At 37.4% G+C, this 288,358-nt stretch overlaps 18 protein-coding genes and 1 long non-coding RNA gene across 29 annotated transcripts in view; 10 read left to right on the plus strand and 9 right to left on the minus strand.

The window, feature by feature from the left end:
• Window positions 1-6,817: 6,817 nt before the first annotated feature.
• On the minus strand, window positions 6,818-38,091 carry ubash3ba (ubiquitin associated and SH3 domain containing Ba). The gene is made up of 14 exons (XM_065250217.2): window positions 37,536-38,091; window positions 14,643-14,696; window positions 13,410-13,596; window positions 13,036-13,234; window positions 12,547-12,716; window positions 11,562-11,770; window positions 11,328-11,478; window positions 10,991-11,108; window positions 10,734-10,856; window positions 10,509-10,601; window positions 10,191-10,335; window positions 9,881-9,987; window positions 9,642-9,751; window positions 6,818-9,559 (listed from the first exon to the last, which is right to left on the minus strand). The coding sequence occupies exons 1-14, from the start codon at window positions 37,661-37,663 to the stop codon at window positions 9,422-9,424; spliced, it is 1,932 nt and encodes a 643-aa protein (XP_065106289.1). The 5' UTR covers window positions 37,664-38,091; the 3' UTR covers window positions 6,818-9,421.
• A 1,528-nt stretch (window positions 38,092-39,619) lies between these two features.
• On the minus strand, window positions 39,620-46,357 carry f11r.1 (F11 receptor, tandem duplicate 1). Its single transcript, XM_065250218.2, has 10 exons — window positions 46,129-46,357; window positions 44,810-44,869; window positions 42,906-43,022; window positions 42,672-42,812; window positions 42,358-42,560; window positions 42,076-42,175; window positions 41,736-41,843; window positions 41,620-41,632; window positions 41,248-41,305; window positions 39,620-40,598 (listed from the first exon to the last, which is right to left on the minus strand). Exons 1-10 carry the CDS (start codon window positions 46,175-46,177, stop codon window positions 40,563-40,565), a joined length of 885 nt encoding a protein of 294 aa, XP_065106290.1. The 5' UTR covers window positions 46,178-46,357; the 3' UTR covers window positions 39,620-40,562.
• Window positions 46,358-48,214: 1,857 nt separating this feature from the next.
• Window positions 48,215-54,461, minus strand: usf1l (upstream transcription factor 1, like). Of its 2 annotated transcripts, XM_065250219.1 has the most exons (11): window positions 54,383-54,461; window positions 53,777-53,794; window positions 53,549-53,592; window positions 52,879-52,985; window positions 52,671-52,796; window positions 52,433-52,565; window positions 51,536-51,590; window positions 51,362-51,420; window positions 50,600-50,694; window positions 50,269-50,397; window positions 48,215-48,389 (listed from the first exon to the last, which is right to left on the minus strand). In XM_065250219.1, the coding sequence occupies exons 2-11, from the start codon at window positions 53,779-53,781 to the stop codon at window positions 48,303-48,305; spliced, it is 840 nt and encodes a 279-aa protein (XP_065106291.1). In that variant the 5' UTR covers window positions 53,782-53,794; window positions 54,383-54,461; the 3' UTR covers window positions 48,215-48,302. The 2 variants fall into 2 exon arrangements, with proteins under 2 accessions (XP_065106291.1, XP_073670792.1); XM_073814691.1 differs by lacking the exon at window positions 54,383-54,461 and having other exon boundaries at window positions 53,777-54,060.
• Window positions 54,462-54,508: 47 nt separating this feature from the next.
• On the minus strand, window positions 54,509-56,609 carry thy1 (Thy-1 cell surface antigen). The gene is made up of 4 exons (XM_065250220.2): window positions 56,495-56,609; window positions 55,781-55,858; window positions 55,215-55,544; window positions 54,509-55,088 (listed from the first exon to the last, which is right to left on the minus strand). The coding sequence occupies exons 2-4, from the start codon at window positions 55,818-55,820 to the stop codon at window positions 54,988-54,990; spliced, it is 471 nt and encodes a 156-aa protein (XP_065106292.1). The 5' UTR covers window positions 55,821-55,858; window positions 56,495-56,609; the 3' UTR covers window positions 54,509-54,987.
• A 1,384-nt stretch (window positions 56,610-57,993) lies between these two features.
• LOC135732096 (uncharacterized) lies at window positions 57,994-63,650 on the minus strand. Its single transcript, XM_065249999.1, has 4 exons — window positions 63,462-63,650; window positions 62,965-63,037; window positions 60,572-60,988; window positions 57,994-60,388 (listed from the first exon to the last, which is right to left on the minus strand). Exons 1-4 carry the CDS (start codon window positions 63,540-63,542, stop codon window positions 60,282-60,284), a joined length of 678 nt encoding a protein of 225 aa, XP_065106071.1. The 5' UTR covers window positions 63,543-63,650; the 3' UTR covers window positions 57,994-60,281.
• A 1,146-nt stretch (window positions 63,651-64,796) lies between these two features.
• Window positions 64,797-79,320, plus strand: cfap77 (cilia and flagella associated protein 77). The gene is made up of 7 exons (XM_065250000.1): window positions 64,797-65,110; window positions 65,224-65,310; window positions 72,363-72,462; window positions 73,019-73,247; window positions 76,826-76,931; window positions 77,015-77,116; window positions 79,123-79,320. Exons 2-7 carry the CDS (start codon window positions 65,248-65,250, stop codon window positions 79,243-79,245), a joined length of 723 nt encoding a protein of 240 aa, XP_065106072.1. The 5' UTR covers window positions 64,797-65,110; window positions 65,224-65,247; the 3' UTR covers window positions 79,246-79,320.
• A 1,003-nt stretch (window positions 79,321-80,323) lies between these two features.
• Window positions 80,324-84,410, plus strand: barhl1a (BarH-like homeobox 1a). Its single transcript, XM_065250002.1, has 3 exons — window positions 80,324-81,295; window positions 82,542-82,764; window positions 83,425-84,410. Exons 1-3 carry the CDS (start codon window positions 80,914-80,916, stop codon window positions 83,702-83,704), a joined length of 885 nt encoding a protein of 294 aa, XP_065106074.1. The 5' UTR covers window positions 80,324-80,913; the 3' UTR covers window positions 83,705-84,410.
• Window positions 84,411-85,143: 733 nt separating this feature from the next.
• On the minus strand, window positions 85,144-116,789 carry ddx31 (DEAD (Asp-Glu-Ala-Asp) box polypeptide 31). The gene is made up of 20 exons (XM_065250221.2): window positions 116,199-116,789; window positions 115,804-116,111; window positions 115,643-115,718; window positions 115,504-115,547; window positions 115,347-115,417; window positions 115,136-115,200; window positions 112,383-112,427; window positions 112,224-112,265; window positions 112,058-112,122; window positions 111,808-111,927; window positions 111,616-111,722; window positions 106,257-106,471; window positions 103,647-103,802; window positions 100,799-100,858; window positions 97,775-97,825; window positions 97,534-97,673; window positions 96,700-96,784; window positions 96,060-96,171; window positions 95,705-95,900; window positions 85,144-85,631 (listed from the first exon to the last, which is right to left on the minus strand). The coding sequence occupies exons 1-20, from the start codon at window positions 116,295-116,297 to the stop codon at window positions 85,487-85,489; spliced, it is 2,202 nt and encodes a 733-aa protein (XP_065106293.1). The 5' UTR covers window positions 116,298-116,789; the 3' UTR covers window positions 85,144-85,486.
• Window positions 116,790-118,395: 1,606 nt separating this feature from the next.
• Window positions 118,396-149,310, minus strand: ak8 (adenylate kinase 8). 3 transcript variants are annotated; one of them, XM_065250228.2, is made up of 14 exons: window positions 148,395-148,435; window positions 147,963-148,048; window positions 147,803-147,887; window positions 147,494-147,543; window positions 146,382-146,492; window positions 145,207-145,275; window positions 140,996-141,077; window positions 140,753-140,824; window positions 136,116-136,319; window positions 134,102-134,233; window positions 128,959-129,048; window positions 126,376-126,517; window positions 120,871-120,951; window positions 118,396-119,162 (listed from the first exon to the last, which is right to left on the minus strand). In XM_065250228.2, the coding sequence occupies exons 2-14, from the start codon at window positions 148,044-148,046 to the stop codon at window positions 118,910-118,912; spliced, it is 1,455 nt and encodes a 484-aa protein (XP_065106300.1). In that variant the 5' UTR covers window positions 148,047-148,048; window positions 148,395-148,435; the 3' UTR covers window positions 118,396-118,909. The 3 variants fall into 3 exon arrangements, with proteins under 3 accessions (XP_065106300.1, XP_065106299.1, XP_065106298.1); XM_065250227.2 differs by lacking the exon at window positions 148,395-148,435 and adding an exon at window positions 149,184-149,310 and having other exon boundaries at window positions 118,397-119,162; window positions 147,963-148,068; XM_065250226.2 differs by having other exon boundaries at window positions 118,397-119,162; window positions 147,963-148,068; window positions 148,395-148,507.
• Window positions 148,568-151,224, plus strand: spaca9 (sperm acrosome associated 9). Its single transcript, XM_065250229.2, has 4 exons — window positions 148,568-148,645; window positions 148,868-149,036; window positions 149,210-149,415; window positions 149,975-151,224. Exons 2-4 carry the CDS (start codon window positions 148,893-148,895, stop codon window positions 150,276-150,278), a joined length of 654 nt encoding a protein of 217 aa, XP_065106301.1. The 5' UTR covers window positions 148,568-148,645; window positions 148,868-148,892; the 3' UTR covers window positions 150,279-151,224.
• A 133-nt stretch (window positions 151,225-151,357) lies between these two features.
• tsc1a (TSC complex subunit 1a) lies at window positions 151,358-166,154 on the minus strand. 4 transcript variants are annotated; one of them, XM_065250223.1, is made up of 22 exons: window positions 166,045-166,154; window positions 164,949-165,146; window positions 164,655-164,758; window positions 162,924-163,076; window positions 162,633-162,777; window positions 162,371-162,525; window positions 162,189-162,262; window positions 161,952-162,112; window positions 161,730-161,842; window positions 161,340-161,502; window positions 160,737-160,849; window positions 160,602-160,659; window positions 160,422-160,505; window positions 159,802-160,294; window positions 159,651-159,721; window positions 158,472-158,644; window positions 157,269-157,451; window positions 157,043-157,153; window positions 156,802-156,924; window positions 155,908-156,095; window positions 153,545-153,709; window positions 151,358-153,441 (listed from the first exon to the last, which is right to left on the minus strand). In XM_065250223.1, exons 2-22 carry the CDS (start codon window positions 165,061-165,063, stop codon window positions 152,943-152,945), a joined length of 3,444 nt encoding a protein of 1,147 aa, XP_065106295.1. In that variant the 5' UTR covers window positions 165,064-165,146; window positions 166,045-166,154; the 3' UTR covers window positions 151,358-152,942. The 4 variants fall into 4 exon arrangements, with proteins under 4 accessions (XP_065106295.1, XP_065106296.1, XP_065106294.1 ...); XM_065250224.2 differs by having other exon boundaries at window positions 159,678-159,721; window positions 165,869-166,129; XM_065250222.2 differs by having other exon boundaries at window positions 165,869-166,129.
• A 4,001-nt stretch (window positions 166,155-170,155) lies between these two features.
• grin1b (glutamate receptor, ionotropic, N-methyl D-aspartate 1b) lies at window positions 170,156-202,063 on the plus strand. 4 transcript variants are annotated; one of them, XM_065250230.1, is made up of 21 exons: window positions 170,156-171,540; window positions 173,545-173,679; window positions 174,157-174,333; window positions 176,489-176,551; window positions 177,272-177,369; window positions 181,110-181,231; window positions 181,890-182,064; window positions 182,612-182,756; window positions 183,004-183,090; window positions 183,176-183,311; window positions 183,608-183,735; window positions 185,030-185,194; window positions 186,291-186,409; window positions 187,048-187,160; window positions 187,295-187,443; window positions 189,272-189,429; window positions 190,622-190,783; window positions 190,909-191,018; window positions 193,415-193,560; window positions 196,279-196,389; window positions 198,810-202,063. In XM_065250230.1, exons 1-21 carry the CDS (start codon window positions 171,292-171,294, stop codon window positions 198,873-198,875), a joined length of 2,814 nt encoding a protein of 937 aa, XP_065106302.1. In that variant the 5' UTR covers window positions 170,156-171,291; the 3' UTR covers window positions 198,876-202,063. The 4 variants fall into 4 exon arrangements, with proteins under 4 accessions (XP_065106302.1, XP_065106303.1, XP_065106304.1 ...); XM_065250231.1 differs by lacking the exon at window positions 176,489-176,551; XM_065250232.1 differs by lacking the exon at window positions 196,279-196,389 and having other exon boundaries at window positions 170,169-171,540.
• LOC135732294 (uncharacterized) lies at window positions 187,306-220,020 on the minus strand. Its single transcript, XR_010526735.1, has 3 exons — window positions 219,882-220,020; window positions 190,030-190,098; window positions 187,306-187,438 (listed from the first exon to the last, which is right to left on the minus strand). It is a non-coding gene; the product is annotated as an uncharacterized lncRNA (long non-coding RNA).
• entpd2a.1 (ectonucleoside triphosphate diphosphohydrolase 2a, tandem duplicate 1) lies at window positions 219,882-231,019 on the plus strand. The gene is made up of 9 exons (XM_065250234.2): window positions 219,882-220,059; window positions 221,816-221,933; window positions 223,631-223,781; window positions 224,038-224,197; window positions 225,243-225,470; window positions 226,369-226,632; window positions 227,784-227,903; window positions 228,226-228,360; window positions 229,975-231,019. The coding sequence occupies exons 1-9, from the start codon at window positions 219,940-219,942 to the stop codon at window positions 230,194-230,196; spliced, it is 1,518 nt and encodes a 505-aa protein (XP_065106306.1). The 5' UTR covers window positions 219,882-219,939; the 3' UTR covers window positions 230,197-231,019.
• Window positions 231,020-238,264: 7,245 nt separating this feature from the next.
• On the plus strand, window positions 238,265-244,274 carry LOC135732099 (ectonucleoside triphosphate diphosphohydrolase 2). The gene is made up of 9 exons (XM_065250003.2): window positions 238,265-238,384; window positions 238,946-239,063; window positions 240,414-240,564; window positions 240,756-240,915; window positions 241,614-241,841; window positions 241,992-242,255; window positions 242,505-242,624; window positions 243,241-243,375; window positions 243,486-244,274. Exons 1-9 carry the CDS (start codon window positions 238,277-238,279, stop codon window positions 243,711-243,713), a joined length of 1,512 nt encoding a protein of 503 aa, XP_065106075.1. The 5' UTR covers window positions 238,265-238,276; the 3' UTR covers window positions 243,714-244,274.
• Window positions 244,275-247,584: 3,310 nt separating this feature from the next.
• On the plus strand, window positions 247,585-258,054 carry nelfb (negative elongation factor complex member B). Its single transcript, XM_065250235.1, has 13 exons — window positions 247,585-247,820; window positions 248,002-248,162; window positions 248,239-248,338; window positions 248,949-249,179; window positions 251,303-251,488; window positions 252,184-252,296; window positions 252,419-252,521; window positions 253,003-253,098; window positions 253,378-253,520; window positions 253,603-253,709; window positions 253,812-253,953; window positions 254,258-254,366; window positions 256,770-258,054. The coding sequence occupies exons 1-13, from the start codon at window positions 247,719-247,721 to the stop codon at window positions 256,926-256,928; spliced, it is 1,752 nt and encodes a 583-aa protein (XP_065106307.1). The 5' UTR covers window positions 247,585-247,718; the 3' UTR covers window positions 256,929-258,054.
• Window positions 258,055-258,194: 140 nt separating this feature from the next.
• Window positions 258,195-261,871, plus strand: LOC135732296 (lysophosphatidic acid receptor 6). Of its 2 annotated transcripts, none has more exons than XM_065250236.2 (2): window positions 258,195-259,233; window positions 260,192-261,871. In XM_065250236.2, exon 2 carries the CDS (start codon window positions 260,203-260,205, stop codon window positions 261,280-261,282), a length of 1,080 nt encoding a protein of 359 aa, XP_065106308.1. In that variant the 5' UTR covers window positions 258,195-259,233; window positions 260,192-260,202; the 3' UTR covers window positions 261,283-261,871. The 2 variants fall into 2 exon arrangements, with proteins under 2 accessions (XP_065106308.1, XP_065106309.1); XM_065250237.2 differs by having other exon boundaries at window positions 258,195-259,214.
• A 3,127-nt stretch (window positions 261,872-264,998) lies between these two features.
• arrdc1a (arrestin domain containing 1a) lies at window positions 264,999-275,766 on the plus strand. Its single transcript, XM_065250238.2, has 8 exons — window positions 264,999-265,189; window positions 268,807-268,917; window positions 269,003-269,053; window positions 270,027-270,181; window positions 270,323-270,505; window positions 273,629-273,805; window positions 274,071-274,578; window positions 275,069-275,766. Exons 1-8 carry the CDS (start codon window positions 265,072-265,074, stop codon window positions 275,104-275,106), a joined length of 1,341 nt encoding a protein of 446 aa, XP_065106310.1. The 5' UTR covers window positions 264,999-265,071; the 3' UTR covers window positions 275,107-275,766.
• Window positions 275,767-276,745: 979 nt separating this feature from the next.
• Window positions 276,746-288,358, plus strand: part of ehmt1a (euchromatic histone-lysine N-methyltransferase 1a) — a 14,909-nt gene continuing 3,296 nt past the window's right edge. Inside the window, exons 1-17 of the mRNA XM_065250239.1 lie at window positions 276,746-276,848; window positions 277,377-277,446; window positions 277,873-278,291; window positions 280,036-280,129; window positions 280,233-280,339; window positions 281,167-281,395; window positions 281,845-281,990; window positions 283,084-283,227; window positions 283,765-283,973; window positions 284,070-284,156; window positions 284,365-284,447; window positions 284,543-284,649; window positions 285,015-285,137; window positions 285,268-285,369; window positions 285,451-285,555; window positions 285,681-285,835; window positions 286,784-286,951. Of these exons, the coding sequence (XP_065106311.1) occupies window positions 277,425-277,446; window positions 277,873-278,291; window positions 280,036-280,129; window positions 280,233-280,339; window positions 281,167-281,395; window positions 281,845-281,990; window positions 283,084-283,227; window positions 283,765-283,973; window positions 284,070-284,156; window positions 284,365-284,447; window positions 284,543-284,649; window positions 285,015-285,137; window positions 285,268-285,369; window positions 285,451-285,555; window positions 285,681-285,835; window positions 286,784-286,951 (2,300 nt within the window). The 5' untranslated portion in view covers window positions 276,746-276,848; window positions 277,377-277,424. The remainder of the gene's footprint in view (window positions 276,849-277,376; window positions 277,447-277,872; window positions 278,292-280,035; window positions 280,130-280,232; window positions 280,340-281,166; window positions 281,396-281,844; window positions 281,991-283,083; window positions 283,228-283,764; window positions 283,974-284,069; window positions 284,157-284,364; window positions 284,448-284,542; window positions 284,650-285,014; window positions 285,138-285,267; window positions 285,370-285,450; window positions 285,556-285,680; window positions 285,836-286,783; window positions 286,952-288,358) is intronic.

Below are 288,358 nucleotides of genomic sequence, written 5' to 3' on the forward strand. Positions count from 1 at the left end.
TTACAACTTTAATTAAAGATTGATCACCTAATAAGTTTTTTAAACACAATACATTCTTTGCTGCCTTTTCTAGTTCTTTCCTTCTTTCAGAATATTCTCTACATATTAGAAGTATGTGTTCTACATTCTCTTCCTCTCCACAATGTGTACATAATCCAGTTTCATGTTTACCTATTATTTTTAAACAGCCATTTAAACTTGTGTGCCCTATAAGTCTTGTGATCATATTTTCCTCCTGCCTACTCAACCCACTGTATTTTTTAACTATTACCTCTTTTTGAATTCTATATAAATGTCTCCCTTTCTTCTCCTGATCCCATTTATCCTGCCACCTTCTGTTTATATTATTTTTAATAATAACTTTAACTTCTGACTTGCTTAATGGTACTTTTATTTCTACTTGATCTGCCTTTAGAGCTTCTTTTGCTAATTTATCTACCTTTTCGTTTCCCTCAATACCCACATGTGCTGGAACCCAGATAAACTCTATATAAATATTTTGCTGACTTAATCTAAAAATTAATTGATTTATTTCATCTAGGAGATCTTGTCTACATATAGATTTCCCACTTTGAATACTTGACAAGGACGACATGGAATCAGAACAGATGACTATCCTATACGGTCTAGCTTCCTCCACCCATTGTAGTGCCAAAACAATGGCCATCATTTCTGCTGAGAAAACAGAGAGGTGATCTGTAATTCTTTTTTGGATCATAATGTTATATTTTGGGATGAATACCGCTGCACCTGCTTTCCCAGTAATTGGATCTTTAGACGCATCCGTGTATATCTGTACTGCATCATTATACATGGTTTCTACATATTGTTGGATATTTTGATATCCACCTTCGTTTTGTATAATATTTTTCATTTCCATGCTTACTAAAGGGTAACAAAATAGCCATGGAGGGATGGCAGCAATACTTATTGTTTTGCAACATTCAATAGTGTCTATTCCCATTTCTTTTGCCTCTTTACCCCCACTCCATCCAAAACTACAGACATTAACCCTGCCATACTCCCAGCAGTCTTCAAGGACCTTTTTTGAAGGATGTGTTTCTTCCTGTCCCTGCAGATTTATCCAATAAGACATTTTAAGTTTCAGCCGTCTAATACATAATGGCATCTCTCCTACCTCTACTTGCATTGAAGCTACTGGTGACGTCCTGAAGGCTCCACAACACAAGCGGAGGGCTTTAGTCTGCATTTTATCCAGATCTGCCAATAAAGTTTTAGCTGCAGAATTATACACTATGCATCCATAATCAAAAATAGATCGAATTAAAGCAACATATATCATTTTCAATGATGCACCAGATGCACCCCAATTATATCCTGACAGACATTTAAGTACATTTATACCTCTCTTACATTTATCCACCATTTTTTGAATATGAATTTTAAAAGTAAGTTTATTATCAAACCACACTCCCAAATATCTTATTACCTTTTCTTGTTTAAGAGATTGTCCGTACAATTTAATATCTAATATAGGATTTACTCTTTTTTTAGAGAGACATATATACTGAGTTTTTTCTACTGATAAACGGAATCCCCATTCATATGACCACTTTTCTACCTGTTCTATTGCTTTTTGCATTCTTGACTCCAGTACATTAATGTTACGACCCCTTACCCATAGTGCCCCATCATCTGCATATAATGCTTTACTCATTCTCTGTTCAACTCCAGTAAATATATCATCAATCATAATATTAAATAATATTGGGCTGCATACACTTCCTTGCGGAGTACCATTTTCTATTGTGTAAATGTTTGAAGATTCCACGCCAATCCTAACCTCGATAGTCCTTTCTCTTAAAAAATCTCTAACCCAATTAAACATCTTACCACCTATTCCCATTCTATTTAATTTAATTAAAAGCCCTTCTTTCCATAACATATCATATGCTTTTTCTATATCAAAAAATGTTGCTAAGACATATTCTTTATTTACTTGTGCTTTCCGTATTTCATTCTCCAAACATATTATAGGATCCATAGTTGTTCTTCCCTTTCGAAAGCCGCTCTGATAAGGAGATAAAAGACCTCTTTTTTCTATATAATATACCAACCTGTTAGTTATCATTTTTTCCATAATTTTACAAAGGTTAGATGTCAACGCTATAGGTCTGTAACTTTTAACATCCGTTTTATCCTTACCAGGCTTTCCTATCGGGACTATTACAGAATGCTTCCAATTAGTAGGTATTTTCCCTTGTTCCCAAACTTTATTAAAAAGCTTTAAAATCACAGTTTTTGCCACATCATTCAATTGTTCAATCATTTTATAAATAATACCATCTTTTCCTGGTGATGTATTTTTTACCCCTAATAGTGCTCTTTTAAGTTCAAATAGCGTTAACTTCATATCAAGTGGACTCTCTTTTATCTCCTTTATTCCTAATACATCTTTGTTTTCCTCAATTACCTTCTTTCTCCATGCTACCTCCTCATTAGATAAATTTTGAGAGCTATGCACTTTAACAAAAGCTTTTGCAAGCATCTCTGCTTTTTCTTCATTTGTAATTGCCATTATATCATTATTTTTAATTACAGGCAAAGAAAATTCCCTTCTAATACCTCCCATCTTTCTTATCATTCCCCAAATTTCATTGACCTGGATTCCTGTTCCGATATTACAACAAAAATCCCTCCAATATTTCCGCTTTGTTTCTCGTATAACTCTTTTAACTTTTCCTTGAGCCTTTTTGTATTCTATTAAGTTATTAAATGAATGATTTGATTTAACAATTTTAAAAGCTTTATTCCTATCCTTTACTGCTTTTTTACACTCAGCTGTCCACCATGGTACCATTTTCTTTTTCCTTGCCCTAGATGATTTACCTATAGCTTCTTCTGCTGATTCCTGTATTATATTTGTAATCATAGAATTTATTTCCTCAATATCATCGTTCATGTGTGACATAACCTGAATTAGTTTATTACTTGCGTTAAAACTATACAAATCCCAGTTGGCATCTTTTATTCTCCATCTTGGAAGCCAATTCTCCTCTACCTGTAATTCTTGACTTCTTATCTTAATCCATACAGGACTATGATCACTTCCAATTGTATTTCCTTCAACAACATCCCATTGACTTGCCCCTGCCAATTGCTCTGAAACTATTGTAAGATCAATAGCTGACTCCTTACCATGAACTACATCAAACCTAGTGCCCCATGACTACCCTGCGCAGTTCCGGTTCTTTTACGTCAACACGCATCGACGTCATTACATAATTGGTGCGTTCGAGTTCATGACCTCAACATATCGCGACAACGAAATAACACAGCAGGCTTGTTTGAGATGCAGCTTGCCTCGCCTGAAATATAGGCGAGAGTAGCCGGTCGCAGTGAGGGGAGGAGTGAAAAAAGTGTAGGCAAGCCGGACGATTCATGAATCTCGCTGTGTTGTTGACTGCAAACGTCAGCAATGGAAGAGATCGCGTTCGCGTATTTTATCGCGGATTAAATAGATGCAACTGAAATACCAACAAATGCAATCACATTAAGATGTTTATAAGGGGAATCAACAAAGCTGAACTGTTTATTATTGGAAAAGGCTTCTTAGTAAATGTTGGGATGTAATCTAAGTCTAGACGTAATACAATTCGTTTCTGTGTGAAATATAAACAGCACACAGTACAAATAATACAACACCAATACAACAGTTTAAAGGAATTTATTAATAATATAAACTTCATAAGTCAAGAACAAGTTGAATAAATATAAAAACTACTACAGGAAGTGGAGTTTTTAGAATTAAAAAGTCATCAGCTGACATTCCCGGGCAAATGAGCATTAAGCTGTGTCGTCAGCAAGTCTTCGTGCTTTTCGTCAACGCAATCGGTGGAGAGCAACTGCGCTCGGCTGTAGAATCCGACGAGCCCGCCTCTCCATCGCGAGAGTTATTTTGTACACGTCAGCGTGACATCAGAGCAAGTCGGACGTAAGTCGGACACTTTTCTAACCGGAATGCATCTTGCGCTGATCACCGGTGATCGATTCTGCGCAGAATTTGCTCATCTCAAACAAGCCTAACATGTATTTTTTTTTTGCTCTCGCGATATTCATGCACCATAACGCACTCTATTTTATTTTTTTCCTTAAAGTGTATTTCTTTTACTTTAAATGTTATTTTGTAATATTTTATGCTTGCAATGGTGCTACATGATGCTTTGATTGACAATTATTTTGATACATAATAAAGCACAAAAAAAAAGTAGGGGAGAGTGGGGTAAAGTGAGACATCGGGTAAAGTGAGACACCCCCTGTATCTAGGCAACGGAACACATTTGTGGTCCTATGACCATTATGTTTTTAAGCCCCTCAAATTTCCCCTTGGCCATGAAGGACAGGACCTCATGCTGCTGTGGTTAACATGTTTTTTTCACAAAAATATATTTTTTGCTTGTAAAAGTAAATTTTCTTGCTGTCAACTTAATCAACTGTTGTGCCAAAGCAAATTGATTCAGGTAGAAAAACTTATATCACACATGTTTATGAACTACCAACATATAAAACCTTGTGTTGATGCTAGCTGAAGATTAGCCTGAATTTCCAAGAGAGAGAGTTTTTTTCCAAAATGTGGTGGTGGGGTAAAGTGAGACAAATGATGTGGGGTAAAGTGAGACATGAGGCACAAGTTCAGTTTAGTCTAAAACATATTTTAATGTAATATTACATTACATATGTTTTATTTTTAATGTTATAAACATTGCAGAAAAACCATTATGCCTAGTCAATACACCAGGAAGACAGCCTGGGGAAAAACACCCCTTGAGGAGATGGAGAGTGCAGCTGCTTAGGTCAAGGAAGGAAAGAATTCTCTAATGCTATGTACACACCAAACGCGAGGCATGGTACTGTGGGTTCACACCAGACACAAGTTCAACAATTTGCGCAAGTAGATTACATACAAAGTCAATGCAAAGACGCAATCAGACACGTCCTCGCATGTGGCGATCGATGCGAATGACGTGATATGGGTGGCGCGTTTTCCACGAAAACACGCGCTATTCGCCGCAAACATGTCTTCGCCCAATTTGAAAATATTCAACTTGAGCGAAAAATTCCATTACACAATGTTAAATCCTGCGAGTAATCTAGATCAAGTAACGCATTGCCCCGCATTTGGTGTGTACGTATCATTATTCACTCTAGATTACTCACGGGATTTAACATTGTGTCATGCAAATTTTTCGTTCGAGATAAATATTTTCAACTTGGGCGAAGACATGTTTGAGGTGAATAGTGCGTGTTTTCGCGGCAAATGCTCCGCTCATATGGCGTCATTCGCATCGCCCCAGGCGAGGATGCGTCTGATCGTGTCTTTGCATTAACTTTGAATGTAATCTACTTGCACAAATCGTTGAACTCGCGTCTGGTGTGAACCCACAGTAAGAGCAGCTGCAAGGGATAGAAATATTGATAGATGGTTCTGATTGTCTTTTGCGCTGACCCGCAGACACTAGCTGGCTCTAAGGGTCCTTTGTTCTGACCCCCAGACTGCGTTCTAATCTAACTGGTTCTATATGTCATTTGAATGTTAATTAAAAAAATTTGAATTGTCGGAGCCAATGGTCTACAGTGGGCAGCGCTCCGACATGTGGTGCTTTCACACTTTCTGGTAGTTCGATTTCCCGGCTCGTGGTCATTTGCCGATCCAATACCCTTCTCTCCTCCCTGTACTTTCCTGTCCTCTCCAAAACTCACTGTTAAATAAAGGCAAAAACTGGCCAAAAAATATAACTTTTGAATTATGTTATGTTGTATTTGATTTTGGTTCAGAGTTACTGTACTTTCAAGTGTTTAGAAAAATAATGTTCTTAATTGACCAATCCCCTTGATTCTGTTACTAGTCCAACATTAGTTCTGGAATGTGTGGTTGTCAAGCTAGCCGTCAGGATTTTATCTGTTACAATATGTGCTGTTATGGTAGTTTCAGAGTGTAAAAAGTAAGTGGATCAGTTTACCCCGAGCTGGTTCACTTTACCCCCTTGATTTTTCTGGTCTGTCTCAGTTTACCCCTAAGCTGGGGTAAAGTGAGACACAAGACCACTTTTTTTAAAACAATAATATTTTCACTGCTCTTCGTCCTGAATACATTCTGGTAATTTCCATAGCTAGGAAACATCCTGAATTAATGGGAAATGTGTAAATTTGACTGATATATCATTTTAGCTCGCTTAGAGGGGAGCAAATGTAAAAAATGTCTCACTTTACCCCACTCTCCCCTACCATAACGCAGTGCGCATTTAGTCGAACACATCTAAACGTGTTGCACATATATGCTCAACACAATATAAACAACATGAGTCAAAAGCATTTAGGATTTAAAAAAAAATATATTATTAGGGCATTTATTAGGGTAAACTAGCACCGCTGGGCCTGCCCCGCAGCTAGTGCATATTATCATAATTCGTGGGTTATTAAGAGGCAAAAATGACACATGTCTGTTATTGTAACATTTTTACTGACCGACAGGATAACAAGCCAAAAACAATGTAAATATCATCAAATTAGGATGACACAAAAATTTCGCCTAAAGGTAAAAGAAAAGAGAAAAAAAAAACACTTGACTTGTTATAATTATAGGACAGCAACAGATAAGATCATAAATAAAATACAAACTTTGTGTTATAATTATATATCGAAGTAGGGGTAAATGTCATTTTAGCTAGTTGGAGGAAACTAGGAATTCACTAAGGGTCAAGTTACCTACCAATTAGGTCAGGAAGTATTAACTGTAATGTGATCACTTCAATGAAAAGTGTGACCAAGAAACCTTACAGAGAAATAAACTCTTGAATGCAGGATAACAAAAGATTTATTTGCAAGCATGTTTTACAAATGTTATGCATAAGGTCTTAAAATAAACATTAACAACCACATTTAGTTAGTTTTCATGGCTGAGTGTCTTATGCTTTAAGAATTATTCATGAGGGTGCATTAAACTTTAACCTTTGAATAATAATAATAATTTTCTGTGGTCATATCATGTATGAGAGATGACATTTTATTTCTTGTACACACAGGAAAAATGCCTCAAAAGTGACCATCAATAACCTTAAATATAAAAAGAAATATTTCAAGGAGAACAAATAAACAAATATTATTAATAATAAACTAAAACAAATTTTAATCCTCTGGTTTTATCTTATCTGTAGTTTAACATAATTCATACACCGTCTTCTCAGTCATTGATCAGTAAGGCTTCCAAAGGGTTTACAAAACATCATATAACTTAAGACAAAGACAAACCCCCATGCCAAGTTGAGAATTGATCAAGTGCGTTTTAGTACATCCCTAAGAGCATCAGAAAACAATGATTCATTCTGGTCCTCAAAAAAAATCAATGAAGCACTTTGGCTCATATTGCCTGACCCTCCCTTGTCTTAGAAGTTGCACGCATTGCATGCTTCTAAAAACACGCAATGACAATATCACCTCTCAGTAAGCCAAACAATATCTGGATCACCTCTGCACTACACACCGTCTTACTTGATGGGGTAACCGTATGTTGACATTATTGGAAGAACGATGATATATTCATGGTATTAAACATTCATCCGGGTTTAGTCTAATAAGATCATTATTAGCATTTACATCTTCTGGCACATGAACATTCAACCGCGCCACACACACACACTTAAACTAGGTTTCCGAAAGCTTCAAATATGGCTAGTTAAGAATCTTCATAATTCTTCATAAAGTCATCTGTGCTGAAATAAATGCATTCAAACGTACGAGTAGGAAGTTTGGGAAGGTAAAATGTAGGCTTATGTAACTGCCTGGAAACTTAATGAGGATGGATTTGTTCCAGTTAAACTCACTGGATTCTATAATGTTTTATTGTTACAACAATCTTCATCACTGACAGTAACCATTTAAGCAAAAGATCAATAAAAAAAACGCCCTTGGCACATCTGGTCCAAATGTTTTAGCCAATTTGATGACAGCATACTTTTATAGGCCCAATATCTTAATACCCATTTGTTCATCACAACTTACGAAATCATACAAAAACCTCTTACTTTTATGCAGTGTATTGCATTACGCATGCTTCTTCATTAAACGGCAAACCATTGGTGAGCTAAAACAGAAGATCAGGAAATACAGATGGCATATAACAGTAACAGATATGCTTATGTAGGTGCCTGAAGTGGAGAGAAACACTGCATTATATAGTGATTTATATAGTTATTTGCTATGGCTTGATTTCTCTATTTCAATACAGGAAATAACAAAAAATCAGAAGCACCAACAAATTATCTTTACAATGTCTTATGAATACATAAATAATAGGAATTACACATTTGTGAAACGCATTAAATGGTTTTTATCGTTACTTAGTATATACAGACATGTTATGCATTAATGTACAATTCTTTACACGGTTGAAGCATTCTTTCCTGTTTGGTGCAATTTTCAAGTGCTCAGAAAGTAAAGCTTGCTTTACTTGCCCACATCAACGCGTTCCTGTAACAGCTGCACGTAACGCTATTCAACCTGCTGTTTGTCCTTCTAAGAATTTGAAACCATTTGTGGCACTGTCTCAAAATATTTGATGATATCTTCCAACCCTACATGCAAAAAAGACAGCATTTGTGATATTTAATTATCATCTCCAACTGCAAGCCCTAACCTAACAGTACTCCCAAAATATCTTATAGTTGCAAAGTGTTAAATAGCAGCAGCATGTTAGCAAGGCACAGGACGAATGTGCTGCCCTCCAAATCCATTTCTAAACCTACTTTAAAGCTCTTTCAAGTCTGTCTGATTGCCAGAAAATTCTTTTGTGCTTTCAGGAAACCACTATGCGTGTAGCAGGTCGGAGGGAAGCTGTAACTGGAAAATCTCGCTGCAAGAGGTTGTGCATGTCTACTTTGTTCACAGTGTATCAGGAAGAAATCACGTTCCCCTGTGGAGTTTGCAATGGACGAGAGGACCCGACCCGAGTCCAGCGGCATCCATTTTGGAAGTTTCGGATGATGACTCTTCAATTTACGCACACAATTTCCTTCTCACCGGGACAGGAAACCTGAGTTTATTACCAGCGTTATATTGTGTGCATGACATATGCTTTATGTTTTGAGACACACTGCTTGGGTATGAAGCTGCATCAAAGGTTGATCTCAGGTTTAAAATAACCTGCAACGGCTTTAAGTTTCACCTTTGACTGCATGCCGTTCGAGCATATTAAGGGAACGTATATCGGAAAAGTGACTGCTCTGCTATATAAGATCAATAGTCACGGAGGTGTTTACTGTAACAGTGCAAGAACTTGGCTGTGGAAGCATGAGCCTTTATAGTGCTATGATGCAGATTTGTGATAATGCGAGAGAGATGCGTGAATAAGCGCGTCCCTGCTGCCTTTGGAGGAAGAGCAATGAAGGTAAAGTTGCGATGCATTTTAATCCTGCTGCAGAGTTTCCCTCCAGTTAAAGCTGTGATTGGGTCCATGAGTGAGTGGCAGGATGGGCGGGTCCACGAGCTGCCACGCACCTGTCTCACCCATCTCCTCACAGGAACAAAAGCCTAAGTAGGGTATCTGCGAGTGAAGAAAGTGTGATGTGTTAATATTTAAAGCAATACAGAAAGATATTATTCACACAATGCACAAGAATACTGACCTTTCTGACCACTTGCACAAAGTCTTTACAGTTCTGTGGAGTGAGTCCCTGTATCTGCCTAGTGCAAGCCTCCAGAGAGGAAGCATGGGCCACGATCAACACTTTATTTCCTGTTTTTGTGGCACAGTAATGATGAGGTAAACTTAAAATGTCTATTAATGTCATGTATGTAATTTAGTATTTATACTAGTATTGAGTATATGAAACGAAACAAAAATATAACTGCACCCATGACATACCCAACGTATTGCACTCTGACAGTATTTCACGTGTCACTTGAAAACTGCGGCTGATGTATGTTTCGTAGGACTCAGACACGGCCAGTTTACTGATGGGTATATGAGGTCTGCAGTGGAAAAAGGCAACTTGAGATTAATTCAATTCCAACACAGGAACTGATTTATGAAATGAAGACCGAGCCATAACACATTCATCTTATTAGAGCCGCCCATTGAGCGACTTCAAAATCCATTTGCTGCAACATATACCACAAATACCATTATCGATAACCAGCATTACAATAAAAGTGTCGCACAAAAGAACATATACCTGTATGTTGTATCCACGCCAAGGTTAGCAGCTGCCAGATCTGCAGGGGGAATCCAGGAGGGTAACGAGGTTCCCGATACCCATTTAGTCCACTCAAACAGACCTGGCTCGACTCTGATCTTAGTCTTTCCATCCTGTTGAAGACCTAAGATATACAGTCCATAACACAGAAGTACATAATAAATGGTTTAGCGGTGGATATTGGATTCAGTGAAATGATACTTTATAAGAACACTCTTTGCCTCACTATCTATAGATATCAGCATAACATGTGATAAAAAGCCAAAAAGATGAAACAAGATACAGGTGGTTTTATACCTCTAAGGATATTAAAAGCCGTTTGCACACAGCGAAGAGATGGAGAGCAATACACAAAGTCTATCACGGTATGACTTTCCAGCAGTGCTTCCCCTATAAAACAATCATACGTAAACAGCATCAATTTAAGGTGTAGCTTTAGATGCAAAGAAATTGAATAGTAAAGTTTTTATAGCAAAAGTGCCACAATAGTTAGGTTTAAAAAGGTCAATATGGGTGACTAACCAACTAGACGAGCCTGTGTGGATCCAAACACAGTGATAGGGCAGTCCTTATCATAGTCCCTGTAGCCTCCACTCCTCGCTGGAAGACTCGGTGGCATATTGAGGTTAGACCGCACATACCGACCTGCTCAAGACAGAGCAAGCGTACACGAATGAGTACATCATCAACATCAGTGTACGAGAAAGCTTTCATTAACAGCGTATCTGGAAAACAGAAGAATGAGTGAAGCTAGAAGATCTGGAAATTTGAACTTGGACCTTTGGCATCAAAGCACTGGGTGATCCAATGTTTCCCAAACACTACGTCCATTCTCTCACCATGTCGACACACAAACAGCGTTCTCTTGGGCATTCGTGACTGATTGGGTCGTGAGATCTACAACAGATTATTCATTGTCCATTTCGCATTAATATTATGTCATCCTTTATTCACACTTATGTCATTCTATCTAAACTCTCAAGAGCCACAAGTTTGAAACTGAAAAATTACACGTTCTGTATTTCACAGAAAAACAAGACAACATGACAGGTTAGGAACAACACGAGCGAGTAAGTAATGACTTTTTTTTAAACTACTTCATTTTCAAGATTTCACCTGCATAGGTTGACATATAACACCAAGTCCGGATGAATCCATTAGGAGGGGGTCGTCAAGGAGACGGCCATCTAATTGTGTGTCAAGGAAAATTCCACCCATTGCTCCCATGCTGTTGGTTGGTGGGGTTCCATTAAGGAAAGAGAAAGACCTGGAAGACACGTGAAATGAATAAGATGAAGAGATTCTATTCAGAGTAAACTCGCCTGTTAATGCGTACTATTAATATCTTACCCATGAAAGACCCAAGTGTCACACTCGTCTGCCCGGTTGACGTAATTTTCCGGCAGCAGTCCAGATAAGCCTGTGCTCATAGAGGTCCCGTAGACCCAGCCCTCGCTGGCAGTGGCCTGTTCCAAAGATGACATGAAGATGAAGTCACCGGGCATCAGCTCCAGTTCATCATCATTCTGAGGCACATAAGGGTACATCACACGCAGGGTCTGAAAAAGAGAGAAAGGCCACTGAGTCAGTAGGTTCAATATATGAAAATTTCAAATTTGTTCACTAATACTTGGTTTTAAAGAGCACCTATTTCATTGCTAAAAACAACATTATTTTTTGTATTTGGTATAATACAATGTGTTCGCGTGGTTTATGGTTCAAAAAACACATTATTTTACAAATACCGTACATTTTTGTAGCTACAGATTTCACTTTCTTCCTAAAACGCACAGATTTAAAAAGCTCTGTGTCCCTGATTGGCCAGCTAATCTCTATGTTGTGAATGGCCTGAATATCTCTAACGTCAGCCAGAAATGTGATGCTCCTTACCATGTTTGAAAGATTTTCTCACATACCAATTCTGACAGGAGTTAACTTACAGGCTGTGAGTCCGAAGCGGGAGGAATTATGATAATGTCGGTCTTGTCTACATCACCAATCCCGGAAGTAAACTGTTGCCTACAATCCGTGTGTTTGTTTTCATCCAAGAAAAGGGATGTACATTGGAGACGATAACTCGCTTTGTTTACTTTGTGGTGTGTACATTTTGCATATCTTTAACATCGTTACTAATACACACTTACACACCAAAGGAAATTTAAAAACATGAATGGGACAATAGGTGCTCTTTAAGATTACCACATAATGCCCTTTTTTTTATTAGACAATCATCAAATGATGCTTCCATAAAAGGTTTGAGTAAAACAAAAACCAAAACAACAATGGTAAAATGTTATAACCATTAAGAAAAATAATATAATATCAATCAGATTACCTCATGATTGGCAAATCGGATGTCTCGTGAAAAGAGTACAGCTTGCCAGTCACAGCCGATGCTTATGTCTACGCCTTTGGCAAGTTTCTCTAATGATGCATGATGATTGGATTGGAAGTGGTAAGCCAGAGTTACATGAAGCTGTTTTTTATGGGGCTCCACATGAACATCTGGAGAGAGAGAGAGACAGAGAGAAAGAGAGAGAAAGAGAGAGAGAGAGAGAGAGAGAGAGAGAGAGAGAGAGAGAGAGGATATTTGTTATTTCATATTGCGCAATTTCCTAGTACACTATACTTAGATGTGCTGCAATTAATATGGCAATGCTTATGTGCAGTTATTTTTATGCCATTAACAAACACTTAAACCCTAATTTAAAATAAAAAACTGAAAGAAAAAGTGTATCAGGGAATAAAAAGGTGAAAACAAACAGATAGAAATACAATGGCTTTGTTGTGTCAGCATCATATCCAAACACATTGATACACTCACCTGCTTTTGAAGCCGCCTCAGTGGCAAAGTCTGCAGCGAAACTCTTGATCACCTCAGCCACCTTTTCTTCCACAAAGAGGCCGATGAAGTTAGACGAAGAGTAGAGCTCCAGGGGGAGAGGGGAAGGAAAACGACCTTTCCACTGACTAACCACTGTCTGCAGAGCTTCACAGAGGGCATCTACCTTACTGTCTGCACACTACAGAGAGAGATAAAAAGAGACCTTGAGCTGAAGTAAGGAATGGCAAGAGGTTACATAAATTATAAGAAAATGTTCATATTTTGGTAAAATATTCCTTTAAGCTCTTTCCAAAAAAGAGAGCAGTGTTAATAAACACATAAATGCAGACGGGTGTGTTGAAAAGTGTTCTGACCATAAAGAACTGGCACAGGGTTACGTGAGGGAAGATGTTATGAGCTTTGTTCTTGCCACAGGTTATGCGACTCTGTTGCCAGAAGTTGGAAAGCTGGTTGAGAAGCAGACCACTGGGTTTGAGGTACAGCACATACTCCCTTGGTAAAGGATCATCTATAAACGGGTCATCTACATGGGAGAACAACCTGTAGAAAATAAACACTGGCGTGTTTGAATCGGTAGAAATACATGCCCAGCAGAGGGCAGCAGAGAACCAATAAAGGACAAGATGAGTTGAGAATGAGTATGTGGACCCTAAAAGACCCCATGAAATTGTTTGACCAATTCTGTGTTTACATAGTTCCTGTTTGTGTCACCACCATGAACCAAAATGATTTGGCAGTCAACTGAACATGGTATTAGGAGGAGGTACGTTTTTATAGTATGTAATCACAGACTGTAAAAAATATGGACGTAGTGTCTGTGACGTCAACAGTAGGTTTGTGAAGAGCATTTTGAAGTCAAAAGCTGTCGGAGCTTCCCCATCTTGGCAGCGGGTCACTCATGGATAACCAAAAATAGCCAAAGAGGCAGGGCGTAGGTGGAGCTGAGGTGCCTGGTTGCTGAAACCACTCCCCCTAGCTCGACAGTACTGATAGGAGTGGCAATTCACCTGTCACTCAAGTGGCCACGCCCTTAGTTATGCAGAACTTTAAGGCTTACTATAATTTAAACGGATGAGTTACAAAAAATGTACCCCTCACAGTTGTCACCAGGGCAAAATTAGCTCTATAAATGACTCTTTTTGTACCAGGTTGTAAATATATTTGTTTCTGGTGTAAAGTTGGGAATTGGGTCTATGAGAATTGACTCCTTTTGGAGCCAGTCGGCCAGTTGATGAATCGCGGTTTAACTAATTTCCGTGTTGGCTTCACAATCGAGACCAGAAGGTTGCCCCTTGTATATAACATATTAAATAAAAATGTGCTGTGGAAGATGAGTCATCAATATATTGAACTAAATGCATTTATCTGGTTAATGTACAGACTACCACATATATGACCACAAACTAAAATTTAGGTTACATTTTTCATTTCAGCATGCTTATGAGGCTTTAAAATCATCAGTATTATATTATCACGTCAAAATGCAATGACTGTCTGCAATTCAGTATGTTTCAAATGAAATGAACAGCTGTCAAAAACTATGGGTCACGGAGCATGTGTGTGGGTGTGTGTGCATGCGTGCTCACCAGTCACAGGCGGCTTGAACATTTCTGCCCCCAGTCGAAACCAGAGCTTTTAGCCTATAACAGAAAGGACAGAGAGGGAGAGAGAGAGATGGAAAGAGAGAGAGAGACATCAGCTCAATTGCTGTACTGGTCACAAAATCAATGGGTTTCTTTCCGGAGGATGTTTATCAGTACATTAGTGCTCAGAGATCTAAACCTGAGATCGCTCTGATGTTCCTATATTGTTTCAGTCTCTGTATTTGAAACATATTATTTATCATTCATAAAATCACAAGCAAGCTAAACAAACTCAGTGATAACCTTTCATTCCCTCTGGAAAAGCGCATTTGAGTTGAATAATCACTTGTTTACTGGCATTCATAAATATTAAGAAGCTTCCTTCTGCGGATTATTTTGAAGAAGTCAAACCCATTGATATGAAGAGCTTGCCATAGTTTTCCTCATTACATGATTCACATGTCTACTGTCTTAAACACACATCTTTAAACATTCAGATCATGTTTTAGCATGTGCCAAATACACGTTGAGTCTTTGAATAAGGAATGGAGATTATATTAATAGCTTAGTTGCTAGTAAGCCGCATTTTCGTAGCAAAAATCACCTATATCTTAGCAGAAAGTTGAAAATTTTGCATTTGCTTTACACAAGCATAGCCATGTCCCCTGTTGCCATGGAAACGATATGAAGTGACGTGATTATGTGACGTGAACATCTTTCAAAACCTGCAAAAGTTTTTGCAAATTCCCGCAATTTCATCGCATAAAATTGCATAAATATCCTGCATATTCCATCACATTTTTTTAGGAAAACGTGCCGCAAGATCAAGGAGTTTTGCCTGCAACAATCATAAAAAAAAAACAAATTTTTCTGGAAGGACTGAGTAAAGTTAAATTTGAAATCCATCCACTCTCACAAATTACAATACAGAATACAACCAAATAATAACCTTTATTAAACCAGGAAATAAAAACTCACTGAGATTAAAATCTCTTTTGCGGGAGTGTCCTGGCCAAGCAACTCAGTTTACATAGACAGTTTCAGCTTCAACTTGTGAAGTTACAAAGAACAAACATACAACCAACACCATTACATATATGAAATAAAACATTAAAAACATTTACAATAGTGCTCAGATATTGTTTATTGTATAACTTTGTATAAACAATCTATAATTATTACAGTATATAATAACCATTTGTGACCCTGGACCACAGTCATAAGGGTCAATTTTTTTAAATTAAGATTTACACATCACATGAAATCTGTATAAATAAGCTTTCCATTGATGTATGGTTTGTTAGAATAGGACAATATTTAACTATTTACAAATCTGGAATCTGAGGTTGCAAAAATTTTTTATTTTTCAGAAAACAAAAGTTTTCCAAATGACTCCCTTCACATTATTATTATTAATAATTATTAATATTATTACTAATAGAAATTTACAAAGTATCTCCATACATGATCTTTACTTAATATCCTAATGATTTTTGACAAATTCAAAACTATCATAAAACTATTTATTATTTGTTATAATTTAGGTCCCGTTCTTTCTGTATTTTTGAAGCTTTGATTGTGTTTACAGTGCACAATGTAACATGTGTTCATGTTTCGCGGTATTTTTTTACACAATTTACTTATCTGTATAGCGCTGTTTCAAAACGGGCTGATGTCTTCCTTGTTCTATGAAGTCCCTCCTTCAGAAATACATATCGAGTTCTGATTGTGTAGCTTGATTAGTGTGTTGTGATTCGATAGCAGCTTAGCTTGCCGTTAGCTTAGATCGTGACTGACGAATTCCTGTGGTTAGTCTAAAAATTGTTCTACTGAAATCATTTAAGCAAGAAGTAGAGGTCCATAAACCAGCCGTTCGCTGTAGGCTTTGAAAGGCGTTAAATTCTGTTACAGAAAATATTTCGCCTGGCAGTGAATTTTGAGCTTTATCATTTTACAGGTATTATTTATGCTATTATAGCAACATTACACACTAACTAGGGTTTAAAAAATGGGATCAGAAAGAACGTGACCTTTAATGAACACATATCTCTACGGGGCGGTTTCCCGGACAGGGATTAGACTACTCCTAGACTAAAATAAATGTATGAGCTGTCCAAACTGAAAACAACTTGCACTGACATATCTTAAAATACATCAGTTCCCTTTGTTTTGCCCTTAAAATGCACACAAGTAATGTTTTCAGTAAGACATGTTTGTTAAAACTAGTTATATTTCCTAATAAAACAAAGATCTAGTCCTGGATTAAGCTATTCCTTGTCCGGGAAACCACCCCTATATCTTTAAAATTTGGCTTTGTATGAATTTTCCAATGCTACATCTCACAAATGGACGCTACTCCACTGACTTCACAAAGTCTGAGTCATTTAGCAGGTGCCATAGTGGAAAAGTAATTTGGTCTGTGGTTTTCAAAAACTGATGAAAAGGAAACGTGTGTTATATCTCTCAGTTCATAAAACTCTCCGCTCTCTACTCTCGCTCCCTCTTTTCTCCTCTCTTTTTGTCTGTAGTTCTCTTTTATTCCCTTTTAACGAGTAGACCTAAAACGTGTAATTAAAAGCCGTCTGACACATACGGTACAATAATTTAGGTCACACATACACTTCTATGAGACCAACGCTACTACATGCACACATTCATACACAGTTCAGATAATAGCAGATAATCTTTTCATGTAGGATGATACTTTCCTCAGCTCATATCTACTGTGAAACTACACATAATCTAATATAAGGTCACGCTATGCTCACTATGCCATTTCCTCGTGTCAGCTGACATCTCGCAGGCTTTTTCCTGAGCTGATTAAATTAAGTTCGAAAACTAATTAGTGTCTTTTTATAAAACTCTAAAAATCACACACTCCCCAGGGAGATGAGGTGTTGTGCACAGCAGATGTGTGAAACTCGCTATACAGCCTGAAATTCGATGGCGCAGAGAGACACACCAAACATGACTAACAAGCAAAAAATAAATATATGACTGATGATCTGATGATTAACAGTGAGCAATCATCGGAAATGCAGTTACACATTCAATCTCATGTGACACCGGATACTCAATTTCCACTAGCTCAGAATCAGTTTCACCTGTCTGTGAAAACCCAGCTAAAGTCGTTTATATTCACATTTCCTCTTTTCTACACAGAATCATCCTATATAATGTAAAGAACAATGCATTATGTTTTATGTTATGTAGGATGTATCACCTTGTTGATATCTTAAACATTGACTTAGTGAGGCCACATCAATGATTGAAATCAAACTTTGATGCCCCGTATCTCAATATCAGATTAGGAGACTTCAGGGTTACAAATATCTGCTTTCATGCTAGATACGAGAAAAGGCATCAAGTGTTGAGAGTGAGTAAATGATGATGTATTTTTAGGGTAGTTTCGCCTTTAACTTATTCCATCTAGTGCTGATGCAACACAAAAGTAAGTAATATTTTACGAGAAACGTATAGCGCAGCTTGTCTCACATCTCATGAAAAAGACCATAACGAGAAATTGGAGAAGTCACACAACGAGAAATTATGCAGATTGTTCAATACACAGGAAACCTATGGTAATCAGCGGTCCACGACGCATCAATGCATAAAATAAAGATGCATCACCATTTCTTATCATGTCTTAATCAACACTTTATCTTTCAGAAGCCTGAAACATCTAATCTTATGAACATACTGAGTTTAAATAAAGAATATCAGGCGCATTACACTCTTAAAAAAAAAGAAAGGTGCTAAATAGCACTTAAAGTGGTTCACTGGCTTGTAATCATATAGGGGAACCACTTTAATATTGCACATTGTAAAAAATGCTTTGCTGCCTTAATTTTTGTTTTGTTTAATGAGCAACTTTTGTCCGATTCACGATATTACATTTCCTTTGGTGTGTAAGTGTGTGTTAGTACATGTTAACGATATGCAAGGTACAAACATCAAAGAAAATCATGACGCGAGTTATCGTCCCCAACGTAAATCTCTTTTCTTGGACTACAACAAACAGACGAATTGTAGGCAACAGGTTAACTTCTGGGATAGGTGATGTAGACAAGACCGACATTATCATAATTCCTCCCGCTTTACCTTATAACCTGTAAGTTAACTCCTGTCAGCATTGCATTGTGAGCAAATCTTTCAAACATGGTAAGGAGCGTCACATTTCCGGCTGACGTCAGAGGTATTCAGGCCAATCACAACGTAAACCACGCAAACACATTGTATTATACTAAATACACAAAATAACTATGTTTTTTAGCAATAAAATAGGTGTACTTTAATCAACTCAGATTTACAAGTCATTTTAACATACTTTTATTAATTTGACAAGAGATAAATTGCAACAACTTATAAAATGTCTGTATTTAATAAGTTACAACAACTCATTTCTAGTCAAGATAAATAATAGTAAGTTAAAATGACTTGTAAATCTTAGTTTATTAAAGGTGCTGAAAAATGTAAAACTGTATTAACCTATGGACCAGACATCCCCGTTTTCCGAGGACAGTCCCGTTTTTTTGGTGTTCTGTCCCCGACCGGAGCTGTCCCAGTCCCCGTTTTACAGCACGTACACAACAACCTAGCCTGGTAGAACCATCCTCTGCTATTTTGCTTCGCTTCATAGACAGAGTCTGGCTGGACATAATTGACAATCGTTTTCCTTCTCATGGGAGGGGCTTGTCTGAAGTTTAAAATCATTGGTCTAAACGTAAGCCAGTCACATAACGTTTGGATATGATGTGCGTTATGCGCCAGCTCAGCCGCATCAAATTTCTGCTGTAAAACACACGTATGATGTGAAAACAAACCCATCGAGCGAAATACCGAAGTTAACATGGCTATGAACGACTTCTGCAGATTATGTAAAGTAAATCGGGCCAGAGCTAGTTGAACACTATCCTTACGGTGTCTTTCCACCACTGATCTATATAAATGACTGGATTGCGCATAGAACGATTGATGTAACTGCGTGAGGTGAAGCCAGCGCAGAGTTCGAGCCGCCATCTTGGTATACCCAACCGGCAGAGAGCGTCATTGACTTCCATTCAAAATCATGATCAAAATTTACCCCCTTTACAGCGTATCAGTTACACAAGGTTAATTTTTAGGATGTGTGTACGTTAATTATTTGTTAATTCTGGTGTTATTTGCAATGTTTATGTTTTAATCAGGCAGGATAATGGATTTATAAAAAAACGTTAAGGTGAGTGCGTCTGTTCTGTTGCATTTGTTAATGACACGGGTATAAATAAAGTTTTTTTCAGCGTTATTTCTCTAAATAAGTTTAGGTAACTTGTAAGTTTACAACATAATTACAAAACTAGCAAATTATTGCATGCACATACGGTACAAAGCATGATTATTTATTTAGATTTCAGAATGAGCACGTTTTTTGTCATTAATACTAAATATGCTGCGGTCTGTCTGCTGATCTGATACTGTAATAAAGATGAATGTATAATAACTGATTAAAACGCAAAATGTACAACTTTCAGTAAATAACTGTTTACATGCTTTGAACGTTTGTGTTGTAATAATGTACAGGGTAACTTCACATATTAAAACGAAGACGAGTAAAGTGATGTTTTATCATTAAAATCTGATAACGTCCATTGATTTAATAGAACGTTTGGGTCTACCAACATGGCGGCGTGGTGGCTTCACAAGTGTGACGTCATGCGCAATCCAGTCATTTATATAGATCAGTGCTTTCCACTCACGTCTAAGTGGAGGAACGCCCCTCTCTCCTCTCAAACTCTTCCACCAGACGGCCATAACCATATGTAAATTAAATCTTCCTACCTTTTTTTCTGGTTAATCAGGAACGTCACCAAAGAATGTTTGCCCACGCGTCCTCCACCATTAACTGTGAACAATGAAATTTCCTTCCATGATATCTCGATTGTTTTGCACGTCAAGCTGTGCTGCACACAGTTTCTCGCTGACGATCGATAATAGTTGATAAATTAAACTTTTCCCAAAACCTGTCGGGAGTAGGGCAACAACATAATCTCCATTCAAAATGTTTAACAAACACTTTTCTTGTTCGGGATTAAGTTGGCAAGTGCCGGTTCTCCACAACAGAGTAAATAGCTTTCTGTGCCTCCATGTCCACTACAAACTATAACCGTACATTCGGCGCTTAGCGTCTACGTCACGGCTCTCAGCCCGCCCTCTGTTCATTGATTCGCCGGTTGTTTTGAGACCTGAGGAAAACGGTTTGAATGGGAGGTATCTCAGACTGAGTACAGAAGCGTAATGAAATTTAGCGGAAGTACAAAGTCTGACGTAGTCAGGCTAACAACAACCAGCAAATACACACAAAAAACCCAATCAGCATGTAGCATTTGTACCAGACTGGAGCAATCATGTAATGATTATTTTCACCTGCAGAGGGGGCCGCGAGCTACACTGATTACTTAGTTGCGCGCCACTGATTTAGCGAAGAAGAATTTACTATGAGAAAGCATCATCGAGTTATCATCAGTCAAGATATGAAAACAGTCAAAGTTAACGGGGGTTAAGGTACTAACTACTCATGTTTAATTAAAGTAATAAACCAATGAAGTGAACTGATCATTGAGCATTTGTTTTGTGTAGACTAAATATGTTTACATTTTGCATTATTTCTTCGGTTCTTAACGTTTTCAATGCAATGAAATCAGCTGAAGTAGTACCTTAGAAGTCATTTTTGATGAGATATGTCATATCTGTGCACTGAATAAAAAAAGGGAAAAAACAGATTTAGGCTACAGAAATTGTTCAATTAATTGAATTAGAAATACTAAAAAATGACTTTCTTACTTATGTATTTTTCTCTTGTTTTTAGTACAAATATTCAAAAATTATTAAAAGAGGATTCATTTTCTTGATAAGCGAAATGACCCAAGAAAATAAGTCTAGTTTTAAGCACAAATTCAATTCAGTTTAGGGATGGGACGATTACCGGTTTCACGATTAACCACGATAAAATGTCCTGATGGTTAGTATTATCGTTTAAAATTTAATTATCATTACCACCATTACCATTGATTACTATGATTTTGAAAACTCGCGGTAAATCCTGTCCAGCCAGAATCAGTTTGATGCAGGCACTCACATGCAACATAGTTTTTTGCACAAGAAGGCATTTAAGGGATAATATATTGTATTAATTCATGGTAAACTTATTAGACAGATTTAATAATTTTTTTACCACAGAAATCATTTCAGGGACATGAAATATTAAATTGTGATTTTCAAAAATAAAACTTGTTCAAATGTTTTCAGTGTGTATCAGTTATTTTTGAACATTTCCATCTTATTTTAACAAAACCATGATAATATTGTGTCTTGAACTTGGGGCTCGAGTCCGACCTAAGGTTCAAGCTGCCTTTAAGAACACCAAGCTAAGTTCGTTTACCGTTAATTATTAAGACTAAATGGGCAGGCAAACTCGTGAAACAATGAAAGTAAAATAATCCGCTATAATATGGTTTTACACGTCTATAGAAAAATAAAGCAGTTATTAATTTTCCTAATGCATGGTTGTTTGACATTTACTTCTGTTTAAAACATTTGGCAAAGGAGGTTTTTCAGCACTATGTTCGAACAGCAACTTAGCGTCCACTCACCCCCGCGAATTATGTTTAAAAGCTGAAACGGGTCCGCGGTGTAAAAAAAGCAAAGGTTAGGGATCCCTGCTCTAGTGGAATGGATTTGGACTAACAGCGCTTTGATAAGTGAACAGACAAATGCGCTAAATTAGAGAAAAAGTGGGTGGGTCCATTATCATTGGTCTTAAAAAGTGGGTGGGTCCTGTCCCACCCACGTATAATGGTTCCGACGCCCATGATAATATTGATAACCGTGATAACTTTGGTCACTATAATCATGATATGAAATTTTCATACCGTCCCATCCCTACTTCAGTTTAATATTTTTTGTCTTAAAGCTAGATTTTTTTTCTTAAGGGCTTATAAAGAATATGCATCTTGATTTAAAAATGTTTTGATGTTTGTACTGAAAATTGTCCCCATTTTTTTATGTGTAGATAACAACAAATGAGATTTTAAATGATATTTTGACCATTGAACTAGGAAATGTCCCCGGTTTTCGTTTAAAAAATCTGGTCACCTTACTGTATGGTAATGACATATCGTGACAAACATGATTGTTTCCGCTTTCTTATGTAAACCTAGTGCATACAAAACACAGCTGGAAAACAGGCCAAATTTCAACATAACAGACTGTGATGTTACGGTCAAGATGTACGCCCAAACAGAAAATTACAGATTAAATTAATTACAATGTTGTCACAAAGCTAAAAACAAAGTTGTGACTGCTGAGTTAATGTTATATGCTAGTTGATGCTATATACTAACATTTAGGCTGAAGTTCTACTATTGACGTTGCTGTTACGTTTTGCAGGTCCATACTGAAAAAACACAAATTTACCACTCAGAAGCGTCCTTTTACAATCTCCAAACAATGCATTATTCTTCAAATTCTGTGTCTTCATCTGATACAGGCTCAAAGATAAGGTTTGTTTACACACAGCTATTCTAAAGACTTGCTCTGACAAACAGCCAATCAGAGCTGAGCTCAACATTATTCTTCATGACCCTTTTAATAAGGCAATAATAAACCATTTATTTCTAAGGGCAAATAGGGTTATAAATGGACGTGTAAAATTATTTTTGCAATTAATAAACAAACATACCTTTTATGTAAATATCAGAGAACAATTTAATGCATTCTTTGGCACCTTTAAACAAAACAATTTAAGGCGTGGTGCCTAAAAAGTGGTGCTATATTTTTAAAGTGTAGATCTGCGTATGTATCAATATCATTTAGAGTGGGAGATTACTGTGATAATCAACAATATTGTGTCAGTTTTGTCATTGCACAGCACTCAATTACTTTATATTTAGTTGGCTTTCAAGAGGAAACGGTCATCACGCCAGCAAACCCTCAGGGCCCAAAGCCACAATGCACACTGGGATGGGAAAGCCTATAATGCTCAGCCATATGTCGATGAATGTACAAACATGCACTATATGTGAAATAACCACCTAAAAAATAAAGGTGCAAGTATTAACACACAAACTCAATACGTGTAGCAGTGCTGTGAAACATGTAATAATGTTATAATGTATATTGCCACACTGTTCAAATTGTGCATGAATAATCGCGCACACACACCATTAACAAACAAACTCAAATACAGCACACTCGCCATATGGTATGATTTATGACATCCAAACATAGTCACACACATATTCAGGCTTTCATACAGGCATGATTAGCTTCAGATGTTTGTGTAAAGAGATGCACACACAAATTTGAAATCATTCATGAATGAACATGAAACAAAATATTGTCAGTTACATAAACTTACTATCACAGAAGCTGAGTATTGCCAAGTCCTTTAAGCTCGGCCTAAGTTTAAACTGCGGTTAAACTACAGAGAAAACATATAAACCTACAATAATCAAATAGGTTTTTAATCGAACTGCACAACTGTATTTTCTCAAGAATTCATTACACCCCAGACCTCACATCACACCCCACCCACACGCTTCAACTTTATGTATACATCCACAAAGACGTGCTTTAAAAACGCAAGCTCACGTGAACCTGAGCTACAACACAGACCACACGCTAAACGGCAAAGATAATCGTTCTACCTCATGCACCCACACGGTGACACAAGTACCAAGAACAAACAATCATTCTGCATCTGGGTTCACATCACACAATTGTGTGTGTGATGCTCAAATACACAGTACAGCAAAACAGTGCGTGCACATACACAGTCAAAGTGACGGTTGGGGTAAGGGACTGGGGTATGTTGGGTGAATAAAATATACAGTTTATACAATATAAAATGCATTGCATCTAAGGAACTGTCCCCGCAAACCACATATGCCAACGTGTGTGTGTGTGCGCGCTGTATTGTGTTACTGGCCATCTCCTCCTCCTCCCTTCCCCTCTGGTCAGTGCTCCAGGCAGGAACTTGATGATTTATTTATAACCTGTATTTCCTGTGCATTCAAAGGGATGAAAAGGCTGATCCTGAGTATGCATTTGCTTCATGTGCTTTTGTGTGTGGGTTTATTCCATCAGGCCATCATGCATCCAAACAAAATATACTCTTATAAAGATTATAATTTTGCACATTTTATTTAGCCCTCTTAATAATAAGGGATGGAGTTTAAGTTTTGATGTCAGTATCGTTCTGCTTTAATGAATGTTTGTGCCTTTATTCTCACTCGTTTGGCACCGTCTCCAAACTCTATGGGGAAACAGTCACTTCCTGTTTACAGAGGAGTAAGTTAGCATGTATCCCCAATTCAACACAACACAGCCCACACACCCATATACATATATGTATATATATCAACGAAATAGATGCCTCGGATTTCAAATAATGAATGGATTTCAAGTTTTGGACACTTCTGAAAAGATATCAATTTTTTAATAAGGTACAAAATGTATCTCCATAATCCAGTTTTGTATGTGCTCCCATTTTATTGTGTACTGTATAATACATTAAAATAGCAATCTTTTAATCTTTCTTTTTACACGCACTGAAGTGAACCCATTCATATTGTTTATCAGTGACAAGCATTGAAGGCTGATGTGTTACTGGCATCATCATCAAATTCCACATTTTTGTCCGCACATGTTTTGCAAGATTTGTATGTAGTTTACATCTGCAGGATTGAGATTTTATCATCATACTGCTGTTCCTATTAGTAACACACCAGCTTATAAGTCTTTTTTATTAGCAAATTTTTTTAATATGCATTTGGTGTTTTATTGGTGAACGGCCCCTTTAATTTTGGACTCGGTTTCACTATCTTACTATCACACCCTCTCTCTCTTTCACATCTTTTGTCTTTATTTCTCCTCCATCCCACACAGGCAAAATGAGAAGAAGAAATGTCGTGATGTCTCTGATTGTTCTCCTCTCTCTCTCTCTCTCTCTCTCTCTCTCTCTCTCTCTCTCTCTCTCTCTCTCTCTCTCTCTCTCTCTCTCTCTCTCTCTCTCTGTGCACATATACTTGTGCATGATTGTATGATTGTTATCTCCTGACAATAAGCTTTTCTGCCTCTGTAAGTAACATGGCTGGCTAGCTGTGAAGATCTGTTCACACTCTTTTTGTGTTTTCTCCCCACTATAGTTAACAGCTTCTTATTTAAAGACTCTTACAGCATTTGTGCATGAACATTAAACTACAATTTCTGCCATTTATAAATGTCACAATAGAAAGACTTAATCCACAGACTTAATCACGATTAGACATCAACTTCTTCCATATAATCTTGCAGAATTTCAATCTCATTTCAATCTCATTCTTCAGATCAGCTCAAATATAATCAGAAAGGCTTTAACAGATGGGATAAAGTGATGGCCTGCTGCATCACAAACACATCTCTCAATTTTCGTACTTGACTGAATAATTCACAATGCTTTTGCACAAAAACATAAACAAATTAAAAACAAATATTTAAAAAAGTAACATTTGAGCATCATGCAAATACCATGATACATGAGTATAGTTATTAGCATATGTATTATTGAGTATTTATTATACCATGGTGTTATTATCTAATACCATCACTCATGGTGCCTGCACAGTGACTGTAAAAAATAGGACAGACACAAAAAACACCAATTTTAATTATTTTAGCAATGGTTAGCTTCTTGGCTACATTTCAATGAATGCTTTTACTGCTTATTACTCTGTTAATTGTCAACAGAGTTTATTTTTATGAACTTTTTACAACATTCAACCCACTTCTTCAGTGACCTAAATGACTGATCGTCCTCACAGTTGTGTGCTTGCATACTTTAACCACTACAACAGCCTTCAGTAGCCATAGCAAAAGCTAGCACTAACCCAGCTATTAGTTAAGTCTAACATAAAACAGCTGTAAACCTCACAAAAGGTCTGATACTATAATGATCAAGTTGTTTATTTCCTAGACATTTTAAATTATTCTTCATCATTTATTCATTTCTGCTCTATGATTTATTTATCATTAGTTATGTGTTATTCATAGCTAGAGGAGACGGACTAAATGAGAAAAGCCTTAAGCAATGAAACATCTCACAGATCTGGAATAATATAAAGCCTTCCATTCACACATTTCTAATCAAATGCCTAATCTTGCCATGAGACATTACTGGTGTTCTAATGCTTAACATACACTGCCAAAAAATGTAACCAAGGTGACCATCATTTCCATTAAAATATCACACTTACTTACTAGTAGTACAAAAACTGGCCATTTGATATGAACTGCTACTATCACTCAAAACAAGGAGTAAAACAAAATGACAATACTAAATAAATATTTTTAGCTTTTTTAATATAAAATGTATTATATTTTACAGTAATAACAATTTGTTAGAAAAATTTGATAAAAAAGTAAAAGCTTTTATATATTAATTTAATTAGTTAAACATAAATTTAATCACACAATACAATATTATTCATGCAAATTGTTTCTTTATCTGAGAAAAAAATATCTAGGTATTACTGAACTGTATTGTATGTACATATTTTCATAATGATTTTTAATGTGTCTTTTATTTAGTTTTCATGATATTTCACCTGTGACTTCAAAATATGAGAGTGTTAAAACCGTATCTAAATTTATTGAATCAGTTAATTAATTCCTAATTATGTCTTCCTGTGCCATTTTTATATACTAACATTTTGCATAATTTTTGTAGTGTTGATGATATCCAGGAAATGATAAAATATGCATGATAAAAGTTTAATGAACTTACAGAAATACAGTAAAAATATATTTTTTTATTCTACAACAATTGCCATTTAATTGCAATTAAAATTGATCTTAAAGTATATATACAAATAATCAAATACATTTCTAATGGACACAGCCAAACATCTGAAAAATATAGAGATACATAGCCTATTGTTGATATTTTTTATGTGATATTGTATCGCTTATAAAATACATTTTTATATCGCATTGCCCTATATACATGCTCACCAACTTTATAGTGCCTATATTTGTGTGGGTGTATATGAGTTCATATCTACTTCAAGTAGAGACTGTACAGGGCAGAAACAGGGCCAAAGTAACGCGGGACAAAAGTAAAAAAGTGACTTTCTCAAAGCCCCTACTACATTTGCAATCCAAACCATGACAGCATCTTTAGCATGCAAACCTTGGAAGAGCTGACAAATATCGCGTTGTTTCGTTATCGTTTCCCGTAGGTCCGGAAAGCTGTTTTCGAAAATAAAAAAAAGTAAATTCCTAAAGCTATAATTTTTTCTCATAACGCGTTGTGTTTCTGGTTTCATGTGTTACAAAACTGATCAATCTACAGGTTATTTGGTGCTGTAACACATTTTTTCAGAATAAAAGTAAGTCAGAAGTTCCTGTCGTGACAAAAGTAACACTTCTAACACGCTGCTAATACTGTTGCATTATGTTGAAAATGAAATGTTGAAATGTGCTAATTTGATTTAATTTTCATAGTGTACTTACTGTTGAAAAAAAATTTATTCTCTACATTTCAAGTTGTACTGTCGGGTTCCTTTAAAACATGTGATGTAACTGAAAATTGTAATTTAACTATTTTTTTGCAAAAATATATTTGCAGTTACATATTAACAAGGTCATAGTCATGTATATTTACTACAAACAAGTGTAACACAAAAATGTATCTAGTTATGTTCCAGCTGGCAGGGTCTAAAGTAACAATTCGCTACTTATGTTCAAATGGAAATTATACTGAAGTCATTTTACCACACTTCTGAGTTATTGGCCACAGCTAAAATATGTCTCTGTCTAAAACATTATCTTTTAAAATGTTAGTTTCGTCCGTGCTATCGCCTACCGTATACGTGTGCTGTATATGCATCTACTTGCCCTTTTGATTTTGTTTCTGTGAACCCCTGCCATGATATTTCAGATTATGCACATATGCCTTTGTGTGTACCTCACTGTATGAAGTTTTGTGCGTGCATATGTCTTTCCACCCCCACATCTCTGTGTCTCAGCACATATGGGTTCCTTTATGTCCCAGCAGCCACGGCGCTCTCTAAAGGTCACAAACCACTTCCTGAAATGAGGCACTTCCTCTTAGCGGACAAACTTTGAGCTGTGAGTTTACAAGGAGTCTGACAGTGTAGGAGTTCTGCTTGTGTGTGTTTCTCAAGCATGCACGTTTCTAAGATGTTTCTTCTTCTTTTAGAAGAACTGATTTCATAATGCATGATCAAACACTTGAAAAACTCAACCGGTAAACAACTGAAAGTAATAGACTGTGGGGGGAAACAATTACACCTTTACCCAATGTAAATTTTATTACTCAGTGATTGCTTTTTCTTGGCTTTGCAAATTTAATTGAGTTCTCAGTCATCAGGAGAAACAATTACGATCAAGTCAGGATCTTAATTCAGTTTTACCAGGCTTCTAGCATCAATGCATGCTAACCTACGTTCTCCTCTGTGAGGCATTCGCTGTCATTTTGATAAATAATTGTCAGCTCATTTACATCTCACCAGCAAAGGCAGTTCCAGCTGAGTCAACCAAATGTTACATTATAAACCTGCTTTTATTGGATATGCAACTGTTTGTGTTAAAAGAACAGTGTGGGACCATTAAGGGTTGATTTAGGTGTTGTTGTGGACCTCAAGCCAGTGCACTATAATGGACTTCCAACTTTTCGTATTTCCCTTAAGAGAAGCTCATCATGTGATGGCTCCACAAACACAAAACAATAACCTTATTGTATTGCATTGTTGTTATTGACTATATTGTCATATCATTTATATACACGGTACTGTGCAAAAGTCTTAGGCCACCATTACCAGCTTTGTTGTTTTAGCAAAATTTAAAAGTCCATCCATATTTATTTTTCACTCCTTTTTAAGATACAAACAAAAATTACAGGAAATATGTACACAAAATTAAAAAGAAAAAATTTTCAGAACTAAATGTCTTCTTCAGGCATCAGTCTGTATTTAGTGTGACCTCTCTTGGCACGAAAACACATCTTGAGCTTTTTTGAGGTGACTTCATTCGATTAGAATTAGAAATTAGGATTTAATTTTATTTAGGTTTAAGAGATCCTGCAATTGCCTGCTATTGCTCAAGTGGAAGGGGAGTTTACCCTAAAAACTTATCACTTTAGCTTATACTTTTTTACTGTTTTTAAAACCACATATACATTTCTGGTATTTTCTGGTTGTATTCTAATAAAGAGACTGAGAAATAATTATATATGATCACTATACAATTGCAAAAACAACAAATCTAATGGCAGCATGGAGGCATTGAGACTTTTGCACAGTACTGTATATGTTAACGCAGTTTAATGAAGAACAGATAACAACGTTATCAAGTGGCTAAAGTCATCTTCATGTCTAGAAATGCCATGGTATAACACAGGGACTAATGCAAGCGAATCAAAAAATGAGAGCTGACACATCTACACACCCGCAGATGAGGGAAAGCCTGTATGACTCATACGTGCACAGAAACACATGGCCTAACCCAGAATATATAAACACAGTTCAGGTTTAATCCTTACACAGCCTATAGTTCACACACACACACACACACACACCCTTAAGCTCATTCAATGTACTATAAAAAAACACATCAAAATGTATTTTTTGTGTCTAAGCCTAAACAATACACATACTTGTTTTTAATTACAATAATTGAGTTAATAAAAGATGATTACACAAAATGACAGTTATGTTTAATATCACCATCTCCTAAAGTAACACGGAACACACACCCATATTGTTTCTCTGGACTAAAATATTCTAAAATAAAATATATGATATATACTATTTCTTGATGAACTATGCCTTTAAAAACCTTTGACTGACAACTTTTTCAAACACAAAATATCCTTTGAATTAGTAATGCTGTTGTGTTTCTTTAACCGAATGTTTCCACCTCAAGACAGACTCAGACTCTCCTTTAAAACCTATGTCACACTCCCTCTCTATTCTCCTCCTTCCTTTCTCTAGCGGAAAATTTGTGCAACTCCTGCATCATCAGGCAAACTGGAAAGAGTCCCTGAGCAGTCGAGACACAGAAACATCAGTGTTTCCACCCTGTGTATGACAGCTTCCCCCTAAAACTGACCTTAACACACATACACACTGACAGCCTCCAGATAAGTATGGCCTCCAGTTTTACACAGAAACCTTCAAAAAGAGCAAGGTTTCAAAATATGTTTCACTCATATTGTTACAACACAGTTGAGTCAACAGGAACCAAAGTGGTTTCCAGCACCAGACTCTGGATACCAGAGGCAGTGTTTTCGGTAGGCTACATTTTCAACTTTTCAGATTTTAGATAAATGTGTGATAACGAAACAAGGTAATGTTTTGAAAGTGGGTGGAAGAGAACCCCTGCATCTTTTGTCTGACACATGACTGTTAATTGATTTAAAAAAAAAAAACATTGAGGCCAGAAACAGGTGTTTCCCCCTAAACAAAGAAATAAACTAAATTGAAGAAAATTTAAATCTTTGAAATGCAAAAGTATATTTACGATTCTGCACTATTTCTATGACACTAATCTGTGTGCATCACGTATGTGACACACATATATATATATATACACACAAACACACACACACACACACACACAAAAACACATACGTGATTCACACAGATATATATAGGTATATAAGACCTTTAAAGGTTTTGCACATTTGCGTATTATGTGATACTTTATGCTAGCATATAAATTGTTTAATAATATATACTTATTGCAGCTATGGACTTATCTGACCATGCTCCATGCAATAAAAACTCCTGTTTTAGTTGTGATATGTCTTTCAAAGCAAGAAAGCTTCAATGTGAATGAAGCACAATAGACAATATACACTGAGACAATGGCTGAAGCAACATGATGCAAGTCCGCTATATGGTTACTCAAAAGTTTTATGCCTGTTGTGGGTTTTTTAATGGTACAGTTTTTGCAAAAATGTGTGATTTCTGAAATATACAAAGGCTTTGAGCAACCTCTACATATTGAAGGAACAAAAATTTTGTTTGTGTTTTATTGATATCATAACATATTTAAAAAAAAAAAAAAACATAAAAAAACTATACTAAAATAATGTGTTTATTGATTTTGTTTAAATTAGAAAATAATGCTAAATATCTTTTGGACCACACTTTTTACATGCATGAAAAATGTAGGAAGAGTAAGTTACTAACTTTGTCCTGAAATGGAAATGCTTTTTCTCAATGAACCAGTGACCTTCTGCGTGTTAACCATGATGGTTTTAGCCAATGCTGTAAATATTCATGCTAGTGTTACAACACAGTGACAGCATGTCAATTACCATTAACATCCAGAACAATCATAAACCAAATTCCATCTCAGTGAGAGAAATAAAATAACTTTAGAGTGAAATTATATTGTGACAGAAATACAAATGTTCATAGCATAACGAGAATTACCCACAACATAATGGACATAGCCCACAACAAAACAATAAACAGAATAAGGCCACAAAACGAACTGTGTCAAAATCAACCTTTTAACTCTAACTGGCATTGCCGATGTAACATTTGTCAAGTATGTAGCAACACTTTACTTAAACTGACAAGTGACAGGGCAGCAAATTTCTTTAACAGCTATTCATTGAAAAGTTTCTAGCTACCGAAAACATAAAACATCTCCTGCTACTCGCAATGATAATTCCAGCTGGGCAACTTGTGTCCAACGAGCAGCAAAGAGAGTTGGAGGCTCCTGGCATTTGAAGCCATGTTTAAGCCATTATGTGAAATGTCTAACTTTTAAGCGTGACATGTTTAAAGACATTTGAGTCGTATACCTGTCCTGAATGTTTTACAATTAAACTTAAATGGAGAACCGGAAAAAAATTAGCCAACTTCAAATGAATATCAATTCAAATGTATTCCCTCTTTTCTATTATAACCTCTGTGACTCTATATGTCATATGACATGATAGATGTTGAATTACAAAATATCACCTAAACTAACTGAGGGGATAGCTCACCCAAAAATAAAAATTCTGTCACCATTTACTTAACCTCATGTTGTTACAAACCTGTATACATTTATTTGTTCTGTTGAACACAAAAGGAAGATATTTGTAATTAAGCAAGAAACCGGACAGCCATTGACTTCCATGGTAGAAGAGAAAAATACTATGGCATTTAATAGTGATCAAACTATTTGGTACAAACATTGCTCAAAATATCTTCCTTTGTATTAATCAGAACAAAGAAATGTATACAGTCTTGTAATAACTTGACAGTAAATGATGACAGAGCTTTAATTTTTGGGCGAACTATGCCTTATAACTAAGCCATTAGTTAGAGTTTTGTGATATTTTTACTGATAAATCACATATATACCTTCCATAGATCTCTTAAGCTTATAATTATTTAATTTACTGAACTATTATGACAACAACATAATAATTTTGATTGATACGTAAGGGCTATACGATTCTTGCTAAAATGTGAATCACCATTTTATCTTCATGGGAAATGAGATCACGATTCTCTCACACGATTCTCACAAATACATTTATTGCAACAGTTATAATAAAGTGTCTTAAAAGTCTCTTTTACTTATTTTAGACCCCTAAAGATGAGTAATTTAAAATGTGTTAGCTGTTAGACAGAAACAATGTTTACATTAATAAATAAATAAATAGAAAAAAATAGCACCTGTGCTTTTGTACACCCAACCTTAAAACTTTAAAACCACAAAACCTTTAAAACACTAAACAATCAACATTTTGAGGAATCAGGGAGCAATGCAGGCATGTTACAATTTTCACTTCGTGCTAAAGACCTTTCTGATGGGGAACTTGTGGCGGTGACACAGAGGCTGTTTCTCAATCTGAAGTCTGGAGCCTCCGGAGGTCGCATTTCTAAGCTGCATACGTCATCAAGACGGTGTTATTTCAGAATATTAACAATAATAAAGTTTACTATTATTCTAAGTTAATTGTAAATTGTTGTAGTACGTTTATGACTTGCAAATGTTATTCTTAGTAGGGCTGTCAAAAGATTAATCGTGATTAATCACATCTAAAATAAAAGTTTGTGTTTACATAACATATGTGTGTGTAGTGTGTATAATTAATATTTATATATAAAAACACACACAGTCATGTATATATTTAAGAAAAATTGGTTATATTTATATATAAAATATTTATATTTCTATATAATATAAATTATATAAATGTTTATACAGTATATAAATGCAAATATTTCTTAAATATACACATGAATGTGTGTGTATTTATATATACATAATAATTATACACATTACACACACATATGTTATGTAAACACAAACTTTTATTTTAGATGTGATTAATCACGATTAATCTTTTGACAGCCCTAATTCTTAGTTAACTTAAATAAACCAGGCTTGATGATGTATGCGGCCTGCATATGCGACCTCCAGAGGTTGCAGCCTTTCGGATTGAGAAATGGCCAGAGGTATTTCCTTGCCTTTATTCGAAACCAATATTGTTGCATCTTTACCAGGATTTTCCGCAATGGCACTTGTTTTTCCTATCTTTTGCTAGAAAATTGCCACTCCAAATCCACCAAGTAAACCGACTGTGTTTAGGTCTGCTGCTTTATGTCGCGCAATTGACAGCGGAACGCCGCAAATGAGGAAGAGAGAGGAGAAAAACGATCAGGTCCGATTGGTAAATGAATAGGGTTTAGTTGTACACTGTGTGAGTGTGAGCAAGTTTGACAGCATCCTGGATTGTTGTAATGTAAATATGTGAACACGTGAATGCAGCATCTGAATACAGGGAAATATATGCAAGTGAATCGCTGTCATTTAGAAAGAAGATGGCATTTTTGTATGAATCGAGACCTTGATTCTTTTTCCGATTAATCGTGCAGCCCTAATTGATAGTTACATGACATTTATATCACACAGTTACACTTCATACAGTAAAATTTTTTTACCATTTTAAATATGTCACACCAAAGAATCACAACGTGAAATGTAGGAAACAACCAAAATAAATGTTACCCTTAATTAATGTAACATTGCAATATTTTACTGACAATTATCGGTCAGTACACAATACAAATACTCAACCTCACCCCAAAGAACAAACTAGTTATGTAATAATCATAATGGGCATGCTGTGGAAAATGTGACAAGTTTAACAAGTGTGCCTTCGACTGATTCGACGAATACGATTTTCACTTATATAAGTTACTTAAAATTGTCCTTTTATTGGCAAATTGTATCATTAAGCTACATATTTTCTTAAGTTAAACAAATGAAAATATATAACTGTGTTATAAATAAACCTGTTATCCCTACCTTTTTTGTTTTACACAACACAAACTACCATCTAACTCTAATCTAGCAAACATACTGTCACATGACAACATCTAACACGATGATGTCTTTTATAGATAAGATATAACTGTCTTTCCTAGTTGGGCACAGAGCACTGCATGTGCGAACAAAAAAAAATTCTCAGAACTGACATATATGTAAAAACAGACCTTAAAATACAGATATTTAAGATCTGCTAAATTTTTGCTTAATTTGTCTTCTAATTTTATTAACAGCATAAGATATTTTAAAGGTCCCGTTCTTTCTGTGTTTTTGAAGCTTTGATCAGTGCGCAATTTAACATTTAACATAAAAAACGCATTATTTTCCACACAATTTACTTATCTCTATACTGCTGTTTCACTGTCCTAAAAAAGGGCTGATGTCTTCCTTGGCCTTTGAAGTCTCTACTTCAGAAATACATAAAGAGTTCTGATTTTGTAGTTTGTTTAGTGTGTTGTGATTTGACAGCAGCTTAGCTTAGAGGAGCCGTTTGGGCTTAGCTGGACGGAGTTTAGTCAAAAACTCTTATTATGATGTCATTAAACCAGGAAGTAGAGGGCTGTAGTCCAAACCGGGCATTCGCTGTAGGCTTTGAAATGGGACTTCTGTTAAAGAAAATATATCGCCTGGCAGTGAACTTTGAGCTTTATCATTCTGCAGGTATTATTTATGCTTTAACAGCAACATTACACACTAACTAAAGTTTGAAAAATGGGATCAGGAAGAACGTGACCTTTAAGGCCATATGCATGTTGTCTGATGTATGTTGTCCAAAATAAAAGGACTAAACAGAACTCTAGGAATAATACCACTAGAAGTGTATAGTACCACTGATTCCTACATCAGCAAATGAGTGTTTGGTCAGATTTTATACATTTTAATGTCAAGAATGCTGTTTGACATCAATGATGTTTATATGCTGAAAGCCTTGATCTGCTTCAGTTATTGAGATTGGACAAAATCCCCCACACAGAAAGGACATCTTTCCTCATCATCCTAGTTAGATTATTTGTGAACAGCAACATTTGGCCTGTACAATCCCAATCTCAGCAGTAAAACAAAATAGACTATGAGGATTCCATGCAGATTATGGAAGCTGCCGGATTAAACCCAAACTAAAATTAAAGATATGAGTGAGGAAAGCGGAGAGAGAGAAAGAGTGTGGTTCAAAGAGGCAGAGATGAAGAGTCATTCTGATGAATGCATATCTAGCTCCTCAGTGATGGCAACCTAATGCTGCCTTCATGGTTGGCTGGAGGTACTCTTCGACCAGTAGTGCTCGTTAAAGTAATAAATAAAATGATGGAAAGGACACATGTTCAGCCCTGGCGTCTTCACCTAAACCCAAAATCTCACTGTTTTAAAACGCAATGTTACAAACGCTTCATTGCGAACTGAATAAACTTTAACATTTATGCATTTGGCAGACGCTTTCTCCCAAGTGACTTAGAGTGCATTTAAGCAATTGTATTAGTTAAGATTTATCTGTATATCACAATGGCTTGGAATAACTAAATTATTTTATTTCTTCGAAAAGGTTGACGCAGAGAGACTTGCGAAACAGATAGAGTGATGTTTTGTTTTTCCAGATAGAATGTAAAACATTTATGATGGTTACATAATCGGGGTTTTTAATATACATTTTTAAAGCATTATTCTATTGCATTTCTCAAATTTCTTCAATATTGTTCAGCCTTAAAAATGTTGCGCTGTTCCAGGCAATGGTTGAATAAAATATGGACAAACCCAACAGTTGATTTAAACTATATACAATTTATGTATCTGACTCAATCATAAGAAGAAACAAGCCAGCACAGGTTCATTTAAACCCATAATTTGGGGTTTGCCCATATTTCACCCAATCACAGGTTGACAACCCAGCAATTTTTTAGACTGTAGTATCAGATATGTGTGATTTCTGGGAATTGATGGCCATGACCCTTTCCTTGTTTTTGTTAAATACTTGTTTTTGTTTAATACTGTATACTTAACGATTTCCGAGTCGTATAATGCACAGGGCTTGCTCAGTAAAGTGTCATGGCTGTAAAATAACTCTGAAATAACAGAGAGCAGCCAAAGATGCGACTGACAGTTATGATTGGACCTCGCAGTGGTGCCAGCCTCACCCGCTGAAGGAGGAAAAGCTGGCGGCACTGAAACACGCGACTGGCTCCAGTGGAGCTGAACAGATACACCTAAACTATCTATGCTATGTTGAGTTTTAAAAATAGCTTAATAAGTCAAGAGGAACAAACAACTTTAAACTCACTCATTCTTTAAAGATCAATTACCCACATCATCACATTAATCAATAACACATCCAGGTCGACGCCATTACCACGGTTAACATGCAGTATTATTCCAATCATTTTCTGTATGTCTTATATTAACAATGAGGCACATTTTCTTGTTTTTATACTTCACGTAGTCTACAGATGTGATTACAGCGGTGTGATGCACAAGACCCCGTGATCCGACTCTAACGAGCGCTTGGAGAAATTCAACTCTGGTACTTACGCCCTGGTTTTGGGGAAGCCCATTGACAGCAACACGTCCAGGCTATTTCCATGTTTGACAGTCCCCGGCCGGTTCTGCCTTTGCATCCGTGGAGCTACTTTGGCATATAGGTCGTCTTTTGCTGCCATGGTTCAGCTTTCCATTTGGCTTCTCAACAGCGTTTCGCTTACTTTGATGCGCCCAAAAGGACGGACTCGATACACAGCATCAAAACATCAAATCAAACACTTCAGTCTAATAAATTACGACTCAGAAATCCTCCATTAGCCGCCACAGACAGACAAAAACAAGCCTTGGCTACAATGTTTCTAAACACAGAATGATTTGAGCTTCCTGCTGGAGCGCTCATGTCATTACAGTTGGGGTTGAGGAAAGGGGTCACCGATCGGAAGTCAGTCTCATTTGCTCCGCGTATCGGCCACCGTCGCTTTCGCTGTCACGGGATAAAATACTATGCGCGTGAGCTTGTCGCGACTAAACGTATAGGAGAAAATGTTGTAACGAGCGAAATCTGTCAATACTCATTACATCGGTTCCTCCTCGAAATGACTTATTTATGAATGGGACTTGACTGAAGGTGAAATCAGCCTGTCAGGAGACGGCGCTCGCCCGGTCCCGCCTCATTCAGGAGCTTTGGGGCGGTGGCGTTGAGCAGATGCGCTGTACCTTCGAAACTCTCGCGATAATTTGATGTCATACTCCGATCTGTTTGCGCAATCATATGTCTAAGTAAGTACGCTGCGCTCCATGAAGTCGAACATACGCGTTCAGATGGACGTATTTTAACTAAACAGGTAGATGCGTTTTAAAATTCTCTTTTCCTTTTTGCTATATTTTTCTCCATCATTTTAGTAGTTCACGTTGCGTTGTGAAGCATATTCGTGTATATGGCTTTTGTTGATATTAAATTATATAAAACATATATACACTAAAAAAAAAGAAAAATGCGTTTTAAAAAGTTAAGGCGTCGTTTATGTTTTATTAAGGTATCAGAAACACTGAATTTTGTGCTAATTATTTATTAGATTTTTGGAAAGTATCACACATTTGACCTGTTTGTTATTTAAAAATGGTTTTATGATGTTTGTATTTAAAATTTCATAGAGAAAATTGTAACGTTGAAATGAGTAAATAAGGTGAGAAACCTTGTTATAACGGCGTCACATAAATCTCTACATAAGTTTCTACGCTGTGATAAAGTTTACGGTCCTATACTGTCTCCCAGCGGTCATATTAAGAACATATTCTATGGGTGTACTGTCAGTTTAAGAAATAATTTGAAATGCATGCTTATATTGAGCAATATTTATTTATAATCAAGTCATGAGCCTAAGTAATATTTTTTTGTAATTCTATTGTTATGTTTAGAGACAATCTAGAAGTTGTAGCATTCTTTTAAAAACATGACGCTATACATGAACAGATTATTATGGTCCTGTTTGCTATTATAATTTAGTTATTTGTGTTGTGTTGCTCCAGGGAAGCTTATTAATCACTAGTGTCATTGACACACTCTTAAGGATCCTCTTAATTCTGGGGATCATTTTATTGCTTTCCTTTTAGCCACAGAATAATGCTAAAAGCCCTTTTAGTCTGTTCATAGCATCATTGTTATGTAATACAAGTTATACAACAAGAAGGGGCGGTTTCCTGGACAGTGCTTATCCTAGTACCAGACTAAAACGCATTTTGAAGTTATAGGCCTACAGTAAAATGTTTTTTTCAGAGCTGAGCGTACTACACTCTTACTGGGACCTGGAAGTATAATAAAATTTTCATATTATTTATATTTTATAAACAAATATGTTGGAGACACAGGATATATAGACTATAACATTGTAAATGATGGATGGGTTTTCCAAATCTAAATGGCTTTCTATGCTGATGTGGATTCTAATTAGGGCCTGATGAAGAGAGAATTTACTATGATTTATCCTGCTTTAATTGTATATGTAAAAGCATATTCAGTAATTTTCATTTTGTTGAAAGTAAATTAATTTATTGAAAGAAAAGGCGCACATCATTCAATAAAACTACAATCAAACAAGAAGAAAAAAATGTCAATGTCACAAATTTAAAGAAGCCTATCTGGTCAGTGAAGTTTAATGTAAAACTTTTTCTAAAATCCCATTTTAAAAAAAAGAGAATCTATTTACATTCAAGAATTATGTATAAAACATTTTTAAAAATATACACACACAAATGCAAATCATGAAAATATTGCCCGTTGAGTAAAACAATAAACGATAAACATTTAAGGATACAATATACAGCACATCTTTATATGAAGGGGGACAGAGGTTATTTTCTGAATGGAGAATATTTGCATTAACTTCTTTTCCCCACTGGTTTTAATATACCACTGCATTGTTGTGTAAAAGCATACTTACTACCAAACACGTAACTGAACAGTATGTCATAAAAACTGCATTATTAACGGGCCCTTTAGGGTTATTTTGTACAGAGTAATCATACTTCAATAAATTATCCTAATCACATCTCTTTTGAATTCTGCAAAACAGGGACATAGGATTTAGCTACATGAAACAAACAAAATCTACAAGTTTATACTACCACTTACACACATTTACCCTTCTTTCTAAAAGCTTTTAAATATATTTTTGGGTCAACTAGTGCAGTAAGCAGCCCAGGAAAGCACATCCAGTTATCGTAAGCATATCCAGATATCCTGACTCATTAACTTAAAGGGACAGTTCACTCAAAAATGAAAATTCTGTCATCATTTACTCAAACTTAATGTTGCTCTAATCCTGTACGAGTTTCTTTATTCTATTAAACACAGAAGATATTTTATATATTTATCTTTCCTACTATGGAAGTTAATGGGTAACTGTGTGGCTACCATCATTTATTAAAATATCTTCTATTGTATTCAACAGAGAAAGGAAAGCCATGCAGGTTTAAAACGGGAGTGAGTAAATGAAGACTTTCTGGGTGAACTATCCCTTTAAATAGAAAACTTGATCTAGGCAATGAATCTTGATGTTTTCTCTGAAGCAGTAAAGGCTACACCACAAATGAGGATTTCTGTCTGAATTCCCCCTGAAAGAGACAGATATAAAATGGTTACCCATGTAAAAAATTGTAAACGGTAATCTGGTTTTAGAATAGAATGCATGATTAGAAAAAAGTACACATGCAGCACATTTTATTTTGACATTGTTCATCAGCTTTGTGATATTTATTCTATCCGCTTGTTAATTCTGACGTCATGCACCACTTTCGGGTCCAACTGATCCAATGGAAACAACAAAAATAGTGCTAATAATCACTCGTATCATAATGCAAAACACCCAATCCTAATTTATATCTCCATAACAAAATCAGAGTTAACCAGACACGGACCCATGGACATGGAAATGTGTAAAATGAATAAATATTGCTCATAAATGGCTGTTTAAATATTATACTCTATTGAAATGAGTGAAGGCTTAGATTCAAAAACAGTATTCCTTACGTCATGACTTAACAAGCGTGTGTGTGTGTGTGTGTGTGTGTGTGTGTGTGTGTGTGTGTGTGTGTGTGTGTGTGTGTGTGTGTGTGTGTGTGTGTGTGTGTGTGTGTGTGTGTGTGTGTGTGTGTGTGTGTGTGTGTGTGTGTGTGTGTGTGTGTGTGTGTGTGTGTGTGTGTGTGTGTGTGTGTGTGTGTGTGTGTGTGTGTGTGTATATATGCCAATTTTAGTTGTTCTTACATCTCCAGCATCCACATCTTCTGTCCTAGGCGGTGTATACAAAGCTGTTTTCGGCTTTCTGTAAGAGAGAATTTATATAAATTGTATACATTTCATAAACATAATAATAAATAATAATAATTACAATAATAATAACAACAACAACAACAACAACAATATTTCTTTCATATACAAAATTTATAAAAAAAGTATTTTATAACATCAGGAATGTTTTTTAAGGCATGTTTGTGTAATCTAAACCCTGTCTGGGAAACTGCCCATTCAAATATACACCCCAATCTACTTAAAACTGAACATGTAAAGATTTCTCATCACAAATTATTGGAATAGCCAAATTCTGATAATGTGTGCCAAATAGACAAAACCTCTTACCTTTCACTCATTTCTGTGGAGAAGATGAAAAAAATCATGATTTAGTCAAGTCACTTTTTATTTAGTATAGTAGTATTGATAAATATTTGAATACACATGCACATTATGAAACTTACTTGGTAGAAATCCCTTTTTATTAGCATACCAGAGTGCAAACAGAAGCAACCCTACTGCCAGCAAAGCCACAATGACCCCCGCAACGATGCCGCCAACATTTACATCACCTAGCATATATAAAAATTACAAAAACTCAATCACAACATCTGTTAGACAGGTGACTGTCAGAGTGACTAACATTTTGGATTTGGATTAAGAACAGCATCGTGTTTTGGATTTGGATAAATCAACTTATTTATTTGTTTGTATCCAGATCATCTGAAGATCTGTTACCTTTCTGAATTCATGCAATAGTAACAGTGTGTAACTGCTAGCGAATTAGATGACAATGTTACTTACGGACATCCATCTGCACTGTTTCACTTCTCTGCGTGCCTTCACTATTTCCAGCCTCACAGTAATACGCGCCAATATCAATCTTAGACACACTCTGGAACTCCTGATCAGACACACAAAACAAAATGTTAATCTGACAACAAGTAACAAAATAAAGAAAGCCATTACGATTTATTACAGTTGTTCCCTGAATGCACATAACGGTTTTAATAATTTGTTGAAAATAGAAATTAAATTGACACACTTTAAATATCACTTTCAGGAATGTTGTGGATGAACACTCACCAGGTTACCATTGAAAGTGTTCATCTTGTACGTAAGGTTTCTAAATGCGTCGAACTTGCTTGGATCCTCAGGGAGAGGAGCGTTGTTTTTGTACCACTTATAGGTGGATGGTGGGGAACCGACAACGTCGAAGCAGGTCAAGAGGGCCTTATTTCCGGTTGTCACTGAAGGAGGAATTCTGGCTATAGGCTTGCCAGGAGGCACTGTAGAGGACGGTGGGAATTTAATAATGCAGTAATTATGCAAAGCCATGAGACCTATTCTAAGTGTCAAATGCTAACTGGGAATCAAATATTTTCATGATTTAAATTTACCAAGGACTGTGAGCTTGATGGTCTTCTCAGCATAATTGTCACTGCCGTACACCTCACAGTCATAGTCTCCCGTGTCTGCTCGTGTCACCTTGTTAAACCGCAGTCCTTGATTGTACACAGTGATACGGTCTGCATATGGACCTGATGAAAAGAAAAAGGATGCATGTTAAATGTCACTGCTGAGATACGACAATAAACTAGAGCTAAATACATGTGGACATTTTTCATTCATACCAGTTGGCTTGCCATCGAAGAAGATGAATCCCTGAGAGCCTTTGACATCTTTAAACTTCCATTCTACTCTGGGTGATGCTCCAAAGTCAGCAGAGTATATACACTTCATGTCCACTCCTGAAATAAAAACAAAATTACTCAAACGTGTGATTGTGTAGTTTTTCACATCAAAAACTGATTATAGAAAACAGGCAGACACAACTTTAGGCAAGCCAATGCAAACAGGCTCACTGTTGCAATATTAAAACAGCTACCTAAAGGTTAACCTTCGTTTTCTTAAAGGGACATTCAACTTTTTTGAAAATATGCTCATTTTCCAGTTCCGCTAGGGTTAAACTTTTGATTCTAACTGTTTTGGAATCCACTCCGATAAGCTCCGGGACTGATGTTGTCGAGAACCACTGGTTTAGCACAATCTATTGAATTTGATTAGACCACTAAAAATAACCAAAGAGTTTCTATATTTTTCCTATTTAAAACTTGACTCTTCTGTAGTTACACTGTGTACTAAGACCGACGGAAAATTTAAAGTTGTGATTTTCTAGGCAGTTATGCTAGAAACCATACTCTCGTTCTGGCGTAATAATCAAGGACTTAGCTGCTGTAACATGGCTGCCCAGGCGTAGTGATATCGCACAGTGCCCAAAAATAGTCCCCTGCTATTGAAAGTAACCAAGGAGACTATTGGCGCTTTTCCATTGCATAGTACCCCACGGTTTAGTTTAGTTTGGGTCGGCTCACCTCACTTTGGCGTGGTTAGCTTTTCCATCGAGTTTAGTATCACTTCGGAGTGGGAGGGATTATAGGCGTGTCGTTATATTTACGCTGCCTACTGCTGTGACATCATACACGTGAGAGCGTTGTTGCACATTCCCATACATTCATTTATTTCTCAGTCTGCCACAAAATTATAATTGGCCACCACAAATAGATGTTTGCACATCGCGTTTATCACTACCTCTGTCTCACATGACAGTTTCTGTTCAAACACCCGACCCGTGGCGTCAGTCGACGGCGCTCCGCTGAGCCTCATTCAAGTTGCATTTAAGCATATATAATGCGGACGTGCACGTCACGAATGTGCCGCCACAAACTGCAAGTCTCGAAAAAACTGTTATGGTGTCCCGGATTCTCAGCATGCGGATGTTTTTCATCGCTAAAAGGGTGTTTGGAAACTTATAGCAGAACACAGATAACAACATGTTTGCTTGAGACAGCACAAGCTAGCAGTAAGCTAAAGCTAATATTTACATTATAGCGATGACGTGACGATTCTCTCAGACCAATCAGTGATCTACAGTGTTTTCGCGTCACGTTTGGTATCAGCTCGGGTCGCTTGGAACCCCAACCGAGGTGGTACGAAAAAAAGTATCGGGTACTACGTACTGCACCCAATGGAAAAGCTCCCAAAAGTAAGCTGACCCGACCCAAACTAAACTAAACCGTGGGGTACTATGCAATGGAAAAGCGCCATATGTACGGGCAATGCGTAATATCACTACGTCTGCTGCAGCCATGTTACATCAGCAAAGTCCCTGATTATTACGCCAATTTGAAGGTATAGTTCCTAGCCATATCTGCCTAGAAAATCGCAACTTTAATTTTCCGTCGGTCTTAGTACACGATGTAACTACAGAAGAGTCAAGTTTTAAATTATGAAAAATATCGAAACTCTTTGGTTATTTTTTTAGCGCGATGCTAATGGTCCAATCAGATTCAATGGATTGTGCTAAGCTATGCTAAAAGTGCTAGCGCCAGACCCAGAGATCAGCTGAATGGATTCCAAAACGGTAAAAATCTAATGTTTAACTCTAGGGGAGCTGGAAAATTAGCATATTTTAAAAAAAAGTGGAATGTCCCTTTAACCAATACACAAATTACGGGAAAAAGGAAGAACAACTTGCCTTCATTCTCTTTCACCTTCAGAGCAGGATTAACAACATCAATCGAAAAAGCATGCAATCCTGTAGACAGAAAAACACACATTCAAATCTTAGCTAGATGAGAAACATACATATCTACTGAAGGGAATTTTTAACAAAATCTACCAGTCATATTAGGGTATTATTAAGTGTGTAACATTGCTTCTGTTGCTGGAGAAAGCAAATTTTGTTTTCAAGTTAGCATCCACACAAACATAGGGGCTTATTTTTTTTATATATATATCAGATTGAGAGTGAGTACAAGAAACATTTGTTCATTGTGTTGACAAGTCAACATGTGTTGTTTTGGTAATATTCCATATGTTAAACAGATTAGTTCACGTGGAATGCACTGGAATGTGAAAACAATGATTTCAAGCGAATAGCTACTGGCATACTGAAACTGTTTTCTTGCGTGAACTTGATGATGACAGATAAGCAAACACGATACTCAAATACTCTAACGTTAAATGACACTCGTCATTTGACTGTTGTGGGCGCCATGAACAACTGACCCATATAATATTTATTTCACAGCCTACATGACTCAGTGTTGCATTTTTTATAACAATATTACCACTGTTTAACCTACTTAAACTGTGGTTAATGATGTTTCCTGGTTGCGCTCGGGTTTCGAATGGGGGATGGGCAAATGTGGAAAAACAGGTTCCCCAGGTGATTCCGTCGAGCCGTGAAATGTCTCACAATAACTTACAAGACAACAAAGGACTACTTCGGTCCAAAAACGTTCATTGTATAGTAAAAACCGAGTATATGTTGCAACTTAGCATATAAACTATGCGTTGCGTAACTATGTTTCGCATTATTGATTTTTTTTAACGTTCAGGAGTGAATGGATTCAAAGAACCGAGTCGTTACTCTGAAGTGTTCACATCATCCATTTACATGTATTGTTCGACTAGACTCGCAAGCTCAATTTCGTTCAATCAGTGAACCGATTCTTACACACTAAAAGAACCGATTCAGAAAATAACGAATCGTTACTAAGTGAGAAAAACACGAATGAAATGTAACGACATACTATTAGGTTCCTGTACTATATTCAAAGTTGGAGTGTAAATTCTTCCAATACGAAACAGAATTTTTTTTTTTTAAATACATGCATTTAAAATGCCAACAAAGATCAGCCATTTACCAAACTACTAAGTTCAGGCTAGCTGTTGATAATTTATAAAATACACTGGTAAAGAAGCAAATACAAGATTAAAAAAAAGGAATAAGTTATATAAACAACGTCCGAACTGTGAAACTGTTTTCACGGTGAAAACAAAAAATCTTACCTGTTGCCACAAGAGAGAGAAACACAAAGGCGAAGGTCAACATATCCATTTTAAAGGTGAAAGACCCTTAATCAGAAGAACGTGGTCTTCTTTAAAACGCTTGGTTGTGTATTACGTTTTAAAAACTTGAAAGTTGTGTATTTGCTAGGCCGTGACAAAACAACGTTACACCTCAAGATAGCATTTAAGCCTGAAACTAAACGCCCTTCCGTGTGATACTCTGTTACCTGTTCTAATGTGTGATTGGTTGGATATGTGAGACTTGTCCCTCCTACTATATGACGTAGCGAAAGTAACCGCAGGTACTTGCTACCCGGATGTCGGCTGCTGATGGCCCTGTGAGCAGGGTTGCCAGGTCCAAGAAAAATGTTCAGCCCAATGACAACTTAAAACCTGCCCAAAAGTAATGAAAACTACCCCAATTTTTATATTTGTCCAATCCAAAACTGCAGGATTACAACAAAAGGCTGTAAAATAAACCCTTACTATTGCTTTTAATGTACATTTTAGGTGAACATTTTCATAATGCACTTAAAAGTCCTTTATTTTCACACACTATTCTGTACTAAATATACAAAAATTCTACTTTAGTACTTCTTAAGATTATCTTAAGAACATCTAAGTGTACCCAACCGTGCTATTTTCGGATAGCATATGAACTCTTTTAACATAATATCTCTTATTTACATTTGTTTTTGAAAAGATCATACAAAGATGGGTTCACATGGTACATAAAATCTTTTTCAAGTTAATTTTTTTAGCACATTCATTCATATTTAGGTGTCTCAAAAAAGCACAGTAAAGTACACATAGATGTTCATAAATGTAGGCTACATAAGTAGGCTATTGGGACAATATAGGCAAAATTGCTTTGATTCATTAATTGTTCACACATGAAAAGCAGAGAATATGTAGTATCAGTTTAATCCATTGTTTCTGCAGTCTGAGTCTTGCATTTGATGATGACACACATAAGTCAGGATGAAAGGTTGTTGTTTGTTAATAAAACATCTATGTGTGTTGGTAAAGCATATATGTGCCTAATCAAAGGTTAATTAAATAACATTTTGTATATCTTATAAATGTCTTGCCTCCACAGCAAACAGAAATGTTGTCTTTACGGTCCCAAAACTTATGGAGGGCATTGTATGTTTATGGATGAATAATAGATGGATATTTTTTAGGAGCATTTTGCCTAATAAATTCTTTAAAATATGATCAGTATATGTATAGTATATGAATAAACAAAAAAGAAACTGTTCTCGCAGATTATTTCCGATCCATTGCAAATGCTTTTAAGCAACCTGCGGCTCCAAAATTTTTCACGCAACTGTGTTTTCAAAATAGCCCAATAGTGTGGGAAAACCGCAAACATGGCAACACTGCCTGTGAAGATGAGCAGAACCAACGTTATGTTAATTGCATTGTTTCGCATAATTTTTTAACCTAAACATATTTTGTCAAAATGCTTTCTCCCTATTTAGGGAAAGACTCGCTGTGCCGCATTTTCTTTAAGCATTCAAATAAAATTTTTACTCAAAATCTTATCATTACGTGTACAGGAACACACATCAAACATATAGTAAAACATAAAATCCAAGCAAATTGATTTTTACCATGTTAACGATTACATCATAAAAATAATACAGGACTGTTATTTGGAACTAAAACAGCAAAGATTTGTAAAACAACAGTTCTTTAATTTACAGACAGCATGATGTGTACATTTCTTAACTGCAAGTTCTGGTCCCATAGTAATTGTCCAATCATTGCTTAGTAAATGTTTTTACCGCAGACATCAGACTAAAGAACCCAGTTAAGGGTATCGAACTGCATACATTTACAAAAAACATCATAATTGAAACATACACTATTTGCCTCAACAGTAGTCCTGAAAAAGTCTTTCTTCAGACACAGATCTACAAATATACAGATCTGATCATTATTCATTTCAGTGCAGTAAAAATACCAGATCACCCTGAAAATCATCAAAAAACAATGTGTTTGTTAAACACTGGGAAACAGAAAAAAAGGCCATGCTATTTTTAAGTTTGTGTACCCCCTATTTCTGAACAAAAAAAAAAAATTTGATTAGAGGCTGTGATTGTCCAGAATCCTATTAAGTGATTTTCACATGAAAATGTGATTGCAAATGTTATCTACAGTCCTGAGGATCAGTGAGGGTCCAATGAAGCACCAACGATGCCATGCTGTGTTAACTGGTTTCTCACTGTCTGGTTTTTTGATTTCCACTCTTCCACCTATGATAATATAAGGGAGAAGATTTACTAAAGAAAAACGTACTGGATAAGTAAAAGAAAGGTTGTTTCCTTGTTTAATGTTTCTTATTTTCACATTTCTTTTACGAAATACAAGTAATAAAAGGTTTTTGTACTAGCATGGTATTGTCCATTCATTTCCATTATACCTCTTACATAAAATACAAAAAAACATTGTGAGATATATATTAGAGGACAGTTCATTAAGATTCAATACAATGTTGAATTCCTTGGGCAGCGACGTGATATTTGCCGGCACATCAAACTCTTCTTCGTGTGCGTTTCGATTGGATTAATCTATCAACATTTTTATGGGTTACATTTTATACAACTTACAAATGTAACCAAAATATATAACAGGAACGTTTAATTAAACTCTTTGAAAATGGCACAATCTGTCCCAACTGGAACATTTACAACAACAAACTAACAAAAAATAGACTTTTTGTAATAATGAAAAAAAATAAAGCTCATCAAAATCAAACTTACAAATTGGCAACAGTTCAAGTCTTTTAGTACATTGTGCCAAAATGTGCAATAGTGACAATCACTAAGATAATTGTAGAAAAATAAATGTGACCTGATCCAGCAAAATGAGTCACAGTGACCCAAATTTCAAAATTGAGATTTTGGTATCAGTGGAAAGAGGAGATAATAAGCTTTCAAATGATATCCTAGTCAAAGTCATACCTTGAATGGTTTTAAAGATATAGACATTTGAATTAAGGTTGTCTGTCTTCTTTTTCCAACTGAAAACCTGAGAAAAACGCCTTTAAAGTTTTTTGCCCCTTTTTTGTAGATATCTTTCAAAATCCATTGCATTTTTAAGGGGATAAACAATTTATTTTACAGCTTAATTTGACCAAAGACATTAATATAAATGCTATTTCAGTAAACCAAGAAACAAGCTTATAAATCAAACAGAATGATGTTTATTGAAAATGTGAAGTAGCAGAAAGGTTTCTGTGATGGTTGGGGTTTGAGTTAGGGGAAGGGAATAGAACATGGAAACCAGACAGTGTGTGTGTGTGTGTGTGTGTGTGTGTGTGTGTGTGTGTGTGTGTGTGTGTGTGTGTGCGTGTTCGCGTGTGTGCGTGTGTGTGCGCGTGGGGGCGCGCGTGTGTGCGCGTACGTGTTCGCGTGTGCGCGCGCGTGTGTGCGCGTACGTGTTCGCGTGTGCGCGCGCGTGTGAGAGAAAATGAGAGAGACAAGCAAAAAGAAAACAAATAATGCTTGCCTATGCAATCATATCTTTGTGTAGGCTAGTTAACAATAACAGTGTAAACAATTCAAAAAGGAGTTAAATAGGAGAGTAGTGTGCTGCGAGACTGACAAGAGGATGGCTGGACCAATCAGGTGCCCCGGGGTTTCCCATTGACAAACGATTAGCGTTTATGAAGATTTCTGATTGGCTCTAAAACAACGTGTAACACCATATTTGGAGAGATAGTGACGTTTCAGGGGATCCCCGGAATGCTCGGAGGTGACGAGAGTATTTGAGAAAAGCAATTTCCAGCGGATTAAGTAAAACTGTTTCAATTTTAATAGTCATTTAAACACCTTTACTCAATTATTTGGACTACGAAACTTTGGGAGATTATGTTTTAATGTCTGTTCTTTGAAATTAGCTAAAAATATTTTTTTTGATAATTTCATTGTTTTTCCACATTATCGGCTCATATCTTAAAATAGAACGTTGCGACTTCCGACTCATTTCGCCAGATCGGGTCACAAATAATATAAAAATAAACATAAGCATTTGATCAATGCATCGTATCATTAGAAATATAATTGATGTATAGGTTCATATCGATGTATTGTTACACCCCTAATATATTTATACACACACTATTTGAAATACCTCTTGCTTAAGAAGCTGATTGTCCATCCTCAATCTAGCCAAAGAATTAAGCTCCTCTTCCAGTCGTGCATTGCTCTGACGCAGCTCCTGAATATAGTCACATGCCTTGGACAGGACCCCACCTTTACTCTGTATGTAAGATTGTACATTATTAATGAATCCCAGCATTTTTAGCATTTGAACATTTGACAAATGCAAAATACACAGCATAACGTGTTCAGAATGTTTGCTTTCATATGGGAATTTTTTATTTGATCAATGCTTAATTATTACTGTATATTTGGATAAGTATATTAAACTACATACTGCTGCTGGTACCAAAGAAACTTACTTGACCATTCTTGGTTGCCTCCACACTGCAGTCTGGGATGGTTTTGGAAAGCTGAACAATCCAATTGTTAATCTTGTCTCTGCGTCTGCGTTCCACTGAAAAAGAAATGTCATGCTTAAATTTAAGACAGAACCCACACACGTTTGTGGTTAATTTTTTATTCATTTTTGAAGTCTAATAAGAAATAAAGTATTTATTGGATATTGAATGTGGTGTTTTAAGATTATAATGAACTTAAAGGCAGGGTATCTGATTTAAAAAAAATAATAATGCTAACGGTAGCCTATTGTCACTGAAATCACGATCCCACCCTCCATTTAAATCATCATCCAAAGCCACGCCTCCTCCAAAACACATGAACACGCACAGACCAGACATCCACATCTCATGTGTCATTAACCAGTGAGGAAACTTTGCAGTACAAAGTTAATAACATTACCAAAATAACAAATATAAACAACCATTTTAAATTGGAGTTAGTTAAAGCACGTTTTCGGTAGACATAGTAGTATATCGTAGGCGTTTGTAGACGTAGTAGTATGAGGGACAAAAATTGCATGCGTCCAATTATTGCGTTCGGTCCGAGTTCAATGATTTGTTTAACATTTTTTGGTCCTACACCTTTCACAGATGACATATATTTATAAAAATACATTTAAACAACTTAACATAGTGATTGCTATCAGGATGTGAAGAGACTTTTAACCAATTTGTTTCTGGATCAAATCAGATACCCTGCCTTTAAATGAAATGCAATATAACCTTCATTGTGTTGAGCCCTTCGCTTGTCATCCCTGGAGGTCCGTTGTGTTCCTTGCTTACTGTGACATCAACAGTTAAAGCAGAGCAATGGTTAAAAAGAGAAAGATTAGCATGATTGGGCATGTTGTTTATGTTGTATAGTGGCATGTAGTGCATGTGATATACAGCATGAACCTTGGCTGAGTTGTGGCTAGAACGTCCTGAGGTGACATCATTACATAGAGTTGACCTGATAGGTAAAGAAAGAAAAAAAAAGTGAAATCTATAAACACAGATTTTTGATATGATAACATTTTGGTTTGCATTATGCCGCTTTCACACCGCAAGCATAAGCAGTGCTTAGGCGTAGTGTGTGCCGCGCGTGAGGAGAGCGGTTGCGGTGCGTGGCCATTGTGCTTTCACAGCGGCTGTGTTTGCAGCACATAGGCTACTGTGCAGTTTACCAACAGTATGAAAATCTCAAATTCACATTACTTTATTTTACATACATTTATGAACAAAACCTTTTCAATAGGCTTTTTGACTGTCAGTGTCATTTATCTTATTGTGATTTGTTTAATCCACATTGTTTTAGTGCTGTTCTGGTTTGTGTAATGAAAGATACTAGTTATATTAAATATTATACTAGTTATATAAAACTAGTTATATTTCCTAATTAAACTGAGGCCTAGTCCTGGTTTAAGCTCATCCCTGTCTGGGAAACCACCCCATGATGTATATGCTTCTCTAAAGGTTAGTAGGAAATATGAGGATTCATTAAGTGCTGGGAAAAGAGTGAATGTCTTCTTGCTTTTTTAAATTGCTCAAAGTCATGAATCCACAAGCATTTAAACCATAAACAATGTACTATCACTTTAATTGAGCGTGCGCAGCAAAAATAGAGCCGACGACGAAACAATCGCAGCACTGCTGATTCAGTGCCGCTTCTGCTACCCGAGAACGCGCTGCTGACGTGTGCGGTGTGCATGGTCTAACTTGTTAACATGGGTGCTAAAAAAACACACGCTGCACACGCTTGCGGTGTGAAACCGGCGTTAGACACTAAAGTTTGTGATTAGGGAATAGCATTACCTCCAGGCGTGGGTTGAGATAGTATAGAATCTGCTGTATGGACATTGGTTACCATTGTACCAGCAGCTGCATCAGCGATGGTAGCAGGATAGTAGTACTGAGTCTCAGATGCCTCTCCTTCTACACTGTCAGACTGAGAGATTACATCCAGTAAGCACAGACACTTTCTATTTCAAAATCAATTTTTCAGCATAATTAAGTAAGAAAAAGTCAAGTGTTACAAGATAAGAGGTCAAACCTGGGATACAGTTGGGGTTACAGACTGTGATGCTGTTGGAAACCCAGCCACCACACTGACTGCCGCAGCCCCATCTACCTGTTCTTCTACCTGTCCATCAGCCACATGGATCACCCGGTATGTTACCTGAACCATGAAGTGAATAACTCATTAATTCCTAATCGGATCCATATACACATACATTTACTGAAGCAGAAAATGTACTTGCCTGCCCTGCCGTTCCATCTGTTCTAAACAGATACTTGATTTGCTGATCTGAGGAGAATGTGGCACCTGACTGGATAGTTGTTAACTGGTCATCTGTTGCAACAACATCTGGTAAACCAGAACTTAGAGGTTATTGTTCTGTGACCTGGTCTATAGGTCCTTATGCTATTGGATATAAATATAAGTGTGTCAATCTCAAAATGAAATAGTTTGCAGGTTGAAGGCCTTTGATTTATCTTGTTAGTGATGCAGAATGTCGTATGGTAGTCTGGCAGGATTTTTTTTGCTTCCTGGTTGCACAAAATAATACACCGAAATATGGCTATATGCAAATCGCAATCGTTTAAAACAGAATGGTTTTTATATATCCAAAGGTTATGTATGTTGAAAGTTTTTGCAAAGAGACTGGTACAGGAATGAGTATGTGTGCGTGCTCTGAAAACATATTTTAATCCGTTGAAATAGATGTTACAAATCTAAAGCTTTATCGTATTGAATATCGTTTACAGCACCATTTAGCATGTAACTTCATTCGGATTTTTATTCAATATCGTGTATTGCCTTAAATCAGGAAGGTGATTTTATACTAAATGTATTTTGCTGCTATTCAATATAACGAATCGCAAGACAAATACAAAAGGTCACAACAATAGACACTTTAAACATCTCACCGTGCTGCAGTATGGGAGAATCTCCATTAGGACTTTTTTGTTCTCTGAAAAATTGAGACCAATAAATTATTAACAGCTAAAATCAATACTATAAATAACAATAACAACAACGACTTGTTCTGTTTTTCAAGGATGTAACACCACGCATGATAGTGTATTGTGTTGACAACTTCTGCAGTATAATGAGCAGATGTGTGTGCCTCGAGAATGGTACAAAAATTTACTTACTTCATGATCAGGTTTCAGCTTTGAGGTCCGCAAATGCAGATCATCAAGTTTGAGCAATCGCGGACAGTAACAAGACGAGAGAAAACAGATAACAGATGAGAACAGGATTGATAGAAATACATCCGCCTTGAAACGGTCGTGGCTAGAAGAGATACACCTACTGACAAAATCTCGTAAAATCTCGCCGGTTGGGCGCTGGTTTTCACCCTAATCCTACCCCGAAAACTAACCCAACATCTCGCGAGATTTGGCCGTAGCTTTATCCCCTCTCACCTCTTGAAACTTTGCGCATACGAATGGGTTCGGTCTAAACCCAGACAACACCTTAACTCGATATTTAAGTAATTTTTGAGGCCACTGTGATATCAAGTATCAATACTGTTATTTAACAAACGACGATTACTTTGATAAAACAAAAAGCAAAGCAAGAGTGAAAGCATAGCAGCCTTTAGCATTTCTGCTAGCCAGAAATGCCTCAAAACATCGCTTCAAATACAGTCTGTGATGATGCATAAGAAAAACTACATAGCTAATGTTTGCAAGATGTGTTATAATGTTCCTCATAAAAGACCTCATAATAACATTATAAAATTAAGAATTGCCTACCTGTATATTATCAACAAAAGACTGCGAAAACACGCATCTTACCCGCGCATGCGCAGTCTGTTACTTGTTTATCTTTTTGACCTTATTGGGGTTTAGTCAGGAGAGGGAGCCAAACTCACAAAAGCGACCGTTCTTAACTTGTGTACTTTATTAGATCACGTAAGGCCGTTTACAAACACAGGGTGTACACAGTGGCTTTGGTATTATATTTAGTGCTAACAACACATGACCGCATTCTGATTACATGATCCGTAATTTGACTTTTCATAAAATTCATCATACATTAAGTTACTGTCTGCCAAAAAGCAACAATTTACTACATACTTCTTAAAGAAAATAAACCCAGTCCCACAGGCATAGTTTACAATGCATGCTTTAACATGAGGTTTAAGCCTTTTAGGATATGCATCACATAACAGTATATATATAACAGCAGCATCACCCAGGCAAGCACATACTTTTAATATCTGAAAACCCCATGGAAAGTTATCGAATACCTTGGTTTAATTAATTAACTGACATTTTTGCTACACAGAGTACAACAAGCTAGAGAATTTTGGTTTAGGATGGTTGAGTAACAAAGGACCATTCCATCCACAGGCAGCTCACAGAAGCTCTAATGTTAGTGGAGAGGTGAGGAAAACCAGCAGGAATACTACTGCACTGTGCTGCAGGATACACCAGGCAGAACAGGTAACTAGCTTACCTGGAAAAGAAAACATTTACAAAGAATTAAAAACAAATATGCTTTCTTGGTAGGCAAATAACTATTATAGTTAAGACTGCATAAAAACATTTAAATAGTGAAAAGCATTTGAATATTTTGTCTTACTCTTCTCCACAGTTGCTACTTTTAAAGCAGGGGCCGAGGCAGTCTGTTTGATGCTGCAGGTAAAGTTCTGGGGTTTGTCGTTTGAGAAACCATTCAGATCCAGCTGACACGTTTTCTGATCAAATTTGACTGCGCCACGGTTCTTGTAGAGGTTGTCTGGGACAGCGCTGGCATCAGAAGAGGCCACCAGTTTCGTATCGGACGTAAAGGAGCAAACGCTCTGCTTGGGATCTGGAGTTGTAGCTGGAGTAAACGTGCAGACCATTCGAAGATTTTGCTCTTTAGTCAAGCAGGATACAACACTAAGTGACGTCTGGGCAGCAGCAAAGCCTGGAAAATTAGAACACTTTATAAAAATAACTTTATTTAATAAACATTAAGCCACATGTGTCTATTTTTTACAGTGATATCTGCCCTTTGTGGTTACTATTGAGTAAATATATGTTACATAATATCACCACTCTGGTAGTTGTGACATATAAAGTGGAAAAGAGCAAGCAAGAAGCTTAAAAAAACTATTTCCTCTATGAGCATGGCAAGAAAACATGAGAAAAATGCTACTTTACCCAACAGACAAAGTGGTGCAATAAGAGTAAACCACATCATCTTCTCTACAATTTGTAATACAGCCGGAACAATATAATCTGGAAAGGCACATAAAACAATCAGTTTACTTGCAAATAAATACAACATAGTGCATCGATACTTACTGCCCTAGACATTCATTTAGGCGTGTCATGCTTGCATTAAAAGTGTACAATATATAGCATAAGAGGTACTTTGGGTCTTAATAAGGGTGTGGTACTTAAAGCGTCTACGCACAAACAAACAAGTAGAAATTATATTTAAAACATTATAGGGACCCCACCTAAACCACGCAGACAGCTAGATCAGAACGACGTAATACTGACTTTACTGATAAACTCCATAAATGGTACCGTTACAGCTTTTAACTGGGCAAGACTGAACTCGTTAAGACTCTTTGGAAATAAGGAATAAGGAATTCCGTTTATCGCTGTGCAAAAACTAGTTAGATTATCAAAAGTGATTTTATTATGACGTTGCACCGTCAGAAAACTATGTGCTTTTTATTTTTTGGCCAATTCCAGTTTGTTTAGTCATAGCACAGAAGTCATGGTTGCCCAGCCCAATTTTTGTCTTCATGCTGTTTGTAAGCAAAGTCGAACAAATGTTAAGCGAGCTACATGTCTAGTTATGTTTTAAACATTTATATGTATTATTTGGTGGGGGTGCTAAATAGTTAGTAAAAAAAATCTTACCTTAGCTTCGCAGATCTCGGATGCTGGAGCTGGTCTGTTAGACGCTGCTTTCTCAATGATGATCGCACAAGGTAATAAGCAGCACGCCCATGCGCAGCGCATCACGCTGAATAATTAAAATATTAACTGCCAGCCCAAGTCCCGACAAGATGTTGTTGTAAACAGCCGTAGGTACTCGTTACCCATGTAAATAACATTGGCAAAAACTGTCAAGTTACTAGATTTAGGTTTCCGTAACCTAGTTCAATTCAGCCTAATTAAAATGTCAATTTAGGAGATTAAGGTTTTCTTTTAATTGAAATCAACCAAAATAAAGGGATAGTTAAGCCAAAAATGAAAATTCTGTCATTATTTTCTCACTCTCATGTTGTTACAAACCTTAACAAATTTCTTTATTCTGATGAACGTGAAGGAAGATGTTTTGAGGAATGTTTGTAACCAAATCTATCATGAGCCTCATTCACTTCTGTAGTAGGAAATTAAAATACTACAGAAGTAAATGGGGCTCTTGAACGGTTTGGTTACAAACACTCCTTAAAATATCTTCCTTTGTGTTCATCAGAACAAAGAAATGTAATACAGGTTTGAAACAACATGATGGTGAGCAAATGATGACAGAACGTTCATTTTTGGGTGAACTATCCCTTTAAACGTGACCCAGACTATGTGTCAACCTAGGTATAGACATTTTATTTGTTTTAATGTTTTCTACATAAAATCATCCCACATAATGTAAAAAACATTTTGTGAAAATATAACCTTGATTTCTTTTTTATATCTACTGAGTAAGGCCATGTCAAAAATTGAAGTCATAGTGAAATAAATGGCTGAATTCAAACTTTGATGCTCCTAATCTCAATATTGGATTATGAGATTTAGCCTGGAATAAATGCAACTATTTTAATTTGGGTTTAAATTGTTAAGCGTTGCCGTCCTGAATATGGGACACCTAAGTTTGCATCAATATTGTTGATGTAAATTTTAATCTATCACTACAAACTATATATTGTTGGAAAGGTCTAAGCCTCCAGAATAGACATTCCAACAGTGTTTTATAAAATAAATTATGTAGGGAGAGTAATTTATTTATTTATGATGAGAGTGTGCCTCAAAACATTTATTTTCTGCTAAATGTCACTGTCCCACCAGCAGGATGCCTATTTACTTCAATGTTTGCATGTGAATTCTTATCTAATCATGACAAACTGTATATTGTTTGAAAGCTTCAAGAGTGTAGATTTAACTCAATAGGGTGGGGTGACGCTTAAGAGGTTAATATGTTGAAACGATAACATTTTATAAATATAGAAAAAGAACTACAGTATATTTAAATATAATGAATTTAGATATAATCTCAATTTTTGTTCCTGAAATGAAGTGTTGAGCGTATGCATAGATTAAAACAAAAAAAATATAATCTGATCTGAAATAAGTTCTCAAACAAACACATACATCCCCTGTGTTGATCAATGTCAGTAAAAACATCAAGCACACATTACACTCTGCAGTTCTTTATTGTTTTCTGCGCTATAGATCCTTCAGACAATAGCAATGAGATAGCAGAATATACTAAATAGGGAATACCGACCGAGGTTTTCCCACACAATTATAAGTGCATGAAATGTGCATGTTAGTGCTTGAGTATTTTGCAATGCAATCTTTGTGAGCCATTTTAGCCTAAATGAAACAACAGACTATGCAGCACACAGAAAAAGCTCAGTTTTGCTTCACCTTAATGTAACCTAAGGCACATAGGGTTAGTGCAGGGAGGCATGTGCGAAAGCAGCTACACTTTGTATGAAAATACAATTTAACATGTGCATAAAGAAGCTGCATTGTGCATGCAATCATAATGGAAGACACGTATAGATATGTGTTATGAAAGTATTTTAAAGCAAATTTATGTCCTTGAATTGTTTGTGTTAACAGGATATGCAGTTTTGATCTGTGCTTCATGTGCAAGTGCTGCAATACAATATGTCAGCAGGAGTGTCCTTCAATAGGCTCTCCATATAAATAAGCATTAAAGAGAGTTGTTATTGCAATAACAGAATGGTAGCAGCCATATAATGTATTTTGCACTGACGAATAGTAAGGATCGATAAACCAGCCAGCCACCATTGAGAATACGGATTATTCTTATAACAAATCACTCGGGTATTTCTAGAAACATTACAAAAATGTAGGCAATAAAAACTACAATATCTTATTAAGCGACTGTATGATTGCTTTTTTGTGATTTGTAAAGGAAGCACATGATTGAATATTGCATAAAGGTTCATATATCAAAACAATAGCAAACAATCTGATAACAGAGAAAATTGTATGTGAGTTATGTTTTGGCTGTCATATCATTTCAAGTATCTGCGTTTACTGTTTGATAAGCAGGATGGCAGTATGATTGCAATGCAGTGTTAAACTGACAAACAAGTCTGGAATTGTTTTTTGGCATGCTACTTTGCATTCAACAACACAAATCTGCTGTAAAAAATATTTTCAGGTTGTCCTGTAACAGAAATAGTTGCTACAACAACTTCATTTGTTAGCAGAGTCAGATTAAAAGATTTCTAGAATGTAGCTAAGTATTTTTATCTTAAGTGGGCCGCATGTGCAATGTTTTCTGAGTCTCATTTGTTCTTTCACAAAGAATACTGATGATGTAAAGACAATAGAAACCCAAACAGCTGCAATGTTAGAAGCTTAAGAGGCGGTTTCCCAGACAGGGTTTAAATTAATCCAGGACTAGGGCTTGGTTATAATAGGATATTTAAGTGTTTTTTACAAACTAACCTTGCAAAATGCAATACATGGTTTGCATGAGACAAAACAATGGCACTGATATATGTTAAGATGTGTCAGTACAAGGTGTTTATAAATTAAGGCAGCTCAATTATGCATTTTAGTCTGGGACTAGGATAAGGCATGTTCGGGAAACCACCCCTTTTAGATGCCATGTTAGACACTTAAAGAGCTCCTATTGTCCAATTCACGATTTTACATTTACTTTGGTGTGTAGGTGTGTATTAGTAAAGTGTTTCTCAACCCTGGTCCTCAAGGACCCCCTTCCAGAATGTTTTAGATGTCTCCTTAATTAACACACCTGATTTAAATCATTAGCTTGTTAGAGAGACATTCTGGAAGGTGGCTGATGAGTTGGTACAGGTGTTTTAAATAAGGACACATCTTAAACATTCTGGAAGGGGGTCCTTGAGGACCAGGGTTGAGAAACACTGTATTAGTACATGTTAGCGATATGCAAAATGTACAAACCCCAAAGTAAACGATGATGCGAGTTATCGTCTCCAACGTAAATCTCTTTTCTTGGACTACAACAAACACATGGATTGTAGGCAACAGTTTACTTCCTGGGATTGGTGATGTAGAGAAGACTGACATTATCATAATTCCTCCACCTTTGGACTCAGTCTGTAGGTTAACTCCTGTTAGCATTGCATTGTGACCGAATCTTTCGAACATGGTAAGAAGCGTCACATTTCCGGGCTGACATCAGAGGGATTCAGGCCAATCACAACGTACAGATTAGCTGGTCAATCAGGAACACAGCGCTTAAATCGATGAGTTTTGAACAAAATCAAAATCAGTGAGTTTCAGGAAAAATGTACGGTTTGTGTAAAATAATGTGTTTTTTTAACCATAAACCACATAAACACATTGCATTATACCAAATATACAAGACAACATTGTTTTAGCAATGAAATAGGTGCCCTTTAAAACCAACAAATTTGAGAGTAGATGAAATGTTTAAGCCTGCGGGACGTAGGGCTGATCATCCTGACAGGACCCCGAGAGACACAGGAAGTGATATGACAACTCCAAGTATCCATGGTCCTGTGTGGAACAGTACGCTTAAGGCGGAGCACACCAGAAGATTTCCTATTTGAAATACAGAGACAGATTATAAGCAGTGTAGTAATAGAGAAACAAGAATGCCTGTATTGTAAAATCACATTGGGAAAGAAGTCACAGCCAGTGACACCACCTTTTCTTTAAATCTAACTTCTAAATAAGAATTGCATATGTTAAAGAGGGATTTTGTTCAGGCACATTTTAACTCACTTTGATGGAACGCCATACTGTTCTCTTTCCAGGTGCTGCCCTGGTAAACTCTGCAGGTATAGGTGTATGCACGGTCATCTGACAGTGGCATCCAGGTGAGGCGACAAATGTTAGGGGCCACCAAGGAGACATTGACTCGGCGTCGAGTCTCAATAGGTGGTATCAACTGAACTGGAGTGTTTGGGTAGGTGGATCCCATAAGTCGCCCATCCTGTTTGAACTCGCAAAATGGCCCGGGGATTTTGTGCGTCTCTGGGAATTCACAATCAACCCGAAGGTTCTTCTCCATGTAGGTAACGCAGGAAAACATTTGGGGCCCTCGAGGAGTGTGCCAAAACCATGAGTCAAAATCCAAAAAGCTGGGTTTCTGGTATGGGTTTGTAGCAGTGACAACTCCCACTATACATGACAGACACACTGGTGGGAGAAAATCACAACCATGTCAGTATTTAAAATATGAAATTTGATAATGCTATATCATTAATATTTAATTTGCGTTAAAAAGCAACTATTATCCGAGAAGATTTCCTATTTGACTATTATCCGATTCACGATTTTACATTTCCTTTTGTGTGTAAGTGTGTATTAGTACATGTTAACGATATGCAAAAAAGTAAACAAAGCAAAATATCGTTTCAAACGTAAATCTTAAAGGAAAACGCCCACGTTTTGGGAATTTAGTTTATTAACCGTATCCCCCAGAGTTAGATAAGTCCATACATACCTTTCTTATCTCCATCCATGCTGTAGCTCTGTCTGACGCAGCCCCCGCTAACTTAGCTTAGCACAAAGAATGGAAGTGAATGGCTCCAGCTAGCAAACTGCTCCCAATAAGTGACAGAATAAATAACGCAAACATTTTCCTATTTATGTGTTGGGATTTGTATAGTTACATTGTGTACAAATAACAAGGTCATATGAGACACAGCCATCTTTTAACAGTATCACTCCACCCAAGTAGCAGTGCTTCGCCTTCTGAGAATATAGTTCCCGGTATGTATACTGTTAAAAGATGGCTGTGTTTCATTTGACCTTGTTATTTGTACATGGTGTGACTATAATAATCACAACATATAAATAGGAAAATGTTTGCATTATTTTGTCACTTATTGGGAGCAGTATGCTAGCTGGAGCCATTCACTTCCAGTCTTTGTGCTAAGCTAAGCTAGCGGGGGCTGCGTCAGACAGAGTTACAGCACGCACAGAGATGATAAAGGTATAGACTTATCTAACCCTGGGGGATACGGTGAATAAGCTAAATTCCCAAAATGTGGGCGTGTTCCTTTAAGACTAGAACAAACACACAAATTGTGGCAACAGTTTACTTCCTGGGCCGGTTGACATGGACACGGCAGTCATTTTTTTAACCTTATATTAATTCAATAAATGACCCGATTGACCAAAACATTTTTATACAAACTTATTTTCAGTGCAGCTGGAACAGATCTAATAATTTTTCATTGTCCATTACATTAGTACTCATAAGTGGCTTCCAGAATCACTGACCACAAACTTACAGAATCACTGCTTTTGTAATTTGCAAATTGATTCATAATGCTTTTATATCATCAATAAATCATGATAAATATTTTAGTTACTTGTAAATGTAAGAGTGAGGTACAGTCTGTCGAAAGACTATAATGTTGCCTCTACTACAAACGATCCTGTCTCCTGTGAGATATGCCACGTTCTTTCCGAAGTTAAACATGCAAGAAAATATTTTTAGGCAGCAGTTGTCAGGAAGGGCAATTGGAATTTGTTAATTGCCAAGTATTATATTTCACTCTCTGAGTTTGGGATGCTTGCAAGGCCCCACTCTACTGTATGTACTCCCAGTGCTTGTGGCAGACGTTCCAAACCTCTTGGAGGACCCCCAATAATACATAGTTTGAATGTTTTTCTTATCCAACACAGATTTCAGATCTTAGAGCACTTAACAAGCTGATGAAGAGTTCAGTCAAGTGTGACAGATTAGGGAGACATCTACAGTTATGTCTGCTGTTGCGTGCGGGGCTCTCCAGAAACAACTTTTTACTAGGGTATTTAACTACCCATAGTTTTTTGTTAATACAATATTGAATAGCATAGAATAACATAAATTTATTGAATAAGAAAAACTTTATATTACAGATTATTTGCATAATAATAGCATTTTTTTAAAGATTTTGTTTTATTGTGATTTTTTAGATAACACTGCTTTGCACTGTTTCTGAAATTTAATGTAAGCTAAACAGATGTTTACAGGCCTCTATTTAAACCATCTCACTATAAACAAAATTATTTTAAAACCTTTTTGAAAAGGTGTTTTTATTAAGAGGACAATATATATGCACCGTTCATTCACTTATTGACCTGAATACAATTTAAGATTTAAAGAATACAATCTTACTTACATAACACAGTACAAACAGATAGTGATGGATAAGACTTCATTGCCTCCTCCGTGCAGAATCCAAAAACAATATCCTAAACATGTGGGAAAATGTTGGGTTTACATAATTTTACATTCAATGAATGGCGTTCCCTAAAGAACCAGATAAAGGTTTAAAGGTCATTCCGTAGCCCACCGTTTTGTAGGTGACCTGTCATTTTAACACAATTTTACCAACCATCTCAGCAATACTGTTTTCAAAAATACATAAATACAAGGAATGAAAAATAGCATACAGTTTTTAAAAAGACTAGGTCTATTTAAGGCATTTACGTGGCTTATAAGTAACACACCATTGACTTGAAATACCGCAGTCCCATCCCAGATCTTATCAAGAATGGTCGTGGTTATGCAAAAAGAGCATTAAGTAAAACGCATGTTTACTAAAATGAGCGTCTAAACTCCAGACAGCACATGAAAATGTACATTATCTTAACCAATGTACACTGTTTACATTACCTTCAAGCAGATTCCTTCGTCCAGGGTACTCCACTTTGCAAAACAGTCAAGTTGCCCCGCGTTGTTTTGTGATGCGCACATATACTAACCATTAAGGTAAAAACGTGACTTAAAAGAGTCCTTCAATAAAAGTTCCACAAATATTCTATGATGCAGTATTATTCAGAAATATTGGTCTAGATTGTTTCATTTTACAGCTGCCTATCACATTGTTGATATTATAATATTTGAATTTTGCACTGTACTGCTCACCAAAACTGCTTTATGAAAATTAACCATGTTTTTGTATGAACCATGGTTATTTTGACGTATTAATTACCACTTTTGTAGCAAAACCATGGTTATAGTAACGTTTTAATTGCATTAAAACCATGGTTCATTTTTGTAAGTGATGCATTAAGAACCATTCAGAACATCCAAGCAACTACATAACAACACTATTGCAACACCCTATCAACCACCCCAAATAATTTAGCAACTGTATAGCAACACTCTAGCAAACACCCAAAATACCCTAAGCAGCTGCCTAGCATCATACAGCTTTTATTTTGAAATCAGTTCGCCTACCGATTTACCTTAATCCTTGGTTTATGCGCGTATCACAAAACAAAGTGGAGGCGGGCCTAGAAGATGCTGATGCTGAGGCAGCCCGCAGCTCCGCCGCAGTCCAATAGATGACTGCACCCGCATGTACATATAGAAAGTAAAAATGTTTCTTCTGGGGATAACATCCTCTCTCTGTGCAGTACACCGTAATAATCTTTGTTTTTTTACATTTTGCCATTACATTTTTTTATTTTATTAAAAAATACCCATCTCTTTGATATGCAGGCTAACAAATATAGACCTAAACGAATTTAAGACATTATAAAGAATACTGTAATAAAGACTTTAAAATAACATATGTAGTATTTGGACATTAGTGCTATCACAAATGATGACGCTGCAATCTTAAGAAATTGCGCTTGCTAATGCTTATGATTATTTTCCAACAGAGGGGGTCGCTGTCCGGCTGTTCATTTTAAATCCTTTATAAGCGCATGACATCAAAATATCGCGAGACTGTTCCTTCAGTTGCTGTCACTCACACGGCACATATTTTACAATCAAACAAGCAGTAACGATACTTAAACCATGAAATGCCTCACACATTCTCTTAAAAATATACACAGACACATATTATTGTACAGAGTTATTGTATTCTTTTTTAACATTCAGTTAATCTCTCAAATGCTCTCGTCTAAGTGCGCATGTATTGTGTGTACCATGTTGCCCTCTTTCGTACTGGAGCGATCACGATAAAAACAACAACAACTTGATTTAAGTATACTTTTGACCAAATTACAAAATATGCATTTGCAATAATAAATAATAAAAGCTCATGCTTTTCAGAATAATCAAATGATAACACCCCCAAAGCTACTGGAGCTTGAAGCGTCCCATCTCCATGACAACGCAAAACAACGAGAAGCAAGCGGATTTATATCACGGCCTGCTGCTGAAAAGCTTCTTTGAAACTTTATTGAATTTGTTTTTTCATTTACATCTGTGCTGTGTTATATTATTATTACAAGTTGTGCGTGTCTACTGACACCTTCTAACAACCGTATTTTCCTAACCTTATCCTCGCAAGGTGTCTCGTCCAACAGGTGGGAGATATCTTCTTATACAAATTCAAAGGCAAAATGATAATATCGTATGATGACTGTGAGCCGTTGCTTTCGCACATATTCATTATGAATACCATATTATTTTAAATCAGGGCTTCCTCTCAGCGACAGAAAATATGGAAAGTCCTCGTGTTGGTGTGGTGAGAGAGTCTATGCTGCATCGTCCTCTTCTTATTAAGGTAAGTTTTGAAATAAATACTTTTTTTTAAACCTAGAAAAGTAAACTTTGAACAATAATTTATGTACAGAATGCCATGAAGAAATAACTCCTAGTTAAACATGCAAACAAACAGATAGTCTTAAAGGGGACATGAAAATCTGACTTTTTCTATGTTTAAGTGCTACAGTTGGGTCCTCAGTGCATCTATCAACCTAAAAATGTAAAAAAGATCAACCTAGTAACTTAGTTTTAGCAAACCATTCTCTGCAAGCATGTGAAAAAAACAGATGATTGAAATATGACTCCCCTTGTGATGCCAGAAGGGGATAATACCACCCCTTAATCCGCACCTCTATCCAACCACGGCACTGCCATTTATTGCAGAGATCAGCTCATTTGCATTTTAAAGGACACACCCAAAACCGGTAGATTTTTGCTCACACCTACAAAGTGACAATTTTAACATGTTATTATAAATTATCTATATGATATTTTGAGCTAGAACTTCACAAACACACTCTGGGAACACTAAAGATTTTTTTGACATCTTATAAAAGTTTTGTGAAATGTCCCCTTTAATAGACAGATTTTTTTTAAATAACCCCATAACCAAAATGACCAGTAGATGGCAGGATTAATCTCTAAATAAAGCTCGCTATGGCAGTCTTGAAGCGTGGACCCTGATCCCTTCAAAGACTGCTCAGAAAGCATTTAACTAATGAGAAAATTTGTTGAATTATGTGTTAAATGGTGAGAAATTAAAAATGTGCAATGCAGGCATTATTATGGAACAATTTTAAAATACACTCATCTAGGCTATTTGTCTTACACTGTTAACTTCAACATTGCATCATCCGAAGGTTTCGGAAAATTAAGAGTATGTTCCTGTAGCTTAGTTGGTAGAGCATTGAATTTGTGGCGTAAAGGTCATGGGTTGGTTTCCCGGGCAGACACACACACACACACACACACACACACACACACACACACACACACACACACACACACACACACACACACACACACACACACACACACACACACACACACACATACTGATAAATACTTTTAATGCACTATGAAGTCACTTTGGATAAAAGCATCTGTCAAATGCATAAATGAGAGACACTGTTAAATCTTAAACCTGCACCAATACAGAAATGCAATTTTAATTTTTTAATTTACTGCCAAATGATGAATATTTCATACACATGCAGTATTCAAAAGAACTACTTCCATGTTAATGCACATACAATTCAGCTTTGAAAATGTACATACCATATAAAGTGAGCAGAAGAAGAAAGTGATAGTACTGAGCTGGAAATATCTGACCACTAAGGGTTTTGCTTTGGGTTTATCTGTGTGACGTTTGAAGTCATTCACAATAATTTTCTCTTCCTTCTCTAGTTCCTTCCTTCTCTAATCTAATTCTGCTTCATTTCAACTTCATCAAGTCTTCCAGTGAAGCAGAAGGGAGGATGAAATGAACCTGGGCGATCTTCTGTTTCTCTTTTTTTCTCTCATCCGCTTTCTCTCTTTTCACACACATCCAATCATTCTGTCCATCCCTGGTGGGATAAGACGCCTCTGTTAGACCTTTGCTTGCTTTCGCCCCTCTTTTCTCTCTAATGCTCTCCAGGGTTATTTGATATGCCCCTTTTGACTGATGCAGAAAATAGGATTACTGTATTTAAATGACTATGATAATGAACTGTGTGCATGTTCCCATAGTCCCGCGAGATCAAGGATTTCTCATTCTTTTTCATTGTGAGCACTCACAGCTACAGGTTCTGGCAGTGCGCTGGAACAATGACAGAGTCATCTGTGAGGATTTAAGCTTTTGTTCTTGTGGCGTTGCCTGATGTTGCCTGATTTCTTCCCTCTTGTGTTTAGTTTTTACAGCTGGAGGTTAGAACGCGCACCCTCAACCTTCTTTAATCAATCGAGGCTGCCTTTGCTTTCTGCGTAAAGGGGACCAATGGCAGACTCATATTCATTAAGAAATAGGCCAACCGCTGCAAGTCCCTCGTGCTGTCAGGCAAAGCGAGAGTATCTGTAGGCGTGCGCGTATACAGTGAGAACGGTTCATCATTCTGAAAAATTTTCTGTGCCATTCTTCGCAAGTCTGCTGTCTCACGAGAAAAGCATACATATATCTTAGTAATGTGCTAATGGGCCTCAAACCGAAACGGAGATGAATTAGTCTGCTAACCAAATCTGGTAGTTAAGCCTTTACGTAGCCGTTTTCCGCGTATGTGTCCAAAAAGTCAAAATAAAAAAGGAAAAGTTTATAACTCCTTCCATATCCTTTCCTCTCCTCTCCTCCTAATTCCTTTTTGATGAGGCATAGCCAATAAATCATGTTTTCATGCCTGTATTCCCTGATGACCAGTAAATTAGAGATCAGGGGAGCAGATTTGGGGCTTTTGTTGTTTTCTGGTGTCTGAGAGAGCCCTGCTGTGCAGCAGACTGGCTAGGCCCCATTCACAGTCCCCTCTTCCCACTCATTACCATTCACTTTTCATACAGCCTATATTACTAATGTTAGACACACAGCAATCTGTGATTTCTTCTAAAGCAAATCTATACTGTAGCCTATTGCCTGAAGGTGAATTTATTATATACATGACATTTAAAAACACCTAAAGTCATTTTTTTCCCTTAAATTTAAAGAATAAAGTGATTTTTTTTGTCATTTACCGCTTTCTACATAAAATCATAGTGTAAATTTTTATTTTGAAAAATAACCTTGATATTTTTAACACTGACCAGGTAAGACAAAATTAAAGATTGAAATTAAAGTAAAATCTGTAAAATCTAACTTTGATGCTCCTTATCTCATAATTAAATAATGAGACTTGAAATTCACAGAACGGGTCACAAATGTGTAAAAAAAAATTTTTCAATAGCAGATATGGAAAAACAATTTTAAATACATAATTTTGTAAGTGGCCTACCGACTTTAATTGGCTTCAGAAATGTATTTGCATTGCAAAGGGACCGGTCCAAACCTTGACCTTCATTCACCTTGGTTAGACAGTGACTCATAAGCCTTCACTACAACCTTTACAAGGTGCTTTAGCTTCCACATGGTCGCTGTTGTAGCACAAAGCCTTAATATTAATAGAATCCAGCTGGGACCATTGTAGACACAAGCAGAAAGAGACAGATACATAATCATGAACCTCAGTACATTACTGTAAACTGCTGGTATAATAGATCAGTGTAAATGAGATATGTAAAGAGACCTTTGGCCTTATTGTAGTATCTCATAACAAAGACAATGCGCATTTATTTATGCATGTACCTGGACAAATGAAGATATAATGTATCATTCCTGTCCATGTTAAATTGAGTAGCACAGCATACAGTTTGAGGTCACGGTGTAAAAATTTAGACCAAGTCTAGGACAGGACCAGATTGTGTACTTCATTCCGACTACTTTTTCTATTAAAAATACATAAAAATACACCCTCGAGCATCCATACATCTGAAGGCGTACAATAATACTCTGAATCGAGGGAGGATAGCACGCAGGCTTTTGCCCAGACACATGCTCCCAATTAGCTGGCCCTCTTTATGGAAATGCCTCATCAATTATACCCAAAGCTTCAGGATTTGCCACACATAAAAAGAGTTAGCATCTTAATAACCAGCCAGACTATAAAGGAGATGAGATGAATGCGCGCGTGAATCTGCATGAATGTTTGCATTGCACATATGTGCGCATTTACATTCAATGGATTTAGCAGATTTCGCTGCGAACGAGAAAATCTGTGACCTGATGAGAAACTTATTTTTATTTTTCTTCTCTCAGCATTTTTGACATAATCCTTATTAATACATGTATTTTTCTTTTTTAAAAGCTGACTTTATCACACTGACATTTTTTATGTTTTTGTATAGTACATAAAGGGATAAAGCAGTTTCTTTTCTTCCTAATGAATTGTATCTGATTATGAGGTGGGAGGTCTGATGAAAGATACAGAGTCGCTTTATTATCCACTTTTATTTTTTTGACTAGTAGTTAGTTTAGCTGAGCAGATTAATTATAAGCCAGCGTTCCTGCTGTCCTGTAATCAGGCACCAGATGGCGCTGAATGGGACTGCAGGATCATAATTAAGGGAAACAGTTCGGAGCATTACTCCCCATTATCCTCTAATCATCATCAAGGGCGCTTTTATTTGTAATTGCGAGGGAAAGAACTGCATGGCGAGGCTGTCTGTCAGCTTCGAGTTATACGAGATGATCAGGCCTGGCTCAGGGCTCTCCTCGCCTCTGCCTGTGGAGATTAAGCCGGGCCCACCGGGACAGCGTAAAACCGGTAGACTTTGGACAGGAGGTGCGGATCGGTTTTATCTCCAAGCTTCCCCGCTGCAATTTGTGTAATCTAGTAGCTAGGCTGTTGGAGATGTACTGTGATTTCAAGTGATACAGATCAGCAGATACTCACACAGCACTTCAGCACCAGGAGGAGAAGAGAGAACAAAAACACTAAGGCCGGGTTGCATTAAAGGGATACCACATGGGGCTCACTTATGAAGCCAAGATCTGAGAAAGAAAAGGAGACTTCTGTAATCTAAGTGCGAGAGCGAGGGTGTGTGCGTTCAAACAGCACCAGAGATGAGACCGAAAAAGTGTAGTGATAGACTCTTAGGGTCGGCGTTAAACTAATCTCAGCAGCTCAATCGAAATCCTAAGCGCACACATGAGCAAGAGAGGGACAAAAGGACGGTGAAATTAAAGCATGGGGCCCTGAATAGACAGGGGCCAAACTGAAGGGGTCTTCTAAGTAAGAGATGATTATGTCCCCCTGTTTTCGCTCCCTTTTTAGGCCTGTGTGAATAATCTGCTCCCACTGACCCTTGTGTAGCCTCTCTCAGCGCGGCCCTATTCTCATGCCGGCCTCTGGCTCTTTCAGCGCGTCCGTGCCTGGTTAATGAAAGCACAATATAGAGACAGATCACCAGTAAATGACAATATAAAAGGAGCTTTTGCTTAACATAATCCTCCACCCGACTTGCCTTTTCTGTTGTCCCCTTCCCTTTCAGGCCTTTTATTGCGAATGAAAGGCCCAATAATGTTTTGAGGGGTCTGATTAGCCGTTTTACGCCAGCAGTCAACACGTTCCTTCAGGCATCTCTAAGTGATCTCCTCAAACCAATCTGCAGATTAAAATTGCCAAGGGGATTAAAGAGGGTGGCCAAGCATCACGGTGGCACTAACGCAAAGGATTGTAGCTTTAAGAAGCATTTGATACGTTTCAACAGATATGTTAACTAGAGGTTGGAAACGGGCTTTGATTTCAAAAGGCCAAAGAAAGATTTAGGTTATCGAGATTCGCCCAAAGAAAGAGCAGAGTTTGGCAACCATATTAAGTTTTTGGAGGGCTTTATTCGACTGGGGGCGACTGGTGGGGGTCCAGTGACAAATGTCTTTGAAATCCAGTTTTCCACGTAGACCTCCGAATAATGAAGGATTCAGGGTTTTTAACCAGGAATTAAGTCTTTAGAACACAGCAAACACACACACACAGAGAGATCTCCAGAGATGAGAGATTCAACAGACTCGCCACACAAAGTCTTTTCTTCTTCCAAAAATCACTCGCGACAGAGTGAGGAGAACCGCCGACATAACTGTAACTCCGTGACTGACATGCGAGCACACCTCCCTCATGTTCCATCAAAGATCAAAGATACCTGCTTCTGGAATGCTCAGGCACCATATTTCACAGATCACTTTCGATACATCCGGTTGTCACCTTTGCCGTGGTTTGATTCTCAATTTTCCACCTTTTCTAAGATAAGCTGCTCTTAAAACAAGGCTTTGAGTTGTTTAACAGAGTTCAGAGAAGAATACCGGGCTTTTCTTCTGCCCCATGAGATGCTTTCAGGGTAGATTATGATGGGAGAGATTCCCTCCCCCAAAAACACATGGAGGATAAATGATGCCTTTTTTTACCATTTAGCTGTCAATCATCTTACAGTTATCACTCCGGAGACACAAATCGTACTATATATGAACTAAACGGACTACAGTGTGTTAGCGATTCGGTCTGACTGAAGATATCAACCATCAAGAATGCCTCCAAACAGGATTTTTTTACCGAGCTGACAGCCAACACAGCAATTTGTGCAACCTATGCGAATTTTTTTTTGCATAATTAAGATTTTATTAATAGACTCACTCAATAATGCTAAAATCTAAAGGTGTGATTTAATCTGTCAATCAAAAAAAAAAAAAACTTCCACTCTAGAGGTCTACAAAAATTCACATTTTAATACCTACGTTGTCTTTATTGTGAAATGCTTCGTTTTTTTCCTAAGTGCTCTTTTATTAATTTTGGTAATGTGCAGTTATTAAGTCACTGCTGTTTGACTGACAGTTCATTGATGTTTATAAAAGAAATGTCAAAAATACACACATAAAATCGCTTTAGGGAAAATTCACATTATGTTTATGCATTTGACAGATGATTTTATACATAAAGGTATACATTTTATCAGTATGTGTCTTCCCTGGGTTTGAACCCACAGCATTTTGCACTGGTAACGCAACCCAGATGAAAAAGTAGTATACTTCTATATTGTACTTACAGTAAAGTGCTTTATTTTCGCACACTAATTTTGTACTTATACTAATATACTAAAAATTCATCTTTAGTACTTCTTAAGATTATCTAAGTGTACTTATTTGTGCTATTTTGAGACACCATGAATATGAACTAAAAGGCGCTTTTAACATACTATCTCTGTATTAAAAATGTATTTAGTTAACACTTGTATTAAACTTGAACTCAACTTTCATACAAAGATAGGTTCAAGTGGTACCTAAATACATTTTTAAATAAATTTTTAGCACACTTTAGTTCATATTTATGGTGTCTCAAAATAGCACTAGTAAGAAGTACTAAAGATTAATATTTAGCATATTAAGTACAAAATTAGTGTGCGAAAATAAAGCACTTTAAGTACACTAGGAATGCTTTTCCAGTAAGCTATACAGCAATTATATAAAAAGAAATCTGTACATCTGTGTAAAGTTCTCACTACTATGCGATCTCTATATAGCCTACACTCGGAAAGACCAAGTCAAGAGGTTTGTCCTGCCCAGGATCCGACTTTGTTTATGGGACAGCAACTACAGTACATGATGGAGGAGTGCCAGAGGGTAAGTGACAAAACAATTTCGTAAAAAATGTCAACATTTTCAGTCGCCGTAGTTTTATTTAGGCCTTTAACGTAAGAATAATAAAGATTCAATCATTTCCAAGAAGCATGTATACTTACTCAAAGCCTTTGTTTATGAGAAACCTCCCCCCACCCCGTTCCCCATCAAATCTTGTCGCAGATTGATGTCACAGTGTGTTTTCTTGAGTAAGTGTCCCCTCAGGCACTCACCCTGTGCTGTCACTGCACTCCTGTTAGCATACTAAACTGTGCCTGGCTTCTGCACCGGCTTCCCGTCTTACACTTTAATTATGCACTTCCAATGGAGGACAGACGTCAGTGACTGCCAGTGTCAACCCGTCTACCTTATACAAGAGCCATGAACAGATCTAGTGAAGGTTACCCTGTCATGCTGCTTATCTGAGCTTAGTCATCGCTGATCCAATTGTAACTGTTATAACAAACAACAACAAAAAATCATCTCCAACCAGAGCATGTGCCATCATAATGTTATTTGGCTATTTAGAAATTTTTATAAGATCTCTCTCCTCTTGTAGCTATCTCCAACTGGCAAACGCACACTATGTCTACCAGACACAGGACGGCGGAGAGGGATTTCATCGCTCTTAACCGCGAGGGGGTCAAGTCAGGCCTGGTTACTGCCAAAGAGCTGCACCAGTACCGTGCCACCCATGACATCCGCCGCCAGCCAGCGACCAGAGAGGCCTTTCGTAGGTCTGCCCCACCCCGCATAACAACAGATGCTTCGTTTGGTGTTTCTAACAGGTGAGTGTGTGTGTGTGTGTGTGGGGGGGGTGTTTATAAAGGCCCTGTGTTTTAAAATGCTAGGACCTCTTTAATATACAATCATAAAGATTATTTTATCATTGAGGCCAGTCCTTCGGGGCTCCCGACCGGGGAGCGTCCTCCCAGCTGCCTCGCCCCCGGCGGGTCAGGCGTCCACCAAAGATCACCAAAGTGCCATCGGGTATGTGAGAACTGGCTCCCTCCGGGAAATGACACGTAGTTTGTATTTCAAGAAGATTAAATCAGAAATCAGAGCAGATGCATCGGTGGATGTTCTGTTAGGGAAGCTGTAAGAATCCAAGTGTTTATTTAAAGAGAATTTTTTTTTTTAAAGATTAAAAGAAATACTGTATTTAATTTTTTCATTACAAGAAACAAGCATAATATATGCATAATACATTTTTACTAGTGGTCCCATGCTGGATAAAATGTCAGTGAAGAGAGAGAGAGAAACAGCGTATGTGTCATTTCAATGCGGTTTTCCTCATGTCCGTTTATAAAGTATAAATCATATCAGATATAAAGTGAAACACTCAAAACAAATTAAATATTGACTCGCAGAATTTTAAGAGCACTGCTTGGGTGCAAATAGTAGCCAGTCATGTAAAATAACGGCATATAAACCAAGAACCATCTGGGTCAGGTCAGATGTACTTAACTGATCCTATAACACCCATACATGCCTGCTAATTAGATAAAGACTGCTAGGTGAACCTTGCATCACCTTATTAACATTAATGAGTCGTATTTACGCCACAACCCCATCATTGTTTTCATATCGCTGGATATATCGAGCGTGCAGAAGCTATAAATGGTTCCATGAACAGGTCTCTCTCTAAGGGCAAACTAAAACGGGTGGATGTTCAGATTTAAAAAGTAGTGGAGCACTCAGACAAAAGGGAAGGACCAGGGGGTGGAGAAGGCGCAGGTATGTATATCTGCACGGAACGGAGAATGAAAGTTAGTCGGAAAGCTGAGAGAACTAGTTTTTGAGATCCATACCCACTGAGATATGACACGCGCACTTTGGTAGGATTATTACAGGGGCCCGTTCTGCCGCAAGCTCCCTTCTGCCCTTCCCTCTCCTTCAGCCTCCTTTCTTTTTTGCTCTCGCCCTCCTGGGCCTTGATTCTGTTGAAATGGAGTTGAATTATTTAACCAAAAACACAGCTTCGTGTCCAGGCTTCCTCTCGGTCCCTTTCTCTCTCGCTCACTCTTGATGTTGATACATCCAGTGTTGGGCGAGTGTTTTAAGAGGGAGACAGGAGGAAGGAGAGCTGGAGCAATGAGAGGTAAGATCAGGGGTCCTCGGGGACTTGTTTGGCCCTGCACTCTATCCATCAAATGCTGTTTGCGAATGCCACGGTCAGCCCTAATGAGGGTGTGTTAGGATCCTTGCAGAAAATGTCACCATCCCCATACGCACGCACGCACGCACACACACACATGCGCATTTAATACAGAGCACACACTAGTGCATCTTGAGATTTCTATTCAAGATGTAAGAATGGGGTACATCTGGTAGTAGGTTTACAAAGTCACAATACAGGGTCAAATGTCAGTTTAAAGGCCAGCTATTAGAGTTCCACTGCAGCCTGTGATGCAATTATTGTGGGCCAGGAGGGAGTCTTATCTCGTCTTTTGTACACATTTACTGCATTAATTTAAGGAAAAACTCTGCTTAATGTAAAATATGGTATAGTGCTGGGCAAACAAAAATAGATTTTAGATTAATCGTCTATTTTACGTGGTCGAATTAAAATCGATTCTCAAAGGCCACAAATCTATTTTTTCCCCATATTTATTTCCGCAAACATTGAACGTAAGATTGACATTACTCTAATTACTAGTCTTCTCCACTAGAGGTCACCCTCTTTTTGCATCACCCGACTTTACCAAGGAGCGAGAGGTAAGCCTGTCATTCATTAATTCAGTCTATATTCTAATATAAAATAATTTCAGTCTATATTATAATATAATATAATATATGTAAGGAATAATTGACGACGGGCCATTGAATTATAAGAAAATAATGCACACCCAAGGTGCAATGTGGCACGACGCAAAGCGGAGTGCCGTTACACTGTGGGTGTGCATTATTTTCTTATAATTCAAAGGACCGGAGTCAATTATTCCTCTTATACCACAGTTACCCCAAACATTGATCTGGTGCCTTTTTTTAAGACATTTAAAAAGTTAGGTGTGCGGTTTACAGAAAAATAATCAACACCCATGGAACATTTCTCAGCCAATCAGAATAAAGCATTCAACAGACCTGTGGTATAAAATATAATAATTTATGCTACGGGGCTATTGAATGCTTTTTTCTGAGTGGCTGAGAAATACGGAGCCCCTAAAGGGACATGGAGCAAAAATTAAATAAAGTGCTTACGTGAAACTTTCGCGTGCGCATGTGAAACTACCGCGTTTAGTTTTGCGTGCTCACGTGAAACTTTTGCGTGCCCACGTGAAACTTTCTCTTTCTTGTGCGCGCGCGATAATTTAATGTGCGTAAAGTTTCACATGAGCACGCAAAACTAAACTTTTTAAAAAAAATTCTGCACTGCACACTTTTGATTTTTTTACTCCAACGTCACTTTAGGGGCTCTGTGGTGAAATGTTCAGTGGGTGTTGATTATTTTTCTGTAAACCGCACACCTAACCTGTCAAATGTCTTAAAAATAGGCACCAGAGCAATTTTTTTGGTAACGGTGTCATAAGCAGAATAATTCACACCCATGGTGTAACGGCACTCCGCTTCGTGCCGCATAACCACCTTGGGTGTGCATTATTTTCTTATAATTCAACGGCCCGTCGTCAATTATACTTTACATAATATTGTAATATAATATCATATATAATCTATATCAATTGAGTTGAATCGTGAACCGGGTATAAAAATCGCCCCGAGAATTGGAATCGAACCGAGATCGAACCGAGAATCGTAAATCAAAACCGAATTGGAATCAATTTAATAGCTTGTGAATCGAAATCTTATCAATTTGATAGCTTGTGAATCGAACTCAAATCAATCGGGAACATCTGAATCGATGCCCAGCTCTAATATGGTACATGGTAAAAATTGTAAAATGTGTTCAATGGAGCTGAAAGTATTAAAATGTTATTCATAGCTGGAAGCATCATCAAAAAAGGCAAAATATTCAATAAACAATAAACGATAACTCTAATTCTTAAAGGATCACTCTCCATTTTATTAGTGCACTGCTTTCACTACCGCATATTTAAAAATGGTCGAAAAGCCATCACTGGGGCGGTACCCTTTTAAAAGGTCCTAATATGTACCATTTGTGTACAGATATGAAAACATTTGGTACCAAAATGTATCTTTTAAAGTACCATTATGTACCTTTGAGGTAATGATATTCACTTTTTAGGTGCAAAGACGTACTTTTTCCAAAGGTTTCCGCTCCAGTGGACCATTTTTTTGACCATTTTTTTTTTTGATAGTATAAAATTAAAGAGTTACCCCCCTCAGATTTTTTGGAAAATCTGTAAAAGTACATTAATTCCAATGTATTACCTTTGGTTTCGTGCAGACCATCTACTCCAATCTCAGAGCTCATGGAGTATAAATATGCTCAGAGATGGCTGGAGGAGCAGCAGGCCAGGGACAGAGTCCTACGAGCACATCACCACAAGAAGGTACATGAAATGAATTTATTCTTGCTGTTCTCGGGAAAATGAATCTGGTGCAAGTGTCATTTAAATCGGGCAAATTTCAACAGGCTCAGCTTGGGCGTATCCAGGACACGCGGACAACTCTGCTTCGCAAGAGTCTGCCCTTACCCGAGGCTCCATCCATGTGGAAACTGCCTCGGTTTCAGCAGGTAAAAGCTCCCGGAGTTGCAACAATGACCTTTTATTCTCTGGAAATCTCCAATTTTTTTTCACTTAACTACGCTTTTAGAAAAAAGGGTCAATATGTACTCCAGCTGTCACTGGGGCAGTGCCCTTTAAAACGGTTCTAATATGTATCATTAGGTACAGATATACATTTGGGTACCTTTGCGGTACTTATAATATGCACTCTTTGGTACCAAAATTGACCTGTGAGGTACTAATGTAAACTCTAGGTGCAAAGCTGCACTTTTTTTAAAGGGTACAGCACCAGTGACAGTGTAGTTACGCCATACACGTTTTATTTTTTATAATACATAATATGTCAAATTAATTTCCCAGCAATTTGTATAAAATGTTACATGTTTGATGATTCCAGTGGTGTGGTTGACTCGGAATGGTAGAGTAGTAATCATGATCAGTATATTGTGTGTATATACTTACACGAGAGAGTGAGAAAGACAGAGAGAGAGAGAGAGAGAGAGAGAGCGCGTGTGTGTATGTGTTGTGACAATATGAAGTATGAGGTTGCCCAGCTGAAAAATCTACAATGAAAGTAACAAAATCTGCCTCAAGCCTTGCAATTGTTCACACATACACAACCCCCTTCAGTTTAGGTTGCTTTTCGAGCCATAATACCCGGTATGATGGTGAATCACCAATTAAATCAATAGTGGGGGTTTTTCTGGTCTTTTGCAATGACAAGTGGACTATTATCCTGACAGCTCTACCTGTCAGAAGTACATGAAAATTTCCTATTGACAATCCCCAATGCTTCCAATTATGAGGGAATCAGACTCCCGCTGAGCTAATGATGGCCCCCGAAGACCATTAGACACATCCCAACACACATTCTCAGAAAAATACGTACGCACATGCGCACACAGATTTCTCCATCATTTTGCACATACATGCATATCCCCATTTTCTTTTAACTCCTCGCCTGTTCTCTTCCATCACATCTTGTGTTATTTCCTCTGCAAATTACCCCTCTACACACATACACGCACACACACACTCGCACCCTATGCGCCTGTCTGTCCTGTCGTCCACCCTCAGTCGGCTCTAATGAGGGAGGGTGTTATTTTTGTTGCATGCCTGCGCTAAATTCTCTCTTGTATGACAGCTGATGGAGAGAGAGAGGAGCGTTAACCTTATAAAAGATTTACCTCTGCTCATTACAGCCTGTCAAGTAGCTGTCCTGATAGCACCAGGTTCGACATTTGCATCCTTGACTCTCTTCTTCGTTCTACGCTCATTTTCTTCATACCTGTCGTTTGTTTGTTTGTATTGTCATCTTCTCTTACATCTCTTTCATTTCTGCTTTCTTGATGCACCGTTCCTCTTTAATTCAAAAGGGTGTGGAGGAGTTTGAGAGAGGCAACAAGGCTAGAAAAAGGAAATGTAAAACCATAATAAAAAGCAAACAAATACTTGAAATGTGATGTGACATGCTAAAGCTTCAATCTGTTTTTTAGTGCTATAAAGAAGTATTCGGTGAAGGAGTGCATTGGTGTGATTTCTAATCGTTTGATTTCTCATTCAGTCACTTAAATGTGCCATAAACATAAGCTAGCCTATAAAATGCATTAATCATATATAAATGTTTTTTATAAACCGATTGGCTGACAGATTTGGGAGTTTTCAGCCATTGTTTATATTATACATGTGCTGTGACAAGAAATTCTGTTTTATTTAAAACCTGTCAGTACACATTTTATTTTAGCAGCTTGGATGCTACACGGGAAAAGCGTATCTGGTGCCGTTTTTACAGTGATTTAACAGTTTTGTATATGAAAACCAAATGTTTCCTGTCTTCTAAAACCATTTTACTTAAATCTAGCATTCTGTCTCTTGTACATATACATACACATGGGAAGGGAACCACAGCACATATATCTGATTTATCTTGTGAATCTCACCTGTCATCGTTCTCCCTCACAACATCCCAGTCGACTGAATATCAGAGTATGATTTATTTGACACTGTTCTGCAGGTGGGACCAGCTCTGGACACCTTTCGAGATCCCGAAGCCCGCAAGAAAGCTATGATTGCCCACCACTCAGAATCTGCAAGCAGGAGAGGGATTCTGGGTCAAGGCACATACACAGTGGATTGACATAGCTTGTAATTATTAAATGTACATCTCAGTGCATCTGCTTGTCAGGCTTCTCTTTGATGTATTAATCTTTCAATAAACTATGCTGCTTAATAATTTTGATTATTTTTGATTTTATCCTGTACAAACAGTTAAATATATATATATATATATATATATATATATATATATATATATATATATATATATATATATATATATATATATATATATATATATATATATTATATATATATTATATATATATATATATATATATATATATATATATCCTCTTAAAAATAACATATTAATAATAATAAAAATAATAATAATATATCACTACATATATAGTGTATATTCATACATACATAAATATATACATATACATATACATATATATATATATAGCCTCTTAAAAATAACATATTAATAATAATAAAATACTAATATATATATATATGAATATGAATATGAATATATATATATATATATGTATGTATTTATGCATATTTATGTATGAATATATATATATATATATATATATATATATATATATATATATATGAATATATATATGTATATGTATATATTTATGCATATTTATGTATGAATATATATATATATATATATATATATATATAGTTTTTTTTATTTTTAATATGTTATTTTATATATACACACACACACACACATACATGTATACATATACATAACTTTAAAAAATCGTTCCTAAATTATCCTAATTAAAGGTTCCTGAATTAATGGTGTGGTTTTATCTACAGAAATTTTCTGTTCACTAAAGGTTCTTTGCAGTAGAAATAATGGAATAAAGGTTTTACAGAGAACAGGAAGAAAGGCTGTCAGAAAGGTGTGAAAAGAGAAATGGTTATTTTATGACACCACTTTTCAGAATCTTCATTTTAGACTAGCTTGTGGTAAATCTCTGCCTGCGATTTATTTAAAGAGAAAGAAGGAGGGTGACTACATTTCTCCCCCTCCCACAACACGTACGTGATCATCACCCCCCCTCCAAAAAAACCTTTAACCAATAAACACGTAGCGCTCAGGACAAACGCGGCCTGGACACCTTTAAAAGCGTATTCCTCCGCAGGCATTGGTTGTTTCCTTGAGGGTGTCATTTTTAGGTCGTGAAGATCACTGCCTGTGTTTATACTCTCTTACACAGGTTTAGTCCTCGTAGACCTGGTCTAGAAATTTACACCTCAGCTTAGGCTTTGGGTCGGAAGATCTGGCTTAGTATGGTTGTAGTTGTAGGAGATCTGTGTAAGTTTGACATATTTACGCGCGCGCATCGTTCCTGATGTATAGGTGAGCGGTCGGGCCTGTCCATGGTGCTGAAACTGACCTGTACACATCACGGATGAGCTTCACTTTGAGGAACTGTACGAGAACATTTTCAACAAAGCTGAATTGAAGTGAACGACACAAGGATCTGATAAAAAAGAAAAGAAAATCAGTGATAAATACTGAGCAGACTTTTTGGTATCTCTGTTGGGACAGGATCAAAAGGATTTTTGCGTTTTTGAGAGAGATTTTTTTGACAATAACGAGCAATGATTTGATCTGAATGTGGATTTTTTTACGCCTCTGTATTACCAAAATCACAGCAGTTCAGAAAGAACAAATGCACATTTGATACCAATTTGATTCCGTATCGTAATTGCGATGGAGGTATCAACAAACGGGTCAAGCTTTGGTATCGAGTCTATACTTTCTCACAGACCAAGCAGTCCGTGCAGGTCTCCGGCGCAGTTGAGCACGCGATCGGACATGGACAGCGACTGCTCGTCACCTCCGTCACCTAGACGGAGCTCGGTGGACGATTCGGTGCAGAGACATGCTCGCACTCTCGGACTGGACTCTCCTTTACAAATATCCCAGCAGCCGCGAACGGTAACGTCTTCGTTTTTCATCAGAGATATTCTGGCGGACTGCAAACCTCTGGCAACATGTGCTCCTTATTCCAGTAATGGACAGCCAGCCCAAGATGCTGAGGACTGTATGGATAAACTTCACAGCAACTCGTCTTCGGAGAGTGAATTTAGGGGTGAGACATTTGCTTTGTGTTTTTAGTACATCTTACACGTAAAAAAACGAGGGCTGTGTCGCTTTATTTTACAGTCTTTGTTACACATGCTACGTAATTATTATAGTAATAACATTTAATTATGCATAATTACATGCAACTAAACCAAACCCTAATCCTAACACCAACCCTTTAGTAATTACATGTTGTTAATCATTATTATTTAACAGTGAAATGTATAATTGCAATGTAAAAGTGATGGCGTATAATAAAGTGTGACCACGAGGAAAATAGAAACATGTTCTTTTAAGTAAAACAATGTTTACAATGTAGTTTGAATTTTACTTTTTATCAGTTAATATTTATTGATATTATTTAGGCCTAATTCGATTTGCGTTAGTTAATATTTGTAGCAACATTCACGCGCCGCTATGTCTTTTACTATTTCTAAAAAACTGCGCTCACTTTCTCCGAAATGCAGTGGCTAAAATATCTTTGATGGTAGAACTCAAGATATAAAATGGTGAATTAGGCTATAACTTGTGATTACAAAATATTAAAAAATATATATACTGATATACTTATGTTGACTATAGTAAAATGCATCACAATATTGCGTTTATTGGTTTATGTACGTTTTAATTTTTTCACTATCGGTTGTCATTGATTTTATGATTTAAAAGTCTAGGTGTAAATAGATTGCCACATGTATTTTTTATCGTAACAAACTATTTAATGAAAAAACAATTTTTCTCTTGGACGTTTAAAATATACCTAGTTCTGAACCCAATCATCCATAATCATTCATAAAAATATTAGATATGAACCAAGTTTTCTAAACTGAAAGGATCTGTGTGCGCCCAAATGTCGCCCAAAATACGTTTTAATTTAGGAAATGTATTCTTTTTAATTTTATTTTATTGGCTGCATACTACAAAGCCGTATATTTTTATCTCATCGTTAAAACTTAAGGGTGTTATATTTTTTGATGCAACATACATCAAAATATATTAGTCCTTGTGATGCACAGTCATGTTAAACGTTCGTCTAATGCACATAACATTATAAAGCTGAATAACTAGAAACATGATTAAAATCTGAAATAATATAAAATGATCTGAGTCAAATGCGAAATAGCCTATACAGTGAAACAGACATGCGGATTGGCATCTAGTAGTGAGAATGTTAGTAGCCTACAACATAGTTCATATTTTGCCAAATTGATGAATAAATATTTACCATGTATTTTGTCATTGTATTTTTTCAGTGAAAGATGAAGCTGAACGAGAAATCTCCAGTAGTAGGGACAGCTCGAGCTCGCGACTGAAGAAGCCACGTAAAGCCCGCACTGCGTTCACTGATCACCAGCTGGGGCAGCTTGAGCGGAGCTTCGAGCGTCAGAAATACCTGAGTGTACAGGACAGAATGGAGCTGGCAGCATCTCTCAACCTCACAGACACACAGGTCAAAACCTGGTACCAAAACCGCAGGTGAATGAAAGCATCTTGTGACATTAAGGCTAATAGAGTTGTACTGTAAAATAGAAAATAAAGGAGGGAACTGACGACGAGCAAACTTAGGCTACTTTTGTTCAACAAAAACGGGCAATATTTTAAAATATAAATTATTTAAAATCTGTTTACTGTTAAAATAAAAAGAAAAACAAATTCAGCATATACAACAACGCAACACATTTAGTCATAAATTATAAATTGTTGCACGGGATATCAATAATTTAACTTCCGCGTAGTAATTAAACAATTGCCAAAATTATTAATTATTCATTTGAAATGGCTTTCTGAGTGACAATTTGAAGAATGACTGTTGCAAGAGATATCACACGGATTAATAATCGAAAAACAAACAAAAAAACTTTAGATTACATGAAGCGGCATATTTTCCCCATAGCTTTATTTGCTAAATTATTCGTAAAACACTGGCTGTATTTTAAAAATACGAAATAGTCCTATTTTAAATTGAAACCCCACAAACAAGCTGAACGATATCTACTTAAACTAGATGCACATAATGAAATTGCTATTACTATAATGCTTAAATTGAAATATGGTTAAAAATGTATAACATGGCACACTAAATTGTTGGTCAAAACACTCACAGCTTGCTATCATATTGATTTTTTTCTAATACAGGACGAAGTGGAAGCGGCAGACAGCAGTTGGACTTGAGCTTCTCGCTGAAGCGGGAAATTACTCAGCACTTCAGAGAATGTTCCCATCACCATATTTTTACCCACAAAGTTTAGTCTCAAACCTCGACCCGGGACCAGGGTTGTATTTATACAGAGGACCATCAGTGCCTCCGCCACCCGTTCAACGGCCTCTTGTACCGAGGATCCTCCTGCACGGTCTTCAGGGCGCGGGAGATCCAGTATCTCTATCTGGAGTGATACCTCGACACACGCCGCGATGAACGCATCCAACCTGTCACAGCTCCAAACTCAGGAACAACGGGGTTGCGCTTGGACAAACCCATGTAACAAAAACTAAACGCGCAATAATAGACTTTCCAAATGACTCTCTGACCAAATGGTGAATTCTAACTATTTATTAAACGTTAAAATGCTAAAGAGACATTACCAGAAAAGCATTTGACGAGGTTCTGAAAAGACCTTACCATGAACCTTATGAAACTGTGACAGTTCTCGGATCAGACATTTGCTTTTCCCTAAGAAACGACGTCGTTTATTTACACACAAAACCATGACGCAAGCAAACCAAAATAAACATTCAAATAGCATTAGTAGACACAGTAATTTCATCACAATGATATGCAATTATGAACAATTATTATTTGGGATTTTTTTATTTTACCTTAGAATAAACATTCGTTTCACGAACAGGAGCAACAACAATAAAACCACTAGTAATAATGTGTTGCATATGTAATTTGTCACAAATAATTATAATTGTCTTATTGCTTAACATTGTCATCACTATTGGAATATTATACTAAAATGTGAGAGTTTTCTTAATGCACAGATGAGCGCAAACATCATTTCAGCCCTGCAGCCTTTTCAGATATTTAACACGTCTTTGTGGAAATTGTTGTGTTGTACAGTACAGTTAAACAGACGCCAAAAATACTTTTTTTAAATAAAAACTGTGAATTTGTCATATATTAGTATTTGTTTTGTTTTTTAATCTGGCATTTAACGAAATCAGTTGTGAATTTATGATACCCAAATTATTAAAAATAAAAATCAATTTGTGCGGGTTTCACAATATATCTGCAAAGCGATACGCACCAGTCGGTGACGCAGGTAGGCCTATATAAAATTAAACATTTCCCCGCCTTAATTTTTAACCTCATGTAGCTATATCGTGTACACAAAGTGCAATTTCACACCAATTTAAATTTGGCAATCAGCACGAAACCTTATGTAAATCTTTGACGTAAATTAATATATTTCAAAGCTTTCAATAACGCCTCATAAATAACACTCACACAAATTGAATCGAGCTAATCTAAGTAATTGTTTCGTTGTTTGGGTTTAATTGACCAATCATAATAGTCGTTTTAATTATAACACACCAATCAGAGTTTAACTAGCAACATAACACGCGGCCTTTATAATAATAAAGCGACCATGAAACGTTATATTCTGGTCAAATTTCTTTAAGCGCTCGATGTGAAGTCGTGGCCAAATACAGCAGCTGGTCAACGAAAGAAAGTAAGACGCAACGCTTTGACAGCTGGTCAGCGTAACTGACCCTATCTCAAATTTAAGCTTACGAAACAGGCAAAAATAACTGCATACTTTTTTTATTCAGTATTTTCGTCATTTGCTTTAAAACATCGCATTTAATTTACCAGCATATGCGCAGGAAATCAAAACCAATACCAAAATACTGTATACAACTCAGTTTTATTTTAAAATATAGTGACAGTGTTTCAAGTCAATACATGAAAAAGCTTTTTTGTAAAATCACACTGTTCAAATAGTTACAAGACACATAACAATTTCGCAGCTCAAAAGTGACTGCAGACTTAATCAAATATTCCAGGGTTTCACCCCCAAACACATTATTTTGTCATCTACATCAAGGTTTTTGCATGTTTTCAGTCCATGCTTCTGAGCCACCTTGCTTTGTTACAGGCACAAATGTCATATTCTGTTTGTGAACTCGTGTGAATCCATCTGGATGCAGGTGCTCTGACCTCAGCACTTCCTCTGCTCCTATAGCTTCCTTTTTAAGCTTCAGCAGATTCCTCTGTGCTACCCTTTTTCTTTTTTCTCTTCTTCTTAGACTTGGATTCTCCCTCTATCCCACTGACATACTCAGATCGCATTAGGTTTGACACACGCTCTTTGCTTGTCAGCTTCCTGGGAGGCGTCCTGAAAAAAATATTACACTATAAGAACTTTTATGGCTGATGATTATAACATGACACTACAACCCGAGTTTAACAATTATAACTAGAGATGCATTAATATATCGGCAAATAATCGCATCGGCTGATAAAAGCAAATTTTATCGTATTAGGTTTAACACACTTTTTGCTTTTTGACTGCCTGGGAGGCATCCTGAAAAAATATTACACTATAAGAACTTTTATGGCTGATGATAATAACATTACGCTACAACCAGAGTTTAACAATTATAACTAGAGATGCATCAATATATCGGCTTATAATCGTATCAGCTGATAAAAGCAAATTTTATCGTATTAGGTTTAACACTCTCTGCTTTTTAGCTTCCTGGGAGGCATCCTGAAAAAAAATATTACACTATAAGAACTTTATGGCTGATGATTATAACATCACACTACAACCCGCATTTAACAATTATTTATATATATGTGTGTGTGTGTGTGTGTGTGTGTGTGTGTGTGTGTGTGTGTATATGCATCGATATATCTGCTAATAATCGGTATCGGCTAATAAAAGCCAATTTTCAAAATATCGGCCAATAGTTTTAAAGCAGCCAATGTCATGTCATATCCTGTCAATCAAAAAAGCTCGGTTTATAAAAAATGTAAAGAAACATCACTAGTTTAATGTTCAATATTATATGAAGAATAACATTCAGAAAATTAAATCTTCACAATTTAGTTAATATAACCACCAAACTATCAGCAACGTATCAGCAGATAACAGTGTGAATAATCGTCTAAGGGTAAACAATTTTATTATCAGTGGATTTCCAATTATAACACAAATGCGTTGTAAACAACTCATCTTTCATACGCATAGGAAATAGTGCTTTAAAATAAATGTAAACGGAAAATTAACAGCACCATGTAGGTGATAATGACTTGTAAATTGCTTAGAAAATTTACATCGCGTTCGCAGCACACAGAGAAAGACACCCAGCCTGTCTGGGCTCAAAAGTATCTCGAGCACATTTCCCACTGTCGTCAATAAAGGCCTCATGGACAGCAGCGGGGGCCTGATGTAAAACTAGTGACTGTTTATCTAATCAATAACTCTGGAAGAACGAAGCGATGCTTTGCCCCCATGGGGCTGCTTAAGGATCCAATACACACACATCTACCTCACGGTGACACACGACACACTCTACCCCCAGGGCTTAGAGGCAGTATGAGACAGCAGTTATTGTTTTTTCGGTCCCTGAGCACTCTACAGGGACACCTACAGGCGATATGAAGGATGTCTATAGGCATACTTGAATGGGTGTTTATATCCTATATAATAATACTTTACTCACACTTACTGCCAGATCGATCATATATTTATGATATATGCCTCAGAAACACTCCTCCATCAGCAGGGCTACTGAGTTCATGCAGCAAGGCTTCAAAATCCTCTTTGAAAACAAAGACTGGGAGCCATAATAAAGACCATAAGGGACTCTCTTACATGCTGGCTGAGTTCTAAGCAACGCAATGCAGATCAAAAGCTTGAAGTTTAACAGCATTATCAGCAGCCACAATATAACCAGATATCACAAACAATGACATGGGGATTAGCTGAACACAGACAAACTAAAACAAAACATATCATGATCGTAAGAACAGAAGAAATTGTCAATATACAGTCAGTAGTATACAGCTGTGAGTGGAACCACAGGATTTGGAAAGATGTAGCAAAGAAAGCCAATGTAGTTTGCGTGCCTATATGCATTACAAACTCCAGCTTCAGGAAAGAAGTAGTGTATGAACTGCTTACTTTTTTATTATTATTTTTATTTACATTTGTATATATCCATTAAAATAGACCGTTATAGAGTTACCACTACTATCCTATAAAATATAAATAGAATTGAACTCTCCGAGGGATACGCGTGTATTTCTGGGGCCATTTCGGTGCGGTTCCCAGTAATGGCCTTTCTCCTGTGTACCGGAGGTCTCACATGTCTATGAATGTGTGTGTATGTTCATACTGGTGTGATCTGCTCATTAGAGAAATCTTGTCTGGACATGGACAGTGTACACCACAGCCTGCTGTAATGAAGTCTCTCCTGACAAGACGGCTAGACTCGACTGAAGCTGCGAGGCACGGCACGACGCGCGAAGATGTCACGCGCACAATTAGGCTCGGAAAGGTAAATGTTAACGGGGCCAAAGCGCTGACCAGTTAAGTCGCATCGACTGCTGCATGAATATTCTATAGAGAGGGTTGGCTGGTTAATATAGATGTCAGCTGTCAGCCGTGACTGAAGATAAGTTCATTACGGGTGTTGTCTGTTGTCTGGGCAGCAGAGAGAGAGTGCGAGTGCGCTATGGGGGCAGCTCTTCAGGGACTGACCTATTGTCCTGCTCCATGGGTTTTATTCACAGGTCCTGCTGCAGGTCACCCTGCCAATTACTAGTGGTTAGACACATGCTACTGCTCCCTGTTGTACAGATCATGCAATAGTGAAGTCAAAACTCCACACGCATTAATTTTCTATTTTACACAACCCAATATAGAGAGTGATGAGACTCACAATACTTATTCCGAGCACAAAACTATCCTTTTAAAACTCGATAAAGTGAAGAATGGCTCGCGAGAATGTTACACATCTGGTCTCCTTGCGGGAAACAAAGCAACACCACTCAATTAAATGCAAAGTGCCACTAACCTTCCGTTAAGTAACTTTAACATCAAATTCTATCAAACTGTATCTGACATCCTTTTTACAGTACAGAGACAGCACACGCAGGGGCTTTTAAGCCTTTACCTCAAAGGCACGTGTAAGAACTGAAGGTGTGATGAAAGGAAGGTACAATACAACAGAATGCAATTGTGTTAAAGGGATAGTTCACCAAAAATTCTGACATCATTTACTCTCGTGTTTTTTTGCAAACCCATATGAGCTTCTTTAGTCTGTTAAATACAAAAGAATATATTTTGATAAACTACACAGTTGACGGCACATATTTACTTTTAAAAAATTATGGAAGTCAATAGATTCCGTCAACTGTGTGGTTTCCATTATTTATCAAAATATCTTCAACAAAAGAAAGAAAGAAAGAAACTCAGGAGGCCGAGTAAATGGGTGAACTATCCCTTTAAGCAAAATTTTTGAATGACAGTAGTGGTCTTTCAAGGGAACTGTGATCATTAAATGTGTGGGTCAGGTATAAAAACGCATTCACACTTTGTGAATATTCTTGATTCAAACACACTCGCACCCACACTCAAAGCTCTTCGCTGTCTGACAGAAATGACAGCAAACGTTCTCCGTGCGCTGTTCGGCCAGGGCTAAAAGCTTGCCTCAGCTTAATTAAGTGTCCTGCTGAGCATCTGACCACTCAACACCCATGGATCCACACCGCAGACACACAAACTAGTCTGGACATGGCATTTGCTAACTAGACACCACGCTCCTGGTGCCAGTTTCGTTCCTGTGGGAGATGACCACTAATAACCCGCAGTGTCAAGCACTGGCCAGACCTCATAGTTAGTGCCTAACAACCGTACTGCAATGTGCTTACTACCTGCCATAACATCAGTAAATAATCAAACATTACCAGCCTAATGCTGTCCCCAGCATTTCCAAATCACACCTAGCTGACCTTGAGCTCAAGGGAGTCACGTGGCAAGGGCTGCTTTCGCAAAATCAGATTAAGAATATGTTTTGTAGCCAACGCAGGTGTTATTCTGTTAAGATAACCTAAACCAGGCTTTTATAAAGATGGGGGAAGGTAAGTGCGATGTTGTCAAAGGTGAAAGGTAAAACCTGCAGCTGGTACGGGCGGTACTTGACTACTCCTCTTTGACCCTGAAGAGCTCGGCTACAGAGAAAGACTCACAGCTGCCAAGAGAGCATGCGAGTGATGGGCTTTTCTCCAGCACAGCTGGACTTGCAGGTTTCTGGGCAGCCATGATGGTATACGATATACTGAGAGCAAATTAAATGGTTCTAAAATTAAATGGTTTTTGTTTAAAAAGTTAAGTAAGGGATTACTTTTATTTTTCCAGTAATTTAATTACAGTTACTTTGTATGGACTGTAGAACAATTATATAGAATAATTTGGTAACATTTTAGTATAGGGACCAATTCTTACTTTTAACTAGTGTCTTATTAGCTTACATATTGGCTGTTTATTAGTGCTTATAAATTACATATTAATGCCTTGTTCTGCATGACCATATTGTACATCCCTTAACCCAATCCAATACCTAAACCTAACGGCTACAACAACTACCTTATTAGCTATTAAATTAGCAGTAAATTGGGAGTTTACTGAGGCAAAAGTCATAATTAATAAAGTGTTCCCCATACTAAAGTGTTACCAATAATTTTTAATTGGTCTAGAAGCTTGATCTTGTTTTAAAGACAACAATTTAAGGTTTTTCACTGAAGTTTCTGGAGGTGAAAATATTAAACAGAAAAAATGTAATAGCAGTTTACATTTATTTTAATAATTAACAATTATGCAATAACATATTAATTTTATAAATAAAATTATAAAAATGTAAATATTTCAAAAAAGTAATAATGTAAACATAAGTCTGAAGTAGTTGTGATCCAAATTTCAAAGTTAAATCGTAAAAAATTAAGTTTGTATCACATTTTTGTCGTTTTACCAACAACATCCACTAGGTGTCAACGATTGCTGCATACTCTTGTCACAAATTAATAAATTACTGTCGCTGCATTATTATTACTGCTAAAACGTTTTGAAATATAAAAACGACAAATCTTTCCAGTAATATATAGTTTGTCAACATTTTTGTAGATTTATACCATGATATAGTGTTATGAATATGTAAGAAATAATTGACGAAGGGCCATTGAATTAAAGAAAATAATGCACACCCAAGGTGCAATGCGGCACCGCGGGTGTGTGCATTATTTTTAAATAATTCAAAGGACCGTCGTCAATTATTCCTTACATATCCATAACACTATATCATGGTATAAATCTACAAAAATTTGACAATTATTCCTCTTATACCACGGTTACCACAAACATTGCTCTGGTGCCAATTTTTAAGACATTTGACAAGTTAGGTGTGTGGTTATCAGAAATGAATGCATACCCACGGAACATTTCTCACAATACAGCATTCAAAAGACCCGTGGTATAAATAAAATTAATATGCATTCAATAAATATTCAATAAACATTTACATGCAAATTATTAAAGTAAACCTAGGTGTTCCTTTAGAGGAAGAGTGACAGTTAAGTGGTTGAAGATGATGTTTTTATGTATCCTTCTCACTTATTTGTATAAGTTAATAAGAATAATGAGTCAAAACGGCTCTAAATCATATAAAAGTACATAAATTATTCTGGTCACACATTTTTAGTTCCAATTCTCACTAATAACTACTTCTCAATATAGTCCTAATTACTGCTTATTAATACTTCATAAAGTAGTTGTTAGGTTTAAGTATTGGTAGAAATTGGATAGGATTAAAGATGTAGAATAAGGTTTTGCAGAATCAGTATTAATAAACAGCCAACATCTCAGTAATATTCATGCTAATAACCAATCAGTTAATAGTGAGAATTTCTAACAATTAAATACTTGTTAGAAAGAGTCATTTGTACAGTAATCTAATGACATGATTGAAGATGTAATTAGTAACTAGTAATTAATTACTTTTTTTGAGTAACTTACCCAACACGGGATACAAGCCTGATTGTTACAACAGCCATAATTATAGGATGTTGGGGGGGGTTTCACACAAGCTGTGATTTGGTTAACACTTGAAGATGTGCCATACGGTCTTGATTATAGCTGTTATGAGTCAAATAATGATCTGATTCTCATGTTTTTTTTTGCCCAGGAAAATCAAGCTGAAGTCATTATTTTTACGGTTTTAGATACAATCATCCTACATAGTATATTGTAAAAAACATAACCTTGATAGCTTTAATATTGACTGAGTCAACAGACTAAAACCAATGTGAAATCAATGATTTAAATCAGACTTTGATGCTTCTAATCTCATTATTAAATAAAGGCGCATTTTCCTGAATAGGGTCCAGGGCTAAACCTTAGTTATACAAGTAAGGGATAATGTAAAGGCAGCAGGTTGTCGTCACAGAAATAAGCCCTGATAGTGTGATCAGGGCCCCGAAGTGAAGTGGAGGGTCTTGTATAACACTAAAGTAATTATTTTGCGATAACAATTGGCTGCCTGTACATTATTCCACATATTACATGGCTATTTACCTCATAAGTAAGGTAAGGAACATTAAATACTGACTGGAAATATTTGATTTGCTTATTTTTTAACGAATGGAGACCTACGCAAGGAAAACCTGTTAACTTTACGTTCAAATGTCACAAACACACTATTGGGTTTAATCATTTGTAAATATAATATCAAATATTTAATACATATTTATATTACATTTTTGTACAATATTAAAAATTATTTGCAGTATCCAGGTTATCGTGTGTTGTTATTTTTGAGCGATTGTTATCTGGGAATAACAAATATGCAAACGTCGCAACTGGCCAATCAGAATCAAGCATTTCAACAAGCTGTGTAGTAAAGGTCATTCAAGTAGTTTTCACAAACATACCTCACAAAAAAACATTACTGGTGTGCATACTGAGACAAAACAATAGCACTGATATATTTGAAGAGTTTGGTTCCAAAATGCGATAAACGCCATTTAAAAAAACAATTAGTTACCACCAAAATCATTGTATTTGGTCAGTATTAAAAAGTAAATTAATTTCTTATGCAAAATCCGATATTCGCCATGTTTTCTGTCATCTTTACTCCAAACGCCAGTCTCTAATTATTAAATCTGCTCAACAAATCACAGCGCACCATTACATGCATTGTAAACAATAACGGCAGCGCTTTGAATACACACGGATTCCTAGTTTTCCTCATCTCCTTTATGATCAACAAACAAACAAAAACAAAATAATAATTTGATGGCATTGATAAACCCGTGGAGGTTTTCTGTGACAGGAAAGAAACATAAGCCATCAAAATCTAATAATTTACATGAGAGGCACTCGGTCGAAGGAAAAATGCCGGCTGTTGCTTGTTCTCACACGACAGCATCAAGCCTCTGTCATGATAACACATTGACCTCAGGTGATCTTATGAAAAGCTTTCCATTATTTTACTCGAACTCAACAAAAATCGAGCAGGACAAAAACATTTTACATCTGATCGCTGTCAAAAAAGTTCAGCGACGATATCCCAAGGATGACAGCAGCAATGACATTGTTATTAATATGACAAAAGTAAATGTTTTGATTAATGCCATTAATGTTTTTTTTTTATCAATGTATACCAACAGATAACTAAATGAATACCAGCAAAGATGAATTCACATTTATATATTGATTCAATAGATTTATAGCATTTTGTAAAAACTTGTCATGGATTTATTGCATTTTTGCAGAAAAAATAATCAGTTTTAGGGCTGGGTATCGATTCAGATGTTCCAGATCGATTCGATTTCTATTCACAAGCTATCAAATCAATTCGATTCCGATTCTCGATTACATTTTCGATTCCGGTTCTCAGGTAGGTTTTTATACTCGATTCTCGATTCAACTCAATGAATATAGATTTAATACAAATACTATATTAATAAAAAAGATCAGTGAACAGCAGTTTACAAGTGGGTAATTAATAAAAAGAAATTAAAAGCCTTACTTTTAAATTAAAAGTCTTTCTTGCGAAATGTAAAATGCTTCCATTCCTCCGTTTAATGTTTGCGAAAATAAATATGAGAAAAAAAAAATCGATTCTGCTCTGTGAGAATCGATTTTTAATCGACCACGTAAAAAAAAAAACGATTAATCGAAAAATCAATTTTTTTGCCCAGCCCTAATCAGCTTTATAATAAATCATTTAAAATCAAATGATGGATTAGAATTTTTAATGTTCTTATAACCTAAAGATGCTATGTGAAAGTTTTTAACAAAAAAATATGGTTTTCATCGTCACTTTCTTGGTATAGAAAACACATTTTATCCAAATTAATCTAAATGGATTTATTGCATATTGGGACCAAACTCCTTATTTTAAAATATGTCACTGCAAGTTGATTTCAGTTAAGACAGCCAAGGCATGCATTTTGTCTTAAGCCCTGTCCGGGGAAACTGCCCTTAAGGGCGCACTTACATTGGGGCTAATGCAACCAAACTGTGCACCAGCGTGATTTTCCCCCCTCCCTACTCCCCCAGAAGCACGCACTCACACTGTACTTTAAGTGATCCGAGCCTAGGCGCGCTTTTGTCATTAGGATGCGATTGTTTTGAAGAAAACAGAAAGTAAAGTGTTCTCTTAACACTGGAGCCCATCATGATGTTAAGTCTGTGTTTTTTATTCTGAGTTGTTTGGTGCGCAATGACACACAACCCCTCACACATGCCTTTATATTGCTTAGTTGATCTGTCGTGTGTGCAGCTCCGACATTCATGAAACCCTGCTGCGCGCATCAGAAGGTTTTTACGAAGGCAGATGAAGGTGAGTGGTCGCGCAATTGACATGTCTCCTTTTGAAACACGCTCTGGCACGATTTGCGGTACAGAGCGATCACACTAGTCAAATGAACCAGGCTTTGGGGGTCAAACGCGCCCGGGCATGGTTTGGTTTCACGAAAACACTTCAGCCTGTATTTCACAGACAGGGTGACAACTATGATTTTTTTGGTTTGAAATATAATCTTGCCGTTGCTGGCGTGGACGCAGGGTTGAAAAGGCAAAACCATTTCCACATTTTCTGGTCCTGCTCTTCTATTAACTCATTTTAGTCATTTATTTCAAGATTCAAATTAATTTCAGTTTTGATGTGTTAGGGTCTAATTTCTAGTTATTCACCAAATATGTATCCGCCTAAAATCTGAAGTACTCCATTAGGGCTGTGCAATTAATCGTTAATTAATTATCAATTTCAATTTTTGATTAAAAAAAAAGATAACCGAGAAACAATTATTGTGTGATTAAAATATAAATTTGTGTAGCCGATTTCAACACTTACTTAAGAAAAAAAGTTAAATAAATGCATGTTTTCAAAGTCACATATTAATAGAGTTCAATTATTGTGAATAAAAATAAATAAATTAATAAATAAATAATCGAGCAGCACTGTACTCCATGCAAGAAAATAATTACAATGTACTAAATGATGGCTGCAACAGACTTTGCCTTTCCTGGATGACAGTAGTACATCATGTCCTTGTAAAGGAAAAGCTCACCTATGCTCTGTGACTAAAGTATCACTTCTTTACACTGTGAAACATATGGTTTGAGTACACATTTGTCTAATTAAATAAAAGTGAATGACAGATTGCTAAATGAATTAATGCAGACAAAAGTTGTTAAGGGTTCGTTCATTTCTATTCTTATTTTTTCTTACAAGGGAAAATAATTTCCTTGATAAGGATATAAAAATATATTTTTTGTTTTATGTGACAAAATATTTTTATGTATTTGATGATCATATTATTTCAATGTCTTTTTTCTTTGCATTTCTCTGTATAAGTAAATCTGTGGCCAGCAAAAATTAAATAAAAGAATTGTGACCCCATCTGTGAAATCCGGGCTAAAGTCTCAATTTAATAACGAGATTAAGAGCATCAAAGTTTGATTTCACTCACGGATTTCAATCTTTGACATGGTATTAACCAGTCAATATTACAAATAACAAGGTTTTATTTTCACAGAATGCTCTTTACATTATGATTTTAAGTAGAAGACAAATAAATCACAAAAATGACTAGCTGAATTTTCACATGCAAGGTCAAATAATCTTGGCAGTAAATTATCTTGACACTTCAGAGTCTAGATTAACAAGAATGTCTTAATTTGTAATTGTTTAAAAATGTTACGTTAAAAAGTAGTAAAAACATAATCGTTAGAGGAGCTGACAAACATCACGTGGAGAAAAGCAGGCACTTTATTAAAATCTGCAGAAGCCAGAGGGAAAATGTAACTACATAGGTAAATTTATCTAGATCATAATTTGGTGTCGCAATCTGTTTGACAGATTCATAAATTACTGTCAGACTTTTAAAAACATGCTGTACCTTTTGTCTTTATCTTTGCCCTTCTTACTGTTTTTGCAGTTGGCAGGATTAGTAGTTATGGAGCTGGCCAGGCCCTGAGGTGCGTCCCTCAGGCCAAAGCTCTTAGCAGCGTGGCCCAGGTGCAGGTTGCGGATGTGGAAGATGTGTTTCAGACTGGAGGGGTACGTGGTGTAAGCTCTCAGAAAAGACTGCAGAGCTAGAAGACCAAAAAAAGACATTTACAACCATAAGAGTAGACAATTCTAAGCAACCTGAAGTGTTATATACAAATTATTTTTTAGCTCAAGTTAGAAATAATAAGAAATATTACTATTAGTCCATTAAAACTAATTTATACTATTTGCTGCAAACTCACCACTCTTGGCTGTTTGCAGTGAATCATTATTAGCATGAACATAATTTTCAAAATCTGTCTGTAAAACAGTGGCTCTCTCCCGTAACTCCTGTTCAAAAGCAGCGGCTGATTTCTGCACAATGAAACAAAAAAAAACAAACAGTGAAAAATATACATTTCATCAGTTATACTGTAAACCCAGTCACATAAACACTGCATTTAATGACCTCAATAGCTAATACGAAAAAAAAGCACCACATCAAAGGTATTAGTTGTACAACTGATGACACCACCCCTCCCCATCAATGACCTTTGATCTTCCAAATGAGGCTGATAACAAGGGGGGCGGCATGGGTGAGGATTACAAGCAGCCAATTGGTGCTGGGAGGGAAAAGGACATTAAATCAGGATTAGGGCCGACTGAGATGTGGCAGAAACACTCGTTCATTGTTGTCTGAGGGCTCTTTATTGTTGAGAGGGAGGGAGAGAAGGAGATAAAGCCATTCTTTTCCCACAGCTGTTCTCTAGACCTGCGTTTTTAACCACACGTGATACTCATCCAAGAAGGGAAAGTTCAGCACTAACAGCTGCAGCAGCCGAACCGGTCTACGTTGACTTTTTGGGGTTAGATCGCCGCACGCATGGCATCACAGAGCGTTACCTTGCTGTTCCATTTCCCTCTGCCTTTGAAGCGCCCGTCCTGCATCAAAGCGGACAAGATGTCGTTCATCTTCATTTCAGACAGACTGAGGACGAAAGAGTTTGGGTCAAACAATTGAATTTTTTTACTTGAACAAAATTAGCACAACAGAACAAAAAATAATCTGATACATATATACTGTGATATTTTAATATACACTAATAATGCTGTAATTTATTATTTGCAGTTATGTGAGAGAACCGTATTTAAACAGGATCTAATACTGGATTAAAACTGTGGTGCACCCTTTATTAAGGTCCTAATATGTACAATTTAGATACAGATATAAATACATTTGGTACCTATATTTACCTTTGAGGTACTAAAATGCACTTTTTGGTACCAGTATGTAAAAAATACTGCCGCTGTGACAGCTAGGGATAATTTTTTTACCAGCTTAATTTTTTGAGAGACACCTTAAATTGTGTTAATCAAATATTCTGTTAACGTCTCAGAATGATTAACACTGTTGACTAATGCCAAACAATTTCAAAGCTCTTGTGCCAGGAGAACAGATTCATGCTGTCTGTGTGGTGTCTCTCCTTGTACAGTCAGTCATGCAGAAACACATAGCGTGTGTTTTCTCTCATAACTGGGCTCCAGAGCAGATATCAACAGAAATTCATCAGTTCAGCTTTCCACTGTTACAGTGCACGCTTTGGAATAAAGACAGGACCCAGTTTGATCGCTTTAAATAATAATGTGGACTGCACCTGCCCCAAGCAACTCCCCTACTGTTGTGTCAGTGCTCATCAAAATGATAATCTGATATAGATAAGATGCCAGTCAGCACACCTGATGTTGTGATTGGCCAGCACATCCACAAAGGCGGTCTCAGAGGGGGTGAGGAAAAGCAGGCTGTTGCCCTGGGCACCGATTCGTGCCGTGCGGCCGACGCGGTGAACGTATTCCTCAACAGAAACGGGAGGGTTATACTGCAACAAAGATAGTCTCATGATAATACGGTCATACGTTAACATAGATAATTGATCAAAGCAGTAGTTTATGAAATATTAAATTTAAATAAGAACCCGACCTGTACAATCCATGTAACCTGGGGCAAATCCAATCCACGTGCAGCCACATCCTTGGAAGAAAAGCAAAACAAATAAAAACACGAATAATTCCTTTACAAAACGTTCAAGCAATGTCACACAAAAAACGTTTTAACAATAGGAGTCTGCATTATTTTATGACTATATGGTCATGGTTGATGTGTGTTGTTACAGTAGGCACGATATAATGCACCACAGTGATCAGTGAAATATGTAATGCACAAACCACAGCTATTGGCCAATCAGCATCAAAATGGAAAATTTGAAAAATATGTTTTATAATGTACATTATTCCATACCACTGCTTATAGGAGTTTCTTTAGGCCTCACTTAAAAAAATAAGACACACTCTTACAATAAAAGTTACCGTACTTCAAAGTTTCTAACAGCCATTGGAGGAAAGACTCCCTTAACCCCAGCACTCACCCTTACGGGCCAATTACATGCAGTCTAAACCCTGAGTCGAGTGTCTGCAGCTTTGGAGCTGATACAGATAGAAACCCGCATAAGGCCTTGCCAGACTAGCAACAATAATAGACCAACTCATTTACTCTGACTACAGCAGAGTGACAGGATGGAGAAAACAAGAGGTTGGTAGAAAGGACACAAAGAGGGCACCTGTACCAAAAAGTGTCTGCTAAATTGCCACCTTATTTTTACCATCATTATTATTGTAACTCACAAACAACATGGTTGATTCATATGAGCAATTCCATGCAAATGCAATGTAAAAATATTTTTTCACCATAGTGATATCTGAAATGTTAATATTTGGTGGCTTAAATACCAATGCTAGTCTCTGTTTAAGTTATTTTCCATAGTTAGTAAGTGTGTAGCTTTAATCATTATCACATCCATAACATTGTTTCGTCCAAATAAATGTGCACATGAAAATTAAAATAAATAATATTTGAAGAGTTTGGTTGCAAAACGCAATAAATCCATTTTGACAAATTTCTGTAAAAACGGTAAAAAAAATGTTTTCTATACCAAGAAAGTGACAAGATGAAAACCACTATTTTCTGTGACAAACTTTCACATAGCATCTTTAGGTTATAAAAATATAAAACAATTTAATCCATAACTTGATTTTCAAAGATTATATGACAGAGCTTGATGCTGTCGGGAGAACAAGCACCCGTCTCCCAAGTGCCTCTCGCGTAAATTATTAGATGTTGATGGCTTACGTTTCTTTCCCGTTACAGAAAACTATCACAGGTTTATCAATGCCATTAAAGTATTATTTTGTTTTTGTTTGTTTGTTGATCACGAAGTACAAAGTAGATGAGGAAAACTAGGACTCTGTGTACTCAACGCGCCGCCATTGTTTGTTTACATTGCGTGGAATGGTGCGCTGTAATTTGTGGAGCAGATTTATTGCATTCTGTGGAAAGGCGGAGTGGCGTTTATCGCGTTTTGGGAAAAAAGAGAGAAAAGATGACAGAATAACACGGCGGATATTGGACTTTGCGTAAAATTAAGAATTTACTTTTAAATACTGACCTGATATAATACTGATTCTGGCAGTAACTCATTTTTTTCAAAAATAGCGTTTATTGCATTTTGGAACCAAACTCTTCATTTGTACTTTCAAGAGCCCTCCTTTACCCATTTTTTGGGTATTTTTGCTTCTGGTTTGCATATTTGAATTCACAGAATTCCTACAAAGTATGTTGTCTTTTAAAAACACGTGTCTTTATTTGTCATATAAATAAAACTTTATTTTCCTATCTAAAAAAGAAAACATGAGACTGATATTTTTCTGATGTCTGAACTTTATCATCAGGCGTTTAGGAAAATATAAACGGATGGTTCAAAATATTGGTAATAAATACATTCTTTAAGAAATTATATTTCAATGTAGAATTAATTATGGGGCGGTACTGTTGCAGTCAAGACCACCTAAACCGAGACCAAGTCATGACCAAAACCAAGACAGGCCGAGACTGAGACAAGACCAAGACTTTAAAGGGTCGAGACCAAGTCAAGACCAGTGCAAGTCACTGCACTAAAAAAATATGATAAAATGTGGAATATTAGGTACTTCTTGTCTGTGTGTGTGTGTGTGTGTGTGTGCATGTGTGTGTGTGTGTGTGTGTGTGTGTGTCATCAAAGAAGTTGATAAAATAATCAAAGGCATTGCAGATATGTGGGAATTTATCTTTGTCTATAAGCAAATAAATGTGAACAAACACTAAAGAGCTGAAATCAACTTAACCATTTATTCTGAACTGTCTTTCCATGGCAATGCCATCCACTTAACACAATGCAGGTGTTTTTAGTAATAAAATTAGAATTTGTGATGTGCCATCAGTTGTGGTCTTGACCGGTCTTGAAATAAAATTCCGAGTCCTCTTCGTCTGAGACCAAAACGAGACCGAGTAAAAATGCAGTCGATTCCAAGACGAGACCAAGACCTTTAAAAAGTGGTCCTAAGATGCACACCTGTAGTGTTTTTTTTGTAAGGTATGTCTGTAAAAACTTAACTCTTTCCCCGCCAGCGTTTAAAAAAAAAAGTTGTACAAAAGTTTAATGCCTTCCAAAAAAATTTCTTCTTAAAATAAATAAACATACAATATAACAAATAAAAGAACAGACCCTTTGCCTACAAAAAAAACCCAAAAACGGTTAATCCTACCTATCATTAGTTCTCTTTTAATCACCTCTCAAATATAGGCAGGGAAACGTTTTTTCTTAATTGAGGAGTTAAATCATCAGTGGCGGGAAAAGAGTTAAATGACAATATAAATAAGGCTAAGTCCTGGATTAACCTAAACCCTGTCCGGAAAACCACCCCAATAGGTTTAATTACATTTTAAAAGTGTTCCTCTATAGATCAGTGGTAGGTTGTGGGTTCAAACCCACAATCTGGATAGAAGCATCTGCTAAATTCATAAATGTAAATGTAATTTTTGACCGAAGATATCACATCCATAATGTTGAAATGTCTTGTATGTAAAACAAGGAATCCTTAAAGCATAATCATTACAATTTGAATGACTTACGGTGCACAGAAGAATGCCAGTCTGACATTGGGAGAACTCGTGGAAGACCTCTGTACGATCCTAAAAGAAGATAAACCAGTAAGTTAACATAAAAACAGTAGTTGATATTTATAAGGGGTTACACACTACACAGAGAGTCACTGAATTTGTAGAGATCCTGAAAACACAATGCTGCATGAAATCTTACGATTGATCAAAATATAAATATAACAGAGGAATTTGAGCTTTGTTAACACTGGAACCCCATGTAATGTTAAGTCTGTGTTTGTATGATTTAGAGTCATTTGGTGCACGATGACACACTTGCTTCACATTCCTATCATATTGCTTAGTTGATCAGTAACTTGTCACGTAACCCTGCTGAGAGCATCAAAGGGTTTTTACAAAGGTAGATAAAAGTGAGTGATCGCACAATCGATCACACTGCACATTCCATGCCTGTGCACAAGCGAACAACGCCCGAGCGAACAGCGCCCCGAGCGAACAGCGCCCGAGCCCACCCCTGCAGAGTGTGATTAACCAAATCGGAGTCTAATCGAAATTCAAATCATTATAAGCCTTTGCTAGTTTTGGTGAACTTGCTGCAATCTTTTGATAAGAACGAACAGTTTGCTGCTATTGGCTTTTCTGTTGTACCTTCAGCAAAGACCATTAAACAGTTATGGCAAACATAATTATTTGTTTAGGGATGCACCGATATATCAGCCGATGATGCTTGCTATGCTTCTCAATGAACTATGGTAATATTGCCCATGCGATGCAGAATAGTTATCGGCCGCGTATTATTAGTGTATATCGGCATTTATCGGTGCACCCCTATATTTTTAGTATGAATGATTATTCATTAAGCGATTATTTCGAACATTACCCTTCACTCCTAAAAAAAGCGAGGTAAAAGTATGGTTAAGAGCCAATATCAAGACAAGTTGTTCTCTCTCTTCTTCTGCATGAAACACAATCTGTTATGTGCTGGAACAGCTGCCCATCTCATGCAGCTCTCTTCATTTGAGGAGACATCCAGACCTCAGCCCTGTGCTTTCCTATTACTAAACCCATCCATAACACTACAGGCTAGCACCACACCCAGAAACACTCTCTCATACATCTGACCACTGAGACTCCACAGTCCCCTCCACCTTTAGTGCCATATGGGCGACCCATGGCAGCTCCGTTTGAATAGGGGGTGAGAGTGAAGACTGGACAGTGGCAGGATGCAGTTCCCCTGATACTGCCACAGGGCACAGACTGCTGCAGTTGCCAGTATGCCAGCTGGCCTAGGGCCGGCGTACCCCACCGGTCAACGAGACCCTGATGGTCTAACCCAGTGTCATATGCTACTAGTGCTACTGGAAGCTTTGAAGAGAGCTGTTACCCTTTTAAAATAAAAGAGGTACTTATTATGTAGCGATACTTCACAACATGAAGCCCTCTTTTTAGTTCACCCAGACCATTTATAGAAAGTAAACAATGAAGACATTGACATTAACGAAACACACATTAATATGATTATTCACATTTACACATCAACACCTATTAAGTGTTCAAAAGCCTGGCTGGAGTGCTGCTTCTCATTTCACATGCAAAAAGTGCCAATTATAATGATACTCATTTACATAAGTCTTAAAGGTGCAACAGCAAAAACAACCCGTTTAATTCTAAATGCAAGGGGTGTGGTGGTTAAATGTTTTGTGTAAAGTAGCTAGTATATATATAACTAGACATAATGCTTAAAGGATTTCCAGCATCACATTTCAGTTCGGGCAGCCCGCCTAAGCTGGAAAACCCTACCGCCTTAACTAGGTCGTCCAAAAAAAATTATAAAAAAAAAATCGCTGCACAAAAGGCCGTCAAGTGCATCTCGGAGAATAGCACGTAGGCGCTTCACACCGCGAGCGGCCACGCGCGCCACACGGCTGAAATGAGAAAGACTCGGTCCGGACCGTCACTGTCTGGAGGATAATTAGCCAGTTGATAAAACATCTTGGAGAATAGTGTGGACGGGCTTCACACCGTGAGTGTGCACGCGCCCCTCATGGCCGAAATGAGATAAAGACGTGGTCCGTCATGTCTGGAGGATAGCCAGTTGATAAAACGCCTTTCCGTGAGAACTGTAAGTGGACTTATGTTTTGTGTTTATTTAAGCCTGTTGCTGTATTAGTCTATAGTTCTTGCAAATTTAAAGTAAGTTAGCTGGTGATTTTGTTGTTTGAGCAACCTGCTAGCTAGGTTTTACGTGCCTGTTGATTAGATTTAATTGTTGAGCGCTCTTGCTCACTTTGTTTATGTGCATTATTTACATGCTAAAGTAGTTACACTCCTTTAAGATAATGTAATTAATAGTGAGAAATTATCATTTTCACAATTTTTGTGCTATCTATCATCGTTCGCCAGACGTTCTACAACATCTGCTTTAGTTTGTGTTTATTAACCCTTTAGTTTCCCTTCATCACGCAGCTATTCCTGTTAGAGGTAAAAACTTTTATGAAAATAACTGAAAAGGTTTGAAGAACAGCAATATAAATATATCCTTAAGACATTTCCTGGAGCTGCGTGTGTATGGTTCTTTGTCTACAGCGCATATTGAGTTCCTGCACAAGAGTGCCCTCTGGCTTTTGGATGTAGCAGCATTTCACCATAATTCATTGTTAAGCATAGCAAGCATCATCGGCCGACATTATCAACATACCGCCATATATCAACATAACACACAGATCTGTACTTTGCCATGGATATGTGACGTATGGATCACTAAATAGCTCAAAATATTTAAAGTTTATAAGATTGTTAATACATGTGGGTAAGCTATTTATTTAAGACTTTATTCAAAAATTGACTAAAAATGTGTCACCTCTTGTTTCATGTTGCCGTGAAGCCTGTAGAAGTTGAGGTTGTTGGCTGGAGCGGTGTTGGACTTCTCACACAAGACTGAAGTGAAGAGTGTAAGCAGAAACTCCACAGCATCACAGCTGGACATGAACACGATCAGCTTCTGTCCACGCTCAAACTGTACACACACACACACACATAATCAAAAACATGACAGGCAGGTATTTATATTCTATACAACATATGGCAATCACTTTATTGTTTATAATAAGCTTTAGCAGTAATAACGTAGTTGGCTAGGAGTTAACAATAGTTGAGAATAAAAAACAGGTCTTAAGCGTGATGCAAGAATCCATGTAACAAATCTGCATAACATAAGTCCAGAACTGTCAATCTTGGAAATGTAAAGATACTGCAGTACAGTACGTCATAGGTACTGATCACGGGGGTGCTTGAGACATGAGATTCTCTATCTATAAAACTTATTTTGAGGTGGTTTGTATATGACGTTTTAATTTATTGACAATAAATTAAAATGGCAGTATCTGTTAGCCAACAAGAGCGCACTATTGCAGAGCAGCACATTCAATCCGCTCTGCTCGGATGTCAGGCATATATATAATAGTACAAATTGGGATGGTGATGGCACAGTGGATAAGACACACACCTTTGGTGTGAGAGACCCAGGTTCGAATCCACTGTGACACACCATTGTGTCCCTGAGCAAGACACTTAACCCCTAGTTGCTCCAGAGGCGTGTGACCTTTGACATATATAGGAATTGTAAGTCGCTTTGGATAAAAGCGTCAGCTAAATGAATAAATATAAATGTAAATTAATACAAAATGAAATAATTTAGTACTATTTCACTGTTAGTCATGCTATCATAAATAAAATCAAAACTGAGTTTGTTGTGTGTGGCCATGTGTGTGTCTGGGGCGCCACCCAAACGAGTGAGTATGTAGGTCAGGAAAATTTTTAAAAGCATGTGACTTGAGGCTGAGCTCTAATAGGTTTTATGCCCAGCTGCAGTACTTCCGGAACTTCAGACAGTTCCTTGTTTCCTGTCCGCCATTATTGGACAAACTGATTAATCCAGGTGTGCCTGACCTCAATAGTCACAAACAAACTGATTAATCCAGGTGTGCCTGACCTCAGTAGTCACAACAACAATAATCAGACACACCTGGATTAATCAGTTTATCCAATAATGCCAGACAGAAACAAGGAGCTGGCTGAAGTTCAGGAAGTAGTGCAGCTGGACATAAAGCCTGTAGACTTGTTTCAGATCTGCCTGGGGCGCAGCACTGTGCACCCCAAACCCTTGCACTTTTGTTTTTAGCAAATCTATATTGGTTTTTATGCTTTTGACCTCATGTGATTGGATCGTTTTCATTCTCATAACTGCGTTGCAGTTGTCATGTAACTGATAGTTACAGTACTGATCAGTGAAAGCAAGCGAAATATCTTGAGATGCAAGAAAATAAAATTTTATCCTTACAAAATCACCCGTTACAAGGCTTTAAGTTGAAGAATAAACAATGGATTAAGAAGCTTAGACCAGATCGACCAACAGGGTCAAGTGATTGCAACCCTGTGATATGATTGGACATATTTTTCTATTGCTTGTTTTAAGTACTGCGTGTGGCAGAGGTGTCACCAGGTTTTTGCATAGTTTAAAGTGATCAATCATAGCAGCATACTTTGGGGTCAAAATAAGTACCTGCTACGAAAAATGTCCCAAAGGAGGTTTTTATACATTGAAAATCAAAATACGCCCTATATATAGTAACAAAACAGTACTTGTTTGCATTAGACACATTTAGCACACTGTAGGGTATTGACCCTTTGGTGGTTTCTTCCATGCAAAAAAATAAATAATTAAATTGTAACGAGCGAAACTGAAACAATAATGTCTTAAACACAACAGAGCTGAGTGCTAATAATAGGGTTGGGTATTGCGAAAAAAAAAAATGTTTATGGTTCGGTTCGATTTCAATTCAGTCCAATATCGATGAAAACTATTAAACAATCAATACATTTTTTTAGGTTTGCAGACATGGAATGAATTAAGTGTGCTGTCCCTTTAAGACCTACATGTAAGGATCCAATTTAATTACAAATGCGTTTTTTTCGGAATTGTTCACAATTACACAACAGACTATGTTTATGATGATAATTGTGACATTTTAAAATCATTTTGTGTAAATATGTCTGTTCAAATCACAAGGAAACGTTAATAATTGTTAGTTGTCTGAAGCCTTGTGATGCAGCTTGCCGGGCATGTGTCCTTAAAACTCCTGAAACAGCGCAAAAGTAGCACATTAAGATCTGTTTCACTTTATCTTTGCTTAAATATCTAAACTGGTAAGGCCTAAAACACGTGCAAACAATAAACTTTCATGACAATGTAGCACTGGTCCGTGTGAGCAAGTGACCCTTCGGTCCCTTGCCTCGAGCATCGTTCACGTTTGCCCCGGGCCATCGGGCACTCTTTACAAGCCCTGCCTAAAGCAGGATTTTCTGCTTTCAATATTGTTTTGTTAAATTTAAGATTGATTAAAATCTGAGAATCTATATTTTTACCTAGCCGTAGTTAATATAAGTATATGCTAATGAATGTACTCTCTACCTTGCATTTTGTCAGAATGAAGGTAGCCAAACAGACCAGGTGGAGTTTGCTGGGCACCACCACCACATGCTGCTTCAGTCTTTCAGGTACTGCATAGCTGTCTGACAGAGCCTGAGGAGCCGCCTGGGGACACACTTGAGCCGTCTGCTCGCTCCCCTCTGACACGTGGATGGTCACAGGGTCCTTCATACTGATGCTGGCTAAACGAGACAGTCCTGAGTGTAAAGAGTACAATATCAGATACAGAAATTTTTACATGATTATACCACAGGACTGTTGAATGCTTTATTATGATTGGTTGAGAAATGTTCAACAGGTGTTAATATTTTTTTGTAAAAACGCATATCTGACCTGTCAAAATGTCACAAAATAACCATCAGAGCAATGTTTGTGGTAACCGTGGTATAAGCGCCACATTACCACCTTGGGTGTGCATTATTTTTTAAATAATTAAACAGCCCGACGTCAAATAAACCTTACTTAACCCATGCAGGTCACCACCACCACAATGTTTACATTTTTCAGAGAAATCAATATTAAATATGTCATACATATAATCACTGTAATAACATTTTTTTCTATAAAAAGCTCAGAACGAGCCAAAGAAAGAAATATTTTATATGTCTGCTTATAAAATATCTGGGCTTCTGCCACAATGTAGGTCTGTCCCCTTAAAAAGCCAGCAGAGACAAACAGGAGAGAGGGCCTACTGTCAACTCATCCCAATCTGCTTTTCCTAGATTAGTGCCAACACAAACAGTAAATGGTTTCTGCAGGTTTCACAGAGTCAGATTTAAGACTTTCCAAGACCTTTTAAGACCATTTTGAATTAAATTTAAGACCTATATTCCATGTGTTTTTTAGGACCTTTTATATTTTATGACAAAAAACAAGATGCATTTTCGATGGGTGTAAAAATGACACTTACCCCACAAGACGAAAAATTTAATTGAAATTACATAAATCTAAAATGTTGTATTTTTATTCACTGATATTTATTCTGATATTTTTTGGTAATAAAAAAGGCCTAAGTGGGCAAAAGCATTTAAAATGATAAAAATGATGAGACAATAATAACGTATAAAAACGTCAAATAAAGTATCAAAACTGGGCCTGTAACGATTAATTGCGTGTCCCATTAAATATGCCTGTCTGAAATCGATTCAGAATCTAAATTTTCATTTTCACCATGACGTATACGCCCCCAGTTAATCGAGTACTCTTTTGTTAGACCTATGGATTAATCTAAATGAAATAAAAGACATAAATAAACATCCCTACTACAGTGTTTTGGTCAGTAGGAAGTCCTTATCAATCTAAAATCATTATGAGTCGGAGTCGTTTATAACGTGCATTAAAAAAGCAACATTCGCTAAACAAAATCATTCAAAAAATTCTTTATAATCATGAAAATACCTGAAACAATTTGAAGAACAGGAATATAAATATCCTTATAGGCATTTCCTGGAATAGCGTTTGTAATGCTACTACTTCTGTGCCACAGAGGGAGTTTCTGCACGAGAGCGCCCCCTGGCTTTGGGATGTGCTGGGATTTCACCGTAATATAGTTAAAATTCATTCATTGAGAAAATGCGCAATTGCACAATTAATCATTACAGCCCTTATCAAAACCAAATAAAAATGGTTTAATTAAACAACGTTAAAATATATAGGGGTTTTCCCGTACAGGGTTTAGGTTCAATCCATGAATAGGTTTTATGTATAATAGGACATTTAGGTTTTTTAAAAAAAGAGACCACACTCAGAGACTGAATCAAATACAAAAACTTAAAATCCCGAATAGTGTTCACAGGCCATAACAAACACAAGGACAAACGTTTCGGGCTTAGCCCATCATCAGTGTCACAACTTCGAAACACGTCATAAGGCGCCAATGCCTCTTATAGGTTCCTACACCAAGCACTCCGTATGTGGAAAAGGATACACCCATGATCATTACTGGCAATCAACCATTGGCTATAGTCGTGAATATATTACGTAAGCATGTCCAATAGAACATCCTATCAATCCAAACCATGATATAATGTACTACGAGAGACTAAAATATAATAAACTTCAAGAAACAAAATTTTTAAGCAACAAAAAAATTATATATCAAAATACACTAATAATACCATAAAAAAAACTAAATAAACCAAAAGCGAAAAATACAAAAGTGAAACATAATGCTCAATAATCAACCATATATCATATAATACAATACTAGAGTAAGAAAAAGAAAAAGAAAAACAAAAAACAGGGCATATATATACATACAGGTAACCAATCAATAAATATTTCTCTTACAAAAAACATGTGAAATCCAATTCTTCATTCATACCACTCGGATGTAAGGTTTTGAGAGTAGAGATTCATTCCACATGAAAAAGGTATGATCGCTATGGAACATTTTCTGAATTTAAGAACTGATAAAAAATCCCCCCACATTGTTTCTGCTGGAGATGATATCCATTCTGCTATATAAGAATTTTTTTCTGTTTGGAAATGAATATTATTTACAGAAACAAGGGGCTGCCATGGGCTCCAGATTTTCTCCTGATTATGCTTGTCTGTTTATGGGCTATTTGGAAGAAAGATATGTATGGAATAATAATCCTTTTTATGATAACATACTTTTGTGGAAGAGATAAGCGGATGATGTATTTTATATAATTTAAGGGCACAGTGGAATTGTTTCATGATTTTTTGTCCCACTTGAACAACATGCAAACAATAACTCCATTAAATGGACTCCATTAAATTCAGTGCGGTCATTGACGTGAAATCCGTTTCGTTTCTTGACACCATTGTGTTTTTGGAGGGTGGCACTTTATCGAACAGTTTATACACGAAGCCTACTGATAAGAATAGCATTTTACATGCTTCGAGTGCGCATCCGACATATTTAAGAAGAGGTCTTCCGTATACACAGTTCCTTAGAATTAAACGGATATGCACTAGGGAATCCGATTTTAATAACGAAATAAGGAAAATGTACAAACAATTTAGCCTGAGAGGATACCCGTCTACTTGGCTAAATTAAGCCCTGGAAAAAGTTCATAACAACGAAACTACCCCTAAGACGGTGAGGCGTGCTCCGGTAGTTTGCACTACCACATACACAAGACAGAGTTCCCTAATCAAAGAATCCATACAAAAACATTCGGTAGTGATCCTATAGGCTGTATTCTTTTTTCTGAACTTCCTCTTTTTTCCCATTACAGAGCGAGTAACATCAGAGATTTTTTGGTAAGAGCGGATAGTTACAATACACATGATAACAGGGAGGGACGGCTAAAGAATATCTCCGTTTTTTTCCCATGTCGTACTTGCGCAGCATGCAGAAACAACACTCGAAAAACAACTTCTTTTACATGTTCGGTGACAGAAAGGAGCTACAAAATTAAACAATTCACTAAATGTAGTACAACTAATGTAGTATATCTGATCACATGTCCATGTAATAAACAATACGTTGGGAAAACGAATAGACCGATTAAAACACGCATGATTGAGCACAATAGTGCAATCAGACGTAAGGATGAGAAATCTTCGGTAGCTAGACATTTTGTTGAAGCTAACCATTCTCTATCTTCTCTTTCTTTCACTGTTATTGAACACATAAAAGCGGCACGTAGGGGTGGAGATATTGAAAATAAACTTCTGCAAAGAGAATGTTTCTGGATCTCTACTCTCAAAACCTTACATCCGAGTGGTATGAATGAAGAATTGGATTTCATATGTTTTTTGTAAGAGAAATATTTATTGATTGGTTACCTGTATGTATATATGCCCTGTTTTTTCTTTTTCTTTTTCTTGCTCTAGTATTGTATTATATGATATATGGTTGATTATTGAGCATTATGTTTCACTTTTGTATTTTTCGCTTTTGGTTTATTTAGTTTTCTTTATGGTATTATTAGTGTATTTTGATATATTATTTTTTTGTTGCTTAAAAATTTTGTTTCTTGAAGTTTATTATATTTTTGTCTCTCGTAGTACATTATATCATGGTTTGGATTAATAGGATGTTCTATTGGACATGCTTACGTAATATATTCACGACTATAGCCAATGGTTGATTGCCAGTAATGATCATGGGTGTATCCTTTTCCACATACGGAGTGATTGGTATAGGAACCTATAAGAGGCATTAGCGCCTTATGACGTGTTTCGAAGTTGTGACACTGATGATGGGCTAAGCCCGAAACGTTTGTCCTTGTGTTTGTTATGGCCTGTGAACACTATTCGGTATTTTAATACAGTTTTTGTATTTTATTCAATCTCTGAGTGCGGTCTCTTTTCTACCATTATACTCATTTACCTTGGAGTTACGCACCGGGCATACAATACAGACATTAGGCGCAGACGCCACTTTTTCTCACGGTTTTTAAAAAAAAAACATACCTTACAAAAACATTACTGGTCTCCATCTTGAGACAAAGCAATGGTAGTGATATATTTTTATGGCGAAAATAGAAATAATTTAATTGAGGAGACATCTAATGGACAGTATATGCTAGCAGTGGGCTTTCTTGCATGGCAGAGTGAGAGACCGCACCAATAAATTCTTACATATTATATAATACTTAGATACTTACAGATTCAAGAACTTATCAAAAACTTTGTTTAATTTAGTTTTAATCAGCAAATTATTACCCCTAAAACGCATACGCGAGGACGAGGGAAAAAATTATAAAAAAAAGAACAAACAAACATTCTAACGCGCTGCAGGAACATTTCAATCAGCATTAGAGGTATTGTTGCATGGACATAAGAAAATTAATACCCGTTTAAAAATTATTTAAGACCTCAAACAGTAAATTTAAAGGCGAGGTGCATGATTTTTGAAAAACACTCTGAAAAAGGGAGTCGGGCCGACTACCAAAACACACCTGTAGCCAATCAGCATTAAGGGGCATGTCTACTAACCAACAACGTAGCCTGGGTTGCGTATCTGTGGAGCGGGTCTATCAAAAGAAGGTCTAGATTCTATTGGGGTAGGGGAGTGTTTGTTTAGATGATTTCAAATGTCAACATTGGCTTTCAGACATTTAAGGCCTTAAATTTTGATTTTGAAATTTAAGACTTTTTAGGACCCTGAAAACCCCCTGCCGAATTATGGTCCATTTTATGTGCATTTAGTGCGCCTGACGCAATTTTCATCATCAGAAGAGTGTGTGCATACTGAAAGGTGAAGGGTCACGCAATGTAGTATATAGCCCAGGAGATGCATTGCATCGAACTTCTGTGTACACGTACGAGTCAAATAAACTATACTTTGCAAGGCTGTGCGTTCGACCATGCGAGTACGTTCGCGTATACCTAAAAAAAAACTAGACCCCGGGCTTTAGCTTACCTTCATTGAGAGTGGCTGAAAGCAGCACATTCTGCCTGGCAGGTCCAGTGGTGTTAAGAGCATTCAGAATCACTGTCAGATCTTTCTCAAAGCCCAGGTCCAGAGTCCTGCCAGTACATAAAACTAACAGTATATCCACATTCATTTTTATTTAAACATTCCTCTGTTTTAAGATACACAGACTCTTTTGACCTGTCAGCTTCATCCAGAACAAGCCAGCGCACAGCACTGAATACAATGCTCAGAGTGTTTTTGATGTGGTCCACCAGTCTCCCAGGGGTTGTGATCAGAACATTAATGCCCTTCCTCAGTCTGAAACAAAACAAAAAAAAATCATACAGTGAAGGGCAGGCTAAAGTGACTTATAGAAATAGCAAGTGTCATACCTATAAAATCCATTTAAATTTCATCACAAAAAATATATAGATTTTTTTGTTTTTACCTGGCTTTTTCTGATTTCATTTTCTCTCCTCCCATCAGAACTCCAGGCACGATCCAGATGAAAGGCTTAAAACAGTAAGTGCATTCAATTGTTTTTAGTAGATAAATGACCATTTATTTCATTTAAAGAGTTGATAATTGATAAAAGCACTTATTCAGATTCTTACTTTTAGAAGTTTCTGAAACATCTGAAAGCTCTGCAGGGCAAGCTATGGGACAAAGGTTTGAAAAAAGCAAGGGTACAAAACATCAATATATATATTGTATGTTGATCCAATAAATAAATCAGAAAATAAGTATGGCTTGCTATTATTTTTTAAAGTTACCTCTCTGGTTGGAACAATGACAACAGCCAAAGGCCCATCCGATCTCTGAAACAGAATATAACAAAATAAGTTAATCATTTTTAGTAACAAAAGATCACATTGAACAGCATTGACTGGTTATATCAGTAGTGGGTTTTGGCATGGGCGAAACACATTTTTTCATAAAACATGGGGGGCGTCACAAGCAGTTTAAAAAATCCTCTGCGGACCTCTATTATCTATCATTTCACTATGTGGGGAATTGTCAAATTGGCACCCATGCTTGCTGAGAAGGTGCCGTGCACAGAAGCTGTGTGAGACGGGAAAAGTGAATCAAGGCACGGGGGACAGTTCACCTCTGGGTCTCTCCCAAATGGAACGTACAGGGGGACAGGGGATCCACTGTATAGTGGAAAAATGTTGGGGGGATGGAAAATCTGTTGATTACAGAGTGCCAAATAAACACAGAGATGGACAGGAAAAGGTCAAAACCATCAGGTGCCCAATTTAGAAAGAAAAGAAGAGGAGGAAAAGAAGAAGAAGAAGAAGAGGAGAAACGAGCAAAAGATAAAGGTATGCAACTATGTTATCTCTGTATGATTACTACAGTATCCGTGTCATGAATGAATGGCTAATGTTAATTGGTGGGTTAACTTAAGTTTGTTAGCCTTTTTGCTATGATGCTTGCTATGCTTATACAGCAATACTTCGATTTTAACTCAACAACCACAAGATCTAATTTCACCACAATATTGTGCTTTGCAACAAAACTGTTACCTCTAAAAGTTCAGTTATTATTCATTTCCATCAGTTAGGTTAATGTTAGACCCTGAAATAAGCCAACGAAATTTTCAAATCAGTGTAATTATAATTTAAATGAGACGAATGTTTAAATTATATTTTATAAACCAACATCTTAGAAGACTTAGACCAACATCTTAGACGTTATGTCAAAATGTTATATATACTGTATGTGTATATATATGTTCCCAGAGCATTCAGTCAATATTCAGTATATATAGTGATTGTATATTTTGGCACATTTATACATTAAGTGTATATTTATTTAAGCTCTGATAACTTATAATGTCATATTTTGTGCAGAACTGTGTTCATTATCTTTTGGCAATGTTGGAGGTGGAGATTGTGCACCTTTAAAAGTGTGTTTCCTGTTGTAATTGCAATAGTTAAATAACTGGATTCTCTTAAGTGCGTTTTTTCAAATGTTCTAATGAAGGAATTGTGCATTTGAAAGCATATTTTTCTTTTTTGGAGGGGGCCCTCCAAGGGGGTCTCGCACAGGGTGTAATTTCATGTAGAACCGCCACTGGGTTATATATGAAGAGTTCAGATACAAAATCCTCTAAACGCGTCTTACATAGTTTCTTGTAAGTGAGCATTTTTATTAGGCTTGTTCAGGTTCAGTAATGTCATTCGAATGCCAATAAAAAGGTTATCAAGTCAGTAAATAAATTGTCTTATTTCAACTTTAGTCATTTCAGTTATATTTAATTCATTTGACTTTCACTGCAAAGCCCTCTAAGTACATGCAAGATTTGTTTGTGCAAAAACCTCCAGTTGTGAAAAAAATCTTATGTGGCTGCCACATTCGGGTTATATTAAGGTTCCAAAGTTTGAATCAAATGCACAAAAAAATTAGCATTTGTCTTGTGTGTACTTAGAGGACTTTGCTGAAAAATCGACATGGCATTTAATGGATTCCACCAACAAACTAGTAATTCTAAAAGGCCTGAGGCCGAGATTAAAGGAATAATCCACTTTCATAAAAAATCCAGAAAATTTACTCACACCCATGTCATCCAAGATGTTTATATCTTTCTTTGTTCAGTCGAGAAGAAATTAAGTTCTTTGAGAAAAAACATTTAAGGATTTTTCTCCATACAGTGGACTTTATTGGAACTCACAAGTTCACAGTTTGAATGCAGTTTCAAAGCGCTTTAAACAATCCCAACCAAGGCACAAGGATCTTATCTAGCAAAATTATCATAATTTTTTTGTAAATATGTACTTTTAAACCACAACTTCTCATCTTGCACTAGCCATGTGATGCGCCAGCGCAACCTCACGTATTACGTAATCACATCGAAAGGTCACACATTACTTAACACACACATTTTTGTGGGAAAAAAGATGATCGTTTCACTAGATAAGACTCTTATGCCTTGTTTGGGATTGTTGAAACTGCATTGAAACTGTGAACTGTTGAGGTCCAATAAAGTCTATTATATTGAGAAAAATCCTGGAATGTTCTCATCAAAAAACGTAATTTCTTTTCGACCAAACAAAGAAAGACAAACACCTTGGATGACATGAGGTAAGTAAACTATCTGAATTTGTTTTTATTGAAAGTTGAATAGTCCTTTAAGCTTATCTGAAGCAAAAGTATTTGTTAAACATATAATATGTGCCCAGAGCATTCAGTCAATATCCAGTCCTTTCTTTCCTTTGAACCCCATGCCAGCTTCTAAGGCTATATTTATGGTGAGAATCAGATGTAAATATATGTGTGTATAAAAGCACCATAGGGTATAGTACATGGTGTTACATTAACATTAAAGCCCCTCCACCTAAATATTTAATTACACTATGTCTCTGGACACTTTGAGTCAAATAAACTATAGTGACCAGAATGCAATTACATTATTACAAAAAATCATTAAATCTTACTGAAGTGTAATTTGGAATAAGAACATCTTTACACTCAGCAAAACATTGCACTGAATGTGCATCATTAGAAAATCAGATTGACTTGCCTTCACTTTAGGTTGTATTGCTTGTAGAGACTGCACCATCGGAATGCCATAGGCCAATGTTTTTCCTACATAAGAGAGAGGATCAGACCACATCTAAACAATCATTCATTTTGTTTCACTCAACTCGACACACTTACATTTTTTCAGCACTCAAAACAACATTAACAGCAGTTACTGTAAATATGAATGTGAAAAAGGTTGAAAGCCTTACCTGATCCAGTCTGGGAACGAATAACAGCATCTTTACCGGACATGAGCATTGGTATGCTCTGCTTCTGTACACTGCAGAAAAAGGCGATAATCAAAAAAATGAAGCAGACACAAGACATGGATCACCAAAAAATGTAGGATCACAAAAGCTATTGTACCTGGTCATACTGGTCACCTTTAACACATTTTCAAGGGTTGACACCTGCAGAAACGAAGAGGAAAACTTAAAAACGTAATTAAAAATTTCAGGCGAAAGGTGAATTAATTTTGTTCATACGAGCTTATTGATGTTCATACCAAATGAGGATGCAGATCCAGTTCTTCAAAAGTGTTGTTTGTAAAAACCCTCTCTTTCACTACACTTACTGATGGGCTGAAAGAAAAAGAGGCTTTAAAATTGCTTGGAAAGGTCAAACTGAAGTGTTTTTACACTCTGAAGCTCAAACGTGCGCATCTACCTTTGGACATCAGGGATCTCTGGGTTGTTTCTGAAAAGGGAGGATGTCTTGATTAATGGTCTGCCATGCTCTTCGGGGGCTTTCTTTTGAAATGTTTTCACCTTTGATGGCGACTTTGCAGCTGAGTTTTCTCTCTGGTCCCCAGTCTCCTCTATGTCTCCATTATTATTCCTCTGAGATGGGCTTCTGGATTGCAGTTTTTGCTTATGTCTGTGCTGTTGTCCAGTTTGATTAATCTTCCTCTGTTTGAAGGTGCTGTTCTCCTGTGGCTCACATTCAGCCTTTCTTTTCAATGGCTCTTTCTTTTTCTGTAAAAACAACAAATACCTGTTTACTGCACTGACAGAAACCACATGGTAATGACAGTGACAACAACACCAACAGGCACGACTTACCCATGAAAATGTCTTCGCTGATGCACATTGTTGGTTTTTCTTCCTGGGAAACGTTAAAGGATCCGAGGAAATGTTAAGCATCAAAACACTATCAGCCATGACAGTAATAACTAAGTAACTAAATTATAAATATATATGAAGACAGCTAAACTACCCTAAATGTAAATATGCGTATTATTATCCGTTTCACTGGGAAACATTTTCGTTTCAAGGAAAATACGGGCTAGCTAACATTTAAACAGCATAAATATACCACATTAGCGGAGGTAAGATTCACACGTGTTTATTTTCCAGTGCACTTAATACGTGAGGGCATTTCCGGGTAATGACATCGTCAAAATAAAAGTCCCTTAACGTCCGCGAGCGTTAAAAGTCACTGCGTTATTATCATAATAACGTACAGCAATAAAGTTCAGACCGATAGTGCTTATGTAGTCGTCAAATATTCACATACTCTGGTTGCACAACTGTTTTAGTTTCGTGTATATGACAAACTTAAACAATTAATACATTTACTATAGAGAAATAATGTAACTGTAAAAGTATATGCCTTGCTATTTGACTATGTATGCCTATTTGCATTTCCATTAAAAGGTTTACTTTTGAACATTATTCTGTGTAAAGACGTATGAAAATGTCCTTTGTTATGCCTTTTCTATGGATGTTAAAGAAATAGTCCAGTGAAACCAAGTGAGATTCGACATGCCACCATATTGTCTACCATGATTGTAGTTCTTCGCATACATTAATTTGTTGATGTATTGATTGCTACATAAGCTCAAAATGTGACTCTTTTCTCTCACAGACATATTGTTTCACTTCAACATTTATTAACCAAATTGTCATATCTTTTACTTTTATGATGGATGGATGGATATGCTTTTGAAAGTGATTTCCGTTCAATGGCATTACAAAGCCAAGAAGAGCCAGGATATTATTTAATATAACCCTCGCTGAATCCCAAACCGCCTACTTCCATACTATATAGTACGCAAAGTAACGCCTTTTACATACTATATAGTATGGAAGTAGGCGGTTTGGGATTCAGCCCCTGACTTTGTTTAGCTGAAGAAAGGAAGTTACAAACGCAAATTGCATTAAAGGAAAACACCACAGTTTTTAAACATTTTACTATGTTCTTTCCTCAACTTAGACAAATTAATGCACACCTATCTTTTTTCAATGCGTGCACTTTTAAACTTTGTACAACGTTTTGTGAATGTGTTAGCATTTAGCCTAGCCCCATTCATTCCTATGGCTCCAAACCGGGGTGAATTTAGAAGCCACCAAAACTTCCATGTTTTCCCTATTTAAAGACTGTTATATAAGAAGTTACACAAGTATGGTGGCACAAAATAAAACTTTTGTTTGGAGCCATAGGAATGAATGGGGCTAGGCTAAATGCTTACACATTCAAGAAGCGCTGTACAAAGATTAAAAGTGCATGCATTAACTCATCTGAGTTGACGTCAGAAAAACATAGTAAAATATTGAAAAAAATTATGTGAGAAATATATATGGGTGGAATATTAAGTAAATGTAAATCAATATATCATTCTAAAAATCTTGCATTGAATACAATATTTCTTTGTATCAAGCCTGTGAAAATGTGAACAAATAACAATAATGTGACAAAAAGCCATTTAGCAAAATATAAACTGATAAGGGTGCGACAGAAATAGAGAAGGCTTGTAAAATCCTTTTTAATATGGACACAGGCTGGACCTCTTATTTACATATTCAGAGGAGATGGATATTCTGGATCTCATATGTTGCAATTAAATCTCAGCATGTCATAGTATCTTATCTGAGGGGGATTTAAAATCAGCCTGTTAACACACTTCTTTAACTAGTGTGCTAAAGTCCTCCCCCAACCCTCGTGGGAGGCATTCGGGGCCCTTTAATTGAGGAAAAGCAAAAGAGAGAAAGCATCATTGACCAGTTTCCTCAGTGTTTAAAGACTGACAGTATATTGTTGGTCACCAACATGATATGCTGTTGTCACTAGAAGATTCACAGCTTCTCCCTTACAAAAAAATTACCATTGTTTTACTACAGTTAAAAAAAAACATAGGTACCACAAAATAACCATGACTGGTTTTCAAAAACCATAGTAAAAACCATGGTTACTGTAGTAAAGCCATTTTTTGGTTTTGCTAATAGTAATCAATACACTAAAAAAATTACACTTTTAATACAAAAAACCGTGGTTAATTTTCGTAAGGACTTTAGAAAAAAATATTTTTTGGTCCACCAGGTAGACTAACTAACATAAACCAGCTTAGACCAACAAGAAAATTCATGCAGGCCTAAGCTGTTTTCAGCATTGCTAAGATAAACCAGCTGAAGCGAGACAAATACTGCTCTTCATAAAAGGTCTGGATGATCTGCCATTTCCTGCTATGTTAATTAAACATGTTAAGCAATTACAGGCACCATGCACTCCCATGAGATCATACAGGGTCAAGCAAGACAAGGATTACTAGAAAGACAAACACAATAATGATTTGTGTAATGCTAAAGTCATGTAATGTATTAAACTATAAAAGACTGAACCACAAAAAAAAGAAGTCAAGAAGTAATTTTGAAACCATTTATTATTTATCAGACTTTCAAAATTAATATGCTTTTACAGACAAATACAACAAAAAGACTGGATAATGCACTGGGTGTATCTTCCACATTGTATAAACAGGACTGGCCAATCAGCCCTAATATATATCCCTGTTAGGTAGGACTTTGGGTAATCGACCCACTAGCCTACTCTCCAGTGACTCAAACACGGTGTGAGGATCCTGATCAGCATTAATGCACACCGCTTGTGGGTAGAAGGCCTGAAGCCCTACTGCATGGCACCAGTACTCCTTAAGCCTCTTTAGCAGCTGAGCTTCTGAATCCCGTGGGTTAAACCGCAGCCGGGCCTGCACTTCTGGACTGGGTGGAGGCTTATACAGACTGTGGTACCTGCAGAGTTCAAATACAATATTTACTACATTTAGTAGAACTGAAAGACGTGTGTGTTGACAGACTAAAACGCAACAATCCAAAATGAACATTTCAACAAAATGTACTCACCTATTACAGTAACCGTGCGAAAATGACAAAAGCACCATAAAGTAGTCCATGTGACTCCATAAACATAATCTAAATGATTCATATGATTACAACCTTCACTTATAGCTTTATGAGAAGAACAAAATGCATAATTGACTGCTAAGCTTTACCTTCGCTAACTCTCAAATTAATTACGGTGTATGTGTTCCTGTAGCTTAATTGGTAAAGCATTATGTTAGAAATGCAAATGTCATGGGTTCAATCCCCAGTGAACACACACAAACAAATTTGATAGACTAAATGCGCTTTAAGTTGCAAAAAATATATATTTTTGTGTTCAACGAAAAGGACATAACGAAATAGTTTTAGAATGACATGAGGTTGAGTATTGACTGACTTATTATTTTTCGCAAGTGTTATTGTTTTTTTAGCCAAATTATATTTGGTGTAAGAACATTTTTTGCTTTAATAGCTGAACACCGTTAAAAAAGTGCCTTGTTAAGTGTGATTTATAGTTTTGCGTAAGACCTACATTATAGCCTGCACGGCGTAGGCTACGCATCAGTATTAATTTATACTTCTGCGTCATTGTTTGTGTCGGTGTGCAATTACACCGAAAAGTCGGTTTTCTCTCAATCAGCCTTTTCGTATAAAGCCGCTAAGGAATGGAATGGTCTTCCGGACACTATAAAAAACAATGCAGATTTTTATAGTTTTTCAAGGGCAGTTAAGGACTGGCTTTTAGAGCACCAGTCCTGCTCTCACTAATTAGTATTTTAAATTATTGTACTTAAATTACTGTACTTTTTATATTTATGTATTGGATGCTTGTGGTCAACAGCATTTTATTGTATTGATTGTTCTTGTTATATGAATATTTTCTATACTTAGTGTTTTGTTAGGTATTTTTAATTGTGTGATGTAATTTTAACTGTGTAGGACTACAGATGGAAAGTAGCTTTATGCTAAATCTGGTGCAGCCATCTTTTTAATGTAACTGCACATTGTCCTGAATAAACAAACTCAAACTCAAACACATCTAGATCGCAAGTAGGCATGTTACAGTATCAAGAAAAAAGCCAAAAAGAAGCAGATTGTTGTTTACATTGTTAAAGAAGCATCAACAGTGATGGAGGTAAATAGACGGCGACTGAGGTGTTACATATCACTCCTCAACTTGATCCATCATTGTTTTTATCATGGGAAGTGGGTATATAACACATTATTACATTTTTTAAGAGGGTTCGCGTCAATGCCCAGACTATGCTGTACGATCGACACAGAATTATAAATAATTAATAATAATAATTAATTACATTTATATAGTGATTTTTTGCAGCACTCCAAGCGCTTTGCATATGAAAGGGGGGTTCTTTTCAACCACCACTAATGTGCTGCATCCACCTGGATGATGCGACGGCAGCCATATTGCGGCAGAACGCCCACCACACACCAGCTTATTAGTGGAGAGGAGACAGAGTGATATAGCCAATTAGTGTATGAGGGGATGATTAGTAGGCCAATGGGCAAATTTGGCCAGGATGCCGGAGCACACCCCTACGTCGAAAGACATCCTGGGATCCTGAAAGCGCAAATTGGGCTTGAGCTTTATTCTCACCATTCTCCAGTCACAGGATCCACACCTCTAAGTGTTACTCTCTCTACTGCAATGTCATCAGTCACCTCCAGGAAGAACACCCTAGAGCGAAAGAGGCAGATGTCTGTCATGATACCTGTTATTATCCAAGTAATATCCAATAAAACAACATGCCAAGGCCGTAAATTGCATTATTTTGTGTATGGATTAACTCGTGTATGGATTAACCAGTTCTTGCACGAATGCAATGTTGGCATTAAGAATAAACAAACTACTGCAGACTACTGCACTATTGTCTAAAAAAAGACCAATAAAAGTTGAATGATTTAAATCCCTCTTACTGTAACACTGCCTGTGAAAAATCAAAGGAGGTCATGCGAAAACCATATCAACCCATTATTCCATTATACCCAGACTCCGTCTAGCATTCAGAGAGGAATAAACATAATGCGGTGGTATTAGAAATAAATAAATGATGAAGAAAAATAATGGAAAACAGGGATAGTCCCTTGGGCCAAGAAAGGACTTCAAACACAGGAATGCTGGGGTTTCTACCCAGGGGCCTTTCCTATTGTCCATTTTGACATTGCCTAGACGCAAAGTGGGTTTAATGGTGTGGTCAGGTAGGGGTTTAAATTCCTGCTCGTCCCAAGTGATTTCATGTACAACCTCACAACATCATTCAGTTCTTAGCCATCTAAAAAGGTTCTCAAAAGGCTCCAAACGTTTACGTGGACTGAGATTGCAATTCTGGATTAGTTCGACCGTGGAGAGAGGAGATCAGATATTGTACAGCATGAGGCCTTCTGCTGCACAAAGGAGTGAGAGATGGAAGGAAAAAATGGGAGAGAGAGAGAGATCTGAGTTGGGGCTTTTGATAAAATATTTAAATGCCTTTGTGTTCCTGGCTCTCGGTACCACTGTGAACCACTGGGCCCTCTGAAATGGACAAAGGAGACATGGTGCTTTAACTGAGTAATACCCTGGACTAAAAAGCGCAAAATACTTGATGTGTTTAAGAGGCATGATAATATGTGCGCGCGTGTGCGTTTAACCATAGGCTTAATTACTCCAGAAAAAAGCTTCTCTCAATTTTTAATGAATATTTCTCTTAAAAAAGAAATAATAACTACTCTGCAAAGCTATTAGAATTAATATTTATGCTTCCTCATGAAATATTTATAAATGTGGAGGAGCAAAAAGATGGTGCGTCGTGTCTGAGGCGAGAGGATGGGGGAGTGCTGTGTTGTCTTTCTTCTTACCCCCTTCACACTTTTTGTGTGGGGGAGCTGTACAAGATGAATTGATTTACATTAGATATTTCTAACATGACAGCCTGAGATCCTCTAACAAATGAGTGACTAAACCAAGGCAGATAACAAGAGCCCGACAGCCCTCAGCTGCTACGAATGATCCCAAACCGCACCAGGAACACCAGTGGCATTGCTTACGTATATCCTGTCATTTGTGCGCGTGCGTCTATTTTTCCGCTAGTATATGGTGACCTTTGACCCTTTTGTTCTTTAGTTTACTCGCTCAACTACAGTGATCCAAGAAGGTCTCGGTCCACTCGATCTCTCCCGGCGCTGTCGTTCCCAACAGCTTCCTTTCTATCTCTCCAAGTTAAGAAATTAATGAGGGAAAGATTCTTTACAGGTGGCCACGGCAATGTTTACCACTGATTAAATTGTAATGCTGCCCTTGCTGTATAATTAATAAGCCAATCTGAGGAAGTGTTGCTTGATTTGATAGAGAGCGGACACATGAAATACATTTAACTAATAGAGTAGGTAGGGATGGAAGAGACGGAGAGAGAAAGATAGAGAGAGAGACCAGGGCACGGAAGAGACAATTGGGCCAAACTCTTAAATTACATGGCTAATTGCTCTTCTTTATCTACCTGTCACAGGTAGCCATGAATATTTCAGAGCTTCCAAAGACTCTGATTGTTTGCGAGCGTGTCAAGGCTGTAAGACGCTGATGACTAGCCAAACTGGAGAGTAGTTAAAGACTGGCAGGAGGGGTGGGAGTGAGACCAGTGAAACTGAAGAAGTAACAAACACCTGCCATTCAGTCAAAGAATGATGTAAAAGGGTTTTCGACATGGGTCTTTAGAGGTCTTCAGGTATGTTCTGCAACCTATTCATTTAATACCAAACATAACATTGCTCTTGTGGTTCAAACATGACAATCGATTATTCTTTTAGATTCCTGCTCACCATACTCAATGCATTTGAAGTACTAGTTCACCTACATTTAAGCTCCGCTTTTAATGGGCAAATGGAGGTTGTGACAGAGAAATAGATTCCTGTTTTTCACAGCCCTACAAACTTGAAAGTGAATAGGAGAAATAGCGATACACCGGCATAATAACTAATTCAAGAGTAAAAAATGAGAGGGAGTGCAAGAACTTTTCAGAATCCTATTAAGTATTAACTTAAGAATTGAATGAATCGGTGGATACATTAAACCAGTTGAAATGAAATGCTAAATGGATCTGCCTGAATTCATTTAAAGACATATGACTTTCTTTGGTTTCTCGTAAGGCTGCACACTCTCATTCTAAAGTATTGTCATGCAGCAACACTATTTATTAGCAAAATTTCCTAAATGAAAGTTTACTGTTGCACTACTAAAACATAGTGTAGTAAGTTTCTCTCCAACATCATGCTGATCAACATCTGAAAGAGGATCAGAGAGAAACCAGAGCAAAGGTATCCGCAATTATCTGATGAGGGACGTTCATCAGTGAGCCTCCTTTTTCCTTTTCTTCCTCTTTCATGGATCAGATAACTTCCTTTGCATAACAAAAGACAGAGTGGCACCAACTGGAACGGGCAGCTGCTTCATCCTCAACTTGCAGCTTCAAAATCTTTAGCAAGTTTAATACAGTATGACGTAAAAAAATAACCTGCATCTCAAATGCAGAATTAGATTAAGTAAGATGAAGTCCTATGTTTTTACTAAATGCCTATTTTACACTATTAGATGCTTAAAGGAACACGGCAACTTTTTGAGACTTATTCACCGTATCCCCCAGAGTTAGATATACACTCTTAAAAAGGATTTACACATCTTTGTGCGTTAAGCTTTTAACACATTATGTGTAATTTTAACACATTATGTATCATTTTGTGTTGATTTTGTGTTCAAATATAACAAAAGTTGTGTTAAAAGTAACACAAAATGTGTTGTTTCAATAATAACACAGAGATGGGTGGATTCTGAGACAACGCATTTAGTGTGTTGTCCCAGAATCAACACTAATGTGTTGTAGGTCCATACTAGAGCTGCAAATATCCACTATTTTTTCAACCGATTAATCTATCGATTATTTTTTCGATTAGTCGAATAGTCTAATGATTTTTTATATATATAATTCACCAACAAATAATAAATGTGACATCTGCCATTTATGCCAACATTTGATTTAAGCATTATTTCAATTAAAATTCAATTAAACAAACACTGTGATGCATCAACGCATTTCCAGCAAATCTACAAAATTACGTAATCGACGTAATCGGCTAGGTCGAAGCGTCGTTCCAGCCCTAGTCCATACATACCCATTCATCTCCGTGTGTCCCCTAATTCTGTCTGACGCCCCCACCACTAGCCTAGCTTAGCACAAAGACTGGAAAGCAAATGGCTTCAGCTAGCATACTGCTCCCAAGTGTGACAAAATAACGCCAACATTTTCCTATTTATATGTTGTGATTTGAATAGGGACAGTGTGTACAGATAACAAGGTCATATGAGACACAGCCATCTTTTAACAGTATACAAACTGGGAACTATATTCTCAGAAGGCGAAGCACTGCTACTTGGGCGGACTGATGAGCGCAACACTTGTGCAAACTCTCTGCTCCTCACCACAGGCTTCTCAGGTGCTGCGAGCAAATCACTCCACCCAAGTAGCAGTGCCTCACCTTCTGAGAATATAGTTTCCAGTATGTATACAGTTAAAAGACGGCTGTGTCTCATATGCCCTTGTTATTTGTACACGTTGTGACTATACAAATCATAGGGTGACCATACATGCCATTCTTCCCGGACGCGCCCTGGACAGGACGTCCCCAGTAAGAATGGCACGTATGGTCACCCTAACAAATCACAACATTTTAATAGAAAAATGTGGCGTTATTTTGTCACTTATTGGGAACTGTGTGCTAGCTGGAGCCATTTACTTCCAGTCTTTGTGCTAAGCTAGGCTAGCGGTGGGTGCGTCAGACAGAGTTACGGCATGCACGGAAATGAAAAAAGGTTTGCATGGACTTATCTAACTCTGGGGGATACGGTGAAGAAGCTAAAGTCCCAAAAAGTTGGGGTGTTCCTTTAAAGCGTGATTAAAAATTTAATACATGATTAAAAACGAGGTTTTAATGCACTTTACTAGAGTACAAAGTAACAGATCCTAAGTATGTCAACACAAGCTCAAAACTCTCCTGCCACCAGAGCAACATTGTTTTGGCACTTAAAGCAGGCACTGACTCAAATGAACTCTGTTAATGAAGCTCTTTCAGGAAATGGGTAAAAGGATCCGGCAAGTTCTGTATGCCAACACTGCAGATCTCATCCCCTCTCCCTCCTGCCAGTGACACCTATTAAATGCTCATGCCCTGGCACTGATCCAGCCGGGGTTGACTTATTTATCCTCACTAAAACCTTGGTAACCAGAGAGCTGTTAATTAATAAAACTGTCAGGTACAGCGCCGCCACTGGGCCGTCATCGGTCCACTGGAAACATTATCTCCTCATTGTTTCGGGGCCAGGCTAACCGCGGCCCTTCGAATCAATTAAGCTAATGCTATGTAAATGAGGTCTCCTGCCATTAGCCCGAACAACAGGGGCTGTTAATGGAGGAAATAAGGTCTTGCTATGCAGAAGCGGAGAGAGAAACCGACACCAAGGCAGCTTGTTGACATCTGTGATCAAATTGTAATACCAGAGAGCATATAAAATGTGTAAAGCTGATCAGAGTGAGTTGAAATGTGGCCCGGGGGAACTCAGGTGATCAAGCAGATGATAGCGGTAATGTTCCAGTTTTCCTCATTTAAATCTCAAACATAGCACAGATCTGGGGTGACTCTCCTGTTTCCGTGTCAAAGGAGACAGAATTGGGGCAAGGTTATTTTTACTGATGGCCTAACCTCAATGTGAGCTCTCTGATAAGATGGACGTACACAGACGGAGAGGATGGATGGGTTGTATAATCTCAATGCTATCAGATCCTCTTGGATAGTTGAGTTAAGGGTAATCCGAGTGGGCAATCCGAGCCGTACGGTTACACTGAGTGTTTAGCATAACCGAGGAGAAGCAAATCACAAATAATAACCTGAGAGACTGACACAGTACAAGATCATATATGTGTTCAGTGCTGTTTTCCTGCTCTGCTTCTGTTAGCTGTACATCTCTACATGTGACACTGTGACAGTCCAACAATGTTTGTCCTGTCAATGAACAGAAACTAGGGATGGACGATGCATAGGTTGACACTAATAACTTGCAGATTCTGTGTGGGTTCACCTGTTTGGTATAAAGTTGGAGTCCTGGAGTTTCTCCACCTGGTCTACATCTCGAGGAAAACCATGGAGCACCCAGCCTCGGGTGGTACAGTCCATCCTGCTCAGTCTCTCTGTAAGAATCTGCAGCACTATAGTGGAGGGCACTGTTGGAATGAAAGCACACACTATTTTCAAAGGACTTTCCTAATTATATGATTGAAGCACGACAATGAAAAGAAGAGTAGAGGAAAAAAATCTCATTAAGGCAAACTCTGAAAATCTCAAATGTGTTTGAGGCTCTTGAGATTAAGCTCGTGGTGTCCTTTGAATGATACTCATCCTATATGCCGTAAACATGGTTTTCTGTGGGGATGCACGCAGTGACACCATGAGTTGCACACAAACACACCTGCTTAGCATTTTGTTTGAAATACTGCATAAGTTCCTCCCTGTAGGGCGTCAGATCACAGTGTTACACATCTAACGGACTTGAGTAAAATCTCTTTCATTTGTTTACATAGAAAGAAAGAAAGAGACTTTATGGAAAGAAAAACAATATGATAACTTTACGAAATATAACGCATTACGGTAATAGAGTCAGATGTGATCCTACAGGTTTAAATAGGCATTCAAATAATTCTTCCAAATAAATAAATAAATAACACTTTAATTATATAAAAAATCTTAAATCAGGTAAGACCAACGAGTTTACCATCATAAAAAACGACATCAAAGATGATGGTTTGAGGAGAACATAAAAACAACCTTCCTGCATGATATCGGTGATCCCATCAACCGTTATTATCTTGGATGTGACTTTTGTTTGTTTCAAATCAAGGCGGTTAACTCAGATGTGAGGTGATAAATTATTAGCAGCCAGGGTGTGATTTAAATTCATGTATGTACATTTTGTCTTTTGAAGATATTTCACGGGTCCCTCTCAGAGTACAAAGCCTTCGACAGCCGTCTGACAGGCAACATGAGTGAATTGTTTAAGGCGATGATGGCACCTCTTTAAATGCGTTAGAGGAGGGTGGTGCTCGTAATGCGGAAAGAAAACGAATAAGAGCGGCAAAGGACAAACAAATAACGATGTGAATAAAAAGTAGAAACGCATTCTTTAAGGAGAGCAAGCTGGCACCCGTGGGGGTCGCCGCAGCTGGTGAAAAATTAAAATCGACGGTTTCAAACTGTCCAATTTCCACATCAAACGCTCGCAGCCTCTTGCCTATCTCTGCTTCCCTGCTTCAAACATCAGGCAGCCTGGAGAGGGTTTCTGTTCTTTTCCTTCCTCTCCTCCTTCACTTCTAGTATTTTCTGGTTTGCTTAATAATCCGGCTTCGAAATCCCCAAAGCGCTGTACTGGTTACACTCGCCACCATCTCTGCATCGCCTAATTATACCCCTGTGAGGCCATTAATCAACTTGTAAATTATTTAGGCAAGCTCTCTGCCTCAAACGCTCACTGTCACTAAGATAGAGGGGGGGAGAGGTAAGGAGGGGTGCGAGGAAAGAGGGGCACAGAAATCACTCTCCCTGGGTACAACAGCCCTGTTCAACAAGGCAAAGGATTACGAGCTAACAAAACATTTACACTGCATTTCTTATGCAAACATTGCTTCTTCAACAGAAATGCAATATGAATTCATAAACATATGTTGCTTGTACCCGACGCTGGTACAGCTAATAAAATAATGCTTTCACATTCAATTCTGACAGGTTAATGTGGAACGTTTAGTAGTTATGTATTGGTCATGAACAGGCCTAAATTCAGCTCATTCAAGCACAATTCTCATCATTGCCATTTTCAAGTAGGTCGCAATACTACAGAGCAAAAAAAAAGATCTAATTGACTTAATATTGGCCATGGGCAGGCAAAAAGCATATGTTCTGCATGTTGAGTTGTGGTGCTCATATAGGCAAAGCAAGTTTGCATTTCCCCCCTTCTCCTCATCATTTCCCACCTTCTCTCTGCTGTCTTAACCAAAAAGTGTCAAAAAACTATTACACATGCAATTTAACACACACATACTTGCTTGTGTTCTACAGATTGCATCCCTTGAGGGCCTTTATTAAATTAATGAAAACTTGCTCAAGGCGAATGGCCCAGGCTGGAGCGGTGATAAAGGCAGTGATTGGTAGTCTCAAAGGCTGAATGCATTCTCTGAGGGGCGGGACGATATTTCTCTATATATATTTATTCCCAGTCTCTGAGGGATTCAGAACAGAAAGGTGTTGAAAAGATAAAGGTCATGAAATCAGGACAACAAGAACTAAACATTTCCGACCATAAAAGTAGGATTCAAAAGTGTCAGGGGAAGAGGATAGCAAATGTTATGATTTCGTTTAGATTCGCTGAGAAAGTAATAGAATCCAGACACCTGTACAGAACTGAATAAATTGTATGATAAACATTTTGATTGCAATAAACCGGAAGCCGATATTTATCTGAATATAGCTCAGTGTGTTTACTGACCGCATCGTGCTGGCTATAGGGGGTCCAATTATGTCAAAAGCAGTAAACAGAACTTTGTACGCAGCTCACAAATTGTTTTGTGTGATTGACCCATTTGGCAGTAGGTGTGGGGGATGTGAGGAGGCATACCTTGCTGTTCTGACTCCAGGTAGGGTTTAATGAGCTCCCCCATATGGTTCTCATCAGCTGACACAGCCTTTAGAAGCTCATCGCAACAAACTACAGTGACAGAGAGACAGATGGGACAGAGCAGAATAAAGTACATTTTTACATTTAAAATAAACAATTCAAAAATACATTGTATAGCGTAACATTAAGTGTGCAAACTTCGAAGATGTAAAAGAATGTAGTTAAAGGGATAGTTCACCCAAAAACAAAAGTTTTGTCATAATTTACTCACACTCGTTCAATCCCCAATCTCTTTCTTTGTTTCTAAGAACACAAATGTAGATTTTTTAAAAAATTATTGTTTTGGGTTTTCTAGTTACTATGGGAGTGAATAGTGACCACATCTTTAAGCTTCAAATGGACCCAAATGTGTTAAAACAACTCGTACCATACCGTAAAACTTCAAATAATAGCCCGGGCTTTTATTTTCCCAAACCTATCATCAGACCAGGCGTCTAAAAGAGACAGGCGTCTATAAGAGACAGGCTTTTAATTTTATTGTTCCAGCATAACAGCAGGAGGTTACCACATATTACGTTTTATTTTTAATTTGAATGTGTTTAACAAATTAGTTCGTGTAATAACAACAATTAAATTAAATAACAAAGTCTTAAATTATTGGCAGTATAAATAAAGCAAACAAGGATATGTTTTTTTATTGGTTGTTGCGTGAAATCTTACCCAGATACAACAATGCTATTTTCTGATTGGCTATTGTGTAGCCTCTTTCTTTTTTTTGTATTGGCTCGCTCGACTAGAACTCTAGGGAAGACGGGCTTGATAGAGAGAGAGAGAGCAGTGCGGCCAGATACATTTGGGCGCTGCAGAATATTAAATATGATAAATAGTGTCTCCGCGCGAGAAATACAATGTGTGGCGGGAGTGCATGCATGACAAAAGACTGAAAGCCCGGCTATTATCAGCGGCCTCAAAACACAGTATTACAGTAATAATTGCCACTTCGCAACTGTCATCCTCACCTCAATCCTGGCAACGAAGCTTGTTGTGTTGTCATAGTGATGAGTAACGGAACGACTGCGTCTGTCACGTGACATTTACCGGTAAGCAAAAAAAACTTTAGCGTGTTCAATCTGCACCATAGAACTGTTTTAGAAGATTAAATACAACCCGAAACTAAAAAACAGACCAGGCCTTTATTTGAGACAGGCGTTTATTTACCCAAACCTGTCGTCACACCAGGCGTCTAAAAGAGACAGGCGTCTATTTGGGACTCTGCTATTATTTGAAGTTTTACGGTATATGTTTAATGTGTCTTGAAGGTATACTAAAAGGTTTAGTGAAAAACAAACTAAAATATAATTCATCATTTAATTAAAGTTTTGACCTCTCTAAATTGTTGTTTTGGCAGTTTTTGTCAGGATCCTGCCAGAGTCTTGTCTTGTATTAATATCTGGTTCATTGTTTTGTGTGGGAACACGTGGTCAAGCTGTTTTGAAGTCAGACCACATGTTTTTCTTGTCTCGTCGTGTTTTCCTTGTCTCGTCACTTTTACCTCGTCTTTATGGTTTAATCATTGTCACCTGCTCCCCTCATTAGTTTCTCCCTATTTAAAGTCCATGGCTGTTTCTCAATGTCAAGGAAGGATCCTTGGAAGCCAGAATTTAGGGGATGCTACCTGTACGTCATCGATATCCGTCGAAGGACTGTTCCAATGTCGAGGATCCTCGGAATTGCAACCAAGGACTGAGTCCTTTGTTTCGAAAAATATCCCATATACAGGAAAGAATGCATATGTGTGTCCTTTGCGCTCTCAAATCTCCCACAATCCTATGCGCACAGCGTCGAAAGCACACCTTTTTGCTGACGTAATGATGTGCACTTGCTAGCCTGTTCCATTTACGTGTTCTCCAAATTCTAAAGAGAAGCCTCGTCTAGCCTCTGAAGGAAGTGACTTGGAAAGACCAGTCCTGCCAAGGAAGTATCCTTGACATTGAGAAACAGCCCATGTATTTGTTGTTCTGTGCTTGTTCGTTTAGCTTTGTACCTGTGAGAAGTCTTTTGTCATTCTGCCTTTGAGTAGCTAGTCCAGTGTTGTAGCTAGGGATGTTCATATCAGTTAATTTTCCCGACTGACAACCGCAGCTTATTAACCGAACATTAACTGTTAACGTATAAGATTTTAATATAAAATTTTCATTGATTAAAAATACAGTTGACGGTTGTCTGTGACCTGGTAAAAACAATACAAACATTTAATTTAATTCGAACGTGCAAACAGCAGCAACAGACCAACAACAGAACCAGGATTCATACAGTATTAGATATTCACGCAACATTACCTTATCAAAGAGGATTACCATTTGAAAAAGTTTTGCTTTTGCGTCGTCTTTCTCCGTTTGTGCAAAAAGAGAGATATTTATGGTCAGGGGCCATCAAGCGAAGGTCTGTCCGGATGTGCGCGAAAGTGTTTTGCTTTTTTTGGGTTCATCCGCCACATCCCTGACAGTTTTAGTATGTTTACTTTGAAAGTCCATGTGAACCTGAAGTCGTGATCGACTTTTCGTGACGTAAATTCTGAGTGAAACTTAGGCCTAGTCCACACGGACACGGGTATTTTTATAACCAGAGTTTTTCCTCCAAAAAAAACCTGTCTACACATGCTCGGTTTAAATCTCTGTCCACATGAAAAGCAAAAATACGCTATCAAGCGCTGTCAAGAGCATGCCACATCAGCAGGTGCTGATATAGACCGTTTCAGCAGTAACAACATAAACAAGCGCTGTCGCGGTCCGCACGCAACTTCCGGTAAACTCCGCTGAGAATAAATAACAACAAAGTTCTTTAAACGTAGTTTATTTATGTAACAAGCAAAAAAACAACACATAGATTACATAGGAAACCAAAACATTTGTTATTTTCGTCGAGGCATTTGTTTTAGAGATCAGTTTAGCAACTAGTCAGAGCATTAAAAAAACGAAACCGGAAGTAAGGTTCGGATCCAGACGTGTATCACGTGCGTCCGATGAAACCGTCTATAACCCAAATCTAAAAGCCACCTTGGCCAATCACAACCCTGACAAAAAGTTATTACCGGTTCCGGTCTCACGTCAAACACAGCGTATAATGGTGCACACTCTGACCTCGTAAGGCAAAAACTCCGGTTTTATTGTCTACACGACAACACTTCAACCGGCGTTTCTTAAAATCTTGACCCTGGCAGGGGTTTTCCAAAATGTTCGATTTCAGTGCCCTGATACTGCACTTTCCTGTGGACGAACGGTCAAACCGCTTCAAAAAAGTCACGGTTATGAAAAAATATCCGCGTCCGTGTGGACCAGGCCTTAATATCGTGTGAGGAAAGTAGAACTAGCAGCAGCATGACAGTTGGAGGGGGCGGAGTTAACAGATGCTCCCACCCAAGCCGTCTAAAGCCCTTTCACACAGAGATTACAGAAAATACACAGAAAATGCATCCGTGATTTGTCTGGGATGATTTGATTTTTGGTTCATTTACACTGCCAAAGATTTTCCGGAATCTGTGAGTGATACCGTAAAGATTCCGTAAAGACACTTGGCGCATTTTTTCCAAAGTGTGTGAAGTTTGCTAATTATCTGTGCATTGTAGTTTATGACAATATCATAAGGAGCGCGTGATGTGCTGTTCTGTAATGCTGGAGAATGATCTTCAGCGCGGATAGTGACGAGCTCCCTGATTTCTGCTTTAGTCCAGTTTGCCGACATTTCTCGTTGTGAATGATGATCTGTATTTTAATCCTTGTGTGAAAGAGCTGAACCATAACTTCTGATTGTGATGACACACGTGTGCTTACTAAGGCACGCCCCTTACAGCATTGTTTCTGTGTCTTGTTCACACAGAATGCTTTCCGTGTGTTACAGCAATGTTACTAGGTCCGCTTTTGCGGGAACAACCCCTGAACATTTACGGAAAGCGTTTGCATCACACAGAAGCCTCTTTGCCAATTTAATAGAAATTTTCTTGACTAAAGTGCTGTGTGAATGAGGTTTACCTGAAGTCATCTGAGAATGATGGCCACAAAAGACTAAAAGTAAATTTTCAGATTTCGATTGAAGTTAATTAGGGCACTTTCATAAAAAAAAGATGACTTGCGCGAATAAATTGTTTATAATAAACACAGCTATATTACATTAAAAAATTGAAAGTTTTGATTGGGATTTTAAATAATGTGTAACAACTGGACCAACAGCGATATCCACAACGAGAAAGTAAAAAAATTACACAATTTGAGAGGAGTTATTTAACATTTTTAGGCCCTTTTGAAGGGATTTCTGGTTACTACGGGAGTGGATGGTGGCAACAGGAGTGAAGGTAGTCACCATCCACTCCAAAAGTAACCCGAAAACCCAAAACAACAATTAAAAAATCTGCATTTGGGCTCTGAAGAACAAACAAAAACATTGGAGGTTCAAACAACATGATAAATAATGACAAACTATTTGGTTTTTAGTTAAAGTATGCCTTTAAAAGTCATACATAGAAAAGTGGACTTTATCTGTATGGCACGTTTATTGATTTATTAAATTTGATAAATAATAAGAATTAAAGGTTAAGTTCTTTCTGGTCCCATTTTTTAAACTCTAGTTAGTGTGTAATGTTGCTATAATAGCATAAATAATACCTGTAAAATGATAAAACTCAAAGTTCAATACCAGGCAATATATTTTCTTAAACAGAATTCGCCTTTCAAAGCCTACAGCGAACGGCCGGTTCGAACTACAGCCCTCTACTTCCTGCTTTAATGACATCAATAGAACGTCTTTTGACTAAACTCCGCCCACAGGAATATGTCAGTCGCCAGCTTTAGCTTAAACGGCTCTGCTAAGCTAAGCTGCTGTCGATTCACAACACACTAAACAAACTACACAATCAGACCTTGTTACGTATTTCTGAAGGAGGGGCTTCATAGAACAAGGAAGACATCAGCCGGTTTTTAGGACAGTGAAACAGCGGTATACAGATAAGTAAATTATGTGAAAAATACCGTGTTTTTTATATGTGAAACATGAACACATGTTATATTGCACACTGAAAACACAATCAAAGCTTCAAAAACACAGAAAGAACGGGACCTTTAACATCAGTTAAAATGGAAAAAAGCCTTACTGCTGACAATACTGTATTTCTGTGCAAGAAGTTTAGCTTGAAGACTTTTCCCTGAACCCGGGGGTCCAAAGAGAAGGATTCTGGGAGTGAAGGGTGAGGCAGAGTGACGTCGAGAAAGAACGTAGTTCAGCGCTGTAGAGTAGATAAAACAACCATATAGCAATAATTGAAAGCATCTATCTTTACAGTATATAATATGTAAACAAGTCAAATATTAAAATTGAATTAAAATGACGTATCAGTTTAGCTGTATCAAAATATGCAGGTAATGTTAGATGTTATTCATTTATTAATGTATTTATGAGTGACAATATACAGTCACTAGTTTTAGCTAAAGTGTTTTCTAACCCTCTGGTGATGGTTCGGTACTGTACAAATACCTCACGACACAATAAGGACGCAGATATACTCTCTCTTGAATGTTTAATGGAGTAAGATAATAGAGCACATTTGTGTGGCTGGTGACAGCCTCTTAAAGCCCATTCGCTCAGATCATAAACAGAGATTGTCACTAAACTGAATATAAAGTCACTTGATTAATTAATCATTAGTCTTCCTTTCATGTCCACGGGGGCATTTGCTTGTAGGGTGACATCCACAACGAGGCCATCTGTTTGCAGTTGGGTTTCACTCAAAACAATGCTGTTCGCCTCGAACCAGCATCGGCCCTCCGTTCTAATGGGTAATGATGAACAACAGCCTAATCATAACTAATGAGTCCCTCTCATCCAGCCTTTTATGGCACTAATTGTTCTACAACAACAGGATAAATGCTTAATATGCAAAACATGTTAATGCGCTAAAAGGCTAAGTCAGGGGGAAACTAGCAATGTTACAATCAAACTGCATGCTGAATTAGCGCTAATCAAAATTTAAGATGACAGCCTCATTGCTGTTAGTGCCTCGGTCTGAGCTTATGAATGTTTTATAGCAGAGTTTATCTCAAATATTTATTTAATGCCCTTCGTTTAGATTTATCAAGAAAATCAGGTGCAGTTAAGTAAAGATTACGGCATAATGGCACTCTTTGCTAAATCTACAATTTACAAATGCACAAATCGAGCCTGCAGCACAAGCCATTAGGGTACAGAGTCGCTTTCTTAATAGGTACTCAACAGAGCATTTTGACTTTAATACTAATGTGCCATGAAGCCTAAATGAGGCTTCATTTCTCCCCAGATAAGCCAAATGTTTATGTGAGAGAAAATCTTTGGTGCTATGGGAGAGGAAATAACTGTTGAGAGATATCATTTTGAAGGGGAAGAAACTTGTTTCCGAAATTAGATTTGCTATTCATGTTGATGTATCTTGAGCTGGCACAAATGATAGATGGAGGCTGGGTTTTATTACACTGATACAGAATGACTGGTCAGCATACTCAATCCTATGAAAAAATACACTTTTATTCCAATAAAAACTGCAATACGTGTTTCACAAAATACTACTAACCTGACTAATGCTACGCTCAAAGTGATGAAAATATTCACCACTCAACTATCCTTCTCTCAAAACTAAAGGAAGCAAAGTGACAAAATTATTTTGTCAAGTTGAGTGGTATAATATCTAGACAGGCTGTATTCAGATTGCTTTAATGTAATTGGTGAAGACCGCTCATCCCTTCCCGGGTTCTCGTGGGATAGTCTGTGCCTGCAGAGCTGCCTGAGGCAACCTCCTCAACTGGCAGAGTGCCTGACAAGCAGGTCAATCACTGCCTGTGAATTCAGCTACTGCACTGCTGACCCCCAGACAATAGGGAGCGGTAGATCCTGCTCCACCACAATTGTCAAAGAGGTGAAGAAATAAGTAGGTGATGTTAGTGGAAACGTTTGGGACGGTCCTAACTGACCTAAATAAGCCTAACCTGTACCACTGTGACACGTTCATCAGAGATGTGGCCTGTTTTGTGCATAATTCTATTCAATTAAATTAGCTCCCAATGGAAAATCATGATGGTTGGCTGACAAGCATATTTGTAAACGCTTAATGTGTAGTGAACAAAGGTGGAGAAGGTTACCTTGTGCAAAAACATCAACGTGGGGCTGGTCGGCATTGATGCTCTTCAAGCAGTTCTGGTAGGTGTGAATCAAAGCATGGGCTTCTGTATGGTACTTTTGTATCTTCTTGGCTATCACGTCAACTGGCATTACTGTCTTGGGTGTTTCTAAACGCTGTGCAATCTCTTCACTTTCAGGCCATATAAAGGTCACGTGATACACATCTGAAAGATTGAAAAAAACATAGTATTGTACACCAATGTATGTTTAGTAAGGATGCACTGATATATCAGCCATAATCGATATCAGCAGATAAAAACAATCGGCCGATTGTTTAAAAGGAAAACACAACCGTTTTTTATATTTTACTATGTTCTTATCTTAACTTAGACTAATTAATACCTACCTATCTTTATTCAATGCTGCACTTAAGCTTTGTACAACGTGTCGTGAATGTGTTAGCATTTAGCCTAGCCCCATTCATTCCTTAGGATTCAAACTGGGATGAATTTAGAAGCCACCAAACACATCCATGTTTTACCAATTTAAAGACTGTTACACGAGTAGTTACACAAGTAGGTATGGTGGCACAAAATAAAATGTGGCGATTTTTAAGCAGTTAAAAAATGAGAACTATATTGTATTTTGGAAGAACACATATGCTGCATTCACATCAACCGCGTTTCAGGCGTCAAAATCGTGTCTACCGCGCCTAGTTTGCCGCTTGAACAGTTTGAATGCATTCGTGCGTCAAGAGCAAAGTAAACGTGCGGAAAAAAGCATTTCTTCCAAGAAAGGTCCTTTTTATTCCTGTCTCTATAGAAATAAGAACTTGTGTCGTTTAGCTCCGGGTGACTGCTCACGGACAATATCAAGCATTCATTCTGAATGAGTGACTCCGGGAGGGGCTGCCGCCACAGCAGCAACCAGCTCCTGATTGGTTAACGTGACGCAAAAATCCGGCAAAGTTAAAATTTTCCAAATCGGGCGTCAGATGCAAATTCGTGTGAAATACAAAATGCACAAAAAGCACCATTCGTGTGTACTACGCACGACGCTCAATTCGCGTAATTCGCGCGTACCACACACGGTGCTCAATTCGCGCCATTCATGCGTACCACGCACGGTGCTCAATGCGCGCGTACCGGGCACGGTGCTCAATTCATGCCATTCGCGACTTCCGCGCTGCGCAACACGCCACATTCGCGCCACGGGTCCTCCAGACGGCGTCAATGCGTCTTCACATTGACTTAACATTGAAATCACTCACGCTTGCCGCCTCTAAACGCATCTGGTGTAAACGCAGCATTACGCCGGTTTCACACCGCATGCGTGAGTAGTGCGTATGCGTAGCGTGAGCAGCGCGTGAGGAGAGCGTTTGCTGCGCGTGGCCATTGTGCTTTCACACCGGCTGCGTTTGCAGCGCATGCTGTGCAGTTTAAATAACAGTATAAAAATCTCAAGTTCACATTACATTATTTTACATGCGTTTATGAGCAAAACCTCTTCAAGACGCTTTTTGAAGGTCAGTGTAATTTATATAACTGTGATTTGTTTAATCCACATTGTTTTCGTGCTGTTCTGGTTCATGTAATGACAGATATAGACACAAAACACAATTATAGACATAAAAAGCCCATGGCACATTATAAAATCTGTTTCTCTGAAGTTTTACGATAAAATAAAGAATTCACTCAGTGATTGACAGCATATAGCAGTCGATCGTGTTTCCCTTCAACAGTTTAAGCATAAGATTTTAATTTATAGATGAATCTATTTCACATTACATTATTTTACATGCGTTTATGAGCAAAACCTCTTCAAGACGCTTTTTGAAGGTCAGTGTAATTTATATAACTGTGATTTGTTTAATCCACATTGTTTTCTTGCTGTTCTGGTCCGTGGAATGACAGATATAGACACAAAACACAATTATAGACATAAAAAGCCCATGGCACATTATAAAATCTGTTTCTCTGAAGTTTTACGATAAAATAAAGAATTCACTTAGTGATTGACAGCATGAAGCAGTCGATCGTGTTTCCCTTCAACAGTTTAAGCATAAGATTTTAATTTATAGATTAATCTATTTCTTTGAAGACTATTAAAGCGAAATTCCGCCTTGAAATGATCCTAGGGTTAATAACAAACGTGTACCGAGTTCGACCGTTCACTGGAGTTTGTTTTCATGTTAGTCTAACGTGACCAGTGTTATTGCTAAACGCAAATTAGCATGTTATGGTAGCCTTCGGGGCATCAGTGCATTAAAAACGAAATCGCTATGTCTATACTACTAATAATGCTCAAAATAACCCCACACTTACACTGTAGCACAATGAGGGTCTCTATATGTAAACCGAAGCATTGAGAACTTTGCAAGTGTACAGGCAGTTTATTAAAAATAAACACTTACCGTTCACGTCTGGATCACATATCCATGCGGGCGCCATCTTGGGAAAACTAAACTCTCGCGTGAAAGCACAACACCTGTTCCACAACAACGGGCAACAACGTTTCACGCGAGAGTTTAGTTTTCCCAAGATGGCGCCCGCATGGATATGTGATCCAGACGTGAACGGTAAGTGTTTATTTTTAAGAAACTGCCTGTACACTTGCAAAGTTCTCAATGCTTCGGTTTACATATAGAGACCCTCATTGTGCTACAGTGTAAGTGTGGGGTTATTTTGAGCATTATTAGTAGTATAGACATAGCGATTTCGTTTTTAATGCACTGATGCCCCGAAGGCTACCATAACATGCTAATTTGCGTTTAGCAATAACACTGGTCACGTTAGACTAACATGAAAACAAACTCCAGTGAACGGTCGAACTCGGTACACGTTTGTTATTAACCCTAGGATCATTTCAAGGCGGAATTTCCCTTTAAGATAGATGAGGACTCATTTCCTGGGCAGAAAGTGAATGAACGCAGTCTTCTGGCAACAGTGTGTTAATATTTCATTGCTTTCTTTTAAATTGCTCAAAGTCATGACTGTTTCAAACACACTTGGTGTCACATTCGTGATTTTATTGTAAAATTACACTTTTTCGCGTCAATCCACGACCATTTAAACCATAAACAATGCACTGTCACTTTAATTGAGCGTGAGCAGCGCAGCAAAAATAGAGCCGACGCCGAAACGATAGCAGCACTGCTGCTTCAGCAATGCTCCTGCCACGCGAGCACGCGCTGCTCACGCGTACGGTGTACATGCTTTAACTTTTTAACATGGGCGCCGAAAAAAACATGCGCCGCTTACGCGCTGCTCACGCATGCGGTGTGAAACCGGCGTTAGTTTGCAGCACTTAGACCTTGGCGCACAGTAACATCATCCGTCCTGACTAATCCCTCTCTTACACAAACTTCAGTCAATATTACTGCACCCGAGGTTGAAGTGCTTCAAACTAAGTGCTCTTCCGCCATACAATATAGTTCTCATTTTTTAATCTGTGTGTTTGTTGTAGTAAAAAAAGAGATTTACATTGGAAACACCAACTCGCGTCATCGTTTACTTTGGGATTTGAAACTTTTGCGTATCTTTAACGTACTAATACACCCTTACACACCAAAGGAAATGTAAAACCATGAATCGTAAAATACATACTCTTTAAAACAGATGATGAGGGCAGATTACCCTGGTAATCAAAAAGGACGGACACATCAGAACTCATGCTGTGTGATTTTTCTGAATTGGATGAAAATGAGAATTGAATTTTGAAGTATGTATGCCCTGCACTTTTAGGACTTCACCGCATAAACGAGAAGTAAATAGCAAAACTATAGGTGTCTATCAGTAGATGTCATCAAGTAATTAAATATCGGTATCGGCGCAAAAATCCCTTAGTTAATTCAGTGAAACAATGCATGTAAATCTATGCAAAATTTACACAGTGCATCCAGAATATTTTATAAGTTTGTGTATTTTTGTTTGTTTGTTCCCTGGGAATTAAACCCATGAACTATGCATTGCAAGTGAATGCGTAGACCCTTGTTCTAATGCAGTGGTCGTAAAACTTGGCGGGCACAAGATGGTACCAGGGAGCCCAGTTTTATAAAATACATTAATTTATCCTACATTCTAAATTCTGTGTAATTAAACCTCAGACAAATTAGGCTACTAAATATCAGCACTACATTGTATCATTTATTATATATTGTTTAATTAAAATTCTAAGTTTGACATTGTTTTATGTCATGAATTTGTTTTGGAGGGGGCATGAAGGGATGCACCCTACACAAGAGGGAGAAGGGCACACTAAAAAGTTTGAGAACCACTGCTCTAATGTAATATGAGCTAAAGTGTAACTTCTGCATGAAGTGTATTATAAACATTCTTTATAACATTTATTATGACAGTGAATACAGCAAACATTAATCATTACCAGAGATCATAAATAAACAAGCAAATGGCAATTATGCGAAAACAGTGCATCCACACCATCATAAATCTATAGGGAGCACCAGGCTTTTGTTCATTACAGCTGAGCTTTTCAAAACCCTAAGGACAAGGGACCCAATTGGGATTCAGCAAACAGGTTGAGCGCTGTCAGGGTCCACGGATAATGAAATGCATTTTAACAAGGGTGTATGTTGCCTGCCTGTCTCACAGTCCCACTCTGTGAACTAAGAAAAGTGTAATGATCATACAAACATTACCTCCAGTGACAGGGTCTATTCTCTTGCCGGAGCTCCTTTCAATCAGGACGACATCAGGAGCTTTCAGCATCACTGTAAGGGAAAAGTTAACAGAGGCTGTAGAGTTTGACACATACTCTGGAAAGAGACAGCAAGTCAGAGAGGGATATTTGGCCAGTCTCATTATCGAGTCCTGATATCAACGCTCTTGTTTTTCAGTTGGGAAAAGCAAAGTGTTTGGACAACATGCCAGATGCCACTAACCGACATGGTCCGGTATGATGCCTGCTTCTTGTAGACATAGTGCTTCTTCTTGTGTACCGGGAATGGCTTCCAGAAGCCAGCCCTGTAAATACAATGCATGTTATTATGTCTATACACACACTCACAAATGTCCCTTGAGAAGGTATGAACAAACAATATACTTTAAACAATAAAGTCCAACTCTGCTGGCAATATACCTTGCATTTCCCCCCCTAAATAAACACTTACGCACAGTTCGCCTGTTTACATTTCTATGAGCGCACTTGCCGTTGCTTTCCCCACGGCAGGCTGCTGTGGTTAAATTGTTGTGTAAAGTTGTTTTCATATAAGCAAAACAATCTCCTGCCTGGAAAAATACTTTAAAAAACAGTAATAGGCTTTGAATGAATAATTCTATATGAATAATTCATATAAATTGCTGCCCTGTACAAGTCTAAATAATGAATGTATAAATTGTTGTATGAATAAGAAGTAAAACTGGCCCATATGGGGTCTCATGCAGGGAAGCAAATGGAGGGTTAAATCCATAAAAACCTTGAAAATGTGCCTAATTCTCCAGCTCCTCGACGCTTCTCACTTAGCAATAAAAATAACATAAGAAGAAAGGGAACCGCATGCATATCATTCATTAGCTACAAATCCATAAAAAAATTCCCTCTCTAATAGTCTCCTAAATCCCAAGGCTTGCCGTGCAATGGTGCGGTAAAATAAAGAACAGTCAAAGAAGCCGTCTCCCAAAAGTGCTTGTTAGGGGCCAACTTATTACTGCAGCGAATAATCTTAAAATAAATAAATATATGCAACAAACATTTATAGATCCAAGTATTATCAGAGGAGCTGTGGGTTTTTGCTGCCGAGTTTCTAGTGGCTGTTTGATATCAGCCTTTGTTTTTTCAGGCTTTGATCTTTAACGGCAAACCTATCCTTTGCTTCACCTGATCTCAGCGCGCGAGTTTCCTCCCACTTACTTTCCCATTAAGCATTTGATTGCCTCTGTGGCTGGGAAGCCTGTGAGCCGGGCCTGATTCACAAGTCTGTATGCAGGGCCTCAAGCCTATGGAAACTAACAGGCGTAAATACACACAGCGAGTCGATGAGCATACTGAAATACAAGGGTTACAAGGGGCATTACATGCTCGATCACTATCCGTTTAGCCTCATTTTGTTTCAGGTCTACCCGTAGGAAAATTTCATTGCTCACAGGCTGCTCTTTCAAAGCTCAGGAGTATTCTTGGAGATCTTCGGTGTCTTATTACAGGTAAGTTCAGGGAACAGTGTGGTTTAATACTTTGTAATTATTTAATGGGGAAGACATTTTTGAAAAGAAGATCGTACACAAAATAAAAATCAGGTTTTACATCAATATAGGGAGACCTGGGTAAAGTCCGAACCTCCCTCAATACCGCAAGTTTCAAATCCTCAGACCCTTTCCTTGCTTTTTCCACAGCTCTCCTCAACCACACGCATACACTCGAAAACAGAGCCCCACTGCGACCTGCTCCATTCTGTTTCATCCCGACATCAAAAGGGGCTATGGGGCTGTAACAGTGGGCTCCAACAGAGACCCCAGGACTGGAACATCTGCAATGAGGCCAGCTATCACAGGAGGGACATGCATAAAGCAGATGTCACAAACCAGCCCAACAGCAGGCAGGGCAGAGGCACAGAAGCATCAGTCCCCGACATGCAGACCTCCACAGACTACTCCCCCACACAATACATCCACAATATGGTTGCAAAACACTCCATTTGAAGTTTATTTTTAGATCTCAATTAGATGCCCACTAATTGAATTTTTGCTTTAATTTATTGTTGCTTTATTTCCCATTTTATTATTCTGGTAACACTTTACAATAAGGTTGTATTTGTAAACATTAGTAAATGTATTAGCTAACATGAACTAACAATGAAAACCATATTTTCAGCATTTATCGTGTTAGTTTATTATGCATTAACTAATGTTAAATATGTTCGATTTCAAAAATGTATTAGTAAATGCTGAAATTCATATGAGCTAAGAGTAATACATGCTGTATAAGTATTGCTCATTGTTTGATTACGTTAGCTAATTTTTATAGAATATAGCGTTTTTTTAATATAATAGAAAATTATATTTATTTAATATTTATTAAGCAATATGTACAGGATATACTGTACATTCTTAGAAAAAAATGTCACTGGGACGGGACCTTTAAAAATGTACCATTTAGGTACACATTTTGTACCAATATTTACCTTTGAGGTAGGACCGGGCGCCATTGACCGAAATCCATATCTCGGTAATTTTGGGATACATGACCACGATAAATAACTCAGTTTTTTCTACGAAGCGGAAAAAGTATACATGCAAGTCAAAGCCTCATGTAAAATGTCACAATCTCCTTTATTAAAACATGCATGATGAAAATAAAATTCAAACAGGTTTTTTAAACAGGTTATCCTCCCTGTTTAAAAATATACACCTGCACATTACAATTAAATTGGTTGGAAAGCTTACGTTTGATCTTAGTGTACATTTCTGGAAGAGCTTCTGTTGCAAAGAAGGAGGGTCATGTCAGACAATAATGATACAGTCGGTATTGTCTCATCCTGTATCCCGCTGGGGAAAAAGGTACTAAGATGCACCCTTTAGGTACAAAGGTGTACTTTTTGAAATTTGATTTTTGCTTTACAGATCAAAATTCATTCTGTTTAACTACAATTAATAATATTAAGTGTAACTGTAAGTAACCGCTTAAAATTTCAGGAAAACTGAAAATTTCTAAATAAAATTATTTCTGGTACTTCATCCTAAAACAACATTTTTGTAAAACTAACTACACTCAAAAACTTTCAATATCATTTCATTTGCAAACTCTTCTTCAGATGCATCCGCTCTCCCCGAAAATAGAATTACAGACACTATGCAAATTCAAACCGCATAACTTTATTTGGAAGGCTCATTAGGGATCTGGATGACTAAGACACGTGCCCCGTGATCTTTCTCTCATTTTTTACCTTGTACTTTAGGGCCTGTTTTTTCAGGACTGAAAGGCACTCATTAAATTGATATTTTACTCTAAATCACTATTCATTGCCTCTGCTCCCTGCCTTCATTTTCTGAGTCGAAAGTTTTACAAACAGCTGCCTCATGAGAGTAAGGGAGAGCGAAAGAAACAAGAATTAAGACAGCTTGAGAAGCTGTGACAGGCAGAGATGAACTAGATGACCTAGATTAGGCATGATTAACATTCAACGTTGCTTAATTTGGAAAAACAGGTAGACGTGAGCTCGCGCTCAGGCATCAGCGCCGGGGCAATTAAGCTTAGCTGTCTAAGCTCTGGTGTTAATGTGACGTGTCAATCATTCCCTTCTCTGGCCCATTTAAGCACGCACAAAGCAGAAGTATCTAAATCTACTGAGGAACCTCAATCCTCTGCTCATATGCAGATCAGTTAAGAAGGAAAATTAAATAACCTGATAAATACTAACGGACAGATTGCCTGAAGGGATAAACATCCATTACTAGATTAAAAGGAGTCGCTAATCACAAACTACTGAGATTAAAAGGTGAAAGTTAAAGGATGCCAAATGAAAAAAGTTTAGCAATGGGATCCTTGCCTAAGTAAACCCAATTGCAGAGTTTAGGGGGGAATTAAAGGAGACGCCGTCCGGAGTTGAATGATTTACATATTTCTCTGCGCGGTTGCACGGGAGACACTGACACTTCAGAGAAAGGCACGAACAGGGGGATCGGGATTGATTGTGTGATTTGATGGGGAGATGAAAGGTGGATTTAAAAAGGGTGTGAGATCTGAGATGCTACGTGAATGGACACCTCAGTAGCGAAGCTCTTAAGTGGCATAAGTACCGAGATCACACGTATCCAGCAGCCGGTGAGGGGTCTGCTGATGAAAGCTTTTCTCAAAGAACTCTCACCGGCAGTCAGAAGAAGTCTCTACATTCCCTCAGACCCTTCCCAGCGTTCCTCAAGGGAGGTAGAGAAACAGGCGCCTAATTACTTATCATAGTGCGTTGATAAAACAACACAAACAAACAAACAATACATTATCTGGGCATCATGCTTGTTCAAAGAAAAATGTATGCTGTAAAAATGTGCTGGTTGCATTTGAATTTTGAACGTTTCTGATTTTCAAACCAGATGAAATGTAAAGCTTGTTGAAACATTTTACGGTTAATTGTTTTTAAAGGTAAATAAAAGAAAACCTTACCTGTCTAAGACAATCGCTTTTTGATAGGCGTTGCTGAATCAACTGGATCCAAAGGTCTTTAGGGATGTCCTATAAGACAATTATCAACAATTAATTATCTGAGAATTAAATCTTATTTTTAATAAAACCTTTAATTCCTCTGATTTGAATTTGTTATTATCAGTTGCCTACCACTCAGTCAACATGTGCAATGAAAGAAACGAAAGACTAATGAGGAGCTCAAAGGCAAAAGCCGCAAACGCCACCTCCGTCAAAAATGAGATAATGATATTGACCAAAGGCTCTCATCATGAATTATACATTCATCAAATAGTTTCCCTTTAAATCCGCTTAATCCCGGCCTCAAGCCATTCAGCTTTGCCGGTAGAATCTGTTCAACGCCACAACTATTTCTCAGCAAAGTCCTCTAAGGGCAAAGAATATTTTTTATTTCAATTACTGACTTTTCATTGCCATTAAAGTGAAGTGACTGAATATAAACATAAGAGCCTGATACAAACGCTCACTTACGCACTTAGAGGGTTTTACATTTGAGCTTTTCATATACAGTAAAACTGCTGACACTGTTAACTAACATTACTATAGCAGTTCAACCCACAAAGAAAACATACCTGGAATATATTGGTTTACTAGTAAACAACTGTCCGTGAAAACAATCCAATTATTATTAAACAATTGCATTTAAATATGTGATTGAATCTCTAAATATTTATGACATCCTCCAGTGTTTTCATCTCACTCTCCTTTGTGAATTTTGTGAAAATGATAATAATTGGAATCTTTTGGATCGTTCTATTTTAAACTCAAGGCCATAGAGAGTTTATATGAGAGGATAATTAGAATAATTAAACCATTGGGAGGGACTTCTTTTTAAAGCAGATCTCTCTTTTTCCTTTTAATTCTATTCAACCCGCCTTTTTATCGAATAACTAGCCTGGACTGCATTTGCATGATCCGACTTCAGATAAAATCAGTTGTACATCTTTACAATTCCACAGAGACAGCCATTACTGGCAACCACAGACTTTATTAAACACTAATAACATGTATTTTCCAACATTTAACATGAATAAGATGATGAACTACTCTTTTCTTTAGATACTTTGCACTTCGTCTGGGATGTGGATATAAAAATATATACTCCACCTTAACATATATTTTAAGACAGACCTTACCTGTTTTTGCTCCTGGTACTGCTGTGCAGATCGGCACAGGTCAGTGCTGTCCTTTAAGATATTGTCAAGAGTTATATGAATAGCTTGTGTATGCTCACACAACATTTTAGCCTGCGGCAAGACAAAAGAGGACAATTTAAAACAGCATATAAAATGCAGAAACACTGACAGACTCAGATCAAAATACTCAGAAATCAGGGACGTGCACGCTGTGTTATAGAACAGTAACATAGTACTGAAGAGGCATCCCAATCAATGTCTGACAGTACATCCCTCAAGTATATGGTAAAAAAAAGGTAAAAATGCAGGAGAAACAAATATAAAAGACAATAAGTGTTTTTGTGAATACTTTAGAGAGGTTGATTTATTTAGGTGACAACATGCCCCATAGGGTAAGTTGTCAAATAGAAACCTGACATTAATTATCTCATTATAGGCTTTAAGGTCAATTTTAAATACAAGGCAAATATGTAAGCCACTCTTTTAAAACACAGCTATAGTCATTTTTTGGTGATTTTCTGTTTTCTAAATAAAAATGTTCTACATACTGTAATGTAAAGAACATTTGTGAAAAATAACCTTGATATCTTTAATAAATAAATTTTATGCTCTTAATGTCATTATTAGTTTTTGAGAGTCACATATAAGTCATAAGATAGCAAAAATTTAAGTGAGGATGTGAAAAAACATAGTTTTAGCCAACATATATTGTAACCGTTAATGTATTCACAATCAATAGTACAAATTCAGTTTGTTTGATGGAATTTAGAAATATTTGCTAATTTTAGGTGTTTAAAAACAACCAATATGAAAAACCACTACCAGGGTTTAAAACAAGCATTTGTGTAATTGTGCTTTAATTTATGTATTTAAATGAAATGTATGTATAATTCATGTAATTTATGTATAATTACTGAGATCATCTTACCAAATTAACCCAGTAATTAACCATAATCTTGCATGTGCAGAAATTTTACATGAAATGCAATATGCTGAAACCATGTGCCTGCCTTAACAATGTGCTAAATATTACTAAAATAGTTTAAACAACGATTAAAAGCAGCAACTAAATGATCTACTAAACAATTAGGCAAATAAAGTAATGCACTTACTATGGTTCTTTTTCCAGATGCTGGAGGACCTAGCAACATGATTCTTGGCACTGGAAAATATATATTTGTTAGAATAAATTAATTGTCCACCATCCATTATTATTGAAACATGACATGTAATTTATAAAAAATCTGATTCGTATCGAAAGGCTGAAATTATCATTTTGTACTGATAAAAATGTTTTTCACTGAAGGAGTTTGACGTGTGCAGCTGCTACAACTTTACATTATATCATGTAGGACAGCGCCATCTAGCGGTATTAACAACCCATTCGTTTTGTAATATCATCTCTACTGCAGAACTCTTACCATCGACATTTTCCCTCTTCAGGAAATCAATCAGGAATTGAATTGGATCATTAGGTTTCTCCATCATCAACTTTTTCACCATTGTCTGCAAAATATGTCATTTACTTGATCATAATTGCTTCTCTAGTTACTAAAAACGGAAGTGGTTAAATTCCTTTACCTGGACCAGGTCAAATATTTCATGTTTCTCAGCATAAATGGCCATCTCAGGGGGTATTCTGAGGGGTTTTACGGTTGAATCCATTTCTGAAGTAAACCACACCACACTGAGAGTTCACCGTTTGGAAGAAAGATATATAGTTAAACCACGCACACCTAACTTTACAGATATCCAAATTGTCTTCAAAAATTAAAACTTGAACAAAACATAAAAAAACAAGAATGTTCTTATGTGAGTAACAATGTTAAATGTGGGTGACGGCCGGGTAACGTTACGCTTCATTTTCAAACTGAACGTTCAAACACAAAAAAATACATGACAGACGTGACCGGAAGTTAACTGCTAGGGTGATTTAACATTCCGTTTCTACAACACAGTGTTGTATTTTATCATCTTGTGAAAATTCAGAATAAGAAATCTATATATTGTTACCTTAAATAGTTGATAATTTGCTGTAAGCACGGGTTTGTTGTTTTTGGTTGCCAGTGGTGACTTCGTTAGCCAATGCCCATCGGTCTTTTTCAAGCATACTTGAAGATGCATTTTTGCGTACTCTTTAACCTGTATGCATACTTAGCTTGTTGCCTAGCAAAGTATAAATTCAACGGAAAAAGTAGGCGCAACAATCCAGAAATTTGATATACCGGTAGTGTGCGTAGCATTACTTGTTTGTTTAACCACAGGTAAATAATTTTTTATTCTTTTATTATTATAATTATCAATAATGTACATACGATTTGTCATACGGAACATTCCTGTAAATTAGCAGCTTCTACGTAAATTGTAAGCATACGAAATTTCCACTTTCGTGTATTCTAGCGGCTCTTCTTTTCTGTTAATTTAATTTTTTAAAGCGGTAGTGTCTGCTAACACTGCCTAACCTATCTGTCCTCCATTATAAACAGCTTGAGTAACTTTACTTCATTTGAGATGAACGACGTAAGAGAGCAACTCTATTTCATCGACCAAAAGTATGAGAGTTTCAAACAACAGCAATTTATATTTATCAAGGCTCTGGAGCGGTCGAGAGAGCATGCAAGAGACAAAACTGATCCTGTATCTACCGTGACACAGGTTACGTATGACGTATAATTACAGCTATTTTAACAATAACTGTGTAAAAGTGTAAATACATAAACATACATAGTTAAAAATTAAACAGTGTGTGTACTAGAATATAATTACACGATATATAATTATAAACTAATGTAATGACTTTACCTCTAAATGATCATGTACCTCTGCAGGTTCAAAAGTATATGAACCATCACTGCAGCAATGCCACAGACAGACGCATCTTCTCAATCTTTTTGGAAATAATGTCTGATCTTGAAGGAGTTTTAAAACATCTGGAGTCCTTACTGTCCAACCAAAACACTGGTTCTGGAGAGGGCCTGGACACCTGCAGAAAGCTCCTGGACCCTTACAGTAACATCAGCCAGCTAAGGGCAAAGTTGAGTGATGGACAAATAATACATTTCCTTAAAGGGGACACATGATGAAAATCTGACTTTTTTTATGTTTATGTGGAAGTTAACCTAGAAGATGTGAAAAAGAACATCCCAGTAACTTAGTTTTGGTAAACCATTATCTGCAAGCATGTGAAAAAATAGGTCATTGAAATTTGGTTCCCCTTATGATGTCAGAAGGGGATAATACGGCCCCTTAATCTGCACTATCCAAATATGGCTCTTTCATTTAGTGCAAAGAACAGCTCATTTGCATTTAAAAGGACACACCCTAAAACTGCACATTTTTGTTCACACTTACAGAGTGGAAATGTTAACATGGTATAGTAAATAATCTATATTATATTTTGAGCTAAAATGTCAAATACGTACTCTGGGGACACCAAAGATTTATTTAAGTCTCGTGAAATGTCCCCTTTAAGATTGATATTGGACTCACTGTAACGGTAAAGTTTCTCTGTTGTAATTGCTTTCATACCAAACACTGCCACATGCTTTCTGCAATACTTTACTCAGTATGCCACCTTTATTTCTGATGAATAGGTACCCACACAATGAGATAAATCGCCTGAGCTGTGACGAGGCAAGGAATTTCTATGGTGGAATTGTGAGTGTTATTCCTCTGGCTCTAGACCTCCTCAATTCCTACTGTAAAGGAGCTACTCAGCCTCTTGCTACAACACCACCAAGAGAAACATCCCTCCAGCAAACAGAGGCAGTGAACGAAGGCACGTCTACAGACCTTGACAGGAGTACCAGAAGCAACTCTCGTAGATTTAAGACGGGCGCAGGTGGCTGGCATGCAGGAAAACCAGCGTGGAAGCCACCAGGCAATACAAAGAAATAAAATCTACCTTTACATGGGACATTTTTAGGCTGTAAAATAAATCTTTGGTGTCCCCAGAGTACACATGTGAAGTTTTAGCTCAAAATAGCATATAGATAATTTATTATAACATGTTAAAATTGCCACTATGTAGGTTTGAGCAAAAATGTGCACTTTTTCGGTTATGTCCTTTTAAATGCAAATGAGCAGATGAAATGCGTACACTAGCTGCGTTTCCATTACCCTTTGAATTGCGCAAATTGACATTGCGAATTAAAAATATGGCCAATGGAAATTTCTGATTATTTTCTCTCTCTGCACTAAATGGCAGTGCCATGGTTGGATAGTGCAGATTATGGGGCGGTATTATTATAACAAGATCTCCTTTTGACATTACAAGGGAAGACGAATTTCAATGAACAATTTTTTGCACATGCTTGCAGGGAATGCTTTACCAAAACTAAGTTACTGAGTTTTCACATTTTCTAGGTTGATAGAAGCACTGGGGACCCAATTATAGCACTTAAACATGGAAAAAACTGCTGATTTTCATGATTTGTTTGAAGAGCACCAATTATCCGATTTATGATCTTCCATTTGTGTGTATTCGTACATGTTAACGATATGCAAAAGGTGCATACCCCAAAGTAAACAATGACGCAAGTTATCGTCTCCAACAAAAATCTTTTTTCTTGGACTATAACACACACGGATTGTAAGCAACAATTTACTTCCTGGGATTGGTGATGTAGACAAGACCGACATTATCATAATTCCTCACTTTGACTCACAGCCTGTAAGATAACTCTTGTAAGTATTGCATTGTGACCGAATCTTTCAAACATGGTAAGGAGCGTCACATTCCCGGCTGGCGTCAGAGGCCAATTACGGCGTACAGATTAGCTGGCCAATCAATGAGTTTTGTACAAAATCAATGCGTTTCAGTAAGAGAGTGAAATCTGGGGCTAAAAATGTTCGATATGTTGAAAACCACGCAAACACTTTGTATTATACCAAATACACAAAATATTTTTTTTTAGCAATGAAATAGGTGCCCTTTAATAGTTTTACAACCGTGTTGATGAAGAGCATGACAAAGATTTGCAAAATATATATTTTATTTTTGTTGATCATAGCTTAACAAGTAGGAGAACAGCTCTCAGGTGTGTCTTCTTGAATTCAAAATAGTATTTCTAAACAAAAAGTCCCTGGTTACCCGTTGCACCTGTCATCGTCCAGATGTACCATAGTTCAGATAACTTTCGACAAATGGTTCAGGTAAGAAACAGGCATCCTACACTTTTCAATAAGGCATTTCGTGAACTGACAAAATGTTAGAGAAGGGCATTAGGTATTAAAAACGGAAATCAATGTTGAGTGAAACCTAAGCTATAGGATCACATTTATGGTGAACTGTGATAGTCAGAGGGTAAAGAGAAACAGCAGTGATTTCCATACATTTGAATGTATTGATCATTGTAAAGCCCTTGCCCAGCTGACCAGCTAAAGCCAGTAAACAGAGCTTCACATATTCCAACCTTTATCTTGAAAGCAAACCCCTGGGGCAAGATTTTATAAAGAGGCAAGTCTATTGGTCTACTAGTGTTCTGCAATCCGAAGAAAGCTCGAATTAAAAGAAATGCTTTTCCTTTAGCCAGCTGCAGCCCATTATATTAAGCCTTTCCTTTACAGATGGGGTCTGACCTTTGTAACATAGAGATAAAAGAAAATAACAGAGCAAGCCTTTTAGAGGACAGGCTTACAGTTTGCAGCTTCTGTTCCCAGTTTAGTGTGTGAAAGTACTGTAGCAACCCTATTTGTATGCTATACATTGGATATTGTTTAGATTTCTTGATAGTTACAGCTGTCGAAACAAAGCTGCGGTCTCAACAGAATGCACTAAACACACATACAGCAGCATAACCTATGTTCTGTAAGGCTCTGCAAAGCAGCACAAACATAAATCCCTTTTGTCCCCATCATTATACCTTAGATCTGGCATTAAGTGTTTTGCTCAAAATTATTGCACTGGTGATTGAGCTATACAAACGCAACAGATGCATAACAATAAAATCTATTCCTGCAACTACAATTGTAACGTTTCCTTACTCGTTTTCTCTCTAGGCGAAGCACAAAGTATACACACAAGTCTAGCCTTAGCAACTAAATGTGATTTCTTATTCAACTTCTAGCGCACCTACACAGCTTTTGGGTTATTCACATTTTTATCAGATTGATTGAGGTTTAAACTATTTACAGTGCTCTGGAAGTGACCGCAATAATCACATTTGGTATTGTGCGATTTCAGTCGTATTAGCAGTATTTAATGCTACTTATCTTGCTGCAATTGAAAGGGTAATTTTGCGTGGATGGATTAAAACCCAAAGGGTTCTGTTACAAAAGAAAACAAGGATTAAGGCAACACGTTTGCTGGAAAGTACAGTGGGGAGTGAGTAACATCCAATTGCCACACAATATAACCAGTACGGCTAAACATTGAATGGCAATTTAAAAATAGACAAACTGAATTACACTTAATTCTTAGTTAACTTCATTATTTCTTTTTTTGGCTTTAAAACGAACTAAAACTTTGTCGACCGCTCTTAACAAAAGAGTGGTGCAGTCTAATACTGGGTCCAAAACGATCCTTTTCTAACAGCAGACGATCACATCAGCAGTATACAATCAATGCTCGTGATGGGTCTCATTGTAATCCATTATTCGCAGATCCTGCTGTCTCCTCCGCTGAATATTATACGCACGGGGTCTGTCCATGGGTTGTAGGTCAGCCTGGTCATTAGGCACGTCAAGCTCCACGTTCTTTGAAAGGTCTGTGCCCGGTTCCGCTTTTAGATCCTGAGAGAAGCAGGTGGGGGCATCCGGCTCCTCCTCGTAGTGGCTCTCACTCTTATTACGGAAGAGCTCTCTGGCACGCTTACCCAAAAAGCTTCCGGTACTGGGGTAAGAGCCAACTGCCAGCGGGGAGTCGCAGGGAAGGGAGGAAAATGAACGGCGGAGGCCGGAAACAACTTCTTCCTGACTGCCATTAATGAGCGCCGTGGGTGGCGTATGAGGGGACACGGCAGAAACTTCACCATTGAAACACACGTACGCAGCTTCCTCTCTTTTCTTTGGGTCAGCTGATGGAGATGAAGCAGGTGGGCCAGTTTTGTTGTGATTTGGCCTGAAACACAAGATGAAATTGGATTTCAGCTAACCATGATATATCTGCTTATATAAATATGTAGGAAATATCTAATTGAAGAATATAACGGTATATAGCGCACCTCTGATTGGTGGAACTGCTGCCCTCTGTAGTGCACTCTGCTGGTGAACTTGTGTGCAACTTCTTGAGCTCTATTTGGCTGTAGAGCTCAAGAAGCTCTGACTGTAAAGCCTGAGTGATGTGCTTCTGTGCCAAATATCGGTTATCTGAAGCATTCAGTTGCTCCCTACAAGAAAGCACAAAACAGTGCACAAGAATTAAACTAGTAAATCAATGCTAAGATGCTGTTGAAGAGATAAAAAACCTGATGATTAATATACACCATTATAAATTATACTCCGCTTTTTAAATCTTACTGTAAGTTCGATAATTTTATCCATTAAAACTCATATGCAAAAAAGCATATGTAAAAGTTTTCCTGTTCTAATCATTTCTTCCTACCACTAAAATAGTTTGAATGTAACTCTACACCCTTGCCTCATTTAGTATACATGAATCTATAAATATGCAAATTAGTCAACGCCTCTAGTCAACACACCAGCTCGAACCATAAATACGAAAATGCGAATTAGTCTCTGCCTCCACCCAATCGCACCAGCTCAGGCCATAGATATACATGTACATAGATGCCATATTCAGCAATTCCAGATACATAGTTGGTGGTTTCACAATGCATACATTTTCAGAACTGATGTTAATGGTTAACAGGTTAAAACATTTAACACTTTCAGAAGTCAGTGGCGGCCAGTGACTTCTTTTTCGAGGGCGCACGATACAAAGCTCATCAAAACATGTTTTTAGCCTGGCATGTGTGTGGCTCATCATGTCAAAATATGTGTTCGGTGCATCATGTGAACCTATGTGCATCACGCGTCATGTCAAAATACGTGCCTGCTGCAGACGCTTCGAAAGGGTATATGATGAAAGAGGCACTCATTTGTCAAAAATCTGAGATAATTTAATTTTTATGAAGGACTTTTAATAGAGATGAGATTCAGAGCAGACCTCAAAACGTACACGGAGTTTGAACCGTTCGCCTTATGAAACAACTTCCGGGTTTTATACGTTGGTAAAAAGTGCCTTCTGGTGGATAATAGCAGAAATATGGATTGCCAGAAAACTCGTCATTGGTAGTGAAGCGTTTTCTCTTAAAGGAGCTGTCCGCAGTGTTTCTACTTAAACTAATCCCTTTTCAATTGCCTTTGAGTGAAGAGGTTGTAATCTCACATTAAAATGATCCACTTTGCGGGTTTTGCTATTACCTCTGAAAAACAATATTATTATTTTTATGTGAAAGTACCGGGCCGGATTTGGCGCGAAATCCAGTGACGTCACCTGCATGCGCGCTCCTGAGCCTCTCGTCTACTGACTTTGCGCTCAACAGCGACGACACTGTCTGATAACAGACTGAAACGGGAATCTAAGGGAATCTGTGAGACGTCACTTTTTTGTTGATGTTTGAACTGTTTTCAAACAAACGGAGCGTGGCTAACTCCTCCCCCTTCACCTCCGTGCTTTCATGAATGCGCTCAACCCCTACCCCCAAATCCTTCTTGTCGTTTATTGGCTGGAACACTTTGTTAAGTTTCGTGGTGCTAGGTTTGGCCACTATGTTTTTATTGCAGTTTGTGGAGCCTGGGCTGTCTACAGAGATTGCGTTTTTTTACAGTTTGATCAGCGGACAGGCAGCAAGCAGATAGTGAGGAGATGTTTGCTGTATGTGACAAAAAATGTTTTATGGTCTAAAACGCGTGAATTCGCTTAGAGCACCTTTAACTCGTCGTTTTCAATCTGTGTTTTTGAGGCTTTGGTTGCACATGTTTGTCTTATAAAACACCACACAATAAACAACAAACAATAAACAAATATCTATAAACAACAATAAAACTTGATTTTCACCACAGGGGGCCTTTAACAACTATCTTACTACTAACAAATAACAAATATAATATCAAGGTCATTCAACTATGAATATTTTTTTATATTTCAGCATGAGCATTAAGTTTTATTAAACATTATATAATATCATTAATGAGATTGTTCACCCAAAAACTTAAATTCTGTAATCATTTACTCACTTTCATGTTGTTACAAACCTGTATACATTTAATTGTTCTGATGAACACAAAGGAAGATTTTTGAGAAATATTTGTAACCAAACCGTTCGTGGACGCTATTTACTTCCATAGTACTCATTTTTTCCTAATATGGAGTGAATGGGGTATAATGGGGTCAAACAGTTTGATTACAAATATTTCTCAAAATGTCTTCTTTATTCTGATAAAAACAAATAAATTTATACAGGTTTTTAACAACATGAGAGAATTTTCATTTTTGGGTGAACTATCCCTTTAATATTAATAGATTTAACTTTGAACAAACTGTTATCAGAAAGAGACTATAAAGGCACAGGTAGTCTCGTACATGGCATGGCTTTTGACATTCTCCAGCAATTTCTTTTGCTCACGCATGACTTGCTCTTTCTTGGTGAGTTGGGTCTCCAGGTCAGTGATGCGCTGCTGGGCTGCCTCCAGTCTCTGACTCTGCTGGACGGAGCTCTGCTTCAAACGCTCCACCTCTCGAAGTGAAGACGCTTGCTGCATCTTTAACTCCTAAAAATCAGAGGAGAGGTCTGAGTAGATCCGAGTAGACCAGGCAAAGTAATAACAAAGATGCTAAAATATTCAAGACATTAGCACTGGGTATTGGAGGCTTTAACAGCAGAATTACATAAATTTTAATCTATAAAAAACAATTTAAAGTGTCAAAATTCTTTACAACGGGTTAAAATACACTAGGAAAAAGTACTAGCTTAGTACTACTTTCATTGGTAGCTATTTAACAATTTAGTGTAAACTAAATATTCATTAAACAAAGACATAATGGGCAGGTTTATAAAATATAAATAAATGGCAGGTCTCCCAATTTTGCAGAAATCTGCAGCACTTCCTGTGACATTTTGGAGGTAGAGATTCTGTGGGGGCTTGTTATGAACCAAACACTTTATAGATTTCCTATTCTTGCATCATATGAACCTACAAATAATCATGAGAGAGTAATTGTGTCAGCTCAGATACAGAGTTCTCATACTGTAGAAGTATGTAACCTTGAATAGATGCTGGAACCTTTTTCACACATTAATTAACGTTTCTGGCAATGTTACAACTTCTCAACATATTTCATCATCTCTTTGGGCAAAGACTGTGTGAAAGCACTTACTGTAATGTTTAAAACACCACAGGCAAACTAAATATCTGCTAGGTTTTAAGCAATGATAGCGGTCATCAGTCATTTTCTATTAAGGGAAGTATTGCCTACCTTGCTTGCCTCAGGTCCCAAGCGCTCAATTTCCCCCGCGCATAACCTGTTGGCTTCACCCAAAAGCAGCAACTGTTTGTTCAAAAAAGCCATCTGCTGCTCCATATTTTCACTATTGTTGACCTGAGAAGGAACAAATTAAGTACATAAATAAATAAATAAAATGGGTCATAGGTTGAATTTGACTTTAAACGCAGAAGCTTGAAAGTGTAATAATGTAGATTTATGTCACGTGGCTCACCTTGATGGACAGCTGGCTGAGCAGGTGTCCCATATTACATACTTTGTTGTTGGCTCTCTTTAGCTCTGCCTCCATTTCTCCTACCTTCTTCTGATTCTCTTGTAAGTCACTCTGTAAAATGAACCATTTTTCACAAAGAACATCAGCATTTAACACAAACATCATAAATGCTTTGCACAGCGAACAAAACACAACCATTTGTGTTGATCTATAGCTCTGTGATCACCTGCAGTTCAAGCATCTTTGAGTAATAGCCATTTCGCTCCTGCTGCAGCTGTTGAATCTGTGCCTGCAGCTGATTAACCAGAGCCTCTCTTTCCTCGCGCATGTGCTTGGAACGCCGCTGTTCTTCCTGCAGGCTCACCTGCACAGCTTGCATCTCAACATCCTGAAGCTTGAGTTGGGTTTTCTGTGACAACACAAACACACACCACTGAAGAATCACAAAAACTACTCTGATAAAAAATGCATTTCGGAGGGGAGGGGTGAGCTGTGGACTGAGCAGTTGGTTGCAATTCACAGTCTCACCAATAGAAGCCACTAAAAATCTACACAGTGACCTCTTAAAGGGATAGTTCGGCCAAAAATGATATTAAACCCATGATTTACTCACGCCCAAGCTGTCCGAGTTGCATATGTCCATCGTTTTTCAGACAAACACATTTTCGGATATTTTAGAAAATGTTTTAGATCTTTCAGTTGATTAAATGTAATGTTACGGGGTCCATGACCTTCAAGTCCAAATAAAGTGTGTCCATCCTTCATAAAATAAATCCAAACAGCTCCAGGATGATAAACAAAGGTCTTCTGAGGGTAATCCGTGCGGTGTTGTTGTAGAAATATCCATATTTAAAATTTTATAAACTAAAATAACTACCTTCCGGTAGCGCCGCCATCTTAGTCGCGTCCGCATTCAGGATGAGAGCTTACTCAGCCTACGGAGGCTACTCTGCTGCTGCTCTGTGCCCCGCCCTCCGAATTTGTCATCCGTCACTAAGAAAAGTGCGTACACTATGCTAATACTCTTTCCTGAATACAGAGGAGTCTAAGATGACGGCGCTACCGGAAGGTAGTTATTTACGTTAATAAAGTTTTAAATATGGATATTTCTACAACAACACCGCACGGATTACCCTCAGAAGACCTTTGTTTATCATCCTGGAGCCATTTGGATTATTTTGTGAAGGATGGACGCACTTCTTTTGGACTTGAAGGTCATGGACCCCGTAACATTACATTTAATCAACTGAAAGATCTAAAACATTTTCTAAAATATCCGAAAATGTGTTTGTCTGAAAAACGATGGACATATGCAACTCGGACAGCTTGGGGGTGAGTAAATCATGGGTTTAATATCATTTCTGGCCGAAATATCCCTTTAAGGGGGGGTCGTATTCAAGACAAAGATATTTCCTGTTCAAGATATTACCATAGAGTTGTTCTGTTCTTCCAAAGCAGTGGCATTGACAATACGTCCAAACAGACGGCGGTTCCTAAGGGCATGCTGTTCTCTCTTATGTCTCTCATACAGCAGCTGGCTATGTAGCAATAGCAGCTGACTACGCAACATTCCCAGCTCATCTGATGCTGCAGATGCAGGACCTGCAAAAATATAAAGGGGTTAACTCCAAAGTGACAGGATTCTGCTGTAACTGAAATTTGGGGTGGTTTCATATCAGAGTTCGATTGCTCCCCCTCCCTCTTCCCTTGCTGGTCTCTGTTCACATTATAATATTTTGTACACTTGCGTCATCAAGCTGAAGCCGTTTACGGTACATTCACACGGGACATGGGGTCATTAATAGTTTGATTGTGTTCATATTAAGCAGCAAACCGTACCACAATCCACACAAACCGTACCCCAGTGCACCCTTTTCAGGCGGATTTGGGTGTTGTTCGCGATTGTACAGCCGACCACGAAAAACAGTGTTGACATCATCCAAATGAACCAAACTCTGATGTGAAATGGACCCAGGTGTGCACCAAAAGTGCTAATATGAAATCCCCCTTACAGTCCTTAAAAGATAGTTCACTTTAAAATGAAAATTCTGTCATAATTTATTCATCCTCATGTTGTGCTAAACCTGTATGAATTTCTTTAGTCTGATGAAAACAAAAAAGATATTTTGAGAAATGATGTAAACACACAGCAGATGGTGAGCATTTTGTAAGTATTGTGATAAATGATGAAGAAAATAATAATTTGATAAATGATGGTAAGCACACAGTTGACGGTACCAATTAAATTCCATCATATTTTTTTATTCTTACTATGGAAGTCTATGGTCACTTATTGCTGTGTGTTTACCATCATTTCTCAAAATATCTTCTTTTGTGTTTATCAAAAAAAATTCATACAGGTTTAGAACAACATGAGGGTGAGTAAATGATGACTCCCTTTAAGGAGTCTATAATCTACTATTTTAAAACGACAACATACATTTTCATTTTCTTTTGAGAAATTGATTTGACTGTGAATAAAAAGAAAATAGCAGAAGCTATTAAAGAAACAAGAGACAAGACAACCAAACGAACTGAAGTTGGAGAGGAAAGTTTGGAAGATCTTCTTGAGTATGGAGAGCCTATAAATTAGTAAATTACTAAATACCTTTTCCTTTATTGCTATGTTGTTTACCTCCAGAGTATGGGTCTGCCGGCTGGTTTTGGGAGGCCAGAGTTCTGTGAAAAAGCAACATTTTCTATCAAAGTAACATGTTCACCATTCAAAAGTCTTGATTAAACCATAAAAAATAACCTACCTTTTCAGCACCTTTTCATGGGTGTCATACCCCTGCTGAATAACACGATCCAACACTTCCAGTGGGGAAGTGGCAGAAAGATCCTCCCCCTCCATCTCCTCTCGATGCAGCTCCTTCTCGCCTTCTGCCCTCTGCAAGGCCTCTGCTGTCTTCCTTTCCAAAAACAGAGATGCCACCTTGGGCAAGGCGAGGTCGAACAGCGGCTCGTAGGGCATAGGTTCCTTCGTCAGATCAGAGAGGGAACATTTACTCAGACCGCTCTTTCCATTTTCTATTGGGGTTAAAGCAGGCCAGAGAGGCCACCGAGGTTGTTGCTCTCCTCCTTTGACTGAGGTGTCACCCCTATCGGGCGTGGAAACTAAATTCTGTTCGTCGCTGGGGTGAGATGAGAGCAGGGTGTCCGAGGAACCAGAAAAAAAGGATTCCAAGCTGGGCCTTGCCACGAAATCTAGTCTCCCATGGGTCAGGCTCAAAATCTCTTCTGTGATAGCATCTGGAATGTAAATGTTGGAGATATTGGTGAAATAAGAGCTCACTGAAAACTAAAGCATGACTTAAAACGATTTTCTATACTTGAACACCGTGGGATGCATTGTTCTGCATGATGTCTCCACTCTCACCATCCTCTCTCTCCTCGCCTGTCCTCTTGACAATATCGGAGAGCTGCGCCAATGAAACTGGACTCTTGGCATCACTAGCACCTCCTAAAGGGTAGCCAAAGCAAAACAATTTAATTAGTCCTCTGAACAGCTAATTCTCAAAAGAATGAAGTTCTGTAAAGTTTTAACAAGTAGCCTCACCGTTGTTATTAATACTTCTGGGAATGACTTTCTTCAGCTCTTTGACCGCTGGATTTATCTGAGCAGAAAAGCATTTACACTTCACTGAACAATAAGTCACAGCAAGTAATCATTCCCGCTTTACACTTTACTTACCTTAACCTGAGCACTGCTGGTGTTTTGGCCAGGCTGCCCTAGTTCCTCTGAGAAAGATGGGAGAGGAGATGACCCCGAGGGGGTTGAGGGAGACAGGGACCATTTTGCATCACCTGCAACAACAATAAAACATATTTAAAGGAAAACACCACACAAAGTTTTTCAATATTTTACTACGCTCTTACCTCAACTCATACAAATTAATACATGCCTATCTTTTTCAATGCGTGCACTTTTAATCTTTGTACAGCGCCTTGTGAATGCGTTAGCATTTAGCCTAGCCCCATTCATTCATTAGGATCCAAACAGGGATGAATTTAGAAGCCACCAAACACTTTCATGTCTTCCCTATTAAAAGATGGTTACATGAGTAGTTACACGAGTAAGTATGGTGGCACAAAATAAACATTTTGTTTGGAGCCATAGGAATGAATGCTAACACATTCAAAAAGCGCTGTACAAAGATTAAAAGTGCATGCATTGAAAACAATAGGCATGTATTAATTCATCTAAGTTGAGGTAAAAACATGGTAAAATATTGAAAAACTGTGGTATTTTCCTTTAAGCAATTGCTTTTTTTAGCTCAGAATGCATTTGGCTGACCTGGCGTGTTAGGTATTCGTCCTGAGAGGCTGGAGGCACTATGTGAGGTTTCTGAAATAGTGGCAGGGGACATTCTGGAACTGGGAGGGGTGGTCATCCCGCAGACTGAGGAAGGACTCCACATCACCTCCTTTACTCCTGATGAGTTCATCTCATCACTTTGCTGATGAGACAAACCACAAAAAACAAACATCCTTTCAGTAACACATCACATAACTGTGCTTTGTATACGTTTTTGGCAAATTCATAAGCTTCTGTTGGGGGATTCATAGGTGTTCTAGCGTTTCTGTAGCTCAGGGTTGCCCTGAACTTTAAGCCATAGGAAATGAAAAAAAAAAAATAATAATACAAAATTTTATGGCCAATGTGCACAATAATTGCAAGTCTTACTTGATAGTTGGGAGTCTGCGTCCTGGAATCAGAGTCCTTGGTTGCAGTGAGAAACGGTAAAGACCGAGAGAGAGACTGGCGAACAGTGGCTATTTGTGTGACAGGGGTCATTTCTGTTAGAAGACATGCATGTAAGAATCATAAGAACTACAAATGACATCAGCATAACTACATTAAGTGAATACTAATGACAATTCATCCAGAAAAGTACATCACACCCACCGTGGATACTGAGCTCCATACAGGATCGGCTGTGGTCTATAGGACGCCGTGGTATGTAATCAGACAGAGAGGAGTAGCCTTCTTCACATGACGCCTCTTTAGGATCAAGCGAAACTTTGCCACATTCAATCACTATATCATGGGGCTCGAATCTCTTCCATCTATAAAAAATAAAGAAGAGGTAGGGTATAAATTACATAATCTCCAATCGAAAGAATTGTGTTTCATTCTACATACCTTATTGGATCAACCTCATAATCTTTGGTTCCGGTGATGAGCTCGGGATGTATTCGTACATGTTCTAACATGGGCTAATGTAAAAGAAGTTTGTGGAGCAAGTGTTAGAATAGCAATACTTTGATACTTAACATAGCTTACTAACAGAATAATTACCATAACATGTCACGAGAGAGACTCACCTTAACTATTTCTTCATACGTGTCAACATTTTCCTTCATGCCGTAGTGGGCACGCAGGTAGGAAACAAAATTGCAGGGATACATGCCATACAGTCTTTGAAAAAGTAAGTATACACTGGCATGAAGATGGACTGCGTACACTCCCTGAGCATGACCTAAAGGAAACAGCTACCTTTAGCCAAAGCTAGAAACAAATCCCAACTTTCAGGTAAAAACAAGGTAGTTTGCACATTTTGGAACAAAATTGTTTTTGACAGGCTACCTGGGTGCCGTTGGTTCCAAGCAGCAAGCCGTCCAAAGATGTCAAAGAACTCACAGAGAAGCTGTTTGTTAGTTTGAGGAATCATGGGTAGAAGAGTAATCAACACCAGAATGCCAGTTATGAGAACCACTACATCCGTATCAGCCTGGAAGCAGAAAATATACTTGAAACATGCCATGAAGACTCTGGATTAAATTGTGTTCAGCCAATAAACTTCCTTTTCTATAACATTATCCTCCTTCAAAATCCTATTTAATTCCCATCACACATGAATGGCTTTTAATTCAGTACCTTGAGGCATTTGAGAAGTGAAGCAAACAAAGGGAAGCGTGCAATCTTGTGGATCCATTGTGGCTGCTTGCGGACAACATGGCCAAAGAGGGTGATGGTGGAGAGGCGGCTGCTCTGCTTGCCCATGCATTCATTCATCTTATCTAAAAGATGCTGCACAGAAACACACTCAGATGAGCTTGTTATTAAATTCAGTGGTAAGACAGACGTTCTGTAGCAATGAAAACTAGTGTACGCAACACTGTAGGGGAAAGTGGGTTAAGATGTGTGCATAATGTCATGTGACAAAAAATAAACAGCTGGAAGGTTTATAACCTTTATTCTAGGGATGCGACGATACATGTCGATATATACTAATCTAATAATACCTGGCCGATAATGATTCTGAACCGATATTATTCACAGATATTTCATGTACTACGGCTTTTTATCAGTCCTTATCGATCTGAAATCACTGTTAGTTTGAGTCGTTAAGGGCTGCATAACAACTAATCGCAACTTATAGTTTGTAGAATTAAAGGGACACAAGGCAGCATTTTTATGTTAATAAATCATCTTCGTAAGTTGGTATATGGTTAAATGACTCATTACATGACGAATGAAGACTCTCTCGCCCGCCCCTACCGTCTGTAGGAAGAATACCCCACTTGCAAGTTCGACTGTCCCGGTGTCCTTCAGTCTCGTATAGTCTTAGATATAGAACGCATTTACTCCCAGACACTAGGGGGAGCTAGTAGAGAAATAATACTCAGACTTGCCTTGTGTGCCTTTAAAGTTTTTTTTTTTCATCATATATGTGTGTGTATTGTGTATAATAATTATGCATATATAAAAACACACACATGCATGTAAAATTTTAAGAAAAAAATATTTGTATATATTAAGTATATATATTTATGTATAATATAAATTAGATAAATATAAACATGTATATACACACGTAAATATTTCTTAATAACATGTGTGTATTTATATAAACATAATTATTATATACAATCCACACATATATATGATTAGTTATAGTAGGCAAGAAGCAGTAGGCGAACAAAAAGTATGTCCGAAACCTAAGTATATGTAAAAGAGTAGGCGAGAATTATCGGGATTTTGGACTATTTCTCGCAAGATTCAGAAGCATGTGTACTTAAGTATCGTCCGAAACCACCTACTTACTGAAAATGTAGTAGGGGAAACAGAGTAGTATGTCCGAATCCTCAGTATTCATAAAATCAATAGGCGAGAAATCCCCGGATGCCCCACTGAGTCCACCCAGATTCTGATTTCGAGTTGCTCTCACGGTATTGTGAAGTCATCCTCCTGACTGTTCTTGTGGTTCCGCATGAACTCGAACAAGTTTACTACGTTATAGGTCACATGATAACGTAAACCTGGCGGATGCTGTCCATACTAACACAAACGTACGTACTGTCCAAGCGCTCGTTAAGTAGGTACTCAGTGAAAAGTACCTACTCAGTAAGTATGCGATTTCGGATTCAGCCATATGCTTAAGCCATTTCCTAGGGCTTCATATGTAATGGCTCTTCTTCTGCGGTGCATATATTGAGTTTCTGCACAAGAGCGCCCTCTGGCTTTTGATGTCTCATAACTAGATTATGAGACTTTAGCCTGAATTTTAACGGAAAGGTTTACTAATGCGAAAAAGGAAACACTGAATCTAACCCAATACTGAAGCAAACATATAGTACACCCTGTCGGGTGAACATTTGTCCTAACCTTATCATGGGGCTCCCTGACAGAAGACAGAATGTCCACAGCTTGAGATGAGTTTGTTTCCAGGAAATAGTCCACAAGACTATTTAGCAACAAAGCTCCTTTATCTACAAAAAAATTTTACTTATGTGATTAAAACACATACAGTATATTAAGAAACAATGGGATAAATATAAATAACATTTATAGTAAAGCAGTGAAAGTGCAAACAGAAAACACCCCTTCTTTAGTAAATGACTGTTTCAACAGTCTTATCAATTCGACCAACGCTGCTAAGTAACACAAGAGCCAACTAACCTGTGCTGAGAGTCTCCTGGAGCAGGTTTTTTACTTGCTCCAGCTCACTTAAGTCAGTGGACCCCAACAGAGGGAGAAGGTCGAACACATTTGGCTGGTCCTTTGCCATAGCCATGCAGGACAGTGGGCAGGACTGGTGCCTTCGTCACAGCATAAACCGATGCCCTGTGGTGTTAGCATGGGATGTTTCTGCATGAACTAGTAACAGAAGTGACAAACAGTAAGTCAATATTGTGACCTGCTACATAAAAACATTGGCTGTGTCATAGAACATAGCGAATTTCCTACCTACATAGCACTATGGGCATAATAAAAATGTCCCAGGTCCGTAGACCAATGACTAAAATGCTCGATGTAACTCACAACATTGCTAATGCTAACAAAATATTTTTTTTACCAAAAACTATATTCATGCTGTACACTACTAGCGTCAATACGGTACATACTTGTAAAACAAGTTTTGTCCACTATGATTGTTGTGGGCTCTTAAGGCACAATGTTGAATTCTTCCTAATTTGTAAGTTGCTTTGTATAAAGGCATCTGCTACTTAACATTTTTGTCACAATCGTAAAGTCTTTAACTGTAAGAGTGCGATGTCCAGATGTTGTCAACGTAGGCAGCTCTTTAGATGTTAAAACACAGCTAATGTCAGTCCTATCCAAAGTTTAACAGCAAGTTCATTGCTTATCTTATCGTAACAGTAATTATTAAACGTAATATTTAAGTCATTTAAACGTCATATTAGTACGTGCCAGGAGCATATTAATCGCTGCATACATTGCTCACTAACGATGGCTTTAAGTTCGGCTCACGATCATGACATCTTTTGCTATCTGTTAGGATCAAAATACGATCTATTCTTACAGAACTGAACCACAAAATCATGCACCAGGTGCCTCCAAAATCGTTAAATTATTACCGTACAAAATGTGAACTTCAAACAGTCGCCATCTTGGGCACCTCGCGACCTTTTACACTGCTAAGCTGAGCTGTTTGCGCAGATGAAAAACTGAATGTCCGTTACGATCCCGGTGCACGTTCAATCCAGATCTGATGGTTAATAAGTTGATGTTTAATTTGGGAAAGGATACTGACCGACTGTTCTGCCTCGCTGTCACAAGATTACTGCATGAGCGGCAGAAGGTGTGAAGTGGCGTGAGCTAGCTAAACGTGCAAAGAGCACAGCGCATGCGCGGAGCTTTAAAGGACAAACATGTTGACTACATATCGTAGTCAGTATGATAGAAGTAAAATCATGTAAAGCTTTATTTTGCTAGTAAATTTATTCGTGTAATGAATGAATGTGTAAATTTAAAAACAAATAAAAACTTTATAGACAATTTATTTCGTATATTAATACGAAATATTTGTAAATTAAATCTGTTTTATATCGTATTGATCTATTATGTCGTTGTTTATATGTTAAAATAAATGTAATTACTTTATTAAAACAGAAAACAAAGTTATACTAAAATCAAGCAAATTATTTAAGAAAGAAGACATGTGGCCGGTTGCATAAAACTTTAAGACTCTTAAAAGTAAGTGATGAATTTTTTCTTCAAGACTGATCATAACTGTTTTAGGTATGTTACATAGAAAGGTAGATCGGTCTAATTTAAATCCAAATAATAAGACTGATTAGCCCTAACTAATTGCTAGTTTGTCAGAATCATTAAGACGCAGTCTTAACGTCACGGGTATGTTTATGCAACCGGCCACTGTACAGACAAACTTTAAAGTGTTGAAATTATGAAGTGTCGAAACTGGCAAAAGCAATGAAACAGGTTTACCAAAGTTTTGCCTCTGTCTTATCAACAACTTATGTAACAAACAAATAGGCTAAAGGGTTTTACAGTGTTTATCTAGTATCACCACATGTAAATAAATTCACAGTGAAGATTAACAATTTTAGACTTGTTTTAGACTTCTATAAATCTTTATATTAAGAAATGCTTGTCACATTATAGTGAACTGATCAGAGTAATCCCACAGTATTTGGTTAGTTAACTCAGAATTTAATTATCTGGTGTTAATAACTTAATGATAACAGATCATTACTCGCTTGGCTTGGCATTACACTATTTAAAACAAATACATTTAGAAACAAATGCAATCTCACATTTTTTAAGCAGGGAAGTGTTAATTTTGTAGAAGAGATCCTATCAGCTGTTGGCTTTGTTCCAATTAAATTCAAACATTTCAGAATGTGGTTTACTGTTAGTATATATTCAAATATATTTAGGGCCACTATCCTACAGTGGACCAAGTGTAAAAGTGTAAATCATTTAATTCATAGCTGAATAAAGTGTTCTGGAAATTGGAAGGACTGGTGAGGATGAGACTATATCATCATCAAAAACATTACACATTTTTATCAACCTAATAAGTTGGGGTTAAGACTGTGATAAACAGTGCTAAAAACACCAAAGCATTGTTTACCTATGCTCTTTAGTAGAATAGATAATTTAACGGTACTCTTTGCTACACCCACGTCTTTTAGCAACTAAAAATCCAAACAAATCAAGATTTCACTGAATTCTTCTGTTAATATTGTGAAGTGTAATTACTCTGTTGAGAGGTATTAATTAATTCTGGGATCATTCATTGTTCAGGGGAAGGGTGATATAATAGCTGCTGGCAGAAGGAGAAAACAGCATTTAAATAACACCTCTTACACCACAGTAAGTGCTGTGTACTCAGCCCTGAGCAAAAAAAACAAAGAACAAAAAGTTGGTCATTCAGGCTGATGAAGGTGTAAACACAGATTTCCCTTCCACATTCATGCTGATGTGCCTCACATAAATAGTGTGATGAGTTTTAATTAAGCCACTCTCTACAACTAGCCAAATTTTATCCTCCTTTGGTTTGACTTAACAATATTACACTATTGCTACATTTTGTTAAATTGATAAAGTGCTTAAAGGGATAGTTTATACAAAATTGAAAATTCTGCCATCATTTACTCTCTCTTATTTTGTTAGAAACCGGTATAAATTTCTTTGTTCTGATAAACACGAAGATATTTTGAGGAATGTTTGTAAACAAAACGTAGTAGGAAAAAGAATTCTATGGAAATGATTAGGGCTATGAATTACGAACATTCTTCAAAATATCTTCATTTGTTTTCATCAGAACAAAGAAATGTATACAAGTTTGTAACAACACAAGAGTCACTAAATGATGACATGAGGTTCATTTTTGGGGGAACTATTCCTTTAAGTCCTGTAACGTGGGTCTATTGTGATACCATTAGGTGGAGCTATTTTCAAACTAGAGTTTCATTCTGCCTGCTCATTTTGCTGTACACAATCAATCAGGAGTGAAAACAATGCATGAGAATAAAATAATACTTATAGGGTTAAATAATAATTTGAATGAGAATTATTTTTTTCTTGCAGAATAAATCCTGCTGCAATCATTTACCTTAATTTGGAGAACTTTGTTACCAAATGGGAACCACACATTAGCTATGCTTTCTGAGAATGAATGCAAAGCTAAAACCAACCATTGTGTAACTAATGGCTTTACCCTGAAGCTCTGCTAAATTTTGACAAAGGCATAAGGTTTTAAATATTGCATGCACTTTAAATGTGCTTCTCTGCAGTGCACTTTTCAATCTCATTCTCCTTTAGAGTTATAGAAATGGGGGCTTGTCAGAAGTGATAAAAACATTCAGCTGAATCGCATTCTCCTCTGCGCTAAAAGCATCATTACGAGCCTGTCTTTGTTTTTGTTGTCCTGGATAATTATAGCAAAGCCTCTTCATTACACACAGATAAGAATAATTAAACAGGCATTTAGGATAGGTTTTTTCAGAATGGTTTAAATTATGTATGCAAAGAATGTTCCAAGTTCTTACAGATCCAGTAGCTTAATTGATACAGAATTGCATTAGCAACAAATGTCATTGCTTTGATCCCCAGGAAAATGATTTAAAAAAATCTTAAATGCACTGTATACGTTGTTTTGGATAAAAGGATCTGCCAAATGCATAAATTAAATGAATGACATGTTGACAAATCATGCCTTCAGTGAAAAACTGTTAGAGCTATGTTAAATAAAGAGTCTCAGAGGAATATTCCTCTTAGACAACCAAATATGCATGAAAATCCGATAATGAGACAGAAATGCACAGTTCTTTATTTAAGACATAAGTGTATGATACTATTTGCATGTAAGCTGGTGTAGGAGTTTTGTATTCAGATCAAAGTTATAACCTACTGAAATCAAACTAACAACCACTGCAGCACATATTATATAGTGCATTACCACTGATCCAAAGTGACACTTTGAGAGCCGAGACCCAGTTTGAGTCTAACACTGCTGGTATCATTTATTGAGAGCCTGAAGCATCTTAGTAGCAGTTCGGCTGCCATCTCGGCTTATTCACATTTCCATGTCTTATAGGGATGCACCCCACAATACACTGTGTAATGTGGGTTAATGCTTCTATTGATGTCTAATGATTCCAGTTTCCTTTAATGAGTGCATGGCTTACATGGCTTTATTGTATGGGGAAAAAGGTCTGGGGAAAAAGAAAGATTAAGTCTGTCCTGAAAAGAGAGCAATGATTATTTAATACATAGAGCGCTTTTCTTCCCTGCTGTTGTTTGTGCTTGAACTCAACTGATGTCATGTTATAATCTCTCTTTCTCTCTCTGCGTGTGACTGTGGGTGCGTGTGACTAATATTCAAAGCAAAGTGTAAGCTATATGTGCACATAATATTGGTTCATATTTGGTGCACACAATCCATTCCTCTTTGTAAATCATTTGCTTAGAGTGATATTTTAAATTCAGTGTTTAAAACTACTGGTAAGTAATTAAGCCTTGTATGTGGGGTGGTTGCTCCATGTAAATGTTGCCTTCAGCAAACTTAACAAAGCATAATTTATTATATATAAGACATGTACTTTATTTAAAATAAAAATTCCATCCATGTCTGACTTAAGTTGCTGATTATCTGTGGCCATGAGTGAATTTCTTCCTGCCAGCAGTAGTGATGTAATATAAATGCAACATCAAAATGAAACAGAATATATTTGATTTATTTATTTTATTCGTCTTACATTTTTGCTAACATGTAGACAAGTTTAATTTAGCATTTAGAGAAAGTTTTATTTGTTACGTTTATATCCTTAAGGAAACAAATGCATTTTTCATAATTGTAAGTTATGTGTCTGGAAAAAAGAGTTGCACCTCGAGCCGGAGATGCTTGTTTCCTTGGTAACAAGGGTCTCGCTGAATTTCTCCATTGCACTTGAACGCGCCTGTTCCGGAGCTATATACGGTTGATAGATGGAGACAAGCTCCCATTGATTATTTTTTATAAGAAAAAGCATTAGTCTTTGTTTAAAATGAAAGTCCATTGACAGTAAGCATGTAAAGAACAACCACATGTAAGAATGACACGGAGTTATACATTCGTCAAAAATGGAATAGGCTATTTTTCAATATAACAAGCCTATCGACTTGTAACGAGCCATATTAAAGAACACTAAATTATAGATATTCTATACATCTAAATGTATCATCAACTGCCACCGTTATTTTATTTTAAACCTATTTTGTCTAGAAGTAGCCGATTAAAATGGTTTACTTAAGTATGGGTTTGAACAAATAATGAACACGCAAATAAATACACAACATGAATAAACGACCATTTTATAAAAAACTGTGCCACTTCGCACATTAGATTACTAATATGAAGGCTTACACCTCATGTAATATATAACTTATCTCACACACAATAACGTTATGTTAAAATCCCTTCAATCAAAACGATACCGTGTCAAGCTGAGATTTTCCTCGCGTTATATCTAACGTTTTGAAGTCTATTCAACCGTGACAGCAGTGATATCAGGCGTAATCTGCGAGTGAGCGCGCATCCGTGCGCGAGCACAGCTTTCAGCACCAAGGACAGCGGCTCACGCAGAGCATCAGGTCACCAGGACCCGCGGCGGACGTGATAGACCTTCATTGCACCTTCAATCACGGCAAGAACTAAAGAAGTGGCTTTATGAATACAAATGACTTGAGCAATAATATAGCCTAACTTGATTTTTGCATTCTGCTGGGACGCACACAAAGAGAAAATCTGTTAGACGACAATCAACAACAGGCGTGTTGACATGTTTTTTTTCCTGGGAATGAACGGGCTTTGTGACGAGTGAACAAGTAAGAGTGAAGGAACCAAGCACATTCCTCAACAGAGTACATTGAGGAGATTGAATTCCAGTGCTGTTGGAGAGGACACGGTGAGAGGAGATCTGTCTAATCCCCGGACATCGACACGCATCCTTCACAGGGCGCTCAGCTGGACTCATCTGTGATCCAGGGCAAAATGCGTCTGGTCCTATTCGCCTTCCTCATCTCGTGCTCCTGTGCGAGAGGTGGATGCGAACCGAAGACTGTAAATATCGGGGCTGTCCTGAGCCACAAGAAATATGAGCAAGTGTTCAAAGACGCTGTCACCCAAGCCAACAACATATACGGCAAAGACAAGTTCAAAATGAACGCTATTTCGGTCACTCATAAACCAAATGCGATCCAGATGGCACTATCCGTTTGTGAAGACCTCATCTCCAACCAGGTAACACTCGTTTAGATCACGAGGCTCCTCAAAAAAAGACCTTTACAATTTGTTTACCAAAAACCGGTCAAGTAATTATAATTATTATTATATTATTATTTACTAGCAACAACTGGATACCGTTTTTGATAACTGCCTGCTAGAAGTAAACATTTTTTCCTTGTATCGAAGTTTTTTTTTCATTCTGTTGGTATTTTTGTTTGCCTGCCAGCTGTTGATTGTTTTTCTGGAGTACACGAAAAACTAGAAAATCGACAATGTTTTCGCTTTCCAAAATCCACAAAAAAAGAGAAGGCAAAACGTGCATTCAAAAATGGACAGTCATTTTTAAATATATGTTTAATTGTATTAAAATGTATTTAAATGTAACTTTGTATATAACGTTATATATCTGGGACGTCAAAACGTTGTTTAACATGAAAGCACATTGTACAGATAAAAAAACATTCAACAGGATCCGGGGGAGGGGGGTCCATTTTGACCTTACCGATGAGTAAGCATTCGCAGCCGTGAATTGTCATGTTGGAAAGGAGGTATTTAACATTGTGATCTGAGGTATGAACTCAGTCTGAAATATTGGTCATACACACACTTTAAAGTATGTAATTAATGTGGCGACAGGTGAATGCAAATCACATCAGAAGTAAAACGTTCATGGCAACAACAACGACCTCTACAAGGCGTCATGGCACCACTGGGCCACATCATCGGTTTAATGAAATACGTGAAATGAGGCCAACATGGCGCCCCAATAACAGCTGCTTTGTTCTGGTCAGGAAGTCTGACTCTGTAGCTGAAAATTACACTGCGATGGAGGTACAGATTATAGACTTCAGTGCTGCAACACAGATTACCATCCACATTGTTTCAAACCCGCCCAATAAATCCTCGCACAGATGCATGGATGAAAACCTTGTGTTGGATCAACACTTGGATGAAGTATTTCTTATGGCTTTTAAAAAAAAAAATGCAATAACAAATATATATGATTTTTTTTAACTATATATCGCTTTAAAAGCACCCCATGTGATAAAAATACAAAAAAGGTGATATCTAAAGAGACACATTTTAAGCAACGGGTGGCTCCTTTGAAGATGCTCAGGTGTAACATTTTTTTTCATTCACAACATAGTTCCCATATTTCTTATTTATGTAATTTATATAGATTTTAGTTTCAAATTCGAAATATTATAAAAATATTAATTGAGTAAAAATTACCCTTAATTTCTGAGTGGTAGTGGCCATAGGCAGTTTCATCAAACTCACGGGCGTTGTCGCAATTTCCCGCCTGAACCGAAGTGATCTTCTGGTCGGTATTTTTTAATTCATTTTAGTGGCCAAACTGATCTATGAAACAAATACCTTGTCGAAAATGTTTTGGTTTGTTTAAGACGAGGGACGACGACACCTATGGGTCACAACTGTGCTGAGAGGTTTGGTAGCCAGGCAAGAATTCAAGGACATGTAGCTAAGCTAACATATACATTAATTTTACACAGTAACGTTAGCTTAGTATAAGTTAATACGCGTTAGAAATTATATGAACGAAGGTAATTTTCTTCCCTTGTTATGAGGAATAAACTGTAACTCTGTTGTAATTAATTCTATGTGGAAGTCTACGAGAAATTGCACTTTGTCCACAAAAGCTGTTTGTTTATGTTGCTGTCTATAGGCTACACGTCAGGAAAAAAAACGGTAAATGTCGCAAGCTCCTTTAAAAAAGGTCCAAATATATACAATTTCGGGACAGATATGTATACATTTGGTAACAATACTTTGAGTTACTAATATGCAGTACCTCTGAGGTACTAATGTGAACTCTTTAGGTGCAAATGTGTACTTTTTGAAGTGACCGCTAAGGACCATTTTTTTACGACAGTGTAACGTTACATATACTGAACATACAAGTAGATAAATGGCTGATAAGTTAGCTGTGACACAAGCCAGTTGGAAAAAAGGTTTTTATTGGATTTTTCTCCCAATAAAGATATTGAATTCCCTCAGGTTTATGCGATCTTGGTAAGCCACCCACCCCAGTCCAATGACCACCTGACCCCCACACCGGTGTCCTACACAGCAGGTTTTTACCGTATTCCTGTGGTGGGTCTAACCACCCGCATGTCCATCTATTCAGATAAGGTGAGTGTGACTGTAGCTCAATCTGTTAATTCTGCCTAAATTTAACTCCCCTCATCACATGATACCCATCCTTCTTATTTATTACCCTGCTTATTTTTAAGCAAAACCTTTCTAGTGGCTAGAATAAGCAAAGTAGTTAAAATTTAATGAATTAGTCCATGATTGTTTTCTTAATTTAGACTAAGTAACGTGATATAGCCTATGTTTACTTGGTTTCAGTATCAATCTGGTCCTTTCAAAGGCATCTAATTAAAAACAGTATGAAATCATTGGACCCATGTAGATTTTTAGGAATATAACACATATACTTATGATCTTTGCCTTATGGCATTTCAGCACACTGTGGAGAGATGTTGGAATCCGTCTCTAAATTAATTACAGTTCAAATGATTCAATTATAATGAACTGAAATTGCCTCGGGCCCTTGTGTAGCCTCTCGAGACACCAGTTCTTTTTCCCCACTTGTCCTTCTTCTAGAGTATCCACCTCTCTTTCCTGCGCACGGTGCCGCCATATTCTCACCAAGCCCAGGTGTGGTTCGACATGATGCGCGAATTCCAGTGGAATCACATTATTTTGATCGTGAGCGACGACCACGAAGGGCGAGCCGCACAGAAACGACTGGAAACCCTGCTGGAGGAGAGGGAGACAAAGGTGAGATGCATAGGTTCGAGACTGAAATGTCCCAGCATGTAAAAGAGTGTGCGTGTAAGTCAGTATGTGTTCTGTAATCAAAACCTCAAAGGTCCTCTGTATATGTTAAATGTTTTCTTTTTTCTGTTGTGTAAGCACCTTTCTTTTCATTGGCTAACATTATTTATGCCAAAGGCATCTGCAGCGTCTGAAGTGGTTTATCTGCAAAACTTTGTACTTTTCTACTCATCTCACATTGCTTTTTACCATAGTCAGATTCTCCTACTTGTCTATTCACAACAGGAGCAAAATGAGGGACTTAACCTGGGGCTGTGCAAAAAATCAGCATGGGATTTGGTTGGTTTTGATTGAAAAGTCTTTTTTTTGTGATTGTTAGTAGCCGTTTTATTTGAAAGTACTTATTTTACATTATATTTTATAACATTAAGTACAGTCGTACTTAAAAAATAGGTGCACTCTTAAAAAAATAGGTGCTTCCTTTTGCCACAGAAGAATTATATTTTTGCTAAACGGTTTCATAAAGAACCATAACATCCAAAAACCCCAAAAGGTTTTTTTTTGTGGTGAGAAAGGTTCTTTAGATTATAAAAAGATAAGAAAGAAATGAGGAGTTGAGATGCAAAACGCCACCTCCATCATAACCAGATAATGATAATAACCGAATCCTCTCGGCACGTATATGTTAATCAAACACTTTTGTTTCAAATTCACTTAATCCCACCCTCAGAATCCACTCTGATAAAAAAATGCTAATTTAGGCTACAAGAAAACATGTCAGACGCACAGGGTTTTGCATCTGAGCTCTTCAATTGGTTCTTTGAGGAACCAAAAATAGATTTTCTAAGGCATTGCTGTGAAAAACCTTTTAAGCACCTTTATTTTCAAGAGTGTAATACAAAGTTTTACTACAAACAGTGCTTAAAACGCAACATAATTTTGATGATTTGTAGTTCAAAAGAATTAGATATTTGGTAAGCGCCTGAATCCATTTGCACAGCACTGTTTATGTGGGACAACTGCAATGTCGATGCAATGTCATTTCCAGTAATGGCAGCCCTTAGGCTAGCTGGTTTTATATGCACATATTCTCATACTGTTCTGGGAACTCATCAGTAAAACTCTTTTTAAATATCTAGAACTTGCTGCATATTATGGATGTGTTTTTTGATGAAATAGGAAAAACATCAATACAATTCCGTGTCTGCTGCAAGTTTAGGAAACAAACAGGCTTTTTGATTCTTTATTAAAATAAATGTTTTTGTCTGGTTCGGTGACTCATTGTTAGACGGTAGCTGTGGCTTAAGGGAAACAAGCTGAGAATAATTGCAGTTTTTCCCCGTTTTGCGTTGGAAGTTCAAGTTCACAGTCTGGTTGGCATTCATATAACTAGGCTTGAAAATAATTACCGCTTGATCGCAAAATAATTTTTAGCTGCTGGTTACTCAGTCAGTGTTTATGTTCTACATAAAGTGATTTTGAAATCTATGCAGTATATAAAGAATCTCATTAAATCTATGTCAATACAATCTAGTAGATCTAGTTTTGTCAGACAGTATTTTGCATTTTTGTGCTTTACCAAAAGATGCAAAGCTCAAAAATAGTAGGAAGTGAGTTCATGTATTTTAAAAAGAGCAATGTGCATTATCTTGATAGAGCGCTTTGAATATACAATTCATTTCAGGCCATATGTCTCAATGAGCTTTCCTTGTGGGAGCGACAAACTGGGCTTCATGGACTGTAGCCGATGTTCTTGTATGGTAGACTGACAAAGACGTTTAAACTGATGGATGGGATGCGTAAACTGGATTAGGTTGCCCTTGGATTTACTGCACAATTAATAAACAGCGATGAGCCTCTTGATGAGTTAGATTTGACTTTACAACACCCAAGGGTCCAAGTTAACACATATCTATGGATTAACTAAGTAAAACAGATAGATTAAAGGACAGAGAGAGACATTAAAATATCATCTCCAAATGTTCGCCATTATGTCTAGGTCAGGTTTGTGTGTTGATGTTTTTGCAAGCCCCAGGATTAGAGTTTCCCAATTTGAAGCAGAAAAGTGGAGATTGTTGGAATGCTTTACTGCGCACCATTTATAACTGTTTATAATATTCTGTGTCTGCATATTTTCTCTGTGCACATTATTCATCAGAGTAAAAACAGGAACTATGAAAACCTCGACCAACTGTCCTTTGACAACAAGCGAGGACCCAAGGTATATTTGCATGGTCAATGCACGCCGCCCAAAAGTTATCTGAAAGTAGCCACTAGAAACCAGTCAAACAAGCAACAAACGTTTCAAGAGATCCTTCCAGCACGTCTATTTATGTTTGGATTCTTTTTATGATTTCAATCGGGAATGGGTTGTTTTTTCTGTTAAAGCGTATTTAAAAAAAAAAAGAAACGCTCCCCCCACCTATCACTTTCTTATTTTTGTGTAAAGGAATGCATGTATTGAAGCCAGCAAGATTGCAAGTCTATTCTTTTGACACAGTGCGTGGAGATCTGGTCGTGTGGGACAGGCACAATCCAGATGTTTCTCCCACCTTTCTGCAACATTTCTCCCTTTTCGTTGTTTCTTTTTTTGGTTGGGAAAGAAGCCACCACCACCACCACCTTCCACCTGTTTTTTGCTTTCCGGTTGCATCAATCTTCTTCTCCCTCTTTTTCTAACATGCACGTTCTTCCTTGGAATCTTGATTCCCTTCAGTTTGCATGTGAAAATGCAGAACTTTTTGCTGCTCCAAGCTTACTTAAGTTTTTCTTTTATTTAAGCAAATTATCTCAGAAACATTTTTTACTTCATTTTTCAACATCCCCCTCCCCACCTCCCAAAAAAAGAAAGAGAGAGAAAAAAAGAAACGGGAGCGCTGAAAAGCATGGTTCATGGTGGGGATGAGTCAACTACTTGACTAATGCTGTGTCCTAATCCCAGGCAGAGAAAGTGCTCCTGTTCAGCCAAGACACAAATCTGACGGCTCTGCTCCAGGAAGCCAAAGAACTGGAGGCACGTGTTATCATCTTGTCGGCGAGGTGAGTTCATCTCTATCTGATTACTAATCACTCAAGGTGTTAAATGATCCATGTGGTGGTCGGCTGTTAGGCTGATGTGAGTCAAGCATACACTCTACAAAATGCTGGGTTATTTTCAACCTGGCACTGGGTCAAAAAGGGACCAGCCATTTGGTTAAATTAACCCAGAAAAAATGTATATTTGACCCAACAATGGGCTAAAAAAATCCAGCATTTTGGGTTGTAAATAACTTTTTTGAGAGTATAGGGGAGAGCGGGGCATAACCTAACGCCTTTTGACTTTGGCTCTATCATTCAAAAAATATTTAGATTAATCATTTTTTACACACACATCTCTCCTACAAATGAACAATTAAAGTTTGTTTGTGGGACCTACCGTTAACGTACAATTACACCGTAATCTTTACTGACAGTTCCAAACTTAAAAAAAGTCAAATTCACTTCTGTGGCAAAATTACATTACACCATCTACCACCATAAAACTAATCATGTCCGAATTGGGCTTTAGTTTTAACACTGTGTGACAACTAAGCCTGCTGTGTAAAAATGTTTTCAATCCCAGCTATCATGAGTTGCTGCCATGTTTCGAAATGGTGTTATGTTTTTAGGTAACAAGACAGTGATTCTAATAATAAAAGGTTGGATTTGGCGACTTCCACATCCAACTCAGAAATTGAAAAAAGATAAGAAAAAGAATTTCACTTTTCCTCCAAAACACTCTTTGTTCAATATCTTAATCAAAACACATCAAAACTTTTCACATATTTGCAAAATATAATTTTTCTGACCAAAAAGACCAAAAGCACAGATTGCTTGGCCTTGTATACTTATGAAGCTGCACAATTGCCTGTGCCCGCTCACCCTTATACGTATTTTAGAAAATATTTGATATATTTCAGAAGATCATTCAGAGAGTGTAGAATATTAAAAGTGACTGCATACACTACAAGGCTAAATTAGTTTTGAAGGGAGAGTTAACCCAAAATTCTGTTGTCATTTGAGTGATCAATTACACAAACCAATGTACCCTATTTGAATAATCGTAGTGCATCCCAAAACGCATACTTATGCACTATTCTACTTCATTTTGAAGTATAAACCGTATATAGAAGTGCCTTTAAGTACCCAGATGATGGACTCATTTAACTGAATAATTAAAGTGTGCACACTCCACGTTCCCAGTTTTGTATCATGAAGAAGAGGCAGTACAGAGATCCCATGAAAAGAAAGTTAATCTGAAGATGATTACTCAGCCTGATAATGACATAAGTTATATTAAGCAAAACTGAAGTACAAAATGATTTTCATTTACTTGCATTCTATTATATGTTTAGTTTGAAGTCATTTGCCCTCATCTGGGAAAACGTTTATACTTCCATTTTGTAAAAGTTGGGACAATACTACTCTTCTAAAATTCATACACTACATCAAGGCTATTCAGTTACTGTCCTGGAGGGCCAGTGTCCAACAGAATTTAGTTCCAGCTCTAATCAAACACACCTGACTGTAATTTTCAAATAATCCTTTGGACTTCCATTAGCTTCTTCAGGTTTGTTGGTTTTGGGTTGGAACTAAACTCTGTGGGACACCAGCCCTCCAGGACCATAATGAATAGCCCTGCACTAGATGTTTAAATTAAATTGTTATATTTTAATTAGGCATTTTCAACCTTTTTAAGTCAAACCAATCACTTGTAAAAATGTAATATAAGTTGAAATGATTTACACGGACAGATTGATTAAACTTAATCATTTAAAGCAACACTATTGGCTCACAATTGCCCAATGTGGTTGATAAATACAATTGTATGTTTATAGTTTCGTAAATACTGTCGTTGTATAAGCCTCCCCATGGGCAGAGCAATACATGTATTAATCAGGACCACGTGACGTCACTGTGTGTTGTCGCCGCCATTTTTGTGTCCGGTCACAGCTGCGCGCTCTGCTTTACTCTATGGTCACAGCAGCCACAACTGCCAGATAAAGATCAATAAAACATTCCCACGAGGTTCACAACAAGATTATAATTTGCCGGGGATATGTTGTGATGTTGGCTGTAACAACAGTCGTCAGAGGAACCCCGAACTACAATTTTATTCTATTTCAAAGGAGTTAAATTGGCGGAAGAAAGGATTGCCTTCAACAGAACTGACCGAGGATAACTTACAGTAAATTCTTGCCTAATATTAAATGAATAGTAAAAAGCTTTCAAGTAATTCAATAATAAGTAAACAGTAAGTGATAATAAAATAAGAACAGAGAAACAAATTTAATTTATAATTAAATAAATAAATATAACATTAAGTAGCAGATTGAGAGAAACGAATTTAATTTATAATTAAATAAATAAATATAACATTAAGTAGCAGATTGTTTTTTGATTAACATATACAGCTGTCATTTTAAAAGCGTGCAGTAATGGATTCATACGTCATAAATCACTTTTCCCTAAACTTTTCACTTGACACATAACCTTTTTATACACACATACGCCAATGAAAATTTTGACTTAATTATAAGCGTATGTGACCGTCGCATGAAAAATCACAGCTATGCATGTGCATGTTTGTTCCCGCTGAGATGTTATGGACAGCAGACTTTCTTTTGTGTCCCAGCAACTTATTTTAAGGACTACAAAACAATAAATTGTACATTATGATATTGCTTTACCAGATCCTTGCATATGAGACATCAGGTGCACCAAGCAGGTTTCATCACGAAGACTCATGTGTGTATCGTCATTAATCTAATGCATTATAACTTACCATTAAACTTAGAAATGTAGTAGAGATAATGGTTTTATGCATACTCAGAAGATGTGATTCACTGTTACCTGGTGAAGGGCTGTTAATGATAACAGGATACAGCGTGCTATGAGAGGGATGTTCATTCGCGTTAGTAAATTAAAGCCAAAAATATTTACCAAGTTGTCTACTCTATTTAAAATAACAGAGATATTATATTTAATTTATTTTTGTGAGACATTTTTAATTTCTGGAAAATTTAATACAGAATAGGACATATAATGTAGGATCCCAAAAATGTAACATTTTGTTGATTTTGCGCTCTTCCGTGATCGCGAACAACTGGAGGGACTCACTGACAGCCAACATCTAACTCCACATTGTAAAATCAGTAATTTGTCTCTGGTAAACCCTCAAATACACTTATAAATGTGACCATTTAGTGCATTAGTTATGCTGTGTTCACTGCCGAGACGGACACAAATATGGCGGCGGCGGCGGGCATGGCGGAAGTGACGTCTTTGGTACCCATGAATAATACATCAAGTTAAGAGTTTATCTACCACTAAAATAATAATAAAAAAAAAGGTAAACCACATAGTGTTGTTTTAAGGTAAAAATGTAAAAAATTGGAATGACACAAGCACGTGAATGATAACAGAATTAAAATGTTTGGGTTACGCAGCACCATTTTATATTTTCTCTGGTTGAATGAGCAAGCATCCATTTTGTTGACAAGCAATCGGTTAAAGCTTTCTTTAAAATGTTTCTCTACGCTTATAACCTAAAATGATTTCCTGTAGCTCAGTTGCTCAAGCACTGCATAAGCACAGGGTGAATTTACCTCAACTGTAAGAACATTGCTTTAGTACCTAAAAAGTCAAATGTTTGATCCGCAAGGAAAACACATATTTGGATAAAAGCATCTTCCAATGTAAATTTGGGGGTGCATGGTTTCTCTAAAAAGCAGTTACCACTAATCTTTATCCAATCACAGTGAAGATGAGGCCGCAGCCATTTATAAAGCGGCACGCCAGCTCAATATGACAGGCTCTGGTTACGTGTGGTTGGTTGGAGAAAGGGAGATGACTGGTAAAGCACTGAGTGAAGCCCCAGATGGTATGTACTTTCATCCTCTCCATTTTCAGTCTCTCTCTCTCTTTCTCCCAGGCTGTTTAACAAATTGAACATGTGTGCCCTAAGCTTTTTATATGATTAGTATTTGCAATCCCCACCGACGAATCAGTGTCTGTGCTTTACTTGCGTGTTTGAACGTTTAAACACCACCGTTTAAAGGTTTCAAACGCAGTGATTCTTTATTCATTGTACTGTGTGCTTTCTGTCTAATTTGTTTCATTTTTGAGTGTTTGTCCTTTCTTTCAGTAGACAACAAATGATGCAATAGAGAGTTGTGGTAATCCATATTGGTTTGAGTGTGCATACATTTTTAAGGTGTGGCTGTCATGAGTTTATTTATAAGTGGTGCTTTGCAACCTCCAAAATGAGGTACGGATACAATGGTAAGCGACAATCGCATTTTCTTGTTCCCCGGCTTCTTTATACACATCCGTGTACGAGTTCACATCATTCTGCTCGGTGCTGACCCTGTCCCAACCCCTCATAACCATCCTTCTGTCTGTTATGAGATGACCGGTTGTTCATATGCAATGCACGTGTTTTTTTTCTTTGGGATTTGTTTATTACGAATATGTCTTGAAGTGAGAGTGTAGTGTTGTGAGGCCTTGGCCAACACTATGTAATGTTGTCAACTGGGCAGGCTTGCTCGGCCTTCAGCTTATCAATGGCAAGAACGAGTCTGCGCACATCTACGATGCCGTGGCTGTGGTGGCCCAGTCCATCCAGGAGCTCTTTGAGAAGGAGAATATCACAGAGCCTCCACGAGGCTGTGTTGGCAATACAAACATCTGGAAGACCGGCCCACTCTTCAAACGGTGAGGCCGGAGATCACGAGCGCCGGCTAGCATTGGCTGTGCGACAAACCATCCATTCGCTATCATGCATTACCATACATTATCACTGGCACCGACAAGAGTGGAAGCTTTCACGCAGCAAATATTGAAATTGCAGGCGGTTGTAATATGAAAAAATATGCCTTCGGTCTAGCTTTATCAAAACATGCCTTGAATTATTAAAAGGCGTGAGATTTGAATAAAAGTCAAGCCTGTTAAGTTGTTGATTACAAAGGACTTGGGAAATCTGGTGGGACTACAGCAGATTTCGATTCGTATCCCTTTAAAGACCCCTATCGGTGTCGTATCTTTTCTCCTGCCTGCACATTATCTGCAAGAACTGCCATCATCATCCATCCCCCAAACAACACCCCTTACTGTTCCCCTTGATAGTAGCCATTTCTTTCCTAGACATACTTGCATCTCAAAATCTCGTAAAGTGCCATCCATTCCAGTCATCGTCAATGTCGTCTTTGAGTTTAAATGGGGATTTTGGGCCATTTCTAAAATATCTCCTCTTGTGTACCAGAGTTCTGATGTCATCCAAGTATCCAGATGGCCTGACAGGCCGCGTGGAGTTTAATGATGACGGAGACAGGAGGTTCGCCCACTACAGCATTCTGAACTACCAGAAAACCAGACTGGTCCAAGTGGGCGTCTACAATGGCTCGCAAGTATGAAATAGACTCAGTTTTTAATGAGCTGTCTTTCTGCTCCGAGAAAATGTTTGCTTTTAACCATTCTGACATTTATACAGTAAGTCTGACTTTGGGAATTAAAAACTTCGGGAGTTAAAACTTTATTTTTTCATGGTAACGTTGACATTTGCATAGTCTGCGATGTTCATGGAAATTCACTGAAAACATTTTATTTATTTATTTATTTATTATATAAGTACATATTTATATTTATGGATTACAGGTTGTAATGAACACTCAAAGGAAAATAATTTGGCCAGGAGGTGAAACTGAAAAGCCCAAAGGCTATCAGATGTCAACAAGATTAAAGGTACCAATTTCAATGCATCATTTAGCTTTAGTTGGCTCTAATTAAATCCTTGTAATGACATTCAATTCACTTGTTCCCGTCATAGATTGTCACTATTCATCAAGAGCCCTTTGTCTACGTGAAGCCGACACTACGCGATGGAACTTGTAAGGAAGAATACACAGTGAATGGAGTCCTTATCAAAAAAGTGATCTGCACCGGCCCCAATGAGACTATTCCAGGTAGTGTTCAAGGCTATATCATTTTTGTAATAAAGCTGAGCAATTTTACTTTAAAAGATACATTTCTGCTTGTAAATATTGTAGTAATTTCATGTATTTATGTTGATTCAGTTCCTGATGTTCCTGTAGCTAAATTGGCAAAGCACTGCGTTTTAGCAGCGCAAAAGGTTGTAGGTTCGATATTGATAAAAGTATAGCTTGAATGCGCTGCAAGTTGCTTTGGATAAAACATCTGCCAAATCCATAAATATAAATAGTTTACAGTGTAGATCTGATTGGCTTCTGTGACTCTACAGGTCGCCCCATAGTACCTCAGTGCTGCTATGGGTTCTGCATCGACCTCTTGATCAAACTTGCCATGACGATGAACTTCACCTATGAAGTGCATCTAGTGGCTGATGGTAAATTTGGCACTCAGGAGCGGGTGAGTAATATGATTAGTTTATTGATTCTTTCCCATGAAACACCTCGCCCAAAGCTAGGCATGTCCTTTCCAAGGTCATGTAACTAGGCCGAGAGTAAAAGCATGTCTGAAATTTTAAGCCTTTTCTCACTACCTAGAATCTGTGAGGTGCTTCACACATTAAACAAATGAATTTTTTGCATGACATAAGGCTTAAAACAAAACATGGTTTCACAGACAAGTCTTAGCTGAAGCAAGGCCTAGGCCTTAGTTAAATTAAGATTTTTAAAGGTGACATAGAATGATTGAACGGGGTATTTATCCTTGTTCTGTGATGTGACATGTAGACAAAATTTTTTTGTTTGGGTCTGTAATGCCTTAGAAGCTTCCTAAAAACCTCTCTCAGATAGCTCTATTAGGGTGGGGGATTTTAAAAAAGTGGTTTTGCACTTATTTGGCTCCCCCTACTGGCTTAACTTGCAACGTCATTACTGATTGGCTGACTTTGCTGCCACTCTAAAAATGTAGCCAATTATTTTAAAGTGGAGGGGCAGGGAGATGCCTGTGATGTCATAAGCATCAGTTTTTCAGATTGGCCCGTTTTCTGGCTGACATTTTTAAAAGAGGAATTTCTATGAGACTGAGATGTTAAGCATGGCTAGCACTTTTTGTATGTTCGTGAATGCGGGTAGACTACCATTATTCAACAAAGACAACGTAAAAATAGTTTTTCATTCTCTGTCCCCTTTAAGCATCTTTATTAACATGCCTTAGTAAATAAAAACTTTATTGGTGATCTTCAGACAAATCAATGGCACTGGTATTAAGATCTGTCAGTACAAGTTATTTTCAGTTGAGACAACTCAAACGTGTTTTAGTGCGACTGTCCAAAAATAACGACGTAATTGTTTGTGCAAGCACCATATTACGACGTCAAGGTACGTGCCCTCTAGCGGTCAGATTAGACACTTTTTTTCTGCATTTGTAAATGTAGAAATGGTTTCATAAACATGTATGGTTTTAAAAATATTTTCAAGCATCTAATATTTGCATTGTGAATACGTACATTAACACAAATGTAACCCAGTTTGTGAAAACCCTCTAAAGTCGTTTGTGATGTAAAGAACATAGTGTGAAAAAAATAACCTTGATATCTTTAATATTGACTAAAGTCATGTCAAAATCTGAAATCAATGACTGAAATCAAACTTTGATGCACCTACTCTCATAATAGGATTTTGAGACTTTAGTCTGGATTTCACAGACAAGGTTACAAATAAATGTGACACGACTAATGCCATTTTCTTAATATCAGGTAAATAACAGCAACAAGAAGGAGTGGAATGGCATGATGGGAGAACTCCTGAGTGGTTTGGCAGATATGATTGTGGCTCCACTTACAATAAACAATGAACGAGCCCAGTATATAGAGTTCTCGAAACCGTTCAAGTACCAGGGGCTCACAATCCTTGTCAAAAAGGTAACAAAATAACCTGTTTACATCTACTGTACACAGTGTTGGGGGTAACGCATTAGAAGTAACATGCCTTACGTAATAATATTTAGGGCTGGGTATCGATTCAGATGTTCCAGATCGATGCGATTTCGATTCACAAGCTATCAAATCGATTCGATTCTCGGTCCGATTTTCTATTCTGATTCTCGACTCGATTTTTATACTCGATTCTCGATTCAACTCAATGAATATAGATTATATAGAATATTATATTATATTAGAATATAGACTGAATAAATGAATGACAGGCTCGCCTCTCGCTCCTTGGTAACATTGCGCAAGGCAAAAAAAAAAGGGTGACATCTAGTGGAGAAGACTGTTAATTAGAATAACGTTAATCTTACTTTCAATGTTTGCAGAAATAAAATTGGAAAAAAATCAATTTGTGGCATGTGAGAATCGATTTTTAATCAACCACGGAAAAATACACGATATATCCAAAAAAAATTTTTAGCTCTAATAATATTTCTTTTTGAAGTGACGAGTAAAGTGCAGAACTTTTCGGTCATAAAAAACACATGCAAGGCCTGAAAGAGATCAAGCCTCAGCCAAGAAAAAGTAATGCAAAAGTAACTAAAAAGTAACGAAAGCATTACTTTCCATTAAAAGTAACGCAATTAGTTACTTTTTTGGGGAGTAACTTAATATTGTAATGCATTACTTTTAAAAGTAACTTTCCCCAACACTGACTGTACTATACTTTAAAACTGTATTTATTTTATCTAATTGTACAAAGGAATTAATGATAGTGAAAAGAAAAGTCAGTTTTATATACAAGTAACAGAAATATAATTAATTTCTAGTAAAATCCTCCGAGAGCATGTTTTCTGTGTCAGAGATAGTGTTACAGTTTTGCTCACTTATTAAATTCCCTTAAGTGGGCTGATGTCTGTACTCCAGAAAAGCTGTGAAAAATAATTCGACTCACTGGAGTACACTAAGGCCTAATAATACACCTCTGACAAGCACAGTAGACTGCGTGTGATGCTCCATATGGTGATGCATGTGGTAATGTGGGTGGTGTTTTTTAGGCTGTGTAAAAATCAGTTTTGTTTTGCAGGAAATACCACGCAGTACGCTGGACTCGTTCATGCAGCCCTTTCAGAGCACTCTGTGGTTACTGGTGGGTCTATCGGTCCATGTTGTGGCGGTGATGCTCTACCTATTAGACCGCTTCAGGTAAAGAAAGATATTTGTTAATTACATATGTAAAACAGTATTTTGCATACTTTTTTCTTTTTAATCTTTATCATGTTAACATTACTTTTTTATTTATTATTTTCTTACTTTACATTTACATTCATGCATTTGGCAGACGTTTTTATCCAAAGCAAATTACAGTGCATTACAAGGTATACAAGGTATTTTTATCAATATAAGTGTATCCTGGGTTTGAACCCATGACCTTAAGTGCTGCTAACGCAGTGCTCTACCGCTGAGCTACACAGGAACACCCACTTTATTATATTTTTTTTCTTTTAAAGTGCCTTTTAAAGGTGTTATATACAATAAAGTTTACTATTATTATTATTAATTTAAAAAGCATAACATAATGCATGAGAACTTATGCATAACATATTACAGTTCCTGTAGATTAACCGATGCATGATGCTGGTAATGAAAATTCATCATGGGTTTGATTGTCAAGAAACAAACAATTGATAAAATGCGTATCCAGAATGCACTGTAAGTCACTTTGGATAAAAGTGTCTGCCAAATGCATAACTGTGGGGAATAAATAAACATACAGCGGTTTGTGTTTTCTGGCTGAGGTTTACAGCATGTGTCTCTTAACTGATATGCATTCGGCTTTGCAGCCCATTTGGAAGGTTTAAAGTAAATAGTGAAGAGGAGGAAGAAGATGCCCTCACCTTATCTTCTGCCATGTGGTTCTCCTGGGGTGTACTGCTGAACTCCGGTATTGGAGAAGGTAGAGCAAAGAGCAAAAGATTATTATTCAAGTCTATCACCTCTGTTCGATGGCAATATTGCAGACTGTGTTTTATAAATTTTGCAGCAGGCATAAATTCTTTATCTCTCCTACCTGCCTGCTTACGTTCGCAGGTGCCCCACGGAGCTTTTCAGCGAGGATTTTAGGTATGGTGTGGGCTGGCTTTGCTATGATTATAGTTGCATCCTATACTGCCAATTTGGCAGCCTTCCTAGTGCTGGATCGGCCTGAGGAGCGCATTACCGGCATCAACGACCCTAGGGTGAGAGTTAAATATGAAGCAGCTTCGATGTTATGTAACACAATATCAAATAGTTTTGTTAATTACTAAGCACATGAATTTCAAATTTCACACTCTATGAAAGCACGATGTGAAATTATGCATTGCTGAGAACACATTATTATGGGTGGTTTGTCAAAGGTTATTTTTATTTTGCAATTACAACAGTAAACCTAAGAGACATGAATTTTGTTGTGCATGTGTTAGTAGGGCTGGGTAAAAAAATATTGATTCTCAGATTTTAATCAGTCTTCTGTTTTACAAAACAATATTGATTCAGGAAATCCCTGAATCGATTGTTTATGTGCATGCTTTACTTCAGGGAGGGCTTGTAAGCAGAGCCATAACCACAGAAGTCATTAAGGGGCACATGTTTCCCCATTAATTAGAAATGGCATATACATACATATAGCCCTGACTATTTTGGTCTCCCCAATGTTTAAGGTGTGGGTACGACCTTGATTGTAAAGAGTACACGATGGCACAGAGCAATCGTGAACGATGCTCCATATAGTTAACAAAACTGTCATTTACAGTTCAGGCCAGTGTTACATCGTCACAAATGTTTCTCATTTGCACGTGTTTAGGCCTTGCCAATTTAAATATATATGCAAAGCAGACATCTCAAGGCTTCAGACAGCATGCAAAGGGTTCACGTTTCCTTGCGCATGAATGAACATAGTTTCCAATTTTTTTCTAAATTCTGCTACTGTTCTTATAAATGTAGTTTGTTGAGTATAATTCAGAAGGATAATGTGTGACATTATATTGGATCAGGGCATTACATGTAGATCTTAAAGTGACAGCACACCAAATAGATTTCATGTCTATAAAGCAAAATATTTGAATTAAATATTGATATACAAAATAATCGAATCGCCAAATTGGTCGCAATTGTGACCCTGCCCGTAAAAACCAAGCTGAAGTCATTATTTGTGATTTACTGTTTTCTACATAAAATCATACTACATAATGTAAAGAACATTCTGTGAAAATATAACATTTATATCTTTAATACTGACTAAGAAAGGCCACCACAAAGATCAATGTGAAATCAATGATTCAAATCAAACTTTAAAGGTGCAGTGTGTACATTTTAGCAGCATCTAGTGGTGAGGTTGCAAATTGCAACCAACAGCTCAGTCCACTGCTCACCCCTCGCTTTTGAAACGCATAGAGAAGCTACGGTAGCCGCCACCGGAAAAACATGTCACCGTCGGAGACAACATAGTAAAAAAGGTTTGTCCGTTAAGGGCGTTTTTGTAGAAACATGGCGGCACAAAATGGCAACTTCCATGTAAGGGGACCCTCGTTGTATGTAGATAAAAACGTCTCATTCTAAGGTAATAAAACATAACGATTCATTATAAATAGGTCTTTATACACCCCTGATAATATAGTTCTGTATATTATTTTGCATTTCTGTAAAGAGATCCTTCTAAAGTTTACACACTACACCTTTAATGCTTGCTCCTAATCTCAAAATCAGATTATGAGACTTCAGCCTGGATTTCACACACAGGATTATATATTGTGTCTACCTCTGGATGTCATTTACACTACAGACACATTATTTTCTGGATTTATGATTTAGTTATGCTTAAAGGTATAGGTGTGCAGCAATATGGTTTGCTTCTATTTCTGAGCCATTCGGAAATATTTTATGAGACTAAGAAAACTTTGTTTTGAACAAACAACTATTAAATTTCATAAATTTGCATATTTTAATATAGTGTTGCTTAAATGATCTTGCTTGACATACATTTATCACAGCTAAAGTAAAACAACCCACTCTAATGTTCTGTTCCAGCTGCGAAACCCATCAGACAAATTCATCTACGCCACAGTGAAGCAGAGCTCTGTGGACATTTACTTCCGGCGCCAGGTTGAGCTCAGCACCATGTACCGCCACATGGAAAAGCACAACTATGAGAGCGCCGCTGAAGCCATCCAGGCCGTGCGAGACAAGTTAGTGAACCATTAAATTTAACACCGTAACATTATTAAAACCCTAACTATTTTTAAGCAAATTATTGTCATTTAAAATCCCAAAATGCACGGGAAAAAATATTTTATTATATTTACATTTATGCATTCAGATGCTTTTATCAGATGCTAGTTATGCACAGACTAACAAAGCATAGTTTATTTGACTCGTAAACAGATGTTCGGGGCATGCATGCACATTACGACAAATTGCAATACCTTTTCGGTCTTACATACATGCATGACCTGTGTGTACAAAGTACGCGTGGTTAAAAAAAACTGAACTACACTTCAGGCTTTAGGCTACATGATTTCATTTTGTTTATTTCCTGAACATCCCTACCTAAAAAACATTTTCTTAAGGAGCAAAATAACTATTAAGCTTTTAAGTGTTCTAAAAAATCAGTTCAGAGACGTTAACTTGCCAAGAGGGTTTGAAATAAGTGTCCCTTTGAATTAAGTTTCTTTTTCAGACCCCCATTGGCAAATAGTTTCTCTTGGAAGACAAAAATACTTATCTTAAAATTGATTGTTTGGCTGTGCTTTTAAACCCTAGTTTAAAAAGGTATTGATGCAGCTTACCAGAAAGCGGGCATCAGAGATTACACCGCTCAGTGTGATAGGTGGCACATTTTCATTTCCCCAGAGCACCTGTGAGAAGAGCAGAGTGAAGTTAAACTTTTGTTAACTTGATTTATTACAGTATTGATGCTGAATACAAATCAGGGCTGGGAGTTGTATTTTATGAAACAACCTTCACGAGCCATTGCGTTCTACAAGGGAAGATGGCAGGCTGCCAATTTGTGACTACACTTCCCCTTCTGATTTTAACATACAAAGTTTTATTATTTCCAGGAATTAAAGGGATAGTTCACCTGACAATGTTGTCATCATTTACTCACCCTTATGTTGTTACTCACCTGTATACATTTCTTTGTTCTGATAAACACAAGGGAAGGTATTTTGAGGAATGCCCCATTAACTTCCATAGTATTATTTTTCTTCTATGGATGTTAATGGGGTTTTTGATCGGTTTGGTTAGATACAGACTAATCAAAAGATGCTTAAATCATGATAAAATAATAAAGAATACCAAGAAATTCAGAATCTAAATTCAAATTAAAGCTGGCAACAACTCATTTTGTGTACCATATGATTTTTTTTGTCCCTGTAGCAAACTCCACGCGTTTATATGGGATTCAGCAGTGTTGGAGTTTGAGGCCTCGCAAAAATGCGACCTGGTCACCACGGGCGAGCTTTTCTTCCGCTCTGGATTCGGTATCGGCATGCGTAAAGACAGTCCATGGAAACAAAACGTTTCACTGGCCATTCTAAGGTAATCATACAGCACATCACTGCACCTTGTATCTGTTTATTTCTGCTTCTTTAAACTTGCTGCCATCTGTCAACTGTCCTATTTCTGGAATAACGGTTTAATGAGTGTGCGTTCTGGATTAATAGTTCCCACGAGAATGGCTTCATGGAGGACTTGGATAAAACATGGGTTCGTTACCAGGAATGTGACTCCAGAAGCAACGCACCGGCCACACTCACATTTGAGAATATGGCAGGTAAAGTCCTAAAAATCCTTTATAAATAGATCTAAGGGTAACACTTCATAGTAAGGTGTCATACATATGGGTTCAGTACAATTACATAATGCTTTTAAGGGCAACTGCTACTTGACAAAAGTCTTATAGCTTGTGTACAGATTGATCAGAAGTGCCTGTGAAATTTATTTCTAATCAAGATTTATTTTCAAGAAATGGCTCATTTTAATCCCAAGAGCTCTGGTAATAATGTTTCAGTGCAAAACTAAACTGTCAAAAAGTATTCTAATATTTACAGCTTGGTAACGCCCATTGAGCCCATTTTTGCAAAGACATAAGTGTTGTCACCTTGTCATATGAGCTTCATCTGTGACTAATAATGGATCAATTAGGTCTCAGGTGTGTATAAAAAGAACCCTAGTACACTAGACCTTCACATCAACTGCAACTACACCTCTGCAAACAAGCCTAAAGCCCGGTATACACTGTGCGATTTTAAATAGTCTTAGGATTGTTGTTTGCCACACTGTGCATTAAGATCATGGTTAAATCCATGTCACACTGTATGATCTCAGTTTCCATCAATGTCAGACTGTACGAGTTTATTGACTTTTAAAAGTCGGACGCACGCAAACAAACTTGTCCACAGTTTTACGTCATTGATTGACAACGGCTGGGAAAACACACGCTGAAGCAGAGGCAAGCAAACCGAAACAACATCTACTGTTCATGACTTGTCTAGAGCATGAAAAGAAGAAAAAACTAAGGAGCCAAGTACCTGGAATTTGAATTTCCAGCGCGATTTCTCTCCAGGCTGCTTCATTTTTATCCTATCATGGTACAGTGGTGATGACACGTTGTACAAACACTCTTTATGTTTCCATAACTCCTGTGCACCTATTGGTTCTTGATCTGCCGGTTGTCGTAGGGAGATGTCACACAGCAGGATTGTCTCTCAAAATTGCTGACACTGCAAGAATTTTGTCGGAGGATAATTTTGATCGCAACGGTCATTAATAGGCTGTCTCTGAACATGTCAAACTAGCGATCAAAGACGGCAGATTTTTGCTTGGGATTTCAGAAATCTTTTAGGATTTCAAAATTTGTCCCAGACAGCTAAATCTTTGCTAAAATCTCACAGTGTGCAACGGGCTTAAGATTCACCCTGAGACTAAAGTTTTGATTATCAAGAGGCTGAAGACCAGATCCACTGCTGATGTGGCAAACACCTTCAATGTGTCTCGGAGTCAAGTACAGAGGATAAAAAAAGATTTGAAGAGACTGGAGATGTTTTTGACAAGCCCACGTCAGGCAGGCCCCGCAAGACAACTGCTCGAGAGGACCGTTTGTTGGCTCGAAAATCCAAGGCCAGCCCATTTTCCACTGCAGCAGAGCTCCACGAGACCTGGTCACCTGAAGTCCCTCTGTCAACCAGAACAGTTTGTCAGATTCTGTCTCGAAATGACCTCCATGGTCGAATCAGTGTTTAGAAGCCAGCACTAAACGAAAGACAATTCAAAAAGCATTTGCCAAGGCCCACAGCCTGCTGAAAGGATGGATGCGTGAAAAGCAGAATGTGAATTTTTCAGATGAATCTACTGTTGAATTTCACCACAGTCACCTCAAATATTGCAGGAGACCTACTGGAGCCCGCATTGATACACCCAGAAAATAGTAAAGTTTGGTGGCATAAAAGTCATGGTCTGGGTTACATCCAGTATGGGGGTGTGCGACAGATCTGCAGGGTGGAAGGCAACACCAATAGTCTAAAATACCAAGAAATCTTAGCTACCTCTTATATTCCCAGCCATAAAAGAGGCCAAATTCTGCAGCAGGATGGGGCTCCATTGCATACTTCCATCTCCACATCAAAGTTCCTTAAGGCGAAGAAGATCAAGATGCTCCAGGATTGGCCAGTCCAGTCACCAGACATGAACATCATTGAGCACGCAAGACTGCTTTCTTTGCTGTTCCTGATGACTTCATCAATACATTGTATGAATCCTTGCCAAACCACATGGATGCAGTCCTTCAAACTCATGGAAGTCATACAAGATATTAAATTTGGATCTCACAGCACCACTACTTAATTTGCTGACATATTTTTGTATTTGCAGTAAATTTGTTCAATTTCTGTCTAGGTGACAAAACTTTTGTCTTGCCAAAATTTGACCTTTCTGTTTTGATTAAATGCTAAATCTTTTTTTAGTGAAACTAATTTATTTTAGTGGATTAAACATCATTTGGGAGGGTTTTAGCTTTTCATATGAGCTATTTCTAACACCAATTGATTCATTAAAAGTCAGGTTAATAGCAGGTGTGTGTGTATGTATTATCTGCATTCTAATAGTGAGTTTCTTTATATCCCATTAATTTTAACTATTTGTAAATGATAAACTGTATTTTTCATAACTCAGGCGTGTTTATGTTGGTGGCTGGTGGCATCGTTGCCGGGATCTTCCTTATCTTCATTGAGATCGCCTATAAGCGACACAAGGACGCACGTAGAAAGCAGATGCAGCTGGCCTTTGCAGCAGTTAATGTCTGGAGGAAGAATTTACAGGTACAGCCGCCTCCCACCCCCAAACCATTGCAGGAATCCATAAAAGTCAATAACAGGGCAGTCTCTGCTGCAACCCGATGGTTTATAGATTTCTTCTAGGCCCATGTCTGTCATCAGTCAATGGTGTGACTTAAAGGTCATGATGAGGTGCATAAGAATACATCAACCAACACGACACACACAAAAAAAGAGACAAATAATGCAATACAACACAGCAATATATGGCTCGCTGACACAAAGCATGTGGCAATACTTTCTAAACTCTTTTGATGTATTTGGATAAATGTCGTACAAGGGGATACAAGAGGGCACTCAAACTGTGAGCATGTACAACGCATAAATAATGCCAGATTTTACAATTGCCTGTGATTGTGTAAAAGTATTTATTAGCTTAAAATATGATATGAGTACAAAAGTAATGCCAAGAGATTAAAGGATAATTGGCCATGTAACACCATGCACATCCAAAGTTATTGCACTATAATAACATGAGCACCAGATCTATGCAAAGGCGCATCTCTAACCATCCAATCAGAACTCACAGCACGACAAAGCAGCTCTTGCAGCCTCACCACAGCTTGTGGCAGTGCATTTATTGTGCAGCCACACACACACAGAGACACTAAAGAAACTGTGATGTTGTTGTGATACAGGGGGTGCACGCTGAGCAAGCCGGCAGAATGTCTCTGCAGGGCTTCAACAGGGATCAGAGTGTCTTAACGCCCTGCACAGATCACTGCCTGTTCACTGCCGTCCTCCATCTGTATCCATATACACAGGTCAACGCAAGACACCGTGACATTGGTGGAAAGTAACAAGGGCAGTTCTCTTTACATTAACCTGGCTAGCCTGCAAGTGACACATCTTTTAAACTGCTGTGAAAGTCACGGTGGCGTGTTGTAGATGCAACCAAGTGTAGCGAAAATAAAATTTCATTTAAAGTGACTGTCACTTGAGACCCATTATTAAGCAGACGCACATTTCACCGCAAGGCAACACACACTTAATGCATCAGTCCTATGCGCTATCAAAGCTGATGAATATGTGATTGAATTCCACGCATCACAGAGTTGTGTTTTTAAAGTGTTAAGTGTTTAACCTCAAGGCTTCATCGCCTACTTGAGTCACAAGACAATGTTGTGCCGTTACTAAACCCACACATGCTGCCTACATCAAGTCAGAGGTCCGACATTTTTTACGGTTCATAATTTGAGATAAACAAATGAGTACTTTTTGATGGATTTCCCTCCCACTGTTTATCGAATGAAAAGATTAGTTTACATAATTTACATGCAAATAAAACCTACAGTATGTCCATCTTATACTTATCAGATTCAGACGATCGTATGAATGTTTAACCAACAATGCATCCGTGAATGATTATTTTCTGTTCCACAAAAAACAAGCTACTGTAATTCCAGGTGCACATTCAATGTATGCTAAAGACCGTCGATCTCACGCCATACACGCAATTGCTTACTGAATGCATGACCAATCAGATATGCCCTGGGTGCATTTGCATTTCAAACAGAGCGAGATCCAGGAGCAGATCGGGAGCCTGTGTGATGCGAGCTAGCTGCCCACTCCAGGGGCACTACCTCATCACAGGATTTTGAAATGCAATGGATGAAAGCATTGGCGGTTAGGAGACCATACGCTCATTCTTTCTGTGCACCTCATTGTTCTGATGATTTACGGAAAAATGCATTAATATGTTAAAATCACAATATATGTTATTTATTTTGCAACATTCTTTGAGAGCCAAAAAAGTGTAATGACTCAAAGATAATCTATACTGTATAATGCATTTGATGTCGTGTTTGACCAAGGCAAGGATTTAAAGTAATTTAATTTGATATGGCTCACTAACCTATTTGCGCTATATATCACCATTTACAAGATTTATAGGTTTATATAAGGGATCAAACATTATGTGGACAAAGCAAGAACACACAGGCCAGAAACATGGTCCTGCTACTGTAGGGAATGACGGTGCCAGCCAAGGTCAACTGTCATGTCATTCATTTCGCATTTTCGTTTTTGGTTCCATGTATTGCATGTCTTCTGGTTGAATTCACAAACCCCCACCCTTGACGCTCTTGTCCCCTCTTACGAGCCTGCACACCCCTTCTTCCTTCATAAGCCCATTATACTCTCGCTGGGGTATAATGCTAAGGGACTATGTTTAGTTTCAACAGATTATTGATGAGTTGTTTGTTTTCCCAAAAACAACATCTTTTCCCTTTTCAAAAAAGCAAAAGAGTCTTTGTTTTTCCATCCGATGACTTTCATTTTGCTTCTTTTCTTTTCCTTTGCTAATGCTTTTGCTTTTCATTACGGAGTCGTGGGACTGTGGATGAGCGGATCTTGATCACACTATCCACAGCGTTCCCCCCCCTCTAGTACGTAAGGATTATTCAAGAGTAAAGTAAGCCTGTCTGTGCACATTCTCACCCGGTCTATGCCAGTATCCTTTTTCCTTGTAGAGCTGTGGGCGCAGGAAAGCACTATTCTGACTCAAAGCCAGGACGGAGATGGCGAGTGGACAGGAGACGGCCCGTTAATTCAATTTTAGAAGATACATGATGTTTTAGAAGCAACAGCAAGGCAGCGCTTTAAAGTGATAGTTGTAGCGGTTGGTGGTGATGGTTGGAAACCAGACACACTCCTTCAGAGAACACAAATAATTGTTCTACATATACTGTATATTTATTTTAGGATAGGAAAAGTGGTAGAGCAGAGCCCGACCCCAAAAAGAAAGCCTCTTTTAGGTCCATCAGTACCAACCTGGCTTCCAACATCAAGAGACGTAGGTCGTCCAAAGACACGGTAAGGAGATTAAGAAATGACGCCCTGCCTGTACTTCTCTATCTACTTCTCGTTCTTACCTCTTTCTATATCTTTCTACCTTTCCTCGGCCTGCCCTGTTTCTTTGACTATCTTCTAATCTCCTGTCATCTCATCTCAGACTTTCTTCACCCTCACACATGAAGTTACAGTCATGGCCACTACATGTCTGTCAGTCAGCCATCTATACTCCATCCAGACATCTGCTGGGAAAGCCCAATAAGAAATCTATACTTGCTAGGAAAAGTGGAAAGGGAACAAAGAAAGGTTATAGGTTAGGATTCGGGGATGCGGGTTTGACCTTGCAGGAGGGGGCAAGGCAGCTTCTCCTTCTGAGCATTTGTGCTGGTCTTTCTCCCGCGCCTAACCTGGATGTGATTTTACTTTACGCTTAATTTACACATTTTATGTTCTCCTTTCTTTATGTGTTCTCGTGTCTGTCCTCACTCACCGCTCGGTCCTGTAACAATCATTTTTGCGTTCTTCATTTTCTCATTTTCTTCACAAAGTCACCCCGTACGCTTCCCACGATGCACGGCGACTCCGTTAACAGCCAAAGGCAACCAATGCTAAAATAACCTGGGCTGTTCCTCTCTATCAAGATCCCTGCGCTTATTTTAACCACCCAATGTTTTCTTTGCAGTGCAATGAATTGAAAAATGTCCCTTTCATTTTCAGGAGATGATCCTCAGGTGGAATTTGGGTCCACGTTTCCAACGTATTGAACTCTCAGAGCGTAATTCTGCAAATTCTTACCAAAATTAGGCTATTCGCAAAGATTGTCTTTCCTTGGAGGTTTAATAAGACGTAGCACTCCAACTAAAATGCTGCTGGCTCTGAGGATTCAATACAAACAAAACTGCAAGTAACAATTTTAACGCATTGCATCACTAAATGTTTTGGATGAAATTTATATTCAGTTTCTCGCTACACATTTCTGGGTACGGCAATGATTTGTTATATATACCCTCCTCAACCAAGCAGCTAATAACTTGCAGAATTATACTTTATGAACAATATTGCAGTCTGAATTCCTTCAAAACATCACAAATCTTTTTGGAATCGATATTTGTAGATCTAGTATTCAATACAGTATGCACAGTTGATTTCTCCACCAAATGGGCTTATTAAACATGATTTACAGAGGTGAGGGTACTGCCAAGATTTGTATTTGTAACATAATAACATGGTGTGTATATCCTGATTTATATTTTAATGTATTTTCAAAGGATAAAGAGAGCAGATTAAGATCAGATTAAAGATGCCCCTGACATGTGTGGTATTTGAAGATACTATATAGGCAGACAGTACCAAAACTGGTCTTTTTGAACTGATGTTTACTCATCTCAGTCCTAATCATCCTTTTCTTTTGTATCAGTGTTTTTTTATAAATGGATTTCAATGGCGTTTTGATTGTCGGTGTCCACACCACATGCCACACTGCCTCTCTCTTCCTCTACCAGCATGACCCTTCTGGTTGTTGTAGAATAGAGCTCGTGCCGTTCACCTGTTTGTAGACAGGGAGCGCTGTGGTTATGACTCAGAATTGACTCGGAACACCATAAACAACCTTGTTATGAGCGAGAGTATCACGCCACCCACTTTAAACCCTAAATCGGTATGCTTATGACTCATGACTTTTAACATCAACCCCAAACAGTTCCAAAATAGTTTGCCATATACTGAAAAAAAATTATTCAATCAATTTATTTAAGCTACATTTAAACAAAAGTTTTTTGTTTTGTTTTGTATTTCTAATTTTTTTTTATGTAGCTTAAATAAATTGATTGCGACCACTTACCTTAAAAAATTGAGTAAATTGAATTAATAATTTTTTCAGTAAGCTGTCACCCTTTCAAAAAGTGCAGTTGAGCTAAATAAAAAATAATTGAGTAAATTATCCCTTTAAATCTGATACCAACGGTCGATAGTAATGTTCTGCATCATGTGCTCCGTATCAGCTCCAGCCTTAAGTATTTCATTCGGACAGTTACTATGGTGACAACACTTCTAGGTCAGGTAAATTATTAGCTGTGTGCCAGGCAGACAGAGCCTCGTTTTTGTTATTACAGGCTCATGATGTATGGTACTTGTTTAAGAAAGCATATTAAATTTGAGCCTGGAAGCGCGAGCGACGGTACTGTAAGGCGTTGTAATGAATCCGTGACCTCGTTTGTTGTGTTTGTCAAAGTCCGAGCAGGAACGCAGCCAGATTATTCCAGGATACATGTAAACACTGACTGTTGTGGTGGGTGGAAAGATTACCTCCGTCATAACAACGTGAACTAAATATTGGTGAAATACAGTCATGGAGTTACCATGCATGTATACAAATATGTACTTAGTGTACAGTAATACTAAAGGAACGTATTATTTGCCTTTTGTTTCCTCCTTATTTCCAGCCATATCCCACAGACATAACCGGCCAGCTCAACCTGTCAGACCCCTCGGTGAGCACAGTGGTGTGAAAGTGAACAGAGGAAAGAGAATTTGACAGGCAGAGAAAGAGAGAAAGACTTTGCAGGCTGGAAAGCAGCCGTTTGGCTCTGAAACAGACCGGATGTTGCAAGCTGCCATTGCGTCCCCACCTGAGCCAACGGCACCTCCAATTGAGCAAAATCCTCCGGCCTCGGCATATACACACTGGATATAAAACTACGTTGGACGCGCTGTGACAAATTTAACCCCTTAATGGAGCAAATTCGCACTGCCACACAGTTCACATAACCCCTTGACCAATAATCACAAACACGCATACTGTACACACACAAAGTGCTTCACTTTTTTAAATCTTTTGCACATATATGAAGGCGTTTTTGTGAAATTGTAAATATATATTTGGAGTTCTGTTCCGCCATCGGGTCAGCATTCAGTTGTATTACGATATATGTTTCATACATACGTTACAGGTCTTTCTACCTCCACCTAAGATATATGTAGCTTATCTTGATCCCATTTGTTGGAGCAAAAACATCTTATAGAAAAGTATGCCTGTATATAAAACATATCTTGTTTGTATATCTACACAGTAGGTGAGGCAATGGAGGTAGGTTGGAATTCAGATGTAGACAAATTCAAAGTTGGCACATTAATCATTGTTGCACTTTTCTTATATTTCGGATTCTCTCTCCTCACTGCCGTTCTCAAAGTGGTCAGGGTTGCTTTGAACAAACATACTGTGGATTTTTGACTTACAATCTTCTCTACTTTATTTATTCATTCCTTTATATTTTCTACCTTTTGTAAAAACAAATAATTCATTTTTGGCTGAAAATTCTCAGAATATCGGCATATAAAATGGGTTTACTGAGCCAGAGGCTAAATGTAGCAGATCTGACCTTGTTTAGCAAAAACGTTTTTGAAAAACTATAAAAAAACTTGAAAGGAACCCTTAATACTAAGAGTGGCGTAGATGTTATGAAGCAGATATTATTACAGGATCTTTTGAGCTGTGATGCTCTTTTCAAACACCAAATCCTGCTTAAAATTCCCTGTAATAATTTCTGTATCATTGTGTAAGGTTGGTAGTATCCTCCAGCTACCAAGGGAACCTTTCTTTGCATTATATATATTTCACTATGTCATTATATGATATAAACTGTATCTTATTTTGTCTGTGTGTAAAATAACATTAGGTGTTATTTTCATTGTTCGTTGTCCTATCAGCTTTTGCTCTATGGGCTAGTTAAATGGTTACCAGCAAAAGTGATACTTGTCGGTTTTTGTGGGCTTTTAAAAGCATACTGGCCAATAATAGGTTAGCAGCATTAGATCATGTTTAAGCAATCAATCAATCAATCTGAGGGCTTTGATAAGTATCGTGAGAACCATTGTGAAAGGTTTAGAGTGTTAACTCGTGCTTTAACCGTAACAGTTATGAAGCTTTTTTATGAAGAAATCTATATGAGGATAATATATGTTTTAGAGGAAAATGAAGTATTTAATAGAAACATAGCAGTTAGATCTTACAGGGTCTGGTGGTCTCTATTGGCAATATTAATTTGTTTAGTGGGGTTCAGTAAAATGTCTGAAGTCCAGTTTTACTGTGAACTGCTTCATGTAACAGTGAATCTTATTATAAAAGCGTATCTGCAAATTCTCTGTAGGTTATAAATAACAAATGTGACCCTAATAGAATAATATACTCTGTTTTAAATGCTGCTATGTGTAATAATGTGAAGCTAATATTTTATTATAAGATTGGAATTGAAGATTTTTAGAAGTGTGGTCAAAACCCATAATAGCAACAATAACTCATTTTAGCAAGCACAAAGTACAAGCAAAAGTTTTAAATAAACCAATATGGGTCAATGCTATGACATACATATTTTGGTGTCACTTTATTCTATAAAACCGATTTATTTAAATGCATTTTTAATATATTTTAATTAATAAATACTAATATTTGCTTTGGTATGTCTAACTTGTAAAATGGCAGGCAGGGCAACTGTCCAGATTTGCAATTTAACTGTTAAAAATGGTGTTTAAATGATTGAAGTTTCAGAATAAGATACTTTGGCATTTTTATGTTCGAAAGAAACCTTTCCTATAAACAAATTTCACAAATATCAGCAGTTATTGGAATGTTAGTATAGCCTAACTAAAAACTTTTGTCCAACCATTTATATTTAAGTATAAACAGTAAACATGATATCACATCCTCCAGTGAACCCCAGGTTAAAAATAGCCACTTTAATGAAATGGATAGGATGGTACATGTCTGTGTCAGGTGGTACAACCAATGTAAAACTAGAAAAAAATGCTATTTTATCAAAAACATTTTAATTGTATTTTAAAAGTATATTTATGAATTTGATATCACAGGCAAACGCTTGTACAAGCACCCAAGTGGAATTCTGTTAAATGTTAATTCATTGCAGAGGTCAGGTGGTGCAACCAAGGGTGCAACTGGTATGAATGCCCCTAAGAAATATTAAAACATTAAGATAAAAAAATTTAATAAGATAATAGTTTTGCTTATAATTGTAGTTTTAATAAATTCAAGCTAATGTTGTTTATAAAGTAATTGTTGTTATACTTTTTTTTTAAATTTGTATTCTTAAATGTATAGCTCTCAAATGTTAGTTTTATGGTAAAGTTGTTTTACACTTCCAAACTATTTTCAGGATTATAATTTTAAATGCCACTATCAAATAAACAAACAATCAGCATCACACAGGGAATGCATTAAAACTGGCAAATAATAGACAATGATTGGTTGTACCACCTTGAATGTGGATATCAAAAATATCATTAACAAAATTTTTAATATGTACCGAAATGTCGTTCAATAAACGACACTTTTTAAACACATTGTTCCTGACTGAAAAATATTTTTCAAAAATAAGTTTTAAGGAGCTTGACCCACATGCTTTTCAATCTAAAGGCTTGAGATGGAACACATCCTCGACAAATAAAGCAATGGAACATGGCCTGTTCACTGTTGTAAACAAACATTCATTATTTATTTAAAACATTGTAACACAGTTTATTATATTTTCTACCACCAAATGTGCTTTTGATGATTATTTCAATAATGTTTGTGAAGAAGCTATACAGAACTCAAACAAAGATATATGTTTAACAGTGTATAACTGCTATACTCTTGTGTGCCAATAAAATATATATCAAATGCAAAAATAAAATCTGGACTGGATCACTTTTGTTATATGTTTGCCTTTCTGCCCCTCTCTGCTTTTGATCATTTTTATTGAATAAATGAGTACAAGAAGTAGAAAGCAAGTGTTTCAGGATTTAAAGCAAAGGTTTGCTCTCTTTAATATATTAAAGCTGCTCCTAACAATAAACTTTTACATTGAATCCAGTATATTTTCCTCAGCAAATGGTTATTTAGATATTTTTTTCAATGCAATGTTACTGCTTGCTCAAACTGGGAATATTACATGGGTTTTCCATAAGGAACAAAAAATTCAGTACAATAAAGCAGTGTGCCCACATCCATTATTTAAAAAATCTAAAATATGCCATAAAGTTTTTTATTACTGCACAGTGACCTGCATTGATCCACAGATTCATAATCTGAATAGGTATCATTTATTTTTTCAGTAAAAATGATATATTAATGAGAATCACAGTCTGCCGCTGACATTAAAGTTGGTCACAATCTGGTTTAGAGAAGGTGTTGTACCAAGAAAGAAGAGGAGGAGCTGATCTGAATCTGTTTGTTTTGATACATTGAGCAGAAGTAATCCAAACAGGAACAAAGGTTGGTGAATGGACAAAGCCTAGGGCTTATTACAGCCTTTATCACTGCAAACAAGCAGACCCACAGCTTCTACATCAGCTGGAAAGGTAGGCCAAGATTTATTTATGAATATCGGTATCTGTGCAGAGAGCATGCAAAGTATCATATGCATTGACCTCTTGCAAGTATGCAATGCAGCCATTTAGTGTCTAGTGGCACGCAAGTGAGCAGGCAGCCAAAATGTAGTGACCAACTCACTAAAACAGCTAATCATTTTCAGTCATTTTTATTTAAATATGCTTATATTTAGAGCCTACTTAAAAAATATCGAGAAAACCAGTTGCATAAAAAAATTAAGTAAGCAATTTCCATACTGCTACACATATGCAACAACATACGTCAAAACAACCACCAGATGATACGTAACGGCATGGAAATTGCCAGCTTATTTTTTTATGTAAGTAAAGTCAACTAATCTTTTCTAGAGTGTATAAAAATAAATTATTATTGGTGTAGATTTAGCAAACTACATAATCGAAAATTATATATGCATATTAGAAATTTTATAAAAGATTGTTTATAATAAACATAAACCCCTAGTAGTAAAATCTCACATTTGGCCCTACCACTTGTTTTCCCTCAGCTTGTACGAATCTCTGTGCACTTCCGGCGCAATGAGTACGGTAGAGATCCCTGCTCAAACCAAAGATTTCCCATCGTCTCTGCATTCACATCAGCGCTCGAGATCTTTGCTGAAGATATCACTGTGGAGGTGCACCCATATAACTAATGAGAGCTGTCAGGCAGGATCCTGGATGAACAAACAGCGCCTCCTGCTGGTCTGTCTCATTATACTGGCTCTGTGTGGAATGGTGCTACTGTTACTGTGGAACTACCAGTGCTTCATTGTTAACAGAATATGCAAGGATCCAGGGTACAGCTCTGGCCATGTGCTATTTGACATGGATGAGCAGAGGCTTTCTACATACGGACCAGCCTGAAGCAGAGATGTGACAGCTGCTGACAAAGACTGCTGCAATGTCAGGGAAGGGCACAAAGAGAATGAGGGGAGAGAGAGGAAATAAATAATACACGCTTAGATAGATAAGACCTTTGGCAGGCGCACAGCTTTCTATCTACTACTGAGCTGGTACTTTTATATTTATCCTAACTGAAAAAGTCAAACATTTGTAAAGTCAATAGACGATGTATGCTATTTATACGCGTAGATGAAATGTTTTAAATAGTGTCTGTGGTTAGAATTTGTGTTCATGTTGTAAAAGGCCCTGTTAATGTCAAATAAAACTGTACAAGCACAGTCTCAGGGGTGTGACCGGTTGTAGAAGTTTTATAATCCCTGGGTATACATTATGAGCCATGTCTGATAATACGATCTGTTGAACGCACTTTGCTTGACAGCAACATTTGCTTAGCATTCTCTCCACCAGGGGGGACCTAAAAAAATTATTTATGGAGTGGTGGCATGAAAACCATGTGCCATAACCATGTGCCAACACTGAAGCAAGCCTCCATGCATAGATCTTGTGGATTAAAGGCCTGACATATAGGTCAATTCAGATTAAATAAGGACTGTTGTGCGATTTTGGTTGAACGGTTAGCTGGATAAACATAGTTACATACTAGTTTATAGTTATACTGTCTGTCATTATAATACACTCACATCAATAGTGTAGGGAGATTTTTTTTGACCTGGGCAATTGTAAGTTGGCAATTTCACTTCAAGGGATACTCCAGCAAAAATATCACCTCATGATTTACTTATCCTCAAGCAATCCGAGATATATATATGTCTAGCATCTTTCAGATGAGCACATTTGGAGTTATTTTAGTTAGGGGTGCACAGATAAATGCCGATATACACTAATAATACGTGGCTGATACTATTCTGAATCGCACAGCCGATATTATCCACAGCTATTTCATGAGCTACGGATTTTGATCAGTAAGTCCTTATCGATCTGAAATCACTGTTAGTTTGAGTCGTTTATAACATGCATTTGAAAAAGCAACACTCGTCAAACATAATCATTATACATACATTATCATGAAAATACCTGAAAAGGTTTGAAGAACAGCAATATAAAAATATCCTTAAGCCATTTCCTGGAGCTTCGTGTCATAGGCCCTGTCCCAAATGGCGCACTTCATGTGGACTTTCGGTCTCGTGGCCTTAAATTGCGCGTTCTCGCTTAGTCTACGAGTCCGTAGGATGTCCCATCTGTCATTTTTAGGCTTTGAAGTGTGCTCATCAGCGCCTCCTTTGCCCCCTTGATGCGGTCTTCAGCGAAGCCCGCACTGCAGCAGGCTTCACGCACTTTGCCAACCCAGAAGTCCTTGCGAAAGGGCAATCAGACCAATCAGACGACGGAAGGGAGGAGTTCACACTGACGGGCAACTTCTCTACCTATTTCCGGTGTGATGCTCGAGTCTGTCCCAAAATACGACTCCGGTGCACCCACGTGGACTCGCATCAAGGGTCCCTAAAGTCTGGACTACGTGATGTCATCAAAGTGTGGACTCTGAGGAGGACCACAGCCGGTTTTCAAAACCAAGTACGCCGAACTCGGACTTGTGTCCTTCGTAGTTCGAACTTGCAAGTTCAGACTCGGAAGAACGAACTCCTGACGCGAAATGCATTCTGGGAAACTTCGCTGTCATAAGTCCACACAAGTCTTCTCTGATGCATCCTCGATAAAATGGGATCAAGAACACATCCGGGGATTTTATGTGAACTTGGGCTTGATGCGAACTTTGATTTGGAACAGTACTTGGGCCGCGACTGATGACGTTTCACAAGTCCACAAGAACACAAGTACAGACAAGAACGCATATTGAGAAACGGCTCACAAGGGCGATAGCTGCGTGTGTGTGTGTGGTTCTTCGTCTACTGCGCATATTGTGTTTGTGCACGAGAGCGCCCCCTGGCATTTGGATGTAGTGGCATTTTACCGTAATTCATTGAGAGGCATAGCAAGCATCATCGCACGATATATCAGTGCACCCCTAATTTTAGTAAATGTCCTTGCTCTTCCAAGTTTTATAATGGTAGAAAACAGAGCTCAAGAAACAACTTCTGACTTTAAACCCCAAAAAAGTGCCTCCTTCAAAGAGTTAATCCACATGGGTAATAAAGATCTTCTACAGGTAATTAATGGAATTGTGTTAAAAAAATCCATATTTCAAAAAATTTTGGGGGGCATTTTGCCTTTATTGATAGACAGTAAGTAATTGAGAGACAACAGGAAACTAGGCTACAGGATGAAGAAAGGAGTATGTGATCAGCAAAGGCCACGTGCCCGGATTCGAACTCGGGTCACCGGAAGTGTGTTTGCACCATATGTCGGAGCACTGTCCACTACACCATCGGCTCCGACCATATTTCAAACTTTATAAACTGTAAAAACGCTAGAGTTTTAGCGCTCGTTGCCATGTTTGCGCAGGGACTCCAAGATGGGGTTGTTACCGGAAGCTAGTTATTATAGTTTATAAAGTTTAAAATATGGATATTACTCGATTACCCACAAAAGTCTTTTATTAACCAAAGGAGCCCTGTGGATTACTTCTGTGAAGAATGGATGCACTTTTTCAGGGCTTTAAAGGACAAGTTCGGTATTTTACACTTTAAGCCCTGTTTTAAGATTGTTTTTGGTGAAATAGAACGGTTTTGACTGAAATTTCGACACATGCGGCTGCCCTGAGTTTTTTTGGATGTTTGTGTTTCATCTCACACCTCTACAATGGGTTTAATGGTGCACTGGAACAATCCTTTCTAAAATGCATTAAACTTTTGTTTACAAAGACGTGAAACTCACCGAGTGGTCAGGGGTGTTCACTGATATGCTCACACAAAAATTGCTGCAAAGATGCTTTCCAACAGCTGTTTTAGCATTCGTTGTTAACTTGTGGACTTATTTTTCCAAACGCCTCACACCCGTACATTCTTCCGCTTAGAGCTTGAATAATAGACACTCCAGCCCAGGTGGTGGCGATAATCCGCCTTTGCCAATTGCAAGAATAGAAACAAAGTTCCCGGCGCGGAGTAATACTGTACCTCACAGGACATCTAATACAAGTCCATGGAGCTGGTAAAAACTACGATAAAACCTGTTGGAATGCGTCTTTTGGAGCGATTTTTGTGTGAGCATACCAGTGAACACCCCTGACCACTCGGTGAGTTTCACGTCTTTGTAAACGAAAGTTTAATGCATTTTAGGAAGGATTGTTCCAGTGCACCATTAAACCCATTGTAGAGGTCTGAGCTGAAACACAAACACGCGAAAATTCTCAGGGCACCCGCAAATGTCGAAATTTCAGTCAAAACCATTCTATTTCACCATAAACAATCTGAAAACAGGGCTTTAAGTCTAAAATACCGAACTTGTCCTTTAAAGTCAGAAGTTGTTCCCTGATCACTGTTTTCTCTCATTATAATCTTGGAAAAGCAAGGACATTTACTAAAATAACTCCAAATGTGTTTGTCTGAAGGATTATAGACATATGTATCTCGGATTGCTTGAGGGTGAGTACATCATGGTGTAATTTTGATATTTAGCTGGATATCGCTTTAAGAGTCCATCACTAGGTTACATATTCCTTATAGCTGCACCATTAAAACGAATGTGTTAAAATAACTAACTCAACACACCCCTGTGATATTTTTGGAACAACACACTTGGTGTTGTTTTAACACATCTTGTGTTGACGCTTCTATTTATTTGAACTCAAAATCAACACGAAATGACACATAAAGTGTTAAAATAACACGTATGTGTCAAATTAACACAAAACAATGTGTTAAAATTCACACATTCTTTTTTAGAGTGTGAAAGTGATGTAGTAAAACACAAGCACATTACAGCAATATATGTCTATGTTCAGTGTAAAAAAACTGAATATATTCACAAGGGGCCTAAACATTTTATACTGTTGCAGAAATTACAATACTGGAGCTATAAAGTAAAAAGCTGAGAAAAAGACTCTCTCACATCAGGTCACTGATGCATGCATGCCTGCTTACACCACAAAATACAAACCAAGCATGAACTTGTGTCAATTTTCAACAAATCAAGAAACAGCAAAATCACAAACTTTCAGCCTCTACATACTGAATAAGATTAGCATATGCAGCTAATCACTATTTGCATAAATCCACGTTTTAATTTCCCAATGAATGGTCTTTTCGTTTTATCTCATTATAGCCCCACTACTGTAAATTAGTCTAGGAAACTCTTACATTTTTATCAGCCTCTGCTGTCAATCTTTTTCTATTACAGGATTCTGAAAGAACCCCAACCATGAAATCATCTTCCTAGGCAAACCTATACAACCTGCTGTGTGTGCCATAAATTTACATTTACATTACATTTAGGCATTGGCAGACACTTTTATCAAAAGCAGTGCACTCTATCTCACTTCTTTTTATCAGTGCAATGCTCTAATACCAGTTAATCTACAAGACCATTTAACAGCCTGTGTTTGTGTTTTTACAGATAATCTGTTAAATATCATCACAGGTTAGCTGCAATGTAACCACATAATAACAAATAAATATATGATTTTTAATGAACACAGAGAGTCAGGACCTCGGTTTAACATCTCATCCACAGGACGGTGCTTTTTGACAGTTGTGTCCCCATCACTATACTGGGGTGTAAAGACCCACATAGAACACAGGGTGAGCACTCCCTGCTGGTCTCACTAACACCTCTACCAGCAGCAAGCTGGATTTCTCAAGACGTCTCCCATCCAAATACTAACCAGTCTCAATCCTACTTAGCTTTAGTGGGCAAGCTGTCTTGGGCTACAGGATGATATGGCTGCTGGCTTTAAAGGACGATATTACCCACACCTCATTGTGAAAGTTCAGTGATTCTATGCTTTAATAAGTTTAATGATTCATGGTTAATGATCACAATGCCAGGCAACAACAGACTTTGTCCCAGACAGTACTTGAATGCTTTTTTTCTACGCACTAAAACTATTCTACATACAAAAACAGTATATATTTTTAGTGCATAGTGTAAGTAGGCGAATTGTGATGCAGCAGGTATGTACTGAATTAAAGGGACAATAAGTAGGATTTACCCCCATCTAGTGATGAAATTGTATTTTGCATTCAAACGAACAGTGCTCTTTAGCGCCTCGCTTTTCCAAATGCGTGTTGCAACTACGGTAGCCGCTATGTAATCACTGATCGCCTTCTCCGTTTCAGCTGGTTCACCTGTTCTGAATGAAAACGCGTTATTGAAACGCTTTGGTAGGCTAGTGCTTTTTGTCCCTCTTTTCTATTATAATTTATCAATACAGCGGAACAACATGGAAGCCTTCTTGGACTTATCCGTTCAATGTAAGTCAAGAGAAGAAATTCTAAGCTTACAAAGAAAAGTAAGATCACTGGCAGAGGTCATTTGACACCACAGAGGACATATTTATGAATAAAGACATTGATTTTGATTAATAAAACACTTAAAACCCTACTTACTGTACCTTTAAATAAAGGGATAGTTCCCCCAAAAATGAAAATTTGCTGTTTATTTACTCACTCTCAGGTCATCGGATATTTTGGTGACATTTTCTCTTCAGTTAAACAATAAAGAAGATATTTTGCAAAAACCGCAGAGACTTGTTTTATTCATATAATGACTTGCATTATTCATATAATGCAAGTCCATGATTTCCACCACTTTAGGGGTGGTTTCCCGGACAGGGATTATCTTAAGCCAGGATTAAGTTAAATTAGGAAATATAACTAGTTTTAAAAAAACATGTCAATATAGACAGCTGGTGGTATTAGAGTATTTGTTGATAAGGCTACTGTTTGGAGACAGCTGAAAGTAGCGTATTTGACATGCTCCTCCCGAAATGCGCTAATAAAACATAATTTCATGAGTTCACACTTACAAATAAGTCGGAAAGATTAGCTTTGTAAACGTATTTGGCGTGCTGTCCGGGGAGAATGCTCTGAGCTCGGAAATGAGCCCAAACACAGAGTACCCTCCAAAAAAAAATGCAAAATTCATTTATTCGGACAGCAGCCGGGGAACTGTACCCCCCAAATAGTAGAAATGATGAGGCTGATGTTTGCGTTGGCGAAGGGGTGTGTGGTTTAAATTGTGAAGGCTTTTGCAGCGTCCGACGGGAGTTCAATACTCACTGCAATCGGACGGGTAAGCCCCCATTAGCGAAGGGGTGTGCGATTTAAATTGGGAGGGCTTTTGCAACATCTAACGGGAGTTCAATACTCATTGCGATTGGACTGGTAAGCCCACACTGGCGAAGGGGTGTGCGATTTAAATTGGGAGGGCTTTTGCAACATCTGACGGGAGTTCAAAACTCACTGCGGTCGGACTGGTAAGCCCCCATTGGCGAAGGGGTGTGCGATTTTAATTGGGAGGGTTATTACAGTGTCTAACGGGAGTTTAATACTCACTGCGATCGGACGGGTAAGCCCCCATTGGCGAAGGGCTGTGCGATTTAAATTGGGAGGGCTTTTGCAATATTCGATGGGAGTTCAACACTCACTGCGATCGGACTGGTAAGCCCCCATTGGCGAAAGGGTGTACAATTTAAATTAGGAGGGCTTTTGCAACATCCGACAGGAGTTCAATACTCACTGCGATCGGATAAGTAAGCCCTCGTTGGCGAAAGGGTGTATGATTTAAATTGGGAGAGCTTTTTTGCGGCATCTGACGGGAGTTTAATACTCACTGCAATCAGATAAATGAGCCCCCCGGGCTTTGAAGTGGATGATTCATATTGGGAAGGCTTTTGCAGTGTCTGACGGAAGTTCAATACTCACTGCAATCGGACGGGTAAGCCCCCCTGGTATGGACATGAAAACGTTTAGCTATTACCAATTGGAAGGGCTCTCGCAGCATCTGACGGGAATTCAATACTCACTGTGATCGAATGGGTAAGCCCCCCCCCCCCCGGTAAAAAACGAGTTAGAGTTGGTTTTAGCTGATAAGGGTTTTGTGCGCTTTTTAAATGTGGAAGCGGTTAGTTCTTATATAGGTTTTGAAAGCTTCGAGTGACCAATGACCAAGAGCTTGGATCTGCTGCTGTGAAAGTCCTTTTTGGGCGGCTGTGTTTGTGGCACCTATGCGAAAAGAGTGTCCTGAAATGTGTTCGGCTGAGATGTCTGATTGTTTCAGGACTCATTTTAAATGTGAAGCGCGGGACTGGTTGGTTTGCATTGTTAATAAAAAGTGGGTCTAAGGGATCTTTACTTGTTGATTTTCTGAATTGAAGGTAGTATTGGAGGGTTTGGTACGGTTGGATAGGTGAATGAAGGTTGAAAATATAAATAAAATTGCCTTTTTTGGATTGGTCTGTCTTACTCTGTTTGATAAAGTAGGAGATTTCTTCGTCTACTAAGGATAAATCTGAAATGCTGGGATGAATTTTTGTGTTAAAATTTGAGACAATGATAAGTTTGGAGGATCTGAGAAAACCGAAAAAAGCCAAAATAAACATTGCGCCCAAATGTGCGAGCTGGAATGGTAGCCTAAACGGAGGATACGGATACACTTGATGGTCAGGTCTAGTGTTAAGTGGTTGTCTAGCATCTGGACGGGTGGGATGGATCTTTTGGATGTCTTTAATAAGTTGTGATGTCTAAATTTGTTAGAGCAGGAGAGGGAGAGCCAAAAATTTATTTGTGGAAAAGTTGGATTCCCTTTGCTGCTGGCTACGGAGGGTTCTGAAGCAATGGTGTTTGGTGGAAATGCTCGCAGCAGCAGGTTCCGCCCTGCACGACCAAACCCCTACAGATGATTCAGAATGCAGCGGCAAGAGTGGTCTTCAATGAGCCAAAGAGGGCGCATGTCACTCCTCTCTTTGTCAAGTTACACTGGCTTCCTAGCAGCTCGCATCAAATTTAAGGCTCTGCTCCTGGCCTTTAAAACCACCACTGGGTCAGCACTCCCTTACCTTCGCTTGCTTATAGAGCCTTATGTACCCTCTCAATCACTGCGCTCTGCCACTGAGCGACGGCTTGTGGTGCCATCTCAAAAAGGGAAGAAAACAAGATTCTCAGGAACTGTTCCACAATTGTGGAATGATCTGCCGGTCGTGACACGATCTGCTGACACTGTAGCTGTCTTTAAGACTCGGCTAAAAACCCATCTCTTCCGCCATTACCTCACTTCCTAATAACAGACTTACTATCTTTCTTTAGTTACCTTTCTCTTTATCTCTTTCTCTATTTACCTTCCTCTTTATCCATAAAAAAAATACTAACATACCCTTGGCTATGTATATTGTGTTGGACTTGATGAGACTATTTCCAGTGCACTTATGTATTGCTGTTCTTGTGTTGCCATAATTGCTTCTATTGTTTCCCTCACTTGTAAGTCGCTTTGGACAAAAGCGTCTGCTAAATGACAAAATGTAAATGTAACATGTGGTGGTATGGGCATCTGAGTAGCTGAAAGCAGGGAAAAAGGTGATTTTGCTTGAGGTCTTATGTTATGGGGAAGACAATCCGATGTAGGAAACTGAGGTGGTCTTGTGTCTGTTGCAGCTGCTGGAGCTTGGGAAGCGAATGGGAAGGAGAGAGGGTGCTGAGATGGAAAACAGGCTCGCGGCTCTGGTGGAGGCAGCCTCACGTCAGGAACCGCGTGTCACGAACAATGGATGTCCACAGGTTGCACCTGCCCTGCCAGCAGAGGCAGCCTCATGCTAAAGGGACGACGGTCGCTGCTGGTGTCCAGTAAATCCCGTTGGGGGCTAATGCTGGAAAACCCCACTGAGTGATGCTGAGCAGAAGGTTGCGGTGTAGCGGTGATGAAATCTGGGGACCGTCCCAGGCTTGCTGAAGGCGCACTGCTCTTACATATTGGTGGACGGAGGTCTGGTCATGCTTTGGATGAAGGCTGGAATTGGGAGGTAGATGTTTTTTTTACCTTTAGTTGACTTGTTTGTAGCTTTTTTGGGGACCTTCAATGGAGATGGAGGTTTAAAGGGAGCGCTTGTTGACTGTAGGTTTGTGTATAGATCGTATAATTCTGCTTTATTCATTCTTCTAGGATAATGGATATCTGCGTTAGTTAATGCTTGTCTTAGACCACGCACAGTCCATTTACCTATTGCTGGGATGGTTGTCTGGGCCAGAGAGCATGACGATGATGAGGATGATGCGGACGAGGAAGAAGATTTGCGTCTCGTCGGTGGAGAGCTATCTTTTCCGCTTTGGCTCGCGACCGCGCACTAGAGCTGGAGACTCTGCGACGTTGCCTGCTAGAATAGCCGCACTCGTTGGGGTAGCTGGCATAGATGAACGCTTTGGGAGTAAAGAGATTCGTCGTCAGATGAAAATAGTTCTATCTCTGACATGGTGGCTGTTTCAGCGAGACCTGTTTTGAAGACCGCTGAGGATCTCTTTTGAGTTTAACTGTGGTTCAGAGGTGTAAAAAGTACTCAAAAATGTTACTCAAGTGAAAGTAAAAGTACTGAGTGTAAATTTTACTCAATTAAAAGTAAAAGTATCTGGCCAGAATCATACTTGAGTAAAAGTAAAAAGTACCACATTAAAATTGTACTTGAGTATTAAAAAAGTAAAAGTAACAGGAACATTTTTAACTAGAGATTCTTGTTTAAGCTTTTAATCTCTAAAAACATGAAGTGAATGCACCACATACAGGGTTTTATCCTGCTTTACAACTGTTGTATGTAATTGTATTTCATTATCAAACTATAAAACAACCTAATTTCAGTATGCAACATGCTACTCAAAGTTGTGAAACCTCTAATTTAACTAAAGCAGAAGCTGATTTTCAAAATTGAGTATCAAGCATCTCACAGACTGCCAGTGCAGAAAGAGTTGTATTAGTTCTTGTTCACACTGTCAGTCCAAATCTGATTTTGGTACATATTCGATTGGAACCCAATCACATTTAGAACGTGTGAACGGCCAAAAACCACATGAAATCTGTTTTTTTCTTTTCTGTTTCAAGCTATATCCAGAGGTGGTTTGGAATACTTTTCAAATCACATTTCCAGAAATACATTTAAGTCTGACCGCTCTGATCGTATTTTTGTAGCTTTTCGGTTACGTCATGCTGTTGCGTCACGTAAAATGTAAAACACGATTGTTGTGCCAGTGTGACGTCATTGCCATAGAAACAGTGCAGATAATCCAGAAAATGGCAAAGCCCTACAGGACGCACAGATCGGATCTAAACAGTTGTGATACACAATGTGGACAGTGAGTCTGTCCAGTCAGACATGCAACAAAATCAGATTTGGACTGACAGCGTGAACAAGGTCTTAGTCTTGATAGAGAGGCTGCAAATAGCAGGGAACGTGAGCAGAGACTTCCTGGTGTCTGAAACTCAGGCCAGATATCCATCCAACTCTTTGCTGGCTTAATGTGTTGTCGGTTTCAAAGAAGCGAAAAAATCTTCATCCGACGAGCCCACTCGCGAGTCTCTAGCCCTTCCCGGATTTTTCCTTGGCCTTAGCTCAGGCACCTTAAAAAGTCCAGGGCGTTCGCCCTTCGGGTTCCTTATCCTACCCAAGAGGGCCTTTCCAACAAGCCACCCATGAGTCTCTAGCCATTTCCCCGGCCGTGATATGGTGGTCCTTTCCCCAATTTTTTCCACGACTGTAGCTCGGGCACCTTAAGTCCCCTCGGGTATAAGCGACCCAAAGGCATCCAAGCTACGGTCATGGGAAAATCAGAGGAATGACCGCTGTATCTCAGCCAGGGAAAGGGTTAGAGCGTCAGAATTGGCTCGTTGGAAAGGCCCTCTCAGGTAAGGGACCCGAAGTCAAACACCCCGGACTTAAGGTGCCTGAGCTACGACCGTATGAATTTCAGGGAGTGGCAAGCTGTATGTCGGCCAAGGAAAATAAATAACATTTAAATTAAACTGGCCGTCAGCACAATTCAATTGGTTTGGTAAGAGTAAGGGAAAATAGAATAGAGTGATGTCTAAAAAATAAGTACTTTTTGACTGTAAATAAAATTGTAAGGAGTAAAAAGTACTTTTATTTCTTAAAAAAATTAATTAAGTAAAAGTAAAAGTACTGATTTTAAATTGTACTCAAGTAAAGTAAAAATCCCCAAAAATAATACTTAAGTACAGTAATCAAGTAAAATTACTCAAGTACTTTACACCTCTGCGTGTGGTTTATATATGGCTTGCTCTTGTGCTGATTGGGTAGACATGTTGATTACTGATTATAGACAGCTGGTGGTATTAGAGTATTGGAGACAGCTGAAAGTAGCGTATTTGACGTGCTCCTCCCTAACTGCGTTAATAAAACATAATTTATAGATTTATAAGAAGTATATTTTACATAACACATTAAGCTTAATGATATGTAACTAGTTTACTTTAAGTGTTATGCAGAATGTTTTTGTTGCACATTCTGTTTATATCCCTGTGTTTCTTAGAATTACTCAAAATAAAATTGTACAACTGTTAGTGCTAGACAAAAATAGTGACTGTCTGCTCTTCAAATGTCTAAAGTGTGATCTGTGCAAGTAAAGTGTTCTTTGTGCAGGCATAGGTGTGTGAAAAAGTGGATATAAATGAGCAGCTGGGGAGAGAAGAGTAGGAAAGTTGTTTCGATACCTTCTCTCTGCAGCTGCCAGTTTTGCTTCTGCAGATTGAGCTGCTCAATAAACATTATTTTGTTACATCTTGACTGGCATCTCTGCAATCATTAAGACTCAACAGGGGTATTAGGAGTTGTATGGAGAATTCCATGACACTGCGTAGACTGAACGGCGGCTGACTTGAAGCAGTGCATGCCGTTTAAAAATTTTGTCCGCTTTGAGCTGGCTCTGAAGGCATGTGACTGTGACATATGCTATCAAGGCTGGTGACAGACGAAACTCTATTGTTATTTTAATAATATAGGTTGATGTTTTCAGTTATTTTCAGGCATACAGTATAAACAGCAACTGGTTGCAACTTTTATTTTATTAAAAAGTTATATTAAAAATGTAACACGGCGCTCACATTACTACAGCAAGCAGCAGGTGTCCGACTTGACAGCTCGGCTTCAACTCCTCCCTCGACTGCAAGCAGCAAACCTTGCCGATCGGTCTGCGCAGCGCCGCATGAACTTGAACACACGAATGACTTTGGAAGCATGAAGGCAGGTCCAAGAAACGCATTCAGACAGACTTACTGTGCATTCAGACCGCCACCGGCGAGAGCGTCAATAAAAGCTCTGGCTGCCCTGCCAACAACGCTAAAGAAAAGGTGTAGTGGACGCTCTGACGCTAGAATGCATTCTCTGAATTCCTCTCAGGTGGAGGTTTCCGCCTTCCGATTGGTTGCAGCCGAAAATTTCTGCCTTCCGATTGGTTGCCGCCGAACCGCGTCATATCTCATTACCATAAAGTTGAGTTGATTTCAACTCTCCTCGACGCTCACGCTGTACATAACGCGCCGCTGCTCGCCGGAGGTCGCCGCCGGCTCTCATTGAAAATAAATAGGCTTGTTTGAGATGCAGCTTGCCTCGCCTGAAATATAGGCGAGAGTAGCCGGCTGCAGTGAGGGGAGGAGTGAAAAAAGTGGAGGCAAGCCGGACGCTTCATGAATTTCGCAGTGTTGTTGACTGCAAACGTCAGCAATGGAAGAGATCGCGTTCGCGTATTTTATCGCGGATTAAATAGATGCAACTGAAATACCAACAAATGCATTTACATTAAGATGTTTATAAGGAGAATCACAAAGCTGAACTGTTCATTATTGGAAAAGGCTTCTTAGTAAATGTTGGGATGTAATCTAAGTCTAGACGTAATACAAATTCGTTTCTGTGTGAAATATAAACAGCACACTGTACAAATAATACAACACCATTACAAAAGTTTAAAGGAATTTATTAATAATATCAATGTCATAAGTCACGAACAAGTTGAATAAATATAAAAACTACTACAGGAAGTGGAGTTTTTAGAATTAAAAAGTCATCAGCTGACATTCCCGGGCAAATCAGCATTAAGCTGTGTCGTCAGCAAGTCTTTTCCCATCGTGCTTTTCGTCAACGCAGTCGGTGGAGAGCAACTGCGCTCGGCTGTAGAATCCGACGAGCCCGCCTCTCCATCGCGAGAGTTATTTTGTACACGTCAGTGTGACATCAGAGCAAGTCGGACGTAAGTCGGACACTTTTCTAACCGGAATGCATCTTGCGCTGATCACCGGTGATCGATTCTGCGCAGAATTTGCTCATCTCAAACAAGCCTAATGACTTCCGGCAACTTTGACGCTCTCGCCCGTGGCGGTCTGAATGCACAGTTAGGCAGCATAATGGTATTCAGTTAAAAATATAAACAGAGAGTGCCTTTGTGATAACTTATACCATATTTGAAAACTATACAATACTAATTTCTTGCTAGAAATGCAATAAAATGTGTACAGAGTGAAACTATAACTTTTTTACACTAAATTTGTGCTCCAGCTGCTTCTTGGCCCCATTTTATTTTAGCATATTGATTAATGCTGTGGCTAGTGGCTAAACTGAACTCTGGAAAAACTACATTGTAAAAAATAACAAATGTTTTGGTTTCTTTGTGAACAGAGATCAGCCAATCTGTAGTTAACATTGTATATTAAAGTACAGAGGTGGAAAGTAACGAATTACATTTACTCACGCTACTGTAATTGAGTAGTTTTTTTGTGTACTTTTACTTTTTTGAGTAGTTTTTAAAATCTGTACTTTTACTTTTACTTAAGTATGTTTTATTTAAAGTATTGTACTTTGCTACATTTTAAATCATATCCGTTACTGAGTAAAAAAATATTTTAAAAAGCAAGGTGATGAAGACGCGCAACGGATGATTGATGGGCGGGGGAATGCGCATAAAGAACCATGGAGACGGACGAGACAGGCGCGTGCTAATGCAGACCCGCCTCAGTTCAAATCTTATGAAAGAAACCCCTGGTCATATTTAAGCGACCACTTTCCACTGACGCGAAGCGAGTGTTTCATTTCTATGAAAGGTAGGATTCTTGCTCTTAAGTAAGAAATTGCACGACGCGTTTTTAATACCATGCATCTTTCGAGGTCTAGCAGCTTCGCGTCAAGTCAAACACAACTTCAAAACGTCCTTGAGAATGCACAGGTCATTAGACATTGCAGAGAGAGAGAGAGAGAAAGAGAGAGAGAGAGAGAGAGAGAGAGAGAGAGAGAGAGAGAGAGAGAGAGAGAGAGAGAGAGAGAGAGAGAGAGAGAAAAGAATAAAGGTCTGACATCAGGTACCCAGGTCAGGGAAGTAAGAAGATAATAAACGAGTCAAATGTATATAGACATGGCACTCATCTCATTATATGCTCATTTAAACTAGATATATAGTTTAATAAAATAATGTATGTTACCAGCAATACATCAATTACAACCTTACTATAGTGATTGTATTTACAAGCTGCTGACCACCTTCAAAAGTGCATAACGCACATGTAAAATCATTAAATAATATAATAAATTATTTTATTACATTTTTGTTATTGCACTTTAATTGTAAAGATGTTCCTACAATTAAAAACAACTAGTTTGAGATTTATATTACCTTGTCGTTTTTGAACTAGAATCCTCCACCACTTCCCGCTGTAAAAAAAGTAACTTTTACTCTGAGTAAAGTTAAAATGACTTACTTTTTACTTTTACTTGAGTAGATTTTTAGACAAGTAACTTTACTTTTACTTAAGTTAAATATTATTAAAGTAACTTTACTTTTACTTAAGTACAATATTTTGTTACTTTTTCCACCTCTGTTAAAGTACACATTTTACACAGTAACTTTAGCTCAGTGTAGTTTTTAGTACGCTGTAGATATGATTTTAACAACGGTAATCTACTTGTCAATTTAGCTTGTTATCAGAAATAAACTACTCTAAGACACTGGCCCTGTCCCAAATGGCACACTCCGGACTTGTGGTCCTCCTCAGAGTCCACACTTTGATGACATCACGTAGTCCAGACTTTAGGGACCCTTGATGCGAGTCCACGTGGGTGCACCGGAGTCGTATTTTGGGACAGACTCGAGCATCACACCGGAAAATAGGTAGAGAAGTTGCCCGTCAGTGTGAACTCCTCCCTTCCGTCGTCTGATTGGTTCGATTGCCCTTTCGCAAGGACTTCTGGGTTGGCAAAGTGCGCGAAGCCTGCTGCAGTGCGGGCTTCGCTGAAGACCGCATCAAGGGGGCAAAGGAGGCGCTGATGAGCACACTTCAAAGCGTAAAAATGACAGATGGGACACCCTACGGACTCGTAGACTAAGCGAGAACGCGCAATTTAAGGCCACGAGACCGAAAGTCCACATGAAGTGCGCCATTTGGGACAGGGCCACTGTTGTTTTTAGGCTTGTTCAACTTAATATGGTGACGCGAGAACCGACAGGCGGATGACGTCAAAATAACGCTCTCGCGGTACTGTGATACGCCTGTCGGTTCTTGCGGCGCCACACGAAGTCAAACAAGCCTATTTTATGTGTAAGTTTTCGTAACGTTTAAGTTATGTTTGTTCCACGAAAGCCGTTTGTTTATGTTGTTACTGCTGAAACTGTCTGCACTGAGAAAGAGGCTGGTTTACCAAACAACACAACAAAATCGCGCTCATGTTTGGCAGAGGCTCATTAAAGAATATAATACCGTTCAATTTCTTGCAAAAACCGACTGGCTTGGCTTCACAAGACATTATATCATCAGTCAGCCGTGCGGATTACGTTTTTATCGATAAAGCCAGCTTGCTCAGTTTTCTGCCTTTTAATTCACTTTTTAATTTGTTGGCTCCATCCCATTCCCATGCACTGAGAAATTTCGAACCATTCTGAAAAACTAACTCATTGCTTAAGACTATTTTTAAGCATAAAATGTACTCTACATTTTTGTTGTTGTGTGTTTAATTTATGAAACCTTGCCAGGTATACAGTATGAACTGTTTTATAAAAGCAATAACTGACAGCTGAAGGATTTCAGGTCCTTTATCGAGAAATTTATACAACAAAACATTTGTTTTTAAATTTATGAACGCAGGTACCAAAGATCAATGGTAATATTGCAACAGTATGTTTAAAAGAAAATCGCGTTTGTTTATAGTTATCGCATTCGTCTGTCTGACTGACTGACTGACTGACTGAGCGGAAACTCTGTGGTTTTACTACAACCTGTTGCGCCATGACGATGAATGACAAAACTTATGACTGAGAACAATGTTCAAGTGCCATGCCCACTTCGTTTTGCCGGGCTTACAGCCTTTAACATACGTCACTATATACAATACTACTACTTACCAACAAATGTCGTTGCTATCATTTTTCCTCGCTGGATCGCGTCGCATACACGGCATCCATGGGTAACCAACAGCAATGCCAGATCATCACCGCGACTGCAGTTATGTTGCTGGCGGTCGGTGGCATTCTTCTGACCGTCATTCCCACTGAAGACATCAAAGAGCCAGCACAGTTCATGGTAATATATTATTTTTCATTCAATAAACCTGCTACAAATTGAAAAGAGGTCTGTGTGAAGTACAGTAAGCATCCCACTGCCGTGCAACGTTTCAGTAGATTGTAGCCTGCTTATCTGTGTTTTGAATCAATTAGTTCCGGTTGTGCAAATAAACTTTGCACATCGGTTACACATTTCTTGTTGCACTCATTGATTTATGGGACTTAGTTACTGAGTCTTGCATAAGCATTAAGAGATTGCTGTCTCGTAGAATGAATGGGTTTACAGTAACTAGTTTAACTATGATATTTGCAGAGTAACCAACTTTACACATTTTCCAATACAGGGACCATAGTATAACCATAAGATGTGTAATGTGTATTAAAACTATGGTAATGCAAAATGGTAATCAGTTTACAAAAAAAAGGGTATACTTTTAAAATAATAATAATAAAATCTTGTTTATTTTTCGTAAGTGTCAACCCATGAATATTTTTGTAATATATGTTCTTTTTAAAGTAAATCAATGTATATTTCTAATTGCCTCTGTTTCTTTACCCTGCTTTTAAATGAGATGTTGAAACTTCATATTTCCCCTAAATCAATTATTCAAATTTCTCAGCAGATTATAAAATTAAATAATTTTTCCTTTTATTGAAATCCAACATATTATGAGTTTTTAATCCGTGTTTAAATGTTTAGTTTGTCCTAACTTTCCCAACAGAGTTCAACATCATTACTACTATATTTTATGTAGGGACATTTTATTTTGGTAGACCATGACAGTGAGTCACTGTTGATAAGCAAACTCAAACATGTTTCGAGTTGCCTAAATAACACAGAGATCTTTGAAACAAATAGCTTTTAGAGATTACCATTCAACTGCAAGTGCATGCAAACTGTAGGCAAAGCGTGTAGACTGGTTGAGATTATCATGGTTTGCATGTATGAATAGGGTTCAGGTAGTGTCTTGCCCAAAATACACAATCACTCTGGAGCTTGCAGTGCAGGTGTGTCATAAAAGAGACATAATATATAAATGGCATTTGTTTTTTTTTAATCTATCGCTATTTAATACTTTATTTGATAGTTGTGCTGAAAATAGGACATCAAAGATGTTTTTGATTTTTAAATGAATCATCATATTTGCTCAGAAAGCTCTATGTGAGCCATGGTAACCTGAATACTATTTTGCATTATGAATTAACTAAGGAAAAGGTTCGACAGCTTATACTTTGATCATTTTTAAAGAGGGGTTAAAGTGGGTGCAAGCATAGCTTCAAATGGGACGGTAAATGATTCAAAAAGTATTAGCTATTAAACATGTTACTGTTTGCATGATATTAGATTAAATCTGATCTACAATATTTCAAAGCAAACTAAACTGCATCAGCTAAAAATAGATAGTAGACAGACAGTAACCCAACTATAACTTTGTTTCAATCATAACAATGCACATTACTAAAGCCCACACACCCTGTTTTTATACAAAACCAAATGCAGTGTCGATAAGCTGTGGCTTTGTCACCTTTTGATTGTAATCTGAATAGGCTTTACCAGCATGTTTAAAAGATCAAATAAGCAAACTGTATCATATTGTATTGCTCATTTTGTACTTCTTAAATGGATGGAAATGAAAAGTAAATAAATGCATAAAATAAAACATTTGTGCCAGTTAACAACATTGGTGAATAGGTGCTTTATATGGAGTACATTTTATTGTAGCTGGCCTGAATTTTTGTATCTTTAAGTTCTTTCGATCTATTGTTTGTTACAGTATGGCATAGTCTTGGATGCTGGGTCCTCCCATACAGCCATGTTCATCTACAGATGGCCAGCAGACAAGCAAAACGGTACAGGCGTTGTGAGTCAACACTCAGAGTGTCATGTTAAAGGTGAGTAATCAAACATTACAATGTGAGATTGCTCAAACTATCCTATTTATAACTATAATTTTATGTATCGCAAACTCCAGAATTTGTCTTCAATTAAATCTATATATGAAGAGTTTGGTTCCAAAACGCAATAAACGCCATTTTTGAAGAAAAAAAATCAGTTACTGCCAAAATCAGTATTATATCAGGTCAGTATTTAAAAGTAAATTCTTAATTTTACGCAAAATCCAATATCTGCTGTGTTATTCCGTCATCTTTTCTCCCTTTTTTCCCAAAACGCAATAAACGCCACTCCTCCTTTTCTACAGAATGCAATAAATCCGCTCCACAAATTACAGCGCACCATTCCACGCAATGTAAACCAACAATGGCGGCGCGTTGAGTACACAGAGTCCTAGTTTTCCTCATCTACTTTGTACTTTGTGATCAACAAACAAACAAAAACAAAATAATACTTTAATAGCATTGATAAACCTGTGGTGGCTTTCTGTGACGGGAAAGAAACGTAAGCCATCAACATTTAATAAATTAAGCAAGAGGCACTCGGGAGACGATCGCTTGTTCTCCCGACAGCATCTAGCTTCTCTCGTGCTAACACATTGACCCCAGGGGGATCTTATGAAAAACTTTCCATAATTTTACTCAAAATCAACACAGCTGATCGCTGTGAAAAAGGTATAGGACGACGCCAAGTATAACCGCGCAGCAATGACAGTGTTCCTTACTAATATGACAAAGTAAGTGTTTTGATTAATGCCATTAATGTTTATTTTTTTAATCAGTGTGTACAACTGTTCAACTAAATGAATATAAAATGGCAAAAATGAATGCACATTTATATATAGATTGAATAGATTTATAGAATTTTGCACACAAAAAAAAAAACTTTATTGCGATTTATTGCATTTTGTGGCAAAAATTATTCGTTTTTATAATAAATCTTTGAAAATCAAGTTATGGATTAGAATTTTTTATGTTTTTATAACCTAAAGATGCTATGTGAAAGTTTGTAACGGAAAATAGTGGTTTTCATCTTGTCACTTTCTTGGAATATATATACGGTATATTGGATACCCAGACTTGGTTTCGATATGTATTAGACTTTCTAAGAGTTGCTCACATAAGAAACATTTCAAAATCCATGCATTGGAAATGAGAAGTTTTACTTCATTTTTTTTGAAAGAACAACGTAAGATTATCAATTAGTTTTGCTTTTAGTTTCTCTTCATAGATTAAATGGAAACGGTAAAAATAAAGGTTGCCATATGTGCACTTTGCACACTTCCTGTTTTGTGGTGATGCCTTAGCTGTGACCTTTATGAGCATTTCATAATCTTTCATCTCAAGCTCATCTGCAGAGCAGACATTAACATTTACATTTAGGCACTTACGCTTTTACCCCAAAATTAGAAAACAATAAAGTTATTTGTAATAGGGAGGCCATAAAGAAGTGCTTATACCAAGTTACTAGTTTTCACAATATTCCAAAATGATACCTGTTGAGAGAAAGAGCGATTTGCATTTAATCGGGACTCTAACATCATCTATGTAAATAAAATAGGAACCTTAAAGTTCTTTATTTACTCTGTGTGGGCATACTTCCTAAAATATTACGCGGAATTTGATGATTTGCTTTAGTTGTTTGATGACTGATCCTCATTCTTCCTCTTTCACTTTATCTCACTTTCCCTAACCAGGAGGTGGGATCTCCAGTTATGCGGGTATTAAAGGAGGAGCAGCCCAGAGCCTTCAGGAATGTATGGAACAAGCTGTTCACAACATCCCCAAACCTAGACACAAACTTACTCCTCTGTATCTTGGGGCCACAGCAGGCATGAGACTGTTGAAGTGAGTCAGGAAGCTCACAGTGTTTTCTTACTGTGGTAAAATCAGTGAAACATGCAGCCTTTTAATGGCTTCTTTAATAATTTTTACAATGCACCCATTACTGCCATGCCAATATAATTTAGGCTATACAAAGTCCCCAGTTGTCATTTAAACCTGCAGGAACAATAATACAGTACATGAGCATGGAAAAACTGTGTTGAAATAAAGTAAAATGCTTTGTAAGATAACAAATATACATGCTTGTGTCTTATCACAGTATTTCTAAACCCAAAGAGTCAAATGAGATTTTGAAAGAAGTGGGAGATAAGCTGAAGTCCTACCCGTTCAGCTTTAAAGGAGCCACGATTTTAAGTGGACAAGAGGAGGGAGCCTATGGATGGGTCACAGTCAACTACCTGCTTGAGAACTATATTAAGGTAAATGCTGTGTTTTAAATTGTTTTTATTATATCTATCTTGTTCAGTCATTCAATATTCGGTCCAAAAGGAAAATCGCTATAAGTTACACAAAGATCTTGTTATTCTCTATTCTATTAAACTCTGTTAAATTTTTTCACTGATGCTTTAAAGCCTCAAAAGCACTAAAATCAGGCACCTATAATGTAACATCATGGTACTAGCAATACCTAACTCATGTTTTTTTCCCCCAGGGAATACGCATACTGATTAAATGAACAACTTGGATGCACTGCAGGCCACTTTTGATATAAGCTTTTACCATAAATGCATAAATATTATTATCCTTCTTCTGTAGTTAGTTATAATACATCTAGACTGTTCTTAATGAGGAAGCATGTGTCTGCAGTAATTTGCTCTTTTAAGATCTTCTTTTAGACAAAACAAAATATGCCATTCTCAAAACCAGTTGAAACACAACAAAGCCCTGGGTATAGTCTGTTTTTTACGCATATGCGCACATGCACACAGCCTTGCGAAGCATAGTTAATTTGACTCATACATGTGTGCTAATCCATACGCATTGCAACAATTTGCAATACCCCTCGTAGCCTACATACTCTCCTGTACACGCATGCATGACCTACACATACAATGTATGCAGGGTTTAAAAAATCTGGTGGTGCACATACAGTATGCATATGCACCTAGAGGAGAATGTCTCATGTAGCCCAGGAGATGCATTGCATTTTGTCGCAATGCACATGCGTTGAACGTCTGCGGGCACACATGAGTAAAATATACTTTGCAATCGTGCGCATACGTTTGCGTACATGTAAAAAACAGACTGTACTTCGGGCTTGATTCAGTTTAGTATAAGCTTGACGTTTTGACGAATCATGCTTTTTGCATAAAAACGTGCATGGTGGTTTGATGCAAAAACCAGTGCCTACACGCTGTCAGTAAAAAATATCAATGTTTTTTTATGTACTTTAAATATGATTTTTAATTTGCCACCAGCCCTGCTCTCAGTTTCTCTCTCTTCTCTCCCTTGTTCATTTTCCAGTATGGTTTTGTGGGTCACTGGCTGTCCCCAGGCAGACCCACGATCGGTGCACTAGACTTTGGTGGAGCTTCGACTCAGATCACTTTTGTGACTGAAGAAACCATAGAGAACAAGGATAATTTCATGAAATTGCAGCTGTATGGGAAAGACTATAAGATTTACACCCAGAGCTTTCTGTGCTATGGGAGAGATCAGGTGTTACTCAGACTGCTGGCACATCTGATAATGGTAAATTATTTCCCTTCATATTGTAGCATATAGAATTATACCTGAAACAGCACCTATACATGTATTACCACATCTCTTTATCAAATCATTATGTAGGGGGATAGTTAACCTAAAAATAAAAATTCTGTCATCAGTTAGTCACCTTTAAGTTGTTACAACCTGTATACATTTCTTTGTTCTGCTAAACACAAAGAAATATATTTGTAATCAAGCAGAAAACAGGAGCACCATTCACTTCCATATAAGGCTGGAAAACACTATGCAAGTCAATGGTGCTAAAAAAAAACTGTTTTGTTACAAATGTTGCTCAAAATATCTTCTTTTGTGTTCAGCGGAACAAAGAAATTTGTAAAGGTTTGTAACAAATTAAAGGTTTCTAACTACAGAATTTTCATTTTTGGGTGAACTATCCTTTTAAAGGTGCAATGTGTAAATTTTAGCGGCATCTAGTGGTGAGGTTGTGAATTGCAACCAGTGGCTCAGTCCACTGTTCTTTCCTTGCTTTTGAAACTCATATAGAAGCTACAGTAGCCATCACCAAAAAAATGACATCGATGGAGACAACTTAGTATAAAAAGTGTGTCCGTTAAGGGCTTTTGTTAGAAACATGGCGGCACAAAATGGCGACTTCCATTTAAGGGGACCCTCTGTGTATGTAGATAATAACGTCTCATTCTAAGGTAATAAAAACGTAACGGTTCATTATGAAAGGGTCTTTATACACCCCTGATTATACAGTTTTGTATATTATTTTGCATTTCTGTCAAGAGATCCTTTAAAAAATTACACACTGCACCTTTAAAATCATCCAGCATATTTTAAATGATTTTGAGATGAACACGAGTGTTTAGAGTTTGCTACCATACTTGATGCTTCTATTTCTTTGTGTGTCTTTTAGACTCAAGGATCAGACAGCTCTGTAGTTCACCCCTGCTATCCTGCAGGTTACAGTGACTCTGTAAAGCTGAGCAGCGTGTTTGATACTCCATGCGTTAACAGACAAACTCCTTATAAACCTGATGACAACCTGCAAATTACTGGTACTGGAGACTACAATCAGTGTCTGGGAAATGTTTCTCGTCTCTTTTCTTTCAACAACTGTTCTTATTCCAAATGCTCTTTTGATGGAGTCTTCCAGCCCAACATTACAGGAAACTTCATGGTAGGAGATTGCTTATTACTTTTAATGGAACATTAAAGGGACACTCCACTTTTTTTGAAAATATGCTCATTTTCCAGCTCCCCTAGTGTTAAACATTAGATTTTTACTGTTTTGAAATCCATTCAGCTGATCTCCGGGGCTGGCGCTACCTCTTTTAGCATAGTTTAGCATAATCCATTTAATCTGATTAGACCATTAGCATGGCGCTAAAAATATCCAAAGAGTTTCGATGTTTTTCCTATTTAAACTTGTCTCTTCTTTAGTTACATCGTGTACTAAGACAGATGGAAAATTAAAAGTTACGATTTTCTAGGCAGTATGATGACTAGGTACTATACTCTCATTCTGACGACCAACGCGACTTCCAGAGAACGAACCCGAAAACATGTTCGGGACGTGTCCGGCGGAACTGGCACAAATGGCCACCCTATTCTGACGTAATAATTAAGGACTTTGCTGCCATAACATGGCTGCAGGAGGCGCTATGATATTACACAGCAGCCGAAAGTAGTCCCTTAGTAACTTTTAATAGCAGGTACTATTTTCGGGCAGTGCATAATATCACTACGCCTGCTGCAGCCATGTTACAGCTGCAAAGTCCTTGATTATTACGACAGAATGAGAGTATAGATCTTAGCCATATCTGCCTAGAAAATCGCAACTTATAATATTCTATCGGTCTTAGTACACGATGTAACTACAGAAGAGTCAAGTTTTAAATAGAAAAAATATCCAAACTTTTTGGTTATTTTTTAGCGTGATGCTAATGGTCTAATCAGATTCAATGGATTAAGCTAAGCTATGCTAAAAGTGCTAGGGCCAGACCCGGAGATCAGCTGAATGGATTCCAAAAATGTAAAAATCAAATGTTTAACTCTAGGGAAGCTGGAAAATGAGCATATTTTCAAAAAAAAGTGGAATGTCCCTTTAACGCTATACAGCACACATTCTGTTTAAATATATATGTTTATCAACTGACATTATATGCTTTTTATTTTTCATCTCTTGAGCCATTAGAGATACATTAGTGTCTTGATTTGTGTGTTAAACAGTTATTAAATAGCGCAGCTTAATGCTTTTAAATCAATTGAAATGAATCTCCTGGGTACTTTGTGTCATAATTATGGCAATGTAATCTTTCTTTGTTACAGGCATTTTCTGCATTCTTCTACACTCATTCATTCCTTCAAGAAACTACTGGCATCACCATCACCTCCCCAGCACACTTCAAGCACGCTGCCCGTGCTGTCTGCAACATGAGCTTTCAAGAGGTACCACCCCGCTGGGCTTATTTTGAGCCTGCTATTCGGAGAGATAGACTTTCTCTGTATCTCAGCAATCAACTACTGGGCCAAAGTCCGAGAGTCTCAGGTTCTCAGAGAACTTGCTTTCATCTTCAATGAAGATATTTAATATGTGTACTCTGGATTCCATGATGTAGTGTATGCAGATCTGCTGACCTATTTTTTTGGCCAGGCTTTATTTTAGTATTTGATTTTAAATTTTAAATAGAGTTTAGATACACCCTCTATAGGTGTTTTATTTTTTATAGAACTCTCGCTAAAATTCTAACTTCTGCTTTTTATCTGTTAGATAAACACTAAGGTTCCGAATCAGGGAAACCGTTTGAAGGATTACTGTGCAGTCTCCATCTTTGTCCAGGAGCTCCTGATAAATGGATATGGCTTTAATAATTTCTCCTTCCCACACATATCTTTCCAGAGAAAGGTAAGCCCCACTTTAAAGGGGCCATGGCATGAAAATCTGACTTTTTCCATGTTTAAGTGCTATGATTGGGTCCCCAGTGCTTCTATCAACCTAGAAAATGTGAAAAAGATCAACCCAGTAACTTGGTTTTGGTAAACCATTCTCTGCAAGAACATGAAAAAATAGGTTGTTGAAATTTGTCTCTCCTTATGATGTCATAAGGAGCTCTTATTATAATAATACCACCCCTTAATCTGCACTATCCAACCACAGCACTGCCATTTAGTGCAGAGAAAAGCACAATTGAGTTTTAATGCAACAAACCACCATCATTGTGATCAGTGTTTGAATTTCATCAGCTCATTTGAACATTAAAGGACACACCCAAAACTGCACATTTTTGCATACACCTACAAAGTGGCAATTTTAGCATGCTATAATAAATTATTTTTATGGTATTTTGAACTAAAACTTCACATATGTGCTCTGGGGACACCAAAGATTTATTTGACATCTTAAAAAAGTCTTGTGCCATGGCCCCTTTAAGACAGCCCTGCAAGGATTTAAATCTATTAAATGAAAGTCTTCACTAATTACTTTTTTAATTAAAGTGACATGTTTGTCAAATATGGCCACCCATACTCGAAATGTGGCCTCTGCATTTAACCTATCCCAGTAAGTAGTGAGCACATGTACTGCAAGTAGTAAACACACACACAATCGAAGCAGTGGGCAGCTATCAATGCAGTACCCAGGGGAGCAATTGAGGGAAAGATGCCTTGCTCAAGGGCACCCTGATTGTAATCAAAGCTCATCTTTTCTGCATTTACCTGACTAACACCTAACTGTTTAACTTTCCTAGCTACAACCCAACATGGCCTTGTAAACTGCACTTTATGTAAGCTCATTGACAAAATGTTAAAGGAACATGCCCACATTTTGGGAATTTAGCTTATTCACCGTCTCCCCCATAGTTAGATAAGTCCATACATACCTTTCTCATCTCCGTGCGTGCTGTAACTCTGTCTGACGCAGCCCCCGCTAGCTTAGCTTAGCACAAAGACTGGAAGTGAATGGCTCCAGCTAGCATACTGCTCCCAATAAGTGAGAAAATAACGCAAACATTTTCCTATTTATGTGTTGTGATTTGTAAAGTCACACAGTGTAAAAATAACAAGGTCATTTGAGACAGCCATCTTTTAACAGTATACATACTGTTGTTCGTGTTATTTTGTCACTTATTGGGAGCAGTTTGCTAGCTGGAGCCATTCACTTCTAGTCTTTGTGCTAAGCTAAGCTAGCAGGGCTGCGTCAGACAGAGTTATAGTACGCACAGAGATGAGAAAGGTATGTATGGACTTATCTAACTATGGGGGATACGGTGAATAAGCTAAATTCCCAAAATGTGGGCGTGTTCCTTTAAATGCTCTCTCATTTTTAAGTTGCTTTGCATTAAACCATCTGCTAGCAATAAATAAGTGTAGATGTCTTATTTTTACCCCTCCCCTCCTACCACCTGCTACTGTATATAGAGGATACCTTTCATGATCCAATAATAATCCTATAGATAGAGTCGAGTTTTGAATGTTGTTATGCCTTGATAAGAAAATGTCAACAAGTTACTTTGGTTTGCAGGCGGGAGAGACCTCTGTTGGCTGGTCCCTTGGCTACATGCTAAGTTTAAGCAACCTGCTTCCTGCCGAAGATTTATCTCTGAGAAAAGGACTGAATCCTCATGCCTGGAATGCCCTGGTCTTCATTTTTTCATTCCTTCTTATAATGGCTATATTTTTTCTGCTGCGTGCTAACTGTAAGAAAGAAAGTGGTAAGAAAGAAAGTAGTGATGGTATTGTTTAATTACAAACACAAGGCACTGAATGTATTACATTGCTCGCCTTGTATATTATTATGCGTTGAAGACGCATAATAATCTGTCCTTAGTGAAGATAGTGGCCAACCTCTACTGTTTACAATACAACAAAAATTATGATGCAAAAGAAGTGTGTAAGCATTTTGTACTTTTCATCAACATTTCAGCAATTTATTTCTTATTAGTGATATTTTAGGAGAGATTTTGCCAGTTTTGATTGAAACAGAGGATGTTTTGCCAGTGTTTTTATTTGTGCTACTTTGTCTTTTTTTAAATGAATGTGGTTTTATGTGAATTTAGGTAAGGTATGCCTACTGTGCCTTAAAGGGATGGTTCGCTCAAAAATGAAATTTCTCATTTATTCACCCTCATATTGTTCTGATGAACACAAAGGAAGATATTGATAAATGTTTGTAAAAGATCAAAAACCCCATTGACTTCAATAGTATTTTTTCCCACTATGGATGTCAATGGGGCTTCTTATCGGTTTGCTTACAAACATTCCTTAATCCTTTGTGTTCATCAGAACAGATACATTTATTTAGGTTTGTAACAACATGAGATTGAATAAATGATGACAGAATTTTCATTTTTTGGGTGAACTATCCCTTTAACAAAAGCAATTGTTTGCTTAATGTTTCTTGTGTAGCATTCTGTATGATTCAATATGAAGTTAAAGACACTGAAATGTTCAAAATAGAAGTTTTATATGTATACCAAAATGAATTGCAGTTTTGAAAACTGTATTGCTTCTGTTTCTGCTGAATAATGCAAAGTTGTGTATGTCATTAAATTATCACATTTAATAACTCTGTGAGACGTGTGCATTTTTACATAAACAGCACTCAATAGTAATCAGATTCAGTAATGCTTACTGTGCCTATAATAAATAATAATCTCTGGAACCCTGGTCCATTTCAATCCAGGACTAGGCCTTAGTTATATTAGGACATTTAAGTAGTTTTTACAAACAAACATTACAAAAAACAATACTGGTGTGCATCTTAAGACAAAACAATAGCACTGATGTCAATACAAGGTGTTTTTAAATTAAGAAAACATGCATTTTAGGACTAAGATAAGCAATGTCTGGGAAACCAACCGTAGTGTATAGTATTACTATTAAGGCTGTACTAATATTTTTTTAATGTGTCTTTGTTATAGAGGATGTCTATATAGTGGTTCTTCTTGTGTTATAAGGCAGTGGTTCTCAAACTGGGGGTCGAGGCTGCGAGATAGTGCCAGGGGGCCCAAGTTTTATGACATTTTATAAAATACATTAATTTATCATGAATTCTGTGTAAGTAAACCTAAAAAAATAAGGCTACTAACCAACAGCACTACTTTGTATACTGTAATATGTTTTGTCTAAATTTAGAACAAAATTGTTATACATTTTCTTTGGGGGGGGGGGGCACACAGGAATGCACCGTATACAAAGGGGGGGGGGGGGCACATGATGAAAAAATTTGAGAACCACTGTTATAAGGCATATCATAACATGGAAAGGATGGAGCTTATCCCTGCATCTCATTATAGATAGGAAACACCCTGGACAGATGGCCAGTCTTTCACAGGGCTCACACACCTAGAGTTAATTTTTAGTAACTCCAGTGTACCTAATCTGAAACACACAGGGAGAACATGCAAACTCCAGAAAGGTCTTGTGGCTCACCCAGGATTCAAACCAGGAACCTTCTTGTTGTGAACATAGACCGTAAAAAAATAGGTTGTGAAGCAAATATTACCGAACTGTAAGAAAGTCATATTAGGGTATATTTTCTTGCATTTCAGAAATGATCTTGTTGTATTATTCAAGTGGAAAATTGATATGTTAGTAAATTGTTCACAATGCACTCCCTATCACATCATTCAACACACCAGACAATTCCAAGTCAATAAGCTTGTTTTTGAAGCGGCGCTGCAAGAACAGACAGGCAGATGACGTCAAAGTACCGCGAGAGCGATTCGAGAAATCCCACATAGATGTGTAGTTTCGAATCGCTCTCGCGGTACTTTGACGTCATTTTGACGCCGCATGAAGTTGAACACTCCTTGTTGCCACAGAACAGAGATCTCCAAGCAAGTGGTGGTGTTAATGACTACAACTGGGGGGGAGGGGGGGGGGTTGAGTGTGCCCTGTCTATCTGTCATTCATTATAAGAAGCCTCGCTCCAGTTTTTCAGAGCTCCCACTCACTCCTACAGAGGTTACCGCCTTGATTTGGAGATCTTCAAGGCTTTCCTCAACGATTCTTATGTGGTAAGAGGATGGCGCCACCTATTGATCAAAAGGTTGAAACGAAATCTGCATGTAGTAGTAGGCTATATAAATCTTATGAATGTGGCATCTGTTTTTATAACTTATACCAACATTTAAGACTCCCTTTTATTGTTTAAGTTCATCTTCAGTTTAAGTTTAGAATCCTAAAAGGGTCTGTAATTTAATACGGCTAGCTTTATCTACTACAATAACATTTTTTAAACTTTCTCTCCCTCTACAAAACATAATCATTATCAATTATATTAAAGTTTTTTCACTCTCTACACATCGATCTGCATGTCAGCTTTTACATTACTAAACTACCAAAATCCCCTTTGATTCATGGGAATTATGCTCCTTATAGCGCCCCACAGTGTCCTATTGTTCGCATGCAGAAGTAGTGTGTGGAATTTGGGAGTTTCTTTTGTATGTGCTACTTCACCATATGGTAGACAATAATAGCGACGATAAAAATAACTAAAACAAAGAGGTTAATGGCTGTCTGTCTTTTTGTATGTATGTATGACACCAAATATGGTTTTATAGAAACTTGCGCCACACCACACAAACTGACCCATTTGCTTCATTTAAAAATTATTTGCTGAAACCCCAAACCTTTTACGTATACGGATGATAGATTGCAGATTCGGACCTGTTTGACAGGTCTGATTACTTTAGTATGAAGTAAACACCTCAGGCGTCGGATGTTTTAAATTGAAGTATCATAACTAATGTTTTCATTGTACTTTCGCTTACATATATTAAGAAGACGCGTTTATCCAAAGCAAACCTAAAACAGCTCAAAGTAGCATAGCGGTCCGTGTATCATCCGATCATTTAATTATTACATTCAATGTGGCAAACGAAAAAAGAAATAAACTGTCCATAATTCGTTTATTTGTTTTTCTGTATGCAACAAAAAACAACGAAACCTTCAATGAATTCCCATTTTCAGCTTAAAACGAGAAATCAAATAAACAAAAAAACAAAAACGAAATAACGATTCCAAATCTTCTTTTTCTTGTCTTTATTCATTTTAATACTCTGGCGTGTGCACGTGTGCGCATGCGCAATGTACTGTGGCTAACATTCCGTGACCTATCGAATTCTGTGGCTAGAGGTCGCTGTTTAGTAATTATTCACGCAAGATCGCGCCTGGCGCCCGTGCATATTTTATCGTGAGCGCGGCAGGGGAGTTTCGCGATGACGTCATGTTACCTTGTGCTCTATGAATGAAGCAGTCAGACTTTGTGAGAAGCGAACGCGCCGATTAAAATGAAGCAAAATAAGTTCTTGCCTAAAAGACAATAACATCACAAATGTTTTTCTGTTTGTTTAAAATTCCAAATGTTTTTTACTTGGGACTGTTGCTGTTTGTTACATATACAGTACTAGGCTACTATACGTGTATAAATGTATATTACTTATTTCAAGTGTATTATTCACTCTGGTGATTGATTGAGGATTTTGACCTGATGTTAACAGTAGCACACATACTGTTCACACAATCTGTTGCACAGTAACAACCAGTTACCGAAATCTGTGACAAATAGATAGATAGATAGATAGATAGATAAATAGATAGATAGATAGATAGATAGATAGATAGATAGATAGATAGATAGATAGATAGATAGATAGATAGATAGATAGATAGATAGATGAAGACAACGGATGGCACCTGTATTCATAACTAGTTTCTAAATAATTAATCATTTGATTGTTATCAAAAATATAATAATATATTGTGTTTCAGGCAGTCATTCATGCAATGGTATGCAAACCAAAATATCAAAAACAGCTACTTCAACTAGGTGTACAATACTCGGCAATCAATTATTTGTCTGTCAAATCATTGGACACCTATTAAGCAGTTGAAAATTAAAAAAATTTATAATTTCAACAATTATTAAATTATCAATATGTTTAGATTTTAACCAAGGAGTATTAACCAAACTCCAACCACTGAATCTATTAAGAGACATAAAAGTATAGATGACACATACTCATTAATAGTAAGAATATTAACTTAAATGTCAAATAGAATTTAACCGGAAAAAAAACAGGCCACATTTCTATGATGTCATCATGTAGACTTCTAACTCTTACACAGTATTTTAGAAATACAAAACACTAAAGTATTTTGATACAAAATAAGAAGGCATTTTCATCAACCCTATCAAATACAAATACAAAATACTATTTTTTATTTTAACCCTCGTGTGGTGTTCATATTTTTGTTACTTAGACAATGTTTGTGGGTCTAGTGGACCCACGGCATTATTCGTATCCTAAAACAATGCAGTCATACAAATTTATGTAAAACTGTTTACAGATGTGTAATTTAGCCTTATTGCAAGTAATATAGACAGAATTTATGGTTAATATTTGTCATTTACCACTAGTAGAGGACTATTTATAGATTAAAGTGCTATTCGTTTTTGTGATATATGAAATAAGAGAAGAAAATTCTATTCTCTCCCAGATATTGGGGAAAAACATGTTTATCTTAAATAAGTATTTATCACTTTTTCATCTCAAATACGTTTTTCATCACTTTGATGTTTAATTCTTTGAACTTAGTTTGAAATTGTACACATTTGTGTCAGTTTACACAGCACAAGCCCCATCTGGAAAGATGCTGTATCATAACACATCATCCACATTGAACACATAACCTGTTCATGCCAGCCTACACAACACATAAGAAGCAGATTTTTACCATGTAGCTGTGTTGCATATGAATTTCTTGCATTTTATAGACATATACTGTGTCGTCCTGTCCATCTTATGTCCACACACACTGCAGTAAAATGTGTTGCTATTGGCTACAACCTAAAATGATAAAAATGCTTGGATATAAAAATTTTCTTTCTCTATTTCTACTTCTCTATTTACTTTCTCTCTCTCACGCACTCATACACACACACACACACGTGCGCGCACACACCATAGGTTTTGTGGTAAACCCATGGTTTTACAAATGGTAATCAATACACCAATTTACCATGATTACTACACTTTTACTATAATACAAGCATGGATATTTTTTGTAAGGGAGATAATGGGAAAATGTAGAATGGTTCCTGTTAGACAGAAGGTAAAGTGTTTGGGACAGTGGGGGCAGATGAGTGTTCATGCTTGATATATAACATGTTGTATCCTTGTGCTGTTACAGCAAGTGCAGAAGGACAAAACTCTGGCATGCATCCATCACATAGTACAGACATATATACAAACACACTCATGCACTCACAGGAGTCCCAGATAGAAGAAAAATAGAGTGAAGTTACATAGCACATTCAATTTTTACACTCTTATTAACCCCGGGTCCAGTGGACCCGAACACCACATATGTAATATAAATGCGTAGGGGGGTGAACAGTGTACAGTAATGATAAATGTGTTTATTTTTATGTTCTTTATAGAAAATGAGCCAAGCCCAATGAATCTGAGGTTGAAACAATAATTAATTGCATAATTTTTCTTATAGTAAACATTAAAAACGGGTCCCACAGACCCGAACACCACACAAGGGTTAAAAAATACTGCCCATCCCTATACATTCTGAATTCTGCTGGTTTATTTTTAACCCAATGCTGGGTAAATATTGGACAGAACACATGTTGGGTTATTACATAAACCTATGCTGAGTTGTTTCAATGTAATTTTGTGTTGTTTCAACTCATGGAGTTAACAACAACCCGTCATGGGCTTATTTATAACCCAGCATGTGTTATGTAGTCCAATATTTACCCAGCATTGGGTTAAAAACAACCCAGCAGGATAGATAGATAGATAGATAGATAGATAGACAGACAGACAGACAGACAGACAGACAGACAGACAGACAGACAGGTTATAGCCAGGACTCACATTAGGTAAATCTTACTAAGAACATAAAGTTCATAAAACCTAATTAAAATGAGTACAGGTTACGATGACAGGTGGGTGGGTGGATGGATGGACGGACAGAGATAGATTTCAATATTTTAAAGGTACTTTGTGATGAGACAGTTGATCTAATTCAATTCCCTTCAAGTGAAGATGAATTAGAAAAGTACAGGATAGAGATAGCCTTCACATTGAAGATACAGGTATTAATCTTTGGTTTTCTTTACGGATTTTCTTAATTTAGGTTATAAATGCTAATGAATTCTCGTTTCCCTCACTTGTTGTTATCAAAATATTTAATAGGGAACACATTACACATGTCTTTTAAAAAAGTGTTTAAAATAGAAAACATAAATGTTATATTAAACTGTTATGAATGAAAGAGTATCTAAATGCATCTGATCAAACATCTGATATGTACATTCTATGAGAAATGTTTTTTCTGGTATGGACATCTGCGTTTCTAGATGATCTGTCAGAGATGTGTCACTACAAATTTCCATAAAAACAATATAAACCATACATCAAGCATTTTATACAATATAAGGCTTTTAATAATCTGCACGTTTTTACCAATTACAACCAATTACTACCAATTAAGTGCATTAATATGTGGTATCAAGAGAAATGGAATAACATAAATGTTGTGGCTTTCCGTTACTTTTTTTACAGATTGAATGTGAAAATTGTTCAATCAGGACTGTGTTGAGAATGTGAATGTGTTTCTTTGCTCAGAATGCATTTAAACTGTTAACTTTCACCTCCACCCTTCTAATCTGTCACCATCTTAGTCCTGCAGATTTTATAGTGATATAGTATTATCACTGATTATAATGATTATTTAGTGTTGTTCTAGCATGTGAATTAGTATTATACAGTTATTTAGTGATGCTTTGTACTGGTGTGTACATGTCTCCCATTCAACCTATACTGCATTGTCTATCATTTTTCTTGTGATATTAAAATGAAATCTATTCTAGAAATACTCATAGTAAGCAGGAAAATCTTCCTGCAGAAAAATTTATTGTAATCCTTTCAATTTTTAGTTATATGGGAACATAACATCTAAAAAAAAAACTTTTTAGTTTTTACTGTCTGTCAGATTGTGTGATTAGACCTCCCCAAAGTGAATTTGGGTAACATTATTGCAGTTCTTAATGGAACAGAGGGGTCACAGATTTTAGGTAACCTGTTGTTACTGTGCTGTATGTGTGCTACTGTTAACATCAGGTCAAAATCCTCAATCAATCACCAGAGTGAATAATACACTTGAAATAGGCTAAGTAATATACATTTATACACGTATAGTAGCCTATATACTGTATATGTAACAAACAGCAACAGTCCCAAGTAAAAAACATTTGGAATTTTAAACAAACAGAAAAACATTTGTGATGTTATTGTCTTTTAGGCAAGAACTTATTTTGCTTCATTTTAATCGGCGCATTCGCTTCTCACAAAGTCTGACTGCTTCATTCATAGAGCACAAGGTAACATGACGTCATCGCGAAACTCCCCTGCCGCGCTCACGATAAAATATGCACGGGCGCCAGGCGCGATCTCGCGTGAATAATTACTAAACAGCGACCTCTAGCCACAGAATTCGATAGGTCACGGAATGTTAGCCACAGTACATTGCGCATGCGCACACGTGCACACGCCAGAGTATTAAAATGAATAAAGACAAGAAAAAGGAAATTTGGAATCGTTATTTCGTTTTTGTTTTTTTGTTTATTTGATTTCTCGTTTTAAGCTGAAAATGGGAATTCATTGAAGGTTTCGTTGTTTTTTGTTGCATACAGAAAAACAAATAAACGAATTATGGACAGCTTATTTCTATTTTCGTTTGCCACATTGAATGTAATAATTAAATGATCGGATGATACACGGACCCATAGCCTACAAAGTGCGATGCAAAGCCAAATCTTTATCGCCGGCGCGACTTTGTTTCTTTCATTCATCGGCATTCTTTTGCTCGTAATCAACACTGAAGACGTCAAAGGACCAGCAAAGTTCATGGTAATACTTATACATAAAATTAAAATAACAATAGGTTACAATGCATATACGTATTGTTACGTATTGTTCCAAATATAAGACGAAATCTTTCACGAAAATAGCTCTCAAAACCCGATGTCGTGTTATATTCAAGCTCTAGACGATTATATGTCAATCATACATTAGTGTAGTTATACTGTACACCCGCTGTACAGTATGCAGTAGGTGTCGCCAAATACACATAAACAAGTTCACCTGGACTGAAGCAGCCTGATAGATGGACAGACTGCATGTTATATATGGTACTGTAAAAGTATTAAAGAATGTGGGGAACCAAACTGGTCCCCTTTGACTTATTGAATATCTGAAAGTAAGTGAAATGTCATCTTTTATGCAGTACATTTTCTTTTTAGCCCTAAGTTGTTCTTTGTTTTTCTTTGAATTGTAAAGCAAACTGGTTTGCAGGTGAGACAGAAACATATTTTATGTATTACAGTTTATTCCTTGGATGCATTTAATCTGTACTGATTGTTGTTGATCCAGCTGTATGATCCTATAAGATTGGCTTATGTTTGTTTTCAGTATGGAATAGTCCTGGATGCTGGATCTTCTCATACTTCCATGTACATCTACAAATGGCCAGCAAACAAGTACAATGGAACTGGCATTGTCAGTCAACACACAGAGTGCCACGTAAAGGGTAAGTAGGAGAGACAGCAGAATAAGGTAAAGGCAAATTCTAGTGTGAGTTAAAACTTTGAAGCATATACACTCTTAAAAATTAAGGTGCTTGCCATAGAAGATTGTTTTCTGTCTAAAATGTTTTTTCAAATAACCTTTAACATCTGAAGAACCTTATGTTTCATAAAAGGTTCTTTAAAGGGATAGTTCACTTTAAAATGAAAATTCTGTCATCATTTATTCATCCTCATGTTGTTCAAAACCTGCATGAATTTCTTTTTTCTGATGAACACAAAAGAAGATATTTTGAGGAATGATGGTAAACACACAGCAGTAAGTGACCATAGACTTCCATAGTAGAAATAAAAAAATATGATGGAATTTAATAGGTACTGTCAACTGTGTGCTTACAATCATTACAAATATTTTCTTAGTCATTTATCACAATACTTCAAAAATATTGTTTCCTACTATGGAAGTCAATGGTCACTTACTGCTGTGTGTTTACCATAATTTCTCAAAATATCTTCTTTTGTGTTGATCAGAAAAAAGAAATTCAAACAGGTTTAGAAGAACATGAGGATGAGTAAATGATGACAGAAATGTCATTTTAAAGTGAACTATCCCTTTAAGGTAAAAAAGTTTGAAGGAAATTATTCTTTAAAGAACCTTTGAATAAATGGTTCTTTGAGGAACCAAAAAAAAACCTTTTAAGCACCTTTATGTCCGCGCTGCCCAGCTGTGACTCAGGAAGTTGCTCAAATCCCTGTTGCACCACACAGCGCCACTCACATAGTTTAACATTAAATAACATCATATTTGTCCCAAATCATTAACGATTAACATTGGCTGCTAACGTATATTTTGCATTTTGAAGTAGACGCTATCTGACGAAGCTCGCGCTATTTAATGTGCACTTTCGGTTTACAATACCTCCGAGTTGCCCTAGACGCGACGCGATGCTGCGCGAAGCTGAGCTGAGTGGCCGGTGTGCGATCCCCTTAAGGGAGTGTGCACACCAATACGCCCGTGTATGTTTTTAGTTGTTTTCAATGGAAGCGCTTTGCTTTTCAAAAACGCCAGCAGCTGGCAGGTTTTGTCCGCGCTGATCGCCGAGAGTTGAAAACGTTCAACTTTGGGTGAAACGCTTAGCTCGTCAATGTCACTTCTCACTTGGCTCACAGCAAACAACAAGCGCATCGTTTAATGACTAATAATCAAAGCAGAAGTTTTTCAGCTAAGCGCTTTGGTGTGCACCCCCCCTAAATGATACACAATTCACCATTTAATTTTCATTTTGAAAATGACATCTTTTCCTCTTATAATTGTAAGTGGAGTTTCAGTTCAGTTCTCTTATTATTTCTCCCAGGAGGTGGGATCTCCAGTTATGCGGGTATCAAAGGAGGAGCAGCCCAGAGCCTTCAGGAATGTATGGATCAAGCTGTACAGGACATCCCTGAGTCTAGACACAAACGCACTCCTCTGTATCTTGGGGCGACAGCGGGCATGAGACTACTGAAGTAAGACAACTCTGATAAGATGATAATTATTATAAGGCCTATACTGTGTATCTCCTATTCCATATCACTTGTTGTTTCCTTTAACAATGACCATTTCACAATTTATGACATGACTATGCTTTTAAGAATATTGCATAAAAACATAATATTTTAATAATTGGGTTTGAATAAACATTTGTCTCATATCACAGTATTTCTAAACCCAAAGAGTCAGATGAGATTATGGAGGAAGTGGTAGATAAACTGAAGTCCTACCCGTTCAGCTTTAAAGGAGCCACGATTTTAAGTGGAGAAGAGGAGGGAGCCTATGGATGGGTCACAGTCAACTACCTGCTTGAGAAATTTGTCAAGGTAAGGCCCATATATATACACCAATCAGCCATAACATTAGGACCAGTGCCTAATATTGTGTATGACACCAAAACAGCCCTGACTCGTTGAGGCACTAGACCTTTCTATCAGAACCAGCATTTACTTTTTCAGAAATTTCAGCTACAGTAGCTCATCTGTTGGATTGGACCACATAGGCCAGCCTTTGCTCCACACGTGCATCAATGAGCTTTGGTCGCCAATGTCGCAGATCCTTACGCTTGCCCATTTTTCCTGCATTTATCTAACACTTGTTTTTAAAGTTGATGTGTTAGAAGCAGGAAAAATGGGCATGCGTAAATACCTGACCAACTTTGACAAGGGCCAAATTATGATGGCTAGACAACTGGGTCAGAGCATTTCCAAAACTGCAACTCTTGTGGGGTTTTCCCGGTCTGCAGTGGTCAATACCTATCAAAAGTGGTCCCGCGCGTGAACTGGCAACAGGGTCATGGGCGGCCAAGGCTCATTGATGCACATGTTATGGAATTTAGCAAAAATAGTGCTTAAATGGCCAAGTGTGCACACTAGTATCAACACCAGGGTCATGGGTTCGAAACTCAGGGAATGTTTATAGTAAAAAAATACATGCTGATAAAATGTATAGCTTAAGTCACTTTTCAGTACCTGCCACATATAAATGTAGCACTAATGTTTATTCTGGTCCTCTTTATCTCTAGTATGGTTTAGTGGGTCAATGGGTGTTCCCAGGAAAAGAGATGGTTGGTGCTTTAGACTTGGGAGGAGCTTCAACTCAGATCACCTTTGAGACGGAGCAGATAGTAGAGGACACGGACAACCTGATGAATCTGCGACTGTATGGACGAGATTATAACATTTACACTCAGAGCTTTCTGTGTTACGGGAAAGATCAAGTTTTACTCAGACTGCTGGCACATCTGATAACAGTTAAGTGTGCTACCAGTTATTTAACCTTTAGATATTATTTTATTCTCTGACGAATGCTAAAGATCACGGCAAGGACACCCTTGTTTTACAATCACTTTGTACACATGCTAAAATAACTGATGTTATCAATTTCTTTACATGTCTTACAGACTCAGGGCTCAGACAGTTCTGTAGTTCACCCCTGCTATCCTGCAGGTTACAGTGAATCCATACAGCTGGTCAGCGTGTTTGATTCTCCATGCATTAACAGACAAACTCCTTATAAACCTGATGACAACCTGAAAATAACTGGCAGCGGAAATTTCAATCAATGCCTGGGAAATATTTCTCAACTCTTCTCTTTTAACAACTGTTCTTATTCCAAATGCTCTTTTGATGGAGTCTTCCAGCCCAACATTACAGGAAACTTTATGGTAGGAGATTTCATACTGCATTATATGAACAGTTACAAAGTGTGCTAGTTTAAATTGTAACACAGCTTGATATAAAAGTTAAAATGATTGTCTGAGGTATTTGACCGCATTTCACAAATATCATTTGGTTGAAAAATAATGCCCAATGTCCATCTAATGTCTTCTTTGTGTAGTAGGGTGTATCTTATAAATCTTTTCATATAACCACTATGTAATAATTATGATTATGGAATCTTCTCTCTTACACAGGCATTTTCTTCATTCTTCTACACTATTGACTTCCTACAGAAAGCTACAGGCATCACCATCACCTTTCCAGTGCACTTAGAAAACGCTGCCCGTGCTGTCTGCAACATGAGCTTTCAGGAGGTACCACTCGGCAGAGATAATTTATTTAGACCTGCAATTTTAAAATAACAATTTTTTCCACCCCGAATATATTTATTTTTAACCAACATATGCTGTGTTAATACCTCACAAAATTAAATCTTACACTTTAAAATCACCTAATATGGCAATTTTACAAGATGTCTAGTAGTATCCCAAAATCTCAGGTGCCCCCAAAATGTGCCTGCAAAGTGCCTGGATCATTTATTATAACATGCTAAAAAGACCCCTTTTTGATTGTGTAGAAAAAAGTGCTGTTTTTGTGTATGTCTCTTTGAATGCAAATGAGCATCCCCATATACTGAGACCTATACTGAAAACATGCACAATTTTTAATAAGACAATCACCTTACTTCATTTTTTAATACATGTTGTAATAAAGATTTAAAATAGAAATGATGACCTAACTGTGGTCTTTAAATCAGTTTTTATCAGTTTGCTTAGAAAAAATCAACAACTTTTCCCCTGAGACTGTTGAGATTTTATGCGAATTTAAAAATTAAGGAGTGGGCAAATTTGTATTAATTAAATTACAGAATTAAAAATACAGTTATTAAACCTAGTTTTTATTAAAGGGATATATTTTCTTTAACCCCAGATGCAAAATAAGTTTCCTAATGAGGGGAACTATTTGAGGGACTACTGTGCAGATTCTGTCCTTGTGAATGCGCTCCTGATCAGAGGCTATGGCTTCAATGATCTCTCCTTCCCGCACATCTCCTTTCAAGAGAAAGTAAGCCCAGAAGAATACAAGACATACAGTATATGTGTTTATATGCTTAGTAAATAAATAAACTCTAAGTTAATCTGTATATTTATGACTCATGTTTCTTTGCTCTGCAGGCTGAAGACACTTCTGTTGGGTGGGCCCTTGGCTACATGTTAAGTTTAAGCAACCTTTTGCCTTCTGAAGATGTGTCAGTTAGAAAAGCACTGCATCCAGATGCCTGCCGTGCTGCAATTTTTCTCTTCTCAGTCCTTTTTATTGCATCAATTATTTGTCTTGTACTAACCTACCACAGGAATGGCACTAAAGGCTGTTGTTCCCCTTTATCAGTATGCACTTCATAGTTTTTCTATCCTTGGCAAGAATTGTTTGCCTACCTTTTTAGAAACAATGGGCCAATAGGCCTTTTTACGGGCCTAATCTAGGCTTAAATTTGTTTCTTTTCTATTTTCTTCCATTATTAAAAAAAAAAACATTTGTTTTTATGAAGGTTTTTCATAGTGGTGTAATCATTTTCTCGGCAAGCGAAAGCAATGAGAACTGTTTTCTGTTTTTTTTTATGTGTTGTTCGCCAAAAGCCTATTCAGTGTCTCATCTGTTCGAGCAACATTGAGCAATTGAAAAAAATTTCTTTGCCTTCATGTGTTCAATTTAGTGAACTACCTGATTAATATAAGATTGAAATCCATTCTCTGTAATACATTATTAATGGAAAACCCATTTAGGTTTTACAGCAGACTGAATCATGAGCTAAAACATATTTATAGACAAAACCAGGAGCTTTAAGCATGGATCAGTCATTTAGGCTGTGAATAAATAGAAAATCTGTAATTGATCGTCTTCTAGTCTTTCAAAAAGTTAATTTACAGCACAAATAAAAATCTAACTCTGCAGAGCTACAAACAGAAAAGACACCGGCAACTTATATTTAACATTTCAGTGGAGTTATATCAACAACCAATTCAAATGTTGTAACACATTGGTGATATAAAATAAATAATCAAATGATATAGAATTCAGTGTGGCATCTGTGGATGTCCATAAAGTCAACAAACATCATCACACATGAAACGACAATTTGCGTCAATTCAATTTTATTTGCTTCACAATTGTGTAATTATTACAAAACAGCTTTACATTAATAAAAACAAAAGAAATCACAGGAAAATCATAGGACAACAAAAATAGCAGCAAAAAAGTACAGCAGCTCAGATTAAACCGTACTAGTGAGCGTGAGCGGTCACGTATAGAAGAAAGCTCTAAGTTAAGCTAATGTCAGCTGACTCTCAAGGGGTTGAAAAAACTCCTAGGAGAAAAACCCTGCGGGGAAAAAGTCCTAGGGAGAAAAAACCCATTGAGAGAGAGCCAGACATAGCATTGATGATTATAAAAAATATACTATATATTAAATACTATATTATAAAAGTTTATGGGAATAAACGCGGTTATAAGGACGCAGTTTTCTTTAACTATCAAGCCTAAAATATTTTTGAAAAGACAATCTTTTATTTATTTACTTAAACCACATTGGTGTTTACCATTAAATACTTTGAAAATTTGATTTAAAAAATCTAGGGCCTGCACTGCTTCCGACCGTCCTGCCTTACCGTGCACACCCTACTTTTAACTCTGTGAGACCCTGGGGTGAACTGCAGCCCCCTGCCCGCCCTTTATGCAGAACAGGGCACTATTCTAGATTCTGTCTAAACCTGTGGTCTAAACACAATAAACTATGGACAGACAGCCGCGTGTCCCGCCGAGGGCGCTGCACCTGAGTTAAGAAAAAAAATCAAAGAATCTAAAAGCAAACACCAAACACAACAGTGGCAAATCTCAATAAGGATGGGTTTGTTTTGATAAAATGTTTTAGTAATGTAATCGCTGATCGTCATTTAAAAATCGTGTTCATAAGATAGCTCGAAACGTTACCTTGTATTACCATCTAACATTAAGTTTAATATTTAAATATTAAATAAAAATAATACTTAAATATTTTAACTTTAAATAAAGAAACAGCTAACAACATCTAACACCAGTATTTCTACGAAGATTTAACAATGTTTTCTAACCGCTTTACCGTTATATAACCTGGAGCCTTTTAGAAATGTGCCAACCCGTTGATACTTACCTCAGAATGACTCGATTCAGGGAAAGCTGCTTTACCTACGACGTCATAAACAAAACGTTCCATGGAAACCATGGAAACGGATCTGCGTCGGTGTCACGTTAAAAAAAAACCATCTGTGTCACGTGACTGTATTTAAACACAATGCACACTGAGGATTTCTTTAAAATACCAGTGGTGCACAATGACTAGGTAAGGATGGCGCGGAAAGTAAAATATTAGCTATTTGATATTAAATATTTTACACTTAATCATTAATCCTGGTTATGTCAATGTTGTTTAACACCTACAAAAAACATTATATCTTACTAATATTATCATTTCGTTAACCTTGTGTGGAATTTTACTTATAATTTAATTTTTGACATCACATCTCCTATCACAAGATGCGTAGACATGGCGACCTCAAGTGGTTATGAAAAGGTTTGGATGTAAGTAGGGTTTTGATAAGGAGAGTAGTAATTCAATAAAATATTTAGTAATTAAAATACAAGTAAATACGTTTAATACTAAGGGCTGTTTTCATCAAGCCCATAGATTAATGTGTTTAGTTCACCTAGGAATACAAAAATACAATGTTGCTGAAATTTTAGCCTGAAGTAAATGTCAAAAACTGATCTCATTTTAAGATTGTTTGAGTGTCTGAAACCAAACAAAACCACTAGTAGAGAAAGCAAAAGTCTAGTTGAAACTTTGACCCATGACCTAAATGACAATACAAATGTAATCAATATTTGTCAAAAATATCTTTCCTCAACAGACAAAAATATATATATATAAAAGCACCCTACAAATTAAAAGCTTGCTTACTTGAAAGTAAACCCTTTTAAGGCTCATTGTGTGTACTTTGAATCTAAGATATGAACTGATTTTTGGAAATGGTTTTAAGGAGTTAGATCAGTTTATCATAACCGAAAAGAATAGCATTGGTTCTTCAGAAATTCAGCTAAATTAATTGTTTTCCAGCAGGAGGCAGAACAACGTCTATAACCTGGCTATTACTGCTTAACTGAAAGCAATTTCCACTTAACTCTTTAAAAATCTATACGGTTACATAAAAGTTAGATATGCAGAGCTATGCAGTATCCAAAAAAGTAAAGGTAATAGTAGTTATCTCTTTCCTGAAATAAATGCATTCAGTGCTTTCACTCTTGCATTCAAGCTTCTATAATAGAGAAGAGACCAGTAAAAAATCTGACATTTATTCTCCAGCCTGTTTTCAAGTGAATAAAACTAAATAGAAAAATGAATCATTTAAATTGAATGTTACTTTCATAATGCTACAGAAGAAATTACAGTCTCCAAAAGATCTTTTTAAACTCTTTAATGATTTTTTAATACATTTATATTGGAAGGTTACAAAAATCTGAGGTGTATTTTTTACTATTCCCAAATCCACATTGTGGTTCCATCAAACCTTAAACAAAAAATCAACAAAAATATTTAATATGTCCTCCCTTACAAACTGCAGATACATTTAAAACATTATTGGGAACAAACAAAGAAGGGGGCGAGTTCACTTCAGACTGGAGACTGGTTGATGGTTTAACAACTGTCTTAATCCCTCATGAAAAAGATGTACCTCCACTGAGGGGTCCCATACACAACATACCGGTCTTATTTTTCAAATGAATCAGAGGCAGACTCCACTCCATAGTATTTCATCTGCTGTCATGAGGATATTGTCCATCTAGATCACAAAACTTTGTTGGTACAGATGGAGCAGAAAAAAAGTAAAGACAAATAAAAAGAAAAGGTAATGTTCAAATCTCCAACTTTGATTGATAGAGTTTTAACACAAAAAAATATAAACATTTGTCAGAACTATGTAGAATGCAGTAGCCTATACATTTTTTTAATTATTATTTTTATTGTTTGTTTGTCAATATTTGTGTTCTTTGGGATCAAACACACAAACTTGCGTAGTTAAAAAATCATTATTTAAAAAAAATCCTGCTTATTAAAACAATTTAAAGCAGGAAAGTTGCGAAAATTTGCATCTTAAAAAAAACACGTACGGCGGCTTTACAAGTAGGAACCGTTTTAAAACGGAACCTCCTGCGATGGTTCAGAAACAAGAGACTGTTGACGATGTTGCACAGTTAGGAAGTGTGCGAAAACATAACGCACAATGCAAATCTAGCAAACGTTATTTGTATTACAGCATTTCATTTATTTTTATATAAATCTTTCACGTGAGTGAAAATAAAAGCAAAGTCTCAACATGTTCGCCGGGTTACCAGAGCTCGGGATATCCAACGGCGAAGATCTGAAAGAAACTCTCACAAACTGTACAGAGCCTCTGAAAGCCATCGACCAGTTTCAGGTAATATCTATGGACATTGTGCAGTCACTTTAAAAGTCCTCATTGTAGTTTGAGGTGAAAACGAATCTAATTGGCGATTAAAGAATGTCTTGGCAGATAAAGGACAGCAGCCAGTTTTGCGGTAATAAAGCTAGTGTTGGGTACAGTATGTTAATAATTATAACCGTATTGTCGTTCTCAGACGGAAAATGGCATATTGTTGCCAACCCTACAGTCTGCATTGCCTTTCCTGGATCTTCACGGCACTCCACGGCTGGAGTTTCACCAGTCGGTGTTTGACGAGCTCCGAGATAAGCTGATGGAGCGGGTTGCTGTCATCGCAGAGGGCAAAGAAGAGGACAGGTTGACACGAAACTGTTTTTACAGCAATGCCCAGTAGCTCATAAAACGCACTAACGCATCGCTTACTTTAAAACAGATATGTAAAGCTGGAAGAACTTCTCGAGAAAAGTTTCCCATTGGTGAAGATGCCATCCATACAGCCTGTTGTTATGCAAGTGCTGAAACATCTGCCAAAGGTGTGTTATACAATATTATTAATGTGACAGACGCATTACAGTCACATGTATGATGTGATAGATACAGTGGCAAGAAAAAGTATGTGAACCTTTTGGAATTTCATGTTTTTCTGAATAAATTTGTCATAACATGTGATCTGTGGCCGGTTGCATAAACATGTAAGACTAGTCTTAAAAGTTAGTCATGAATTTTTTTCTTCAAAAGACTGATCATAACTGTTTTAAGTGTTACATAGAAGGGTATATTGGTCTAATTTAAATCCAAATAATAAGACTGATTAGCCCTAACGAATTGCTAGTTAGTCAGACTCATTCTTAAGACACAGTCTTAACGTCACAACTATGTTTGTCAACCGGCCACTGATCTAATGAAACATTATTGTGTGGCTTTGTTAATTCATTATTTCGACCCAAACGGCTTAGCATGCAGACTCCTTTTAAACTTTGTATTTTGCAAATAATTTCAGCTGTGGGTGTGTTTGTCGGCTTATGATTTTTATAAATTTTACAATTTCATTAAACAATTTGATGATTAAGGTTAGAAAGTCTTAACAAAATGTAACCGATAACAAAGACTTTATTATAGCATCAAGTTTCTGTTTGGATTCAGGTGCCTGAGAAGAAACTAAAGCAGGTGATGGCTGATAAAGAGCTCTACAAAGTCTGCGCCGTGGAGGTGAAACGGCAGATTTGGCAAGACAATCAGGCTCTTTTCGGAGATGAAGTGTCTCCTCTGTTGAAGCAGTATATTGTGGAGAAGGAGGCGGCTCTCTTCAGCAGCGATCTGTCCATCCTACACAATTTCTTCAGTCCCTCACCCAAAACACGCCGACAGGGCGAGGTGAGTGTCTGGTTTGTGGACTTATGCAGTGTTGCCAGGTTTTCACAGTAAAATCTGCCCAATTGCTACTCAAAACTCGACCAATTGCGTTTCGAGGGGGGTTCTCCTGTAAAAATCATGTTCCATAGGTAAAATCCGTGTTTCATTTCCAGGCTAAGCATCACATTATTAGGGTCGCTTTAACCCATGGACTTGAAAAACAACCCATGGCAACAGTATTAAAGTAGCCCAAAAAACCGGACTTGGCAACCCAGATCTTATAGTTTACTCACCCTTATATTGTGTAGGACCTGAATTACTTTTTTCTAATGAACCCAAAAGAAGATATTTAGGGATATACCGATACTGGTATCGGGTATCGGCCTCGATACCAAATTTTCTAAAGTACTCGTTAAAAGTCCCCTGATACCTGGAATCGATACCACGGTCTGAGAAATGTCTATCTTTTGAGCGGCGTGTAAGGGGTTAATGCCTCTTGTGTTGTCCAAAGAGGCAGAGTTTACAACAAACTGGAAAACTAGTCCTTTGTTTTTTTGTTAAATTTTATGACTAAAACTGTTACCTGTAAATTTAAATCATGTTTTTTTTTATTAAGTACTCGGTATCGGCAAGTACTGAAATGCAAGTACTCGTACTCGTATTCCAAAAAAGTGGTATCAGTGCATCCCTAAAGATATTTTGATAAATGATAGTTAGCACACAGCTGTTGAAAACCATTGACTTCCATAGTAGGAAAACAAATTCTATGGAATTCAATGGGAACTGTCAAATTGTCAACTCTGTGCTTACCATATTTTATTAAAATATCTTCATCAACATTTATCACAATACTTCCATAGTATTTGTTTTTCCTACTATGGAAGTCAATGGTTTCCACCAGCCATTTTTTGTGTTCATCAGAAAAATGAAATTCATACAGGTCTAAAAAACATGATGGTGAGTAAATTAAGACTTAAGAATTTTCATTTTTGGGTGAACTATCCCTTTAAAGGCACAATATGTACGATACTTGCATTAAAATTTTCAAAAAGTACCAGCAAAGTGTTATATATTTTGTTTTCATGTGTACTTACATTATCCCTCATGTTTTCAACAATGTTTGAATTCAGAGCAGTTGCAGTTTTAACCTCTGTCCATAAGGTGGTTCCTTATCTATTGCGTTATGTCTGGGTTATATTCGGTTTCAGCTTTTGCCTCCAAAGAAAAGATAGGTGTGTTTTACTTCATATGGCACTGCGCTGACCAATCAGCGTGTAATAAAGTATTGAGAGAGTGATTCAAAAGCAGTACTGCTGCGTCACTCTCTTGATACTCTATGTCGATCAATCTGTGCAAGTATTCTTGTACAACATTGCTTCTATCAAGCCACACTATGGGCTTACATTATAATGTAACGTTTATAAACTTTATTTCATGAAGTCATCGTTCAACATGATTTGTAAGTCCTATCAAATCGATTCCTAATAAAAGCAGAAGGGTAAAAATTACAACTCCTTTCACAGCTTTATCCAGCCACACTGTTGTTGGGTAGCGACCTCTAGTGGCGGAAATTACATATTGTGCCTTTAAATCACTAAGGCTGCGTCCGAAACCGCATACTGTATAGTAGGTACTGAATAAGATGAAGTACCTACTTACATGCCGTTAAAACAGTAGGTACTGTATAGTATGAATCCTGGTAGTATGAATGAGATTCGGACGTACTACATCCGCCATGTTGCTACATCACGTGACATACGTCGTCATCACGTCATGTCATTCCAGCGCGAAAACAGCGGCATGCCTCTTCTTCTTCGTTGGATAACTCCTCTCTAGGGGCATCATGGGATAGTGAAGTGACCATTGTATGCACACTGCAAAATCTAACCGGAAGTAGTAGGTCATCCGGGTACTGCATTTCGCGTACTATATAGTATGAAGTAGGCAGTTTCGGACACAGCATAAGTTACTGAAAGGCCTAGAGTATACTTGGTTTTAGTGTGTATGCTCTAGCATGCTGCATTTGATAACTGCATTTGGACCCATTAATCAGTGCACACAAGTTCCAAATTATACACACATGATGGATTTATTTACAATTTGTGCTTATTTATTCACCTTGAAACAATGCCGTCTGTCTCCAGGTAGTGCTGAAGTTGACTCAGATGATTGGGAAGAATGTGAAGCTGTATGATATGGTGCTGCAGTTCTTGCGGACGCTGTTCCTGCGCACACGTAATGTGCATTATTGCACCCTGCGAGCCGAGCTGCTCATGTCCCTACATGACCTGGACATCAGCGAGATCTGTTCGGTCGACCCCTGTCACAAGGTATGAAATCATTATTTTTTATTGATGATGAGATACAGTCCAAAGTGATCCACATTTTTTAAGGGCTCGTCCACACCAAAACTTTTAAACACAGCTGAAAATGCGTGGAGGACGCCGAATGCCAGCTGTTTTATTTTTCTTCAGCTGATTGCTTTGGTTGCTGTGATACTTCAGCCTTGTTTATCAGTTGTTGAACGATGCACCATTTGGTTGTTGTGATGTTTACCCCGCTGTGATTGGACAGCCGTGTGAGAACTGACATTATTGAGCAGAGCTTTTCACACAAAGTTTAATCTCTCTCGCGCTCTGCACTGAGGCGTGGAAAGCTGCCGAGCGCCGGCTTTCATTGCGGAAAATACGCTAACTGCTGGCTTTTTTAAAAACCGCTGCGCTTCTATTGGAAATAATTGAAAACATACGCCAGCCACGGGTGTAAAAGCTTTGGTGTGCACGCCCCCTAACAACAGCAATTCACTTGATCGCTATTTTCTATACTTTTCTCATTAGAATGACTCTTAAGTTGGTTATTTTATATAAATGTAATGCAAAATTACACACTGCCTATAATTAAAGCGTTATATAGTTAATTGTATATAGTTTAAGTTTATATATCTTAAGAAAATAAATTTACATTGTATTTTTGTTCGAAAAGCGTTCATTTTATATGTGAAAATTATGTTTTATACTTGCTGTAGTTTTCCTGGTGTTTGGATGCCTGCATCAGGGAAAAGTTTGTGGATGCTAAAAGGGCACGAGAATTACAAGGCTTCCTGGATGGGGTGAAAAAAGGACAGGAACAAGTGTTAGGGTATGAGATCTATATATATCTATTCTGTACAAACAGAAGGTGATATGACATACAATAAACCCACACAACTCTACTTCCTGTGACCTTTAACACTGCCTGACATGTTTTACTTTTGCTCTCAGTGACCTCTCTATGATTCTCTGTGATCCATTTGCCTGCAACACGCTCGTATTGAGCACAGTGAGGAACCTTCAAGAGCTATTGAGTCAGGACGCCCTGCCCAGAGTAAGAACTAGTTTAAACTGTGAACTACCTTATATTCATGCTGTGACATCACTGTGTGATGTATTTACAGTACTGTGCAAAAGTCTTAGGCCACCACCACCAGACTTGTTGTTTTAGAAGTTTTAATGTCCATCCATATTTATTTTTTTATCTAATTTATTAAGATACAGAAACAGAAAATACAGGAAATATTTACAAAAAAAAATAAAATTTAATTTTCAGGACCAAAATGTCTTTAGACATCGTAAGTATTTAATGTGAACTCTCTTGGCACTTTACACATCTTGTGCGTTTTTGAGCAGAATGAAGTAAAAAGACAAATTTCTTAAAAATTTGAAATTAGGATTTAATTTTATTTAGGTTTAAGAGACCCTGCAGTTTCCTGCTATTTCTCAAGTGAAAAGGGTTTCATTGGACACAGAGATCCATTTGTAAAGTTTAAAAGGTTAATTTCTGCTTTTTGTCAACTGCTCATGTACAGGACAGCCCTGACCTCCTCTTGCTGCTGCGGATGCTTTCTCTCGGTCAGGGCGCCTGGGACATGATTGACAGCCAGGTGTTCAAAGAGCCACGAATGGTAAGATTACAATATTCTGCATCATTTTTGTGCCACTAGCGACACTAAATCTCTGTTGTGCAGAAATTAGACTTAATATATTATTTGAATATGATCGTATGAGACACATGTTGCTATTGTGTTTATATATGTTTTAAAAAATACTGCTCTTGCTGTTGTTGACAATATGGGATGTATGCAATACACAAGGCAGTTGTTGTTTGTCTTAGCAGCACAAAAGTCGCTTTGGATAAAATCCTCTGCCAAATGTGTAAAAGTAATTGTCTTTTCCAACTTTAGGATATGGAGGTGGTAACACGCTTTCTGCCTGCCATGATGTCGATAGTGGTTGATGACTACATGTTCACTGTGGAACAGAAACTTCCCAGTGAGGAGAAGACCTCTCTTATATACCCCAACACCCTGCCTGATACGTTCTCCAGGTGCACCACATCACCCCAGTTTTTAACCCAACATCAAGAACATATTTGAGTCTAAAGTGAATAGTCTTACTCTGTTGTGCAGGTATTTACAGGAAAACAGGGTGGCGTGTGAGATAGGCCTTTACTATGTGCTTCACATTGCTAAATTGAGGAATAAGAATGCTCTGCAGAGGCTTCTGCCTGCATTGGGTAAGAAACCTCTCATTCTGATTTTATCAGCTCTTATTAGCTAAATAAATACCAACGGTAGAGCTTCCCAAAATCATTGAAGGTGGGTTTTTGTTGTTACAGTGGATACCTATAATGACATGGCATTTGGAGACATCTTCCTTCATCTTCTCACTGGCCATCTGACTTTACTCTCTGATGAATTTGGATCAGAGGAGTTCTGTGCTGCTGTCTTTGATAACTTCCTTCTCACCTCTTTCTCAAGGTCTGTATTATCTTGCTTAAAGGGATAAATAGTCAAACAAAAAAATTGTCATTAAGTCATCCTCAGGTTGTTCCAAACCTGTATACATTTCTTTGTTTTGCTAAACACAAGTGAAGATGAATCGGCTGAATGGATTCCAAAACGGTAAAAATCAAATGTTTACCTCTAAGGGAGCTGGAAAATTAGCATAGTGTCCCTTTAAGCATAAAAAATGAAAAACAATTTAATTGATGTCATAAAATCATGTTTAATGCCATGGCTAAGTTCACTGCAGTAAATTTGAGTCACCTGTTTTCATTTGCAGTAAGGAGAATGTTCACAGACACACTCTTCGCTTGTTGAACCACCTCCATCAGAAGGTGCTGCCGTCCTACATTGAAACTTTAATGAAAACACTTGAACCACCAAAACAGGTATTTTAAAGGAAATAATGCATCAGAGATTACTGAAATATTGTGATGTCCTTTTTTTTGTATTGACAATGTCACACATAATATAAGTTAAACCAACAGTTCACCTACAATTGATAATTACCATATTTGATATCTGGAAGCATGAGGAGTAATATTCAAAGGCGGGGTGCCATTGAAAATTACTCCTCATGCTTCCAGATATCAATACACTTGTGTTAATAATGGACAAGCTCTCTGAACTGATTCACTGATGATCAGTTTATGACAGGGGTCTTCAAAATATTTCAGGGTGGGGACCCCTTAGATGAGATAGTCATGGAGCAGGGACCCCCTAATACTAAATGTGTAAAACATATTAAGTGAGATATTTAAGTAAGCAGTATACGAGAGGATGCCTTTTCGTATTAGGTACAACGCAAAGTGGAGTGAAGTATCAGAATCAATGACTGGAACTGTTTTATAAATAGAAACAAACCATCTTGTCACACAGCCATACTCTCTTAAGACAATACATTAGCACTATTATGCTGTTGTTGTACATGCATATTTTTATTTTTTTGTTAAAGTAGATTTAGTTTAAATATTATTTTAAGGTATTTGCAGTGTAATACATTTTTGTTTTACTGTGAAGTGGGTGATTCTTACGAAATCCAGATTTAGGTGTCAAGCAACAGAATTTTTGAAAAGCCCTTGAGGCCATTTTTTTGCACATATAAGATTAAGCTCTAAACTTACTATAACTATTATTTTTAGAGGATTTAAAAAAAATCTTATAGACTTATTTACATTTTTTAGATGAATTATCATTACCGCAACATGATATTACATTATATATATGCACATATATTTTACAATAATATACATATACAATATTACAATATATATACAACTTCATGTTTCGGTAATGAGAACTAAAAAGTTGTCTAGGAACTATGACCAATAAAATTTCAACTTTTATATGGAGAGAAAAAAATAAGAACTGCTTACCTGGTAGCCATCTTGTGTGTCACAGTCAATTATGTCCCTTCCAACAAATGAAAATGTTAGTTCCTTGAGGGCTTAAACAATGATTGAAAATTGTTGCGGAGGATGAGAAAATCTCATGTGTCTTGGACACATTTATATTCCTTATTATTGTCTCTACATTTACCAATGATCACCAAATACCACATGTCTCTTTACTGTAAATGTTTATAGTATAACATGCACTTTTTTTTTTAGATTTTTTAATTATAAATATTTCCATGTCAAAGAACCCAAATCCAGTCATGGACATGTTGCGGTAATGAAATTTGTTCCCCTTAAATATGGAAAAAACAACTAAATTGGTTTGTATGATGTCATTTGAAATCATGTGCAAAATATTACATGAAGAGATGTTTGGAACTGTATGCTTCTTATTTTGATAGCATTTCCTTTTTTATCAAAATGTTTCATGACACCTCATAAGTCTTAATTTCGCGAGAATCACCCAAATGGACAATTACACATTTACCTGAACAAGGGCTTTCAGTTTATAAAGATGACTGATCATGGTGAATGGTCTATTTTGGTGGGGATAGAGTCTGTGCTACTTTATAATTCAGAGGTTTGTAGTCTTTTTCATTTATCATCATTGTCACAAGTTTGAGTAATGCAGGTTTATTTTCTACAGAGAAATCTTTGTAGAATCTTTGGGGCAACTTTTTGAAAGGCGGATTTCAACCTAGCACCTCACGACGCGTGTGTCATTAATTTTTAAATGCGAGCAATTGTTTTGTCAAAGTTTATAATGCAGATGCGGTGTTGTGTCATTTGCCTGTTAAATTAGTGCTTTAAAGGGATAGTTCACCCTTTACACAAAAGAAGATATTTTGATAAATGATAGTGAGCACACAGTTGACAGTACCCATTAAATTCCATCATATTTTTTTATTCCTACTACGAAAGTCAATGGTCACCATCTGCTGTGTGTTTACCATCATTCCTCAAAATGTCTTCTTTTGTGTTCATCAGAAAAAAGAAATTCATACAGGTTTAGAACAACATGAGGATGAATAAATGATAACAGAATTTTTATTTTAAGGTGAACTATCCCTTTAAATCTGAATAGCGTGAAACAGCCGTCCAAGTTCAGAAATATAGATGAGACAACAGATTCTAAATTAACATTCTAAAAGAAAGACACACACGCCTATACGGTTTACCTGTTTATGATGCTTTTTCTGCCGCTACTGCAGCTTCCTGAGTGGACATTTATAGTCTTCAGATATTTTATTTTGGTTGCACGCTGAATGCACGCCTTCAAGCCTATGCGGCCACGCATGTACACAACTTAAAGTTTTGTACATATATTTTACGTTTTTAGACCCATGGTTTATGCAGTGACTTAACATAACCAGATGATAATTTATGTGATTACAGAGCAGTGATCCAGTGAAGGAACTTTACACCCTCTTAAAGGAGAAGCTTGAGGCATCCAAAAAAAGTCCCCCAGAACCAGAAGAAGCCCCCTCCCTGGATCTCGGCCTTCATCCTGTTTCCGTGCCCCCAACACCTTCTACCCCCACCACCCCACTGTGAGAAAGACTGAACGCCTGTGCAACTATAGAGTAGCAAGCTAGTCTAAAGCCCAAGAGCAGCTATCTTTATGTGGATATTTACTAACACCATAAAGACATGAACACTTAACTGTGTAAAATAATGTGCTGGCTATGATTTTTCTTTTATAAGGGTCATTCTCAAAGTATTTTGTGGGTCAAGCGACTTTCAGTTTCTATTCTTGTGCTAAGAAAATTTGGTCTTATTCATTTGCTGAATGAATTTATTTTTAAATTATGGTTGAATTTTGTCAGTAATGAGCCCACTTGCTTTTACGGTCTTGGATTTTTGCTGCTGGAGGGATTTAGGTACATTTTCCCAAGCCAGAAATTGTAAAACAAATTATATCATTGATAACCAGAAAATATCAGTGAATTGTAATACAACCTTCAAAAATCTCTGAAAAGCCATGCTGTCCTTGCATGCTGGAAAGTGTTTGGATTTTGGGTATTACCCACAAATAACCACAAAGATATTTATATCCTCTCAAAAACTGCTAAAAATTGTTTACTTTCCAACTGTGCTGGTTTAAAAAAAAGGAAATGATACAATTGCAATAAAGGAAGATACAGCCACATTAGAAACTGAGACAAGACCAAGCATCTACAGATATGGCGGTTCCTGTTTTCACTTGTTTTGTGATAGTTTTAAACATAAGTAAAAAACGTCATGGTTGTAACCTAAAAAAAATGTTTATTTACTTGTAACATTCTTTGCTTTTATTGATAGTTTCATTATTAAATTGATTTTGAATTTAATTCATTTTGCAAATCGGCTTTATATAAAAAAAGGCTCAAAAAACAAAACAAGCTTTTACCCCTTCAGACCTGTTTAATCAGTGTGCCTTATGTTGATTGGTTGATCAGCATTTTTGTTGGTTTGAACCACAAAACATGATGTCCATTTCAGTGGAAACAGGGTCTGAAGGGGTTAAACAGCTCCAGCATGCTTTGTAAATAGCTACTGTATTATCACATGCAGTTTGTAAGACTCAGATTGCTGGCTTAATTGTTCTGAAATGTGATGATTTATGTTATATAACAGCATATTTTGTGTAATGATATAAATTTTTTCACCAGTTGTAGTAGCAATAAAGATATGGGCCATTTTTTTTCTTTGTAATGATGCCCAAAACACATTAGCAACATAGGGTAAAGTAGGTAGGTCAGCATTTCAGAACCCTACCACCCATAAAGAACATGTTATAATACCAAAACCTAAATCAAATAAGTTATAAACATAATGAAATTGCATATTGAAGTACACTCTAAAAAATGCTATGCTATGTTTAAAGCCATTGTTTGATGGTAAAACACAATTGTAAATGGTTTAAATTAACATATGCTGTGTTGTTTTAACAATTGGTTGGGTCAAATATGGACAATTTCTAAGTTAATTGAACCCAATGGTTGGGTATATCTTTATTTTACCCAAGCATAAGTTTAAAACAACATTTTTATTTATTTTATTTTTATTTTGTATTTATTTCATAATAATTTTTATACTATATCCGATATAGTTATAAGATGTTGCTGTAGCTAAATATGAAAGTCATATGACATAGCACCGTTTTGCGGAAATCCAGATCATCCCCCGTACTTTGATGGACTTTCACAGCAATTTGTGGCTTGCATAAAAAATGTCACATCCTCCAGATTGGAAAATTAAATTCTTGAATGTCAAGAATATTCATAATAGACTGAGCATCTAAAGCATTTATTTTTGCATCCCTATTTCAGATTCAGTTCTGATTTTAACAAATGTACTAATTAAACATTTTTATTGCGAACCGAAGACAAAATAATATTTGGTACCAACCCGGGAGTCATATGATCCGCCTGATATTCAGAATACTTTATACTCTACCAACATACTATTTAGATAAAGAAAACTGAACATGCATTGTTTACATTGTTTTTTCAACTAAGGCCATATATAAAAAAATTCTTACTGAAATAGCTTATTTAAAAGATTTCATTTGCAATTATGCATTTGCCACATGGTTTTCTCCAAAGCAACGTATACTGCATTCAACCAATACATATACAAGTATTTTGGTCCTTTACTGAATCAATGAATCAATTGTGCAATGTTTTACAACTGGAAAACAGAAACAGTATAGTGTTAATATGTAGAGTTGACTGCTGACTAAAAGGACATCCTGTTTTAGTTCCTCTGTGATGCATACACTGATATCTGAGAGTGTGAAAGTTATTGAGTATCTCCGCATACTGTATCAGTTAGCACGATTTCCAAATGAGTTTTGAGGTGAGTGTTGCATGATCTGGTAAGTGCTTTGCTTTTCTTTAAAAAAAGTTTCTTATATTTTACTAATGCATTTTAGTCTCAGATTTAAATGTCCATGAATACGCTCTCGAATTTTTAATCGAACCACAGAAAGAAGAGCATCATTATTGTAAGAGTCTTGTGCAGACATAGTTTCTTACTTTCTCACATTGGATGAAACTATTTATTTCAATGAACAATTTACACATTGTTTTTATAATATTCATTAAACAAATTCTATAATATGACTTAAAAACTTTAATTGGTTCATTTGACATTTTTCAAAGTTTGTAAACCTAAAATATTTAAACATTTTTCAAATTAAATCTTTCACTTAAAGTGAGAAAATTTAAGCTGAAAAAACTTCAGGCGTTTGAAGTAATGTTTTAATCAATACTTTTTACATTGTATAGGTCAGTGGTTCTCAAACCTTTTCAGCGTGCGGCCCCCCTTGTGTACGGTGCATTCCTTTGCGCCCCCCCAAAAGTTTTGACAAAAAACAGTTCTCAAAGTTAACATTTTAATTAAACAAAACATTAAATTATACAAAGTAGTGCTGTTGGTTAGGCCCCAGCCTCCAGTTTGAGAACTAATGGTTTAGGTTAATGTTCATTATTAATATATTTAAGCACTAACAGCATAATATAGACCACAGTTTTAGCACCTTACAAGAAGCCATTTTGAGAATATGCAAATTTAAATTTTGTTACACGTATTTGGTCTGTTTTGTGTGGTTTTATTTTCTTCCAGATTATTATCTGTTTTTTGCTCAGCTTATCTTGTGTACGAAACTCTCTACTGACATAACAGTGGTTTCTCTATGTGGGTCTACTGGTAATGGGTGGGGTTCGGTTGGTGTGACGTTACATGGCAGATGGAAACCAACAGAAAACCATTATAAACTGTTATGGTTCTGCTTATCTGGATCTAATTTCATGTTTATTTGTCCTCCTAACCAGTTGAATTCAAGATGAACACCTCACATTTACCCAGTTCAGTGACCTTGAACAGCAGCAACACAAGTCATGAACACAAATGTTCTCCTGAGCCTGAGCACATTTCTCTTGCTGTAATCCTCTGTCTGGTTTATCTGTTGGGACTTCTGCTCAATGGCTTCAGCCTGTGGGTTTTCACCTGTCGCATTCGCAAGTGGAACTCTGGAGCTGTTTTGCAGTTCAATTTGGCTCTATCTGATGCCATCATCACTCCCCTCACCCCTCTAATGGCAGTATACTTTGCCATGGATAGCGACTGGATTTTTGGAAAATTTTTATGCCAGCTGAAGATCGCCGCCCTGTTTGTACACTTCAATGGCAGCATCCTCTTTCTCACCCTTATTAGCATTCATCGCTACGTGACTGTGGTGCACTTTAATCGCTCATCACTTATGAAAAAAAAGATGTTTGTGAAGAAACTTTGTGGTGGGATTTGGTGTTTTCTGATCATAAATGGCGGCATTTACGGATGGCTACTTCCGGTGACCAATGAGGACAACCATATGCAGTGTCTGAGCATTCATCAGACAAAGTTAACAGACTCATACTTTATTATTAATTTTGTGATTTTTATCTTCGGGTGTATTTTACCCTTATCTGTGACTGTGTTTTGCTACAGTCGTCTGGCCAGCTCAGTGTCCCGTATTAACATTCAGTCTACTCAGGGCCAGTCCGTCAAAGCCAAATCAATGAAGATGATAGGCACCTGTTTGGTCATATTTGGACTTTGCTTTCTTCCTCTAAATGTGGTTCGGACCATAGCAGTAGTTGTGAAAAAGTATTACCCTGGGAAATGCAGACATCTGTTGCGATTGCAAACAGCATATTACGTGTGTTATATATTAGCAGGAATCAACTGTTGCTTAGACCCTCTGATCTACTTTTTTGGCTCACGTGATTTCATTAAAGCATTTAGGAGATCTCTTAGGACAATAGGGATCAGACAGAAAGTTAATAACAAAAGTGAATCAGAGACATTAAGCCAAAGTTTAAACAGAAACGCCATTCATACAGGGGTGGTTTCCCGGACAGGGATTAGCTTAAGCCAGGACTAGGCCTTAGTTTAATTAGGAAATATAACTAGTTTTAACAAACATGCTTTACTAAAAACATTACTGGCGTGAATTTTGAGGCAAAACAAAGGGCACTGAAGAATTTTAAGATATGTCATTGCAGGTTTTTTTCAGTTTGAACCGCTCTTACATTTATTTTAGTCTATAGTCTAATCCCTGTCCGGGAAACCGCCCCACAGTATCTTAGTAAATGTAAACTTTGATTTGCTTCTTGTCAAGCATTTGAAGTACTGCAAAACTACAATTAGTTTAACTGGTCACATACAACTCTCCCCACAGAATACAATACAATTATATAGAATAGAAATAAAAATATGAAGTTTTGTTATTATTACTAAATTATTACCAAATATTATAGTAAAATTCCTTATTATTTTTGACAATATTGTGAATTTTACACCACTAATTTGTTATACTCTGGCCTTTAATGTATTTAGGTGAGCAAGCAAGAATCTGCTAACAAGCTTTAATATAGACCATTTCAAAAGATGTAAACAACACTGGTCCAGAAACACTTCCTGTTCCAGTTTTTTAACACTAGATAAACGTTGGGATAAAATACAACCAACAGAACATAGAACTGAACCAAAAAGTCAAAGAAACACCTTAAAGTCGCCATGAAACGGAAGTAGCGATTGCCTTATTTTCCCCGTGGTGACGTATATCCGAATGAAACGGCTTTTGAGATGAAATAAGGCAGGGCTGGATTTGAATTTGTCCATCGAGATCTGATTGGATCGTTTGAAGTTGGGTCGTGTTGCTAATTGCTAATCGCTGCGATCTTCTCCCGGACCCCGCCCACCTGCCATACTTTTGACCGGAAGTGAAGAGAGATCGTTTTGAGGAGGGGATGAGATTTGCATTTTTGATTAAAGATCATGAGCACACACAAATTTTTTTAAAATAATGAAGCTCACAGATAAGTCATTTGTTAATAATACCACAATATTAAAAATATATATATAGTTTTTCATTTCAATTTCATTGTGACTTTAAAGATAATGATATATGTAAAATAAAATAAAAAACAATCACAAACTGAAACAGGAAGTGTTTCTGAACCAGTGTTGTTTACATCTTTTGAAATGGTCTATAGGCCTGCTGATAAAAAAATTCAGATTTCAAAATTTCTAAATCAGGGTCTTTCAAACTTTTTATCAGCCGAACCCCATTGACCTAATTCATTTACTTGAAGTAGCCTAGCCCCTAAGATTTTAAAGGTCCCATTCTTATGGTGTTTTTGAAGCTTTGATTGTGTTTACAGTGCGCAATATGTTCATGTTTCACATGTAAAAAAACTTGGTATTTTTCACACAATTTACTTATTTGTATAGCGCTGTTTTCACTGTCCTAAAAACAGGCTGATGTCTTCCTTGTTCTATGAAGTCCCTCCTTCAGAAATACGTATCGAGTTCTGATTGTGTAGTTTGTTTAGCGTGTTGTGATTCGATAGCAGCTTAGCTTGCCGTTAGCTTAGCTGGCGACTGAAGTATTACTGTGGCTGGAGGCTAGTCAAAAAACGTATCTACTGACGTCATTAAAGCAAGTAGAAGTAGAGGACTGTAGTCCAAACCAGCCGATAGCTGTAGGGAAGGCCGCCTTAATGCACTGGCTTTCCTGGGCTGAAGCCCAGGGGCCTCCCAAGTTCAGGGGCCTCCCATGTTCACGTTCATGATTAGCTGAAAAGGTCATATTGTTTTGTAACTTGTCAGGTTTTCTGTCAATCACTCTAACTGCACGTTACATGGCTGCTGATTTGTCCATGGTAGCTTACCGTGAAATAAAATGTCAGACGTAACAGATTTTTCAATTCCGCGTAATGTAATTAAGTGTGCGTTGTCAACTTGACATTCCTGCATGTTAGACTGAGTGTGACAGAGAAACGGGAAATAATCCACCAACAAATGAAAGAGTAATTTCTGAAATTTCATAATAAGCACTAGTGAGGTGCAGGTCTCTCTCTTTCGCGCGCGAAAGACTTATCTATAGAGACTTATCTTTTGTTATCATTAATGCATTTTCACTTTAAACTAGCTTTAACTTATTATATTTTTAAAACTGAGCATTTAGTTAGTGAGTGGTAATTTTCTGCAAATTTGTATATTCCAAAAACTATATAAACATAAAGCTTATAAACATATAAAGTTTCACACATTTTGGTTTTATTATCACCACAAGTTGCTGTGTGTGGTTGTTAAATAAAGTGTCTTGTGTTTATGCTCAAGTGGGTTCAGTGATATGTTAATAACAATATTATGGTGTTTTCTGGGTCAAAGAGGGAAAACTCACTGTTGTATGTATCGAAAGAAACTAATGCATTTTGTGATATTACACTTTAAAAAAAATTTGACTATAAATCGAGGGGATGGGGGCTTACAAAACCTCTTAGCCCCGGGGCCTCACATTAGGTTAAAGCGGCCCTGGCTGTAGGCTTTGAAAGGGGAATTCAAAAGAAAATATCGCCTGGTAGTGAACTTCAAGCTTGATCATTTTACAGGTATTATTTATGCTATTATAGCAACAGTACACACTAACTAGGGCTTAAAAAATGGGATCAGGAAGAACGTGACCTTTTGCATGTTTAATAAAAACTTTTATTTTTCATCCATTCTAAAGTTTTTATCAGTAGTATTTTACATAGTTATTAGTACTTGGAACTTATTATTACCTGTTATTATTGGACCTTCGAATCATCTAATCATTTTCTTTTATTGGTACATAAAACATATAAAATAATTTGCATGAGTTCTCAGTTTTTGAAGTACAGATTAAACAAATAATATATGTAAATAATGTATTTACCTAGACATTGATGAATAATAAGATCTCTGTACATGGTAATGACATATTGTGAGCCTCAAACGCATTTGTTTCCTTGTGCATGCAAAAGACTGCTGGAAAACAGGCCAATCTCAACATAACACAGACTATGACATCACAGCCGAGATGTAAGCCACGCCACCAACATTAAATTACACATTCAATAAATTACAAGTTGTTAAAATGCTAAAAATAAAGTTGTGACTGCTACGTTAGAGCTATATGCTAATTAATGCTATATGCTAGCATTTAGGCTAAAGTTTTACTACAGTTACGTTTTGCAGGTCCATACTGAAAAAAACACAAACCACTCAGAAACGTCCATTAACAATCTCCAAACAATTAGTTGTTCCTCAAAATATGTATTTATATCTGATACAGGCTCAAACATATACGGTCTGTTTACTAGTGTGAGCTATTGGCATGAGCCTCAGAGCAGAGCTCAACATTATTATTCATGACCCTTCTAAATATGGCAAAAATAGATAATTTTATTCAAAGGACAAAAAAATGGACATGTAAAAATGTTTCTGGATAATTTTTGCACTTAATAAAGTTACATACCTTCTATGTAAATATCAAAGAACAATTTAACATGTAATTTCAATGCATTCTTTGGCACCTTTATTAGTTTTTCATCAACTGAAGAACACCATGCAGTTCCCTCGCGAACCACCAGGGGTTCGCTATCTCCAGTTTGGGAAACCCTGGTCAAAATCAACTGAAACACACTTTTAGACACATTGTAAAGATTATTTGTAATCTATGAAATCTGTCAATGTTGTTGCATAACATATAACATGACATAAGATAAAACGCACGTTCACTCGCAGGTTCAAACGTGCCTGACGTCACAATGGAAGGTGAGTGACGTCGGGCTCAGGTAAAACATTTCCTTTCCTCGTCCATCAGTTTCGCTCTGCCACCTGTCCACGGTGGATAGAAACTAAAATGGGGAAGCTTCAGGAATTCGAGTTAACTCTTAATAACAACAAAACGGTTTATAATCCCGGAGAATCAATCTCAGGAACTCTGAAAATCTCATTAGCCCAATCGATACTATGTAAAGGTAAGCCTATAAACTAATACAAGTATCGCTATCGCACACAACGGGCGGTCACCCATGTTGTTGTTTTTCTAGTGCTGATTGTTTCTGGTTTTTATAGTTTTGTAAAAATAATTATGGGACAATGTTATTACTGTAACAGACTGAAATTGTATTGTTTGTTCAAACGTAATGAAGCGCAACGCACGGCTTGTTGTTCTCGCGTATTGAAGACTTTTGTGCGTAGAGCGAAACTCGGTGTGGGTTTTTAACAGATTTGAACAACGAATGCTTTTTATCCAAATAACCTAAAAAAGTAGAGATTTTTATAATAACGTTTCTATTCCACATTGACAAAAATGCGTAAATATAGTTGTAGGTTAAACTATATCAACTACCGTGTCAGCCAAACTCGTAGTTTTGTTTGTTTGTTTTGTTCATTGTTTTTAAACAGTAGCTGAAACCTCTAATCTGAAGACCCTTTAAAGTTCGGTACTGGGGCCTAAACCAGTGTGTGAAAACATGGCTGTTGCGCCACGGTGACGTTTATTGTTTTTCTGTCTCATTTGCATTTTATGCCTTTAACTTTCTCAGCAGTGCGTTTGAATCAATCATACTATTGTGCCTTTAAAACATCCGTTAACCTGTCAAAGTAAACTACTTCTAAATCTCCACCTGCACTGCATAGTTTGTTACAGTACTAATTATACTGTATGCAACGGAAATAAAGGCATTGTATATGCTTACCAACCACCTGTCGATACACCTGTCTCTTGCTTTCTATACAACACATATGGTCACAATTAAGGTCTTTTGACATCAGATGTTCAGGTCTCCACTGACACAAACAATGCTAGATTATGTACAGTTGCAGCTGCGGATGTTACGCTTTAAAAGCAAAAAAAAGTTTGTGTTCCTTTAGCTCAGGTTGAACAAAAGTTATGGATTCGAACCCAGGGAAAACACATACTTATACGTTATGTGTGCATTTGGCAGATGCTTTTGTTTTATCCAAAACGATATGGATTCAATCTATACATTTTATCAGTATTTTATATCTGTTAAAGTGTCTCTACTGTATACATAAATAAATACATACAAGAACTCTCACCACATCATATTCAACTCTACTGATATACTTTATGATCACATTCCAGTTGTATATGGTCATTATGGTAATTTATTAGTACCTGTACACAGCAGTATAAAACTATCTAGAATCTATGCCGTTAACACAGACAATAGATATATTGTCGGGCCTGTGGTTTGGGCCGTGTCTAAGAGGTCATGCAGAAAGGTTTTTTGTTTTATACATATATAAATATAAGGGCATAGGTTGACATTGTATTTAATAACCAACAGACAATGTAAACAGGGCGGTACAGTTAAAAGTGTATTGTTTTGGCTCACACTTGAGAGTGGGCCTGGCAAACGTGATGATAATTAAATGAGTCAGAAGACAGTCAGGTTAATCTGTTGTTAAAAACCTAGCAGAATATGACAGACGGAGAAAGGAAGTCGGGTGGTTGGGGTTATCTTATTCCTTGAGCTCATAGGATTGGGCGGTGATGAAGAATACTCACTAAACAGGTTGGACAGCATTCTCGGTCAAGAAAACATGAAGAACAAACATACACGGTCACCATTACAGCATAAACCAGAAATGAATCAGTCAGCAGTATTTGTTTTCTTTTGTGTAAAAACAATAATGATTCTGAACAATTTTTAGACTTTCTTTTGAATGACTTATCCTATGAACACTATTTGTAAATGCTCACCTATTGTTTGAGCTATTTTCCTCTTAGATACTGTATTGATCATTAGCTGATGCTTTTCTGGTTTGGAAAGATGTAATAGTTACAAAACAATATAAAGTAGTTTGTTGTCGTTCACCCAGTTTCATAGTGGAGTCTCTTCAGACATATTTCCCATGGTTGATTATGTATCTGTGGTAACATCTCTGCTGAGAGGGAGAGAGGAAGGTAAACAAAAAGAACTAGAAAAACTAGGCTTTAAAAAAATGATAAGTTGAGACTAATATAACTACATGCATCTCATAGCATAATATTAAAACAGTTTAGAAGTAAAAAAAAACTTCTGTAACCTTAATGCTGGGAATAGTCCACCAAAGCATCATACTTGCACTCTTTCTTTCTTTCTCTATTCTTCACGCCATTCCAGCATCTATGGCAATATACATGGCGAGAACTGTTTGATCCATACATAAGTAGATCCACACAAGTTAATCCATCCACAGGTTGGGGGAGGTGCAATTTGGTATCTTCAATTCAACTTGTGACGCAAGGATACTCTTGCTTATAAGGTTCTTCATAGTATAGAGCAGTGCTTCCCAATCCTGGTCCACCTTGCCAGAAAGTTTTAGATGTATCCTTATTTAATGCACCGTATTCAACTTATCAGTCTCCTTTAAAAACACATCTAAAACTTTCTGGGAAGGGGGTGGCCTCGAGGACCAGGATTGGGAAGCACTGGTATAGAGGAACCATTTTTGTTTCCTCAAAAAAAACATTCAGTCAGAGGTTTTTAGAAGAACATTTTCTTTCTTACCTTTTCGAAAGCTGAAGAACCTTTGTTACTACAAAGAACCTTTAAAAAAAAAAAAAATAATAAAAAGATTTCTTTGGATGTTAAAGGTCTTGTTTTTCCTGTGTTTTCAAAGCTTTGAGGTTAGTCAAAAAACTCAGAATATTGATGTCATATATCTGGGAAGTAGAAGGCTGCAATCCAGCCTTTGTAGTCCTTAAAAAGCGAATTCTGTTAAAGGGTCCCGTTTTTTTTTAACCATTTTTCAAACTTTAGTTAGTGTGTAATGTTGCTGTTAGACCATAAATAATACCTGCAAAATGATAAAGCTCAAAGTTCACTGCCAGGCGATATATTTTCTTTAACAGAATTCACCTTTCATCACCTGTTGACTTGGTAACGTTTTACCTACAGGGGAGCACAAATTGAAATCAGCACAGATAATTAAGTTAAATATAAATACATTGAAATAAAGAAATACAATTTAATGAAAGTTAAATAATAAAACTAAAATTAGGTTAAATAAACACAAACAAATGGCTCCTACAAATACAAAATTTTTTCAAACACTAAACCTGAACACATGTTTTATTGCGCACCATAAACACAATCATAGCTTCACAAACACAAGAAAAATGGGACCTTTAAAGAAAATATATAGCTTTTTATTGAACTTTGGGCTTAATAGTTTTGCATGCATTATTTATGCTCTAACAGCAACCTTACACACCAACTAAAGTTTGAAAAATGAGATCACGAAAAACAGAAGCTTTAAAGGTCTATATGGAACCTGTAAGCCAAAAATGGTTCTTCTATGGCATTATGAAGAAAGGACCTTTCTTTTTAAGAGTGTAACCGTTTCTAGACCTCCTCTGTTGACTCGATAATGTGTTTTGACTGTTACCATGGTTACGTGAACGTGTTAATGCAACGTCCTGCTGTTCAAGAGTATCATGAAGTCAAATTAAGTGCATTTTCCACTAAAGGAAGATTTTGTCTGCTCTAGGCAATGTAAATGTTTCTTGTTGATGTATGAAATTCTACTGAATGTGTCTTTTTTCTGGATCATGAAATGTTTTAATTATTCTCTCAAACAGCAATTAAAGTGAACTGCCAAGGCTTCTGTGGTGTAACCAGTAAAGCACAGGACACAGACTGGATGGAGGAGGAGCAGTATTTCAGCAGCTCGATCTCCATCGCTGACAAAGGTGCTCAGGCGTTAAAGTCTCTCTCACACATCAGTGCTCTCACATGCCGCTTGTTTCAATAAAATCTCCCCCATCTGTTTCCCAGGCACCCTGAAAGAGGGCGAGCACAGTTTTCCCTTCAAGTTTCTCTTACCAGGTGAGTCTGCACTTTTATGACATTGGATGCACTTGTTGCCCTGCATTCCTTAAAGGCATGTGACTGTTATCCACTATTTACCTTTATCCATGGTGACAGAGTGGCATTTAGATATTAAACACGATGTCTTTTCCTAATGGTGTTGTGTATAAAACTTTAGGTAGATATTAAGATCTCATATTTCCGTATTGTTCAATTTAAAGATAAAATGAAATTGAAATAAAAAAATTAGGGGGGTATTGTGTTTTTTATTATTTACTTATCTATGAGCTTCATTATTATTATTTTTTTTTAATTCATAATCTCATAACTCATAATCTTTATTTAAAAACAATCTCTCTTCCAGTCACAAATTATGGCGGGTGGGCGAGGCCCAGGAAAACATTGCAGCAGCAATTAGCAAATATCAATATGACCCAATGATCTAATTAATTCTCAATAGAAGATTTCAAGTCCTGCCCTACCTTTAATTTTCATTTCAGACGCTGTTTCACTCAGATATACGTCACAATGGGAAAAATAAGACAATCAGGTTCATTGTGACTTTAACTATTTTAACATAAGATTTTCTTAAAAACTAAGAATTGTGAATTTACCCTAGATGGACAAATGTGTGTCTATGATCTAAACAAAGCTTACCTTATGATAAATATTGACCAGTTGAGCAGGAAGAGGTGTTTCCATAATAAAGGAAGATGTTTTATAAAGTAAAAGTCATTCTAGTGAAACTACAGCTGTTCCTATTGTCTATAGCGGCCCAGCTGCTTTTTGAAACCTATATCTGCTCTTCCTCTTACATTTGAGATGTTTGCTCTCTAAATATATAATACCACCCTTAAAGACACATGTGCCTTATCATTGGCCGGTATCATTCTCTAAAACAAATATGCACTAAATGTTAACATTGTGCTTATCTGACACTGATTTATTATTTACTATAATAGAAAAGATAAACACTCTCATTCTTTTACAGCCACTGCCCCAACATCATTTGAAGGGCCCTATGGACAGATTAAATACAGAGTTAGGGCTTTCATTGACACTCCTCGTTTCGCAAAGGACTACAAGGTAGAGAAACCCTTCAGCATTTCGAACAGCATCAACCTCAATGAAGTACCTCATATACATGTAAGTATGCTACATTCTTTGGGAGTAAAGGGAAACCATAACATAAACATAACAAAAACTCTGAATTCACCAACTCTCCTATATTCTGTATATATTCTTGGCTGTTATCCCTAACAAGTTGTTGATGTTTGCTTTATGCAGGAACCGAGCTCATCTTCTGTTACCAAAAATTTCTCATACATGCTGGTGAAAAATGGGACAGTGGTGCTGAAAGCCAAGAGTGATTTGCGGGGATATGTCGCTGGACAGATCATCAAAGTTTCTGCTGAGATTGAAAATAAATCGGAGAAGTCCACAGGTCATGTGGTTGCCAGTCTAATGCAGGTAAGAAAATAAACTACACTGTCAGTAAAACGGCCAAAAAATGGTCCTACCAGGGGCCCGTTTCAGAAAGGTGGTTAAGTGAAAACTCTGAGTATGTTAACCCTGAAATAAGGGAAACTCTGACTTTTCCATTTCAAAATGAGAGGTAGGTTAAATCTGAGACAGCGGGGTAAATCAAGCCTGTTTCAGAAGGAGAGGTAACCGATACTCAGAGTCCGGAGTAACATACTCTCTGAACCTAACCTGGTCGGGAGTAGGTTTTATTCTGTAAACTCAGAGTTTATGGCAGTCTCCTCCCCATTTTTGCAGGAGTAGCGGTGTTTAATCTTGTTAGTTGCTTTAGTACATTCATTCATTGCGCACATTTTTATTACATACACTGTAAAATATTTTTTTTTAGCTGTATTTAATTTAGAATCAAATTGCCAGTGCAAATCATTTTACCTTAGTGCTTTATATATTTTATAAATTACACTTAAATTTAAACAAAAAAATTAAACAGTATATTGAAATGACTTGTAAAGCTAATTTGATATATTTAAGTGCAGAGACCGTCTAAGTGACTAAAATTGCAAGTGCTTTTACAGAAAATCCTGTAAATGATGATGCTGCATTTATTTGTAGGAAGTTAAATTTATTTTGCGAGAAGATTTTGAGACCCGGAGTGAATTTTTGTCATATGCATTTGCATTTATGTGAGCGGTATTATTTTTCTTTGCAGTCATTTAGATATATAAATATCCTTACATGACTAATATCAGTCTTTGTGGCCGTACTCTTACATCTGAACAGCTGCCTTTACATTTCTTGTGAATCTACTCATCATTATCGCTGGTCTAGTGGGTAGTGCTGTGCGCCGTGGTTTGGGCAGACGTAACGTTGACGACATGAGTTCGAATACCGGCTTGGTGTATATTCTGTTTTATTCATGACAAACATTTGTACAGTTTGTAGCCTTTTTATGCCCAAGTATTATGCCTAATTTCATTTTTAGCTGAGCTGCTGTCATCTTTTAGTCCATGGGATTACATCTGCATGAAAATGGAAATAATAACGTACAGTCCTTAGTTTATGTACTTCTGATATTTTGACCGTGATGAAAAATTAAATGTACACATTTACTAGAATAGCAATTTCCAACAATTTTTTTTCTTTAAAATATATGCTCGTAGGTGCTGTACACTTGCAGCAACACTTTCAGTTTTAGTAGTAAAAAGGATTAAGACATCTTTGTCACGTGCGGTTGCCATGGTAAATCGTAATATCTGAGATCCATTGATGATGGCTTTTCATTGTGGCTGTGCACGCCTTTAACTCAGAGGCTGCGTTTACACTTGGCATTAACATGCGACCTGTATCCGGATGTTGTCCACATACACATTGAAAAGACAAGTGTAAACGCGTTTGTGTTCGGAATGTTATCCGATCTGTGTGTCCTGATGCAGAGGTAGTCGAGGACGCATTGTGATCGGATCTCAGTGTAATGTAACCGCAATCCAGCCATCGTATGGATTCACAGGTCAACGTCACACAAAACCCCGCCCACTATCATCTCCTCTCACTGACAGCTGTCAAAAATAAAGGACGTTAGGTCATGGAGCGCAGGTGAGAGACGCATAAATTCATATTTGTGGAGCAATGCTAGCTACGCTTAAAAGTATCTTAATAAATCGATATACAAAGCATTTTAACACTGCTAACTGTATTTAAGTTATTCAGGTATATGTTATATGTTACAACTATTCATAGTGAGATTTAATATTTAATGGCAGAATTCAGGATCGTCGTTATAATGTTTGAGTTTCCATGGCGACAAATCAATGTGAATGTTGCGCTTCTTTCTGGTCAATCGGCTGTTTCTGTCTCATTTAACACATTTTAAGTTACTTTAAAACACGTACAAACACTAATAACATTAACCAAATACATTTAGTCAGTGTTGGTTTTATGCAAGGTTACTTATATGTGTTTGTAAATTACATTACTTCTTACGCACTATGAACAGTAAATTGTTAGCTCTTTTAATTAAATCATATTATTACCAGGAAACATAACTAACAACAGTTTATGGTTAAAATAGAAATATACATATAAGTTCAGGCAGAGCCAAAAGCACGTTATTAAGGCAGAATAAAACAGTGGAGTCGGTCATGTTTCACACGGATTTTGTTGTTGATTTAAAGCATGCGGGTGAAAGTCAAGTTCAGGTAAAGTTAAACAGAACATTCATCCGCGGTGCGGACGCTATAAGGCTTTTAAAGCTAAAAAATATAACGCTTAAAATGTGAACATCACGGTTGTTGGGGTTGCTAGTTATTCTCTGTTGTTGGCTTCTCAGTAGCACTGTACAATACGGGATTGCGGTTAGCGCGAAAACCCTAAATCATGTGGCTAAAGACAGCTGTACCCATTTTGATTGACAGCTATCCACCCAGCGCGCGTCTCCCCGAACGGGATCCGATCACACATCCAGATACAGAAACCACATTTATGTGACAAATGTAAACGCGCCGTGTCCTGATATACGGATGATCGGATCTGCGTGAACGGATCACTGAGATCGCATGTTAATGCAAAATGTAAACACAGCCAGAGTCAACATACTCAGAGTCGATTGAACTAACTCAAATCAGCTGTTCTGTAACCGAAAACTCAGAGTTTCCTATCTCAGATTAAGTCAACTTAGAGTTCAAGTTTAAACTCAGAGTTGGTTGAACCTCATTATTGAAACGGGCCCCTGGTTTTTAGCTCAAAATGTACACCTTAAAGAGTTTTTATTAGTACCTCAAAGATACATTTTGGTACCAAATGTATACATGTTTGTATATAAATGGTTCAAACTGTATTATGACTTTTTGAAGGGTCCTGTCCTAGTTAAAGCTTGTGAGCATTTATGGCCATTAATTTTTTTTCTGACAGTGTATGCATGTGTTGTGTTGTGCAGTCCTAGATTGCAAAAATCTGGTTTAGGAAAATACTCAATTTTTACTCAATTATACAGTATTTTAATTGTGATTCATAGCACTCATTTACCACTCATACAAAGTTAAAATGAGTGTGAAAACTATAAGTAGTAGTAATATCATGATGCATTACCTGCTGTTGATCACACTTTGATTTCAGAAAGTAACGTATAACACCAAGAAGCCCACACTTGATGTGCGGGCAGTAGCGGAGGTTGAAGGACCTGGAGTTAAGGGTGGACATAAAGGAGAATGGAAGGAGCAGATCATTGTACCCAGTCTCCCCCTGTCCTCTATAACTGGTGGAAACCTCATTGAAATGAGCTACTACATCCAGGTGAATTAAATATTACACACATTATAGGATGTTTTAATAATCTGGGCATAGCAGAATGTTCCTAAGGTTCATTTTTTAAGTGTTACTGTTTTCTTTCCTGTAAATGATCTTGTGATCAATTTCATATACTATCCCGTTGTATTTAAGTGAATGGGAGCATGTATATCAGAAAGATGCATTTTTAACAGAGATGCAAGCTGCATTTGTGGTATTTCCTGCTTTCTTACTCTCACTGAACCTTATTTGTACATTCGTAATTTTCCAGGTCTATTTGAAATACCCAGAGGTGTCGTTAACTTTGCCCATTTACATTGGAAACATTGCAGTGGATCCCACACTGGCTCGCCCCTCCAGGTCTGTTCCACCAAAGCCAGTCCCACGCTCCAACAACGCCCCCGCCCCTTCTCCTACTCCAACTCCAGTTACCACTGACTCCGCCGCTCCCAGCTTGCCCCCTCGCACAAACCCTAAACCCAAACCCAGGCCTCGTAGCTCCTACGTGCCTCCAACTGCTCCACCAGCAGAGCTGTACCCGCAACTCCCAGGTGCAGCTGACTACAACTTGGAAATACCAAGGACTCCACAGCCACAGTCAGGCCAGACTGCAGTGTCACCAAATGCATTCAGCTATGCTCCTGGACTCAGCTTCGGACAAAGCCAAAACGCCAGCAATGCGTCAGTGGCCCCTCAAAACAGAGAAAGGAGTCAAACTCTGTCGGCCTCCTCGACACTGATCCAGCCTCCAGACTATAGGAGCTCACCGTATCCACAAGGTATATAAAAATATAAAATACATGGTAACAATGTGATGGTGATATATTGGCTTTTTTAATATTAAAGGGATGAAGATATTTTGAGGAGTGTTCGTTACCAAACCAATATGAGGCCCCATCGACTTCCATAGTAGGAAAAAGTATAATATGGATTTCAAGTGGGCCTTTGATCAGTTTGGTTACAAACATTCCTCAAAATATCTTCCTTTTTGTATATCAGAACAAAGACATTTATACAGGTTTGTAACAACATGAGTGAGTAAATGATATTTTAATAGTGATGTTCCTGTAGGCACCACACATACTAATGTACCACACAAAATGTATAATTTAAATGATACATAAGTTGCTTTTAATTAAACATCTGCAAAATGCATACAGTAAATATAATACTACTAATATTAAATGTTTTTAAAGATGAAGATGCATAAATAATAGTAAAAATAGTGTAGTAAAAGATTAATTGTATTGTTTCTGTTTCTCTTTCCAGAGCCTCCACCTGCATATGAAGAAAGCTTCAATACATAGGATGTTACCAAAGAAGAAAAATATGAAGCATTTGAGTAAAAATGTTAATAAACAATCGTGTGACTTATTAGTAAATTCAGACCTCAAGCACTTTTATACCAAATGTGTAAATCTACAAGTAAGAATCTGATATTAACATAAGAGGTCAGTTGATACAGGAAATGGTTTAGCACCAATGATGCTAAACAATTAAAAAAGTGCATCATTTTGCTTTTTCTATTTTACTTGGAAGTTTTGTAAATGTTATTGGTTGCGAAGCCCTTGCAACAGCTATTTTGGACACATTTGTTTTAGTTTAGTTTATGCACATTAATACGGTATTTAAATATTACACTATCCCCTGTTCTTTATGTTTGTGATTGCACACACGCACCTGCACACACATAATTTTGCTTTATTTGCAAGTTCAAGTTATTATATTACTATTGTATGCATGTGTGTTCACCAATCATCTACAAGTCATTAAAAAACACTACAGATATATATATCGTCATATATATAGTTTAGGCTCTGTGGTATTAAATTACTTTTTTTTACTTTGTTAGTATTGTATTATTCCCAAGGCAGTTTTATTGAACACTACTTAATTGTTTGTATTTAAAGAGTGATTTACAGTTAATGTAGCATATAGGTTAATAAAACTGATTTTGCATTTAAAAAGTCTGTTCTTTTAAAGACCCACTGAAATGCCCAGCTTTGTTTGACACATTGACAGTTTCTACTGAATCAAGTCAGGGTGAGACTGGGGCATTTAAGATTCTAGAAAACATTTGATTGCTCAGCTGCAGTGCAGAATGATGTCATAAAAATCACTTATCCATATTGGTGGAAGTGAGACATTAATGCTCCATATCCAGACAACCCAGATTTAGGATATTTACCACCTCAACCCAGAAATAATGCCTGGACCGGTGCCCTTTAAATGTGACTAAACATAAAGGGCCGGTTTCCCGGACACGGATTAGAGTCCTAGACTAAAATAAATGTAAGAGCTGTCCAAACTGACAACTACTTGCACAACATATTAAAATACATCAGGGCCCTTTGTTTTGCCTCAAAATGCACACAACTAATGTTTTTAGCAAGGCATGTTTGTTAAAACTAGTTTTTCCTAATTAAACTGTCCTGGCTAAAAGTACTGGTTTAAGATAATCCCTGTCCGAGAAACCACCCCAAAATGTTTTGATGTTATTAAATAATTTTAATGTTACCATTTTTAAGGTGGGAAATATTCTAATCTGAGTTATCTGGAACAGAGCATAAGTTTTAAATGCTTATTACTGTTTTTTTTTTCGTTTTTTTTTATGCACACTACTTTATAGACATTCTTAAAGCTATCCATATATAAACATAACACATACATTAGACACAACCTAAGAAACAATAATACCAGTAGCTACAATCCATAATTCTAAAACTGCAATGTCTACGCAAGTATAAGATGAGAAACTTATAAAGTTCAGAATCAGGGGCGAACATTGCTTAATTTAAGAGAAGTGCATGTGAGGCTGAGCTTCCAACCATAAAGGACAACTACTACACAACATTTGGGGACACGTTAGAAATTGCGCAACCAAACAAACTGCTCCTATACGTTCGATCACTGTAGCAGCAGAGGGCGCAGTGTGGTCAGTGTCACATGACATTCGCAGGGCGCATGTAGCTGTAGAGAGGAAGACTGCTTCTGAAGTTTCCGAATGCACTACATGTTGACATAAATGCAGACTATTAAAAGTTAATCGGTAAGTGCAAGGCAGTTATTTAAGGACAGTATTTCAGACCACATGCAATGCTTTTACAACGATTTTTGAGTTTATTTTGTGTTATTTTGGCTGCTTATAGCGCGCGTCTGTTAGCTACATTGTTTCACGTGCATTGTGATGCCGCCCATAGTGCGCGCGCGCTACATCCGACGTAAACATTTACATTTGTTATAGTCTTTGTAAGTTAGAAAGCCTAAGGAAGTCACGGTTAACACTCTGTCCCGCATCTTTAGCAATGGAAAGCGAGATTTAATATGTCAGACCAAATACACATTAGCTGTCTGTGTTTTCAAACCATGTGAGCTGCCCACTTCGTTGCTGTCTATGAAGAAAATGCTCTCTACCTTTACAAAAATAACCGTAGTTTTACTACAAAAAAATGTGGTTGCCACAAAATAACAATGGATTTTTCTTTAAAAACTATACTTTAAGCATGGTTACTGCACTGTTATTATAATAAAGCCATATGGTTAATCACAGTCAATCTAACACTTTGAAATCTCATAGAGGAAGGAACTTGGAGGTCTTGTTGGATTGCTCCAGGTTCCCATAACCATGGCCAAGTCCAAGAAAGGTGGTGAGTTAATTTACTGCAAGGTCATTTATTGCATTTTTTTTGTTACTAGTAAAATATTATGAATGGCTTTAAATGGTAACATGCATATCGTTATTCAAAAGAGTATTCAAAAGGATTATAAAGGACCCCCAAAAAAGAAATTGTCATTCTGTATTCACACTTTATTTTTATTTTTTCAAATTCATTAAAGATAATATATATATATATATATATATATATATATATATATATATATATATATATATATATATATATATATATATATATATATATATATATATATATAACTGTCATTTCAGTCATGCTGCACATGACTGAAATGACAGTGAAGCTTATCTTACTATATTATTCTAAGTAGCCTATATAAGTATGAATACACATTGTTTACCTATTCATTTTTTTTATTTCATTATTGTCTTGTTTTAGGTATTGACAGTCCCACTGATCCCTCTAAGAAAGGTAAGAAGCCCAAATCTTTTGATGTGTCTCCAAAGGCTGGTAAACAACAGACAACTTCAAGCGGCAAGAATCCCACAGGACCTGTATTTCAATTACTCACTGGTCAGGCATCCATCAATACCCAAGCTGAAAACATTATCTCAACAAATCATGCCTCTGTACAGCAAGACAAACATGCAGAACAGACTTTTGATAATGTTACTGCCTCGGAGAGCACCTCCACCTCGTCTTTTCCTGCAGTCAGACACAAAGATGATGGCTTGGGTCTGCTTACCCAGAGAGAGTCAGAGGAGACTACGGGGCAGTTCACAGCTGTGCGTCCTGCTCCACCACGTTTGGCCTGGAAAACAATGGTTAGACCAGCACCTGTTTCAGCTGCTCTTAAGGTAATATGTTGTTTGCTCATTTTATTTATTTTGGCTGTTTTCAGGAAATGTAGTAATTTGGACAATTATGAATTGGGGTTAGGGGTGTACAACAATTATGTCGCAGTAGTAGGCACTAGTAGTGACCATTGGGTTAGGATAAGGTGACAACTGCATTTAAGTCAAAAATAGACGTAATTTGATGGTCACAGAAAACTGTAAAAATGTGACTGTTAATTTTTTCTTAAAGGCATAGTTCACCCAAAATTGAAAATAATGGCATTAATGACTCACCCTCATGTCGTTCCAAACTCGTAAGAGCTTTCTGACCCCCCATTGAAAATCTATGTGCGGTATACTGTCCATGTTTAGAAAGGTAATAAAAAATGCATCATCAAAGTAGTCCATGTGACATCAGTGGGTCAGTTAGAATTTGTTGAAACATTGAAAATACATTTTGGTCCAAAAATGTAAAAATTATGACTTTGTCTTTTCTTCCGGGTCTGTTGTGAACCGTGTGCACAACACTGCAGTGACATTGCTAACGTACGACGCTGCTGATGTGTTATCTGGTGTGCCCCCGTTTTTTTTTTTTGCCCGAGCTTTGTTTACAGTCTGAGGGAAACACGCGCTGTAAAGCCCAATTTCTAGTCGTGCGTAAGCTCTACTCCGTAGGTTATCCGTAGCCTGACGTGCACCTTGCAACATTTTTAACAGCGCGTCAGTTATACGCCTCAGCCTGCATAAATCGTATAAAACTGAACAAATATGTAAGGATTACTACTTTAGTTTATGTTTAGACTTTGGACAGATGCGAGAGCGCGTGCATGTGAGACAGAGAGAAGCGCAGCTGCTTATGACGCACCGGTTTTATTTCAGATGCTAGGAGGAGTCCAAGACGCGTGCATTAAGTCCATCTGCGTGCAAGAAGGAATCTCTCTCTACATACAAGATCTCGCGTAAAGTAAAGCCCACAAACCCCCATGCGAGGAAAAGCACGCAATGTGCATGTTAATGTGAAACTATAATAATAATAAAGGCATATAATTTTTGTCTTTCAAAAAAAAAAAATGTAAAAATCAAGAATCGAATCGAATCGTGGCCTTTGAATCGGAAAATGTTATCGAATCGAGGATTTGAAGAATCGTGACACCCCTAATGGACTGTATACCGTACAAAATTTTCAATGGAGGGTCAGAAGGCTCTCGGACTAAATATAAAACATCTTAAGCTGTGTTTCCAAAGATGAACAGAGGTCTTACGAGTTTGGAACAACATAAGGGTGAGTCATTAATGACATTATTTTCATTTTTGGGTAAGCTATCCCTTTAAAATGAGGAGAGTCAGGTAGATTGGTGGGCAGCACTACATCTGCCACTAAAATGTATGGAGTTCATATGGAGGTCATATCATCAGGTTTGAGATAGCAGAGAGGTTCCTTAATCGTAGTGTGTCTGAAAGGGTTACCAGACAAAATGTGACCCTGTATGTGAAATGCAGGCATCAAAGTTTAATTTCAAGCATTGATTGATCTCATTGACATTACCTTACTCAGTCAGTATTAAATATATCAAGGTTATATTTTTACAGAATATTCTTTACATTATGTAGGATCATTTTTTAAATCACAAAAAAATGACTTTAGCTGGGTTTTCACAGGATAATATTCCCAATTGTGACTCCCCCAGTCCCCCTTTTTAGAGCAATTACTTTGATGTATATGCAACGTAGGTTCCAACTAGCTTTATTTATTTCAACAAAATAGATGGTAAACAGTGAGAACAGTACTCATGAGAGAGAGTCCTCAACCACACAGCAGCTCATGTTACCACATGGACTCAAAGATTCAACACAAACTGGTGGGTGCGTTTTGCTTACCGAAGCTAAACCCAATTAGATTTTCTTTGTTTAGTGCATATTATATAATGATGTTCTACTTCCTTTGTTTGCATTTGTCTGTAGCATCCAAGAAGAAGAAAAGAAAGATGGGGCTATATAGCTTTGTCCCTAAAAAGAAAGCAAAAGTTTCTAAGAAACAAAATGAACAGTTATCTCCCTCAAATGCACAGGTCAGATTTCTTGAGTGTCATTGAATACTTCAACCCTCAGTTTCACAGACGAGACTTAAGGCTAGTCCTAAACTTAAGCCCTATTCGGTCAGTAATTGTTTTTTTGGGGACGTAAGGTATTTTCATAATTTGAAGGGGTAGTGAGTGATTTTATTGCTATCCAAATCCAGAATGTCAGGGGTTTTTTTCCGAGCACCCGCGTAAAAATTCCCGGCTGAAGTAACTATTGTTTTTTTTGGCAAACACAAAGGTTGTGTTGTAAATTAATTGTCATCTGAATCCATATCTCTGTGTTTATAAGGGGATCAATGCAAAAGTCATTCTGCACCTTTAAAGCCCACCTAACCTAAAAATTCACTTCTAAATGTGTTTCTAGTAATAAATGAGTCGCAATAAATGAGTGTGTGTGCTGAAACATCCTGTTGTTGTACAAATCCCTCTATTCTTTGTTTAATCCCTTTTAAACCACAACAGGCACACAAAACAGGCTGTTGGGGATCCCGTATCAATGTGATGTCACACTGATCAGTGATCACCAACCAACCATAACCGCTCACAGACTGCGCCTTATGAGCTCGTATTTCAATTTTCTGCCAGAGACACATGTTTTGTTGTAGTCCAAACCACTTAAAATATGCCAGTGCCATTGATTTGTCTCAAGATATCCACTAGTAACATCTTTTTCAAAGGCATGTTTATAAAAGATGCTCAAACATCTTAATTTAACTAAGGCCTAGTCCTGGCTTTAGCTAAGCCTTGTCTGTGAAACCAGGCCAAGTGTGTGATCTATTTCAGTTTAATCTGAACTTTTTTCCCTACCCTTGCAGGAAGTCTCACATAAACCCAAAAGTGGTCAGATGTCCATAGAGGAGGCGTTTAAACACCGAATAAGTCCACTGAAGCAAATCGCAAAGCCGGAGAGTGAAAATGCAACAGAACCACAACCACCCAAGAACAAGGAAACTGCAGATGTTCAGAAAGACAGTGCTGAGGAATATACAGAGCTCCCACTATACGCTCTGGCTCAGGATAGCATATTCACAGCCGTCCCCACAGGTACACGACGTCTTCGCCTGATGGCTTTGTAGAACACAAAAGTACAGTTCCTAAATCAAGTCTTCACCTCATGAAATCTGCATGCTTCCTGTCTGTTTGTTTTCATTTGATAGGTTGATCTCAAATGAGCAGAGGCAGGGTTCAGATCCTAATTGTTTAATTAGACATGCAACGTGGAGACACAGAGCATTCTGACTTTGTAAGGGAGTAAGAAAGACCGCTTGGCAGCATACACAAAGACTTTAAAAAAAAACAAAAAAAAAAACAATGAGCACTCGTCACTGTAAAAACATAAGAAATATTGCATATTCAGATATCAAAAGAGGAAATGGAGTAGCTAAACGGGGAGAAAAGCTGAATGTATTTGTGTAGGGTGCACCCTAAGATCCACCTGAATATATAGTAGTATAAAGTAATAATAATCAAAGCATGAATTTTGTGCTTTGTAGGTTTACCGGAGGATAAGGAGAACATGGAGGCTGATGACCTCTTGGAACCCCCGCTGTGTAGCTGTCGCATGGAGACGCCGAAGAACCAGGATGTGGTGACCCTGGCAGAGGGCAAATGTATGGCTGTGGAGAGCGTTGATGGAAAGGTAAAATGTAACTGCTTAACCCTTTAAAAGGTCCCGTTTTTCTGTGTTTTTGAAGCTTTGATTGTGTTTACAGTGCGCAATATAACATGTGTTCATGTTTCACGTGTAAAAAAACGCAGTATTTTTCACACAATTTACTTATTTGTATAGCGCTGTTTTCACTGTTTTCAAAACAGGCTGATGTCTTTCTTGTTGTATGAAGTCCCTCATTCAGAAATACGTATCGAGTTCTGATTGTGTAGTTTGTTAAAGGAATAGTCTACCCTTTTGCCATATTAAACTATGTTATTACCTCAACCTAGACGAATTAATACATACCTATCTTTTTTCAATGCGTGCACTGTACAGCGTGTTGTGAATGTGTTAGCATTTAGCCTAGCCCCATTCATTCCTATGGTACCAAAAAAAAGTTTTATTTTGTGGCACCACACTTACTGGTATAACTCTTCATGTAACAGTCTTTAAATAGGGAAAACATGGAAGTGTTTGGTGGCTTCCCTGTTTGGTACTAAGGAATGAATGGGGCTAGGCTAAATGCTAACACATTCACAACACGCTGTACAGTGCACGCATCGAAAAAAAGATAGATATGTATTAATTTGTCTAGGTTGAGGTAATAACATAGTTTAATATGGCAAAAGGGTAGACTATTCCTTTAACTGTGTTGTGATTCGACTGCAGCTTAGCTTGCCGTTAGCTTAGCTGGCGACTGACGTATTCCTGTGGGTGGAGTTTTACTGACTTCATTAAAGCAGGAAGTAGAGGGCTGTAGTCCAAACCGGCCATTCGCTGTAGGCTTTGAAAGGCGAATTCTGTTAAAGAAAATATATCGCCTGGTAGTGAACTTTGAGCTTTATCATTTTACATGTATTATTTATGCTATTACAGCAACATTACACACTAAGTAGGGTTTAAAAAATGGGATCAGAAAGAGTGTGACCTTTTAAATACAAGAATACAACAAGAGGTTGTTTGTGTAAAATAGATATGGGGCCAGATTTATGAACAGCTTGTGTCAGCCTCTTTTGCCATTAAAAAGAGTCAGGTTTTACACAAAGTACATTTTTGAGTGAATCTGATATTTTTCCTCTAGTTAAGTTTATGTCGCAAGGTGATTCTGAAGCAGGAAATGATGCGTCCATCTCTGAGGATTCCCTTGCTTGTGTTGTGTGAAGACCACCGAGCTGGGATGGTGAAACACCAGAGCTGCCCAGGCTGTGGTTTCTTCTGCAGGGCTGTGAGTGGTGGACACCAAATGCTGGCTCTTTAATGCCTTAAAGGAAAACACAGTTTTTCAATATTTTACTATGTTCTTACCTCAACTTAGATGAATTAATACATGCCTATATTTATTTACTGCGTGCACTTCATCTTTGCACAGCACGTCGTAAATGTGTTAGCCATTCATTCCTTTGGATCCAAACAGGGATGAATTTAGAAGCCACCAAACACTTCCATGTTTTCCCTATTTAAAGACTGTTACATGGGTAGTTACACAAGTAAGTAAGGTAGCACAAAATAAAATGTGGCGATTTTTTTTTTAAAGCAGATAAAAAATAAGAACTATATTGTATGGCGAAAGAGCACTTAGTTTGCAACACTTCGACCTCGATGCGCAGTAACATAAAAGATAGGTATGAATTCGTCTAAGTTGAGGTAAGAACATAGTAAAATATTGAAAAACGTGTTGTTTTCCTTAAACAGTTAAATTATCAACATTTGAATCCAACCCGCCTACCTCACACTAAGATTTAAAGCGTTCTGTTTGATCCAGGGGACATTTATGGAATGTCAGCCAGATGGGAACATCTCCCACCGGTTTCATCGGAGCTGTGGCTCTCTGATCAGAGGTCAACTCTACTGCCCTCACTGTGGCGAGGAAGCTAGTCATGCCAAGGAAGTCACAATCCCCAAACCTGACCCTGTCACTACAGCGCTAACAGCTGCTGTGCCCGCACACAAGACAAACACTTCTGTAATGGAGTAAGTTTAGCTCAATACTTGTACATCTGTTCTGAGATAATTGTGCTTACGTGCTAATTTGTTTTTTTTACATATGTACATAATTAAATCTCAAAGTAGGGCTAAATCGGACTGTTCAAATGGAGCAGCAGGCCTTGATAAAGAGTCATTGGAAATGGTTTTGAATGCGCTTGAGGATGGAAAGTAAGATGCACATCAATATTATCTTGACTCTGTACATTAGTATTGTCTTGCACATTTTTCATTTAAGAAGAGCTCAGAAGAAAATTTCTTTATGGACTAGCCCAAAATATCTGTATAATAACTAGACTCTTAAATTGCACTGCATACATAAGTTCATCATACTTTGTTTACTCTTACATTTATTTAGTATTCCCTACATTTTTTAAAGGTTTAAGAAATTTAAACTGCCCCCCAAGCAGCTTTATTTCTCTGCTAAGAGAGGAGAGCTCCAGAGAGTCCTGCATATGCTGGGTAAGACCTTTTTCAAGCGATCGGTCCTGTACATCTAAATGCTGGTACAAATGGTTTTAATGACTGATAATTGTGGATGTTCTGATGTGGTTCAGTGGAAGGTGTGGACCCAAATCTAAAGATGGACACTGAAAAGAGGAAGACTCCTCTGCACTGTGCTGCTGAGGAGGGACATAAGGACATCTGCCATGTATTGGTGCAGGTACACATTATGCAGATATTACACCCTAAGCTCTTTTTAAAAGTTATTCACGTTCCATCTGATGTGAATATTTAAGATCTTAACAAAGGTTTCAATGTCATTTTATTCTTATTTTATATTTATGTAAGTAATAATTAATGACAGGCCATTGAATTATCCGAAAATAATGCACACCCACGGAGTCATTATTCTGCTTATACCACGGTCATCACAGATATTTGCTATGGTGGTTATATGATTTTAATTTTACAGGTCAGGTGTGCGTTTATCGAAAAATAATGCATGCACGTGGAACATTTCTCAACCAATCAGAATAGAGCATTCAACAGCCCCTTGGTATTAAATATGTTCATGATCTCTCATAGGCTGGTGCTAACCTGGACATGTGCGATGGGGACCAGAAAACTCCCCTGATGTATGCCTGTGAGAATAATCATCTTGAAACTGTGAAATACTTGCTAAAAGCCGGTGCTTCCACTGGGCAGAAGGTATGATAACCAGCATGCCCACTGTAATCTTGATCCTGTCAGTTAGCTGTTAGATCTTATACTACACTGAGGATTGAAATCCTTAGGCTATCGTATTCCTCATCGCGAATGTCATATCTACACATCACAGGATATAAGAGGCTCCACGTGTCTTCATATGGCCGCAAGAGGAGGACACACAGATGTGCTGCGATATTTTCTTTCCATGGCGTCCATAGATGTCAACAGTAAGGTAATGCTTTTCAGCAAGTTTTTCTTAGATGCTTTTAGGAAAGGGATTGTCATGTGTTATCGGTCTCATTCTCGCTCTTAGGACGATGGTGGGTGGGCTCCTCTCACCTGGGCTACAGAGAACATGCGGCTAGAGCAGGTGAAGCTGCTGGTGTCAGCAGGAGCTGATGTCCACATTAGAGATAAGGTTTGTGACGCATTCAGCTTTTTGATAAGCTTTATTCTTCTCATTTTATCATGCCGTTTTTTGTGTGTGTGGTTGATTCAAGATTTTACCAGGCAGAAATTGATTTTTTGTGACCTCCTTGTTAGGAGGAGAACATCTGTCTTCACTGGGCAGCGTTCTCTGGTTCGGATGAGATCGCTCAGCTGCTGCTGGATAAGAGATGTGATCTACACGCTGTGAACGTTCATGGTGATTCACCACTCCACATCGCCGTCAGACAGAATCAGCTGGACTGCGTAATGTAAGAGCCTGTTTACACCTAGTCATAACATTCATCTTAGTTGATCCGATCACATGTGGTCATAAAATCAATTTTTGGTGATCTGATCTCAAATGTGTACATGTGGTCATAATATGCGTCTCAAATGCATCTCCTGTGATGATTCGATTTCGAAAGGTTCTTTGTCTGCATACTCGCTGTGCATCAAATCCATGCTATGCTTTAGTTACGTGCATAAAATACAGCAGAGGTTTTCAAACTTTATGATGCCAAGGACCCCTAAATATGAGGAACATTTTGTGAGGGACCCCTATATGTACGTGTGTGTGTGTGTATATATACATAGCAATTTACATATTTTTATTTATAACAAATATATACAGTAATTGGCTTCACTTAATGTAAAGCTGGATGTATAAACCTGAAGACATTTTTGAAACGTGTTCAATTCAAATTTATTTCTACTGCAGCAACTACAACTTACAAAGAATTCTCACTGAAATCCCAGTGATTTAGAAAAAGGGAACCAATAATATGGAAAACACACTGGAAAGATACTAAGCAAATATGTATGTATTGAGAAATTAATAAAAAAATGATCTGAAATTTTCTGGGGACCACTTAGAAATTCCTGGGGGTCCCCTGCCCCTACTTCGAAAACCCCTGATATACAAGATTTCACCTAAAGCTGCATGTAGGTGTCAGTTTAAAACCCTTGCTTGGGTTTTGATAGCAGGCGTTTTTGCTACAAATGCAATGTGGTCACGTTTGTTTTTCCTCTATCTCAGACTTTGGCTTGAGTGATTTGATCATAAAATGTTTTGGACGCTGTATTCAGTGCTGTCCACTTGTGATCAGATCACCTGAGAGAGTTGTTAATAGCAGCTGTAAATAGAGTCAGAAAGCTTTGTGGTTTTGGAGTCTCGAAGGTGAGTTTTTTAGGGGAGTAATCCAAAGCTTTGTCTCCAGGCTGTTTTTGTCTCGAGGAGCAGATGTAAATCTGAAGAACAGGGATGGCGAGACTCCTTTGGACTGCTGTAGCATTAATTCAAAGATGTGGACAATTCTAAACACCAATAAGAAGTTAATTGATGCCAGGAGAGGCAGAGATGGGCAGAAAGAAAAGCTCCTCTGCAGGTAAAGCAAAGACACTGGGCTAACTGTTAACATTTTGCAGGGCATTAATGTTCATACTCATTTTTTCTTTGCTGAGCAAAATATGTCTGCTGTCCAAAATACTGCAAAACATTTATGTTAATAGGTAAATATACAATTGTGTATATAAAAATAAAATGTATATAAATATTTTACAAATCAGATGTAGAATAGTTAATTTTTACGTTATATAAAAGTAAAACAAAGAAAATATTGTGAGGGGAGATACCATCAAAATCAGACTTTTTCCATTGTTTAAGTGCTATAATTGGGCCTCCAGTGCTTCTATCAACCTAGAAAATGTGAAAAAGATAAACCCAGTAACTTAGTTTTTGTAAACAATTCTCTGCAAGCATATGAAAAAATAGCTTATTGAAATTTTGCATCCCTTGTGATGTCAGAAGGGGATCTTATTATAATAATACCGCCCCTTAATTCGCACTATCCAGCCACGGCACTGCTATTTAGTGTAGTGCAGAGAGAGAATTATTGACAGCACAATTGAGTTTCCATTTCAACTAAGGGTGTCACAATTTCGATTTTAAATCGAAATCGATTGAAATTAAGTCACAACCTCGAACTTCGAATAAAAAAATGGGATCGTCGATGCTGCCACGCCCCCATGTCACGTCCGGTCGGCTTGCCAAGCGGGGGAAAATAAACTCTCAGAAGTGCCTTTAAAAACATCCATCCAGCGGAACGCGATTTATATTTTAAACACGAGAGATGTATTGCTACAACTCCTTGAAATGCATATCATAAACAGGATTACTACCTAGTGATCTGCCTTCGGACAGAGCGCAGCTCTCTGCACGTGCATGAGAGAGCCGCCAAGATGCAGTGGGTTATATTTTAAACAAAAGGTATGGCTTGCCTCAGCTCGCATGAAACGCATAAAACTGAACAAAAACGTAAGGATTATTACTTTAGTTTATGATTAGACTTTGGACAGATGCGAGAGCGCGTGCACGTGAGACAGAGAGAAGCGCAGCTGCTTATGACGCACCGGTTTTATTTTAGATAATAGGAGTCCAAGACGCGCGCATTAAGTCTATCTGCGTGCAAGTAGGAATTCTCTCTCTACAAGCTCTCTCGCGTAAAGTAAAGCCCACAAACCCCCATTAGTGGAAAACCACGCAATGTGCATGTTAATGTGAAACTATAATAATAATAATAAAAATAATAAAGGCATATAATTTTTTGTCTTAAAAAAATGCATTTAAAAATCGAGAATCGAATTGAATCGTGTCATCAGAATCGAAAATTTAATCGAATCGAGGATTTGGAGAATCGTGACACCCCTAATTTCAACAAACCAGCATCATTGTGACAGTGTTTGCATTTCATCAGCTCATTTGCACCCAAAATGGCACATTTTTGTTCGCACCT

This window comes from Paramisgurnus dabryanus, chromosome 5 (genome assembly GCF_030506205.2).
Source record: "Paramisgurnus dabryanus chromosome 5, PD_genome_1.1, whole genome shotgun sequence".
Taxonomy (NCBI): domain Eukaryota; kingdom Metazoa; phylum Chordata; class Actinopteri; order Cypriniformes; family Cobitidae; genus Paramisgurnus; species Paramisgurnus dabryanus.

Excerpts from the sequence above, each read along its gene's own strand:
- ubash3ba (XM_065250217.2), bottom strand. The coding sequence starts at position 37,663 with ATGGCAGCAAAAGACGACCTATATGCCAAAGTAGCTCCACGGATGCAA. Across the intron at positions 11,109-11,327 it reads TTATATGTCAACCTATGCAG|ATCTCACGACCCAATCAGTC; the intron begins GTGAAATCTTGA and ends AATCTGTTGTAG. Across the intron at positions 10,336-10,508 it reads GGCTTTTAATATCCTTAGAG|GTCTTCAACAGGATGGAAAG; the intron begins GTATAAAACCAC and ends TGTATATCTTAG.
- f11r.1 (XM_065250218.2), bottom strand. The coding sequence starts at position 46,177 with ATGGATATGTTGACCTTCGCCTTTGTGTTTCTCTCTCTTGTGGCAACA. Across the intron at positions 44,870-46,128 it reads TCTCTCTCTTGTGGCAACAG|GATTGCATGCTTTTTCGATT; the intron begins GTAAGATTTTTT and ends TTCTGTCTACAG. Across the intron at positions 40,599-41,247 it reads AAGATGTGGATGCTGGAGAT|GGGGAATTCAGACAGAAATC; the intron begins GTAAGAACAACT and ends TGTCTCTTTCAG.
- usf1l (XM_065250219.1), bottom strand. Across the intron at positions 52,797-52,878 it reads CAGATGGAACGGCAGGGCAG|GTAACATACCGGGTGATCCA; the intron begins GCAAGTACATTT and ends TTCATGGTTCAG. Across the intron at positions 51,421-51,535 it reads CTAGCCACAACTCAGCCAAG|TAAGCAAGGAACACAACGGA; the intron begins GTTCATGCTGTA and ends TTGATGTCACAG.
- thy1 (XM_065250220.2), bottom strand. The coding sequence starts at position 55,820 with ATGATGTGGTTTACTCTTATTGCACCACTTTGTCTGTTGG. Across the intron at positions 55,545-55,780 it reads TGCACCACTTTGTCTGTTGG|GCTTTGCTGCTGCCCAGACG; the intron begins GTAAAGTAGCAT and ends CTAATTTTCCAG. Across the intron at positions 55,089-55,214 it reads AGTAGCAACTGTGGAGAAGA|GTAAGCTAGTTACCTGTTCT; the intron begins GTAAGACAAAAT and ends TTTCTTTTCCAG.
- LOC135732096 (XM_065249999.1), bottom strand. The coding sequence starts at position 63,542 with ATGTGCGCATCACAAAACAACGCGGGGCAACTTGACTGTTTTGCAAAG. Across the intron at positions 60,989-62,964 it reads ATCTGTTTGTACTGTGTTAT|TGTGTCTGTCATGTATAGTG; the intron begins GTAAGTAAGATT and ends TTCTCCCACCAG. Across the intron at positions 60,389-60,571 it reads CAGTATGGCGTTCCATCAAA|GAAATCTTCTGGTGTGCTCC; the intron begins GTGAGTTAAAAT and ends TATTTCAAATAG.
- cfap77 (XM_065250000.1), top strand. The coding sequence starts at position 65,248 with ATGGAAAGTCCTCGTGTTGGTGTGGTGAGAGAGTCTATGCTGCATCGT. Across the intron at positions 72,463-73,018 it reads TGATGGAGGAGTGCCAGAGG|CTATCTCCAACTGGCAAACG; the intron begins GTAAGTGACAAA and ends CTCCTCTTGTAG. Across the intron at positions 76,932-77,014 it reads GAGCACATCACCACAAGAAG|GCTCAGCTTGGGCGTATCCA; the intron begins GTACATGAAATG and ends AAATTTCAACAG.
- barhl1a (XM_065250002.1), top strand. The coding sequence starts at position 80,914 with ATGGAGGTATCAACAAACGGGTCAAGCTTTGGTATCGAGTCTATACTT. Across the intron at positions 81,296-82,541 it reads TTCGGAGAGTGAATTTAGGG|TGAAAGATGAAGCTGAACGA; the intron begins GTGAGACATTTG and ends GTATTTTTTCAG. Across the intron at positions 82,765-83,424 it reads ACCTGGTACCAAAACCGCAG|GACGAAGTGGAAGCGGCAGA; the intron begins GTGAATGAAAGC and ends TTTCTAATACAG.
- ddx31 (XM_065250221.2), bottom strand. The coding sequence starts at position 116,297 with ATGGCTGATAGTGTTTTGATGCTTAACATTTCCTCGGATCCTTTAACG. Across the intron at positions 116,112-116,198 it reads CAGCGAAGACATTTTCATGG|AAAAAGAAAGAGCCATTGAA; the intron begins GTAAGTCGTGCC and ends TTGTTTTTACAG. Across the intron at positions 115,548-115,642 it reads TGGATCTGCATCCTCATTTG|GTGTCAACCCTTGAAAATGT; the intron begins GTATGAACATCA and ends TCGTTTCTGCAG.
- ak8 (XM_065250228.2), bottom strand. The coding sequence starts at position 148,046 with ATGGATTCAACCGTAAAACCCCTCAGAATACCCCCTGAGATGGCCATT. Across the intron at positions 141,078-145,206 it reads AAAGCGATTGTCTTAGACAG|GGCTGGCTTCTGGAAGCCAT; the intron begins GTAAGGTTTTCT and ends TTGTATTTACAG. Across the intron at positions 140,825-140,995 it reads CATCATACCGGACCATGTCG|TGATGCTGAAAGCTCCTGAT; the intron begins GTTAGTGGCATC and ends TTTCCCTTACAG.
- spaca9 (XM_065250229.2), top strand. The coding sequence starts at position 148,893 with ATGAACGACGTAAGAGAGCAACTCTATTTCATCGACCAAAAGTATGAG. Across the intron at positions 149,037-149,209 it reads CTGTATCTACCGTGACACAG|GTTCAAAAGTATATGAACCA; the intron begins GTTACGTATGAC and ends GTACCTCTGCAG. Across the intron at positions 149,416-149,974 it reads ATCAGCCAGCTAAGGGCAAA|GTACCCACACAATGAGATAA; the intron begins GTTGAGTGATGG and ends TCTGATGAATAG.
- tsc1a (XM_065250223.1), bottom strand. The coding sequence starts at position 165,063 with ATGGCTATGGCAAAGGACCAGCCAAATGTGTTCGACCTTCTCCCTCTG. Across the intron at positions 160,850-161,339 it reads ACGAATACCTAACACGCCAG|GTGATGCAAAATGGTCCCTG; the intron begins GTCAGCCAAATG and ends TTGTTGTTGCAG. Across the intron at positions 160,506-160,601 it reads CAGAAGTATTAATAACAACG|GAGGTGCTAGTGATGCCAAG; the intron begins GTGAGGCTACTT and ends GCTACCCTTTAG.
- grin1b (XM_065250230.1), top strand. The coding sequence starts at position 171,292 with ATGCGTCTGGTCCTATTCGCCTTCCTCATCTCGTGCTCCTGTGCGAGA. Across the intron at positions 186,410-187,047 it reads TACCTATTAGACCGCTTCAG|CCCATTTGGAAGGTTTAAAG; the intron begins GTAAAGAAAGAT and ends TCGGCTTTGCAG. Across the intron at positions 191,019-193,414 it reads CACATTTGAGAATATGGCAG|GCGTGTTTATGTTGGTGGCT; the intron begins GTAAAGTCCTAA and ends TTCATAACTCAG.
- entpd2a.1 (XM_065250234.2), top strand. The coding sequence starts at position 219,940 with ATGGGTAACCAACAGCAATGCCAGATCATCACCGCGACTGCAGTTATG. Across the intron at positions 225,471-226,368 it reads TGCTGGCACATCTGATAATG|ACTCAAGGATCAGACAGCTC; the intron begins GTAAATTATTTC and ends TGTGTCTTTTAG. Across the intron at positions 228,361-229,974 it reads ACATATCTTTCCAGAGAAAG|GCGGGAGAGACCTCTGTTGG; the intron begins GTAAGCCCCACT and ends TTTGGTTTGCAG.
- LOC135732099 (XM_065250003.2), top strand. The coding sequence starts at position 238,277 with ATGCAAAGCCAAATCTTTATCGCCGGCGCGACTTTGTTTCTTTCATTC. Across the intron at positions 238,385-238,945 it reads AAGGACCAGCAAAGTTCATG|TATGGAATAGTCCTGGATGC; the intron begins GTAATACTTATA and ends GTTTGTTTTCAG. Across the intron at positions 240,916-241,613 it reads TGCTTGAGAAATTTGTCAAG|TATGGTTTAGTGGGTCAATG; the intron begins GTAAGGCCCATA and ends CTTTATCTCTAG.
- nelfb (XM_065250235.1), top strand. The coding sequence starts at position 247,719 with ATGTTCGCCGGGTTACCAGAGCTCGGGATATCCAACGGCGAAGATCTG. Across the intron at positions 249,180-251,302 it reads AAACACGCCGACAGGGCGAG|GTAGTGCTGAAGTTGACTCA; the intron begins GTGAGTGTCTGG and ends GTCTGTCTCCAG. Across the intron at positions 254,367-256,769 it reads CACTTGAACCACCAAAACAG|AGCAGTGATCCAGTGAAGGA; the intron begins GTATTTTAAAGG and ends ATGTGATTACAG.
- LOC135732296 (XM_065250236.2), top strand. The coding sequence starts at position 260,203 with ATGAACACCTCACATTTACCCAGTTCAGTGACCTTGAACAGCAGCAAC.
- arrdc1a (XM_065250238.2), top strand. The coding sequence starts at position 265,072 with ATGGGGAAGCTTCAGGAATTCGAGTTAACTCTTAATAACAACAAAACG. Across the intron at positions 265,190-268,806 it reads CCAATCGATACTATGTAAAG|CAATTAAAGTGAACTGCCAA; the intron begins GTAAGCCTATAA and ends TCTCTCAAACAG. Across the intron at positions 274,579-275,068 it reads GAGCTCACCGTATCCACAAG|AGCCTCCACCTGCATATGAA; the intron begins GTATATAAAAAT and ends TTCTCTTTCCAG.